At 44.8% G+C, this 261,503-nt stretch overlaps 1 protein-coding gene and 1 long non-coding RNA gene across 10 annotated transcripts in view; one reads left to right on the top strand and one right to left on the bottom strand.

Annotated features, from left to right (window-relative positions):
• Positions 1-35,248: 35,248 nt before the first annotated feature.
• MARK2 (microtubule affinity regulating kinase 2) lies at positions 35,249-235,124 on the top strand. Of its 9 annotated transcripts, none has more exons than XM_083164712.1 (20): positions 35,249-35,265; positions 36,279-36,428; positions 157,004-157,201; positions 160,494-160,547; positions 161,951-161,999; positions 162,569-162,634; positions 164,697-164,767; positions 175,363-175,419; positions 177,932-178,168; positions 178,845-178,964; positions 200,367-200,466; positions 206,746-206,858; positions 207,244-207,376; positions 207,499-207,677; positions 209,064-209,161; positions 210,277-210,420; positions 213,339-213,593; positions 229,673-229,753; positions 230,062-230,106; positions 233,234-235,124. In XM_083164712.1, the coding sequence occupies exons 2-20, from the start codon at positions 36,378-36,380 to the stop codon at positions 233,583-233,585; spliced, it is 2,403 nt and encodes an 800-aa protein (XP_083020838.1). In that variant the 5' UTR covers positions 35,249-35,265; positions 36,279-36,377; the 3' UTR covers positions 233,586-235,124. The 9 variants fall into 9 exon arrangements, with proteins under 9 accessions (XP_083020838.1, XP_083020837.1, XP_083020836.1 ...); XM_083164711.1 differs by lacking the exon at positions 35,249-35,265 and adding an exon at positions 35,340-35,581; XM_083164710.1 differs by lacking the exon at positions 35,249-35,265 and adding an exon at positions 35,340-35,956.
• Positions 235,125-260,014: 24,890 nt separating this feature from the next.
• LOC146045188 (uncharacterized) overlaps positions 260,015-261,503 on the bottom strand; it is a 3,509-nt gene continuing 2,020 nt past the window's right edge. The window contains exon 3 of the long non-coding RNA XR_014465377.1: positions 260,015-260,124. This is a non-coding gene — a long non-coding RNA (uncharacterized LOC146045188). The remainder of the gene's footprint in view (positions 260,125-261,503) is intronic.

The raw sequence follows: 261,503 nt of genomic DNA, 5'->3' as shown, positions 1-261,503 counted from the left end.
TGATGAAATGTTCTGTGATGTCATAATGGAAACCAGGGAAGTGGCTGGAACCTTATTAGGAGGCAATTTGTATTATACAAAAGAAGAACTAGGTTTTGTCATCCATAGTGCACAAACTATTAAAGTTAAGTAAGTGAAATATTAAAATAAAGAAAAAAGTGTAAATGATAAAAGTTAATTATGTTTTATATATATATATATATATATATATATATATATATTATGGAAGTCGAGTTACACACACGCCATTTTAGGATAGTGTGGCCGCCATTTTGGTTCGCAGAGTTGCGCAAATAAAGTTTCCATACCCGAGTATGTGTGACAAAGTGGACCAGAAGAGTAGCCATCCTATCACACATAAATTCATAATAACACACTTACACTAAATGAAATATAGTTAAAGGTTTAGAACGCCACACATAGCTTAGTTAGCCCTGCACACATCTGTCTGTATCATGTTTAGTATCGTTCCGTTCCGTTCATTGTGCGAAGTATTCCGGTCATTGCGAATATTTCGCAATATACACGGCTCGATAGTTATGGACATAATCCATATTCCAGGGACAGTTTCTGTTGAAAGTATGTAACAAAGGAATCTAGATGAAACCGGTTCTTATCACTGCTGACGCCGAAACCACCAAACAAAGGACTCTTAAAGTTCACTCCCCTGGACCTAGCCAAACCAGGTGTATCATCTTACCCCCCAATCACAGCTGACCTGACATACGACCTCTGACCAATGAGAACGGCCTTTGACCTCCCCTTTCTGACCCTATAAGATAGGCGACCCAGAGCAGCAAAAGCTCTCTTCGGCACATCTACCTTTCCCTGACTATCTACCGGGCTATAGTTCATTCCTGAACGATAGCGAGCTCTGACCGGACTGCGCTTCGCATATTTGATGAGACGGTAAACGGTTGCATTAACGGTATTTATTCTTATTGTATTGATTGGCTGATTGTGTCTTGTATCTGTATTCTTTCCCCCTAGCAGAGCCTGTTTAGTATTCATTGTTAGTATATTGTATCATTTGTTATACCTGTTTATTCTTATTTCTGTAACCCCCTTTTGTCCATTAGGGACTTAAATACAACCTTTTTACGGAGTTCTTATCTCCTTATTTCTATACAGTGGTCGTGTCTGTTTATTCGCATAATAGCGATAAGGTATATTACGGACACTGTCCTGTAAGTTATATTCGCAGATTAGAGACAAAGTACTGCGAAGGAATCTCTGATTAAGGTATTGGTTCTTGATGTGCATAATACAATAAAAGGTACGCTACGCTGCGCTACGTTTTGTTCGCACGTAGTTAGGTATAAAGGGTACGTTGGTTGCGGACTTATTACGTAACCTGCGCTTTTCACTTATTGTCTCTCTGGTCATATTTAATCACCATTAACAATTGGGGGCATCGTCCGTCCGCTCCACATTCCAGAACTCAGTACCAGGCGTGCGACCCGACCTATACCAGCAAAAGGGTGGAAGTATTATCCATTGCTGGATAGGCCAGGTCCGCGGCGGTGCGGGGTTTGGGAAGTGCTAGCGTTGAACCCGGAGTACAATAAGTGAAAGCCACGTGTTTAAAACATATATTAAGTGTTTAGTAAACTGTACTTCTGCCTGCCACAAGTAGTTTAACGGGGTATAGTGTCTTGAGTTGCTTGTTCATTACAGTATATGTACCACGTGCGATAAGGTTCGCACACGTGGAGTCTGTGTTTATTATAGTACATAGAGGATTCCCTCTGTGCAAAACTATAACTTTTATTGTTAGTTACTGCAAAACCAGGGACTCCGCCACGTGGCGACAAGCCCTGGGCCTTTTACAGTAACGTAAAGCGTCTATTGTGTATTACGCAAGGTGCGCGCGCACGTGCCCACATCGGGAAAGTTTCGCATCTTTGTACGTGATTTACGGATTAAGTGCGGTATTTATTTCGCATCTTGATACGTAACTTTCGGACGGAGTTAAGGGATTTATTCCACATTTAGGCGCAATTACTGCGTATAGCGAAACCCGAGCGCAACCTTGCAAATACACTATAGAACACGTGGGTGGCCGATTCATCGGCGGCCTGTGAGCAACGCACGTATACACGTGGCTGTTCATTGGTACTGCACATGCAGCACACATAGGAACTCAAAGGTGAACAGTATTAAACCACTAGCTTTATTTAAACAGTATAGTAATATACTGCGAATGGGGCGGTGATTAATAAAAGAAAATAAGTTTTTTTTCTTTTTGTTCATTTTTTTTATTTAAACAAGCAACTCAAGCATTATTTTAATAGATTCCTAAAGCGTATTATAAGGGATTTATACCTGCATAAGTATCTAGTGAAAAGCTACCGGCCTGGGAAGATTTTCTGTACAGAAATATTTCAAAAATAAGCATAAGACCAAGGTGTAACTAGCGCCCAGTGTGAAAAATAACTGAGGCGAACGGGTGTGTGACGGCACGACTCAAGCGCAGTGTAGTCCAGAGTAGGACAGTCCAGTTAGGACCGGGTTCACGTGACGACGTGCCCATAGGAACTGCCCCTTCAGTGGAACTGATTCCGCTAGGAGGGTACAAGAAGATACATCGGAACGCAGTTGTTTCCGATTAACTACTTTAGAAAAATCCGGTTTCTGGGGGCACAGGAAAACAAGTTTGTTGTGCCCTGGAGAGATTGGCCGCGCCTTGTAGGTCAACTAGAAGTTCGCTGCTAGTTGAGAGCTTGGCGATTGAGTATCATTGCCTCGTAGCCTTCGCACCCGCTTGATTGTGGGACTGTTCTAGGTCGCTGAGAAGTGAGTGTTTGGGGAGCTCTCAGACAAGTAATAACCCACCGGTATCTATTAAGCTGTGAACGTTTATTCCTGTAATTATGGGTAATAACGGGTCACGCTGTGATAATGTGCATGTTAGGGAGGAAGCAAGCCGGCCAAAAGGATCGGCGGCTTTTATTATGTGCAGGAAGCACGGTGAACTCGCAGTTGTTTACCAAAATAAATGGAGAAAAATGACACAAGGCAGCAAGTTAGAATTTCCCAGTGTTGGTAGCTTCGATCCGGAAATCTTATCGGCAGTAAAAGATGAAATATGCCTACTCTCCAGTCGTAAGGAGAGAGTGAAGCATATAGATATTCTTAAATTGTGGCAGAAGGAAGGACAGGAACAATGGGGAATCAGAGGTCTGGCAATACCAGACGCAATCAGCCACAATATAAATGCAACCGCTGCCACAATAGAATCAGCTCCCCCACCCCCATATGTGCCGAAGGGGTTAATGACTCATAAGAAAGACATAAGTAATAATGTATCCGTTGCTAACTTGTACCCTGTCTTATCCCCTTACAAGGAAACCCGAGAGGAAAACGAGCAGCTGTTGGCACTGGCCGTCTCTCATGCAATTAATATGATTGAGGGAAAAGCTCAACCCGCTGTTGAGGCCCCAGCACAGGAGGAGGAGACGGCTGATGCCAACAGCATAGTATTGGACTCAGGTAATGATGCACCACACAGCACAGACACGGACGACTCCCAAGCAGGTCCCAGTAATGCGAATGTGGTACAAACATATCCTATGCGCACACTGGAGGTTCCCTATGGTAAGGCAGACAGAGAGGGTGTGATACCTACCAGAAAGATGACCATGCTAAACCTATGGACACGGCTAGAGCTGCGGTCCATCATTTCAGATTTCCCTGATCCTAGGAAAGATCTGGCTCTGAGCCGGAAATTTGTAAGGGATCTGGGAAACTCTGATGAGCCCACCAACAAGGATTGGAGAATCATGTTGAGGGCCTGTCTCCCCACTCACATAGATATCCCGAAATTCATTCAGGATAGTGGATTGAAAGTGGACAAGGAGATAAATGATGAGATCAACCAGGAAAATATACGCCTGATTAACTTACAGTTGGGAGTATATTTTCCTGCGACAGTGGAATATAGCAGGATGTTTACCATCAAACAAAAGGATGGCGAATCTGCTGCTGATTATTTCACGAAGGCCTTGCTAGCGGTATCAAGATACACTGGTGTCTCCGAGCCTAAGGACGACCCCCACCTGAGGGAAATGATTGTCTCTGTGCTGGTGGAAGGGCTTAGCGAAAACCTGAGAGCCAGAGTCCAAACTTCTTTTCCAAATTGGCGTGGAATGACAGTGGATGCCCTACAGGAATCTGCTGTAGACCACGACCGTAACATCAAGAAACGCAGAGAACTGCAAACTGACAAACTGATGATGGTTAGCATCCAAGCCCTTTCAAATGCCCCAAACAAAGCTGCATACCAACGAAACACCAGAGACACAGGCAGAAAGCCCATTATTTGCTACAACTGTAATAAGGAGGGACACATTGCAGCACAATGTAGGTCAGGAAACCCCAGGAGTTACAAAACACATAGGCGAGAATGGGAATCTCACCAAGGTGAGACACGGAGATACCCAGCCCCTAGACAATGGGAGGAGACAGACAGGTCACGCAACATGCCTCCTCCCCATCTGATGGCTGACACTGTGCTAAGGGCAACCCAGGTCAGACAATAGGAAACAGGTCACACCTGTATCCTACAGCCAGTTAGACTAACACAACACCTTAGAGAGGAACCTCAGGTGAAAGTTGATATAGCTGGAGTAAGACAAACCTTTTTGGTTGATACAGGGGCGGCCAGATCTGTTCTCAACACTCCTCTTCACTTGGGTTTCACTAACAAATCAGTAGCAGCAATTGGGGTAACAGGAAAAATACAACATTACCCACTGACGAAACCAGCGGAGGTTACAATCGGGCCTCTGCATACCAAACACTCTTTCCTGTTGGCTGCAGCGGCCCCGACTAACCTCCTGGGTAGAGATTTACTATGTAAAATGGGATGTGTCATCTATTGCACTCCCGATGGGGTATTCCTAGACACTCCTAAAAATCTTACACAAGAAGTGCAAGATATGCTGGACAGTCCTCAGAGGCTAATGTTGTATTCCACTGTTGTAGAATCAAATCCATCTAGGGTAGCTGAAATTACAGCACAAATACCGGGTTCCCTTTGGACTAAAGATGGACAGGATGCTGGGCTGATGGCAAATGTAGCTCCAGTAGAGATCCGCTTAAAAGAAGGCAGGATAGCCCCAAAAATACCGCAATACCCTTTAAAACCTGAAGTTGAGCTAGGAATATTCCCAGTGATCCAACGATTGCTCCAACAGGAAATCCTAGTTAGAACTTCCAGCACGGCCAATAGTCCCATCTTTCGTGTGAAAAAGAGCGGGGGGAGGGGCTACAGACTAGTGCAGGATTTAAGAGGGGTAAACAAAGTAGTTGAGAGCCAATTCCCCGTAGTGCCAAACCCAGCTGTCATCCTAATGCAAATCCCACCTCACTGTACTCATTTCACAGTCATTGATTTGTGTTCAGCGTTCTTCTCCGTCCCTTTGCACCCTGACAACCAGTATCTGTTCGCCTTTACCTACAGAGGAGTACAGTATACCTGGACACGACTTCCCCAGGGGTTCATAGACAGCCCCAGCATCTTCTCCCAGGCCTTGCATGATTGTTTACAATCCTTTCAACCCATGAGTGGTTCGATACTGATACAATATGTCGATGACTTATTGTTATGTTCTGGGTCACTGGAGTCATCAGTGGATGACACTAGACAACTACTGATGCATCTCTCAGAGACAGGACATAAAGTATCAAAGGATAAGCTGCAATTATGCCAGACCAGGGTTAAGTATCTGGGCCACTGCCTTACCCAAGGGCTGAGACACCTCACCGACGACAGAATCCAAGCGATTCAGAACATGGTACTGCCACAGACCCAGCATCAGATCCGTACGTTCCTAGGCATGTGTGGATACTGTCGCAATTGGATCCCAGGATTCTCTATTCTGGCATTACCACTACAAGAGATGGTTTCCTCAACTAAGCCAGAACGGGTCTCTCATACTGAGGAATCTGAGCTGGCTTTCGAGGAACTAAAGGTGAGCCTAACAAAGGCCCCAGCACTGGGAATGCCAGATTATGGGAAACCCTTTGAACTGTACGGAACCGAATCAGGTGGGTGTGCGGCAGGAGTACTTGTACAAAAACATGGTGATGCCAACCGACCAATAGCGTACTACAGTGGCCAGCTGGACACAGTAGCACGCTCACTCCCAACTTGCTTACGAAGTGTGGCTGCAATAGCACAACTAGTAAGTAAGAGTGAGGACGTAGTGTTGGGACACGATTTAACTGTTCATGCTCCCCATGCTGTCTCTGCCCTCCTAAATTCTGTCCAAACACGTCATGTGTCCTCAGCACGGTTCACTAAGTGGGAACTGGCGCTGATGGCCCCAGTAAATATTACCATCAAAAGATGCAACACACTAAACCCAGCCACATTCCTTCCTCATGTGCCCTCCAAGGCACAAAGGGTGGAGGGTGATGGGAATGTTGCTGAATATGGTAAAGCAGAGTTTAGTGAGGGTGAGGACAAACATGATTGCATGACCTATCTGAATCAGACCTTCACAGCACGTCCTGACATAAGCGACAGCCCATTAAGTGAGGTAGACATAACCTTATTCACAGATGGTAGCTGTCATAGACAGACGGACACGGGAGAGCTGTGCACAGGCTACGCAGTAGTAGATGGAGAAGGTATTGTGGAAGCTGAACCCTTGGGACCACCTCACTCAGCACAAGTAGCGGAACTGGTGGCATTAACCAGAGCATGTGAACTGGCCCAAGGAAAATCAGTCAACATATATACCGACTCCAGATATGCTTTCGGAGTAGTGCATGATTTTGGAGCCCTATGGCGCCTCCGAAATTTCATGACGGCGGCTGGCACACCAGTGGCGCATGCGACATACATTAGGAGACTTCTGGGAGCTATTCAGCTTCCAGACAGAGTGGCTGTTATCAAGTGCAAAGCTCATACATCAGAGAAGGACCCGGTGTCACTTGGTAACAGCCGCGCTGATGAGGCAGCGAAAAGGGCCGCATGCCCTGTAAATATTTTCACCCATCCTACCAACCTTTGTACACTGAACATGGTATCCACATCCAAACTGATAGACATGCAGAATTTGTGTTCCCCTCAGGAAAGAGCAGTATGGAAGTCGAAGGGATGTGGCCAAGAGTCCACCGGACTTTGGAGAGATGGACACGGGAAACCAGTGGCCCCCAAGGCATACCTTCCTAGTCTAGCCGAGGCGGCCCATGGGCTGACACATCTTGGGAAGGAAGGTATGTGCAAACTGGTAAAGGCCTACTGGTGTGCACCAGGGTTCGCTTCTCAAGCAGGTAGAGTGGCAATGTCATGCCTCACCTGTTTGAGGAAGAACGTTGGAAAAGCCATCCCAACAGAGCCATCCCACATCCCTCCTACAGAAGGCCCTTTCCAGGTAATACAAATCGACTTCATACAGTTACCACCCTGTAGAAATTTGAAATATGTATTAGTTTGTGTTGACATGTTTTCCAGCTGGGTGGAGGCTTTCCCCGCTGCCTCCAACACTGCTACCTTTACAGCAAAGAAAATATGTCAGGAGTTTGTCTGTAGGTATGGTATCCCAAAGGTCATTGAGAGTGACAGAGGCACTCATTTCACAGGAGAGGTCTTCCAAATCATGTGTAAACTCCTGGGGATTAATAGTAAACTTCATACTCCATATCGTCCCCAGGCGAGCGCCAAAGTTGAGAGAATGAATGGTACTATTAAGAACAAATTGGGTAAAGTTATGGCTGAAACAGGGTTGTTATGGCCAGAGGCACTGCCTATTGTGTTGTATAGCATTAGGACCACTCCCAGGACTCCGCTCAACTTGTCCCCCTTCGAGATATTGTTTGGTCGGCAGCCACACATCATGATAGACCCACAGGATGATCTCAAATGTAACAATGAGCTAACTGTACAGTATATCCTAAAGCTAAACAAACAGCTAAGGGAGCAACAAAAGCAGCTGAATTTACTGAACCCTGATATGCCTACCGAGAATTGTCATAATCTTAAACCAGGAGACTTTGTTATGATCCGAAATTTTTTACGCTCAGGTTGTTTGATAGACCGTTGGGAAGGACCGTACCAAGTTTTGTTGACCAGCACTACATCGATTAAAGTCACAGAGAGAGAGACTTGGATACATTGGTCCCACTGCAAGAAAGCCAGTAACCCAGAGTCCCAGTGTGCAGAGAGCGAAAGAGAAGAAGTGTCGCTAAAAGCATTGTTTCGGGAACACTGAGAAGCAGCCAAGGTCGAGCAACCTGAGCGAACAAAGGTCTAAGAGCAGAGCAAAATAAAAGTCCCCTGGTAGAGATGATGGAAGGACTCCAAGCAACAGGTTCACAGTTATGCATATATTTCTTTGTTTTCTTTCTGTGTTCTTTTCTTCATCCCAAGATACTCGGTGGCTGCCACATTCTAGAGCGATCGGAGCGGAGTTCTGACAGTGTAATAATGGACCCAGATATGGGTGAGGTAGAATCCCTAAACCAGCTTGACACTTTGCCCATGACAGGAGAAGGTAAAAGGTATGAGGAAAACGTAGTTCAAGGGCTATGTGATGAGTTATTGTCTGGTGAGTACTGTGTCTGTAGATATTGTCAACCTAAAATGGAAGAAGAATGCATCCAGCGATGTCAGTCGACAAGTAAGGCAACTACAGGCCGACATCCTTTGAGTGATTACCACTCACTAGTGGGTAAGGTCTTAAACCAAACAGAATGCTGGGTGTGTTCACAAGTGTTACATAAAAGGAGTAGTGTAGGCCTAGTCCCATACCCGCTTAATATTTCAGAGATAAGCGTATTAAATAAGGGGAGGCCATTGGATAAGAGATACCTGTATACCAGGTCCCCTAGTCTTAGATTACACCCATACCAAGTGGATAAATCCCTGGTATGTATGAACTTCTCGAGTTCCAGAGCGATTGGTACTTGGGAAGTGACATGGCATAACCAGACAATGACTTACTCCCAGCGTCCAGATGGAGAGCCTATTGACAAGGAATTGTTGTTAAAGATCCGAACCAGTGGGAGACATTATAAATATGTTTACACGGTGAAGAAAAGTAAAATGATGGCCGGCAGAGTATCAGCCGGCTACTGTAATGTAACCCTACAGCCAGAAATCTGTGAGGAACAAGTCAGGGAACAGGGGACGGGGATGTTCTTATGGATAATGTGTGACAAGATCATGAAATACTCTGTCCCTTATTTTCTCCCTGACGATGTTTATTATATTTGTGGTAGGAGGGCGTACAAATGGCTCTCCATGAACTACGTTGGTATTTGTTATCTAGGCAGAGTGTTACCTGAAGTGATGACCCTCACACATGATGAGATGGTGAGCATACACAGAGGTATACCTCCTCCTTACACTCATACCCATTATGACCAAATCCATAAAAGGGATTTAACAATCAAGAAAGAACCCCTAGCTTCTGAAATGATACACGAGTCGTTCGGTATCCAACTCCTCATTGCTTTAGATATCACCCATACCGCCAGAGGAGTCATAAATTTTAAATATATACAAGCATTAGCCAGCTTGGTAGATAACATCACTGAGATTTATGATGACACCTTTAGATACACTGGGAAGGAGTTGCAAGCATATAAAAGAGAGCTAGTCCAACATCGGATGGTGCTGAACTATCTGACAGCTATGACAGGAGGATATTGTGTCACCCTCTCTACACAGTTTGGGGTGAAATGTTGTACATATATCACCAACAATACTGAAGACCCAGAAGAAATCATCGATCATCGGATGGATGAGATTCTTCAGCTTAAATGGGAATTTAGAAGGGAACATAATATCAGCCTGGCAGAAATAGGTAACAAAGTTAGTGAATGGACCTCCTGGTTGAATCCAATGCACTGGTTCTCTGGTTTAGGAGAATGGGCGCAAGGGATCATAGCTAGCATAGGAAAACTCCTTCTCTGTATCGGTGGTGCCATCATAGTCTTTGTGCTATTGTTCAAATGTTTAAAGGTGGTGACCCGGGGAAAGGCAAAACGTACCGAAAACTTGAGTGTAAGAACGAGAAATACAGAGGAAGACCAGGGTTTGGTATATGACCCTAGAATCGAAACCACCTCCCTTTAAAGAAACCATATTTGTGAACGTGTATATGTTGTAACCACCCCTGTTTTTATTTTTGTCCCAAAATTGTACATTATCCTTCGTGACCCTGAGTAGATTGTTCGATAAATGCGGCCCATCGTTTATCCGTGATCCCGGATCGGCCAAGAGCAGATGGTTTACTCCCCTTATATGTTTAATTCATGGATCCCAATTTCTTTGTTAGGATTATGAATTTCTGTATTATCGTGTGAAATGTTTTGTATTGTAACAGTTTTATATTTACTGTTAAAGGGTGGACTATGGAAGTCGAGTTACACACACGCCATTTTAGGATAGTGTGGCCGCCATTTTGGTTCGCAGAGTTGCGCAAATAAAGTTTCCATACCCGAGTATGTGTGACAAAGTGGACCAGAAGAGTAGCCATCCTATCACACATAAATTCATAATAACACACTTACACTAAATGAAATATAGTTAAAGGTTTAGAACGCCACACATAGCTTAGTTAGCCCTGCACACATCTGTCTGTATCATGTTTAGTATCGTTCTGTTCATTGTGCGAAGTATTCCGGTCATTGCGAATATTTCGCAATATACACGGCTCGATAGTTATGGACATAATCCATATTCCAGGGACAGTTTCTGTTGAAAGTATGTAACAAAGGAATCTAGATGAAACCAGTTCTTATCACTGCTGACGCCAAAACCACCAAACAAAGGACTCTTAAAGTTCACTACCCTGGACCTAGCCAAACCAGGTGTATCATCTTACCCCCCAATCACAGCTGACCTGACATACAACCTCTGACCAATGAGAACGGCCTTTGACCTCCCCTTTCTGACCCTATAAGATAGGCGACCCAGAGCAGCAAAAGCTCTCTTCGGCACATCTACCTTTCCTTGACTATCTACCGGGCTATAGTTCATTCCTGAACGATAGCGAGCTCTGACCGGACTGCGCTTCGCATATTTGATGAGACGGTAAACGGTTGCATTAACGGTATTTATTCTTATTGTATTGATTGGCTGATTGTGTCTTGTATCTGTATTCTTTCCCCCTAGCAGAGCCTGTTTAGTATTCATTGTTAGTATATTGTATCATTTGTTATACCTGTTTATTCTTATTTCTGTAACCCCCTTTTGTCCATTAGGGACTTAAATACAACCTTTTTACGGAGTTCTTATCTCCTTATTTCTATACAGTGGTCGTGTCTGTTTATTCCCATAATAGCGATAAGGTATATTACGGACACTGTCCTGTAAGGAATATTCGCAGATTAGAGACAAAGTACTGCGAAGGAATCTCTGATTAAGGTATTGGTTCTTGATGTGCATAATACAATAAAAGGTACGCTACGCTGCGCTACGTTTTGTTCGCACGTAGTTAGGTATAAAGGGTACGTTGGTTGCGGACTTATTACGTAACCTGCGATTTTTCACTTATTGTCTCTCTGGTCATATTTAATCACCATTAACAATATATATATATATATAATAGTTATTTTTACAAATGTATGTAAAAGCAAAAAAAAATAATCTCTTAAATACAAGAACAAGACCAGGCTGTTCAGCTATGGTCCTAACAATATAGGTGTTTTGTCAGTCACCCAAATGATGTAGAAGTAGAAAAAAATTGTTATCGTTAAACACACAGCGTACATTTTATAACCACCGACTTGCTTTCCATTGTCCATTAAGTATAATTTGATTGGGTGCTATGGGTGACATCCAGTGACGGTATTTACCTATGGGCTGCAGGACTGCAACCCCGCCCCCTGCCCAGGTAAATTCCGCCACTGTGCTCTGTCTAAGTGAAGCCAGATACAACCTGTGACATTACTCTGGCTTCACTGCAGCCCATATTATCTGCATACCCTCCAACATCTGAAGAGCAGAAACCGGTACAAATCCGTAAAGGGGCGTGGTCATGGGTAAAGGGGGCGTGGTCATGCTCCCTTCCTACACTTACAATGTACAGTTGCAGACCCAAAAAAGATACAGGCCATAAAAAATGGTGCTGTACCTGACAAAGTACAGTGGTGGGTATGTATCAGAGGTATGCGCATGTGCAGTTCAGATGCCGTTACTGCACATTCACCGTGCCTGTCATTTGCAGTGTACAGGCGCCGGGACAGTAATTTAGCATCTGTGGGCTGCTGATCAAACATGGCCGATTCAGTATACCATAACCACTGTCTCAATTACAGCGGTCACGCTGAATTGCACAGTCCCGATGTCGCAGTGTCAAGGAGGGGAACACGAGTTTTGCCCAGCTGTTCGGGGAGCGCTATGCATGCCCTCAAAATGTTGACCAATCAAAGGCATTATAGATAAGATCACAATATATACTCAGCAGGAGGCCATAAATGTGTATTAAGGTAGGACAATAATTATCCTAAAAGAATAAATTAGGATTCCATAGAGTGGTGGCGGGTCAGAGGACCATCCAGTGCTTATAGTAGTAATAATTCTAATTTCACTCTCTGGGCCTTATCGTTATTACAGTTTTACTGCCCCCACGGACCACCTTGGCTGCCGTCTGTTGGAGCTATGAAGCAGGGTTAGCTGTGCCTCCTGGATGAGATTAGCTCTTAGATACTTATCAGCTGTCTGAAGAAACTATTGTGGAAGCAGCCTCTATACTTGCAGTGAGATTGAGGTCAATGTCTCGGAGCTGATTCAGTCAGGATTCTGTTAGGCTCTCTCCTTGCCCATGATCCTGCCATCTCCTGCTACCATCCATCCACTGACCTTCTGTTTTACAGCACATATGGAAGCAATGTCAGATACTGTATGTTTCTGAAGCACAGATTTATGCTATAGCACAGTATAGAACTTGTAAGTAGTATTGGATGTACTATACAAGATGACCTTTGTTTTAGGCTTAGTGACTCGAATACTTACATGTATTACAGTACGTAGGGCCTTATTCTAGTTCCCTCTTTCTGATAAAATCCTTCTTAGATGGACAAAACCATGTGCACTGCAGGTGGGGCAGATGTAACATGTGCAGAGAGAATTCGATTTGGGTGTGATCTATATTGAAGTGTAAAAATAAAGCAGTCAGTATTTACCCTGCATAGAAACAAAATAACCCACCCAAATCTGATTATCTCTGCACATTTTACATCTGCCCCCCTGCAGTGCTCATGGTTTTGTCCATCTTAAGAAGGATTTTATCAGAAAAAGTGAAGTTTTATCGTTTGCATTGAATCTTAAATATGTCTTTACGGGTATGGAATGTATGGTCGACCTAAAGATGGTCAACAGTCATTAGATCGACACCACTAGGTCGACATACTGGAAGTTCGACATCGGTCTAGGTCGACATGGCACAAGATCAACAGGTCATTAGGTCGACACAAGCATTAGGTCGGCATGGTCTAGGTTGACAGTCAAAAGGTTGACATGGGGTTTTTCACTGTTTTTTTACCCGAATGTCGACATAGAAACAGTTTTAAGTGCAGTGCGTCCCCTCGCATGGCTTTCTGCGCTCATAAAAACAGGGGAAAAACCCATGTCGACCTTTTGAATGTCGACATAGACCATGTCGACATAATGCTTGTGTCGACCTTGTGCCATGTCGACCTAGTGTAGACCCCTGTCGACCTTCCAGTATGTCGACCTAATGACTGTTGATTATTTTTAGGTCGACCAACTGACCGTATCCATCTTTACAATATACAGTAACTGAATGAATGACATTCCTATTCAATGTAGGGTCTGTTCTTCCAACTGGCAGAATATATGGTACTTATGTACTAACTGGGCTGCCGATTTTGAAATCGGGTCCATCACATCGCATCCGACCATATCGCATGCGAATACCGATATGCGAATACCGTTCACTCGCCACGCTTTGGGCTCGGTGGCTCGCTACACTCACCACAGGTTTATATCCAACTCCATGCCCACTTGGATAGTAGGGGTATGAAAAGGACCCCTTTTTCCCATTGAATTCCATGTTAAAATGGACTCAGTCCATTTGAACATTGAATCCTATGGAAAAATCGGGGCATCGCATCGCATCGCATGCGATATGGTCGTATGCAATGCGATGCGATATCGCATCGCATCGCATCTGATTGTATGCCTTAAGTTAAGGCATACAATCAAAAAATCGGCAGCCCAGATAATACATAAGTACCGAATATATTCTGACAGTCATAGGGCTATTTCACACACTCCGGCTCCTGCCGGGTGGCAAAACCCCGCACGGCCAAAAGCGGTGCCGCACACAGTAGTTAATAATGGACATGATTCTGTCCATTCACACGGGATGGCCACGGCCCGGCCAACCGGTTGCAGACGGATCCCACCACTGGAAGGGACGGCTGCCAGGCTGCCATTGAAAACTTCGACGTGCGGGGCTTTGCCGCCCGGCAGGAGCCGGAGCTTGTGAAATAGCCCTTAAAGTCCCGGCATCGGCGAAAATGGACACCGATAGTCTGAAACGGCAATCCAGGCACCATTTCCGACAATACAGATCCACCTCCATAGTGAGGCAAACCTGTTGCAAGCGAGTCCTGGACGGGATTGAATACTGCCAGCTGCTATTTCCACCTGGTGGAAATAGCGACTGGGATTTCATATTTCCATTAATGGTTAATGATGCCTTTCATCTATTTTACACACTATACTGTACGGTATATAGTGAACGATGGAGTCATTGGTGACAACTTGCAGTGACCTCTTTTGGTCACAAATTCAATTATATTGTAGCTGAGCGATTATCGGCAGACTGTGTATGTCAGGCGTGTCCAAACTGTGGCCCTCCAGCTGTTGTGAAACTACACATCCCAGCATGCCTTGCCATAGTTGTAGCATTCCCAAATAGCAAACCTGTGGCAAGGCATGATGGGACTTGTAGTTTCACAACAGCCATAGTTTGGACAGACCTGGTGTATGTGATAATAGATGGAGTTAATAACTGCGCTGTGTTTGAAAAAGCTGCTCAATAGTTAATAATACAATAAAATATTATCTAATGGTCGATAGTGACAAAGTTGACACTAAGAATGGTCGACATTGACCGAAGGTTGACACAATCTTTAGGGCAACATGAGTAAGGTCGACATGAGTTTTTGGTGTCTGTGTCGACATGCTGGGCCGGATTTGTGCCTAGGCCCGTGAGGCATCGGCCTCAGGGCGGCACCATTTAAGGGCGGCAGGCAGGCTGACATTCTGTTAAATAGCAGCATGGCACAGCGGGTGGGCAGCGGCGAGTGACGAGCGCCGCCACAGACATGAATTATCATATGTTGGCAGCAGCGCCGCTCGTCACCCGCCACTGCCCACCCACTCTGCCATGCACATTACATCACCGCTTAGTGGCTGGGTCCGACAGTCCCCCTGTGTATCCGGAAATGGCTAGGGCTCACTGCTGCCGGCGCCCGCCCATTGGCTACTCTACACACACACAGTCTATTGGCTGCGTATCCAGCAGCTGAGCGGCGCGCAGATCCTCCCTGCACTCAGTCAGTCACAGTGTGAGAGAGACTGACAGAGACACTGTGCTAATCACTGTACTAATAAGTGCCTCCCTCCGGGTCATCTGTACAGTGAGCAGCCCAGAGTGCTTAAAAATATTAAGGTGGGCTAGAGTTAAATTTTAATGAAATATATAAATAACAATGTATATACATATATGATTACATTAAAATAGAGGGGGGGGGGGGGGAGGACACAAAAATGTTGTGCCTATGGGTGTCCTGACCCCTGAGGATAATACATTGACCACCTTGGTCCAACAAATCAGGGCCTGTAGCTGTCCAGAGAACCAAAAGATCAAACACACAGGCCCAATCACCTACTAAATTACTGGCAGCCAAGCAGAATGGTCCTGATTCATTACTGTGTGGTCACACATGATCATACTAAACCAGCGGTGGCCAACCCGCGGCTCGCGAGCCGCATGTGGCTCGCCGCGCTGTAAATTGCGGCTCCAGCCTCCCATCCCGTCTGCAAAGCGGGGTTTTGAATTTGGCGCCAATTCGGCTGCCAATTTCAAAATGCCGCATCGGCGGCCAATAGGAAACGGCCGCGGCGAGCCAATCAGCGCTTGCCGCGCCGTTTCTGCCCTGCCCCCGGCGTCTGACATCAGACGCCAGCGGGAGGGCAAAAAGTCTTCTCCACGCCGGCGGAGCGCAGGAGCGCTCCTGAAGACGCGAGAAGCCGCCGGAGGATGGCGCAGAAGACGGCGGCGGGGAGAAGAGTTTCGGCGCCGCTGAAGAGGCCAGAAGACGCCGGGATCAAGACAGAAGATCTCCGGCGCCTTCTGCAAGAAAAAAGAAGATGGCTCCCGGAGAGGCCAGCGGGGGTGGGAAGCAAAAGAGCTGACGAAGCTCCCCCCAGCGGCCTCTCCCAATACCAGGTAGGGGCCTTTGGCCTCCTACCCTCCATCCACCCTAGACCACCGGGTGTCGGGCACTAGGCCCGTGGGCAAATTCAGGCCCTTCTGGCCTGTGTGCGCATTAGTCGGGCCCTCTTGGCCCGTGGCTCATTTGTTTGTTGGGCCCTCCTGGCCCTCTAGGTGGGCCCTTTAGTTAGGAAGCTGGGCCCTCCAGCATAGGTGTTGCACTGTGGGCAACACCTGTGCTGGAGGGCCCAGCTTCCTAACTGTGGGGGCATATGATGTTTGGCACTGTGGGGGGCATATGTTTGGCACTTTGAGGGGCATGTGATGTTTGGCACTTTGAGGGGCATGTGATGTTTGGCACTGTGGGGGGCATATGATGTTTGGCACTGTGGGGGGCATATGATGTTTGGCACTGTGGGGGGCATATGATGTTTGGCACTGTGGGGGGCATATGATGTTTGGCACTGTGGTGGGCATATCTGGCACTGGGGGCATAAAGTTTTGTCATGTGGCCACTCTCCTTGTGTCATATGACCACGCCCCTGACCACTCCCCAGATCACGCCCCTTTTTGGCGCGCGCATGATGTTGGCTCTTTGGCTTGACGACTGATATTTTTCGGCTCTTTACCTCTGACCGGTTGGCCACCCCTGTACTAAACTAACCGCTTGGCTGCACAGAGGCATCCACACCCAGTGAGCAGCCAATGGAGGAGCAGCCTAGTGTTGGAGTGTGTCTGTGCTCATGTATTTTAGTAAGAGCCAAGCAAACTTCGTCAAGACTGTACACTTGAAGAAACTTCCTTCATGCAGTTTCTGCTTTGACACTGTGGTATATTAATGTTTTAGATGTGACCTGTCATAGAAAAAGTTCCCAATTACAATTATTACAGGTAGCTACCCCCCATTATGTGGAGTGCTGTAGCTGAAAGATGAACTGGGGCACCAGCTGCTGTTCCATCCACTATCATGTCCATGCAGGTGCAGGGAAGTCAAAACAGGGCTTCACCCTTTATTCACAAGACTCGAATGGGATAAAGGGGATGATTCCGATTAGAACGGTAAGCTGCGAAGCTCACAGCTTAATGAGCCCCTGTGTCGCCGCCCCGCCAACCATCAAATGATTTCTCCTGCCTTTGCAAATATAAGTCGGCAGGCATCGGCCCATCTGCATACCCATGGTAATGTCCGACACCGCCCTGTCCCTCCCTCCCGCTGCAAACATACCGGCGAGTGAGTGACTCACCACGGACGTTCGCAGTCGGGTTTGCACCTGCACAGAAATGGTCATACGCAAACCCTGTCCATCGGGGCGGGGGCCGAATTCGGATCACTCCGTGTGATCTAGAATAAGCCCCAAAGACCCCAGTGTTCTGTGTCCGCATATTACAATACTTATATATCTGGTATCAGCTCTGAGACACGGTATGCGGTCATAAGGTCAACAGTGTCTATGTCAACCACTATTTGTTGACGGGTGGAAGGGTGATGTCTAAAAAGGTCGACATGGTTTTTCATGATTTAAAAAAACAACTCGTTCATACTTTATCATATCAGTGGGCATAGAGAGAGAATATAATAGTGTGCCCGAAGAATGGCGAGCGTAGCCAATATGGTAATACGGTGTCCATGTCGACCTAGGTTGACATAGACTCCAAAATAAAAACTTTGAAAAACGTATTTCCATGATGACCGTTTCCATGTCAACACTTTGCGTATGTCAACCTTTTGTCGACCAATAATGGTTGACCTAGACCCTGTCAACTTAATGATCCACACCCCCGAGACACATAGCTTGTGTTGACTTTTGAACATGCCAACCTAATGCATGTCGACCTTTTTCATGTGTTGACCTTGTGCCTGTCAACCAATAATGGTTGACCTGTTAACTACACGCTGTATATAACACATGTAACTGTGACTGCGAAGGTGGCCACATTCAGCTGCACTCCCTGCACCCAGGTAACAAAAAAGGTGGGCCCCTCTCAGCACTGGGCCCCATAGAAGCTGCACTCCCTGTGCCTATGGTAGCTAGGAGGCACGGAGGACTCACCGGCAGTCAGGAGACCCGACAGTCATTACCCCGACGTCGGAATCCCAACTGCTAAAAGCTCGACACCGAGCAGTGGCTATTCTCCCAACCAAGTGTGCCGGCACGCTGTCTGAGTCCCCGCAGTCGGGATTCCAACGTCGGGCTAATGACTGTCGGAATCCCGGCTGTCGGGGTGTTATACCACACCCGGTAGCTACACCCTTAATTCCAATGTTAGCACCCTTGTATAAAACACGTTTAGCTGCATGGGACAGTTTTCATGGGACAGTCCCACCTGCATCCGGCAGTGTCCTGCAGTGGTAAGGCACTTGGGATTTCCCCATCTCACGCTACTCTGCTGAGCAGGGCAGTGTGAAAAGACACTGTGCAAATGCTCACAGTGTCTATTCATGGAAGCAGGGGGAGAGGGGGCATGGTCAGATCCCCTCTGCTAGATCCAGCTCCTCTCTGCTGTGCCCCACTCCCCGTAGAGTGGTCCTGCTCCACACTGCAGTCTAATGACCTGGCGCCTGTAGAATGCAGTGACAGGTGCTGGTCCCCATGCATGCACAGTATCAGCGATGGTGGGCTGCATCGGCTGCAGCCCATAAAAGCTGGCTAGGGCTGCATGGCTAGGCAGGGAGTGGCTTCCTGCAGGAAGCCAGCTTTATTCCTATCGAAGCCCAGCTTGGCAGTCCTAGAGGAAGGAAACACCTGCCAATAGGACCACCTTACTGCTGGTGACTGGTAGGTAGGACTTCCAATAGGAATTAACTGCCATTCACAGTGAAACCAGTGCAGTCTCATGGACTGCATCTTGCTTCACTAATACCCCTTTTCCACTAGCAAAAATATCCCGGGTTTTTGCACATGAACGCGCATCAACCCAGGATTTAGCTCAGTGTGAATGGGTCTTTAAAGAATATCCTGTGTTCAGCATTCCGGGATCTCTACCCAGGTCCTGACCTGGGTAGGACCCAGAATCAACACAGGATGCAGCCAGTGTGAATGGTCCCGTACCCGGGATCGGGTACATGGGACTTTAAAAAGGCTGCTGATTGGAGCTTTGTTTGGGCTCACAATGCTGATATCATTTTTCATAGCACTGGAAAGCGGAAGAGAAGCCCTGGACAGCGCAGATCGGAGCAGATCGGAGCAGACAGGCATCATGGCAAACTGGACGGACCAGGAAGTGAGAGAGCTCCTGAGCATAAAGGGTGAGGAGGAGATAAAACGTCAAATTACTGGCACAGTAAAAGATGCCGTGGTTTATAAAAACATAGCAAAGCTGCTTGAAGCCAGAGGCATGATCCGGACACAACAGCAAGTTGTTAATAAACTGAAGACCCTGAGAAAGAAGTTCATGAAGGTGCATGACAACAACCGTAAAAAGAGTGGGGCAAGCCGCATCGAGTGGGAATATTATGATATCTGCGCAACCGTCTTCGGGCACACAGTTCTCTGCAATCCTGTGAGTCTGTCTTCAAGTTCAAAGTACATTGCTGCAGAAACCAGCCAAGGCCCTGAAGATACACAGACAAGTGAAGTCTGCCAGTCATCACCCCTGCTAATTGAGGACACACCTGATTGTAGTGAGCATGAAACATCCACCCACCTGCCCAGCCCTGATGGCAGCATATCCGACACCATCATAGGCGTGCGCAGCCCATTTTCTTAGGGGGTGCACAATTGAAGGGGCGTGTCCAACACCACCTGCTGGGCATGTCTATCACCACCTATTGGGCGTGTCTATCACCGCCGTTTAGGCATAATTGCAAACTAAATAGAAGGTGACTTATTTATGGACTGTATCTGGGCTTTAGAAGGAATTATCCCCCCCCCCCCCCTCTACACATGACACACCCCATAATACCCGTTATACATAATGCCACACACCGTAATGCCGATTACACATATGCCACACAACGTAATTCCGATTACACATAATGCCATAACATATGTTAGAAAATTAACCGCCTGAGCTGCACATAGGCCATCATTACCTGCACAACCAGTCAACAGCACTGTATGTACAGCACAGCCCGGTACAGGCAGCAGGATGAAGTGTCTTCTGTGGGCTTATGTGCAGGGGCATATTCAGACCTTTCTGGGCCCCATAGCAAGATTTTACAAGGGCCTGTGACCTGAGAGAGTGACAGGGGTAATGGTGGGGATTTGCTAAAGCTGATGGCAGACAAAACAGTACAGAAGGAGCACAGCCTGACAGTGTAAGGGGGTGTAAATAGCAATAGCAATACTTTGATTTATTACAAATATTATTCTTTCACATAATTACAAGACCACAACATGCACGACACAGTAATGCACATTGCGCAACATTATGCTCCACACAGTAATGCATATTGTGCCACATTAAGCTCCAACAGTAATGCACATTGCATCACATTACGCCACTCACAGTAATGCACATTGTGCCACATTATGCCCCACACAGTAATGCCCATTGTTTTACATTATGCCCAGTCAGCACAGTAATACCCATTGCATCACATTACACCCCACACAATAATGCCCATTGCACCAAACAACACCCCCCATATTAATGCATATTGTGTCACATTACACCCCACACAGTAATGCAGATTGTGTCACAATACACCCCACCCAGTAATGCCCATGGTGCCAAACTACGCTCCATACAGTAATGTCCACTTATCTACATTATTCCCTCACAGTAATTACCACTGTATCAGGTACCTCTGTAGACCATGAAGTGTAGAGTAGAGCAGCCAATCATAGCTGCAGCAGAACACTTCCACTGCTTAGTGCCATATTAAGCTGTCTGAAGTGAAGCCATGAAGGAGTTGGGGATTAATTATGGTGAATGAGTGGGCGGAGCTTAGAATGGCCCAGGATGTGGGCTTTTAGCAACAGGGAGGAGGATCAGCTATGGACAGAGCAGGGAGAAATATGGGCGGGGCTTCAGGGTCACCTCTGTGTCAGGACTATCTATCTGGGTTGGGGGCGGAGTTTGACATGGAGGCGGGGCTTCACGCGACCGGAGAAACTGCAGGAGGTAGGGTAATGTGTGTGTGTGCTGTCTGCTCTGCTGCAGCAAAAGTGCATAGCATGAAAGGGTGCAGGGGGAGCAGTGGAGGAGCTTCCCTGTTGGGCTGCATAGATGGTGGTGACATACCAGCAGCCCAGCACACAGCAGCAGTGGGAGGTGGGGCACATGGATTGAAGTAGCTCAGGCATTGCAGGAGGCGAGGTGGGGCGGAGAATGTGGGGCAGGGAGCTTTAGTGCTGCTGCTCGCTGTACTGTGTACTGACCGGCGACAAACACATTTGTGTCTGTAGTTAACAGTAGGCAGCGCTGCAGCTGTTGGTGGGGGGGCACGCACAATGTAGCCATTGCGTGTCTGGACCGCCGTTCCTCTGCTCCATAACAGTGCCTCTTTTATACATGCGGGGGAGCGAGCTGCCCTCTTGCTACCCCCCAGTCTGACACTGTGTGCTTGACATTAGGGGGTGCCTGTGCACCCCCGGCACCCCCCCTGCGCACGCCTATGGACACCATTGAAGAGGTCGTGGAAGCTGCGACCAGTGACAGTGGGTTTCCACAAAGTGCCATCTCCCCAACTTTGCAGAGAAACAGTAAGTTTATTTTTTAAAGACACATAGCACACTATAGGGTTAGGTTGGGGGTGGGGGGAGGTGGAGCATAGGGTTATGCACAGCATGACCAAATAGTGGTCCTCCAGCAGTTGTGGAACTACATATCCCAGTATGCCTTGGCACAGTTTAAGCATTGCCTAATAGCAAAACTGTGGCAAGGCATGATGGGACTTGTAGGCTGTGGGAAGGGGGTTTACAGGGTAAAGGGGGGGGGGGGGGGGGGTGACATAATATACAGTTATCAAAGTATAACCTGCAGTGTTAAGCAGTGTGTAGGTGGATTAAATAGTTTGCCAAAGCTGCTATTTTTATGTATGGTCATTTTCAATTTATATCTTATCTTTACAGTTTACAACTTTCCACCTAGAATGAAGAAAATGAACAAAGCAGAGCAAGCAGCTAGAGCCATGACAAGTGCCCTTGCTGAAGAACTCAGAGAAATGGACAATGCTATGTCCACACAGGAGAATGCAAGGCTCGACAAGTTTTTAGAGGCTGAGCGTGAAATGCAGGACTCATTTCTTTCTAAAATCCTGTAAATGCAGGAATGCATGAATAGAGAGGCTCTTGAGCGTCATAGGGAATTGCAGCAAATGAACATGGCGTTCTTGGAACGTTTGTTCAATAATCCAAAAGCTCCAAGCCAACACCACAGCTCACAATACCCTGAACCAGGTTATTCCACATATAATCATGGACCATACTTTGGTTCAAGCAATGCTGCAAATAAGCAAACCTCAGAGTTTTCAGTTTTTCGCAATTTGTCTTAAAGCTATAGGCACATTTATTTTTATTTTTTTGGGTTTGTTTTGCACTTAAAGGGGGAAATTTACTAAAGGAAATTTGTAAAAAATAGGTGTATTTGTATCCAGAAATACACTTATTTTTTACATTTACTATATCGAAAATACAGCAATTCGTATTCGTATTGATGTGCTATCAATACGAATACGAATTGCCATATTTTCGGGATAGTAAATGTCAAAAATAAGTGTATTTCTGGATACAAATACACCTATTTTTTACAAATTTCCTTTAGTAAATTTCCCCCAAAGTGCCTCGGCACCAGTTTACCTCGGTGTTTATGCACCACTAGTACATTTTGTTTTGCAATGAAAGTGCTTAGGCACCAGTTTACCTCAGTGTTTATGTACCTGTAGCTCATTGTTTTGCACTTAAAGTGTTAATGCACAACTGGTTGTGCATTAGGTTAGCTTGAAATGCTAAACTTCAAGCAATTCTTGGTTGGGACGAGGGAGGTTGGGATGGGGTGGTACGGGTGGAGGAGGGTTTCTTTATTGTTTTATTTATTGTTGTGTCTATATAACAAAGGCAAAATGAAAGGCAAATAAAAATTGCACCTAAAATCCATAAACTTACCATCTGCAATCTTTATGCCCCACACTTTAATAACTTATCTAATCTTATCTAACTTAACACTAAAATAAAGAGACAGACACAAGTGCTGGCGTTTCAATATGAATGTCAAATTTATTGATTGACAACTATTTATATTGATTCTATAAAAAGAGGGTGGCGGCCCTAAAGAACGGTCATAGAGAAAAGAGGGGTAAGATGACATCACACCATTCACACATCGTTGGTGTTAAACTCTCCCACGCTACCCACCCGTGCGGATGGTTTATGACACCCCTGTCCAAGGGGCATGGGCTAGTAGCGTATCATTGACAGGAGAGCGCACCCCACTATCCTCATATCACTTCCATTTGAACAAGGACCGTTCTTTACTGCCGCCAAGAAAAGATAGAAAATAGGGAGGGAGGGTGGGTGAGGAAAACCGGGCCAGAGAGGCAGATCACCTGACTCTCTGGCTATTCCTAACTACAGGAACTCCTCCCCTGCTCCCTTATTGGCTAATGCTGCGGCATCATAGCCCCTAGCAAACCACAACCTAAAGTGCAGGCATCTCAGACTCCTTCGGTAGTTTATGTCACCTCTAGCTTAATCAGCCATCGGTTTTCTAAGGTGCTAAACCAAATAAAAAAATAATAATTTTAAACACCCTTGTCATCACTTTTTTTTTTATTTAAAATGACCATTTCATATGGTATTTGCAGTGATTTCCCGGGATCAGTGTGAATGGGGCTGTCCCGGGTCGATCCCAGGTCTGAATGCAGTGTGAAAGGGTACATTCCCGGGTAGTATCCCGGGAAGCATCCGGGAACACATTCCCGGTTATGACCCGGGACTGCAAGTGGAAAAGGGGTATAAGGCTTAGCATGGTGGCAGATTTTACAAGGACGGGGGGGGGGGGGGGGGAGAGACACCCACTGTCAGCACCTGTAAACTCAGAAATACCGGTTGGTTTGTCACATCACCCAACTTTGCCCTTGCCTCATGTTAGGTGAAGTACAGACTCCAATATGAGTAGTTCAGCATATATTTATGCAACCGTTCCTTACATTTCTGCTTCTGTGCACAAAGTTGGTAATTCAGACCTGGTCGCTGGTCAGTGCGATAGTAAAATCCTGTCTTTCAAATTCATGTCCACCCCATCCGAATGGATGTCTATGCCATGTGAAGACATTGCAGCCGAGCCGAACCATTCACTGTGCCCGAAGGCGCAGTGCTACGTTTTAGTGCCCATGTCGACTGTGTCGAAACTCGGGACAAAATTTTTTGAAAAACCCCATGTTGACCTTTTGACTGTCAACCAAATGCTTGTGTCGACCTAACCCATGTTGACTTACAGCCATGTTGACCTTAACGCATGTCGACCTAATGGTGTTGACCTAATGCTTGTCGGCCATCATGCTGTCTACCAAATCATTCATACCGCTGGCCCAGTCTGCTGATAATCGCCACAAGCTTTAATATTGTGCTTGTGTTGTTCTTATTCTTTACAGTCCCTCCTGCACCTGAGCGACTTGCTGTGCCAAACAGCCAATATCAGCCGCATCCCAGCCCGATGAACATGGCTACATCTGTACATCATAAGAATGACCACTGAGTATAATGACTTAATACTGTATAGGAAGTTCCGGAACATACTGATTAGTGTATGTAATGGTATAATTAGCAGGAAAACACAATTACAGACATGACTCATTGTGATTCCACCATTTATATTCATTGATATTGTTATATCACACTGCAATAGTGCAATGTAATAAGTTAATAGCTAAAATGAGGAAGTATAGTCATAAATTCAAAAGCTATCCGCGTCTGCCTGCAATGTTTATTCCCTCACGTTGTACAGTACTTGGTGCACCTGACATGGCACATACTGTAGTTACAAGTGCAGAATTCCATCTGAGTCATTGTTGATTTTAGTGAGATTCGCATAGTGTTATAGCCTGATGCTTATACACTGTAATATGTAGTTACGCTTATCCTTGTTGCATAGAAACATGGTTTGAAAAGAACATAAAGAATAAGAAACATGGTGATATAATTGCATTCATCCTAAAGTGTATTGTATTGTACAGGAATTGTACTGTACAGGTGGTCAGTCCGGAAATAAACAGGAACATTTCTAGAGACAAAAATTTCCAGGCACACATCTCGAAAACCTGGAACTGGCCCTATAATTAGGAACAGATGGTCACTGTGTTAATGGTTGATTGCTAAATAATTGGATTGCTAACAGCATGATAATTCTGTAAGTGCTTAGATAAATTGTTTCTGATTCTGATTGTCCAGCTAGAACATCCTTTAGTTAGCAGCAAAAAAACTGTCTGAAGGCTGTATAAGCATGATCATCTATATACATACCTCCCTCCCAACATGACCCTCTCCAGGAGAGACACATTGCTCTGTTTCTGGACTTCCCTCTTAATGTATGATTGCTGTCACCTGTTTTAAACAGGTAAATGGATAAGACAGGTGCTTCCTCACAAGTGATAGCAATCATAAATTAAGAGGGAAGTCCAGAAACAGAGCATTGTGTCCCCCCTGGAGAGGGTCATGTTGGGAGGTATGTCTATATACTCTCTCTCTCTCTAGTGTTCGTGAGTCTCCAAAACACTGCCATCTGCTGGCAGAGATTGAAACGACATCTCTTTGTATCACACTACGTCGTCATGGATTCAAATCCTGCAGGGCCCGAAAAGGTCCCCCTGCTTAAGCCAGCACATGTCTAGGCCCGTCTAAAGTTTGCCAGTATCAATACCGATATTTATATGACCAAAGAACAATAAGTGAAATGCATAGGTTACGTACTTTTTCCGTAAATTGCGTACCCTTTATTCCTAGCTACATGCGAACAAAGCGTAGCGTACCTTTACCGTGTATTGGACACGGATGAATCAATGCAGTAATAGGAGATCCCTTCGCAGTACTTAGTCTCTAATCTGCGAATAATCTTTTATGGACAAGGTCCGTAATACACAATATCGCTAGATGCGAATAATTAGACGAGACCACGATATAACAAGTGAGGAGATAGATTCTCCATAAATAGTGTATTGAGTCCCTAGCGGACAAAAGGGGATTACAGAAAGAAGAAATACAGGATAACACGTGATACAATTCCCTTAACAATACTAATACACTTTAAATTAACAGGGGAACAGAAACAGATACAGACTATAATCAGCCACATTTACATAGAACAGGAATACAAATTTTACCGTCATATACTTCATATATCGCAGTGCGGTCCGGTCGGAGCTCGCTATGTTCAAATTGAACTTAGCCGGGTCAGGATGAGGGGAGAGATGTAGTGCCAAAAAGAGAGAGAGAGCGAGCCAGCTCAGGGATGGCTATCTTATAGGGTCCAGGAAGGGGGGTCAAAGGCCCTTACGATTGGTCAAGGGTTCAAATGTCCAGTCCTCAGTGATTGGGGCAAGGTATTACATCTGGCTTGGAGAAGTGCAGGGGGGAAGGGTACTTTGGTGTCCTTTTGTTTGCTGGCATCGTCGTCGGGGGTCGTAAATAGCAACAAGAACTGGTTACAACTGCATTCCTTTGTCTCACACAGGACACATGGCAGAAGTACATATAAAAGGTATTTTGTCCGTAATTATCAGAACATAGGACTTGCGAATATTTGGCTGCGACCGGAATGCTGCGCACGGGACACTGAACATAAAGATACCAAACATGTACAGAAACAATCGTGTATTTCTGATTGAACTATGTGTAGTGCACTAATCCTTTAATTAACTATATTTTATTTAGTGTAAGTGACACATTATGAATTTATGTGTATTAGTATGGCTGCGCTTATGGTCCACTTCGTTACACAGACTCGGGTATTATACTTTATTTGCGCAACTCTGCGAACCAAAATGGCGGCCATACTATCCTAAAATGGCGTGTGTGTAACTCGACTTTAACACCAGTGACCATCTGGATGATCCAGAGGAGGATTAGGAGAACGTCATGTGGTCAGATGAGAGCAAAATAGAACTTTTTGGTATAAACTCCACTTACCGTGTTTGGAGGGAGAAGCATGATGAGTAGGATCCCAAAAACACTATACCCACTGTGAAGCATGGGGGTGGAAACATCATGCTTTGGGGCTGCTTTTCAAGGGGACAGGATAACTGATCCGTAATAAGAAGAGGATGAATGGGGCTATGTATCGTGAGATTTGGCCAAAAAACTCCTTTCCTCAGTAAAGGAGGAGAGCACAGCAGCTGTCATTGATGCCAGGTCTGGGCAGCGGCCATTTCATCTTTAAGCCTCTGACCCATGGCTTGAAAATCGCGCAATTCACAAGTCAGTGGTGAGGGGGCCCCATCCCCTCGCGACCCGCGAATTGGTCGCGAGGGGATGGGGCCCTGCAGCAGAGCTGGGGAGATGAGGGTCTGGGCAGCAGAGCTGGGGAGATGAGGGGCTGGGCAGCAGAGGCTGCGGGGAAGCTGCACAGCTGGGCAGCAGAGCTGGGCGGTTGAGCGCCGGGCAGCTGGCTTTGGGGCACCTGGGATAGCTGCCCTTTTTGACCCCCCCTGTTGCTGGCCCTGTGTGAATATCTGCATGGAAGAAAATGCCTGCTACAGTGTGAGCAAACCTGGCCAAAAACCACAGGAAAAGTTGGACCTCTGTAACTGCCAACCAAGGTTATATTACAAAGTATTGAGTTTAACTTTTTGGTTGTCCAAATATTTATTTTCCGTAAGAATATACAAATAAATTGTTTAAAAATCATACAATGTGATTTCCTGTCGTCCCCCCCCCCCCCCCCCCACACACACACACACATTCTGTTGAAGTGTACCCATGATGGAAATTGTTAAGTGGGTCAACTTGCACAATCGGTGGCTGTCCAAATACTTCTTTGCCCCACTGTGATATACCTATAAATAAATAAATATAATAGTTAGTCAAGCCCTTATGGTGGCTAGCGGTATACAGTCACTAGGTCGACATTGATTCGGTCGACCACTGAAGGTCGATACCCATAAAAGGTGGACATGGCTTTAGGTGAACAGGGTCATTAGGTCAACATGAGAAAGGTCGACAGTCAAAAGGTTGACATGGGTTTTTTTGCGTTTTTTTTTAGCCGATATGTGCAGTATGTCATCCCCTACCATCCACTAGGGCGTGGTGGGAGAATAAAATAGTGTAGGGCGTAGTGAGGCACAGTGCTCAAAGCATGGCAAGCACAGCTAGCCATGCCAGTGCTCCGATACGGTGACCATGTCGTCTGTGTCTACATTTGGGTCAAGAAAACTTGAAAAACCAATGTTGACCTTTTGATTGTGGACCTTCCCCATGTCAACCTAATGCTTGCAGCAACCTAATGACCCTGTCGACCCAAACCCATGTTGACCTTTTGAGGGTGTCGACCTAAGGCCTGTCAACCTTAAGTGGTCAACCTAATGATGTTGACCTTCCTGTGGTCGACCCAATGCCCTAGTCATTAGGTCTTCATGCCCTAGTCTGACACTGCAAGTACAAGTAATAGCAGTTATGGTGTCTAGAGTAAAACCAATTTGGGTGGGTTATATTTGTCTATGCAGGGTAAATACTGATTGCTGTATTTTACATGTGGCAATTTAGAGTGCAGTTTAAAACACACCCTTCCCAAATCTGCAGTGCAACGTGGTTTAGTTGCTTGATAATTTGCTCTACTTTCAAAGAAAAGCAGGCCCATAGTCCACAAGAGAGAGCATGGCTTTAATGCCTTCGATGTACACACACACACCAGGGCAATATGTAATAGCCTGTAAGCAGAGCCGGATTAACAATGGGCCTGATGGAGCTATAGCTCCAGGCCCACTCTCCAAATAGGCCCATTTTGTAGCCGAGGGTCAGGGCTTTCCAACGAGACCAGCCCCACGTTGCTAGCCCCCCGGGAACTGGAGATACCGCCAGGCAAACCCGGAACGTTTTCCCCATAGGATAACATGGGACCCGCTAATTCCGACCTCCACCCGGTTCCAACGGCTGCCAGTTCCCCCTACAGCATCACAGAAACTCGAGGTTGATCTCAGTCAAACCCAAATCGCTGGGCCTTCAATCTGATACCTGGTCCATATGGGTTCATTGGTTCTAGAGATATTGCAGGTAAAACTATTTTTTTTTTCATTTCTGAAATGTAATTTCATGGCTGTTCATGTTGTTTGAGGACAGATTTCTCTGGAACCAAACGGCCCAGTTTCACGGGACCAAAATCATTCGAAGGCTACATGTAAAGGGGTCAGTTGGTTCCGAAGATATAGCTGGTTGTTTAAAGGGAGGCGGGGGTGGTTTTCTCTCCCCCTCACACCAGAAAATGCAGGGACTAGGCTGGTGTAAAAGGGGCCAGTCCGAGAATGTCCCTGCATGATCCTGGGACCATATTCCCTGCATTTTCTGGTATGAAAGGGGTATTATTTCAAATAGCCGGGACTGCAGTGCTCTGAATACAGCGGGCAGCCCCCTGCTCTCTGCCCGGCTGTTAATGGCTGTCATTTCTGCCCGGCGGCGACTGTCCCTTTTTTTGCCTTAATCTGTGTGGCATAATGTGAATTGTGACTCAATCTGTGTGCCATAGTGTGAATTTTTGCTCAATCGGTGTGAATTTTGGCTCATTCCATGTGGCATAATGTGTAAGAGGCAAGTACAGTATAAGGGGGTTACTATTGTGTTGCATGATTTGTATAAGGGGTATATGGTGTGGTAAACTTAGGTTACCACATAAAAGGTGCTGACATATTGTCTACCAAGTTTCGGTTTTCAGTATTTTTTTATGACTGGAATGCCACCTCGCCCTGTAAGTATCTTAGGACATTGGCGTCCTGCGGGTGCACCTTTGGAGTGCACCCGCCAATATATCTCCCTGCATTTTTCCCATGCCAGCCCCCTGCCTTTTCCAGGCATATATAATTAGTTGAAAGTATTTACACAAATAGAGACACACCCATGAGCAGACCACCCAACCAGAACACTGGTCACGCCCCCCACATTATTAGGTGCTGGCCGCAACCCCTATTATTGCGCATAATAGGTCCTTGATCATTTTCAGCTCCAGGCCCATTTAGACCTTAATCTGGCTCTGCCTGTAAGGTGCAGGCTGCTGGGGAATTTCTGAAAGTTTGCCCATATTTTTAAAGCGGTAATCATTAACAGGGTGACCTGGTTTCGCCTTGTAAATGATTTCTGCTTTAAAAATACAGTCAGACTTACAGAAATTTCTGAACAGCCTGCACCTCGCAGGCTAATACATGTAGGCCCTCATTCTGGTTGGGTCGCTACATTATGGATTTGCAACGGCGACCAATGTTTTATGCCTGCGCATAATCACTTATGTGCATGTGCAGGTCTTCACTGCGGGCACCCTCAGAGACTTCATAGACTCCCCGCCGACATGGATAGTGGAGGTGTTCTAAATTGCATTGCGTGCAATGTGATCCATGGACAGTGGTGCCGTGAAACTGCACAAGTACCATTGCATGCAATCATACTACATTGAATAGAACACTACGTTAACTACTTAACGGGCACCGTGATAATACACAAGTACCGAATATTCCTTCTGAAATTTCCCTCAAAGCCACATAAGTGTTCAATAGTCACTTGTAAGAAGGTCGGGTTCTAAGCCCACGTTCTCCAGTCCAGTGTTATCTGACGGCCATTTGTTTCCCTCCAGGCTATATGTATGGCATTCCTGTATGTTGTGTCTCTTCCACTGCACAGCTGTTTGGCATACTCCTCATTTCAACTCCCACGTTGATACTCCATCTTGGATAATAGTAGTGTGCCAAGCGAAGTGACGCAATGTGCCAGAAGCATGGTGAGCATAGAGGTACATTCATACAGTGTCCATGTTGACCTATGTCGACAAAGTCACCAAAAGACCTACAAAACTAATGTTGATGTTTTTCATTTGGACCTTGTTCATGTGTCTACTACCTGCCTGTCAACCAACAGTGGTCAACCTACGGACTGTTGACCTAGACACTGTTGACCTAATGACCCCCCCCTCAGTGACTTGACTTGACCTCTGGTTCTATCAGAACCTGAACCAGATATCACTCTCCACTATCTCCGGGCTGCTCAGTCAGGTACCCATTCCTAATCCACATTGGGGCAGATGTATTAACCAGCGTTAAGTGCAAAAATGCACTTAACGCTGGTTAACTGGGGGGGATTACGTCTGACCCTAATGTATCACTAGCGCACCTAACGTGCGCTAGTGACAGCCCGCCGAGTTACGCTCGGCGGGGCTGTCCCTGCAATCCCCCCCAGGGATTAACGGCCGGGGCGATGTATTAACAGCCTTGAAGGCGTTAATTCGCCCCGGCCGCTTCGCCAGCTCAGGGCTAGCGTTGTCCTATCCCCCACTATGGGGACAACGCTAGCCCTGCGTCTGGCTTGGGCTGCGCTGGAGATCTCGCGGTTTTTGCGAGATCTCGCGCATGCCCAGTAAGCCGGGCAGGGGGGGCGACGGCGACTGCGCATGTGCGGGGCGGCGAGGGAGCCGATAAGGAGAGCCGTTAACGCTGGGCATAACGGCTCTCCTTATCGGCTTGGGGGATGTTAGTACATCTCCCCATAACGTGTGCCCGCTTCTCCTCGTTATGCAGGAGAAGCGGGACGTTATGTCAGAAGCGCAAAGTGGGGGGGTTAGTACATCTGCTCCATTGTTCCTTATTCATCTATCAGTAGTCATTAAGCCTCAAAGCTTCATTCATTCTCCCACCAAAGAAGCCAGACCTAGGTTACCTGACCAGAATCAACAGAAACCCAGTGTTGTGACATAATAATTGCAAGAATGGACGCCAGACTGTGAGGCAATGGGGGTGACTGCGCTACCCACATTGCACCCAGAATAAGCTGTGACTGGGTAGCTGACAGTGCCATGTTTCCAGCAATTTCTTATTACGTTGTCAACATACTTCCACAAAAAATAATAAGGTGCTTGTGCAAAAATCTTCCTGGCAGTCTGTGCTATGTTTTGTGCTGACATCATTTTTTTCCAGGGCAGAGGGGGACCACACAGAATCTCCTGTGCAGCTCCGCCTCCCCTGTCTAATTGCTTGACCTATCGCTGCACAGTCCACCTGTTAAGTACTGACTGGCTGGGTGAGACCGGCAGTCAGTACAATGATGTCGATCCCTCAGCATCATTGCTCCGGTCTGGCTCTGTAGTTGTCCACTACAATCCTGAGCGTATTCAAGGAAGGTCTCCTGCTGATCGTCAACTACTCCAAGTGCCACGGACTCCATTGCCGACAATGAGGATCCAGCAAGGTTAGCCCTCCCAAGGCGTCTCACCTTGTTTCACATTCCCGACGGTTATTTCTACGGTCACCTCTGTCTGCAGCTACGATCTTACTCAGCAAGGACAAGTCTTCTTCATTCATTATCTTCATTATTCATTTATCTTCCAATCTTCAATCCGCTCATCCAATCTTCAACCCAATCATCCAATCTTCAATCCGCTCATCCAATCTTCAACCCAATCATCCAATCTTTAACCCAATCATCCAATCTTCAACCCAATCATCCAATCCTCAATCCAATCATCAACCCAACCATCTAATCTTCAATCCAATCATCCAATCCTTAATCCAATCTTCCAATCCTCAATACAGTCATCCAATCTTCAATTATCCAATCCTTTTATTTATTCTTCAACTCTTCAAGCAATATTGCAGTATTCTTTCAAGTACCAAGCATCATCATACTCTGCAATAACATATTGGACTATTGACTTTATATTTACATATCTGCCATATATCATTTGTGCCATCAGTATCATTGTCTTGCAATACCTTTATTAAACCAAATTAATTTTATCCTATTTGTTTCACTCCATTCTGTCGTGGATGCAACCCCATACGTTAAAGCACCCAGCCTACGTTACTCTGCAGCTGGTGCTTCTAAGAGCGTGACAGCCATCTTGCTGCCTACAGCTTTATGAGCCATAGGACCCTCCATTCTTTTCCTTTGGTGAAGTTAGAATTCCATCAAGCCAGCCAACTATCACACACCATTTACGAGAACTGAATCCTGCTCCATAAAAAGAGGCATACAGTATGGTACCTATTGCACACAGGGGATGCAGTTAAAATCCCGGCAGTCGGGATCCCGGCGTTCAGAATCCCGACGCCGGAATCCCGACTGCCGAAATCCCGACACTTTCTCCCTCCGTGGGTGTCCACGACACCCCTGGAGGGAGAATAAATTAGCGTGCCGAGCGTAGCGAGGCACCGGGCCCGCTGCGTGGCGAGCGCAGCGAGCCCGCAAGGGGGGGCGATCCACGTCCCCCCCTTGTCGGGATTTCAGCGGTCGGGATTTTGAACGCCGGGATTTCATACTGAATCCGCACACAGTGACTCCCATTCTTAAAGACAAAATAGTGTAGGAACAGACATGCATTTCTCAACATACATTAGGTACCACTCATAACAACACGAAGATTTATCTTATATGGGTCTAATGTTATTTTATGTATGTTTATCATGTTTTTATTTATAAAGTATTATTTGTGAAATCAATCCAATCGTTGGTTCAATATTTTTTACATTTTTAGCGCTGCTAACCCCACCAACATTTTTACAGTTATCCGAAGGAGATTACAAATCAGACTAAATGTATTTATTTTCCACCGTGGATGCCAGGGGACCATCGGGGCACCGCCGGGGACCAGGTAAGTATGAAGAAGAAAAAAATTCCAAAATCCGCAAAAATCTCTTAACCAAAATGCTCGTGATCCCGAGCATTTGGGATAAGGGATACTCAATCTGTAATTGGAAAATGTGGAGAAATAACCAATTTTTTTTCACCTTTTCAGTTCTCGTTTCAGATCTTGCAGTCCACACAGGCTTGATTGTGGGCTGCTCAGGTACTGTATTTATAAAGATGAGTAATGGCTTTAGGTGTCTGTATGGGATGCAGTTAAAATCCCGGCGGTCGGGATCCCGGCGTTCAGAATCCCGACCGCCGAAATCCCGACACATTCTCCCTCCGTGGGTGTCCACGACACCCCTGGAGGGAGAATAAATTAGTGTGCCGAGCGTAGCGAGGCACCAGGCCCGCTGCGTGGCGAGCACAGCGAGCCCGCAAGGGGGGCGATCCAGGTCCCCCCCTTGTCGGCATTTCAGCTGTCGGGATTCTGAACGCCGGGATCCCGACCGCCGGGATTCAGTACTGAATCTGTCTGTATAGCATGCTTTCAGCATTCCCGCGGAATACCACCTCGACTACCGCTAGGAGGCTGGTGCCTAAATGTCGACACTGATGTGGATGCCGACTGTCTGCATCCCCAAAGGTATGCAGGGAACGGTAGCATGCGCAGTTGCATAGCAACAGTCTCAGATGTCAAATTGTGAAAAGATTGCGATAAAAATCTCAGTGCTAGACCAGCCCTTTACAGCAGACTGGCCCAGCACATGCATCTGTAGAAATGTAATAACAACGTGAAAAGGAAAGAAAAGTATCCAGAAAGGTACGTTTGGGGTATTGAGTATATACTCCTTAAACAGTCACATAAATACAGCACACATGTCCTATTATGTCCTCCCTCATCACCAGCACAACAGTGAGTAGCAGAGGCACATTTGCAGAAGTTGCTACAGCAGCTGCACTGACTCCTGCGCTGGTGAATGTGATGGAAGGAAGATATAATATGCCCGCCAGGCGAGGGCGCTCTCACACGCTACTGCTCAGAAACAGAGACCGGCCAGCCGCGCATGCGCTCTCCGTCGTCCATAGGTAACGCGGTGGGTGCAGTGTCCGGGTGTGCGCGCGCAGCTCAGCGCTGGAACACACGCGTGAGTAGTCGCCGTGGTCAGGTGATTATAGTTCGTGCGTGGGCGGGTGAGCGCGCGCACATACACCCCCCCCCCCTTCGCTCTCTCCCCTACGCCCAAACTAGTGAGCGAGTGTGAGAGAGACACGCACAGAGAGCGCGCCCAGCCCGCCCGCACCCACGCACACACACCTGGTCACGCAGGAGGGAGATGAGCTGCGCGCGCCGGGGGAAGTGGGAGGCGGAAGAGAGCGCGAGACCTGGGCGGGAGAAATACCTGTCCTCCCCCCGACACACACACCCCCCGTCCCCACCCTCCACCTGACAGCCCCGTACAGGTCTGACCAGGCGGCGCCGCCGGCGTTATCGCTGCTACCATTAGTGCATAGCAGGAGGGGGCGTCCCGGGGCGTGTGTATGTATATCAGGACAGAGGAGGGTGTGTGGTGCTAATGTGTGCTTACCTGAGTGTGAGTGACACCTGCTCCCTAGCCTGCCCTCCCCGCAGGGGGATAGATGCGAGCCCTCAGGGTGCAGGTCACTCCTCCTGCCTGGCTGCTCTATTTCCTGGTGTGCCCCATCGTAGGGGGGATATTGCTACCGGCCTGGGCCTAGTCTGAATTTGGGCACAGTTTGCCCCATCCCCTGAGCTTGTTGCACCCAGGGGTATTGTTTTTGTCCTGAGACTTGCCAAGCCTGCCCAGCCATATAGAGGTATAGAAAGAGCAGTTTATGCACAAATGTAAAACTAATCAAATTTCTAGTTGTTGCTGTCACCTACAGCCCCCCCCCCCCCCCCCCCCCCCCAGGGTGACTGGATGTATCCCCTGCTCCTCCTATAGGACTTCACATAGCTTTGATGAACTCTTTAAATCTTGCATTACGAAGCTTAAAAATAAAGTCTGTCTGTGGGTGCTGCCATAACGGAGTGTAGGATTGGTTGCGGATTAAATCCCTCTCTAAGTGCATTTATTGTTTGGTTCAGTAAATATCCTCTAGTGTAGCTGATGCCATCTGCCCCCCCCCCTCTCTGTAGCTGCGGCTTCACATCAATCAAGCATCTAAAGTCTGCATCAAGGTTAATGAACTCATTTTGACCAATGCTGTCCTACACACGGATATACAACTAAGTAAAATGTCCGCTCGGAACCCGCTACCGACTGTGAATGAACAGGATGCTGACCGAGTAAGTACTGACGCACATACCTATTCTTGAATGTTTGCCATGCTGGAGCCCTACTTAAATATGCATGACTATGGGGTATATTCAGTTTTCGACATGAATAGCGGTAGGGGTTCCGATATATTCAATGCTAGCTGTTTTTTTGTTTTGACATGCAGAAAAGCAGGTGTATTGACGGAATAGCCACTAATGCACCTTTAGACGGAAATGGTTTTGGCTGTCAGTCATTCTCAATCCAACATAACACGATGCTGGATTGAGGCATGGAGGACGGCGCCGGGTGAACAACAGCAGCTTACACGGCGCCATCTGCCGTAGCACGCACCCTCCCGCCAACTTCAGTACCTACCCGCTGCTCCGTCTCCAGGTCCCTGCTGCTGCACGCCGTCTCCCGCTGCCGTGCTCACCCGGTCTGAGCGCCGGCCGGGTGAGCGTCAATCAACGGGCAAATCCAGCTTCTGGATTTGGCAGCTGGATGGAATAATGGATGCCGGATCCATTCCGGCAAAAGAATGATGGAATGGATCTGGCATCAATTGAATGTATACCTATATGTTCAGAGGAAAGTCTTTTTTTTTTTTGTGTGTGTAGAATAGATACTTAGACTTGACTTAGTATTTGCATCCTAATTTGGTACAAAACACACAAATACAAAGGGGAACTTTCTGGAAGGGCCAGTTCACTGTCAAAAGAGTAAGGGGTTGTCCATATTCAACTGCCCTTAGCCTTAAGCTGGGTATACCCTAGACCAGGGGTGTCCAAACTTTTTGCGACGAGAGCCATATATGGTTAGGTGAAAATGTGGAAGGCCGATCATTCAGCCTGACATTCTTTGAACCATTAATCACATCAAAATGGTCCCCCACTCTGCCCCTATTCACTGTATGTCCCCCAGCCTGCCCCTCCTTCACTGTATGTTCCCCACTGTGCACCCATTCACTCTGTCCCCCAGCCTGCCCTACCTTCTCTTAATGTACATCAGTGCCTCCATTTATTGTATGTCCCCAAGCCTGACCCTTCTTCACTGTATGACCCCCATTCACTATGTACTCCACTCTGCCCCCATTCACTGTATGTCCCCCAGCCTGCCCCTGCTCCCCCTTCTCTGAATGGCCATTACTGCCTCCATTCACTGTATGTCCCCCAGCCTGACCCTCCTTCACTATATGTCCGCCAATCTGCCCCCTCCCTTCTCTGTATGTTTCCCAGCCCCTTGTGTGAGCCAGAGGAAGGAGAGGCAAAGCAGGCACTGCAAGGACAGGAGATGCTTGGGCTCCCGCTGCTGCCCTCCTCCACTCTGCATGTTACTGGAGCAAGCTTCCCCCTTGCTGCCCCCCTCCCCAAACACTGCTGTCACTGTGATTGTGGAGTAGGGTGATATACGATTGCAGCAGCAGGGGTAGGACGCCAAACACATCTGACTGTGGCGGCCGGCACCACCTCACTGCAGCAGACAGCAAGGTAAAGGTGCGCTCGCCGGGGCCCCAATTTTAGTGTCCTGTGCTGTGCTTCCCACATCTGATGCTCTGCCAGTTTCCAGCTGGAGGCTGCGGGCCGCTTGAAATGACAGCACGCGCCACAATTGGCCCCCGGGCCTGACTTTGGGCATGCCTGCCCTAGACCATGGGTCCTCAAACTGTGGCCCTCCAGATGTTGTGAAACTACAAATCCCAGAATGCCTTGCCACAGTTTTAACACTCCCTTATAGCAAAACTGAGGCAAGGCATGCTGGGATTTGTAGTTTCACAACATCTGGAGGGCCGCAGCTTGAGGAACCATCCCCTAGACCAGTGGTTCCCAAACTCTGTCCTCAGTCAGGAAACCACACAGTTCATGTTTTCCAGGTCACCCGAAAGGTGCGCTCATTACAGACTGACACATTTAAAAAGATCCACAGGTGGAGCTAACTATTTCACTTGATTCTGTGAGGTGACCTGCAAAATATGCTGTTAGGTGTCCTGAGGACCAACTTTGAGAACCTGTGTACTAGATGCTCCTGGATTGCGGTGGCCAGCACATTTGATGGAAGGAAGTGGCAGTTGGCCATACACACTGAATGGTATAGTGCACAATTGTAGTCTATTTTGTTCAGTGGCCACATCCAGAAACATGGTGTCCTTAAAAATATCTTCAGATCTATCTGTGCTGCAAACAAATCAGGTGATGCAATGAACTGTGCATGTGAGTGAATACACACTGGCCAATGTGCACAATATATTGCTCCGATCTGCTGGGGCCAGAGCCGAATTTCCCATTAGGCACGTGCCTAGGGGCGGCACATGTTTGGGGGCGGCACTTGGATGCCTGTGATGGTACTGTCAGCCCAAAGTGTACCAATAACTGCAAAATATCCACTGTACTGTACCGTATTCCATCTTAAATAGAGTGTAAATGATAGGACATGCAGATACTGCCCCTGTAAACTGTCCTACTTAGTAATATGTATACATAATAAAAGAACGTCACAGTTAGTGGCTTTTTTTTTTTAATCGTTTTTATTGTTAGTGGCTTTTTTTTAAATATATCCATTATATTGGCTATTATCAAATGAGGGCTTATAAGTAATCAATAAAAATAATATAATTAGACAGGGGGTAGCATTATTGTTGTGCCTAGGGGCGCCGTCATCCCTAAATCCGCCCCTGGACGCAAGGTGTGTGTATGGTGTGAAGAGAGCAGAAGAGGAATAAGGTACTTGTGAGTTATCTGGACGCCCGATTTTTTGATTGTATGCCTTAAGTTAAGGCATACAATCAGATGCGATGCGATATCGCATCGCATCGCATCGCATGCGACCATCGGATGCGATGACCCGATTTTTCCATAGGAATCAATGTTAAAATGATTCCTATGGAAAAAGGGGTCCTTTTCATACCCCTACTATCCAAGTGGGCATGGAGTTGGATATAAACCTGTGGCGAGCGTAGCGAGCCACCGAGCCCGAAGCGTGGCGAGCGAAGCGAGCCCCGCGAGGGGACGGTATTCCGTGTCCCCTCGCGGGGCTCGCTACGCTCGCCACGCTTCGGGCTCGGTGGCTCGCTACGCTCGCCACAGGTTTATATCCAACTCCATGCCCACTTGGATAGTAGGGGTATGAAAAGGACCCCTTTTTCCCATTGAATTCCATGTTAAAATGGACTCAGTCCATTTTAACATTGATTCCTATGGCAAAATCGGGTCATCGCATCGCATCGCATCGCATCGCATCGCATCGCATCCGATGGTCGCATGCGATGCGATGCGATGTGCCCGATCCGACCCGATTTTGAAATCGGGCGTCCGGATAACTCACATGTACCAGGAATAAGTATGGGGAGGTGGGAGAATGGGAAAGAGGAACAATGAGTTATGAGGGTGTTGTTGGAAATGGTTGAATAAGGATGTATAGATATGATAGATGGGGCACAGGGAAAAAAAGGAGGGGGACAGATACTCGGCAGAGAAAGTCGGGACAGCCAGATCTAGGCAGATAAATTGGAAAGCAAACAATTTCTGGGTAGAGAGGGGGTGGCAGCAAGATGCTGGCCAATGAAGAGAGAAGAGGACTGATGCTGGGCAGAGAGAGGGAGAGGACAGATGCTGGACAGGGAGAGGGAGGAAATATCCTGGGCAGAGACAATGAGCAGATGTTGGGCAGGGAGAGGGAGGACAGATGCTGGGCAGGGAGGAGGGGCAGATGCTGGGCAGAGAGAGGGAGGACAGATGCTGGGCAGAGAGAGAGGGAGGACAGATGGCCCTAATCTTTGCACAACTTTTGGTATACTTTATATAGAATAATTTATGTTTTGCAAATGAAGCTGAAAGTTGTCAGTACAGTCACACAGTAAGTCTGACAGCACATTTACACAGTTCTAACTTAATAACAACAAAATGAATATTGCGTTGGTCCATGGTGGCTGTACCACTACCAATTCTTAAAGAACTGGTAACCCCATCGCCAAGGGGCCACGCCCGATAGCCATGCAATAACAGCCACGGGTGGGGGTGGGGGAGGGGGAGGGGGAGTGGGAGTGGGATGGGATGGGTTTCTTTTGTCTCAGGTTCCCAAGCCTGTATGTGGGTCTCTTTGTCTTCGGTTCCCAAGCCTGTATGTGGGTCTCTTTGTCTCAGGTTCCCAAGTCTGTATGTGGGTCTCTTTGTCTCAGGTTCCCAAGCCTGTATGTGGGTCTCTTTCTCTTCGGTTCCCAAGCCTGTATGTGGGTCTCTTTGTCTCAGGTTCCCAAGCCTGTATGTGGGTCTCTTTGTCTCAGGTTCCCAAGCCTGTATGTGGGTCTCTTTGTCTCAGGTTCCCAAGCCTGTATGTGGGTCTCTTTCTCTTCGGTTCCCAAGCCAGTATGTGGGTCTCTTTGTCTCAGGTTCCCAAGCCTGTATGTGGGTCTCTTTGTCTCAGGTTCCTAAGCCTGTATGTGGGTCTCTTTGTCTCAGGTTCCCAAGCCTGTATGTGGGTCTCTTTCTCTTCGGTTCCCAAGCCAGTATGTGGGTCTCTTTGTCTTTGGTTCCCAAGCCAGTATGTGGGTCTCTTTGTCTCAGGTTCCTAAGCCTGTATGTGGGTCTCTTTGTCTCAGGTTCCTAAGCCTGTTTGTGGGTCTCTTTGTCTCAGGTTCCTAAGCCTGTATGTGGGTCTCTTTGTCTCAGGTTCCTAAGCCTGTATTTGGGTCTCTTTTTGGTTCCCAAGCCGGAGCTGTTGCTTTAATTCAGACGATGATCCAGTGCCAAGGAAAGGTGAGAGCATTCCTGTGACTGGCACATCTCTCCTGCCAGGTTAGTTACTGTATCTGCAGGTTCAAGTTCTTCAGGGAGTCCAGCTTCACTATCAAGGTCCTGTGAAGCTTTATCAGCAAAAGTCTTTAGGCAAAATCGTCTGATGATGCCCAGTGCTATTGCAATGAACGCTAGACTGATAATGCCCAACGTTGAGCCGGTTATTATCAAATTATTGGTGTTCTTCCTATTCAGGGTTTTTTTCAGCTCATCGCTCAGGTCACTTTCTTCTGCTGCTTCTTCTGTAGGAGTTTCTTCTTTATAGTCTGAAGTTGGATTATTCTCCTCATGATAGATGTTAGTTATAGCTTCAGCTGCCCGAATTGGAGCTCCATTGCCCCCAGTAATCACTAATATTAGCAAAACTAATATCTGTATACACAGCATTTTCAATACAGGTCTTATTCCATGAACAACTTCCTTTCAAATGGTTCCTGATGATCCTGATGCAGCCGATGACATCACAATCAGCCACAGCCTCATGATGAAATGTTCTGTGATGTCATAATGGAAACCAGGGAAGTGGCTGGAACCTTATTAGGAGGCAATTTGTATTATACAAAAGAAGAACTAGGTTTTGTCATCCATAGTGCACAAACTATTAAAGTCAAGTCAGTGAAATATTAAAATAAAGAAAAAAGTGTAAATGATAAAAGTTTAATTATGTTTTATTAATATATATATATATATATATAATAGTTATTTTTACAAATGTATGTAAAAGCAAAAAAAATAATCTCTTAAATACAAGTACAAGACCAGGCTGTTCAGCTATGGTCCTAACAATATAGGTGTTTTGTCAGTCACCCAAATGATGTAGAAGTAGAAAAAAATTGTTATTGTTAAACACACAGCGTACATTTTATAACCACCAACTTGCTTTCCATTGTCCATTAAGTATAATTTGATTGGGTGCTATGGGTGACATCCAGTGACGGTTTTTACCTATGGGCTGCAGGGCTGCAACCCCGCCCCCTGCCCAGGTAAATTCCGCCACTGTGCTCTGTCTAAGTGAAGCCAGATACAACCTGTGACATTACTCTGGCTTCACTGCAGCCCATATTATCTGCATACCCTCCAACATCTGAAGATTAGAAACCGGTACAAATCCGTAAAGGGGGCGTGGTCATGGGTAAAGGGGGCGTGGTCATGCTCCCTTCCTACACTTACAATGTACAGTTGCAGACCCAAAAAAGATACAGGCCATAAAAAATGGTGCTGTACATGACAAAGTACAGTGGTGGGTATGTATCAGAGGTATGCACATGTGCAGTTCAGATGCCGTTACTGCACATTCACCGTACCTGTCATTTGCAGTGTACAGGCGCCGGGACAGTAATTTAGCATCTGTGGGCTGCTGACCAAACATGGCCGATTCAGTATACCATAACCACTGTCTCAATTACAGCGGTCACACTGAATTGCACAGTCCCGATGTCAGGTGTCAAGGAGGGGAACACGAGTTGTGCCCAGCTTTTCGGGGAGCGCTATGCATGCCCCCAAAATGTTGACCAATCAAAGGCATTATAGATTAGATCACAAAATATACTCAGCAGGAGGCCATAAATGTGTATTAAGGTAGGACAATTATTATCTTAAAAGAATAAATTAGGATTCCATAGAGTGGTGGCGGGTCAGAGGACCATCCAGTGCTTATAGTAGTAATAATTCTAATTTCACTCTCTGGGCCTTATCGTTATTACAGTTTTACTGCCCCCACGGACCACCTTGGCTGCCGTCTGTAGGAGCTATGAAGCTGGGTTAGCTGTGCCTCCTGGATGAGATTAGCTCTTAGATACTTATCAGCTGTCTGAAGAAACTATTGTGGAAGCAGCCTCTATACTTGCAGTGAGATTGAGGTCAGTGCCTCGGAGCGTATTCAGTGCACAATCAGTCAGGATTCTGTTAGGCTCTCTCCTTGCCCATGATTCTGCCATCTCCTGCTCCCGTCCATCCACTGACCTTCTGTTATACAGCACATATGGAAGCAATGTCAGATACTGTATGTTTCTGAAGCACAGATTTATGCTATAGCACAGTATAGAACTTGTAAGTAGTATTAGATGTATTATACAAGATGACCTTTGTTTTAGGCTTAGTGACTCGAATACTTACATGTATTACAGTACGTAGGGCCTTATTCTAGTTCCCTCTTTCTGATAAAATCCTTCTTAGATGGACAAAACCATGTGCACTGCAGGTGGGGCAGATGTAACATGTGCAGAGAGAATTCGATTTGGGTGTGATCTATATTAAAAGTGTAAAAATAAAGCAGTCAGTATTTACCCTGCATAGAAACAAAATAACCCACCCAAATCTAATTCTCTCTGCACATTTTACATCTGCCCCCCTGCAGTGCTCATGGTTTTGTCCATCTTAAGAAGGATTTTGTCAGAAAGAGTGAAGTTTTATCGTTTGGGTACTTGTTTCCTAGCACGGCCACAATCGCGGCCATCGGGGGTAATTTTTAGTGGCCTGCGACGCGACCGACGCGATGCCCCCGATTTTTCCATTGAAATGCATTGAAAACCATTAAAAATCACGTCGGTCGGGTCGTATGCGGCCAAAAATGCTTAAATGGTCCACCCGCGATGGCCGCGATTTCCCCATAGGGACCAATGTTAAATGCCTCAATTTACCCGCGATGACCACGATTTCCCATAGGAAACAATGTTAAATGGGTCAATTTACACAAATCATCATAGGGAACAATGGTAAATGGGCCAGAAACCCCAAAAAACCCCCCTAAACATTGACATGTCCCCCCAAAAGTAGTTCACGCCACCCCGCAATCAACGTGAACCCGAAGCGTGGCGAGCGCAGCGGTACGCGTCCTCCGACCTTTTCATACCCCCACTATCCACGTCGGCGTGGAGTTGAGAATAGAATAGTGTGGCGAGCCCCGCGAGGGGACGCGGATACCTTCACAGGTAAACGCGTCCCTTCGCGGGCTTCACAGGTGTCCGCGTCGCCATGTACACCTGGGAAGCCCGCGAGGGGATGCGTATAACTGTGAAGGTATCCGCGTCCCCTCGCGGGGCTCGCCACGCTTCGGGCTCGGTGGCTCGCTGCGCTCGCCACACTATTCTATTCTCAACTCCACGCCGACGTGGATAGTGGGGGTATGAAAAGGTCGGAGGACGCGTACCGCCGCCCCCTCGCGGGCTCGCTGCGCTCGCCACGCTTCGGGTTCACGTTGATCGCGGGGTGGCGTATAGTACTTTTGGGGGGACATTTTTATGTTCAGGGGTGTTTTTGGGCCATTTACTATTGTTCCCTATGATAATTTGGGTAAATTGATCCATTTCACATTGTTTCCTATGGGAAATCGGGGTCATTGCGGGTAAATTGAGGCATTTAACATTGTTCTCTATGGGGAAATCGATTTTACCCCCGATGCCCGCGATCATGATCGTTGTGGCCGTGCTAGGAAACAAGTACCATCGTTTGCATTGATTCTTAAATATGTCTTTACGGGTATGGAATGTATGGTCGACCTAAAGATGGTCAACAGTCATTAGATCGACACCACTAGGTCGACATACTGGAAGTTCGACATCGGTCTAGGTCGACATGGCACAAGATCAACAGGTCATTAGGTCGACATGGTCTAGGTTGACAGTCAAAAGGTTGACATGGGGTTTTTCACTGTTTTTTGACCCGAACTTAAAAGTTTTAAGTGCAGTGCGTCCCCTCGCATGGCTTTCTGTGCTCATAAAAAACGGGAAAAAACCCATGTCGACCTTTTGAATGTCGACCTAGACCATGTCAACATAATGCTTGTGTCGACCTTTTGCCATGTCGACCTAGTGTAGACCCCTGTCGACCTTCCAGTATGTCAACCTAATGACTGTTGACTATTTTTAGGTCGACCAACTGACCGTATCCATCTTTACAATATACAGTAACTGAATGAATGACATTCCTATTCAATGTAGGGTCTGTTCTTCCAACTGGCAGAATATATTCTGACAGTCATAGGGCTATTTCACACCCTCCGGCTCCTGCCGGGTGGCAAAACCCTGCACGGCCAAAAGCGGTGCCGCACACAGTAGTTAATAATGGACATGATTCTGTCCATTCACACGGGATGGCCACGGCCCGGCCAACCGGTTGCAGACGGATCCCACCACTGGAAGGGACGGCTGCCAGGCTGCCATTGAAAACTTCGACGTGCGTGGCTTTGCCGCCCGGCAGGAGCCGGAGCTTGTGAAATAGCCCTTAAAGTCCCGGCATCGGCGAAAATGGACACCGATAGTCTGAAACGACAACCCAGGCTCTGTTTCCGACAATACAGATCCACTTCCATAGTGAGGCAAACCTGTTGCAAGCGAGTCCTGGACGGGATTGAATACTGCCAGCTGCTATTTCCACCTGGTGGAAATAGCGACTGGGATTTCATATTTCCATTAATGGTTAATGATGCCTTTCATCTGTTTTACACACTATACTGTACGGTATATAGTGAACGATGGAGTCATTGGTGACAACTTGCAGTGACCTCTTTTGGTCACAAATTCAATTATATCGTAGCTGAGCGATTATCGGCAGACTGACTAAGAATGGTCGACATTAACCGAAGGTTGACATGAGTTTTTGGTGTCTGTGTCGACATGCAGGGCCGGATTTGTGCCTAGGCCCGTGAGGCATCGGCCTCAGGGCGGCACCATTTAAGGGCGGCAGGCAGGCTGACATTCTGTTAAATAGCAGCATGGCACAGCGGGTGGGCAGCGGTGAGTGACGAGCGCCGCCACAGACATGAATTATCATATGTTGGCGCCAGCGCCGCTCGTCACCCGCCACTGCCCACCCACTCTGCCATGCACATTACATCACCGCTTAGTGGCTGGGTCCGACAGTCCCCCTGTGTATCCGGAAATGGCTCAGGCTCACTGCTGCCGGCGCCCGCCCATTGGCTACTCTACACACACACAGTCTATTGGCTGCGTATCCAGCAGCTCAGCGGCGCGCAGATCCTCCCTGCACTCTCAGTCACAGTGTGAGAGAGACTGACGGAGACACTGTGCTAATCACTGTACTAATAAGTGCCTCCCTCCGGGTCATCTGTACAGTGAGCAGCCCAGAGTGCTTAAAAAAATATTAAGGTGGGCTAGAGTTAAATTTTAATGAAATATATAAATAACAATGTATATACATATATGATTAAATTATAATATGGGGTGGGGGAGGACACAAAAATGTTGTGCCTATGGGTGTCCTGACCCCTAAATTCGCCCCTGGCTGGGGCAGATAACATATCACCTAGTGTGTACCCAGCTTTACTGTAACTTTCACTAATGCCCCCCATACAGTGCGATGGACAGATACCATGCGGGTGCACAGCACATAAGGTATGTGCTACCCATACTTTTCAAACTAAATTGCATCTAGTTCAAAACACATGGTGCTTCAGCCCATCGCATGCGTTTCAAACTAGATCTAATTCAAAACGCACAGAGTTTATCACTCAGCATATGGGCAGCATTAGGGTTGGATTCAAATGCCTGCAAATCTGCGTGACAATAAAGGTGTGTGGCACCCATACCACAAAATGTTTTTGCTACCACTTTTGTGCAATCTGGCTGGGCAAAACGTGGGGTGATGTTGCCAGCATTTAAATGCCACATTCAATTGCATTTGAATTCCCCCTTTGTGTATTAATATTTATTTTTGAGACACTTCAGTGCTGTTGGCTGTGTACATATCAGCCAGTTATGGTAGCGCCGACATTGCAAACTTTCTGAAAGCATTGTGGGTGCAGTGTTACTTCCCCGGAAATTTCACCTTCAAAAGTTGAGGGATTAAATTGTATGTAATATACAATTTAATCCCTCAACTTTTGAAGGTGAAATTTCCAAATGAATTAGTGAAAGCACCAAGTTCAATACTACACAGGGTTGGTGGAAAGCCTACAGTATTGGAGGCAGGCGAGCAAAAATGAAATTGGGGTACTTGTTTCCTAGCACGGCCACAACGATCATAATCGCGGTCATCCGGGGTAAAATCGGGGCCATCGCGGCCGCTAAAAAATCGGGTGCGATGGGCCAGACGCGATGCCCGCGATTTCCCCATAGAGAACAATGTTAAATGCGTCAATTTACCCGCGATGACCCCGATTTCCCATAGGAAACAATGTGAAATGGATCAATTTTCCCAAATTATCATAGGGAACAATGGTAAATGGGCCAAAAACACCCCTGAACATAAAAATGTCCCCCCAAAAGTACTATACGCCACCCCGCGATCAACGTGAACCCGAAGCGTGGCGAGCGCAGCGGTACGCGTCCTCCGACCTTTTCATACCCTACTATCCACGTCGGCGTGGAGTTGAGAATAGAATAGTGTGGCGAGCCCCGCAAGGGGACGCGGATACCTTCACAGTTATACGCGTCCCCTCGCGGGCTTCCCAGGTGTCCATGGCGACGCGGACACCTGTGAAGCCCGCGAAGGGACGCGTTTACCTGTGAAGGTATCCGCGGCCCCTCGCGGGGCTCGCCACGCTTCGGGCTCGGTGGCTCGCTGCGCTCGCCACACTATTCTATTCTCAACTCCACGCCGACGTGGATAGTAGGGTATGAAAAGGTCGGAGGACGCGTACCGCCGCCCCTCGCGGGCTCGCTGCGCTCGCCACGCTTCGGGTTCACGTTGATCGCGGGGTGGCGTCAACTACTTTTGGGGGGACATTTCACTGCTCTGTGGGTTTTTTGGGGGTTTCTGGCCCATTTACCATTCTTCCCTATGCTGATTTGGGTAAATTGAGGCATTTAACATTGTTCCCTATGGGGAAATCGCGTCCATCGCGGGTGGACCATTTAAGCATTTTTAGGCGCACACGACGCGACCGACCCGATATTTCAATGGAAAAATCGGGGGCATCGCGTCGGTCGCGTCGCAGGCCACTAAAATTACCCCCGATGGCCAAGATTTGTGGCCGTGCTAGGAAACAAGTACCGAAATTGGTAAACTTTAACAACATAAATGGCTAGGTTATAGTTTTTCTGCTGTTTGATAACTTTTGGGTGGTTTGAGATGTCATTGGATATTCAAAATTAAATGATAGAATATTGTGTACAAATGTTATGCTGGTGAAATAAGACCTCAAGCAAACAGTGTAGTGTTCATTCTAGCACCCGCCATCTTTGAAAATCCATGCAGTTCCTTTTCCCTGCCTGGGGTATCACTGTCTACTGTAGTGCTTCAAGCACAGTGTGGTCTGTATATCAGCACTGATATGCAAACCAGACCTGTGGTAGAAACACCACAGCAGACAGCGACAACCCAGGCAGGGAAAAGGAACTGCATGGGCTTCAAAGATGGCGGATGCTAGAATGAACACTACAAACAGTTTCAAGCAAAAATTTTATTGTTTTCAATTGTTCTCCCGGGCTGCCATTAGATGGTGCCCAGTGGAGTAATTCAATTGCGACCAGACCCCCCCCCCCCCCCAAGCATATTGGGTAGTTTTCCAAGGAAAACTATTTTGTGGCTACCAATTTGTTAATGCAATTCCTAACCATGTCCTACTGGTTTTGAGGACCTCCCTCTTCTTAACATGTTCAAATGAGGGAGAGGGTCATTAACGACATTGAGACTACAGGGCTATGTATAGGGCTTTTCTGTTGGGATGCCAGTGTTTTAATTCTAACCAATGGCATCCTTTCTTTTGTAACCTGATCTTTCAAATGTGTCTCAGGATAAGGGAAATGAACGAATAAAAGTGACTGGGTTGTTACCTGCTTCGCTGTGAAGATGTACATGAAAGCAATACTTCAAAAATGTAATTTCTGCCCTACTACCGCGAGAAGCTATACACATGAGATATGTAATTGTCTGTTAATGTTGTAATGATGCGTGTGAAAGGTTTAAATAAAGGTATGAGGGGAGAGCTCCATTTCATTTTGGTGTACTCCGTTGTGGGTCATTTTGTCCTCAATGGTATAAGTTTGTACAGAAGCAGATCTTTTGTTAATTGAGCACTGATCTCAGTCAGCCGGAAGCTGTCTGCCATCGCACTGCACTGCAGACAAGCACTCCGTACTTGTTTTGGGAAACTGCTGCCGTTGTGAATAATTTAATATAGTGCTGTTTTAAATATGTTGTCTATAGGAAGTATTTTGGAAGTCCTATATAGTATGAACTTTTTAAATAAAGACGCACACAGGAGGCAAACAGCATGTTGTCATCAGTAATTTAACATATCGAGCTAATGGGCCCTACACACATTCCGATGTGTGCAGGGCTACCTAGCTATGCTAGGTCGGGCTGTGCTGCGCCGCTATCGCCTAGCACACAGAGCTGACAGCCCACACACAGAGCGAGCTGTCAGCTCTGTGTGCTAAGCGAGCAGACAGCGCCAGTGTTCTCCGGTGGGAGAACACTGCCGATGCCGAGATTGATGGACACTGTCCATCAATCTCGGCCAGCGATAAAGACGCGCGGGGACGCGCACGGATGCCGATACAGCCCCCACACATACACCGATGTGAGGGCATTTGCTAAGCGACTTTGCAAAACTAAGCAAAATCGCTTAGAAAATGCCTAAATATCGGCATGTGTGTAGGCCGTATAATGCTGTACCTACATCAGCACAGTGGGCCTTTTTCGAGTTCACTCTTTCTGACAAAATCCTTCTTAGATGGACAAAAATATGTGCACTGCAGGGGGGCATATGTAACATGTGCAGATAGAAATAGATTTGGTGATTTTTTTGGGTGATTCTTTGCAGGGTAAATACTGGCTGCTTTATTTTAACACTGCAATATAGATCTCACTTTGAAGTAAAACCCCACCCAAATCTAATTAGATCAGCACAAGTTACATCTGCCCCCCTGCAGTGCACATGGTTTTGTCCATCTAAGAAGGATTTTGTCTGAAAGAGTGAACTCGAATAAGGCCCAGTGTGTCATGTTAGATCAATGATGCATTTATTTAAATTTGCTTTATGGATCAAAATGTATTCCGTTGGAATGTGGAATAACAAGATTGTCCTGCAAGATTCATGTGTTTTATGAAGTTGGTAAAAGCTGTGTTACAAGTTTGAAATCCAGAATCCTTACTTCAGTATTTGATGATGTGACCATGTGACTTGCAGTAAGTACTATGTCGCAGTTTTATTTGTGGGATTGTATGTTGTGATTACAAGGGTCAATAGTGATCTAAAATAGTTTGAGATGCAAACATATCCACATACTGGGTCTTATGGTGTGTACACACGGTGAGATTCCCTTGCTATTCGACTTAAAGATTCGAGTGCTATGTCGTCTTTGCTATCGCTGTACATTTTACATACAATTCATACAATCAGCATTAGATTTGCACTATAGTCATTGCTGCCCTATCTATATGGGTTTGTGCTGTCACGGGCGCGCACATCGGGATCTTAAGGTAAAAAACCTGTGCGATCGGCATGCGATTTTGGCTATATAGTCAAATCTCACCATGTACACAGCATAATTGTTGTTGGCTCATTAAGCAGCGAAGTTCACTGCTTACCGAGAGCTGAAATGCCACCCGATAAATCCCATCGGTACCATGTGAGGGGTACCTCGTATGCCTCTGCTAGCAGGAGATATCATTTCATAGTCGCTTACCATCTAATGATTTCTCCTGCCTTCGGAAATAAGTCTGTTTTTTTTCCTTCAAACGCCGCTGAGGAGTGGGCGGGCTCTGACATCCTGTGATGTCAGCCACCCGGCCCCAGCAGGCATCAGCCTGCCTGTGTTCCCACGTCTATAAATGCTGAGCGTTCCCATAGTCCAGCGCAATTTCCGCCAACCATTGGAACGACCCTGTCCGATGGTTAAAGGATCACCTCCACTGTCTCTGTGACAGAAAAAGAACCTCCAACCCAAAAGCAGACTGAAATGATACCATTCATTTGTGTGCACATACCATCTCTTTTTTTTTTTTAACATATGTTTATATAGATTTTAGAGACAAATAGTCAATACCATACATATAGACCGCATACCATCTCTTTATTTGCACTCGTACATTATTGAACTTGGGTGTGGTATAGGGTTCCGACAGTCAGGATCCCCGCAGTCATTAGCCCGACGTCGGGATCCCGACTGGCTGGACTCAGACAGCATGGCGAGCGCAACAAAGCCCCTTGCAGGCTCGCTGCGCTTGCCACGCTGCAGGCACGGTGGCTCGCTACGCTCTCCACCTATTCTATTCTCCCTCTATGGGGGTCGTGGACCCCCACGAGGGAGAAAAGCCGGTGGCCGTCGGGAACCCGTCTGTCGGTGTCTTAACAGTCGGGATCCCGATGACGTGTAAAAACTGTCGGGACCCCGTCCGGCACTCATTGAACTTGCACATAGAACATCCTTGATTATCTAGTGGACCTGTTGCGTAGGTATGCTGTCAGTTTGTAGTGGTCATTATAAACAGCCGCTATCTTTAAAAACCCATGTAGTTACTGTTCCCTGCCTGGGGTGTCACTGTCTGCTGTGGTGCTTCTAGCACAGTCTGGTTTGCATATCAGTGCTCATATACAGACCACACTGTGCTAGAAGCACTACTGCAGACAGTGACACCCCAGGCAGGGAAGAGGAACTGCATGGGTTTTCAAAGATAGCGGGTGCTAGAATGAACACTATTGTTTGTCTGCGTTGATACCAGAATGTGCTGACCGACACCTGGAAAGTTAGATTTGGATCAATATACACTGTTTGAAAATTTACATTTGTGTTTAAATGATATTGTTTTAAAGATTGTTGATCCCAACAAATATTAACCCTAACCTAAGTGCATGTACGTGGAAGCTCCACTGGGGCGGGGACTGATGTGAATGTTCGACATATCCCTGTAAAGAATACTTCTTTATTACCAGTTATTTAGAACTGGTAATTAGTAGATGTAATTTTGCTTAATTCAAAAATCATTACAAGCACATAACAAAATTCACTAACACAGAAGAAAACCGATGCAAGAACCACCAATGCTACTAGATTCCTGCGAAACCAGTCATATTGTCACATCTGATTTCTCTTCCACAAACCATATGGCAGCTCGAGAGATGGCAATGTTCAAGCAGTAAATACATTTCTTCTGACAAAAAGTTACTTGCTGAATAATATTGTTGCGCGACAGATGGGCAGAAGGGGGAATAATTTTACATATAAATAGCCTTTGTGCTATGATTTAATTAAGGTAAAGGGGAAAGAAACCAAAGAAAAAACATAGGCCCCCGAGAACTGAAATTGACATTGTACGGTGCTGTGAATTTTACCCGTGCCAGAATAAGTCTGCTCATTTTTACCAAACAACTCGCAGTGTCCTATACCAGGAGTTTGGCACATAACTTCTTTTCCCCTGAAATAATCTCTGTAGAGAATTATAAATCTGCTGAGGGAAAAATAAATTAGAATAACCTGATTTCTGGGACATATGGAGAGTAGATCTGTTGCTAAATGCTTATAGAGGATTGAAGCATTACAATGTCTAATCAGATAGCACATCAAAAGTGACTCTGATTAACATTTGGGGGGGAATTGCAGAAAAAGTAATTATTTTCTTGTTTCCGCTCTCCCATTCAATTGTTTGTGCTGATGGGTGTGAATGCTGCAGGTGCTCATTACTTATTGGAAATGAACCCAGAGGTAAACCCTGGAAAACTACTGGGCATGGTTCATTTTTATGCCCCAAAACTAAAAATAATGGCAATGGGGAGAAAACTCACCAGCAGGTCCCAGAAATGGTTACAAAGCATTCCGTCGGTGTATAGAGAGAGTATGCTGGACCAAACACCAACAGCCAATGTAGCAAGCTCCAAACGTTAGTACTGTGGAAATCACCCACATGCACTCGATATTGTACATAGAGTTGCAGATAAGGACTTTAAGCAGCGTATTCAGTCACCCAAATATTTCCTGATAGTGTTCATTCTAGCACCCGCTATATTTAAAAATCCATGCAGTTCCTCTTCTCTGCCTGGGGTGTCGCAGTCTGCTGTGGTGTTTCTAGCAGTGTGGTCTGTATATCAGCACTGATAAGCAAACCATACCTGTGCTAGAAATACCACAGCAGACAACGACACCCCAGGCAGGGAAGAGGAACTGCATGGGTTTTCAAAGATAGCGGGTGCTAGAATGAACACTATGCTATACAAAGAAGCCTTTTTCTCATGGTTTTGTCTGGAAAAATTGTATGTTTATGAACTTGTGTGTGTATCATCTATAGATATGTCTAGTGTATGTCTGTGTCTCTAAAACACTGCCTCTGTGCATGTGTGAGAGAAAGATGGCAATCAAAAGGTAGCAGACTAGCATTTGCTTCAAGTGGGTTTACTAGTGATGTCAGGGTTACAACCCGAAAGCATTTGAGAGAGTGCCAGCTGAATTTGTATGTATATATAATATTATATTATTTCAGACAGAAGGCTATCCCTTGAGGTAAAAGTTGGTCCTATCTGTATCGCATAAATATTTTTCACGCCAATACACTCACTGGTCTATCTGAACTATTAGACCCACCGTCATAAGATTATACCTGTTCACGTTTATTCTTTTTAGATATTAAAGAATTTACTCGTTAAGGAGTGTAACCGATATCCTGTAAAATCATTGTACAAATTCTTTGTGATATGCCCCTGAGGAAGTTGTAAGACGTTGGGTATATAAGAATGACTGTACTCATTATGGAATCTGTAATTTATTATGGAAACATGCAATTTTTAAAAAATAATTGTATATAATAAAAAAAAATGTACATTGTATAAGCTTTATGCTGTTTTTGAATTGTGAACTTTTTACGTTATTTTCTTAATCAGTGGCATAATCCAGTTCACATTCGCTTTCGCAAATATCTAAAATGACATGCGTCATGACTGTGGGCCTGTTTCAGATTTCGCAGAACTGCAGCTGTCGGCACTAGGCAGCAGGGGAGCCGCCCAGCAAAGTGTAAGGCCAACCATGTTTCAGGTTGCAGCAGCTGCGTGTGACGTGGCCCTGCCCACAAGCGCTCTGAAGGCGTCTGCATTGTACTGACTGCTCCCAACCCCTGTTACGATTCATTGCCAGCACTGAAACTGCGATTGCCTGTGTTTTTTTTTTCAGCGCTCACTTGTGCACGCTCCGGTGCACATACGCAGTAGTGCGTACTCCTGCGGCCCACTCTCAATATGGGGAGGAATATAGTCACGTGACATATTTTTATTCAGTCTGTTTGTGTTTCTTCACAAAGCATTGCAAATAGAATCATATTGGGGGGGGGGGGGGGCGGGGGAATATAATGCACACTAAGACTATCCGTATTAAGGGACATACATATGGTGTGATATGAAATACTGATATGGACTATATAATCCATATCAGTAGAAAATATAGTGATGCCACCTCAGTATCGGAAGAAAAAATAGACTGTGCAGACAGCATAGTTTTGACTAAAAATGCGTACAATCGATTTCTAGTATAGTCAAAATCATCCATAGCCAAATTCGCACAGTGCGCAAATTCAATCTCTGTGATTCTGGGCTCTGGGGAGTTCAAGGGATATCATCAACATCATCAAAAATGCACCATGTTTGTGCCCATTTAGTAAACACGATCACAACTAGGTACAAAAAGTGCGGATTTAATTTGACTACAGTAACAATGGGGAGGACATGTCTCTACACATGGCTTTCAGATGTAATTATTGCTTTATCACTGACCGTATGAGTTCAGACATGTCTGTGTAAACCATGTGTGAAAAGGATTGTGTCTGTAGTCTCCAAAGATTTTAGTGACTACAAATTCATCATGGCATTTGCTGTAGTTTTGGGGTTTTGTGTGCGACATTGTAACATGTGGCTTCTTCTAATGGAGATCCTATGGTCAGAAATTGACAACATAGGGGCACCAACATTTTGCTTGCGGAAAACCGAGCTGGCAAGCAGAAATGTGGAAAAACTATTCCGTTTGGGTGCTCAAACTGTACTTTCTGCAGCCCAGCCAATACTTTAGTTGGGTTTAGTCACTTTTAAATCCAGTGCTTTTGGGTGTGTCAACATTAATGGGGGTGCCTGATACGAGCAACAATTTATAGCATCAATGGATGCTGATTACTTTGGGAACCCAAAACAACAACTGAATCGCAACCACCCAGCCCCCTTCCCATGACGGGGGGAGTAATTCAGTTTAGCACATGCAGCGAGCCATTAAGTTTTCCCTTGCACCTCCATTGGAGGGAGGGAACTCTTGCAGCGGCAGACGTACTGTATATGCTGAATATATGTGTAGTCGGGCATAGACGTGAATATCCCAAAATGTGAGCACCGTAATGGGCAGGTTACTGTGCGAGTACAATAGTTATGCTAAAAGAGGCAGCATGAACAACTTGTGTTTATGGATGGGGTATGTCTGGCAATTACTAGATTGTTCTAGCCTGGTTAGTGAAAAACAAGCTAAAAAGCACAAGCAGAGCAGATTGTGGTGACAACATTCCAATGGGAGCATAAGGATATTTTATATGGTGCCTTGATCCATCCTGCAATCCAGATGTAGGGTATGTTTCATTGCATTGACTAGGTTTCTGGATTGGATTTCAACAAAGTTAGTGTGACATGAATATGCTGGGCAGTCGGGTATAACCTTTATCTCTGCAGTTTATCCAACTCCCATTATCTAAATGTCTGGTACTCATAGTGGGCTTTCCAAGTATTGCCAATTTATTACCAGTTTCTTATATAGCGCACACATATTCCGCAGCACTTTACAGAGAATATTTGAATCAGTCTGTGCCAATGGAGGTTACAATCTACATTCCCTACCACATGTACACGCACACACAGACATTCTAGGGTTAATTTGTTGGGAGCCAATTAACTTACCCGTAAACCCATGCAAGTACGGGGAGAATATACAAGCTCCGCACAGTTAGAGCCATGGTGGGAATTGAACTCATGACCTCAGCGCTGTGAGGCAGTAATGCCATTACACCATCCGTACTGCCCAATGTTACCTTACTGGAAAAACCCACTGGAATTGAGCATAAAGCTTTTGGCCTCCCAAGTTATTGGATCAAGGTAGATCTCTGGGATGAACTGACACAAACTCTGCTCAATAGAGCGTGATCTATGAGACTAATGCTGGGTACACACAGAACGATTTGGGCTCAATTCCCAAGATTTTGACGCATCGTACAATCGATTGGATGTAAAAAGAGCAGAATTGTACCTGTTTTCAGTATGATTCTGAACCAGTGCGCGCCCCTGCCAGTTGTGTGTTCGATTGGAGAATTTTACCTGCTGCAGTTAAGCTTTGTCAATCTACATCTGAGCGTGCAGATTGTGTGGTTGTATGCTCCAATCCATTGTGCGTGTGCTTTCAAAGGAACCGATCGTTGCATGATCATGGTCGTTCTGGTGTGTACCTTGCACTTCTATAAGGTATGTATTTACTAAGATTTGAGTTCTATCGAAGATGGGATGTTGCTATGGGCAACCAATCAGATTCTATCTATTCTAGAAGGTGCTAAAGAAATCAGAAGTAGATTATTATTGGTTGCCCATAGAAATCCCATATTAGTAAATAAAGCCCTAATTGTAATCAGCAAATGCCTGCTTCCCTGTGATGTCCTATTTGGGGATGCCAATCCCGGGGCATTTTTTTTTCAATCCCGAAAATCGGGATTGAAAAATGCCCTAATAAGAAAAACCTGCCTCGGCTAGACAAGGGTTTTTCTCTGTTTTTTATACTGAATATCGACACTGATACATACCGTATCAGTGTACCGTGTCCCCTCGCATGGCTCACTGTGGTCACCATGTTGTAGGCACAGTGCCTCACTACGCTCGGTACACTTTTTTTTAATTCCCCCTCCACGCCCTAGTGGATGGTAGGGCATAAAATACCACCTGTCGGCACATGTCAGCTAAAAAAAAAAAGGTAAAAATCCCAGGTCGATATTTTGATTGTTGACCTTCTCCATGTTGACCTAATGCTTGTGTCAACCTAATGACCCTGTCGATTTAGACCCATTTCGACCTTTTGAGTGTGTCCATCTAAGGCCTGTAGACCTTCAATGGTTGACCCAATATATTTCGACCATGTGACGTATTCAGTTTTGATGGATGTAGATGAACAACTTGTTGGATACATCTGTCTAATAGATGGTCGCCATAGTAGGGGCTATTCAATACGGGAGAACACCATAACTTTCGATGACTGTCCCCGAGGCTGCACTTATAATGGACTTGACAATCTTGAGGTGCAAGCAGAAATCCGCACAAAGTAGGGGCGGCAGGTTAGTTGCGTCCTAACAACTGCATCTAACCACAGGTATAACCACAACACATAATAGGATTAGTAACAGGAAATAATTGTATGTCTCCCTGTCACTGAGCTCAGGGGCTACATTTCTGCATAAGAATAGTTCCAAATGTGCTAACACCAGTGCAATGGTTTTAGGGATGTGCATGAAGCGCTAATATGTGCATTTGTAGCTTTTCTGCAGAGTCTCGGTAAAGTCAGTGGCTGATGGTAAACCTAGTAAGGAAGCAGATTTAACTTGATGTGCTACAGCTGCATGCATGATGGCCATTATATGAGAAGCATCGCTAGTGATGCTGGTGCTATATCTCGTTGAGTTGAATTACCCCCATAGGCACAATGGTTATTGCTGTGATATGTTTCGTTTCACAACTGGTCAACATTGTGCTATTTGCATTATTCAGCAGTCTGCCTGCTTCACTAATTTAACAGCTTGACAGATCCAACATTGCCTCAAATATCTGTTACTTGTGGCTTTCTCCTGAGGGGTTTACATTTTAACTTGTGTAGGAATTCATAATCAGGGGAACGCTATCCAATCACTGTACGTGTTGCTACATTCAGACTATGCCAGGTGACCTGTGGACATTGCTACGTACACAGTAATGGCTTGAGAAAGCAAAAAAGTCAGCAAGGAAGGTCAAGTTTTACCCAAAAAATAAATCTTATTCTAAAGACACTACTGATCCATGCAAAGGTTGAATTAATAGTTTACTAGGATTTACATGGGGTAGTCAGTCGGACCTGTCGTTTTTTATATGTTTTATTAACAGTGTCTTATATAGCGCATACATATTCCGCAGCACTTTCCAGTATAGTGACTTTCGGAAAATGGCGGCCCCCATACGAAAGACAGGTTTTTTTAAACAGGTTTTCCGAAGGGGCAGCCATTTTCCGAAATACACTTTTTTTTACAAGTGCAATGCATACGTCCATACTGCCGGTGCTGGGATCCTCAACGCGTCGCAGGAGGTACCGGCTGCACGGGGTGTGTGTGTCAGCCCGGGGGGATGTTAACCGGCGCGTGGGGGCGCGAAGCGGGGGTGAAGCGCAGTGAATATTTAATGAGCACTCATTAAATATTCACTGCGCTGGGTCCACTCATTGGCTGGGTCACAAATACCGTTTCAGACCCGATTTTGATGCCAAAATACATCTGAAACGGGTAGGACCCTCCATTTTAACCGTTTAAAAAAAACCTGCTTTTTTAAAATGGTAAAGTGGTTGTGCATCTTACAGACCGCACAGATTACCGTTTTAAAACGGTTAAAAATCTGCAAAATACCGTTTTTTTAAGTGCGGTCTCAAACGGGCATAACTGACTGATATGTGTGCCTATGACTGAGCATCGCGCTACATTTTAGCCTAATATTGTACTTGCAAGATTGTTAGAAGCTTTAACTTAAAAACTAATCACCCTGATCAAAAGTACACCCTAAATGAAATTGATTCCCTTATAGAAATATGAAAGAAAAGCAACAGATTATTGCTGAATACCATTGAGACGGACGCATTCTGAAGATTCTATCACTTTGGTAAATTAATGTCTGATAAATCAGGCATTTTATTTTTACTTTTTTTTTTAACTAAAAAAGATCATAGGCGACGTCCGTTTTGATTTTCTCTTTATAGCTCCTGTTACTGGTGCACAGCGCTTTTGTGACATTACACCTGAATCAAGAAGGATTTTTACCAGACAATTGTGTTGCTGTGGTTATTGAGAGAACTGGTTTCTCTTGTAATGTTTTGCTCTGCTTGGGGGCAGGGAACTTTTTTCATTGTAGCATTCTTTAGGACAAGTGGAGGGAGGAACAGGAATATAGCACTGGCAGTGTCTTCCAACAAACCTTTCATTATGGTTAAGTAATCTGGAGGATAGACTTACCTATTGCATGCGTTCTCAGACTATCAATAAATGTCATATTGGTTTACGACGAGGCCATCATCTTAAACTTTTAAAGGTAATCACAAGCCAATGCATTTTATAAGCTGAGCAATTAAGGAACATTCTCTTCCGACATAATTGTATTAAGGTGTCCATACACGCTGCAAGAATCGCATGCGTTATTGGCTAGATCGCATCGCACGGCATGCGTTTTGCATGCGATCTGAAAGCAGTACAAAAAGTATATGCAGCACATACGTTTTGCACTGTGCGATGTCCGCATCGAGTCGGAACGCACGCTGCTATCACAGAGTGTATGGGGGACACAGGGGTAGATTTATTAAGCTTGGTTAAGTGATAAACTGTCTGGTTTTTATCACCGGCCAATCAGCTCTTACCTGCCATTTCTCAAACCAAGCCTGTAGCTTTACAGGTAGCAGCTGATTGGACGGTGATAAAAAACAGACAGTTTATCACTTCACCGAGCTTAATAAATCTACCCCCCAGTGTCTGGAAAGTTTGCTTCCTGAAGTCTCCAGAATATAATCTCTTGCCTTAAAAAGTGTGTGTGGTGGTGGGGATGTAAACTCACCTCTCTGCTCAGCAGCAGTCCCATCAGCACTGTACAGAGAATGTGATCATTTACAACCACACCGCCGCTTTTGCTATTAGAATGTACGTTTGTTTCCCCTCCCCACTGGAATACTTTTCAAATATTTGTAGTTATTTGCAGCACTAAAATATGTTGTGTATATTGTAACCTCTTTCCCCCATTATGTTTATCCTATAGTGCCCCATAATGTATGTGTCTCGGGTTTGCAAAGTGCATTTGACTGTGTGGGAATTGTTTGTGGGAACATAATAGTAAATGAGGAGACCTGCCATACCCATTTCCCTCCCTATTTATTATTTGCTCTGTTGCACAAGAAGAAGCAACAGTGAGAGAAGGCAAAGCCTCAGTGTCTTCTATAGGAAGAGGAGGAGCAGAGCTTGCTTTGCTGAGGGGGTTGGGAAAGGAAGAATTACCTTTCTCTCACTCTGTAGCAGTCTGTGTTCGCGAGAACTGCATCCTCTCAGCTGCTGTACACTCCTTGCAAATGCCATGATGTCAGCTTCTGTCTCACCAGCTTTACCTGCCCTAGTGAGGAGGGGACAGGTCAGGTTCTCCTCCCTTGTTGCGTGATACTTCAGGGTGGTAACTTCCTGCTTTCTAGTTTAGTAAAGGAGAGAACGTGAACAAGCAAACTAGGTGTACCTTCCCCCTGCCAGTACTGACGGATTAAAGGGGGAAAAAAAAGGGCAATCTGGCTGGAGCCTTTTTGATCTACATGAGAGGGACTCTTCATTGAAAAGCCATGTTAGAGGATATAGCAGCAAAGCGTCGTGACCATCCTGACTCCTGTGCGAACTCCCTCCTTTCTCATGAGGTCTGTAACAGGTTTTTTTTTTTCTTTCAATTTAGCTTCTGTTTCCTGGAATGATGCTTTAAACTACTGCTTTAGTTCTAATCCTATCAGAATGTTAGTGTGTGTGTGTATATGTATGTATGTATGTGTGTATATGTGCGGCGCTATTGAAATAATATATGGAAATACTGTAGCAAAAAGTGTCAGCTAGGCTTGCACTGTTAAGGAGATGTAATATATGTGGATCTTTGTGTTTCTGCTTGCAGACTTAATGCTTTAGTTAATGATTTGTGACATTAGGGATCATTTCAATTAGTGGTCCTATTCTTGCCCCAGTAACGGTGGCTTATATACTGTACTTATGGTACAAGTGGACTTGCTGATTTGTGTACACAGACCCATAGGGCCGCATACACAAATCAGCAAGTCTACTCTGAATTTGGGCTGCAAGCAGGGCTAGTTTGGGTGCTGTAGCCAGTGTTTAAAGCAAGTTCTGTTGTACAGTAACTCTGTATTGATTGGGATTAGACACAGAGTGGTAGGCCTCAAGGTAACTTTGTATGGGATCGCAAGAGGAGTTTGTATATTCTCCCCATACTTGCGTGGGTTTCCTCTGGGTACTCCGGTTTCCTCCCACAAGCTTACTCGGGAATACAGTCCAGGGATCAAGCAGGGACATTTCTGAGTTGGCCCCTTTCACACCAGCCTAGTTCCTGCATTTTCTGGGGTGAGGATGAAGAGACAGCGCTGGGAGGGCGCCTATGTGCAGCGGCTGGGAGCTTGTATCTCAATTTGCCAGGTGACTGGTTGGGTGCTGATTGGCTGAGAGCATTCGGCCAGTCTCTTAAATATGTTTTCAAATTCAGCAGCTCTTCCCACCCCGTTATCTGGCAAATAGTGCTACAAGCTCCTGGACCCCGCTGCCTGCCACCCACTGCCCAGGTCAGTAGCTTTCACACCAGCCAGTAACCCGGGCTGGTTGCCGGAGCAACCCTGCTAGCTAGCAGTGTTCAACTCCTGGCAAATTTTCCTGGGAATTTGGCCCGAGAACCTTTCACACCAGCCTTAGTCGCGGGCTCAATACTCCTACTTTTATATATGGATAGAGAGAAAACTTGGAATCATGGTCAAAAAGTACCTTTATGATGTGTTGTGTATGGAGGTATATTGTGTTGCTCACAAATTATAGTAGAAGACCTCTTATATTCGTTAAACGGTTTTGCTTTTGTGTATGCTGAAATTGGTTATTAAATTCTAGGTTCAACATCCAAGCTACATGGATTTTTAACATAGGGTTTAATAATATAATATAAATACACATGAAGAAATCAATCAGTTCTATATTGACAGGATCTGTTCCATTTTAGTATCAGTTGGAAGTGTTTGGTTAGTTAAATAGTCTGATTTTTGTAAGTCTGAGTTAATTAAACCACATCTAGAAAACTACAAAAGCTACATCATTATATGATTTTATAGTCCTCTTAAAAATCTGTCAATTCAGTTATTGCATTGAGACAGGACACTCATTCCTATTGTGTAGCACAAGCTGTTTCCGCCTTCTACCTTGAAACAGGTCCTTGTTTAGTCAGCAATTGTAGGTGTGTCTTTTTTTTTTTTTTTAAATATAGAACCATTGTACAACCACTTTATCTATTTACCATTCCTGTTTAGCTTCCAGTGTCTAGCCTTTGATGTATTTTTGAAGACCTTCTTCTACTCACTATACATTGAGAAGACAATTGTATGATACACTTGCTGGGTTATTCTGATATTATAGATAATTAATTACTATTTGTAGGCTCCTAGGTTTACTTTTCTTTTTTACATTCTGATTTTAATTCACTTATTTGAAATTGGTATATGTACAGTTATTAGAGTTTATACCGGACATTTCAGATATCAATGTTTCCCTAATAATTTGGGTTTCTGGTTTTCCAAACTTCTGAGGACCAATCGCCTCATAACCTGAATGTGGTACCCTAGTACCTTCTGGCATGCTTCCCGTGTTGTATAACAACATCTGTAATACAACACAGCATCTGATTGCTTATTGGGAATTCCTAGCACACATACAGGGCCAGATGTACAGCGTGGGCGGTGTAATGGCTAGCATTACTTCCTCACAGCACTGAGGTCATGGGTTCAATTCCCGCCATGTCCCGAACTGTTTGTATATCTCCCCGTACTTGCGTGGGGTTCCTCCTGGTACCCCGGTTTCCTCCCACAACCCATAAATATACTGGTAGGTTAATTGGCTCCGAACAAAATTAACCCTAGAGCGTGTGTGTGTGTGTACACACACATGTGGTAGGGAATATAGATTGTAACCTCCACTGGGGCAGGGACTGATGTTTAAAATATTCTCTGTTAAGCGCTGTGGAATATGTATGCGCTATATCAGGGGTCTTCAACCCATGGCCCGCGGGCCACAAGTGGCCCGCTGAGTTGTTTTGACTGGCCCGCCTGTAAATGCCTTATAAAAAAAAAAAAAAAAAAAAACCTGTAAGTGCCGTTTAAAAAAGCCAAAACCTTCCGCGCTCATCCCTTTTACATGGGGGACGCGCTGGTTGGGGCGGACGGGATATGCGCATTGTGGATTTCCTGAAGTTGCGCACACGTCCCGCTTGTGCCCTTTCAGAGAAGACAGCCGCGCGAGTGACAACCGGCTCCAGACCTCTGACGCTGCGCACCCGTCCCTGCCTGCCTCCTTCTCATTGAAGACAGCCGCCGCCAGCAGGAGCAGCCCTCTGAAGGGGACACGGAGATTAAGGCAGGTTTCTTAAGGGGAGGGGGGAGGTGAGCTGCCTGCCTGCAATGTGGTGCTGACTGGGGGGGGGGGTGAGCTGGCTGCAATGTGGTGCTGACTGGGGGGGTGTGAGCTGGCTGCAATGCGGTGCTGACTTTCGGGGGGGGGGGGGGGTGTGTGTGTAAGCTGGCTGCAATGTTGTGCTGAATATTGGGGGAGGGGAGCGTCTGGCTGCGCAGTGCTGACTATGGGGGAGGGGGGCTGGCAGTGCTGTGCTGATTATCAATGGGGGGGGTGGCTGTGCGGAGATGCCTATGTTTGGGGGGGAAGCTGTGCTGTCTATCTATGAAGGGCTGTGCTTTATGGGGGCTGTGCTGGCTATCTAGAATTACCCCTTTCTGACCAGTGACACTACTGGTGGCATTTTATGAGGGACACTACTGGTGGCATTTTATGAGGGACACTACTGGTGGCATTTTATGAGGGACACAACTGGTGGCATTTTATGAGAGGCACTGCTGCGGGCATCATATGTATAAGCAGGAGTATTGGGGGCATTATAGTGCAAGGTGAATGGGCATCATGGTGTGTGGCATAATGTGTAATGGGCATTACAGATAAACAGAGTATATTGATTTAAGTAGCCCGTCATTGCTTGGGCTTGATTTGTGAGGAGTACTAGGTCACTGTGTGGGCCTTCATGTTTATATGTCACTGTGCGGCCTTTAGCCAGCCAACTTAAGCGTGGAAGGACAACAACCATTCCTGCGGTAACCAATGTCTGATCATGCAGGTTGCAAAAGTGAAATGTCAGGTAATGGTTTTCCTGCTAGTTCACATGCTTATAATTAGGCCACGCCCCTTATAATTAGGCCACGCACAATTTATACAATTTAATATTATAAAAGGGGGAGCTGCATTTTTTTTTCTTTTTGCACTGGGACCCTAATTGTCTAGAAATAGCCCTGGTGCTGACTATATATTGGGGGCAGGGTTTATGTGTATGGACAGCTGTGCCAACTATGTATGCGGGGGCTGTGATGTCTATCTATGAAAGGCTGTGCTAAATACCACAGTAGAAATTAGTGGCCCTCGGGCTTCGTTTAATTTTTTAATGTGGCCCACACTGTCGTAAAGGTTGAAGACCACTGCGCTATATAAATAACTGGTAAAAATAATAATAATAAATGTGTGGAGAGTGATAAACTGCCAGCCAACCAGCTCCTGTCATTTTTCAAACACTGTCTGTAGCATGGCAGTTAGGAGCTGATTGGTAATTTATCACTATTCACGTTAACACCTTTTGTTGAAGCTTCATACACATGGCCCATATTCTGTAGAGTTACTTTGTGCTTCATAGAGGAGATTGTCCTGTATTCAACCCCTTCTATTTTGGTGCATATACAATGATTGCAGGAAAATGAGAAAGGACGCATACCTGTATATGTGACTGGTTTCTCACATTTATTAATGCTAATATTTGGTAAATTCATTCTTGGGACAATATTTAACTGACAACTGTGGTATATCAGTGAGTGAGGTGAAATTCATATCATATGGTGAGCTGAAATTAGCAAAAAGTGACCCCCTGGTCTGGGTGTGATCAATGTCATATAAAAAGTGACTCGCCACCCCCTGTCACTTTGTACGGCAGATTTGGCACTATGAACAATTGAATATTGCCCATGAAGCTTTCCCTTTTGTCAGTATTTGTAGCAATGCTGGGTACACAATTGAATGACGTCCAAACATCCTGATGGACCAGCGGGGATTGGATGTACACATCAGAAGGGCCTGAGTCTGCATAGCACTAGGTTGATAGTGATCGTCTTCTGTTGGCTGTGCAGCAGGGTCAACTAGAAGCTGTCTATAGCAACCCTGGGAGTGTGCAATCATTGGTACACACTGTCTGATGTAGGTGATTGTCTTGCCGACATGACACTAGTGAGTATCTTGCATAAGAATTAAGGCACTTCCTAACCAGAAGGATGTAGAGCAGTTATGGTTGCTAACTGAAAATAAAAATCCCGAAAGCATGCTGTCCGTGTCATGCCCTAGAGGGCATGGAGGCTGTGCAATGCAAGTGCTGTGTGTAAGCATTAAATAGCAGGTCATTTTGTTAAATTCTGACATTTAGCAATTACACACGCTGTTCTGAATGTGACTTACTGTTTCCATGATGTAAGGTGCTCACAGTGGGAACTCCTAGAGAGACCAGATGTATTTTTATAGGGACACAAGTTTTGTTAATGTTTTTGTGCACAGGTTGGTGTGTAATCTACCAAATTACTATATATAACTGGCTCCAGAATAATGACCCTGGCTTTTTGGTTTTTAGTAAAAATTGTCCTGACTTGTGGTTTGCAGTTTTGTGATGCTGTTGTTTTGTTTTTGTTTTCTTTACTATTATACAAAATAGAAGTTCTGAAGTAATAACCAATGCTTTAGGGCTATTTCACACGCTCCTGCCGGGCGACGAAATGCCGTGCCGCGCACTTTAGTTAATAATGCACACAATTGTGTCCATTCACACAGGACGGCCACGGCACGGCCGCCCGGATCCCACCACTATAAGGGACGGCTGCCAGGCTGTGGCCAACCCCACCATTGTAAACTGCTGTGTGCGGCACAGCTTCCTGGCCGTGCGGGGTTTCACAGCGTGTGAAATAGCCCTTATAGTAGAGATATGCAGGTTAATTTTTACTTTGTTCTCAAATCCTGATCGTATTGGTTATCAGCTGTCACATATTTTGGATAGCCAATACGATCCTGATTTCAGAACCGAGGAAATTCGAGTGAAACTGGATCCGCACTTCTCAGTCTTTTATAAGAACTGTTATGATAACAGCAATTTAGCCTGTTTTAAAGGAAAATGTTATGTATGCACTGTAGAAGGACTTTTGGGCAAGGAGTGTAATGTTAAAGGTATTAGCAGTGTTCTTTTAAATTGTGTTTCTTTTAATGAAGGAAAAAAATTAAGTCCGGACTTGTTTGCATGCTGTCCATTCAGCAAGCTACTGCTTCTCTGATCTAGATGGTCCCACAGTATTATTTCAACCTACTTCAGTCAAATAAAAGAATAAAGGCCCCCATACACTAGTTAGATTTATCTGACCTGTAAATTGCATCTGATTTCCCTTGAACTTCCCCAGCAGCTTCCCAGGAGGCCTACATACAATTTGACACTTGATGTGCCATTTTATATATCCAATTTGCGTCTGATAAATCACATGTGATTTACATGTTGCACAGTGTCATGTGATTTACAACACCACACGGCTTAGCGGCACTGAGCCGTCAGCGGAGTCCCTGATCCTAGGCTGTGCTTATGAGCCCATGTCCCCTGTGCCGGGAGACCTGGAGCCGGTTTCATATTTTTTTTTATAGTTTTTATTTTATTCAATATTATATTAATAATATTGATTTAATAAAAATGTTAATATAATTTTCTAATTGTCCCCAAGTGTTTCAGTGTAGCCCCCCCCGTAATGTAGCTGGGGTACATATGAGCCCCCCAGCACCTCCATAGGTCAGAGAAATGGCATGTGTAATGACATCACAGATATATCCCACAGAGCTGGCTCCCATGGCTACAGGCAATATCCAGGAGTAACTGGCCAAATAGCTGCATAGTAAACATCCTGGGGTATCTACTGTATTTGAATAAAAAGAAGTGCTCAGTCACCTCCGGGCTGAGCTCCAGCAGTGTGCGGTGTCTGCGTGGCTCTCTGTGGACTCCTGTGTTAAATTCCACTGGAGTCTACAGAGAGACACGCAGGCAATCAGGTGCCGTACACAGCCGGAGCACTGCTTCTTTTACCGCTCCGTGCTCACTTCATTTGTGACAGCCTGACGGGACACTGCGGCGGCTTCTCTCCGGTGGCCGTTTCCGGTGACGTACACGTACTGCGTGGGGTGGGAGGAGGGTCCAAACCTATAGATATATCGGATCTGATACATCATGGGTGCAAAAGCACCCGCGATATGCCCATGATGGGCTAGATTCCGATACATCTTATGTTCAGCAGGTCTGGCGTCCTGATCTGGTCCAATGTGCACGGGACAGCTCATCGGATCGCATGTCACACTCATGCGATTTCAGACGATTTCACCTGATTTATCGGCCCAAAGAGCCAAAATCGCATAGTGTATGGGGGCCTTAAGACACCTTGGGTGACATTTGGTCAGATCTCCAGTTTTTTAAAAGCTGCAATCATTTGGACTTCAAAATCAAACTGGTTTTTGCAGTGTAAATGATTTCCGCTTTAAAAAAAACTTGAGGTTTCTTAACAAATCTCTCACTTTCTGAATCTCTCGTCCTATTAAATTTCACCCCTTGTTATGAAAGACTCTGGCCATGTTAACTGATAGTCTGCTTGTGTGTGGATAGTAATGCAACAGATCTCTGTTCGGCCTCTGCTAAGTGCTCTTGCTGCTACTTCTTACCTCTTCCACACAGCTTCATATGGTTTGTACATTGGCCCACTCCACTGATTGTATCCAAAGGGCAAGGTGTCCTTTCAAAGCTGTCGTCTTTGACGAGCTGTATAACTTTTCAGTGCCAGTGGTTTCAGGATGAACTCCCTAGCAAAGCTTGAGCAGTATCTACACATCTGGCATGCAGTACGTTAGGCATAACTTCTGAGAACACAGTTGGGGGGTGCTTCAATTGTGCCCAAAATTAATAGGTGTCCATCAGAGCAATTTAATTGTTTGAAGTGTTCACTGCTATAATGGACTTTGTTCACATTTATACGGTAGTTATACAATTTAAACTCTTATGGGATTTTTTTTTGTCTTTGATTTGTGCATGTAAAACACTGCACACCACTATGAGGGCTGTAATTCCTAGTACATTTTTGTTTCTTTGTTCTCTGCATGTACTAGTTTGTATAGCTTTGTAAATATTTGTTAATACCTTGTATGTAAGCACTTTTCTAGGGGCCTCTGAGCGTTGCGACACCTTTCAAATTGATACTGTATGGAGATACTCCTATGTCATTGATAACTGTAAATTGTCCCGTATATTTGCCATTTGTGTTGTCCTTCTAACACTTTAGAGTTTTACTGAAGGCAAGTTGTACGTTTCTACTTTTTGTTTCACTTCATTCTCCTTCCTTTTTGACTTTCATGAGGCGTGCAGTAAGGTTCTGTATGAACAAAAAGTATTATATTTACAAACAAAGTGAAACTTTTTTTTTTTTTTTACTATTCACCAGATGAGTCTGTACAACTTTTTCATATGCTAAAGCCACTTGGTGATTCAAAGTGCAAGTTCTAGGACAGTGCCTGGAAATGAGTTCCAGGTTCCAGTACTTGCTGCAGGCATTGGATGATGCACCAGTCACCATTGACTGTGCACTATTGCACAAATGGTATGTTAGCTACACCAAACTTGGGCACAAATACAGCCACCATCTAAGATACTTGGCCATGCTACACTCACGTCAAAACTTCTGTGGCTGCGCACCTTTAACTGGGCCAACTGTTTGGGCTCTAGGTCAAAACACTAGATCCAGGATTCATCGCCTCTGATCTCCCACACAGTTTGATAACCTTTTCAAGCTTGGCCAGCATGTTATGGCTTCAAGTCACTCGAGCCTCCTGCTCTCCACTCAGCTGATGAGTCAAATGGATGGCTACCGATTTAGATGTTTATGTCCTTCTCTAACTGAGCTACGGTGACCCTGGCATACACTTGCACTATGACCCACACATTACTAATACTTTCCTCAGTGATGGCAGATGCAAGTTATACATGGCGCTTTCCAGGTACCTTCTCCCGCACCAATGTTCTGCAGAACCCTGAAACACAGTGGTTCAGGACCGTACTTCCTCCCCAAAAGCAGTTTGCAGTCAGTCAAAACTCTCCTTGTGGCACAGACCTCTCTTGTAGTCGCAGAAGATCATGGCTCTCCAATACCCTCTGTTGAGTTCCAGAACGAGTTTGTGAAGACAGTGAACATGCTGACTGCTTTGGTCTGCAGCAGTGTTCCCTCTAAGCTGTGCGCGCGCACACAACTCGACGAGCGTGCGCACAAACAGCATTGGTCCCTTTTTGCAGTTGTGGACTCAATTAATGTGTGTTTCACCCATTAACTACATTGTGTTCTGTGTTTTGAATATTTAAATGTTTAATATCATTTTGAAGTAAAGTTAACACAAATGCTGAGCGTCATTTTCCAGTTATATATAAGTGATGCACAAAATTTTAAATTTCCTTCCACAGTTGCACAGCCAAAATCTTTTGCCGCACACAACCTTCGTAAAATTAGAGGGAACATTGGTCTGCAGTGCTGCTTATTTACGGTTCTGTGCAACATTTTATGTTACATTTCACAATCAGATAGTCAAATTGTGTATGCTCCACTGTGCATCTGAAAACTTATAGCACACCTCTATTTAAAGGTCCATACACACTGATGATTTATGCCCAGCGATGATCACTTTCATTGCTGGGGGGAAAGCCCCTCAGTGCATACACACTGAGGGGCCTTTCCCCCTGCCTGGCGCCACCAGAGGGGGTGGTCAGTTTTGTATAGTGCAATGGCTTTCCCGGCGATGATGCAGGAGCGTGCAGCAGTGCTCATCGCCAGGCCATGCACACTGGGGACCATCTTTTTTGCTGTTTTGAGTACCTTTCAGCTCAGTCGTCCTGTGTTGTAAGGGGCTTAAATGTATAGTAAAAGATACAGTATACTTTAGGATTGGACTTGTAAAAAAACATACCTAATTTTTTGGTAACCATCCATACACCAGCAACAAAAGAAAAGCAGTGGGAGTGTCTGGTGTGTAGTTTATTTTTTGTTCTAGAGCAGGCATGTCCAACCTTGGCCTTCCAGCTGTTGTGAAACTACAGGTCCCATCATGCCTTGCCACAGTTTTGCTATTAGAGAATGCTAAAACTATTGCAAAGAATGCTGGGATGTGTAGTCACACAACAGCTGGAGGACTTAGCGTTTAGACATGCTTGTTATAGAGATTCCTAATTAAGACATATTAATATTGAGTGCCTTGTGCTTTTTTTACTCATGGCTATTCCAGCATCAGATTGCTTTAATGCAGGGGTTCCTAAACTTTTTGAATCATGGTACCCCCAGAGTATTAGATGTTTTTTCACTGCACCCATAAAGGTATTTTTTTTCTTTTTTTTTTTTAGGAAAAAAATATAAAATTGAGTAGATTGTGTTTTATAAGTCATCCTTCGATGTAGTTATGTGGTGTGGGACAGGAATTGCTTCGGTTTGCACACATTTTATAATTGGCAGTCACATGCGCTGGTTTTGTCTATTACAGGGGTTCTCAAACTCAGTCTTCAGGACCCCCACACTGTTCACATTTTCCAGGTCATCCGACAGGTGCATTCATGACTCATTCACACATTTTATAGGATCCACAGGTGGGGCGAATTATTTCGCTTGTGATTCTGTAAGCAGACCTGCAAAACAAGCACTGTGTGGGGTCATGAGGACCAAGTTTGAGAACCTGTGTTCTATTACATTTACCATGAATCTTTTAAATTGGTCCTGTACCAGCAACCCAGGGTGCCACGGTACACACAGTTTGGGAACCACTGCTTTAATGATTTGCTTGTAACGGTTTCAGGAGTGCTTGTACAAATAAGGCAACTTTAAGAAAAAAATATATATAATTTTTACGTTTTGCAATGTTTCATTTAAATCTGTATACATTATTGTCCTCCTTTTGGCATACTGTAGTATTGCATACCTGTTTCACAACAATTATTCAGTGGAACATTACACATCCTCTACATTGTCCTGGTTTACTTTCTTAGGTAATGCGACACCAGAAATGTGTAATTGCAGTACCAACATGTGTACAGATGGAGCGTCTCTCGTTCAGTGCCAGGGATCGCCACAATGTCCCTGCTGGTGATCACCAGCAGAGAGGCGCTCCATTTAACTGCGACGCGCAAGTAACAGTTTTTCGGCTGCGGAGGACGGGAACCCTGTCCGTCGGCGAGGAGGTGGTAGGGACTTACAATCCAATCGCCAGACCCCCTCTAGACGGGTTTTATATATGCTGTGAAAAAGGTTTTTTTTTGGGGGGGGGGGGGGGTGTTATTCAATATGTGCCGGTATTTCCTGACAAGGGAAATATCGGCACTCCCCTATTCAATGCTGCTTTTAATGATTGCATTGAAGGGTGTCTGATCCGACTTATGGGGGTAACCGTGACCCAGTCCCGTTCTCGGTCAGCTCGACCGAGAACATGCAGGCGGGATTCAATGTCCCTCCTGCCAAGGAGCGAGAAGGGGGCGTGGCTGCGAGTTGCGGCCGGGAAGAGGCAAGCTGCAAGCTGCACCTGGCAGCTCGTCACTTCCCGGACGTTCTCGGCAGAACGAGCCTGACAGCTTGTGATGTCGGGCTCATTGTGCCGAGATACCCTGCTCAATGCTGTCGGGGAAGACAGCATTGAATAGGGCCCGGCGGGCATCTCCCAGAATATCACCCTTAGTCTGATCTGTTTTGTTGGAAACGGCAATGGATTATTGCATTCACGGCCGTTTTTTCAGCAATCCAAAGCCGTATTCACCGATCCACGGACGTTTCGATACTCGACAGCCAGGACATTGAATTCTGACTGCCAAGTTAAGGGCCCCATACATCAGCAATTAATTGTGACAATTTTCAGATATGGAGATGATTGCCACAATTAATTTTAGATGTGTGGGCTCCCCCTTTTGGCAATTACAATCACAATCGCCAATCGATTGCTTAATCAGGTTTTTAAACATGTTTAATAATCTGGTATTATCTGCAGATCTTTGTTAGATGTGTGGGCATTCCCAATTCGTTTTCTTCATCTATTTACATTATGAACAGCTGAAATGACAATCGATTGGGGCAATTTCCAGATATGAAGATGCAATCTTTAGATGGAAAAATCTGCCGATCACTGAAAAAATCTGTAATGTGTGGGCAAAGTCGGATAGATTGTAAAATCCATTTATCTGGCCAAAATATCCCAATATCTGAAAATCCATAAATTGTGATTACTGATGTATGGGGCCCATTACTGTTGGATGAAACTATAAAACGGCTCGGGAAGTTTTAATTAGGGGGCACCCAACAGAGCAATTCAGTTGTTGTTATTTTGGATGTCCAAACAGCACACCTGTGTTGCGTGCATTCGTTTAAAGCACAGTGTGAATTTCACCCCGTAATCTCCTGTAACTTTAGACAGGACATCGGGTATGATAAAACAATTGAATTGATTTTGAGTCTGGAAAATACATGGTTCCCAATGTCCCAGAATCCTTTGAATATCCATTTAAATTTTTGTTTGTGTGTATCAATCAATCTAAATTCATGCACACTTTCAATTCAGTGGGGACAGGAGCTGAATGAGTTATTTCCACATTTGTCACTTGACCTTTACACTGTCATTGACATATTCTGTAGATATCTATTTGTTACCCGATTTGCAGTTTTGTATTTAATATGCTTTTTATCTAAATATAAAAGACCATTGTCTTCAAGTTCAGCATCTGTCCATAGCATCACAGTTTTTAATTAAGCACTTTGTGCACCCTCTATTCCTGTACTTTGTATGTAGGCCCAAAAATATCTCAGTCGTGGGATGAAATGATTCATACCAAGCTGTAGAACATTTTTGGTACAATGTTTATTATAGTAAGGAGGATTTTCAGTGAAAATAAATTCTTGCATCCAGATTGTTCTTTCTCTTTATGTTCAGACAGATTTGCAGTGTTGTAAGCTTTATCAATGAGCTCAGCACAGAGATATCTGACCATGACACTTGTTTACCTTGTACCAGGGCTCCACAATTTTTTTTTTTTTTTTTAATATCTAGGAGCCAGGATGAAAGTGTATAAGCCAGACAAAATAAAAATGAGGGCAGTGCATGCCGAAGGTGCGCACCAAACATTTACACCGTAATGCCTATTGCACATGTCACACACCCATTACATATTATATCACATGCCATAATGCCCATTACACATTATGCCACACACCGTAATACCTATTACGTATTATACCACGCTACTTGTGTAGTTTCACGGCTCCATGCTAACATGGATAGTACGTACCCCCACTATCCACGTTTGCATGGAGTTGATTTTAGATAGCGTGGTGAGGGGAGCGCAACGAGCCCCGCAAGGCGCGCACATCGCCATGACGCACGGCGCCATGAAATGGGTATTATGTCACCACATGACAGAATACCCATTTCATATACCAAACACTGTAAGGCCCATTACACGTCCTACCAAACACTGGAATGTCAATTACATATAATGCCACACGCCTTAATGCTTATTACATATGCAGCATAAGTGCCCCTTGCCTGCACGCTTGTTGCTACGGGTTTCATGCATGATGACCGGGGTAAAGTGCTCTTTGTCTGGGGTTGCATGCTGGAAGCTGTGCTTCTCCCATTCGTCCAGCAGCAAGAAGTGTTGGCACTTGTGGGGCTCAGCGGTGCCCAGGATGAGTGGAGGTGGGGCCCGGGGGAAAGACCCACATCCCGATGGGGGTCTTTTGGCAAGGGGTGGAGGGGAATAAGCCACTGTATGATGGTATGGCGGTATACAGTTGTTAGGTCGACATTGGGTTTACCACTGAAGGTCAACATAGCTTGAACATGAAAAAAGGTCGACTTAACTAAGGTCGACAGGATTGGAAGGTCGACACAAGCACACTGTCTAGGTCAACAGTCAAAAGGTTGACATTAGTTTTTCATGTTTTATTTCTTTGAGCTGACTACCATCCACTAGGGCTTGGAGGGAGACTAGAATAGTGTGCGGAGCATAGCATGCTCGAAGTATGGGGAGTGCAGCGAGGGGACACGGTACACATGGACGATGTCCATGTCAACATTCGGAAGGAAAAAAAGTGAAAAACTCATGTAGACCTTTTGACTCCAGACCTAGCCATTGTCGACCTACAGTAATGCTTGTATTGACCGCAGCCACTTCATGTGTTGACATAAGCCATGTCGACCTCTATGCATGTCGGCCCAGTGACCATACCCATGTTGGCTGTGACTAACCTGTGCTTTACATTTTGACCAATAACATTGTGGAATATCCTAGTTATGACTATTGTCAGAATTTTGTTGGACACTGCTGTTAATACTTTACTGTACCCCATGTTCTAATGTATTAACCCTTTCTTGGCATAATCTTGTGCATAAGTTAATGCATCTCTTATTTTTAGAAAACCATTCTCGCAAATCAAATGTTCTTGGATCACGGTGCCTTAATGTTAAAGCTGATATAGGTGGTTTTAACGTAATGAGGCAACTGTTATCTGGTCCTCATGTAAACAAGCAAGTAAACACATTTTGCCTGGCTGAGCTAAGTTTCAAAGATCTTTTGAGAACGCCGCCAACGCACTAAGGCGGGAAAACAAGTCAGTCACACTAGCTGGACACACCGATACCCAAGCCGGCACTGCAACCATATGCGACAGGCTATAGAGTCAGTGCAACAAATCCCCCACCCCCCTTGCCTGCTATTGGAGATGGGAGCCTGGACAGCCTGGAGGTACGTAGCCACACCACATGCAAGTGGGTGAGGGTATGCTTGCTGAGATAATCAAGCCTCACAGTCAGAGAGACTGAGAAGCTACACTACAGACTGGGGGTGGTAACTATTCACCACACTTTGAGCAATAATTGTTTTTTAAAACTGTGCAGTAATGTGCTTCCCGCAATGATTTATAGACCTCTTACTTGGGACAGATTAATGTAACATCAAGGCATCCAATCTCTTTAGCTGTCTTACCTGTCTACCTAACAAACACTACTAACAACTAATATGGACAGCATTTTTTATTATCACCGTAAGGTTAACCTCCACTATTTTTAATGATTGGATTCTAATCCCTACTACAGGTCACTGTACATTTGAAGATTTTATTGAATGCATCCTTTTTTTTGGAAGGCTGGTTTTTGGAATTGTTGATGATTGTATTAATTGTATTATTACAGGGGTTCTCAAACTTGGCCCACTGTTTCCAGGTCACTGTGCAGGTGCAGCGGTGCATTCTTTTACTCATTGACACATTTTATAAGATTCACAGGTGGAGCAAATTGTTTCACATGTGATTCTGTGAGGAGACCTGCAAAACATGCGCTGTGTGCAGGGGCTGGCTGGCAACTTTCAGCCTGGGGGGCAACACAAGCAAGTGGCCCACCACCATCACCATGGTTTCACCACCCTACCCTCTCTCCTCTATGTAGTATGCAGCAATTATTAAACAATCATTCCCCTACACACACACCCCCGAAACAGGGACAGAGCGTGCCAGAGGCGCGCTGCTAAATTTTACACTGTAATGCCCATTACACATAATGCCACACACCGTAATGCCCATTCCACATAAAGCCAACACCGCAATGCCAATTAAACAATGCCCATTACACATAATGCCAACACTGATATGCCCATTACACATATTGCCGCACACCGTAATGCCAATTAAACAATGCCCATTACACATAATGCCAACACCACAATGCCCATTACACATAATGCCAACAACGTAATTTCCATTACACATAATGCCAACAACGTAATTTCCATTACACATAATGCCAACAACGTAATTTCCATTACACATAATGCCAACAACGTAATTTCCATTACACATAATGCCACACACCGTAATGCCCATTCCACATAAAAACAACACCGCAATGCCCATTAAGCATAATGCCAATTAATCAATGACCATTACACATATTCCCACACACCGTAAGGCCCATTACACATAATGCCAACAACGTAATGCCCATTACACATAATGCCAACAACGTAATGCCCATTGCACATAAAGACAACACCGCAATGCCCATGAAGCATAATGCCAATTAATCAATGCCCATTACACATAATGCCAACACCGCAATGCCCATCCAGCCTAAGGGACACCTCCAGTGGCTTCACAGCTTGCCTCCATTGGCCTAATTGGATTAATATTGGACTCCTCCAGGGAGTTGGACAGTCCAGAGCAGGTTTACCTTCATATTTAAATTTTTTACACCCATCCAAGTCCCAGTATTGATCTTATATTGTTTTTAATGTATTATACATGAATCACGTTCTATTAATTAAATATATTAATTTTTTAATATTAATTGTTTAAATCATTACTGAGCGCAGCACTTGTTCTCTTTCCCTTACCTGGTAAAAATCAGTAGGGTACAAAAATGTGTTTCAAATAAAATAAGTACTGTATAAGCATCCCAACCACCATCATTGTGAACAGATGGAGGTGGCCAGCATTACCTTTAGGACAGAGTGGGAGTCTTTAGGTTTGGGCACTAGTGGGAGGGGGGTTTAGCTTTAGGCACTTAGAGGGGGGTTAGATTTAGGCTTTAGCGGTTCAGGTCAGGCTCAGAGTGAGGGTTATGGATACAGGGGGAAGGTAAGAATACATACATGTCCCCTGTTAAGATTCACTCCATCGGGATACCGGCGTTCATGTTTCCAAGGAGAATGCACTATGCCCCGGTGCTGTCACTGGGCCCTGAGAGCCGGCGGCCTCCGCAGGTAAAGTGCAACCTAGGTAATTGCTCATTGCCTAGGGGTTCTTCCTCCTCTTAAACAGCGCGCCAGCGCTACCTGAAGCCGCACTTCCGGGTAGCGGCGTAGCGCTGCCCGCGGCGCGCTGTCATCCTCTGACAGACACTAGAGGTACAGCAGTACCTCTAGTGTCTGTCTCCTCCTAGGCGGCGGCCATATTTGGAGGGGCCGTCGCCATGGAGGCCTGTGTGTGGCACTGACTGCAGCAGGAGGACCCGATGACGACTGCGGCAGTGTGAGTGCACACAGCCGGCCCCGGCCCAGACCCAGCCACTACATACCGTCCCGGGGGGCAGGTGGCATCCTGCCCCCCGGCCCAGCCCGCCCCTGGCTGTGTGGGGTTCTGAGGGCTGAGTTTGAGAACCTGAGTATTATTAAAAAAGCAAAAAAACTTTTTTCAAGCGCTGCCTATTCAACCACATGTTTGGTTTATATTTTTTTTTACAAATGTTCCACCAGGCAAGCAATGAGTCTGGTAAGGTTCTTCGGAGGCTGCAGGCAATAATCTTGGCTGTGGCTTATGGACTTTTTATTGGAACAGTAATTGTAAATTCCACCAGATGGCCAGTAAGGCCACGCCACAATTGGATCTCCCCCTAAATGTCACCTTCAATACATGGTTATGTTAATAGACAATTGTGAAATGTAATTTAAAATGAAGCTTACTGTTTAATTGACCTGTTGAGATATTTTAAAAGTTTTTTTTTTTTTTGTATTTTATATCTCCATTGTATTATGCAGAGATTAAATGTGAATCATTACAGTTTAATAATTAGGTGTTGGGCTATACAGTAGACAGGTAGAACTAAAATAGCTGTGGCATTTATTTATTTTTAATAATGACTACTTCGCTCACGTGTTTTTAAGTGCTGTACAGATTTGTCAGAGGAATGACTGGGGTGCCACACCTTAGGTTGAGCCATTTGATTGAGATTACCTGTTGTCTCAGTCACCCACTTCTTGTCCAGGTACTGAAAGTAAATAAGGATTCTACTGAATACTAACTAACCCTAGATGAATGTCTCTCTGTGCGTGTGTGTGTGTACATGTGTTAGGAATTCTAGATGTAAGCTCCACTGGGGCAGGAACTGATGTGACTGTTCAATTATTCTCTGTAAAGCGCTGCGCAATATGTGTGCGCTATATCAATAACTGGTAATAAATACTGAATGTGAATGTTCTATAAGATTTACCATCTGTGCCAATATAAAGAACTAGTAAGCCCACTCGAAGCAAACGCTTTCAAAGCTAGTTGCTGCTGCAGCTCCCCGGGAGTCTACATGTGATTAAATCGCATCTAAACATGGCACATCAAGTGACAAATCGTGAGCTGCCGGGGGAACTCAAGTGGAATTTGGTCTGACTTGTCCTTAGGACAAGTTGGACTGGTGTATTGGGGCCTTAACAGTTTTGGTGTCTTGTTCCATTTTAACCAGACATTGGTTAATGTTCTACTGCATTTTTTTTTACTTAATAAATAGTGGGATTTGTCGTACATATGGAATTAACGAACGTGCTTGGGCACACTAAATCACATGGCCGTGCATTATATCCCAACGACCGCACACTCCCAGCATGACTGCACACCTTAACTACTTTCAACTGTAAAGGGCCATTCCACTTTCATGCACCGGACGCTTGCAGAATACGTTTTTTTTCTCCTAGTGGGGCAGATGTATTAAGTCAGGGATAGCCAACTCCAGTCCTCGAGAGCTACCAACAGTTCACGTTTTCCAGCTCACCTCACAGGTGAACTGATTACTGACTAAAAGAGGCCACACACGCACCAATGCGGGCGGTGCGATGCTGTACGATGGGGTGCGTGCTCCCGCGGCACCTCATCGTACAGTACAAAAAGTATGTGCTGCACATACTTTTTGTACTAGCTATTTCTAGCACAGCATCGCATCGCATGCACATCGTATGCACAAGGCATATGATGCGATGCTATGTGTGCTAGTTAAGCCCACAACGCACGCCGGGATCGGTGCGTGTGTGGGCTGCATAACACATTTTAAAAGAGCCACAGCTGGAGCTAATTACTTCACTTGTGATTCTGTGAGGAGACATGGAAAACGTTAACCGTTGGTAGCTCTCGAGGACTGGAGTTGGGTACCCCTGTATCAAGCCTTAACAAGAGGTAAATGCAAGGGTGATAAAGAGATAAATGTCCAGCCAATCACCTGCTAACTGCCATGTTACAGGCTGTATTTGAAAAGAAGTCAGTAAGGAGCTTATTGGCTGGACGTTTATCTCTCTTTGGCCCTTATTCTGATCTGTGCGGCCGGAGCCGCATACGTTGCTCCGGCCACACAAACCAATCCCCGCCTACAATACGGATCGCCACGGCCGTCCGTACGCGGACGGCTGGCGATCCGCATGAAAATGGTGGGGCGTACGCCTCCACCATGGTGGGAGCTGCCCCCTGCATTCGATGGTCGGCGACCATCGAAGGCAGGGCCGCACGCTCCACCAGCTCCCGCAAGCTTAGACCACACGGACAATCGTCCGTGTGAAAGCTTGTATGGGGGCGGAGAGCTGACATCCGGCGATGTCAGCTTTCCGCCCCCATCACTGGCGTCATAGCCTCATTACCATGCATACGCCCCACGTTTGCATGGGAACGCCCATGAAACGTTGGGCGTGTGCATAGGGTAATGAGGCTATTAAGCCCCTCACGCCCCTATACGCCCCCTTTGCGGCGTATACATTTTTTGTGCGGCGATTTCCCCTGCACATGCGCAGAGTGACCTCTGCGCATGTGCAGAGTGAAAACATCGGCGGTACGGCCGCACGCGGGCCGTACCGCCGAGATCAGAATAAGGGCCTTTATCACCCTTGCATTTATCTCTTGTTAAGGCTTAATACATCTGCCCCCCTATACCTAAAGGGGTGTACACACAGAACTTTTAACTAGATAGTCAAAATCTCCTAGAACAGTGATTTTCAACCTTTTTACCTTGTGGCACACTAAATACGATTTCAAAATTGTCAAGGCACACCATGAGATCCCCACAGGGCAAAACACATTGGCCCCCACAGGAAAAAAAAATCTATTGGCCCCCATATAAAAAACAAACACACTGGTAACAAACTAAAATACATTGGCCCTTTACATGAAAAGTAGAGACCAATAAATAACAGTTGAACTGGTGATTGCTGTAAACTGGTTTGGGCATCTCTAGATCTGGGGGCACACTTGAGAACAGCTCAAGGCACACTAGTGTGCCACGGCACAGTGGTTGAAAAACACTGTCCTAGAAGGTTAGCCAAAATCTCCCTATTCTTCTCCTGCTTAGTCAAAATTGTCCAGCATAGATTCACTGTGCAGGCAAGGCAATTTTGACTAGATCATAGACTATCATTGCTTAGACAAAATCGCTTAGTCAAAATCTCCAGTGCATCTCGCCAAAATCTCGTCCAAAATTGCTTAGTCAAAATTGTCCATTAGCCAAAATCCCAGGGACAAGCCACATCCACCACGGTTTTGTAAAATAAACTTGGTGCGTATATGTTAATTGGGCGCCCACTAAGCTATTTGCTTCATTTTCCGCGTCCCCTCACAGGGCTCGCTACGCTTTGGGCTCGGTGGCTCGCTGCGCTCACCACACTTTATAAAATCGACTCCATGCAGACATGGATAGTGGGGGTATGAGCGTACTAACTATAGTGGGCGCCCAACTAACATAAGTACCGTGATCCCCTGATGCGTTGAATAGGGGGAGAGGGAGGGCTGGCTGCGAATCCTCCAGCCCTCCAGCACACAGCAGCATTGGGGAGAAAGAGGGCTGGCTGGGCAGCAGGCAGCAGAAGCTGCCTCCCCAAGGAAACTGGGCAGACAAGGAGGTGCAGGGAGCGCTGCGCTGGTCCCGCTTGCGCATATGTAATGAGGGGGACCCAGCGCAGTGAATATTAATCAGCGGCTCCCCGCCCCCCTGCTGACATTACGATTTTTTTAAATATATATTTATGTGCTGCAAGTTCATGAATCCAAACAGTAAGACCCTTCAAATAATAAAATTAATGAATTTTTTGACACAAAAAAAAGAAAACCGTTATTTTCAAAGAACACATTCCAGTTCACATTAAAAAGATGTGGAATGCAAAACGGTGAAACTTGTCAAAAATCACGGAGAAAGCCGTTCTCCATTCTAGCATTAAATACACTCTCTGCGAATTAGAGTCAAAACCCCATTAAAATACATCAGCGAATTGCAGCGAGCATGAAACTATGAACTGGCCAGCATTCACTGTTCGCTTTCGGTGAACACTGAATACAGCGAATATCATTTTTAGAGAAAAAAACTTCAGTTTCACTGAAAAACAGCCCAGTTCACGAAAAAAATCACAGCATTGAATACTGCATCTAGAACTATTAAGTTACAACAAGGGCCATTTTAAACCTGTCTTGGGTGTGCAGTTAAGATCTGATATATGCGCACCATAGTAAATTGAACACATACCAAGGTGCACATAGATCCAAGAGCAACCGAACACCCAGGAGTGTTATATCGGACGACCATTCACACACACATTTATATTTATCAATGAGTCACACAATCGCAGTCTGAAGGAAATGTGTGTGTGCTCCAGAGTGAACTGAAAAAGTGACTTGCTTGCTCCACCGACCCTATTCTTTTTATTTTTTTACTGTTACCCAGAAGTATAGCAGTATTATTTTACTTGACCTCTTTAACTGTAATTTTTACTTTTGAGAGACTGTTTCTGAAGTTTGTCCAGTAATCTAAACGTTTTGTTTGTGTTACTAAGCTATACTGTGGGGAGGGGTAGAAGATTACTGTTCAAACATACAGTAACACCCGACTCTGCCCTCTTACCTGTTTTTTGTGTACACACTGAGTACTTCCGCAAACTCTCCTATCAGTCTAGCAGTTGTGCTCTTTTTTTTTTTTTTTTCAAGCAGGGTGGGACCTTGCTTAATAATATCAATCTGAAAATAAAGTGTGGTAGAGTAATTATCACTTCTATGTTACGTTGGAAGGTTAAATGTAGATCTTGGTGAGTGGTACTTTGCATTGTGTTTTCATTACTACAACCAAAACAAGAGTCATACTGTTCAATGTAATCCTTTACCATGAATGTAATAAATGTACAATAATTGGTATAGGGATTGGTTTTGAAACTACCTTTCCCCCAAATTAGTTTGTTTTTACAAAATGCCATCCCTTTATCCTAAAGGGCCCCTTACACTTGTGAGGTTGGACAAGTGTAAGGGGGCCTTAAGAAATGTTGGCAATTAATTCACTGAGCACTACTGACCACTCTGACGCATGAGGCCCAATGTGTGCAGAGGAAGAGGGCTTTAAATAACTAGTTACATTTTAAGCCCAAGCCAAATTGTCTTTTGGGTACTTGTGTCACGGCACCCGATTTCATCTATATCGCATCCGATTTACTGACCGAATTGATCTGCGATGCGATTTTGCGTCCGATTTTCGGCCGTTTTTTTTTTTTGCCGATTTTCGGCCATTTCCTGCTGATTTGCATGTTATTCCATCCTTGCACACCCCCCGGTACTATGCGATGGTATGCGATGTGATTTTCGGGAAAATACCCCTGATTGTACAATTAAATATCGCATAGCAACGCATGCCAGCAAGTGGCATGCGATGTGATTCGCAATGTTAAATGCACCACCATTGTTAACGCCACCCCCACTATCAACGCCAACCCAAAGCGTGGCGAGCGCAGCGGTACGCGTCCTCCGACCTTTTCATACCCCCACTATTCATGTCGGCGTGCAGTTGATTTTAGATAGTGGGGCGAACGCAGCAAACCACCGAGCCCGAAGCGTGGCGAGCGGACGCGGATTACTTTACATGTATTCCGCGTCCCCTCACGGGGCTCGCCACGCTTCTGGCTCGCCACACTATCTAAAATGAACTCCACGCCGACGTGGATAGTTGGGGTATGAAAAGGTTGGAGGACGCGTACCGCCGCACCTCGCGGGCTCGCCACGCTTCGGGTTGGCGTTGATAGTGGGGGTGGCGTTAACAATGGCGGTGCATTTAACATTGTAAGCACCCATCAGGGTAATTGAACAATTACAAATCGAATCGCTTCACATGCATCGCATGGCATGCATCACATGCCACTATATTGCATGCGATGCACTACGATGGAAATCTGGGGTGTGCAATGATGGAACAGCATGCAAATCGGCTGGAAAAAGTGAAAAATCGGCCGCAAAATCGCATCCGATTTTTCCATGCGATTTGCGGCCGATTTTTCAGCCAATTTTGTGGGCGCCGTGATAATACACAAGTACCGTCTTTTGTAGCTGTAAAAAAAAAAAAGATATCTGTGGAGCAAGTTGGGAAAGCTACAGTGTACTCTTTATAAGAAATTTATAGTTACCGATCTTTAGCTTATACTATAGCTGGCGAAATCTGTCCCAAACAATTTATTATTTCTTCTAATACAATTGTCCTGTTAAACTTGGTTTATTTTGGTTTATTTTAGTTGTATTCCCCCTGCAGGGGCTTTCATTTTTACTCTACTGCTGGACACACATCGCAGCCAATGCTCTGAAACTCTAAGTCTCCCTCTCAGACTCACCACCTCTCTACAAAACTTTAAGGGGGTATTCAATCCGGCGTCACGATTGTTGAGCTAGCCCAACAGCCGTGACCCGGTCCCGTTCTCGGCCAGCTCGATGGGTGGGATTCAATGTCCCGCCTGTCCCGCGGCGAACAGTGGGCGTGGCCGCGAGAAAAGGCCGGAAATTGCCGAGCTGCGGCAGAATGGGCCCGATTGATTGTAAACTCTGCCGAGATCCCTGTTCAATGCTGTAGGGGAAGACCGCATTAAACTATGTATATACCCTGTACTAATTGTAAGTCACTGTTTTTGTTTGTTTACTTGTTTATAAGCTCTGTAACTTGGCGCTGCAGATAATAATACATGATGATAAAGTGATTCTATAGCACAGCTATTGTCACTAGAAAAGGAAGTCACACCCACCTTATTACCCCTTGAGTGGTGGGTTTTGCTGAGGCAGGACAAACCTACCAGGGCAGTTTTGTCCTGCCCCAGCAAAACCCACCACAGAAAGTTGGAAGCCCCCCTCATCTCCGCTCCAGCGTTAGGACACCGGAGCTTCCCTGCTGCCGCTGTCCGCGCTGCCTATGCCGCCTGTCACATTCAGCAGTGACGTCAGCGGCAGGCTGGGGGATGTTCGCGGTGGCACTGGGAGGACTCCGGTGTCTGAGCGCTCCCGAGTCCCCCCGAGCCGCGCCGACCATACCTGAGCCTGCCGCTGACGTCACTGTAAAATGAGTGACAGCTGGCTGGTGGGGGGGGGGGGGGGGGGGGCAGGGGCTCTAGAGGTGCTGCGCCAGTGGTGCACACCTGGACACCACTGGCACGACCCTGTTCTATATTAGTGGTATGGCTGGAAATTTTCCGGGACAGCCCGATGCGGCATACCACCCAAGGGGTTAATAAAATTATATATGATGCGGAGATGAAGTTTTTGTTTAAACATACAATAGGTTTAAGACTGGCCTCAAGGGATAAAGGAGGAAAATCCCATTTCCACTTAAATATACCTGTGGTTATTGTTTTTAGTTTTAAGTGAGCACCTGATCTCATTATGAATTAGAAATGTCGATTATACCTACCGGGGCAGCGACTAAGCATGCCGTCAAATGCGCAATTCTTTTCTGCTTCTGTTTCTCTGTTGTATTTTTCATTTGGATTTGTACCAACTGATCAAATCAATTGGGCTCGAGTAAATGCGGCTATATTCTGCCCTAGTAGTACTGCCAGTCTTGCATATATATTCGTTTGTAAATCCATATTGCTGCATACAAAAGTCCATACCACTGGGGCGAGTGGTCACCCCACGCCTTTTATATCAGAAACTTGCTCATAATTGAATTGACCCATAGTATGGTATATTTTACAATTTGTTTGCACCTCTTTTCATATTTATCCGCTCTGCACAAGATCTGCATCTCTAATCCACACTCATTACTCGCTCCCACTTACACTTGCAGGATTTTTGTCGGGCAGCACCCACCCTATGTAATGCCCTTCCACAAACACTAAAGCTGTGTACACATGGGGGCGATAGGTGCTGAAATAGCTGAAAATATGGTCGCCAGCGACCATATTGCCAGTGATGGGAGTGTGCCCCGGCAATAAATCGCTGGGTGCGCGCTCCCGTTTTCAGCCCCATTCTAATCGCTAATTACCTCTGCGGCTCCCCCGGGTCGCTGATGAAAAGGAGACACTGAGCAATATATTATTCAGCAATGTATTGCTGAGCAATATATCTCCCCCCGTGTGTACGCAGCTTTAGACTCTCCTCTAGCCTACAAACTTTCAAGCGTTCCCAGAAAACTCACCTCTTCAGGCAAGCCTACCATATTCAGGACCCCCACACAACCTCTGGTAGCATTTATATCTAATTTCATCCCATCAGGACTGTCTTGTAATCTGGTGGGACTGCCATGCTGTGGGATTCTATCCATAGCATACCGCCATGTCGGTTTGTTTCTACCCAGTTTGTTTAATTACTGTTTCCAATTGTAAAGCGCAATGGAATATGCTGCGCTATATAAGAAACTGTGAATAATAATAATATTGGTGTTGCACAAAGAAAGTTGATCTTTTGGAATGCAGACATTTTGGATATGTTAATCATGGCAAGGCTGGTTGAGATTAGCACTGGACCACCTAAGATACTTTTGGTTTTTGATTTCACGTTGGGCAGCCTCTCCTGCCCTGCCAACCAGCCACTCTGCCATTCCTTGTCACCCACTGCCATCGCCCTGCCAATCCATTCCTCCCCCTGGCACCATCTGGAATAAATTTGTTTTTGCTTCATTCAACAACAGCTATTTAGATACTGCTGACGAGCACTAGCATTATTTCTGTTTGCATCAAATGGCATTTTCACGTCATGCCCTCTACTTAAGTCTGGCCTCCATTAACCCAGTCTATTTGGGCGTAAAATGTATTCAGTGCCAAGCGCCCCATTTAAATTGATGGCTTTATGCAATGGTAATGCCTGATTCTTCCTCTGGATTTGCACTTTGTAGGTTGCCTAGTTGGCTACAGGTATTTAAAGGTGCCCATACATGGAGCTGTGCACTCTGCGCACATCCCATCGCACAGCACATAATGTATATGCCCATGCTAGATTGCATCGCATCTAGTTCAAAACACACTGTGCGTTAACCCATTGCATGTGTTTTGAACTAGATGCGATGCCATCTTGTTGAGAACTTAGAGTTATCGCTCCGTGTATGGGCACCTTCAGTAAAGAATATAATATTACTATTATGTTGCTGCAGCATGCAAAAGTGTTATTTGTTTATGATCTGATTGTAGCCGATTTGCTAAAGTCCCTTTAGTAATCAGCTACACCAGTTCTTGAAACCGATTTTCTTGACTTTCATTGACCTGTAAAAACTCTGTCCTTGTTGCCAACTTAAGCTTGATATTTTGATAGCTCCCGTGACTTGCTTGCACAGATAGCAGCCATAGTCCACCAGCTTTCTATTAAGTGACTGAACAAAACACACCCCTAATTTAGTCTTTCAATGTGGAGTCCTGTTTATTGTCTAGGTGGAACAATAGTTTCTGATACTGCTTTCACATTGCACAACCTGCTCTGACCCGGTTTTTTAAACGTTTCTTTAACCGAGTCAGAGCAAGTTTAACCCCCTTCACATTGCATGTTGTAAATGGTATATTACTGGTTAATTACTGTTTTTGTACCTTTCACATTGAACCCGTTGTGAAAGGTACACGGTAATTAATCAGTAATATGCCATTCCTCCCCTGGTGCTTGCCAGCGCACACTGCGCACTCAAGCACACCAAGCAAAGCTACCCCAATGTTGGGCATTAGAGCTGCATTGCTCAGAGGGTGACCCAGAGGCAGCAGCCAAAGCAGCAGCCCACCTCCGCCGTACCAATAGCCAGACCAGTACCTGCCTCCCTCCCCTTCCCCGGGCAGAAGCCCCACTCACCCGCCTTCAGCAGCATCTTGCTGTGCGGCTGCTGCCTTCACCCCCTCCGCTCCGACCTGCGGGAGCTGTGGCCGCGCAGCTGGGATGATTTGTGGAGGCCTGTTAGGAGCGCTCCCGGAGCGGCCGCTGCTCAGGCCACCCTCACCCACGCCTCTCTGATGGAGACTCCCGTGGGACCGGCCGCAGGCAGGGGGCGACGTGGGAACCGGCTGTTCGCCGCTGGGGAGCCTTTTCAGGCTGACTTTTCCTCCGTGACCCCGGCCATCAACGCTGTCTTCTGCTGTCTCCCCAGGTACCTGGGGAGGGTGTGGGAGATGCCGCTTTACCTGGGGAGGGTGTGGGAGATGCCGCAGGTGCGAGGGGGGGGGCGCGAGTTTCCACCGGCCATGTACCAGGGGAGGGGGGTGGTCCAGTGTGTAGGGTCCAAAATACCGGTTCAGACCCGTTCACACTGCAGACTCTGCTTTTTAAACGTTTTGAATTACCGGTTCTCTTGAACCGGTAATTTGAAACTGGCACTTTCACACTGCAGCTATAACCATTTTGAAACGGTTAAAAATCTGCAATTTACCATGTTATAGCTGCAGTGTGAAAGGGGTATGACTGTCTTGGCGCAATGTTTTGCATGCAGTTTTACATCTAAAATAAATCCTCTTAATCCGCGTACACACTAGTCAATTTTTTTTCTAGCGACATGAGCGATTATCTAGTTGATATTTTTGTGCATATCATCTACTTTGTAAATCCTATGGGCCTGATTCAGTGTTTGCAAATAAAATATCTTTCTCAAATGGGCATAACCATGTGCGCTGCAGCTGGTACACGTAACAAATGCAGAGAGAGCAAAGGCCTATACACACTAGAAAATCCGCGCTGATGCCAATATTAGCGGCGGTAGGGACCCGGGCATCGGCAAGTGCATACACACTTGCCGATGCCACACACGAGGGGACCGACAGCGGGGAGAAGCAATGGTCATGATGTGGCTGCAGCATGACCGTCATTAACGATGTCTCCCTCATCCGAACATGTACACAATAGGCGATATTAATCACAATATCACACAGAAAGCCCTTTCTGAGTGATATTGTGACCAATATTGTCTAGTGCAGGGGTCCTCAGAGACGATAAAAATATTTACGGGACCCCAGCAAGTTGATGCAGAAGGTCATCACATCACATGTATAGGCAGCAGACAGCACATACCTGTACATGGCAGCATTGTGGAGGCACACAGTGTGAGAAGTCTAATATAACAGACAATTCAACAGATTGTTCAGACTCCTTGAATCACTGACTGAGATTAGAAAAGTCTTCAGTCTGATGGTCACCAACATGGAGTCGCGACCCCATGCTAAGCAGGTGGGGACCCACAGTTTGAGAACTGCTGGTCTAGTGTGTATGGGCCTTTAGATTTGGGGCAGTTATTTTGTTTCATTGCAGAGTAAATACTGGCTGCTTTATTTTTTTTTTTTACAGTGCCTTTTTTTGCCCCACCTGTGGAGTACATGATTTTGAACATTCCAGAGGGTTTTCGCTTTTGCAATTAACTCTGAATCAGACTCCCGTGGGTCATTAGCAATGTCCACAGTCGTCTGTACATGCAGAATGCAACATGGCCCCTGATTCCTTGCCTGCCGCTCGCAGCATTGGCAAGTTTGTATGCTAGGTCACCGCTGCTCCTGACATCTCTGGGTATACATTGTGATCTGGGTATCCAGTTTTTAAGGTAAAATATGCCCCCCCCCCCCCCTTTTTTTTTTTGTCATCCCGTATGATCACTTGACTGCTCATTTAAAATAATATTTTGCTTATCCATCCTGTGAGTGGTATTCAATATGGGATTCCGACTGTTGGAACGCCCCGACTTTCTGAAACCCAGCCGTTTTACCAGATGAGTAAACCACATTCTATAGTCTATGGAAAATTGGTTCACCCCCTGTGAAAATCGCGGGGATGGGATAAAATCACTTAATGTGTATGCGCTGAGCAATTTTTCCGCCCTGCGATTTTCACATTATTGCTCCTCATTCACGCTGGGCCAGTGTGTATGGGCTTAAGCAATTTTGACTAGATGCACTGACGTTTTCTATTTTGGTAGGTGATTCTGACTTAGCAGCGCCACGCATCCGTATCACATGCATGTTGTAGCTAACCTTCCAGGCGATTTTGACAATGTAGTCAAAATCGCCTGCCAAAATCACACAGTATGTGCACCCCTTTAAGCCTGATAACAGTACCATAGTAATTATCAAAATATTTGTAAAAAGTCATTGCACTGCTATCCTCTGTTTTACTCATTTAAAAATGTCGCTGTTACATTTTACTTCACCCTGTTTAGTATGAAAATACCCCCACTCGCCGCAAGCAATTTTTTTTTATTCATTGTCATAGAGCCTTTCACTGCATATTTCAATGTAGATTTGGTATTTACGTTGACTAGGAGTCTATGGCCAGATAATTGATGTTTGCTTAAGTAGGGGAACTGCACCTTCAGGAAATTGTTTTGTTCTGGCATATTAAATTCAGTGCGCAGTACAAAGCCTACCTCTTCTCACATGTAATGACAATTATAATAACGATATATTGGGGGCGATTCAGCTATTTCTGCGTCGTTGTTTGGAGCCTGACTGCAGCTATTCCGTTGTTGTTGCAGATAGACACATTATCAGGTTTTACTACTTTATGCAACTGAGCAAGTGCAAGTGAATCTACCCTCTAGGATATTAAAGTTTTTTCTGTGTTGGAGTTCTGGATTTCAAAAAGTGGGATAAATATCTGATTGGATCAGATATCTATCCATGTGTGAAAGAAGAACACCACTGATCATGGCCACACACACAGAATGTCTGCGTAAATCAGAGCTCTACATGATGTCAAGCAGACACTTCGCACTCCCCTCTTAGAAAATGGAGACGACGTCCCAATTTCTAAGAACACTTCACCCCCTCTGCGACATCGCAAAGCCCGTTTTGAACATGCGAAGAACGGGACTTGCACAGCCTCAAGTTTCCTATGATTTGGGAGGTTCCTCTTAACAGCCCATAACACTGAATTGGGCCCCAAGTTAAATTTCTCACAATTGTGAGTAAGTAAATTGTGTTTGGCCCCTGTATTTGCACATCACCTGTCACTTTAGACATGGCAATTTGCTAAATGTTTTAGGTACTGATCAACCATTGGTTTTGCCCTTTTTTCTTCCAATGGGCACAGGGAAAAAAAAAGTGAAAGGCCGTGCACCTCAGTATGTGGCAGGTACAGCTTATAGCGATAATGGTTGCACTGAAAAATGCCAGACTGTTCTGAGCAACAATTGCATTGGTGCATCAGACACTCTATTTGAAAAAGCCATAAATACAATGTCTGCTTTGTATTAAATATGGAATAAACAATGATGGATGCTTGTTACTGTTGTCAGTTTCACGTTATTTCAGAGAAAGTATGGGTTCCTTTTTCGAGGAATAGTACCAACAAATATGTCTAGTAATGTGGGAACTGCTAACAATGCTGAAAACATCATTGTCTTATAATAAACCGCTCATCTGGCATAGTTCCATAACTTTGATCTTTTAAATATATAACAATAGGGAGCAGCAATATGACATGTCCTTTCTTATTGTGTTCTGATCATTTCTCCTGGATTCGTGCAGGTGTAATGCTTCCTAGTAGATTTGCCAAAATTGAGGATGCATCAATAAAATCTGTATCCTGTTGCATTAAGTGTGTGTGTGTGAATAACTCATTGAGGGTTGATCGTTACCAGTAATTGCTATATTGCCAGCAGAGCAGTGAGGCGCTGATCATGTAGCCACTGTGTGAGAAATCAAGTGAACATCAGGTTACCAGAATAAATTGGCAATATAATACAGCATGTGTCAGAAATTAGTGTGCCTTACATGACCTCTCTGGAATGATTACTGCTACAGTGTTTCGGATTAAACCAGGGGTGGGGAACCTTCGGCCCTCCAGCTGTTTAACTACACATCCCAGCATGCCTTGCAACAGTTTTAGCATGGCCAAATAGCAAAAATGTAGCAGGGCATGCTGGGATGCGTAGTTCAACAACAGCTGAAGGGCCGAAGGTTCCCCATCCCTGATTTAAACGCTGCATTGTATTATTGTGATGCTGAGATCGGTCTTTTTAGATGTGGTAATAATCAGCTCAAGCGCAAGATGCCTATTGTGTTGCACACTGATCGCAAAAATAGAGGAAAGTCCTGTACACACTCTGCGATATGCGGCACCACTGATATTGTTAACGATATCAGCACTGCTACGGGATAAAAGGTTTGTGCTAAAAATCACTGACCGATATTGTTCAGTGACATCACCGAAACCCCCCCCACCGCTGATGATATTTTCAGATTTGACTGCATGTTCACATGACTTGGAGGATCAATAATGACCCGCGCATCATTAACAATAGAGTGGGTACATACTGAGTAACATGCACGATAATATCATTAAATAAAAACGCATACTGTGTACCCACTCATCAATTGTAGCCTTGATGTGTAACATTTTTGAATGTGTCACAGCATCCATCTGGCATTACAGATGGGTATAAGGGTTAGCATTGGCTGCCTCACAGCACTGAGGCCCTAACTGTGTGGTTTCCCTTCAAGATTCTCTGGTTTCCTTTCACTAAAATATGCTGGTACTGTACCGTTTGAATGCCAACATCTCTGTGAACGATGATCAAAATATCCGCCAGTGTCCGCATCATGCACATTAGTTATATAATTTCAAATAAAATATGGTGTAAAAAAGAAGTACAATTCCTATATAAGGTAAACATTACAGGTCCTTATGATGAATATAAATGTTAGCTGACTACAAAACAAAATAACCCTAGTAAGTGTGCGCATGTGCACAGCTTTATGGCAAACTAAATGGGCCAAGTGGTTCTTTATCGTTCTATGGCTCATTGCATGTTTTGCAGTAAGGGTCGGGTACCTGTGGATCTGATGTTGTATGTTACTATATTGCTCCATAATATTGAGCAGTAAAGCTCTGCAGAATAAGTGCACACTATAACATAAAGTGACATCATTTGCAGGCCTATCTGATGGGCACTCCTGCTGATACATTGAATAATATTTTGTTTTCTCGGCTGTGTAAATAATATATCGTATAGTGTGTATCCAGCCATGGAATAGCTTGCATAAAAAAAACAAAATTGTACTGAATGCTTTTATTTTTTTTACGGTACAAGCTTAATAATATAATGTTTTTGTTTTTTACAATTTACATGTTAACCTATAAACGCCATTTATTATGTAACATTGATGATTTATTAATTATAACTATTTTTATACTTAGAGGGTTAATTGAATTTCATGTGTTACGTATAAAGTTTATACGTAACACATGAAATTCAATTAACCCTCTAAGTATAAAAATAGTTATAATTTATAGTATAAACTATGAGTGCAAAGTAAATTTGTCAAAATATGTATGAAAATTTCCAAGCAAACATTTTTATTCATCGTAATGAACTGTAATATTTAGGAAATATAATCTTTAAAAAAAAAACAAAAAAACTTTTATTTGAAAATGTGATTGCAACTGGCATTTCTACTGAATGTTTGCATTCAAAGGGTGCAATGAACAATTAAATGGAAATGTCCTGTCAAATGACTAGTTATATGAAGTGATTTATGGTTCACCCGTTATGAATGGCTTTTCAACTGTTGGGAAGATAGAGTTCTGCCAGCTCTCGCGCCAAGTGATGCTCCTGGTTTCTAATGCTTACTGCTAATATGAACAATTTTATAGTATTTTCTATTGCATAAAAACTGATCTCACACTGTTGTGAACACCTACCTTTTTTTTTTTTTAACTAGGAAAGCAACAATTCATGATTACTGAGTAATTCTGAACTCCACATTCATATTTCTTACATAAATGTTTTTTCTTCAGCGCTACGGTTATTCTATCATTATTAACCCTCGCCCTAAGGGTAGAGTCTGCATATTTATTTGTTTATGTTCTAGATCTATGTCTGATCATTAAACCTTGTGAACAAATCTGCATTAAGCACTTGTGTTGTGAACTATTTGGTTGGTCTTGTCAGCCCAGCTGGTAAGGAACAGAGAATCCCTTATATTGCTGTGAGCGTGGAGATATCCCCACTGCTGTTTTTCCTCCATTTCTCCACTTTTTATGTTTTTGTTTTCCAGAAAAACATTTTGCCCTTTGTGCATTCACATTATTTTGTTTGTATAAACTTGATTTAGCGTGCTTACATACTACCAATAAAATGTATTGTCTTTTATATTAAGAGTAGGCAATTTTGTAAATTTTTATCCCATGTGGGCCTCAGCTTAGTTAAACACGGTTCCATCAGTGATGAGGAAAGTTTTAGATATACAGAACTTTTTTTTCTCTTCTTTTGTGTTCTGGTCTTGGTAAACTTGCATGTCGTACAGTTAAGGCCCCCATACACTATGCGACTACTCCCCTCGGAGTACAATCCCTACTGAGCCTCCCAGGATCTTCCATACAGTATCTGCAGATCATTATGCATGCGATCCACGTACTCCTGCCGGGAGAGCGGTCCAAATCGGAGATCTTTTGTGCAGCAGGTATCATCCACCAGCTCAGATTTGATGTGCACAGGACCGTGGCTTGAATGTTGCATACATGCTATTTGGTCTGATTTCACCTGATCTCTCAGCCCGATCCTTCGGAATCGGGTGGACAGTAATTGGACCTTTTAGAGTTTCAAAGAAATGGTCCAGGATGAAGTTGCTTGGAAACTAGACCTTGGATACGGTCTTAACCCCTTCACGACATTTGACGTACATGTACGTCATGGTCGGGAAGTACTTCCCGACATTTGACGTACATGTACGTCATGGATTCTAACTGTCACTGCGTCTATAGACGCGGTGACAGTTAGGAGATGTCTGCTGTCCCTGACAGCAGACATCCCCCCTCGTCGCCCAGGGGGGGCAGGGGTGCCCCCCCCGGTCGGCGATCGCTGTGATTGGCTGTTCAAATCTGAACAGTCAATCACAGCGTTTCCTGTGTTACCGGCGGCTAAGCCGCTCGGTAACACAGAAAACGGTGGTGATCGGTGCAGCACCGATCACCACCGAGCGGCAGCACCCCCCTCCCACCCGCCGGGCACTCACCCGGCAGCAGCAGCAGCTCCAGCGGCTCCACCGCTACGTCCGGAGCGCACGCTGCGCTCCCCTCCTCCCCCCTCCCCCCCGCAGCAGCAGCAGCAGCAGCAGCATCATGCTGCTGCTGGAAAAGTGAAAAATAAAATAAAATAAAAAATAATGTGCAAATGTGTGTGTGTGTATGTATATATATATATATATATATATATATATATATATATATATATATATATACACACACATATATATATATATATATATATATATATATATATATATATATATGTGTGTGTGTGTGTGTGTATATATATGTATATATATATATATGTGTGTGTGTGTGTGTGTGTGTGTGCGTATACCGCACCGATCACCAACGATCGCCAGCCCCCCCCCCCTCCCACCCGGCAGACCCCCTCCCTCCCACCCACCCGGCTGCCGCAGCGCCAGCACCCCTCCAACCCCCCCGCCAGCCGCAGCGCCAGCCCCCCTCCCAAAGCTGGTGACCAAAATGGGGTCACTTGTGGGGGGGTTCCACTGTATTGGTGCTTCGGGGGTCTTGCTAATGCGACATAGCACCCGCCATTCATTTCACCACCAAAAATCACTCCTTCCCTTCTGAGTCCTGCCATGCACCCAACTGGTATTTTTTGGTCACATGTGAGGCATTGCCGTACCCGGGAGAAATTGGGGCACAGATTTTGGGGTGCTTTGTCTCCTTCATTCCTTGTGAAAATTAAAAATTTTGAGCCAGAACTGCATTTTTGTGTAAAAAATTAAATTTTTTTACACAAAAATGCAGATCTGGCTCAAAATTTTTAATTTTCACAAGGAATGAAGGAGACAAAGCACCCCAAAATCTGTGCCCCAATTTCTCCCGGGTACGGCAATGCCTCACATGTGACCAAAAAATACCAGTTGGGTGCATGGCAGGACTCAGAAGGGAAGGAGTGATTTTTGGATTTTGCAGCACAGATTCTGGTTGAATGACCCCCGAAACACCCATACAGTGGAACCCCCCCACAAGTGACCCCATTTTGCATACTACACCCCTCAGGGAATTCATCTAGGGGTATAGAGTACATTTCAAACCCCCCGGGGTTTCACCAATTTTGATACAACTGAGCTGTGAAAATGAAAAATTATTTTTTTTCATTTTCACTGCCCAGTTGTACCACAATTGGTGAAACCCCTGGGGGTTTGAAATGTACACTATACCCCTAGATGAATTCCCTGAGGGGTGTAGTTTGCAAAATGGGGTCACTTGTGGGGGGGTTCCTAACTTTTAGCATCTTATGGTGCCTAGAAACCTACATGGTGCCTAAAAAATAATCTCATAAAAAGGAGGCTCCAAAATCAAGTAGGTGCTCCTTCTATTATGAAGCCTGTGGTTTGGTCACCGTGCACACTAGGGCCACATATAGGATATTTATGAAAACAAAAGAATTGGGGGAATCAATTTTTAGTCACATTTCTCTAGTAAAATCTACTGTATTCGTTAGAAAAATGTATTAAAATTGAAACTCTGCAAAAAAAAAGAAATTTTGAAATTTCACCTACACTTTGTTTTAATTCCTGTGAAACACCTAAAGGGTTAACAAACTTCCAAAATGCTGTTTTGAATACTGTGAGGGGTGCAGTTTTTGAAATGGCATCATTTATGGGGGTGTCTCACATACAAGTCCCTCAAAGTCACATCAGAACTGAACTGGTCCCTAAAAAAATCAGTGTTTGAAATTTTCTTGAAAATTTGAGAATTTGCTAGTCATATTTGAAGCCTCCTAGTGTCCAAAAAAATTAAAAGGAAGTTGAAATAATGATTGCAACATAAAGTAGACATATGGTCTTTGTTAGTTATTAACTATTTTGAGTGGTATGATTATTTGTCTCACAAGCAGAAAATGTGACATTTTGCATATTGCTAAATTTTCCATTTTTTCACGATATTTTGGTATTTTTCACAAAAAAACACAGACTGTATCGACCCAAATTTACCACTAACTTGAAGTACAATGTGTCACGAGAAAACAATCTCAAAATCACTGGGATAAGTAAAAGCAAAAAAAAGTTATCCCCACTTAAGTGAGACATGTCAGATTTGAAAAAAAGGGCTCTGTCATGAAGGCACAAACTGGCTCTGTCATGAAGGGGTTAAGCTGGGTACACTTTAGACCAGGGGTGGCCAGACCTGTCCTTGATCTACCAACAGTCCACGTTTTCCAGATCAATTAGCTGGTGCACAGCTGCAGTCATTACTAACTGTCACATTTTCAAACCTGCTGCATTCGTTCCTCCTATAGATCCACAGGTATCCTGAAAAACATGAACTGTTGGTAGATCTTGAGGACAGGTTTGGCCACCCCTGCTCTAGACAATGGGCAAACAATTCGATGTTGCCATGATTTCCCTTGAACAACAAATTATATAGTGCTTACACTGTGCAATCTTATAAATGACAGAATGATATATTGTGCGTCGTTTGGTCATAATAGTGCCAGGCTGCGGAAATAGTCCATTTAAAAAAGATTTCAATTAATTCCACTGCAGCACTGTTGGTTGCACTAGAGGGGTTGGCTTTCATCGCCGTGCGCTAGGGCACAACATTGATTGGACCAAAAAGGTGTTTAAATATATTTAAAGCAACATAATTTAATTAATTCACCACATGAGAGGTTCTTTAGTACTGGATTAATTACTGGCACAGCAGTCTGTGTTAAATCACTGTGTACAGCCGGGATTAGTGTTTACTGGATGTTGTAGCTGTGTTGGGCTGATTGTGTTTCCCACATGTGCAGGAGCCACCCCAAAATATTCCCTGAATTTGAATGAACTATGGCGGCCCATACTTTATGGTGACTTCTCCGCTCTGAGCCACCCGGGACCTCCTTTTACAACAGAATCGCATACAGTCCTTTGGCATCTGATGTATCGCATGAAATCCCAGTCAAGCCTGCCCGGCTCAGAAGCAATCCTAGAGATGGCTTCTGCCCTGCTGCAGACTCTGAGGGTCCGTGCAATGCGCAATGACCTGCTGTCAGTCACCTGCAATTGGGGTTCTTTTCCCATGATTGATTGCTGCAATCACAGGAAAAGAGCCCAAATTGCAGGTAAACTGCCCAGTGTATTGGGAACTTTACGATAGAGGTGCATGGGAGAATTGGGCATCAAAGTGACACACCATAGCCCAGAGGGCTTCTATAGCAGAGTAGGTTTCTGCTCCTGGTATTGACTGTCCACTCCCATTTTTTTTTTTCATACAGAGTTACTATGTATATCCCATCTGAGGACTACCTAGCCTTCCAGACAACAGGAATTGGATAAGGGATTTATCAGTTTCTGTCTGACAGATTGTTGACAATGACCACAGTACATGATTCAATTGTTCTGCGCACCAAATCTCCCATTTAAAGTGGTAAGAGATCACGGGTCACAGTTCAATTGTTTTTTTTTAATCATGCTGATCGCGCCCAGACAGACCGTGTCTAGTAGTTTCACGCAGCTAAACACAATCACAGCTTTCGCACAATTGGGGTCAATTTTGCATCTTATTTGTATAAAGTTTATCAAAGAGTTCAAGTATTAAGGTAGGGAGAAGACCAGACGTAGTAATGACTTGAGCTTGTATCATACGTTGTCGCCTGAATATGTCTTATCTGGGTATTTTGCAGTTTTTCTTATAAGTGATGGTGCTTTCCGATCATCCAGCAGTGTTAAGCCAGAGATATTGACTAATATGTCTCAGATAACCAGCCTTCTGTAAAGAATAGATTCAGTAATGTAACTGAAATGCCTTTTCATTAGGGATGTAAGGTAAATTTAAACGAGCATGTGGTATAATCATTTACATCAAAGCTATTTACGGTTGCATAATTAGCAGCACGGATCATGTAATTGGTTAGCATTACGGTCTCACAGAGCTGAGGTCATGTTTGATTCCCACTATGGCCCTAAATGTGCAGAGTTTGTATATTCTCCCTGTGGTTTGCATGGGTTTCCTCTGGGTACTCCGGATTCCTCCCACAATCCAAAAATTCACTAAAAACGCACTAAAAAAATTAACTCTAGAATAAATGTATGAATGTATGTGTAGGGAATATAGATTGTAGCTCCACTGGGTCAGGGACTGATATGATTGTTAAAATATGGTCTGTAATGCACTGCGGAATATGTGTAAAATGGGCTTGAATGCAGTAGAGTTTAATTGATTTTTCTGGAATCGTACATTAAAGTTGTTATTATTACTACTACTACTACTACTACTGCTGCTATTATTACTCTGTACATAGTAATGGTCAGAAAATGACATGCATAATAATAGACTGGAATGCTAGGCAATAAGCCCAAACTAACAAGTGGGGCTGGATGATCACTGTTAATCCTTTTAACACCTGAAACCAAACTTAACTGGAATGTGATTGTGCAACTACGCTACAGTATACCTACCTGCAGAGTTGGAACTTTAAAGATTGATGTAAATCACAAATGGAGTAGTTGCATAGGCAAGTATTAGTCCTGGGAATAAGTAGGGGTTTGATGTTACATAAAATGATACTCTTGTTTTTTTTTTCCATTTCTCTTGAGATCAGAAAAAGTAGTATAGATGCTAATAGATGCAGTATGCTTCTTTTTGACTAATGATGCAATTAGGAATTTTGGTAATATCTGTTAGGTATCGGGTGTTACCCTGCAGCCGGGACTGCTGTTCCGGACAGCCACGGCAAAACCCTATTCTGACTCTGTTATACCCCCCCAGGCTGGGTGACCGACTCCTGCAGGTGTTCTAGTCTTCGCCTGTAGCCGTCACGTTTGGAAGGGCGAGTTAAGCCCGCCCTAACTCCGGTACAGCCAGGTGTTACGTATAAACAAGGAGCCAGGGACCACCCCCCAGAGTACAGTAAACAGGAAAAACTAACTAAGGAGCCTAACTAAAGCTTAACCAAATGGCAACTAGCCAGGCCCTGGCTAACGCTACTATGCGCCAGCGACCTAGTCGCTACGACTTTGCGATACCTGTCGCTAACACAATAACCAAACGGCAAAAACACAGTAAAGAAGAACCAGGGGAAGGAATGTCCCGTGGGAACGGGGGCAGGAAGGAAAAGCCTGCTAGGCCCGAAAAATAAACAAGACTAGCCTGACCGGCTGCGAATAAATAGCAATGCAAGGAATGAATACAGGAACTAAGGATAACCCCCTGCTGGGGTAACTCACGAAACCAGGGGTATCGAGGGAACAGCGTTCCACGGGGAAGATCCACAAGGAACACAGAGAAGGACACCGGCAGGTGGATAGAGTCAGGCAGAAGCTATCACCGGCGGGGTACTGCTGGGCTGGCTCCCTTAAATGACCCTGAGGGACCAATGAGAACGGGGAGTCCAGCCCCACCTACATTAATTGCCCCCCTCCGGACACCTGTGGTCCGTTTGTGATTAGGCCGAATAGAGGCCGCCCTATTACTCTGCCCGGCGGCATCATCCGTTGCTAAGCAACGCCGCCGCCGTGAGCAGAAAGTCTCTCCGGCGGCTGACAGCATCCTAGGTTGCTGGGAGACGCTGGGATGAAGGGCGGGCGTTGCGTCCTGCCGCCGCGTCCTCTGGCGTCCCTGGTTGCCTAGCAACCGGACGTCAGACCCGGAAGGACAGGCGGCTGAACGGACGCGTCGCCCTGTCCTTCTGCCGCCCGTAACAATATCCATGGAGGGTGATTAGAATGGCTTAAATGAAGATCCTGCATGAAGTGCCCAGAGCTTTTCAATGCACTGCTACGCGACTGACACTTTACCAGGGACGTTAACCTTACAGTGAATGACTGGGGTTTTGTTGTGGTAAACTGTATCTCAAAGGAAAAGTGCCGTAAGCCTGTAACTAGCCCAAATGTGCTAGTCAACACGGATTTCTGCATGCACCTGCTTGTTTTTAAGAATACGGATATGTCCCTCCTCTCTGCCACGAGTGGATCAAGGGTGTGTGTGTTTTTTGTTTAAAACATCTTTCTACATTTTGATGCAAATAATTGCAATTAGCACCAAATACAGAAATGTGATTCATAAGGTTCCTACTGGCCTAGCAATGGTACACAAGAGGCTTTCAAAACCTTTCCTGATTGCTTTGTGACACTGGGAATTGTTATGGAAAGAATTTTCCTACCTCTCTCTCCAAATGGGAATCAAAAAGTTGAAAATTGTTTTATTGGAGAAATATGCTTTGACGATTAACTCCCACCACTGCAATGGCAATAGACTGCCCCGTTCCACCTAATGGTATTGATACCCAGTTGTGTAAACCCCCCCCCCCCCCCACCCAGTGCCAATAGAGACCCCCCTCATGCAGTAGACATGTCTTGGTTACATAGATCCAGGCCTGTTCATATCCACCAATTTTTAGTCTTATTGGATTATTTTACTGTGCCATCAAGATGATTGTTTTAGCACATTTGATCTCTGAATCCAAACCAATGCCCGGCCCCGTGCGCATCGGATGTGTCAACACACATCCAGTTTGGCCAGCTTTCATCCAATCCGTCTGAATCTGATGACAAGACCAAATTGGACCTATGTATGAGGGCCTTTACTACATGGTTATGTCTCATTAGCTATATGTTTATATCTCATGTTAAACACTGCTAAGGCATACATTTCACGTTAAGTGCCTGAGGTACAAACAAAAATCAGTATTGGGTGCACCCCCTGCCCCAGTCAGTAATTGGCTCTGGACTCTTGGAAGCAAAATGCCAGAGGTAAGTTCCACAACTAATTTAATTCACCTCTTTTGTTGAAAGAGAGCATCTATAAAATATACTCAAGGTAGTACATTATCGCTTCTGGGATGAATTCCCAGTGGTCTTCTAAACTCTTGTGGTGAATTGATTATTAAGTAGGTTCCTTTTGAGCACATATTGTGTACTCGGCCCACAGTTGTCATATTTATATTCTTCTTCTTTCTCACTCCTTTCCCACATCTTTTCCCAGCGATGCCAGAGATGGCTTTGAAGTGTCTAAGCTTTTGTGATCAACATTTTTTATCTGCTGTTCTTTTCCCATTTCATTTTAACATAAATCTTCTTTTTTTTTTTTTTTTTTTAGTGGTTAGCGAAAGACTTGTTTCCTGTTTTGTGTAGTTAGGTTTTTAGGATTGTTTTTGTGTTTTCTACAGTCCTTTGTGCACTATATCTGCATCATGTACTGATTGGACAGGTTAAAATACTGAGTAAAATAGATTTACTAGTATTTAAAAGCTCATGATCTCCGCTTACTTTGCATTATTTGAAAAATGTATAACTTTTTTTCACTATTAATCTTTGAAGTGTATATCGACATGCTGAAATGCCAAGTCAAAATAAAAAAGCGCACATTTGTTTTCTCACAGACAACTTGTTGTATATTACAAAGGTTGCTCCAGCCAATCAGATCCTGACTGTTGTTTTTCAGATAACTGACAGGAGCTGAGCACAGGACAGGAGCTGATTGGCTGTAGCACTGTTTATTATACTCCATGAGATTAATCATTCACAATACCTTTTATCGCCTGTTCATAAATTTAACCCTTTATCAAATGCTTGAAAGACATGTCCACTTAGTGTTGTCTTTTACATAATCAATGCAGATTACCTAGAATTTGTTGTATTTCTAAATAAAAACGAATATATATATATATATATTTACACACACACATTCTTAACTTAGTTTTACTACACTGCTACCAAATATTAATTTATAAGCCCTGCCCAAATGTCATTAACATTAAAGATTGGGTACTGCAGATATTATAATTGTTCATAAAGTATTTATTATAATCCACAAAGCGAGGATTACAAAGGTTATTCAATTAAGGTAATGACCAGGATAGCCCAACTTGCTGATGTTAGCAAGTAAATGTCTAAAACCATGTAATTGTGTCAGCAAGCGGAGATGTTAATGAGTGGCTTTTCAAGGTATTCAGGCAAGTAGTTTGTTGTTCTAAGCAACACTCATCCAGATTTTAGCTGTATTATTTTGGTCTTGGATGAAAATAATTAAAAATTCCTGTTACTAAGCTACATCAGCAGGATGGATGCAAGATTTGGCTGTAATTCTCTCTTCTGACATGGCACTTAATTATTATCGTAAAATGGCTGTAGTTGTTTATATGTCAAACTATTATCAACAATCAACATATTTGCGTCTCGGCAAAAGACGTGATCACTGAAGCAAGATCAAACCAATGTTACTTATGTGGGAAGAGCATATTTTTTTTAATAAATGTATTTGAACATGGGAGAAGCCTTTTTTTAATGTTAATTTTGATTTAAAGTAAATCCTTTTCTCTTTGTTTTGTTGTTCTAGCCAATAATATTTTATTATAGAACATATTTAATTATTTTATTATTATATTTTGGGTTGTCCATGTATATGCATACCAATTATTACACTAAAGCAGGGGTGGGGAACCTTTTTTGTGCCAAGGGCCGTTTGTATGGGTATAAAATCCTTTGGGGGCCATTTGTAAAAATTTCTCTGACAAATTGTCTTGCTGCAGCCGCCCCACGCTCCGGTGGCTGCCGCTAAATAGGACTGACAGTCTCCGGCTGCTGTTGATAGAAGAGGAATCTCACGAGAACTACCGACCTCTTGCAAGAATTCCCCTGTACTGTCCAGGCAAAGACGCCGGGTGGGCCACTCAGACCGGCTAAGGGGGCCGCATACGGCCCCCGGGCCTCAGCTTCCCCACCCCTGCACTAAAAGCTCTTGAAGATTTGCATTCAATTTGTACATATAGTATAAAGAGGCATATTCTTTTGAGCACCCGGTTTCCAAGTGAGCTGTTCTTGCTATACACCGTTTTCTAATACCCAACAGATTTTAAGCTTGCAGCAGGGCCCTCCTACCTCCATGTCTGTCTGTTTTTAACCCAGTTTGTTCTATCACTGTCTACAATTGTAAAGCGCTACAGAATTTGCTGCGCTATATATGAAACTGTAAATAAATAAAATACATTTGGGCTGATTTAATTGTTGTTTGCCCCAATTGCCACTGGATTGTGCCCAATGGAGCATTTTGAACGTTACTGCTTTGGGGCGAGCATGCAAACCGAGGGACACTTTTCAGCTCACCGCCAGCTGCAGTTTGGGAAATCTGTGTTTTGAGCACCCTAATCGTAGTGTTCCTTCTAGGAATTAAATGGGGCAGCCGACGTCACTAAAGAAAGGGGGCATGCCCGGGCCGCGGCGTCACTAAAGGGGGCGTGCCCGGGCCGCTGCAAAGTCCCTGAGCAGGGGAAGCATCGCCATCTACGGCACCGCTGGGCTTCCCTGGGGCACACCAGCGGGACAGGAAGCAGGCTCTTTTAGCAGGGCGCTGCTATAGGGGTAGGGCGCATTTTGTGCTTTAAAAGTCGTGCTTTAAAAGTTTGTGCCCCGCTAAAAAGCATAGCTGGAACAGTATAATCGGTACTTTAGACTGGTTTAGATCTTTGTGCGGCTACACCTGGTACTAATGGGTGCACATACAGGGCCTATGAGCCTAACATGGGGGACAATTGAATAGCTGTGATGGGTACACACAAAACTATTTAATTGGCCCCACTAAAGGAAGATTTAGTGATGTTGCCCATAGCAACCAATCCAATTTGATGTATCATTTGTCTATTACAGTGGTTGAACAACTCTTTTTTCTCCTACCGCAGCAGGGGACACTGCAGTACTGACGTATGAGATAGAGTGGGTGCGTAGGAGGAGTCGGCACTTAAGTGAAAATTTCGTCTGTGGCTGGCTCCTCCCCCCTCTATCTCCCTCCAGACACCAGTCTTAAAAAAGTGCCGGAGGAGTCGGTATCCTCGGCAAGGTCTCCTCAGGAGACTAGGTTTTTATTTGTGTTTGTTTATTTTGTGCAAGTTTTTAGTGACACAGGCTTCCCTGAACAGGGTGCCTGCTTCGTGGGAGGCTCTGGAGGGTCTGGTCGGTACTGCGTGCAGCTACCTTCCAGTACCCAGCCACCGGAGCATCGGCTCCGGGGACCCGCCGCAGCTGCTTGCGGCTAGCGTTACGGGTCCACGGCGGTGTTCCCCCTCATCCAGAGCAAGGTGCGTTGCACCATACAGGGGGCGGCCAGAGAGAGCGCGCTGGCCGGGCAGCATCGTCGTGGCGTCGGCGCGACGATGACGTCATCAGTCTCCGGCGGGCGCGGGAAGAGGTGGCTTGTGGGAGGTACTTCTTCCGCGCGGACGCCATTAGGAGAGGTGACTGCTGCTATTGACAAGTCTGCAGGCTGGTTTACTTTCCGGCAGTCTTCTTTTCAGCGCTGTCCTCCGCGTTCTACAGGGGTACTGTAAGTAGCGGAGGTTTCTTTTACACACACACGCATTGGGAGGGTTTGTGGCTCCTCTCTCCCTGTTGACACCCAGACTCTAGGCTTTCTCTTTGGGGAGACTGGTCTATAAGGGGTGTTTTTTGGTGTGTGTGTGCCTGTGGGTGAGCCTGTGTGTCTTTATATATACTGGGTCACCTGTACAGTTATGGCTGGGAAAGGTACTTCTTCCAAGGCAGCTGTTAAGCTGTATGCTTGTAAGAGCTGCAAGGGGCAATATACTCAGCACATGAAGGGTGTTTCACTCTGTGCTCCCTGCTATGATTTATCAAAGGCTGCAGCTGTCCCTCAGGCTTCTCAGTCTGCTGTGGATCCTATTCACAGTGTGTTAGCTAATCTTACTGCTGAATTGGTGGCCTCTAGGAAGGACAGGGAGTTGATGCAGTCTCAGCTTTCTAGCATGGCTGCAGCAGAGCCTGTTTGGGCCAGGACACTTATTTCTTCTGTGGATTCTCTGTCTCAGTCGCTGGCTGGCACTTCACAGAGGATGCCGACTTCACAGTTAGCTGCCAAGAGGAAGGCAGGGGTGTCCTTGGCTATCCCTCATCATGCAGATGATGATGATGGGCTAGAGGATTTAGAGGATGGCGAGTATGTTACCCCACAGGTTCAGGAATCTCCTCAGGAGTTTTTGGATGAAGAGGACGCTCAGGGAGTGGACGGCCTTATCAGGGCCGTTAGGTCTACTTTAAATCTAGAAGAGACTCGGGCCCCGCCTCAGATTTCTATATTTGGTCGGGTACAGAAGACGCCAGTGTATTTTCCAGACTCGGCTGAGCTGGATAACCCGCTGTTAGATATATGGAAAGTTCCGGATAAGAAATTTCAAATTTCTTCTCGCATTAAATCTCTCTATCCCTTCTCCCCTGAATCCAGGGAAAAATGGGAGGCTCCGCCTTCGCCAGATGTGTCTCTTTCCAGGCTTTCAAAGAAGTCGACTCTTCCAGTGCCGGGGGCGGTCGGCTTGAAGGAGGCGCCAGATCGGCGGTTAGATACTACCTTAAAAACTATTTTCTCCACAGCGGGGGTTTTGTTGAGACCAGCGCTGGCCTCTGCCTGGGTGGCTCGGGCCATGGAGGTATGGGCTTCTCAGCTGGTGTCCGGTTTGGAGCAGGACAGTCCTAAGGAGGATTTATTGTCCTTGGCTGAGTTTATCAGGGATGCTTCCACGTATATAGGGGAAGCGTCTGCAGACGTGGCGTCTCTTGGAGCTAAAGTTTCGGCTTCAGCGGTTGTGGCCAGGAGGGCCGTTTGGTTGCGGCCGTGGCAGGCTGAGGCTGAAATTAAAAAGGCAGTCGAGGCTCTGCCTTTTTCAGGTGATGTGTTGTTTGGTGCGGAACTGGACAAACTCATCGCCCAGGCTACGGGGGGTAAGTCTGCATTTTTACCTTCCGCAGCTCCGCCTCCTAAGCGCCAGTTTGTGGCGCCTTCCTTTCGGGCCTTTCGTGGTCCATCAGGTTTCAGAGGTAAGACAAGAGGGGGCTTCTCTTCTTTCAGAGGCCGTAGAGGAAGAGGTGCCAGAGTGGCCCCGGCGGCACCCGCCACTGCCCGCAGGCCAGATCCCAAGGCCACTGACAAACCAGTGGCATGACGGTCTCGCAGCCCACGTGGGGGATTCCATTGTGGGCGCGCGTCTGTTGCAGTTTGCAGAAATCTGGAGGTCCCACTGCAGGGATGCATGGGTTCTGGACAGCATTTCCCAGGGATACAAGCTGCAATTCACGTCGACCCCCCCCTCAAGGTTTTTTCGGATAGGTCTGCCAAGGAAAGAGGAGGAAAGTCAGGCTCTGCGGGGATCCATCCAGGGTCTTTTAGACGCAAGAGTAGTGGTTTTAGTCCCGCCCTCACAGCAGGGCAGAGGTTTCTATTCCAGCGTCTTTGTGGTGCCCAAGCCGGACGGCTCGGTGCGGCCTATCCTAAATTTAAAGGATTTAAACCTCCATGTCTGTTATCAGCGGTTCAAGATGGAGTCCATTCGGTCCGTGGTGGCGTCCCTAGAAAAGGGAGAATTCTTGATGTCGTTAGACATCAAGGATGCTTACCTGCACGTGCCAATTTGGGAACCCCATCAGTGTTTTCTGAGGTTTGCAATAGACGATTGCCATTACCAGTTTCAGGCTCTTCCTTTTGGCCTGTCTTCGGCTCCCAGAGTCTTTACAAAGATCATGGCGGGTATGATTGCAGCTCTCAGGCTCCAAGGAATAACAATTATTCCGTATTTGGACGATTTGCTAATCAAAGCGCCAAGTCGGGAGAAGCTGGTGGAGCACGCCATGGTAGCTTGCAAATTCTTGGTAGACCATGGTTGGATTCTAAATCTCAAAAAGTCTCATCTTACACCGTCAAGGAAATTAAAGTTCCTGGGACTCATTTTGGATACAGAAAACGAGACTGTCTCGCTTCCTTTGGACAAGGTGCGGGCAATTCAAAAGATGGTGAGACTCGTTTTGTCTTTACGAAGGGTGTCAGCGCACACTTGCACGCGTTTACTGGGAATGATGGTAGCCTCTTTCGAGGCTCTACCATATGGTCGTTTTCACACAAGGACCTTTCAAGAAAATCTTCTGTCCCAGTGGTCGGGATCCCACTTGGAGATCCACAAAATAATCTTTCTTTCAAGGGAAGCGCGTCTGTCTCTGAACTGGTGGCTGTCAACTTCTCATCTTTTGAAGGGCCGAAGTTTCAGACCATGCATTTGGACTATTCTGACGACGGATGCCAGCCTGAGAGGTTGGGGAGCTGTGACCCAAGGTTATACTTTTCAGGGCCGTTGGTCTGTCCAGGAGGCCAAGTTATCGATCAACATTTTGGAGCTCAGGGCCATCAGGTTGGCACTTCTCCAGGCCCAGGACCTGCTCAAGGGTCTGCCAATAATGATCCAGTCCGACAATGCGACTGCGGTTGCTTATATAAACCGTCAGGGCGGGACGAAGAGCAGGGCAGCAATGAAGGAGGTTCGTCCAATTTTGCAATGGTCAGAAGCTTATGCGTCAAATCTAAAAGCAGTCTTCCTGCCGGGAGTGGAGAACTGGCAGGCGGATTACCTAAGTCGCCAGGATTTCCATCCAGGAGAATGGTCCCTAAATCCGGAGGTTTTCCAGCTCATCACGCAGCGCTGGGGGACGCCTCAGATCGACATGATGGCGTCCAGACTGAATCACCAACTTCCTCTTTACTGTGCCAGATCGAGAGATCCGGGAGCCTGGGCAGTGGATGCATTCTCGATTCAGTGGAATTTCGACCTCATCTACGTCTTTCCTCCGTTTCCCTTGTTAGCACAGGTACTCAAACGGATAAAAAGAGGGTCAGCTTCAGCGATATTAATAGCTCCAGATTGGCCGAGAAGGGCTTGGTATTCGGACTTGAAGCTTCTTCAGGCCGATGTTCCGTGGCGTCTTCCTCTCAGGGAGGATCTGTTGCAGCAAGGACCGTTCGACTACCCAGGCTTGACGCAGCTACGTTTGACGGCGTGGCTGTTGAAGCCGACCTGTTAAAAAGGCGGGGTGTTCCAGTGACAGTAATTCCCACCATGCTCAGGGCTAGGAAGGAGGTAACTTCCAAGCATTATCACCGGATTTGGAAATCTTATGTGGCATGGTGTCAGAGGAAGAAGGTGGAGAGAGCGGTTTTTCAGCTACCTCGCCTTTTGGAATTTCTTCAAACAGGGCTGGATAAGGGCCTTCGGTTAGGTTCTATTAAGGTCCAAATTTCCGCTTTGTCTGTATTTTTCAACAGAAAATTGGCACTCATTTCGGAGGTGCAGACCTTTTTGAAGGGAGCTTTACGGTTGCAGTCTCCGTATGTTCCTCCGACTGAGCCTTGGGATTTGGGGATCCTGTTGGAGTTTCTCAAATCTGAGTCTTTTGAACCTCTGGATTCAGTGGACTTGAAATGGTTAACATGGAAGACTCTGATGCTCTTGGCATTGGCGTCAGCCAGAAGAGTGTCAGAGCTGGGGGCTCTGCTTTGCCGTCCTCCGTTTTTGGTTTTTCACAGAGACCGTGCAGAGCTAAGGACTAATCCTAAATTCCTTCCCAAGGTAGTCTCTTCCTTTCACGTGAACCAGCCGATCGTGGTTCCGGCCTTGTCTGGGTCGTCTGAAAGTTTGGATGTTGTAAGAGCTTTACGCATCTATGTGGATAGGACTGCTTCTTTTCGGAAGACGGATTCTTTATTTGTTTTGTTTGGGGCAGAAAAGAAGGGTTGGCCAGCGTCAAAGCAGACTCTGGCCAGGTGGTTGTGCCTTACTATTAAGGAGGCGTATGCAAAAGCCTGCATTCAGGTTCCTCCAAATGTTTCTGCCCATTCTACCAGATCGGTCAGTACTTCCTGGGCGGCTGCCAGGGGAGTGTCACTGACTCAGGTTTGTAGAGCCGCCACGTGGGTAGGCTCCAACACCTTTGCTAAATTTTACAAGTTTGATAGGTTTGCCAGAGAAGATTCTTCATTTGGCAGAGCTGTCTTACAGGATCCTCAGCGCTCGCCCTCCCGGGTGTAGTGGCTTTGGTATCATCTCATACGTCAGTACTGCAGTGTCCCCTGCTGCGGTAGGAGAAATAAGGAATTTGGTACTTACCGATAATTCCCTTTCTCCGAGGCAGCAGGGGACACTGCACGCCCACCCAGCGCTTTGGTTATTTTTTAGCAGTACCGTTCCTGCCATGATTGTTTGGGGGGTCCTGCTAGTTCTATATTTTGACAAATTGAATTATTTATCAGTATTGTTTGGTTTCATGTATGCATGTCTGTTGGTTGAAGGGTTTACCTAATATTCTTGGTTTACAGTCTGTGGTTCTACTTTGCCTGTCCCCTTCCTCTCTCGGTCACGTTTTTTAAGACTGGTGTCTGGAGGGAGATAGAGGGGGGAGGAGCCAGCCACAGACGAAATTTTCACTTAAGTGCCGACTCCTCCTACGCACCCACTCTATCTCATACGTCAGTACTGCAGTGTCCCCTGCTGCCTCGGAGAAAGGGAATTATCGGTAAGTACCAAATTCCTTATTTTTGACTTGGAGTATTAGTGTTTTATTTTTTTCACTGCACCGCTATGCCAAAAGTTTCTCACTGAGAAGTTCGGAAAAACTTTTTTTTTACATGTAGTAAATTGTGTTTTAAATGTCATCCTTGGGGTTAGATATGTGGTGAGGGAAATGCTTTGCCCTATTTTATTCCACATTTTAGGATCGGGAGTTTCAAATAGTGTGTTTTTTAATAAAGTGACCATAAATCATTTTAAATGATGCCGGGTGCAGTTATTATCCATGGCGAGTTCATCAGTATGTTCAGCTATATAATAGAGGGGGTTTTGCATTGCAGGCAGGATCATAGTTGGTCAAACTTTCTTGATATGTGAAAAGTGTAGAGAGCGAGATGAAAATGCAGATCTAAATGCGAAGATGATTTGCGTTCATGTTTGGAATTGGCTCGATAAATCGCAGTATAGGTCAAACGCTTCACAGAAATGTAAACTCTGCCAGCTGTGTTGATGGTGTACTCGTAGAAGTGCTTTTTAGTGGGGATCTGATGTAGCAATTCAATTGCTTTGGTTTGGGTGCGAATGCCGCAGGGGAACATATTTCTGTTCGCAGATTCCAGAGACGATGAGAAGAAATATGACAGTCCAGGGTTTGGGCTCCCTAACAATGACTTTAGAATGGTTTAGCTGCTTTGCTTTGCTAAACCTGCTATTTAAGGAAGATAAACATAGGGATGGCCATTGACCATCGATGATTAGAAATCATCGATGGTTCATGTCCGATGTCGAATAGTTTTGCCATTGATGGGGGAGAACCAGATGGTTTCCCACCATCGATGTCAAGCTTAAACAAATAGTTTCGTTTTTTCTTTTTCACTAAGGAGCCGGGACACTGAGCTTGGCTCCGCCCCCGACACCCGCGAAGCTTCGCCCCAGCATTTTGATTGGCCCACAGGCCAATCAATCAAAGAAATGGATGACCATCGATATGTCAAAACATCGATGGTCATCCATTGAATAGAAATACACTATCGATGGTCTGTTGCATTTTTGTCATAGATTGTAACCATCGATGGCAAAGGCAACGATGGCCATCCCTAGATAAACAATGTGTGCCCAAAACAATTGACTTGTGCCGTCGGTTGCCCGTTAATTATAGTGTCACTGAAAACAACTTTTTTTTTTTTTTTTTTTTCTTTCTTTGTAAGTTGCAATGAGCTTTTGGTGACGTTCAAGATTGTGGTTTAATGATTCAAGAACTAAAAATCAACACGGTTCATCAAGCACAAGAGCTTGATCTTTTACAACAACATTTTGTGTATGATTATTAGAAACGAATAAGCCCGCTCAAAGCAAATGCTTTGAAAGCTAGTTTGCTACCATGTGATTGTCTCCGTTTGTGCGTGCGTGCGTGCGTGTGTAAGAGAAAGATGTAGTTTCACTCGCTGCCAACAAATGGTAGTGTTTCGGAGACACAAACGGACATATTAAATATATACTGACAGAGTTAGAAGCCTTGTCTTGATTAATGGAGAACGTCGATAGACAAAGCCTTAGGATTCGTAATTCTTTCAAATCTTGCTATTGTATTTACATCCATTTATAGTGCTGCAACCATGTTCAATTTTCGGGAGACAAGGAATTCCTTTTTAAAAGGATACATTTTGGTCGCCGGTGATTGAATACCCCCTAAGTGTCATGCATGTTGCAGTCTGTAGAAAAGTTCTTGGCACTCAATCTGGGAGCTAAATCCCGATAATGACTTATTAATATTCCTCCTTAATTTTGTGTGCGTACCCCCTTGAGCCACCGGAACAGCTCTGAACCGTCCTCAAGGCACATAAGACCTTTTTTTAAGGTGTTCTATGATTTTTCCATCACTTCCCACAAATGCTCAATCTGCTTGAGAGCTGGGAAGTTTGGAGGCAAAGTCAACACCTTGAACTATATTATTCATCAAGGAAACTGTTTGTAGTCTCCGACTCATTTTGGCATGGTGCATTGTCCTGCTGAGAGTCCACTGCCATGAAGAGGGGTGCACTTTTACTGTAATAATGTTTAGGTAAGTGTTAAAGTAACATCCATATGAATGTGAGGATCCAAGGTTATCCAGCAGAATGTTGCATAATTTTACTGCGTGCCAAATCTCCCTTCTGGCATATATTTCAGCACTGAGATACAGACCAGACTGTGCTGGAAACTTCAAAGCAGTGTGCGACCTTCCAGGCAGGATAGAGGAACTGCATGGATGCTAGAATGAACACTATGTAAAGATTCTTATGCATTCTAGACTTGGTATACAGACTCAAAATACGTTGCAAACAACTGTTGCAAATCAATTTAGTACCGTCTACTTGATCAACTTTGTCATCTCTCATTGCGCAGAACGAACAAGCCTTCAAAAATGATGCTCAACAATAGTGTATGAGGAGACATCTAGTATATTCCTATAGCTTTCTAGTAACGTGTATTTTAATACCAGATTATTCACCAACGATGGTTGGAACTTGTGTTCTGTGAGCAACTCAGGCGGTCCTGGACTGTTATAAAAACTCAAAATGATGTAAATTGGTGTAGAAAATAATATTCTAAACTAAAACTTGCTTGATATGTGATCTGATTCCATGGGAGAGGTTCAGACTGATGTCGAGACGCCCTGACCTTCAGAAAGGGAAGGCGTCCATTGTGTTGACTGAACTAATATCTATTGGAATTGTTCCAATTAACCAGGACTTGGTACCTCATTCATATAATTCAGACCACAAGAGTAATTATCTGGCAGTGATTTTGTCAGGTACAGTAGGTAGGCCGCTTACTACTTCAGTCCATACAATTATGGTGCATTGACTAGTCCTCTAATCCAGCTGTTCTCAAACTGTGGGTCCTGACCTTCACAGCATGGGGTCGCGACTCCATGTTGCTGACCATCAGGGTGATGACTTTTCTAATCTCAGACAGTGATTCAAGGAGTCTAAAATAACAGACAACTCAACAGATTTTTCAGACTCCTCCCATCAGTTTGTGTCTCCACAATGCTGCCATGTATGTGCTGCTCCTGACTACACATGTGATGTGATGACCTTCTGCAGTAACTAGCTGCGGTCCTGTCATTATTTTTATTGTCTCATGGGGTCCCAGAGCAAAATAGTTTGAGGACCGCTGCTCTAATCAATTGTAGATGCAGGGCTAAATTCCTCATATATATTGAGGTACATTTACTAACCCATGGCATAGTAGCAGAATCTTGCCCATTAATGATTATATTTTAGATGACCTCTAAAACACAAAGTAACATTCACCAGTACCTGTTAGCAAACCCTCCTTCATTGGTTAGTTATTTACTTTACCCTTTAGGCAGCCATAAGCTGTTTGTGTAGTGTACAGACACTGCACGTTGCTAGTCTTCCTGTACTTGGCGTGTGTGGTAATGGATTGGTTGAGGTAGGCTGGCATTCTCCATGCAGGACTGTTGCCTACCTTGTACAGTATAATCTCCCTGTAGTTGATAACGCAATAGATTTAATTTTATTTACTCTATTATGAAACAAACTTAATTCCTCCTTTTGTCTGCTCCCAAAACCATTGTTTGCTTTGATATGTTCAATCTTCTAATAAGCGATTCTGATAGATCTAGGGGTTTTGTATTTTTGTTTTCTCATATATGAGAAGATTTTTGGCTGGAGGTTTATCGCCTCTCTGCTGCTTTAACCACTGCCAAGAATAAAAAAATGTCCACACACGCACTACTGGGCGGACCATTTGAAGAGGAAGCATTAGTGTTAAACTTGTTACACAAACCAGTTGGAGTTGCCTGCAATCCAGCTGCTGCTTTTAAATTGATTCAATGACAACATTGTATAAGAAGTTTACTTTCCTTGTGAGTATTGGGATGTTTCATTTTTAAGCCAAGTTTTTTTTTCTCTTTTTTTTTCTCTTTTTTTTTCTCTTTTTTTTTTTTTTCAGCTGTGTTTTTAGCTATATGCTGGGACAAAGTAATCAGTCTGTATTGCAGTTTACATAGTTAGAATGGTGCTTGGTATTTCGCTAATGTATGTATACCGTTAATTATTACACACTTGTGTACATGTTCTGTTGTATGGTGCTTTAATAAGATGACTAGGTACTAACTTTAGCCCCCACAGGATGAAATTGTTATTTTAGCTTATATTACTATATTGACAGGATAAACAACTGTTTACGTACCTAGTTAGTGGTGTGCTTTGCTCCAGTTGTTCCATACTTCATTTCAGATTAGCAGGCTAAATAATGTGTATCATTTGGGGTTAATTTATACTTCCTATGTCTATATTACATATTGTGTACAATGTACAGGCCTAATCAAAGTTCAATTTTGAACGTTGTGGATGTATTCAATTCGTTAAATGCTCACGCCAGAGCTGTTCAGTTAGCGGGGAATACCCCACGCTTGAGTCCCTGCAGGTGGACTGAACCTTAAGGCTCAAGGAGCTGTGAGGTAAAAAGCGCCACGAGATTGGGTTGCTCTTGGAAAAACCGCCATTGATTCTGCAGTTTATGCAGAATCCATGAGTCTGCTCTTGAGTAGCCTTTCCCCACTCTAAAGGGACTTTTGCCGGCAATTAGCCGCGAGGCAATTAAATGTCCCACTATTTTTCTGGAAAAGCACTCCATTACAAGCCTAGTTGATGGTAACTGTTTATCATGTCAGCACAGAGAATGTCACCTTCCTTTCAATCCGTGCCATTTTTTTTTTTTGCTGATTTTTCGGCTGAATTTACATTAGCCCTATGCAATCAAAGTGCTGATTTTTCGACTGTCAGAAAAATCGACATGGTTGTTAAACACGTGGGTCGGTGAGTTACTTGCTGATCCATGGGTTTTAGTAAAAAACGCACCCATTTCTCTACCGTCCAATGGGATACTGGGCTTCACTACTATGGGGATTGAGACCTCCGCAGGAGAGACAGGCACATAAAAAAACTTTCAGTGTGGGTGCACTGGCTCCTCCCCTCAATCTCCCTCCACTAGTCAGTTTTGAAAAATGTGCCTCAGGAGAGGCAGTGCTTTCTGGATGCTCCAGAGTTTTTTCCACATTTATTTTCAAGTTTGTTATTTTGGGGCGCTGTAGTGACCACACAGCTGTCCTGCTTCGTGGGTGTCAGGGGAAGGGTCAGTCCCCGACCTCTTCAGGTGCAGAGCTGACCCTGCTACAGGACAATCCAGTCCTGCGTGGGACTTGTCACCGCACAGCATCGCGCTGTAGCGAGCAAGTCCCCTAGCCGCCGCACACCCCTGACAGGTCTGAAGACATCGGTGGTGAGTACAGGCTGGGGGTCCCACAAGGGGTCCCCGCAGCCATTTCTGGTGCGGCAAGACGACGGCTAGTAATGGCGGCTCTCCAGCAGGGACCGCGTGAACACCGCGTCTGATAACTGGCATAGGGGTGCTGCCGCTGGACCACCAGGGACACCCCTCAGGGTATAATGTATAATGTATGATATATATATTTTACACCTTTAATAATGTCAGTATAATTCTTTGTAAGCGCCAGCTCCGTGTAAGGGGGCGGGGCTTCACTCAGAGCGGGACCAAGCTCTGCTGGGCGCGCGCTGTCACTTCCTGCTTCTTCACACGCTGCCAGACTCCATTACAGGGCTCCTCACTGGCGTGGTGGATCCGGGTACTTGCAGCACGGCAGAGACAGCAGGTTTTTATAGCGATTTAGCGCTGCTGCGCTATCTAGCTTAGTCAGACACTGTGTTGTTTATATCACTGTTTTTAGCGTTACCAGCTCACCCAGATCTGTGAGTTCAGGTTAAGGGTGCACTTGGCTCCCCAATTGCTCTGTTTTTTCCCCACTGTTTAGTTACAGACACAGCATAGAGCAAGCACATAGTCTGTTTTCACTCAGAGGAAACACATCCAGCAGTGTGTGCACGTGTGTGACTGCGTGGGGGTTGTGTTTGTTACTATCTCATCATGGTGAAAAAGTTCACTTGTATGGTGTGTAGCACCAAGTTTGTGCCCAAGTCACAGTCCCAGGTTACTTGTGAGGCTTGTATGTCACCACAGCCCAGTAGTGCTGACACCCAGATCAGTGGGGTTCCCCCACAGCTTGCGGGGCAATCGCAGGCAGACGAGCAGGAGCCTGCGTGGGCCTCCAACATAAAGACCTTGTTGGATTCTGTGGCTTCACAGCTTTCCACTAACACTCAGCAAACGCAGAGGGTTCAGAGGGAATTATCCATGTTATCTGCTAGGGTGGATATTCTTCATACCCAAAATGTACCTCCCCCGCCCGCACAGCCTCAAAAGAGGCAGGCTACTGCTATGGATCCTGACACAGATGAGGACGATGAGGACATATTGGAGGAGGGTGAGGAGCAGGGTCTGCAGGAACCAGCTCCTGAGACGGCAGTACATGGTCCCGAGCCCCTTATCAGGGCCATTAGGGATGTTTTAGATCTCCCTGTAGAGGCATCCACAGAAGGAGACCCTTTCTTCATGACCCAGAAGAAACAGCCAGTGTACTTCCCTGAGCAGGCAGAGTTAGAAACTGCTTTCAGGGCTGCATGGCAAAACCCTGATAAGAGGTTTACTCTTTCAAAAAGGTTCACTAATGCTTACCCCTTTGAACCTTTGGGCAGAAAGAAATGGGAGGAGCCACCGGTAGTGGACTCCTCTGTTTCCCGCCTCTCTAAGAAGGTGTTGTTACCAGTCCCAGGGGTATCCACCCTTAAGGACGGGGCGGACAGAAGGCTGGAAGCTACCCTCAAGTCCATATATACGGCTAGTGGAGCATCCCAGCGTCCAGTTTTAGCCAGCTGCTGGATGGCCAAGGCTATTCATACCTGGTCAACCCAGATTCAGGAAGGCTTGTTGGGTGACATGACTGTGGCCCAGATAGGGGACAGCCTGCGTCACATTCAGGACACCGCAAAAATACTGTGCGAGGCACAAAAGGAATTGGGCGCAATCAACGCGCGCAATTCAGCCATGGCGGTGTCAGCCAGACGGGCCTTGTGGCTGCGGCAGTGGTCTGCAGATGTAGACTCAAAGAAGAGTGTGGAGGGTATTCCCTTTACAGGAGAATGGCTGTTTGGCAGTGAATTAGACGGTTGGATTTCCAAAGCCACGGCAGGAAAGTCTACCTTTCTCCCATCAGCTCCCACGGTTGCAAAGCGTACCTTCACAGGTGCTTCCCAGCAGTCCTTTCGTGGGAACAGGTTTCGCCCCAAGGCTAGGGGCGCCTCCAATGCCAGCAGGGGCACGAGAAGCAAGTTTAGGAAGCCTAACACCTCCAACACCCAGGACCGTCCAAATGCCGCGACTTCCTCTAAGCCTGCAGCATGACGGGGTTTTCCCGCCACGAGACTCTCTCGCGGTGGGAGCGCGATTGTTGCATTTCAGCCATGTGTGGGACGCTTCGGGTCTGGATACCTGGGCCAGAGTTCTCATTTCTCTAGGTTACAAGCTGGAATTCGACAAACCCCCTCCCAGACGTTACTTCAGGTCGGCACTTCCAGCATCCCAGGAGGATCAGGTGCTCCTTCAGGGGGCCATTACCAGGCTGCTTCAGTCTCAGGTAATTGTACCGGTGCCAGTCACGGAGCAGGGCCAGGGATATTATTCCAACTTATTCCTGGTACCGAAGCCAGACGGCTCAGTAAGACCCATCCTGAATCTAAAGTCACTGAACCCCTTCCTGCGCGTGTTCAAGTTCAGGATGGAGTCCTTGCGCTCTGTGATCGCCAGCCTAGAAAGAGGGGAGTTCCTGGCCTCTATAGACGTCAAAGACGCCTATCTACACATTCCTATCTGGCCCCCACACCAAATCTATCTCAGGTTTGCCTTGGGGAACAACCATTACCAATTCCGGGCGTTACCTTTCGGCCTGTCGACAGCCCCGCGGGTTTTCACAAAGGTAATGGCGGAAATGATGTCACTACTCAGGCTCCGAAGGGTGAATGTAGTGCCTTACCTGGACGACCTGCTAATAAAAGCAGGGTCGGCGGAGGCTTTAAGCAGTGCTCTCAATCTGTCCATACAGGTGCTAAGAGACCACGGGTGGATCCTAAACATGCCCAAATCATCGCTGGTTCCAACCCAGAGGATGGTTTTCTTGGGCATGATCCTGGATACATCAGAACAAAAAGTTTTTCTGCCGATGGAAAAAGTCACTGCAATACAACAGCTGGTCAGGGAGGTCCTGCAGTCACCTCTGGTACAGATCCATCTTTGCCTCCGGCTTCTAGGCAAGATGGTGGCTTCATTCGAAGCAATACAATTTGGCCGCTTCCATTCCAGGACTTTTCAATTGGATATTCTGACAAAATGGTCCGGCTCCCCCCTGCATATGCGCAGAAGGATTGGCCTTGCAACAAGAACCAGGATCTCGCTACAGTGGTGGCTAGATTCATCCAATTTGTTGGCAGGCAGACGGTTTCAGATCCAGGACTGGATTCTGGTAACCACGGACGCCAGCCTGAGGGGCTGGGGAGCTGTGACACAGGGAGTCCGCCTACAGGGTCGATGGTCTCCACTGGAGTCAGGCCTTCATATCAACAAGCTGGAGTTGAGGGCGGTCTACTATGCCCTGTTACAGGCAGCTCCATTGTTACAGGGAAAGGCGATCCAGGTCCAGTCGGACAATGCCACCACTGTGGCCTATATAAATCGGCAGGGTGGTACCAAGAGCATGCCCTGCATGAGAGAAGCGTCAAAAATTCTGTCCTGGGCGGAACAGAATGTCCAGGCCCTGTCTGCCATTTTTATCCCGGGGGTCGACAATTGGGAGGCAGACTTCCTGAGTCGTCACGATCTTCACCCGGGGGAGTGGGGCCTTCACACTCAAGTGTTCAATGCCATAGTGGATCTGTGGGGGCTCCCTCAGATCGACCTGATGGCTTCACGATTGAACCACAAGGTAGCAGTGTACTGTGCACGGACCAGAGACCCAGGGGCGATAGCCGTGGACGCTCTCACCTGGACCTGGGATTTCCAATTGGTGTACCTCTTCCCACCTCTCCCATTGTTGGCTCGGGTGCTAAAGCGGCTCCGGCATCAGGGGACGGAGGCCATACTGGTGGCACCAGACTGGCCAAGAAGGGCCTGGTACGGGGACATTCAGGCCATGCTAGTGGAAGACCCGTGGCGTCTGCCCCTAAGAGAAGACCTGCTCCTCCAGGGCCCGTTCGTCTTCCAGGACTTACAGCGGCTACGTTTAACGGCCTGGAGGTTGAGCGGCAGATCTTAGTCCACAAGGGTCTCCACCCCTCTGTCGTCACTACAATGATAAAAGCCAGGAAGCCGGTGACGGCTGCTCATTATCATGTAATATGGCGTAGATATATTGCCTGGTGTGAGAAGAATGACTTGCCTCCGGCCAGTTTTCGATTAAACAGTCTGCTACGTTTCCTTCAGCCTGGCCTGGATAAGGGACTCAGATTGGGTTCCTTAAAGGTCCAAATCTCCGCACTATCTGTGTTTTTTCAGAAAAAGATTGCGGCCTTGCCTGAAGTGCAAACCTTCTTACAGGGGGTGCTCAGGATTCAGCCCCCCTTTGTGCCTCCCACTGCACCATGGGATTTGGAAGTAGTTCTTACTTTCTTAAAATCAGCCCGGTTTGTTCCACTGGAAGAGTCTGAGCTGCGACACCTCACTTGGAAGACTGTTGTTCTGCTGGCGCTAGCTTCGGCCAGGAGGGTGTCCGAGCTCGGGGCCTTGTCTTGTCGGAGCCCTTACCTTGTGTTCCACAACGATAGGGCGGAACTCAGGACTAGACCACAATTCCTTCCAAAGGTGGTGTCAGGGTTCCACCTGAACCAACCTATTGTGGTTCCTTCTAGCGCGACACACCCAGATATACCGGATACCTTGGATGTAGTCCTCACCCTTAAGGGGTATGTCAAGCGCACAGCTAGGATCCGTAAGACGGACAGCCTGTTTGTGCTTTATGATGCGCAGAAGAAGGGTTTACCTGCTTCAACGCGTACCATTGCCAGGTGGATAAGATGTACTATCCAACAGGCTTATGCATCAGCTGGTTTGTCGCTTCCTTTTTCAGTAAAGGCTCATTCAACCAGGTCTGTAGGTACCTCTTGGGCGGCTGCTCGAGGGGTGTCGGCAATGCAGCTATGCAGGGCCGCAACTTGGTCAGGGCAACACACATTTGTGAAGTTCTACAAGTTTGACACCCTGGCCAGGGAGGATTCCCAGTTCGGGAATGCGGTTCTACAGCAGAATCCGCACGTTCCCACCCGTTCTGGTAGCTTTGGGACCTCCCCATAGTAGTGAAGCCCAGTATCCCATTGGACGGTAGAGAAAATAGGATTTTGGGTACCTACCGGTAAATCCTTTTCTCGTAGTCCATATGGGATACTGGGAGCCCGCCTCAGTGCGGCTTTTTCTGCTGTCAGATCTACTTTATGGTTAGGCTTATTGCCTTGTTTTCTATAGGATAAATATGTCTATAGATTGTTCTAGTTACAGGTGTCCTCTTAAGTTGTTAGGATTCACCTCTCTTATATGTTTTTTGTTCGTTTGGGTGTGCTGGATGAATCTCACCACAATACATTATCACATACTCCTCACATGCTCTCCTTCGGCACAGTTTTTGCATTAACTGACTAGTGGAGGGAGATTGAGGGGAGGAGCCAGTGCACCCACACTGAAAGTTTTTTTATGTGCCTGTCTCTCCTGCGGAGGTCTCAATCCCCATAGTAGTGAAGCCCAGTATCCCATATGGACTACGAGAAAAGGATTTACCGGTAGGTACCCAAAATCCTATTTTTTGACTATTTTCTGCCAATGCAGATTAAATTTTTCAGCAAAGTGAAACTTGCATCGGTATAAAAATCATCAAGCTGAAAAATCCGAACATTATTGAATACCCTTGGATGGCGAGAGCCGTAACTATATACTGATGTTACTAGTAATCTCAGGAAGCAAGAGAAATGCATCTGGTGACAAGATAAAGCTCAAAACTCGTCTCACCTCTGCATAAATATTTTAAAGATCCGTAGATTTTCTTACACTGCCATTAGAGTCCTGCTTGTGTATTTACAGTTGCAAGAAAAAGTAAGTGAACCCTTTTGGAATTTCCTGGATTTCTGCATAAATTGGTCATAAATGTGTTCTGATCTTCATCTAAGTCACAACAATAGACAAACACAGTCTGCTTAAACTAATACTGCACAAACAATTATACGTTCTCGTGTTTTTATTGAACACACCATGTAAACATTCACAGTGCAAGGTGGACAAAGTATGTGAACCCCGAGGCTAATGACGTCTCCAAGAGCTAATTGGAACCAGTAGTCAGCCAACCTGGAGTCAAATCAATGAGAAGAGATTGGAGGTGTTGGATAAAGCTGCCCTGCCCTATATAAAACACACACCAGTTTTGAGTTGCTATTCTCAAGAAGCATTGCCTGATGTGATCCATGCCTCGCACAAAGAGCTCTCAGAAGACCTATGATTAAGAATTGTTGACTTGCATAAAGGTGGAATGGGTTACAAAAGTAACTTTAAAAGCCTTGATGTTCATCAGTCCTCGGTAAGACAAACTGTCTATAAATGGAGAAAGTTCAGCACTGTTGCTACTCTACGTAGGAGTGGCAGTCCAGTAAAGATGACTGCAAGAGCACAGAGAAGAATGCTCAATGAGGTGAAAAAGAATCCTAGTGTCAGCTTAAGACTTACAGAAATCTCTGGCACATGCTAACCTCTCTGTTGACAAATCTACGATATGTAAAACACTAAACAAGAATGGAGTTCAGGGCAGAACACCATGGAGGAAGCCATTGCTGTCCACAAAAAAAACATTGCTGCAAAATTGAAGTTTGGAAAAGAGCACCTGGATGTTCCACAGAGCTACTGGCAAAATATTCTGTGGACAGATGAAACCAAAGTTGTGTTTGGAAGGAACACACAACACTATGGTGGTTATTCTAGTTCCCTCGCAAAGGGACAAACACTCTCATGGTCAAAACCATATGCACTGCAGTTGGGCTGATGTAACGTGCTGAGAGTTAGATTTGGGTGTGTTATTGTTTCTGTGCAGGGTAAATACTGGCTGCTTTATTTTACACTGCAAAATAGATATAATTTTGAAGTACAAACCCCACCCAAATCTAATTCTCCCTGCAAATGTTACATCTGCCCCAACTGCAGTGCATATGGTTTTGTCCATTAGAGATTGATTGTACCTTTGCGAGTGAGACAAAAAGGCACAACACACCATCATCAAAACCTCATCCCAACTGTGAAGTATGGTTGAGGGGGTATCATGGTTTGGGGCTGCTTCAGGGCCTGGACAGATTGCTGCCATTGATGGAAAAATTAATTCCTAAGTTTATCGAGACACTTTGCAGGAGAACTTAAGGCCATCTATCCACCAATTGAAGATGGGTGATGCAACAGGACAATGCCCACCCCCCCCCCCCCCATCACTGAGCAGGCATTCCCTCGCAAAAATGTATGGCAGGGTGGGTGTGGCGGCGGCGGCAGGGGGGCACCTGGAAGAGCTGTCACACCACTCTCAGTAGAGGTGAGCAGCCTGTCAGGGGGGCGGGATGTGACTGGAAGAGCTTACACGCTGCTTTGAGTTTTGCACTGATTCAGCTCTTCCAGCCACACCCCCCCCCCCCCCCACGCTGAAAGGCTGCTCAGCGATGCCCTCCTTTTGATTAGCGCGGCTTTCAGCACAACTCTGACAGCCGCATTCCACCACTCATATGGGGCACAAGGGCACAGAATATGGGTAAAAAAAAGGACATGTCGCCACACCCTGCAAAATATACCTAGCTGTTTTTTGTTTGGTGTCAATGTTGATACCTGAGCCTGTGTACTCCCAATTAGTGCACCTTGTCCCCATGGGGGGCTCACTTCACTCGGAATGCTTTGGAGCAGGGTCCTCTCTGTGCTCTGCACACTTTACCAATGGTAAAGTGTGCAGATGGGACAATGGGAAAGTATGAAAAAGTCCTCCAAAAATAAATCAAATTGTGAATAACTATGTTAACCATATAGTGTTGACCATGTGTCAGCCATCCGGCTACCACTAGTCTTTTTAGTGAGGAATCTAAAATTTAGTTTTGGGGAATCTTCTTGTTAAGATGGCGCTATATATAGAAGTGGTGGTTAAATCTTATTTAAACCATCAATGTATAATTGTATTCATATTTATTTACATAGTGCTATCCCAGTGTGCTTTAGTTTAGGAAGCGTAGTAGTAAAATAAGATGTGGGCAATGGAGGTTATTTCAATTTAAAGTAGATTGCCCCCGGACATCGTAACCATGCTTGGATGTGCACGTACTGTATTGACCACTTGCTGAAACCTCTGTTGAATGGCCACCATAAAGGTAACCATAAGACATATAGACTACTTGCAGTCTCCAAAATGAAAGTTTTATTATAATAGAATTATAAGATTATTTTAACGAAAAAAAATAAACTTTGAGCTGTTAAATAACGCAGCATTTGTTCTATGTCTGCTGATTATGCGATGACAGCCCTGGGTTCTCCACACTATTTGCACTCCGTAATTATCACTTGCTGTAATTGCTTGTTTTTGCATGTGAAGTCCTATTAATGCTTACTCATACATTGTTTTTTTTATGCGTCACCATTCCCCCCCTCCCTCCTTTTCATTTTTAATTCTGTGCAGAGAGTTGGTATTTAATCTTGGGCACTGTAGCATTTTGCAGAACTCTTGTCTAAGCTCTATAGTACACTATAAGGTGTGTTCTGTGGACATTTGCCTGTGTTTTCCCTGGAAACCTGCAACCGCCTTCTGGCTTATTTCATCAGAATGATTCACATGAGTCACTGTTTTATATGTGATTGTTTAAATTCTTAGGTCAGCCACAGAGAGTACGTATTATGATCTGTTGTCCATTGATGACACCTGTTTTTTTTACATAGAAATCCACTGTATACGTAACTACACTTAAAGATGGGGGTAATTTAACTATCGGACTGGCATCTGATCTAACGCTGACTCTGTCCATATATATGTGTAGGAAGCAGTGTGGGATGCCAGGTTAAGTCAGGGATTATACATTTTGTGATTTTAGTTGTTTTAAGGCGAATACACACTGGGAAACTTTGAGCTAAAAGCAGCTTGGTGCACGTCCCTGCATCATCGCTGGCCCGCCGCCCATCTACTGTTATTACGAGCAGATGAGCAAGGGGATTAGATGGCTTTCCATAGTCTCCTGCTATGGAAAGCCATCCAACCCCGTGATAAATAAGATTGTAAGCTTGCGAACAGGGCCATCCTACCTCTCATGTCGGTTTGTATCTACCCAGTTTGTTTAATTACTGTTGTCTCCAATTGTAAAGTGCAACAGAATATGCTGTGCTATATAAGTGTATGAGCGTTTTTTAGTCCAGCTTAGCACCTTTAGTCTACCCGTAAAGGCAATATAAAGCTCTTTGAGTCCTATTGGGTGAAAAGTGATATATAAATAATGTTATTAATTATTATAATTCTCTACTAATCTTCAATACTTTTTTGTTCTGTCTGACTTGTCCCTCTTTATTTTTATAGTGGCTGAGTCGATGCCAACTATTTTGCGTATCATGTAGTTCTAGACCAGCGGTTCTCAAACTGTGGGTCCTGACCTTCTCAGCATGGGGTCGCGACTCCATTTTGCTGACCATCAGGCTGATGACTTTTCTACTCTCAGTCAATGATTGAAGGAGTCTGAAATATCTGTTGAATTGTCTGTTACTTCAGGCTCCTCCCATCATTTTGTGCCTCCACAATGCTGCCATGTATGTGCTGTCTGCTGCCTGCACATATGATGTGATGACCTTCTGCAGTAACTTGCTGGGGTCCCGCAATTATTTTTATTGTCTGATGGGGTCCCAGAGCAAAATAGTTTGAGGACCCCTGTTCTAGACTAACATGAGGGGTGAAATGTAATAGGATGAGATAATCAGAAAGTGAGAGATTTGGAAAGAAATCTCCAGTTTTTTTAAAGCGGCAATCATTTACACTGCAAAACCAGTTTGATGTTGAATTGTAAATTATTGCTGCTTTAAAAAAACTGGAGATTTCTTTCCAAATCTCTCACTTTCTGACTCTCATCCTATTACATTTCACCCAAGGTCTATGTCTAATGCACAGGGTAGGCAATCGTCAAGTTAAGCTGGGTACACCCCTAAAGATTTGTCTGTCCGAACTGTCTGGTGTGAACAAATTTCTGCTAATGAATGTGAGTAGAAGACAATCAACCATTCGCTCCCAAACGCTGGAAATGCACAAATATGTTCGTTTGACAAACTGGTTAAATTAATTTAATTTAACAATTTTATCCAGAGTCTTCTATCTGTTTTCCAGTGTTTGGTATCAACTGTTTGATTCTCCTATACTCCCATCTATTACCTGACTTTCACACCAGATAGATTCTGCAGCTAAATCTTTAGGTGTTTTCCTAGCTAGATCTCACTTGCTTTATGCATGTAAACTAATATTAAGGCAGGCATTCCAGACCTCGGTCCTCAAAGCACACCAACCATGCAGGCTTTTGCGATATCCCGGACTGAAGTTTGCAATGCCTGATCTATGGAATAGAAGGGATCCTCTTTGTAGTCTTGCTATTCAATTGTTTGCCAACATTTCTTCCTGCAGCCTCCCAAGGTGGTGAACAGGATAAATGTGAAAAGTGAGCACATTACGGACAGCACTTAGTCTGGTTTCGCAGCTTTGGGTGGCTAAACCAGGCTCTGCTGGGTGCAATCATTGTGATCAAACAATAGGAACCAAAACAATTGCATACCTCCACATGTAGAGTGACGGGGGAACCATTAAACATTTGAATTGCCTCATAGTGTTGGCCATGGCCCTTCCTATAATGCAGTAAGCATTCCTAATCTCTGTAGTAACTCATTCCCCAATGTACAGTATGTGGTAACACCACCTCAGTCATTTCTTTGGAAACGAATGCTCCCATTATTCAACTATATGGTAACAGATCTCCCTCCTTAATCCAAGTCTATTGTCCAATTAGAGTGGGAATCCTTAATTATAATTTAATACCAGACTGATCTCCCTAAAAATTAGCAGGTGTAGCTGTGGGAATGGTACTCAGTGAGTCAGGGCTGTGTGTGTGTGTATGCAATTATATACTGTATTTTCTATGTATCTATAATGTGCTGTTCCCTGATATTTAGGAATATATTAGGATTCTTCTGAACATTTTTTTTTTCTAGCTAGCGGTGAGTAGGGAAGCCAATCCCGGAGCATTTTTTCAATCCCGGATTTCGGGATTGAAAAATGCCTAATCCCGGGATTCTCGGGATCCCGGGATTGGCTTCCCTAATTTAAAAAACGCACCCCGGCCGCCCCGCATATTTACTTCTGGGCTGGGGTGCAATGTGGCCGGGTGTGGGGGTGGGCAGCCGGCCAGCCGGCCGGGTGTCTGTGGAGCCAGGCAGCCGGGTGGGTTGGCGGGCGTCAGGGGAGCTGGCATGTGGATGGGCGGAGAGCCGGCCGGATGGGCGGGGAGCCGGCCTGGAGGGTGGGTGGATGGGCGGGTAGCGCCTAGCGGGGCAGGCAGTGAGCCGGGGGTGGGGGGGACCGGGCTTCTGGGGAGCCAGCCGGGTTGGTGGGCAGGGGCAAACGCATGCTTGGCCTGCGCAGCGTGACCTCTGTACTCATCACGCTGCGCAGGGATGTACTGCCGGGGAAGGGAGAAGCCGGGCAGTGTCTGAGTACACGCTCAGACGCTGGCCGGCATTAGACTGCGCATGCGCAGTCTAATCCCGAAATCCCGGGATTGGAAACTCCAATCCCGGGATTGAAATCCCGGCGTTTTAGGGGCCAAATCCCAGGATCCCGCCAATCCCGGGATTGGCCACCCTAGCGGTGAGAGATGTGCAATATATCAGCTAAAATGCTGGGACCATAGTTGAGGAATACGAATCCATTTAGTTATTGCCGGCAAATGATCTGAAGTCAATTAATTGAAGTTTAGTTAAATATTGCATCCCAATGGCATTCTGAGTAGATATTTTTCACATCACCCACAGCAACGTTGGCACTCAAAGGGTTAATGCAGTGTTTGCCCCTGGAGGAACAACTGTGACCTGCTAAATTTGGTTAGTCCATAATTATGGCTTTTTAATTAGTTGGGTAGGTTCTCCCGCTGTAAAGCTGGGTACACATTAACCGATAATGTGTACTCAGCGATATCGTTACTGGTGGGGACCCTGCGGGATCCCGGCACTGGCAAGTGCGTACAAAATTTCCAATGCTGGCTGTGACGAATTGTGGTTGGGTCCATTGTGCATTTTGCAGCGTGGCTCTCGCTTGCGATATCCACCATCAGCCACCATCATGAAGAAAATGGCTAACGAAATAGTGCTGAGCACATCGTTAACGATTGTAACGTTATATTGTTTATTTTATCATCTAATGTGTAAGCAGCTTAAGAGGTTGATTTGATAACAAAAAGAAAATCAGATCCTAGTCTTCTAAGGCTTTAGATAAGCAGTGTTTTAAGGTTTATAACATCCTGTAACATCTTTCATTTATGTTCTGTGAAAGACTTAAAACATAAACTGTATTATTTTCCAACCTTAAAAATTCAGTTCCAGTATTTGTATTACTTATGATCATAAAGTTAAGCTGATATCCAAGGGAGTTTACTAAAAGACCAAATGTATGCGCCTAAGGATTCTGTGGAAAGATACAGTGGCAGGTATTCAATGCTGTTTGCGAGTGGTGACAGCGAGCAGGGCTTCCTGCTCGCTGTCACCACTCACCCTGACAGTATTCAACACACCCTCCGCATACGCCAATTCCCCCTCGCTCCGTTTTTAGAGCGGGGGAGAATTGGCGGATGTGGCTCCAGAACCAGCGAGGCTCGCGGCTAAAAACAGCGAGTTTTCTGCAGTAGCCGCGGGTCTCGCTGTTTTGGGGAATTCTCGCCGTCCTGTGATGGCGAGGATTTCCCCAGAACGTTGAATAGAGCGAGCGGCCGGCGCGGGGGTTAAACAGCGAGGATCGCTGGTTTTCTGCAATCCTCGCTGTTTAACCCCCTCGCTGGCCGCTCGCTGCAGCATTGAATACCCCCCACTATATGTTATGGAGGAGAAGTGTTACCAGTGCAAGTTATGGCCCTTATTCAGGTTTGATTGCAGTACAAATTTGTTCTCAAAATGGGCAAAACCATGTGCACTGCAGGAGGGGCAGATGTAACATGTACAGAGAGAGAGTTAAATTTGGGTGAGGTGTGTTGAAACTGAAATCTAAATTGCAGTGTAAAAATAATGCAGCCAGTATTTACCCTGCACAGAAATAAAATAACTCGCACAAATCTAACGCTCTCTGTACATGTTATTTCTGCCCCACCTGCAGTGCACATGGTTTTTCCCATTTTGAGAACAAATTTGTACTGTGATCAGATCTGAATAATAAGGGCATATGTGTGCTTACACTACTTTCCTGAATATATTGCCATTGTTTGCCGCAATGCAGGGCAATTTATGAATGGTCAGCATGTCTAATGAGGCAAATCAGGAAGTGCTATAGAAGTATATTTGGGACTGTAAAGGCCCATACACACGGTGCGACTGAAAGCAGCTCCGTTTCTTTGTCTGAGCTGCTTTCAGCTGGTATGCCGGCCAGTATGTACTGGGCAGCGATGAGCGTTGATGCTCATCTGCTGGTTTTACCAGCAGAGGAGTGGTGGAGTGGGACAGCTTTCCATAGCGTCCTGCTATTGAAAGTCGTCCACCCCCAGGCAAATTAACGGTCAGTGTGTCTTCGCATCCCAGCAATTTCCCCATCATCTCTCACTATAGACTTTGGGCAAAAATTGCCAGTGTGTATGGACCGTAAGACATCTCCCCCCGGTGTTTGGCAGTTGGATATGAAACTTTTTGCCTTTTGCTGGTACTTTGGAAAATGTAATTAAGTTGGGATTAAAGTAATCAGCTCTTCTTGCTCTTTACAGTTTAGTGATCTGGCTGTGACTTGACATATTTGTTTGTAAAATTTGTCACTAGTTTTCAAAAGGGATTTTCTATCTGCAGACTACATAAATATATTGCCCTCTTGTAACTATTACTAGAACAGTGGTCAGTCTCGATTTTAGAATGTATTGGGCAGCAATCAGAGCTGGACTGGACCAAAGGGGTACAGGTCAGACATCCCCCCCCCCCCCCCCATACATACATTATCCTGCCCAGTGCTTGTGTTTTATTTATGTACTGCATTGATGCTGTTGATCTTGTATGATACTATACACGCATCAAGCGTCAAGTTATTTTGTCAACGTTCATGTATAAAACTGGGGTAAGATCATAGTTTTGCAGACTGTATTGGCTGAAATTTACAGATTTTGAATGGGTATCCATATTGTACATAGTGGAAAATGTGGTGAGGCGGTTTCTGCCTACTGCCATCTCCCAAACAGTGATACAGTGGATCTAGAAATGACATGGCTGCCCAGCCCAAGGAACTTATCCCATTAGGGCATCATGGTTGTTAATAGTTAACAATGATGAGGTTGAGTGGCAAGATTGTGAGGACATTGAAACATTTGCCGGATTAATTTATGTGCTCTGTTAACGCTTCTCCCGAATTTATGAAGGAGTAGATGTGCACTGCATGACGAGGGCACTATGCACACCTGTCTAAGTAAATGAATCTTCCATGCTAATCGGTCCCGGTGACAAATAAGTAGAGGATAGAACCTCAGCATTGCAGTGTAGGTGTCGTGCATTCTATTCCAATCCATCTACAGGGGAAAGTATAGATGCCCAAACAATTGTCAGGATTTAATTGTGTTTTGGCACCCTTGCATGTCACATCCAAACAGACAGGGGTCTGTTAGCTACATAAAACTCCTAAACACATATATAAAGTCCTGGTTTGGGCATTCAAACTCCTGTTTAAATACCGAACGTGCTGACTTCCTCTCACACCTCTGAGGGCTACAAGAATAAATGTCACCCCTGCGGCTACCAGGTATCTAAACAGAGTAAAAATTAAGGTGCCCACACACTAGAAAGATCTGCGATCATAAGATGTGCGCATAAATTAGCCTTGAAATCTTTTGTCCGTCCTGGACAAAAGATTTCAGGCAAGCGCACATATTTACCAAAGATTTTTATGAAGATCCCGTGTGCGTTCCTATGGATCTTTTTGTTAAATCTTCTGATCTTTCATGCAGCACGTAAGATCAGAAGATTTAGCAAAAGGTCCACGGGAGCGCGCATCGGACCAATATCTTCCGATTTATCGGAAATCGGGCAATCGGCAAAAAAATCGTTCTAGTGTGTGGGCACCTTTTACTCTTTTTTGCACCCCCTAGTGTGGAAGCTGCCCCAATGAGGTAGAAATCATTTACCTTTTAATAAATTCGAAAATACCTAATTTGACATAATCTGATTTCAAACAGTAATATACACAACACTTAATGTGAAATGTTTCAAGAAGGAAAATCTATTAATTGCTAGTGACTAATGACGACTAAAACGCATCCTGCAGCTCCTGTTCTTATGGCAGTCTGTTTGCTGTTGCTGCCGACATGCAGGGTTGTGATGGTTTTTGTTATTGCAGCCTTTCACTAGTTTTTGCATTCACTATTTACAGGTCTTTGGTACATTTACTGCTGATGTTTGTAACTGACAGTTAAATCATTGGCACACCCCACTTCAAATTTTAATGACTTTTAAATACATTGGGGTATAGTCAATGCTGATTTAGGTGAGCTGGATATGAAACTTTTTGTTCGGGGGGCGCCGACACGCGGGGTGGGGTGGGGGGGCGTCGACATGCGCGGGGGGCGTCGACATGCGCGGGGGGCGTCGACATGCTCTCGGTCGACACGCGAGGGGGGGGGAGGGGAGCTGCACGGAGGGGAGGGCTGAAGGCTGCACTGGCTTTGACCCTGTATTTGGAAAGTTTCCAAAAACGGGTCTGCCAGTGTCAAAAAATCGGCACTTAAACGGTAATATACCGTTTAAGTGCTGCGGTGTGAAAGGGGTTTTATCTGGCAGACCCGTTTTTGGAAACGTTTCCAAATACAGGGTCAAAGCCAGTTATGCGGTCTGAAAGCAGCATCACAGTATTAATGGTCATGTTTCCAGAATTGATCTTTGCAGTTGCTAGATAGTATATATCAGTCTACTGTACATTCAGCTTACAAGAAATGTATTTTGGTTTTCTCAAGGTTATTTATTTATTTATTGTCCCCTGTTATTTGTGCTACAAAGAAGCCCCACAGGCACATGTAATTGTAAAATCCTCACCTACAAAATATAGTCTGATTTAAAGAGAATCCTTGATCCCCACACCCCTCTCGCGTACACCCACACAAAATGTGACAGAGACTGGGAAATGTGTTGGTTTCCATGGTTATCCATAAAAAAGATGGATCTGTACTTGGGGGAGGAGGAGTGTGTATGTGGGGGGTGGCGGCAATTTGGCCTGCAACAACTGATTTCTTTCAGAACGATGCCATCCTTACTTTGGGGTCGTCGATTAGGAGAGGAGGAAGCAGCTAAGCTGGAGCATCTGTGCCTCTTGGTTTTACATAGAACACAAGTATATATCAGTCTGTGTACATATTCAGTAATAATGGAATGGTTTTAGCTGTTAGCACAATGCATCTTTAACTTATCAGTTGGATAGAGGTGAGCTCCCCGGGAGGCTCACATACAATTTGGCACTTGATGTGCCATTTTTTACATGTGATAAATCGCATGCTATTTATCACATGTAAAAAAACCGGGGAGCTGCAGGGGCAGTGAGGAGCACTGTGGGGGGGGGGGCAGCGGCGGTGCCTGTGAGCAGCGGCGGTAGTGAGGGCTGGCAGCAGCGTCTATGAAATGAGTGTCTGGTGGGTGCAGCGGGGATGCCGGTGACAGTGGGGCGGGCGGTGGTGATGATCAGCATGCTTTCACTGTTTGCTGCGGCTGCTATTACATCTTTAAAATATCATGTCAAATGATGACTGTCCGACTTTTGATTGGCTGAGAGTGCGTTATCTCAGCCAATCAGAAGCCCCACTGCCATCGGCACCACCCGCTGGGCACTCATTTCGGAGCCGCTGCTGCCCACCCGCCCGCTGCAGGAGGTCGAACGTCATCGTACATGCTGAACGTCCGACCTCCTGATCCGGTCCGATGCACACGGGACCCCGCATCAGATCGGATCAACTGTCACACGCATGCAATTTTGGGATGATTTAACGTGATTTATCGGTCCAAGTGCCAAAATAGCTTGGAATCGGCCCAAACTAGCATAGTGTATGGGGGCCTTAAGGTTTCTGCCATTACACAACAATCGTATCAGATTTTGTAACCTGTGCAACACGCACGGCACTAGTAAAAGTTGTTTTCTAATAGCTGCTGTAATAAAAGTGTGTAAAGTAAAATATAACCTGCTGCTGTTTTTACCAAGGGAGTACATCCAGAGATGTATATTAAAATATTTTACTAATCAGAAAGACAATTTACACAAATCACTGGCTGGTAAATATGAAACATATAATAAATTAAAATAAAATTCCACATAATTACTTTACAATAACTTTCAGAGGTAGTTCTAAATCTTTTGTTCATATAGCAAGAGATACAACTGTTAGTTCTCCTTAAATGAATTTGTCAGTGTATCCAATTTTTAACTCTGTAGCTCCATTTGAAATATAGGAAGTGTTTATAAATGAATAAATAGTCAGTCCATTAGCTGTCTCACAGCATAGTTGTTAGTTGATTATGGATAGCTCAGACATCAATGAAATGCATGGTTATTAATTTATGATTAGACAGTCATTGCAGGGCCATCTTAACAGCAGTGTGGGCCCCAAGCAATGCACTGGGGCCCTTACCCATTCTCCCCTCCTAGGGGTGGGGGTGCTATAAGCAGCAGCTTTGATGTCCCACGGGTGGCAGGGGGTGCTCTATCTATCACTCAACATGTAGGACCTGGAGCAGTAACCTCTGCTAATTACTCCTGTACTGCACAGGTGGTGGGAGGGAGAACACTAACGAGTGGAAGGTGCACTGAGCTGAATGAAGGGTCCCTTGTAAATGACTTCCAGGGAGGTAGGGGGTGTTTTATACACAGGGGACGGTTGGATAATGGAGTGGGCTTAATATTCGTAATTTTCCGGTGGAAGGGCAGCTTGTTTGACTGCAGATATCGCCATTATCTGCAAATAGATTTCTTAGCCTTCAATAGTATAAAAACCTAGAATCCCAACTTTCAGAAGGTGCTGGGAACTTGGGGATAAGAGATCAGGAGCCAGAGCAATCCATTGACAAAAATATAAAACTGTACACCAGATGTTTGGAGCTGGAGCAGGGACCGGCTGCTGGAAGGCTGATATCTCCTGTTCTGGGCATGATAGAGACAAGCGGCTAGTGTCAACAGATAGAGGAGAGTCCCAGCTTTTGGAATATATATCTAAGTCAGAGAGAACCTGAGAAATATGACTGGGAAGTGCAATTAACCGGTCGGATGTGGACTGCTGATTCCAAGTTGGATATCTCCATTTCCCCAGGGCCGATTTTCAAAATTCTGGTATCCCTGGAAAAAGGGGATCCTCCGCTATCAGCATAGGCAAGTGCCCATTAAGCCCATATGATCAGATGGCCCTGAGTCATTGGGGGTATGGTATGGAATTGGTTAATGAGCTCCTGTGAGCTCTCACTTACCAACCTCACTTTTAGCTGCAGTGCTTGATCACATCCAGACCGTGGTGTCCTGGCTGCTGTTTCCTAGCTAAAGTGTTCAGGGTTCCGCCACGGGACGACAAGCAGGTGGCAGTGTCACAGACAGGTGTGTGGATAAACAGTCCATTTACGTGTTTCTCCGCCTAGCTTTAATGGGTACTTTTCCTCCCCGTCTTCAGGCATAACATAACGTTATGTTGTTATGCCTGAAGATGGGAAGTAAAAGTACCCGAAATGTTGCAAAGTCCCCATGGTGTCTGACCTGAATTTTTTCATGAGTGCCATGTTCTTATATAGATATAATTTACTATATATACACGAGTATAAGCCTACTTTTTCAGAACATTTTTTTATGTTCAAAAAGCCCCCCTCGGCTTATACTCGAGTGAGGGTCCCACTTGAGTCCATAAGTTTTCCCATTTTTTTTGGTTGTAAAATTACGTGCCTCGGCTTATATTCTGGTTGACTTAGACTCTAGTATATACGGTATATTGTGTGTGTGTGTGTGTGTGTGTGTGCGTTTTGTTGTTAATAACATACACCTCACATGATCTAGTATATCGTACATGAAAATGAGTGGAAACGAGACCTATCCCGGCAAGGTGTATACAGTATATACACAATAAATATGTAGTAATACAGATGATACTGTAATTATTTTCAGATTTATGGCAATCACAGTGATGATAAACAATCGCAGTATTTAACATAGTGGAATGTGTCCTAAAATGGTTTAATACAGACCCGCTAACAGTCTCAACCGCATATTCTTTCATTGATGTCATATAGTAAAAGAAAGTGTTGATCCAGCCTCTACAGTACATCTGTGTAAAGTACATTTAACAATAAAATGATAGTTGCTGCTGTACGTAGTAGCCATTGGTCTGAACTGCAATAATGTGACTGCTGCACTTTTAGGTTATTAACCGTGCATTAAGCCCCTGTAGCATTCCATCAGAAAGAAGTGCTTGGTGGGTTCTTTTATACTATGCACTTGTGTCTGTGGAACCGTATGACCCTGCTTTCGTTCTCAAGCCTTATGGCTGTCTTACTAATGGAAGAGATGGAACCGTCACAAATTGGGTTCAGTTTATATATTGGTGAAATCCTCTTGGTCATGGCTCCTCTTAAGCTGGCTATTTTCATTAAAATGTTTATAGACCTCTAACAGCTTGCTGATGAACTGTGGGGTGTACATTTAAACTGAAATGATACCTGAGGGGGTTGCCCTGTTTTTACTTTGACAAACAATGCATATGACTTTCTGCTACAGGCTGTTATGCCTCCATCATAATTTTCCCTCTAAAGAGAAGTAAGAGCCCAATTTGTGTGAGGGTCTTTTGTTCTCTGCATCTAGTAATTCACTCAGACATGTAGAGAGATTGCAACAAATAAAACAGCTGTTTCATGCTGCAATTAATACCCTTTTCACATTGCAAAAACCTGCTTTCAACCCGTTTTTCTAAACGTGTCTTAAAACTGGTCAAAAGCCAGTTAAACCCCTTTCATATTGCATGATGTAAAGGTATATTGCAGTTTAAATACCGTTTTGTACCTTTCAGATTCAACCCGTTTCACCCATAGAAAGCCATACAATGTCATTTTAAATGTTTTTTTCCTGCTTGTGGGCGGGGATCAAGTGTGGTTATCATTTATAGCAAATACCGTTTCTGAGCTGTTCACACTGCAGGTGAAACGGCTCCGAACCGTGTAGGATCCTCCTTTTAACACGTGTCAAAATGCCGGTTTTCTGTAACCGGTAAATTGACAATGTAGCTTTCACATTGCAGCTGGAAACGTTTTAAAGCACTAAAAAAACGGCACTATGCCGTGTTACAGCTGCAATGTGAAAGGGGTATCACATTTAGGTTTGTTTTTGTTTTGTGAAACCTTGATACAGTGACAAACTTGAGGCAACTTCTGAACTCACGGAATCAAGCACGCTGAATGTTTTATTTGTTTGTATTATTTATATCCTATATATTACTAGATTTTTGTCTTTCAAGTAATGTTTTGTTTGTGGAACCCAAAACAAATATTTCAGCAAAGACCTTGGCTTTCCTATAGAGTTGTGTGGCCTGGAAGCATTAAGGGAAATAATTCAATCCCGGCTGAATTTTTTCACCATTTGGAAAAAAAAAGTGGATTTGCCTATCCGTATTAAATCACGGGTGTTTATGCCTGTTATTGAGCATATTTTCGCCCATGCCATTTATTTATTTTTTTGTTAAATCATGTGTGAAAAAACGCAAATTCAACAAAACCACGTGAATTTAAGGGACTTTTGCCGATACACACGGTTTTCGCCAATGCTGTACTTCGCCTGGTGAAAAATGTATCCCGGGATTGAATTCCTCTGTAAATGTTCAGTGACTTATGTAAATGGAATTCTTAGGACTAAGGTCACCATACGTTAGTCCAGGCTTGTCCAACGTTGGCCCTCCAGATGTTGTGAAACTACACATCCCAGCATGCTTTGCTACAGTTTTGCAATTAGAGAATGCTAAAACTATTGCAAAGCATGCTGGGATGTGTAGTTTCACAACATCTGGAGGGCCAACGTTGGACATGCCTGCGTTAGTCCAACTTGTCCTAAGGACAAGTTGGATCTGATTTCCCCGACAGCTCCCCGGGTGGGGTCACACATGATTAGGCACTTGTTTTTGCATATGATAAATCGCATGCAACTCCCGGGGAGATGCAGGTGGAGGGAGCAGGGGGCGTCAGACAGAGGTAGGGGATGCCAGTGAGCCGGCGAGGGAAACATAGAGACATAGAGCAGAGAAGCGACGGGCGGGGGACGCTGCAAGCTGACCAGAGAGGCGGGCAGGGACAATGGTCACACAGGTTGCAGGTGGGGTGAGCCGTCGAGGGGAATGGAGAGCTGGGCAGGAGGAGCAGGGAGCTGAAAGAAACCCCCCTTCATACAAATGAATGGGAAGCCACTGCCCCTGCCCGCTTCTCTGTTTAGCTTGCAGCTGCTTCTCTGCACCCCCTGCCTGGAGGCTGCACATAACATTTAGTAAATCTTATGTGCACCGGGTCGGGCGGGATGTCTACACATGTGATTTCGGCCAATTTCACAGCCCGATCCATCTGAATCGGGTGAAATCTGGCACAACTCGCATAGTGTATGGGGGACTTTAGTTTGTTAGTTTCAGTGCTGCACTGTAATGGGTACTGATGTGCTAAAAGCAGCTGGACCCTACAAGGGTACCCTACCCCTATAACAGTAACCAAGTGACGCAGTGAGACTGCGTGAGAGAAATTAAGTTTTTCAAAACAAATGTATTTGGATAAATCAAAATCTTCAAGATCTGCACAATATCTGTTGTAACGCATAGGTCAATATGTGCAGTACCAGATGGGCAAAATATTTTAACATCCCATTTAAAAAAAATAATAATCAGAAATATTAACTTTCATTGTATACAAATTGAATGTACCATAGTAATTGTTTGGAATTGTCTGCTTATGTGCGGGTAATTTTTGCAAGACTCAATAGTCTTCTGGTTTACATTGATGTTGGTATTTCTTTTACGATCCCCATGGCAGCCATAACACTGGGATATCCTCCCTTCTCCTAGTTCAGACAGAATGTTTTTCAGGGACCGCCCACCTTGGGTATAATAGCCTCCTCCTCCCTCTCCTCTGTGTCTTTTCTTTCTGTCTCCGTTAGTTAGACAGTACAGGGTATTTATTTTTGTTTAAACGGGTGCCTCAGAATCAGCCTCAGCTGAAGGGTAGCTGCCCGGGAAGAAGAAGAGCTGAAAGGAGTGTGGACTGGGTCCTGCCATATAGCTAAGTATACCTGCCTAGAACAGCTGCCAGCATGACAGCGCTACTTGGTACCTGTAGTGCGCCGGAGCGCACGCGGGTAGGAGGCGGCAGGAAGCTTTCACTGGCGTGGAGACCGGGCAGGAGCAGGAGCACGGGCGCAGTAGCGTCTGGGGCTTGGCTGTCTTACAGAAGTCAGAGCGGCAAAAGAAGGTATAGGAACGCCGCAGGCAGAAGGGGCGGAAGCACGCCGATGCCGCACTTCCGCCCAGCGTGCTCACAGGTGCACGGGCTAAAATCATTCCCCGGGTACTCGGCTGGATGTGTTGGTTCCACATGGCTATGCTTCAAAGCGGCCAGAGCGGGGAGCGCAGGGTTAAAGCGCGCTATTTAAACCTGTATTGCCAGCAGACTGTCACTCGTGTCAGGAGTCTGCTAAAGCTGGTCAGAGATGGAGTTACCTTCTTCCCCTAAGCCTGATGATGCCCAATTGAGGTAACCCTGGTTTTATGGGCATTAGATTGTTTATTTTAAGAGTAGATAGTAATTATTCTTTTTATTATAGTGTGCCTTCTTCACCTGTGCCTAAAAAGAGGACTGCAAAGAAGAAAGTTGTGTCATGTACTTGCATGACCTGTGATATGCTATTCTCATCCGTGGACAAAGCCACAGTGTGTGGGAAATGCTTGCAAACCCAGTCAAAGATCACTAAACAAGTGGAACAAACGGATGTATTAAAAAATTTGATGGAATGGATGAAGAATTCATTTGTATCCAAGGAAGAGTTTGTACAGAGTCAAAATCCTAAGAGATCCAGAGAGCAAGCAGAGTTAACACAAGAAATAGACGACTATCCAGCTGAAGTCGGGGAAAAAGAGGATTCTGAGGATGAACCTGGGGAAATTGAGGATTCCAGGTCGTTTAATCTAGAGATAGTAGAAAGTTTACTAAAAAAGATCTACAAAGCAATGAACTTTAAAGAGCCAGTGGACACGGAGGAAGATAATCCGTTGTTTCAAGACAAAGCTAAAAAGAACAGGTGTTTCCCAGTACATAAGATGATTAGGGACTTGATAACCAAAGAATGGTCAAACATCGATAAGAGAACAGGAACAAATAATAGATTAGAAAAGATGTACCCATATAAGGATGAGGAGCTCCTCAATTGGTGTTTGGTCCCTAAAGTGGATGGTGCAGTTGCCGAAATTGTGTCCAGAACCACAATCCCAGTAGAAGATGGCGCGACATTTAGGGATCCTATGGACCGAAAGATGGAGAATGCTTTACGCAAAGTGCATGCTACAGCTGCTACATCTCTCAAGGCAAGTGTGGCTACAGCGTCGGTGGTGAGAGCGCTTAGGCTGTGGTCAACTAACTTGCATACTGACATTGAGGAGCGTATTTCAAAACAATACTTGCTTAAAAATGTAGAGATCATGCAAAAGAGCATAGAATATTTATGCGAATCCTCTCTAGACACAGTCTCTTTGGCAGCAAAAGCGATGGCAGCTGGCGTTTCGGCAAGGCGAGCCTTATGGCTGAAACCATGGAGTGCGGACGCAGGGTCTAAGAATAGACTGATCACGCTCCCGTTTGAAGGTACCTACCTGTTCGGTTCTAAGCTGGACAGTATGATCCAGAAACTGTCTGGAGGGAAATCAACCAGGTTACCCCAAGACAAAAGAAATAAATTCCCTATTCCGAATGTCGGCAAACAGGGCTATAGAGAGGCGAAGAGCTACAGGCCGGGGCGGCCGTTCTTCAGAAGAGGCGGCGCCAGTACATCCAGGCAGTCTTTCCGCCAGTCCTTTCGGAGAGGGGGAAGGTCATGACTACCCACTGAAGGTGGGAGCGAGACTATTAAGATTTGCGGAGATCTGGAGAGAGACCATAAGGGACAGGTGGGTACTGAACATTGTCAACAATGGGTACAGGATAGAGTTTGTAAAAGTGCCCTATTGCAACAGGTTCCTGATCTCAAAGACTCCGAAAGACATAACACAAAGGAAAGAGCTACTATTGAAGATCCAGCAGTTACTGGAAATAGAAGCCATAGAAACAGTACCAGAAACTCAGAAAAGGAAAGGGTTCTACTCGAACCTGTTTTTAGTGAAAAAGAGCACAGGTGGTTTCAGGACCATCTTGGATCTGAGGGACCTCAACACATGGATAAAGACTCTGAAATTCCGCATGGAATGTGTGAGGTCAATTATGATGGGGTTGAAGAAAGGCGAGTTCTTAGCATCAATAGACTTGCGAGATGCCTACTACCATGTGCCAGTGTGTCTTCAAGACAGAAAATTTCTCCGATTTTCGGTGATGGGAAGTCACTTCCAATTTACATGCATTCCCTTTGGCCTCAAGACATCGCCCAGAGTATTTACGAAGGTGTTGGTGACCCTAATGGCAGAATTGAGGCAGCAGAAGATCCAGATCTGGCCATACCTGGACGACCTTCTGGTGACAGGAGAATCCAAAAGAAGGGTGCAAGAAGACATCGAGACAACGATCAATTTCCTTCAGAGACACGGATGGATAATCAACCTAGAGAAGAGCCAACTGGTCCCATGTCAAAAGATCCAGTTTCTGGGGTTGAGAATAGACACTGGAAAATTCGCGGTGGCATTATCAGTAGAGAGGTGCGTGAAGATCCATCACCTAGCAAAGTCACTATTTCTGAAGAAGAGATCTCCTTTGTGTCAGGTATTCCAACTACTAGGCATGATGGCATCGTGCATCCAGGTAATACCATGGGCCCAGTGGAGGATGAGAACTCTCCAATGGCAGTTTCTTCACTATTCAAGAGACAAGAGCAGCGAAAAGCAACTTGTGTCCCTGCACGACAAGACAAAAAGGTCACTACTGTGGTGGACAAGGGGTTTGGAGGCAAAGTACACAAAGCTGGAAAACCCGGAGTACCTAATTCTGACAACAGACGCAAGTATGTTGGGCTGGGGTGCTCATCTTCAGTCAAGATCGGTGCAAGGAATCTGGTCGACAGAAGAGAGTCAGAGATCCTCCAATGTGAGGGAGTTGCTAGCGGTCTGGAGATCGATAGAGAGGCTGTCCCATGCCATCCTAGGTTCACACCTAAGGGTCATGTCAGACAACAGGACTGTAGTCTCATACCTAAACCACCAGGGTGGCACGAGAGCAAAGAGGCTGATGATGATCTCAGAGAAGATTCTGACGTGGGCAGAGGCGAATCTTCAGTCAATATCAGCGGTATACATTCCGGGAGCAGAGAATGTACAAGCAGACTTCCTAAGTCGCAGGGAGGTGCTTCCCGGAGAATGGGAGATAAGCAAAGCAACATTCAACTCAATTGTGACAAGATTTGGTCTCCCACAGATAGACCTCATGGCGACGTTTGGCAACAGAAAGGTGAAGAAATTCTGTTCCAAATTCTATCACCCACAAGCCCTAGCTATGGACGCTTTTTCAATAAAATGGAAATTCAGGCTGGGATACGTATTTCCACCTATCCCGATGATAGACAGGGTTCTGAAGAAAGTAGCAGAAGACAGGGTGGAGGTGATTATCATCCTACCGCACTGGCCCAGAAGACCATGGTTCTCAAAGGTACTCAACATGAGGATACAGGAACCATGGAGCATACCAGTACAGACCGACCTGCTGACGCAAGGACCAATCTGTCATCCAGATCCAGCTATATTTTCCTTAAAGGTATGGAAATTGAGCGGAAGGTGCTAAAGAGGTACAATCTATCCAACCAAGTAGTAGGGATGATGCTGGAGGCCAGGAAGAAGGTCTCATCGTTAGCCTACTATAAAACTTGGCTTAAATTCCTAAGCTGGGGAAGCTTTGAGGAAGAATTCCACGAAATACCGACTTCAAAAGTACTACAGTTTCTGATGGACGGCTTCAAGATGGGCCTAGCGACGGCTACGATTAAGTCACAAATCTCGGCCTTGAGTATCCTGCTAGACCGTAGTCTGGCGGAGGAGAAGATGGTGAAGAGATTCGCTAGAGCCATGAGAAAGATGCGTCCACCGGTAAGATCTCTAGTAGCCCCATGGGATTTGAACCTAGTACTACAAGTTCTGGCAAAACAACCATTCGAACCTTTACCAGAAATTCCGATGAAGTACCTGGTGTGGAAGGTGGTGTTTCTCGTTGCGATAACATCAGCAAGGAGGATTGGGGAACTTCAGGCCTTATGGATTGAAGAACCCTACTTAGTCATCTTCCCAGACAGGGTAGTTTTAAGAACAAACCCGGACTTCCTTCCAAAGGTGATATCATCTTTCCACCTAAACCAGGATATAATATTACCAAGTTTCTTCCCAGACCCAGAGACTGAGGAGCAGAAGACTTTGCATATGCTAGACTTGGTGCGAGCTATTTCCACGTACAAGGAAAGAACGGCCAGCATAAGGAAGACAAACCACTTATTCATCATACCAGAGGGTCCAAGGAAGGGCTTGTGTCCAGCCAAGCAGACCATCTCCAGATGGGTCAGAGAAGTGATAGTCTACGCCTATCAACAGGAAGATAAAGTAATACCTTCTATCATAAAGGCACACTCTACCAGGGCAATCTCAACGTCATGGGCTAAGAAGGCCAAAGCGTCGGTGAAGGACATTTGCCTTGCGGCAACATGGTCGTCGCCCCATACGTTCTCAAAGCATTATGCCCTGGATATAACAACTGCCCACTTTGGGAACCATGTGTTAAATGAAGCTCTATCAGTGAAAACTAACTGAATAGAGTAATAAATTTTACGTGCATATATCATGGTCTCCCTCCCTTTTGTGATAGCTTGGGTATGTCCCAGTGTTATGGCTGCCATGGGGATCGTAAAAGAAAAGTGCGAATTATAACTCACCGATAATTCCTTTTCTTGTTAGAGATCCCATGGCAGCCATCTAGATCCCTCCCAGATATATGTGTTTTTCAGAAACCGATGAGACGGAGACAAACGAAAGACACAGAGGAGAGGGAGGAGGAGGCTATTATACCCAAGGTGGGCGGTCCCTGAAAAACATTCTGTCTGAACTAGGAGAAGGGAGGATATCCCAGTGTTATGGCTGCCATGGGATCTCTAACAAGAAAAGGAATTATCGGTGAGTTATAATTCGCACTTTTTGTACTTACCAGAATTACTGTGTTTGGTCTCCAAATAGGTGTTTGGTGGGTGGGAGTGGTGGGTCTGTGTCTCATAACCCACCCACCAATGCCAGTGCACAAAGTTACCAGTTTTTAGCTCCTGCGCACCTCAGGGTGGGTGATATATTATGCGCCCGTTGTCCGCTTGGAGTGCTTTTTTTGGTTCACTGGGTTCTATAGTGTTTCAACCCAACTGTTAGCCACTGGGGACATAGGTGCCATGTGACTTCTGGAAGATGTGGTACAGCAATATCCCACTTCTAGTTGTCTCAACTCGTCCACCAGCTAGGAGGCTAAGATGGTTTGGGCAGGGGGCTGTTGCAAACTGATTCTGGGGTAGATGGTGTCATTAATAAGTGTGCTCCAACATGTATCTGCCTCCTTTATCACTACATGATCAGTTGAACCTAGGTAGCTGCTTGCTGGAGAGATCTGTGTGGTTGCAACATCCAGGGGCTGTTCTTAGAGTTCCCTTTTAACTACCAAGGATGGGGGACTATCATATTGGGTATATAGATATCTGCTTACTGGGCACAAAGATGGGTGCTCCACACCTGCAGGAGTGTTGTCCCTGTTCCTTTTCAGACCACCAAGTTAATAGTAATTTACATTTAATGAATCCATACTTTTATTACTTTATTACAAACATGTTTTTCAGCTATACGCGTTATCTTATCAACCAAGTTTTTATATTAATGTAAAAAAGTGTGTGTGAGAAAAACACAAGAACCTTAGCACTTCTTACTGAAGTCTTGCTGCCCGCTTATATCCAAAAATAGAAACTATTCCTTGAAGTCCCAATTGATTAGTATTGATGGTACTTGTTTCCTAGCACGGCCACAACTATCATGATCATGGTCATCGGGTGTAAAAATCGGGGGCATCGCGGCCATCGCATGCACTAAAAAATCGGGTGCGATGGTACCGACGCGATGCCCGCGATTTCCCCATAGGGAACAATGTTAAATGCCTCAATTTACCCGCGATGCCCCCGATTTCCCATAGGAAAAATAAATGGGCCAGAAACCCCCCAAAACACCCCTGAACATTGAAATGTCCCCCCAAAAGTAGTTTACGCCACCCCACGATCAACTCGAACCCGAAGCGTGGCGAGCGCAGCGGTACGCGTCCTCCGACCTTTTCATACCCCCACTATCCACGTCGGCGTGGAGTTGAGAATAGAATAGTGTGGCGAGCCCGAAGCGTGGCGAGCGCACGCGGATACCTGTGAAGCCCGCGAAGGGACGCGTTTACCTGTGAAGGTATCCGCGTCCCCTCGCGGGGCTCGCCACGCTTCGGGCTCGGTGGCTCGCTGCGCTCGCCACACTATTCTATTCTCAACTCCACACCGACGTGGATAGTGGGGGTATGAAAAGGTCGGAGGACGCGTACCGCTGCGCTCGCCACGCTTCGGGTTCACGTTGATCGTGGGGTGGCGTAAACTACTTTTGGGGGACATTTGAATGTTCAGGGGTGTTTTGGGGGGTTTCTGGCCCATTTACCATTGTTCCCTATGATGATTTGGGTAAATTGAGCCATTTAACATTGTTTCCTATGGGAAATCGGGGGCATCGCGGGTAAATTGAGGCATTTAACATTGTTCCCTATGGGGAAATCGCGGGCATCGCGTCTGGACCATTTAAGCATTTTTTAGCCACATACGACGCGACCGACGCGATTTTGACTCTTTTCAATGCATTTCAATGGGAAAATCGGGTGCATTGCGTCGGTCGCGTCTCAGACCACTAAAAATGACACCCGATGCCCGCGATTGTGGCCGTGCTAGGAAACCAGTACCGTATTGATAAAAAAGGGGGTTTTCTTTGGTAATTGCGTGGCGCTACTAATATTAAAAGATAAGTATTAAGAAATCTATGTTTAACCTGAAGTAGCGCCACGCAATTACCAAAGAAAACCCCCTTTTTTATCAAGGTTTTATATTACTACAGCCAGAACTTGCTGTCATTGTAGTGCTCCACAATGACATTTAAATACATTTAAGCATTTGAAATACTTTTCCCTTCAATGCCTAGCTGTGCTGTGAATTACCCCACCAGACACAACCATCTCTATTGGCACTTACTTTTTCAGGGAGAATGCTTCTCCCCATTGCTGTCCAGCACTGGCCTTTTGAAAATGAAAATATACTCCCAGGACACTATCTTCAGGTTTGCAAAATACTCAAAGAGGACTTCACCTTTTATGTCATGTGCAGCAGGTCACCCGTGCTTGAAACATCAGCTGTCCCACTGATGACATCACCAATTTATCAGTTATCAGAAATGCTAGTACTAGAATTGAAAACCACATTCAGAGGGGCATCTATAGTATAGTATGTAACTTTTAAAATACAGTGTACACATTTGCTCCATTAAGAGCATATACATATTATGATAAAGAATAAATATGTTCACATCAGCATTTACTGAACCGTACACAACACAGGAGAGCAGGACTGATCAAACCTCCCATATACTGAGCAGATAATCTGAATCAAAGTGCAAACAGCCAGTGCAATATTCACCTTGTAAACATAGGTGCTATCTGCAAAATGCTGAAACCACAGAATACATATATGTATATTATATGTATGTAGAATGCATTGATTATACAATAAAGATACAATGTACAGTTGAAATAGAGAATATCTTTTCTTGCGTGAACTAGTAAAAGCACTGACCTTAAATTTCATTTAGGCCGTACTGTGGCCAAACGGAAAATCCAATTGGCCTGTAGTCGTAATGATGCAAAACAGGTTTTGTATAGAATGGATACAGTCATGTCCACAGTGACTTGTAGACAGCAGAAAGCCAGCATCAGGATCCAAACAAGGTTGAAATGCTATTGACCGAATTTTAGTCTGTGCAGGTATTATAACTTTAAACTAAACTAGGGATGCCAATCCCGGGGCATTTTTTCAAGCCTGGGATCCCAGAATTGGCATCCTTAACAACCCCCCCCCCCCCCGTTCCCCCGGCTGCCCCTAGATTTACTTACATAGGCAAGCTACTGGGAGTGAGGTAGAGAGCAGCTATGCTGGGGGTCCTTTGCCTCTGGGCAGGTGGCAGCAGTATCAGTTAGTCCAGTGCCTCCGTTTTGGCTGGAGGTGCAGCCGTCAGTGTAGAGCTGACAACACGGCCGGGAGCAGGGATGAGACACTGCAGCCGGCACAGTGTGACAGTCAGAGGTCGGGAACAGCCGGGCAGCATCTGAGCTGGTGCTCAGAAGCTGCCCGGCATTAGACTGCGCATTCACAGTCATATCCCTAAATCATGGGATTGGATTCTCCAATTCAGAACCCATGTCGCTTGAACTCGGTTACCCGTTCACACGGCACAGCCCAAACCCGGGATTAACCCTTCTTTTAACCCGGATCGGATCGCCAGGTTGATGGACCTCAGATTTTTCAAAAGGCTCTTTCACACCGCAGTGACCAGGTCGATCGGGCAACATCCTGGGATCAACCCAGGTTATTTGTGAGAAGAGAAGGGGTATTCCTTACTTAAACACAAATAGTGCCAGAGAACAGATCTATTGCATAATGCTGCTTGTCTGCTGCCCCCAGCAGCTGCATCTGAATATTGATTGTATTGCAAATGCACACCATTGGTATCGTTCAGAGCTGCAAGTAATGCTGATGATCAATAGTTGAGTCTTTTTATTTGCAGCTGTGCATGCATAAAAATCTCTAATGGCATGTACAGCACATGCATTACACAGATTGTATGAACACAGTCACCCCTTGATTTATCCAAAAAAATGATGGTCATTCCTGTGCAGGGAGTAATCTGTGTACCCCACTATAGTCTTGTCATAAGACTGTTATATGCCACCAGTCAAAACTTGCATCAGTGGTTCCCTACCCTGGTCCTCATGTAACCCCAACCGCACACCTTTTCCAGGTCACCCGGCAGGTGCACAGGTGTACTTCATTATTCAGACAAGTATTTCAACAGATCCACAGGTGGAGCTAATTATTTCACTTGCTATTCTATGCAAATACCTGGAAAATGTGCACTATTAAGGGTATTTGGGGGCCAGTGTTGGGAAACACTGGCATATAAGGATGCACCAGTCGGTATTACAGCGTGTACAGAAGCTAACTGCGGGTGCCTTGGGGACTGAACATTCGGCTGCTTGGATATATAAGAGGAAAGTAGCTTGTAGTGGAGCTTGCACAAAGTAGCTGATGGGCCCTATAAACCTTCTAGATCTTAAAATAATTAAAAGGGCAGACACCATCAAAATCTTTTGTCTTTTTATGTCAATTTTATAGGAGTTTCCTACATATGTGTATGCATATTTTAGTAACCATAATTCAATGGAAGTTGGCATCTTGGGTATAAAGAGGGGGCATTTATAATATAGTGTAAAACACAAATCTAAATGCAATAAAGTTATTATAAAAATATCATTTAATGTATTTGGGGGAATTAAGTTGTTTTGAGAACGGGGATAATGGGCGCTTGACAGTGCAATTCAGTTATTTTAGGTGCTCATTGATGATCACACTTGTTTGCATAAAGCAGCGAAAAACCCGTCTAAACTTGTGTTTCGAGCATATGTTTCTGATTTCCAACTTACCGGACTGAGAGCAGAAATATGTGCACTCACGCCCAATCGGAGCAACAATTGAATTGATCCACACACAAAAAAAAAAAATCTTTAAAAAGACATAAGAGGTGGGCACTAACATCCAGCTGCAGGATAATGCATTTCTTAATTAAAGGTTGCTGTACAACTAGATTTCTTCCCTTTGTTCTGTGATAGCGAGGTCATACAGTGATTCATTTTGTCAAACATGTATATGTAATTAGTTTCCCAGTGTACTTCTTAACAAGGAAGATATTTCCCAGTGTACTTCTTAACAAGGAAGATATTTAAGATAAACATTTCAATCAAATATTGATATATTGTAAAGTGCCACAATGTCCTTAAACTAATTAACCATGTTTACCTGTAGACCGTAATGAAAATATTCTCTGTGCCTAGAGGTTCATTATAAGATAGCTTTTCAGGTCTCAATTCCTCTTGTGCGGTTTTGGAACTAGGAAGTACAATTATAGTCTGCATACTGGAATGGTTTCACACCTTGTTTATTAGATGTTCAAGGTGGTATTTTTTTTTTTTTTTCTGTTCTTGCCATTCTCTTCCGTATAACAATTAATGGGCAGAGTGCAGAATGCTTCTCTTTAGACCAGTGGTTCTCAACCTCTGTCCTCAGGACCCCCACACAGTGCACGTTTTCCAGGTCTCCACACAGAATCACAAGTGAAGTAATTAGCTCCACCTGTGGATCTTTTAAAATGTCAGTGAGTAATGAGTGCACCTGTGCACCTGCAAAACGTGAACTATGTGGGGGTCTTGAGGACGGAGGTTGAGAACCACTTCTTTAGACCTTCCATTATTGCTAAATTTTAATGTAGGGACACCCATTGTTTTAAACATGGGCATTTGCTGATTCAAGCAGGTCAACCGCTGGCTGTTATGCTTCCCTCATATCCCAAATCTCCTCCAATATCTTCTTCCCTTTGTCCTCCCATTCACTGCCCACACACTGCTCTTATGCACCATGACTTCATTGGAAAGATCAACTTTGAAGAATAACTTCATTACACTCACCCCCCCCCTCCCCCCCCTCACCCACCCATCCCTGCTATTTCAGCCCTTGCAACTAGCAACCTGTCCATACTGTGACGTACTGTATGAGCAGGAGCAGTGGAAACACATGCCTAGCTCCTACTAGTACCATATCTTGCTCAGACTTGTCTCTCATCCGGCTTTACCTGAGTCACTAATCGCCCCTGAACTGCTGTAATATATACAGCCTGCTGCTTGAAATCTGTAATCCCTTGTGAAGCAGTGAAACAAGATATTTCTTGTTTTATGCTTTTTGAAAAGTTTGCCTTCACTTGTTGATATGGCTAATGACCCCCCCCCATTTTGTTGGTTTTCACATTTTAAAAATAGTATAAGCTATAAAGAATGGGTTAGAGCGCATATAAGTGAGGGAGACCTTGCACTATAATGAGGCCTATACACTTGGCAGTTTAGGGGCATTTTCTAAGCGATATCACTAGAAAATTCCCCTACATCGCTCAGTGTGTAGGGGGCCATAGCAAAGTGCGGCCCCGCATGTCGCTATCGCCCGGCAATTAATGTCCAGCATGTTGGATATTAATCTGGCAGGGTCAGTGTTCTCACCAGAGTACACTGGCCCTAACCGATCGCTTATAGGATCACCGGGGGCTATCCGATTAGCCCCAATATCTGGCCCTTACCTGGTGCCTTAAGCAGCCCTCAGAGCCGCAATAACAAATTGAATTGAGAGCTTATCCCGGATTCCATGTGTTATCAGCCAAAAACTGGTCATTTTTGAGCTGAGAAAATGGGTTGTAGTTTAGCACGACAAGGACAATCCGGCTAAATTAGAGATATTAGCCTTTTTTTTTGGGGGGGGGGGGGGAAGAATGATCACAAGCAATTGAATACCCCCTTTTGTCAGAATTTCAGATGGAGAAAATGATGTTCTATGGATATAGAATGGTATTGCCTTCCACTTATTCCACTGGAATAATTTAGAATTACGTATGCTCTTAAAGATATATATTCTCTGTACATCCTGAAAAAAACACATTTGCAGAACTCTTCCTCATTGACAAGAGCTCCACCATCTGTTTCTCAGAACATGAGATAACCGTTGACTCTCATAGCTTTGAAATGGGGGCTAATACTGCGGTTACAAATTCCTCCAGCACCGCAATGACCTGTTAAAGGGACCCAAGAAGACCTTAACCAATTTACCACGGTGTAACTAGTTTTGTGCATGCTTTTCCATTAAGCAAGACATTGTAACATAAAGTTAGACTTTTTTTTTATTTATCCTTATAAAAAAAAATGGTTGGTCTATTTTTAATTAGCATTTATTGACATGGCGCCTAAAAGGTTCCGCAGAGCCTAACAGAATTTATTATTTATTAACTGTTTTTTATATAGCGCACACATATTCCGTAGCGCTTTACAGAGAATAGTTAAACACTCACATCAGTCCCTGCCCCAGTGGAGCTTACAATCTATATTCCCTACCACATGTACACGTACACACAGACATTCTAGGGTTAATTTTTGTTGGGAGCCAATTATCCGACCAGTATATTTTTAGATTGCGGGAGGAAACCCACACAAGTACGGGGAAAATATACAAACTCCGCACAGTTAGGGCCATGGTGGGAATCAAACCCATGACCTTAGTGCTGTGAGGCAGTAATGCTAACCATTACACCAGGAATGCATAAACAAATGCGCAAGAACAAGAAAACTATGATTTACAATGCAAGGAAATTTTGGACACATTGTAATTAGTGTTGCACCAGGAGACGAGACACCGAAATAATCAGACCTAGGGTTCGATGCCTTTTCATAGGAGTATGAAGTATAAAAGAAGAAATGCGCATGAGGTCAGAGGACCCTGCTCGTGAGAGCTTCTATTCTGAAGGGGAGGGGTCTATTGTACTGTTCTGTTTATGTGTCTAAAGAGGGATGCAGGGAATTGTTGGCCAGTTCAGTAACTGCGCCCAAAATTATTCTCCGGGTCTGGATCCAGACTTCACCTCCTCCCTTATAGTTATTTTGGTAAAGCTTTACCATGTGTTTTGCATGAACTCCACAGAATCCCTGTGAAAAGAGTTGTTGATCCAGCCTTTTTTTTTTTTTTTAAGTACATTTTTGACTCTGCATTTAGAAACAAATACAGAAAAACATGTATGCAAATGATGCATAAAAAAACAGGGAAAAAGAAAAGCAATAGCATTATAGAGAGTTCCACAACTGCACACCTAGGAGGTCCAAAATACATTAACCCAAAAGAACTAAGGCTAGGATAGATCCAGCCCTTTTTATTACTTATACCCCTTTTATACCAAAACGCCGGGTCGCATCCGGGTTTTTGGACCCAGCTTCAAGCCTGGTGCGACCCGGCGTTTGGTCCCTTTTACACCAGCCCCCCACCTGGCGCAGGCAGTTCCTGAGCCGCCGCTTGGAGATGACATCATCTCCAAGCGCAGATAGCCGGCCCTCAGCCCCTGTGCACCCCCCAGCCCTTGTCTGGGAGATGAATGGATGCCACACACAGGCATCATTCACCTCCTCTGCTGCCGCTGCTGCTATCTGCAGAGTATGAACCCTATTCTCCTATCCTCACATTGACCCTTGGGGTGAAAATTAATAGGATGAGAGATTCAGAAAGTGAGAGATTTGGTTAAAAATACTCCAGGTTTTTTTAAAGCGGCAATCATTTACACTGCAAAACCAGTTTGATATTGCAGTGTAAATGATTGCCGCTTTAAAAAACCCTGGAGATTTCTAACAAAATCTTTCACTTTCTGATTCTCTCATCCTATTACATTTCACCCTTGGTGTGCAGATGGCAGGGCATTTGTTGTTGTTTTTTGACAATTGCTTATATGTGTATTCTCTTTTTGATTAGACACCCCATGCTTGCTATCCTTTTCTGTCCTTTTTTATTTATTTATTTTGTGCATCAATAAAAAAAAAATGTGCTTATGGGGAAAAAAAAGGCAGTGTGGGGATCAGCCTTTCTCAGAACCACTTGTTGCCTGAAGCAGAGAACCACACATTATTTCATGTTGTTTTTATCATGCCAGCGCTGTACAGTACAATTTTGTCCACGTGAGCTTACATTCTAAATTCCCTTCCACATGCGACCTATGAGTCAGAAGGCTGTTACTATACCGGTGTGGTTTTTGGACTGTGGGAGGAAATTGTAGCATCCAGAGAATCAAAACACATGCAAACCTACATTTTGACTGTCTGTAAATACCCTGTTTTTTGTATCACTGTCCCCTTTGTAAAGCGCAACGGAATATGCTGCGCTATATAAGAAACTGTTAATAAATAAATAAATAAAAAAACCTAGGGCAACTGACAATCAAACCACACATTCCTGCACTCTGTTACAGCAATACTAACCATTGTGCCTCTGAGCTCTATCATAGTGTAGGGCAGTGGTAGCCAACCCTAGCCCTCGAGAGCTACCAACAGTTCACATTTTCCAGACAACCTAGCTGCTGCACGCATTAATCACTGACACATTTTAAAAGATACACAGATGGAGCTAATTAGCTCACTTGTGATTCTGTGAGGAGACCTGCAAAACATGCACTGTTGGTAGCTCTCGAGGACTAGGGTTGGCTACCCCAGGTGTAGGGTATGCAGTTTAAGGCTCATGTTTTCATCATGGGGAAGAGACACGTCCTACGTGTGTGTGTGTGTGTGTTTTACTTTCCTTTTCGTTTAGCTAGGTTGTACAAAGGTGGACAATGTTTCAGTAGGAATCCGTTTAATGGAAACTCCATATCTTCATTGCATCCTTTTCCATACTGGAATCTTTTCTTATCTCTTGTGTCTCCACTGTTAATCAATTTAACATTCTGCTCCACCAGTATCAACCGGTATGTCGGCGACCTTCCCCTTGGTGTATGTACATAATAAATATGGCCCATAATTGAACAGAAGCAGAGTTCATTACACATCTGATATATCAACTGAGCCAGGTAAAGGCAGCCAGTACTAGTCTATCCCAGCTGTTAAGGGGGTGTACACACGGAGCCATTTTTTTGCTACTGAGCAACTTTAAGTAATTTTTGACTAAATACAGCAGCAATTTTGACTAAGCGATTTGACTAGCTACATGCACCAGCGATTTTTTACTAAGCGATTTTTGACTATACTAGAATTAACATATTTGGTTGGTATTCATTGCAGATCGCCTAGTGCATATCTCCCTCAGCAGTGAATAGCAGCGATTTTGACTAGACAGGCAGCGATCTAGTCAAAATATTCTTGCCTGGCAACTCTGTTTTACTAAGCGATATGATAGGGCGATTTGCCTAAAGGAGCCCATACACGCTCCGTTTTGCCGGTCCGTTTTGTACTTTTAAAGTACACATCATATCGGATCGCATGCCTTGTGCATGCAATCCGATACGATGTGTACCTAGTACAAAAAGTATGTGCAGCACATACTTTTTGTACCCTACAATGTGATGCGCGGGAACGGAGCCGGCAAAAACGGAGCGTCTATTGGCTCCTTAACTATGACAGAGATCTTTACTAACCTTCTAAGCAATTTTGACTATGTAGTCAAAATCGCTTAGAAGGATCGCTCCTTGTGTACACCCCTTTAGAGCTGACTGTTCATACAGAATGTACAATCCGGCAATGGTTGCAGTGCAGAATGTCACAAACATTCTGAAGGACAAGTCATGCTGAATGGAATGGTTGCACAGGGTATGAGGTCCCTGGCTTGACACTAGTGGTGACACAACAGTGACTAGGTCGGCACTTGACAATGGTTAGTATACCCTATGTCCACATAAACAGGTCAACAGAAGCTTAAGGTTGACATGAGTTTTTCCCAATTTATATAAAAAAAAAAGTGGTTTCACATACTTTACTATCCAAGTGGGATAATATATTAGTTTGCCAAGTGAAGGAAGCCATGCGAGGGGATGTGGAAATTCAGGTCGACCATGACTATTCTTAGGTGTCAACCTAGTTACTACCATTAGTGGTCGCGTTAGTGACTGTCAACCTCGACGTTGTCCACCATCTATACCAGGCATGTCCAACGTTGGCCCTCCAGATGTTTTGAAACTACACATCCCAGCATGCTTTGCAATAGTTTTAGCATTCTCTTAATAGCAAAACTGTGGCAAAGCATGCTGGGATGTGTCGTTTCACAACATCTGGAGGGCCAACGTTGGACATGCCTGATCTATACCATAACCGTTGCACAGTGCCTCCAGTGTGTACTATTTGCAGTTCACAATTTTAAATGTATTTACTTCAAGGATTTACATTTAATCCCACAGGTATAGGCTTTAATCGTAGTGTATTTATATGTAACTTAAATTTCTAGTAGCGTAGGTATTTTCTTTTTCCCCAACTGACCTTTCTGATATGAAAGAAGCTCATAATAGCTGTTTTGCTTGTTTTATTGTGAAATCGCTTTGGGAAAAAGGATCTGTGGTGTTCTGTGGTTTCTTACCATTGTATGTACAATTATTGGTAAATACCTTGAGTTACGTCACGGTCGTCTAATAATGTTTGGGAAATGAACCTTCTAGTCAAAGCTGATTACTGTACTGCATGAGCATGTGGATATTAAGCATCTCGACTGAAAGATATTGTTCTGGCTACACTTGAAACACAACCAGTTCCCTGTTGCAGCAGATTCTTTTCTTAAGGTGCCCATTCATTGGGGCTAGTCCTATGCAATTTGGTCATTTGTGTCGATCAATCTCATGAAAACTGTCCAAATTGCATGTGACATCAGGTCCGATGCGGAGCGCGGTCCTTTGCACATCGCATTGGAGCCTGCGTGTCACAGGAGAGATGTCGCATCGCTGGGATCACAATGCCATATATCATATGCAAAAAGAACCACATATGATATATCTCATGCTATCTTGCCAATGGGGCATCGTGTGTGACTTCACCAAAGGAAGAAGTCACACAAGTGTATGGCCAGCTTAAAGTCCCATATACAATGGGCAACTTTGAGCTGAAAGCTGCTCAGTTTACTTGTCTGAGCTGCTTTCAGCTCGAAAGCCGGCCAGTGTTTATGGAGCAGTGATGAGTGGTGAGCGCTGCTGTGAGCTCCAGCATCACCGGCCATTTTTTTTCCCAGTGATCTTCCCTATCTATCAGCATACACGCTAGGCAAAAACACCCAGTGTGTATACACCTTAGAATAGTGAGCATTTATATAACTGGGCTCAATTTGTTACTTAATTCATAACTGAAATTTCTTCCTTGAGGTATTGTGTACACCTACAATGTCTGCATGGTATGAATGGGATTCTATAGAAGATCTGGGAATGCCTCTGGTCGTTTTCTCAAGGTACATGGATAGTAAAGAGAACGGATTGTGCACACTCCCGGACATGGGCCCTAATTTCAGCATGGATTAGTTACCAAGTGCTTACTTTGTATGCTGATCAGTGATTATTGTCTGACGTATGAGTTCTGCTTCATATTGTTTGAATGTTTGTTCTCCTTTATGTGTCTCTCACTAGACCTTTGTATATACCATGTGAAAGAAATTGGTTTTAAAAATGCTTGTACTGTATATAGTTTTTGAGCTTTGTTGTAAATGGTTAAAAGGGCAACTTGTGATTTATTAAGTACTTTAGTGTCTTTACTCTGTTTTGTAACTTTCTCTATGCTGTAGGGGGTCAATTTACTAACATGGGAATTCTGTTAAAGATGGGAAGTTGCCCATAGCAACCAATCCGATTCTATCTGCCTTCTAAAAGGTGCTACATGATTGGTTCATCGGTTTCATCTAAAATGTAAAAGTAAAGGGCCCTACATACGCAGAGATGTGTGCCAGAGATACATAACGGGAGATTCAGCACAAGAGATTTCACTAATTGGCTCATTTCAGACAATGAGCCACATACAGAGAGATTTGTGTCAGAGATTCAAATTGGGAGATTCAGCACGGGAGATCTCAAATCTGTCACGACTGGACATTGTGCAGCTGGCTACTCTGGATGTGCCTGCCCAGACTGCGCTATATATATATATATATATATATATATATATATATATATATATATATATATATATATATATATATATATATATATATATATATATATATATATATATATATATATATACACACAGTATATATATATATATATATATATATATATATATATACACACAGTATATATATATATATATATATATATATATATATATACATACACATACATAGTGTATATATATATATATATATACACACATATATATACATATATATATATATATATATATATACATATATATATATATATATATATATATATATACACACAGTATATATATATATATGCATACACAGTTTAATAGTTTTAGTCCCCCATATAAAAAGTTTAATCGTTGGTGGTATAGTGTGGCATCCCCCTCTCCCCTCAACCGTTGGTGGCACAGTGTAAAAAAAAAAAAAAGAATATACTTACCAACTCCGTTGTCTTCCAGCGTCGCGTCCTCTCACTGCAGCTTCCATCTGACTGCAGAGGGCGGGCGCGGCACCCGGCAGGTCCAGGAAGCGTCTCTGCTGGGCTCCGGCGGCGAGGCTTCCAGGCGGCGGGGCTTCCAGGCGGCGGCAGCGGGGCTTCCAGGCGGCGGCGGCGGCGGGGCTTCCAGGCGGCGGCGGCGGCGGGGCTTCCAGGCGGCGGCGGCGGCGGGGCTTCCAGGCGGCGGCGGCGGCGGGGCTTCCAGGCGGCGGCGGCGGGGCTTCCAGGTCGGTGGCAGCGGGGCTTGACAGTCACAGTCACCGGCATGACAGTCGCTCAGATGGCCCTGCTCATCCCCGCGCCACACATGCGGGAGATGAGCAGGAGCTTCTGAGCGACTGTTATGAATTGACTGACCGGGCCATTCTGAATCTTGTGCAGATTCAGAACGGCGGGGGCGCGCATGTAAATCGCTGTGTGGGCTATATACACAGCGATTTACATGCATTTTCAGGCATTTTCTGAGCGATTTAGTAAAATCGCTCAGAAAGTGCCTGAAAATTGTGCTGTGTGTGGGGGCCATAACACTGGCATATTGTATAGTTAATTATTAGATTTTATAAGAATGCTGACGTGACTTGTGAAACCTTTTAATATTTACACTACAAGAAGCATACAGCCTTTGCCAATTACATTGTCTTTAAAAAATACATGGAAGATCAGTAGTTCTCAAACTGATTACCTAGACATCATGGGGTGCGGCGAGGCTCTTGCAGGGGTGTATTGGGTTAGTGGTTAAAGACCAAATCAAATTATTTATGGTCAAAGTAATAGACAATATTTCTAGTTGCTGACAGTCATAAAACCGTGTACAGTCCACATATCCTATAAAAGTTAGGATTATTGCTTGTTGAATCCTCCAATAGTCACGTCCTCAGTAATGGCACATAAATGAAATGACACAATGAAGAAAAATATAGTGCATAACTTTTTAAACAAATGAATTTAATAAAGAAGTGCACTTACAATTTAAATGCTCAATGCAAGCATATATAAGTTAAAATCGCTCAAGGCAATACTGCGGTCCAACAGATTATTCCAGGGTACAGACTCACACCAGGTCCGGATACTGGGAAAAGCTGGAGCCCAGGGATACCACAGTCAAGTCCAGCGTGTCTTGCTTTTTAATTACTCGCTACAAACGGACTTGACTGTGGTATCCCTGGGCTCCAGCTTCTCCCAGTATCCGGATCTGGTGTGAGTCTGTACCCTGGAATAATCTGTTGGACCGCAGTATTGCCTTGAGCGATTTTAACTTGTATGCTTGCATTGAGCATTTAAATTGTAAGTGCACTTCTTTATTAAATTCATTTGTTTAAAAAGTTATGCACTATATTTTTCCTCATTGTGTCATTTCATATATAATGTGCCATTATTGAGGACGTGACTATTGGAGGATTCAACAAGCAATAATCCTACCTTTTATGGAACCTTCATTTGGTGACATTATTTCTTTGTGATAATTCACACGGACTGAGTTTTTTGAGAACACCACTAGCGCTAATTCTGCAGTTTCACTTTTTCTCTGTTACATGTTCTATGTAAGGTGATTATTGAATGTCACCTTAACTGTAGATAAGCTGCATGTGTGTTATGCGCACCTGATCACAAAATATTTCTTACTTTACATTGCACAAATAAGCTGTGTCGGACCCTGCTTTTGCGATCTGAAAGGCGTATTAGAGTAGAGGGCTGGTTTCAAAAGAGGGGAAGTTGTTTATACATTACAGAAATATCAGAGAGAATGTGCAATGTTGATGGTTTTTCTTTCACAAGATGGCTTAATCTGTTTTTTTGTTATCGTTGCAGCCAACATTGGGTCACGCAGACTCCAAGACAAGCAGTGGGGGTAGCAACAGCAAGCCCAATATGCTGAGATGTCGCACATCAATTCCAACCTCTGCAGATGAGCAACCACATATCGGAAACTATCGCCTCCTCAAAACAATCGGCAAGGGCAATTTTGCCAAGGTCAAATTAGCACGCCATGTTCTAACTGGGAAAGAGGTCAGTAAGCTCTGTCACTGCCATGGAAGATGATCACCTTACTGTGGATTGAAACTATTTTCTCAAGTTATTTTTTCAGGGGGTTTTTTGTCATGTTTGGGAAGATTTTTATATTTTAACAAGATGATCATAACAGTTTTGTCTGTTTTGTAAAACAGCACAAACAATTAACTGAAATAGATTCATTTACACTGTACTTAAAAGCCCCCCATCCACTATGTAGACATATCTGAAGCTACAACTCTTCAGATTCCTGGGAGAGTTCAAGGGAAATTCGGATCTATAACCCTGGGTTAATTTTTCAGTCTTTTCTGATACATCTGAATAGACCGATGATAAACCAATGACTGCTTCAGATCAGATGGATCTTTGGTCCAGCACCTAAGGGCCCCCATACATTAGGCCGACTTGTCCTAAGGACAAGTCAGCCCGACTTCCTCTGTGCTCCCCGGCACTTGATGTGCCATTTTTTGCATGTGATCAGCGGCTGCCCAGTCTTTTGAAAAGGATTTTTTTCTATTTTCCCACTCGCCGCGAGGAACGGAGAGCGGGAGAATAGAAAAAAATCATATTCAAAAGACTGGGCGGCAGCTGATTGGTTGAGCGCTCATCCAATCAGCAGCTGCACAGTGTTTTGAATAGGATTTTTGTTCTATTCTCTCGCTGCTCCCGGACTCTCGTCTGCGGTCCCCACTTCCGGTCTGCAGCTCCCCCACACCGGACCCTGCTCCTTCGGACCTCGCTCCCTGCCGCACTTTATCACAGATTTATCTTCTGTGGAGACCGTCCGGCCACCGGATCTGATCGGATGTCATACACTAAGCAATTTGGGCAATTTCCGCTGATTTCTCGGCCCGATCCTCCAGAATCAGGTGAAATCTAGTCCAAATCGCGTAGTGTATGGGGGGCCTTATGATTTTTAGTCAGATCGATGTGAGAATCAGCTGCATATCTGATCTGAGGGAGCTCAGATTTGGCCTTTTTTCTTCAGATTGGTCTGTCAGATCCATCTAAATCTAAAGAAAACAAACCAAATCTAGCTAGTGAATGGGGGGCCTATTATACTTTGGCAACATCCACTTATCATATATATTCTCATTATGGGTTTGTTATAGCATCTTATGCTTCCATACACTACATCCAATTAGTTGGTTGGACTTAAACTCTGGTACTGGATGGGAACAAATGACAATCAGCAGTTTGCTCACAAACCCAGGAAATGGCCAAAAACTTTGTCAAATTACTTAATCAAACATATTCAAATACAGTACATTGTCTGAGCGGCAGTTTTTGTACACTTTTTGTGGGCAAATTACTAATTTACAGATTACATTTGCTTCCATCCAGTACCAGATTTTTATTGGATGAAAGTTGTTTTAATTCAGGCGTAGGTAACCTGTGGCTCTCCAGCTGTTGTGAAACTACAAGTCCCAGCATGCCATGCCACAGTTTTAGCACCCATTAATGGCAAAACTTTGGCAAGGAATGCTGGGACGTCTAGTGTCACAGGCTATCCAGAGACGGCTAGATGAGGATGGCTCCATCTGTAAAACAAAAAAACAAGCCCAGAAGTGTAGAATGGTTTCAGCTCAAACTACTGCATTATGGTCTGCCTTCCCCCCCCATTTTTATGGAAGCACACTGCGGTCATTGCGTATGGGATCTTTGTTATCAGTACAGCATATACAGAGATGTAAGAATAACCTCCAATTGTCATCAGCACGGAAATCCATGTTACAGATTATTTCAGGTGGGATAAATTTAAGGAGACCCAGATGGGAGGATTCCCAGGTCAGACCGTAAAACTAATATTTTTATCACTCATGATACACAGATTAAAAAAATGTCAAACAGCAGAGAGCATTTGTCAGTCTCAAATGAGATTAAATATGTGAGCGATAACTGGAATGAATTACAGCAATTGATGTCTGTAATGAGCAAAATTATAAAGAAATAAGAAACCTGTTTGCACAGGAAGTGCTACTAATAGAAACACAAAGGGACTATGTTGCATGTAAATCTTGATTTGATAGTCTCCAGTCTTATTGCAGAATGGGAAACGGGGTATAGGAAAATCTGAATCTGATGCCACTCCTCTAAAAAAGGCATATTATTTTTGCTACTGCTTAGAGTTGTTGGGGCATCCAGAGACTGGTTGCACAGGAAGCAGAAAGTTAACTTTTGGGTGCAGACAACCTTGAAGAGTAAAGATGTCCCAAATAATCCACATAAATAACGTCCTTGATTGTACAATATTCCTTGAACTAGAGGTAGAATTTGACAAAGCCGTTCCAACTTTTAAACCAGTTGGATCTGTTTTTGACGGAAATGGCCGTGGCTTGTCGAATTCACGGCGGATCTTCGACAATCCACACTGTTTTAGCTGACACACCCCCTTTTTGACAGACGGAACATTGAATTCCTCCTGTCTAATACCTGTTGAGTTGGGCAAAACAACCCGGGATTCCGACTGTCGGAATCCCGGATTAAATACCACAATTTGCTTAAAGTCTAAGTACAAGGTAAGAAAATACTTTGGCAGGTAAGTTCATATAGACATGTAAAGTTGCAGTTTCCACCTATAGAACGCATTTTGCTCAAACAGTGACCATGATCAGTGGCGTTTCAGATTTGTAGTCTATGTTATAAAAATATTTTATCTTGAAGTATGTATGTATGTATGTATGTATAGAGCAACGGAATATGCTGTGCTATATAAGAAGCTGTAAATAAATAATGTATGTGAGGTAACACACTGCAGGTGAGCACTAAGGGGGGTATTCAATCTTTGGGTCACGGCAGACGAGCTTGCTCGCCTGCCGTGACCCAGTCCCGTTCTCGGTCAGCTCGACCGAGAACATGCAGGCGGGATTCAATGTCCCGCCTGCAGCGGGACGAGAAGGGGGCGTGGCCGTGAGTTGCGGCCGGGAAGTGCCGAGCTGCAGCCGGCAGCTTGTCACTTCCCGGCTGTTCTCGGCAGAACGAGCCCGACAGCTAGAGATGTCGGGCTCGTTCTGCCGGGAAACCCAGTTCAATGCTGTCGGGGAAGACAGCATTGAATAGGGCCCGTCGAGCATCTCCCCCACGGGAGATGCTCGACGGCGATTGAATATCCCCCTAAACCCTTCACTCCAGTGTGTTCTTCCAGTGGCAGTACAAACTCCACATTGGCTAAACAACAATTCTCCATTTGATGCATCTTTATTAAGAGTGTGCGTAAATGTGCAATAATATAATTGTTTTGTGCCACTTTATTTATGCTTAATGTGTGCTTTGAATTTATTTTTTTCAGGTCGCTGTAAAAATTATAGACAAAACACAGATGAATAGTTCTAGTTTGCAGAAGGTAAGGAAGCAGTGGAAGATTTCCTGTAATAGGTCCACTTTCTGACATATTTTGTTGGAATTGATCCATTAGCAGAAATAATTCATCTGCACTTCACAGAAGAACAGGTTCTCTTGACTGATCCCCATTTACTATACTGTTTGTATCTTTAGGAATTATTTTTTGATACGTGACCGTGAATTATATCAGTGTTTTAGTCATACCTTCTGCCCCTGTCATAACATGGGTTCATGGTGCTTGACATGAAATACAGTAGTGCTGACATCAATCCAGTGCTGCCTATATACACCATTAAAATGAGCTAAAACGTAGCTCTAAAATGCATAAAACATACTATAATTGGGTAAAATGGTGCTTTAAAAAAATGTCAATCAAAGCCATATTCCCGTTGAATCCAGTTTTTTCTTATTTTCGGGGTGAGTGCACTTTTTAGAATTCTATAAGGTGAGAAACAGCACAACAATCATTTAATCCTTTTTACATATAAAGTCATACAGAATTAACTGTGTGATCTACAGGTATGACGTCTACAGGTATTCATTGGATCAGATTGATGAAACTGCTAGAGAGCAAATGAAGGTGGCTTCAATATTGTGCTAGTTATGTAGCTGGAAATATTCTCCAACTGAGCTTTATCATGTCATTCTCAAAGTATGGCTCGCCATAATGCAGGCATCTCTCAGGTGGCTTAGGACGTCTAGTGCCTCATTTTTGTAGGTATTCCCTTCATTGCAAGAATTAGATGCACAAAATCAAATATTTTAAAAGCGTTTTTTAGAAAATACTTTGTATCAGCATATTTATATATTCCCCTTTTTGGCCTAAAACGTTACAGCTAGAGATGCCAATCCCGGGTCATTTTTTCAATCCCGGGTTTAAAAACCGCTCAATCCTGGGATCCCCGGATTGGCATCCCTAGTTATCAGGCGTGTCTCGTACCCACCCCCCACACCGGCTGACCCGCGCATTTAATTACATTGGGGGGGTGGACGGCCAGGAGTGGATCATCAGTCGGTTTGGAGGTGCACAGTGCCTCTGGGCAGGTGCACCTCCTCGGCATCTGCACCTCCTCGGGCGGGCAGGTGCAGTAGGAGAAAGGGGTGGTAGCAGAGTGGACAGTGTGGCCTGCGCAGCGGGACCTCTTACTGTCACACTGCGCAGGCCGCACTCCAGGGTTGTGAACAGCAGGGAAGCATCTGAGCAAGTGCATGCGCAGTTTAATCCCGAAATCCCATGACTGGATACTACAATCCCAGGATTGAAATACCAGACTTTTTTTTGGCCAAATCCAGAGATCCCGCCAATCCCGGGTTTGGTCACCCTAGTTACATCTGACTGCTTTACTACTGGTCTTTGATCAGTACACATTCTTTCAAAACCAAATCATCTTGCTATCCCAACAGCTCTTCAGAGAAGTGAAAATCATGAAGGTTTTGAACCACCCTAATATAGGTAAGAGTTTTTTCTGATTTTTCGATATTAGAAGTAATATGTGACAACATCCATGTAGGGCTTACTGTATAAAATTCAGGAACAGATTCCATTCAGTGAATGCCAATTAAATTATTTATTGGTTGCTAAAACTTGTTTCCAAAGTTTCGGATGATTCAAAATAATGTATTTAATAATGTACAGTGTGTATGTTGTTTTTTGCAACATAAAACAATGCAAAAAGTATAGAGGATTATATTTAGAATTTTTTTAAGTGTCGTGCAGCTTGTCCAAAACATATACTAAAGGGCAGAGACAGAACTTTAATCTTATCAGTATGTAACTATGTATCCTGGATCCTGCAGGGACCATATTCAAAAACATATAATGAAAGTCTTTATACAGTTACAGTAAAAGGTGATATGGTATGTTTGCATATGTAGGTGCAACAATTTTCATTTTCCTTTTTTCTTTTTATAACCGAAGAATGAGAAAAAAAAAAAAAACAATTTCACACTTGCTGCCTGAAGCGTGTGCTTTAACACATGCCCTCCTGCCTTCTAATCATATGCTTTCCTGCTTTCTTTCAGTAAAATTATTTGAAGTTATAGAAACCGAGAAGACCTTGTACCTTGTCATGGAGTATGCAAGTGGAGGTTTGTTTTTGCCAGTTTTGTTGTATTTCACATGTCATGTAATGTATACTTCCGTAAACTCCGTACCCAAGCCAATAATAAACAACAAAATGTATAGCTGCGGGAACCAATAATAGTACATACTACAAAACTTCTACTGTAGTCACTCCATTAACTTAATACAGACTAGGTTCTTTGCAGGTTGGTTATTGTGTCTGTAACGTTTCATTTTTCTCTTCTTTTTGCATAGTTTTTTTTTTAAATCCGTAACCTTGTAAGACGTGGTCAGAACGATGAAGCTAACAAAAGCTTTTGGCCTGAAGAGATCCATAAGCTGTTATTGACAGTGGGGTCCAGCTATTCAGGAAAACTAAAAACTGCATGGCCACAATATTTAATTACAGCCTATAAAGTTTTGTTTCAGAGATATGCGATGTACAAACTATCCATCCATCCGGGTGGATCCAATTAGCACATTGGCCAGTGCGAGTAAATCTGTTCCGCAGCCTCGCAAATTTTTGTTCAAACTTGTACTGTTCACAGGGAATACGATTCCCCCCTGTCCCCTATAAGTCCTGTCTTCTAAGTTGTTATCAGTTACAATATTTGCCCTCCATCCTATTAAGTCTCTTTTCAGGATGCAAATAGCACAAGGCACCTTGTTATTATTAATCGGGACCAAAATGCGCTATAATGAAAGGTTAAACTGCTCCTTACCTTTATGGGGGGAATTCAAGTGTGCTGGCGGTCACCAGATGGCACGCAACGGGACATTTAAAGTCTTGCTCCGTTCAGGCATGCACATGGCGCTGACATTACTGTTAGGTTATGTTGATGGACTGGTAATTAGTGGTCTCAATAACTAGTTGCTCGCCCTATGTGTGGAAATTAATTTTCCATTTCTCTGTACCAGATCTGATATTTGTATGTATTTAACTGCTACAGTTACCACAAGATCTCTGTGGGGATTTAGGTCAATACTTTAACTAGGCCAAAAGTACTACCATGTGTGATAGCTTCTCTCAGCGAGGTAACCTGTTCTGCATTTTCTGGTATATTGGTACGTTGTCACAATTCTGATTCTTAAACATGTTATGGCACTACCCTAACCTGCAAAAACTGTTGGTGTAAGGTTTGACTACGCATTGTGTCTTTAAAAGGACACTTGTCGACCATAAGCTTTTTACTCCCCTTATTCCTATCAAGTTTTTTTATTTTTGTTTTTTATTGATGAATTCTCAAAAAAAAAAAAAACACTGGTGCATTTCCCCGCAAATCTTATCCTGGTCCTGTCCAGGGTGGAACATGGGGAGGACCGGGTGAGGGGCAGTGCTATGAGCAGAAGTTTCAAACAGTTGTGGGGATCATATACCGTTCTGTTGTAAACCTCATTATCTAGGATGTTACGAATATCAAGTATTTTATGACAACTATATGCTGATATATGAAATGAATGAGGGCAGACATCCCTTACAATAGTTGTTTAACTCATTTGTATACTGCAACCATTAATTACGTTCGTCTTTTCTTTAAAAAAAAAAAATCATAAATTTGGTTTATTGAGATGAATGGGTGGTAGTTTTATTTATTTTACTTGCAATTCGGTGTGGAGACCTGGAGAACATGAACTGTTAGGGGGTACTTTAATTACTAGAGTGGTATGCCCGGAAATTTTCCTGGCTCAGCTGCGCTGCCACAGTGGGCTGTCCCGGAAAATTTCCCGGGCATACATCCAATATCAAGGTGTGCGCCACCCTCCTCTCCCCTCTCTTCGCTCTCCCTCTCTGCTCCGGCGATCATATGCCGCTGCCCCCGCCACCATTAGTTGCAGGCAACACTCTGGTGGGTTTTCCTGGGGCAGGACAAACCTGCCCGTTTTGGTTTGTCCTGCCCCAGAAAAAAACACTCAAGGGGTTAAGACGGTTTGGAAACCACTGAATTGGTTCAGCACAGATTACGCCAATCCTATATTAAGATGGCGCATTTTTGACACACACACACACACGCTCTGTGTTTTTCTATTTTATTTTTGTTCATTGTCTTGGTTTTTACTGTAGAGCTTAATCCTTGTTTTTGTGTTTAGGTGAGGTGTTCGATTATTTGGTTGCTCATGGAAGGATGAAAGAGAAGGAGGCACGTTCTAAGTTCCGTCAGGTGAGTTTGGAATGTCCAAGTTTACAATGATTTATTTGGGAGCAGCAGGATCGTTCACTTTCTGTTCTGTGATTGGCTATACAATCATTACTGCCAGTCACACTATTGTTCGGATGGGGGGCATACTGGAAGCTATGCAATGGAGGCATGTATGCCCTAAATATAATTGTCATCATCTGCAGCATAAATATAGAAATGAGGTAGCACAGTATAATAATTGTTTTAATAATATATTTCCACTTAAGCATTTTCTATAGCTTAATTACACAGGCATAAAATGGATTACAAAAAGCTGAGTAACTATGCAAGTCTTCCAGGAGTCACTAGCTGCTTTCTTTGTTTTTTAATGTGTCTGGAGCCGACAACCCTGATGCCATGGGAACACAGACAATCCGTTAATTAGCTTAGGGAACAGTTCTGAAAGTTGGCAGACATACACCCCCAAAGAACCACCTCCTCTCCTATATTGTCACTCTGCTCCTTTCTGTCCTCTGGTTTTAAGTGACCTGCTTTAGTGCAGGGAGACAAAGACCAGGATTACTGACTTTAGTTATCTCTAACTGACACTTAGATTGTGACGGGTGATAAGCAGTGATCCTAGGTACAGTATATTGTTAGCTGAGGCTAGGATCCCTTTTGGAATGAAAAATCAGGACACTCATTCTGTCAGAAGGATGCCCATCGCACACACTAATTCACGTGCTATAGGAAGTGGCGGTTCCTACCTTATTGTAGGAGGGGGTTGCCGCTGTCCGTGATGCTGGCACACCCTCCCCGCTGCTGCTGCAGTCTCGGTGCTTGTACAATGGTGCAATAAAAGTAAAGAACGTAAATAGTGTGTAATGTTAAAACTGCATATGAGACAGTGTGCATACTGTGATTCAGGGGCAGATTTATTAAGCTTGGAGAAGAGATAAACTGGAGATAAAGCGGGAGAAAAGGTAAAAGGAGATAAAGCACAGCCAATCAACTCCCAACTGTCTTTTTCAAACACAGTTGATTGGCTGGTGCTTTATCTCCTGTTACATTTTCTCCGCTTTATCTCCAGCTTATCTCTTCTCCAAGCTTAATAAATCTGCCCCTTAATGAGTAAAGGCCCCCATATATTAGGACCCAATTCTCCTGCGAGCCGCCCGGCAGCTCCCCGGGCGGGTCACATACAATTTGGCACATGATGTGCCATTTTTTACATGTGATAAATCGCATGCGATTTATCACATGTAAAAAAAAAAACCGGGGAGCTGCTGGGCGGTGAGGATCAGGCGGGGGGGGGGGCAGCGGCGGTAATGGGGGCGGGTGGCAGCAGCGGGGGGATGGTGCCAGTGACAGTGGGCGGGCGGCGGTGATTTTTTTGTGCTCTGCAGCGGGTGGGCAGCAGCGGGCGGGTGCCGGTGACGTGTGTGCGCCGCAGCGGGCGAGCGAGCAGCAGCTATTACAACGTTGAAATAACATGTCAAATGACTATCCGGTTTTTGATTGGCTGAGATAGAGCACTCTCAGCCAATCAGCGGCCTCCCTCCCAGCGGAAGCCGGACAGTCATTTCACAATGTTATTTCAATTAAGTTGTAATAGCCGCTGCGGTGCACACACATATCACCGCCGCCCGTCCCCACTGTCACCGGCACCCACCCGCTGCTGCGCACGGAGAAATCCCTGCCGCTCGCCCCACTATTACCGGCACACGCCCGCTGCGACGCACACAGACATATCACAGCCGCTCGCCCCACTGTCACCGGTCGGACATCATCGTACCTTCTGCACGTCCGACCTCCTGATCTGATCCGATGCGCACGGGACCGCGCATCGGGTCAGATCAAATGTCACACACATACGATTTTGGCCCGATTTATCGGCCCAAGTGCCGAAATCGCGTGGAATCGGCCCAAAATCTTATAGTGTATGGGGGCCTTAACCGTTTAGTCCTACATAAGCATGTTTAGAAATGGGTTTCTTTAAATAAAACACCATTTTTAATTAACAATTCAGCAGCAAAATATACATACAAGAAATTCAAATCAATAGAGCTTAACTGTCCATTGGGTAAGTTAGTGGAATGTAGTCAGTCCCAGTCACAATGCGTGTCATCCGATCTTTTAAACTTCATCAAGGAGACGGTGATGGGAGCAGGATTTTTTACAGCAGGCATGTCCAAACTATGGCCCTCCAGCTGAGAGAGAAAACCAATGTATGATGGGCGCTGGTTTCTTGTTTGCTTCAATAGTAGCTCATAAAAAATAGAAACCTAAACATACATGAATTAGAAATGTATGTATATGGGGTCTATATAGAAATAGTTAGCCCAAATAGAAAATAATTTCTCAAAGGGATATCATACCCTCACTCACACAGAGTAATGGGTGTACAAGCACATCAAGGTATCTTTGAACTTCATACAAACACCCTTATATGTAACGGAGTGAAAAAAGTGAATTCGTACCGTACTCACATGTACGATCACTTTTATAATCGTATAAGGGTATCTTTTTGGATTCCACAGGTGTTGCTAGGCGGTTATAACAGATTTCCTCCAACCGTCCCCAAACATCCAAAAAAAGAATGAAAACGTTCTCTCTTATTCAAAGGTTTTATTTTGGATAAAACATAAAATGGGGGCAGGGTGCAACCTGTACCCAAAGGTGTTATGAAAACAGAAGGGAATCGTACCTGAGTTGGCAAAGTATGGCCATCCACTGCCAGTCAGGTGCCTCCAGGGTTACAGGTAGGTTCACTGCACAGCTCCTCTCCACCAACGCGTTTCGACAGGTGAACTGTCTTTCTCAAGGCTGGAGAGCAGTTGTGCCTAGTGCTGGTATTTATGGCAATGGCTTAATCATGTAGGACCCTCCCATTAAAGGGGAGGGAATCCTACCGGAAGTCTCAGTATTGCACTGAGAATTGGTCTATATGGCTAAAAAGACACATAATTATATAGTCTAATCATAGACTATATATTCTCTGTATTACCCCCATTGTCAGTGAGGGTTTAGGCACTTGTTGCTGGATTATACTTAACCCCTTCCCGACATTTGACGTATATATACGTCATGGCCGGGAAGTACTTCCCGACACATGACGTATATACAGTATACGTCATGACTTCAAACTGTCACTGCGTCTAGAGACGCAGTGACAGAGGGACGATGTCTGCTGTCCCTGACAGCAGACATGTCCCTGCATGCCCGGGGGGGCTGCGATGCCGCCCCCCCGTCGGCGATCGCTGTGATTGGCTGTTCAGTGTGAACAGCCATTCAAAGCGTTTTCTGTGTCACCGGCGAATAACGTTCGCCGGTGACACGGGATCGGAGGTGATTGGTGCTGTAAAGTACAGCACCAATCACCGCGGGGTGTAAGGGTGACACTGGTGTCACCCCACCTCACCCCGCCCGCCCCCAAAGGCCGTGATTGGTTCGTCGGACCGACGGACCAATCACAGCCATGGAGGGGGGTTTAAACTAACGGTGACTGCACTGCAGACGCCATTCCGGTCTGGAATTGCGTGCAGTGCGGTCACCAGGCCCAGCTGCCGCCATTTACTGACCAGAACCTTGCTAAATACTTACCTGATCACTGCCTGGATCTTGCTTCTTCTTGTGACATCCTGTGCTGTGTTGTGCTGTGTTGTGCTGCTGCGAGTTATTAGAGAGAGAGAGAGAGATAGAGAGAGATAGAGAGGCCTAGTGACAGAGAGTGCTATATTTTGTGCTGCTCCAGTGTAATAGAGTTATAGATAGAGAGATAGAGAGAGATAGAGAGAGAGAGATAGTGACAGATTGTGCTATATATATTTTATATAACTGACTGCTGCCCCCCCTTTTGTGCTGATCAGTATACTGATCAGCAACTTTTTGGGGGTGCAGGGTTTTTTTATATATATATATATATACCTGTCAGTGCTGCTGCTGCAGTGTCATAGAGTGATAGATAGTGAGAGATAGAGAGATAGAGAGAGATAGTGACAGAGAGTGATAGAGACTGCTATATTTTGTGTCTGCTGCCCCCATTTTGTGCACCCCCAGCAACGTTTTGGGGGTGCAGGGGTTATTTTTCATATATATAACTGTCAGTGCTGCTGCTGCAGTGTCATAGAGTGAGAGATAGTGACAGAGAGTGATAGAGAGTGCTAAATTTTGTGTCTGCTGCCCCCGCCTTTTGTGCTGATCACTATATCTGAGGTGATCAGCAACTTTTTGGGGGTGCAGAGGTTTTTTTTTATATATATACCTGCCAGTTGCACTGTCAGTTGCACCAAAGGTTGTGCACCTGCTGCCCCTCACTGGTAATCAGTGTCGCATCACTGATCACCTTTTTTTTTTTTGTGGGTGCTGTGGGGTCTTTTTTTAATTTTTTTTTTACACACACTGTGATTTTGTGGGTGTCCTGTGGCCACTGTGCGCTGATCAGTGACGTACATCACTGATCATCTTTTTCGGCACAGGGTTGATCTATTTTTTTTTTTTTTTTTTCTCAAATTCCTGTTGCCTTTGAGCGCTGTTCAGTGACGGACGTTACTGACCAACATCTGTGCTCAATTTTTGGCGCAGGACCTTTTTTTTTTTTTAACCCCTTCAAATTATTTTTTTTAACCCCTTCAATTTTTTTTTTTTGTATAAAGTATTTTTTTTTTCTGCACTACATACACACTACACACTACATACCCCCCCGGGTTGAAATAAAGTTTGTACCCCCCCCTACACTATACACGTGTTGAAACATTTCACTACCAGTAACACAAAAATAAAAATGGCATCCCAAATGTCATCCCAAATGTCATCCCAGTCATCCAGAAGAATGTATTCAGCGGAGGAGGCATATGCCATGCTTGCCTCTGACTGACACAGCCAGTGATGCAAGCGGGGAATTTGAAGGATTCGTCTTAAGCTCCTCTTCCTCCTCTGGTGATGAGGGACCCCCTCAAAGACGCCCCCGTAGAGCAGCTGAGACCCACCCCCCAATAATTGATCTCGTATGGACCCCACCACCAGACAATTTTGAGCCCCAGGTTCCTGAGTTTTTGGCCATGCCAGGAATCCAATTTGATTCCACAGGTCTCAGAGAAATTGACTTTTTCAAATTATTTTTCTCTGATGATTTTATAAATTTAATGGTGGACCAAAGTAATTTATATGCCCAGCAGTTTATTGCTCAAAACCCCACGTCATCATTTGCTAGGTGGACCCCTGTAGATGCAGTAGAGATGATGACGTTTTGGGGTCTGGTGTTTCATATGGGCATAGTAAAAAAACCAGAAATTAGGCAATATTGGAGTATAGATGTTCTGTACAGCACCCCATTTTACCGTATGGCCATGCCCCGGGCTCGATTTGAGACGATCCTTAAATTTTTGCATTACAACGATAATGCACAGTGCCCACCCAGAGATGATCCCACCTTTGACCGGCTATTCAAAGTCAGGCCGGTCATTGATCATTTCAGTGCCAAATTTGAAGAGATGTACATCCCAGATAAATTCATTTGCATAGACGAGTCCCTTATACATTTTAAAGGAAGGGTTAAATTCCGCCAGTACCTTCCCAGTAAGAGGGCAAGGTATGGCATAAAAATGTATAAGCTGTGTGAAAGCACCTCAGGGTACACTCACAGGTTTAGGGTATATGAAGGGAAGGATTCAAGAATTGAACCGCCAGAATGCCCCCCCTCCCTCGTAGGTGTTAGTGGAAAAATTGTCTGGGATTTAGTGCACCCCTTCCTGGATAAAGGTTATCACCTCTATGTGGATAACTTTTACACTAGCATCCCCCTGTTTAAGGCCCTTGGTTCAAGAGGTACAGCAGCTTGCGGTACTGTGCGCAAGAACCAAAGAGGCCTCCCAAAAACGCACATTGCCCAAGTAATGAGAAGGGGTGAAAGCAGGGGAATATGCAACGAAAATATGTTGTTGGTCAAATATACGGACAAGAGGGATGTCCTTATACTGACAACAATTCACGGAGACAGTACCACCTCCGTCCCTGTACGAGGTACCAGTACCCACACCTCAAAACCTAATTGTATCCTGGATTACAATAGGTACATGGGCGGAGTGGATCTTTCAGATCAGGTACTGAAGCCGTACAGTGCCCTGCGGAAAACAAAAATCTGGTACAAGAAGCTGGCCGTGTATATCATCCAGATGGCACTGTATAACGCTTACGTGCTATTCCGTTCTACCGGCCAGAGGGGGACATTTATGCACTTTCAAGAGGAAGTCATAAAGGGCCTAGTATTTGGGAACCAGCAGGCAGAGGGCCCCAGTACTTCTAGTACTGGCCCCCGTATTGTACCAGGGCAGCATTTTCCGAACGAAATCCCCTCCACTGCAAGAAAGGGCAGGACACAAAAAAGGTGCAAAGTTTGCTATAAAAAGGGAATAAGAAAGGAAACTATTTTCCACTGTGAAACTTGCCCCGACAAACCCGGCCTATGTATAAAGGAGTGTTTTAAAATATACCACACATCTATGGATTATTAGGTTCATCATTTCACCGTGCTTCGGGGGTCTTGCTAATGCCACATAGCACCCACCAACATTCCACCAGAATCTGAGCTGCAAAATCCAAAAATCACTCCTTCCCTTCTGAGTCCTGCCATGCACCCAACTGGTATTTTTTGGTCACATATGAGGCATCGCCATACTCGGGAGAAATTGGGGCACAGATTTTGGGGTGCTTTTTCTCCTTCATACCTTCTGAAAATGAAAAATTTTGAACCAGAACTGCATTTTTGTGTAAAAAAAATTTAATTTTTCATTTTCACTGCCCAGTTGTACCACAATTGGTGAAACCCCTGGGGGTTTGAAATGTACACTATACCCCTAGATGAATTCCCTGAGGGGTGTAGTTTGCAAAATGGGGTCACTTGTGGGGGGGGTTCCACTGTATTGGTGCTTGGGGGGTCTTGCTAATGCGACATAGCACCCACCAAAATTCCACCAGAATCTGAGCTGCAAAATCCAAAAATCACTCCTTCCCTTCTGAGTCCTGCCATGCGCCCAAATGGTATTTTTTGGTCACATGTGAGGCATTGCCGTACTCGGGAGAAATTGGGGCACAGATTTTGGGGTGCTTTTTCTCCTTCATACCTTCTGAAAATGAAAAATTTTGAGCCAGAACTGCATTTTTGTGTAAAAAAATGTAATTTTTCATTTTCACTGCCCAGTTGTATCAAAATTGGTGAAACCCCTGGGGGTTTGAAATGTACACTATACCCCTAGATGAATTCCCTGAGGGGTGTAGTTTGCAAAATGGGGTCACTTGTGGGGGGGTTCCTAAATTTTAGCATCTTATGGTGCCTAGAAACCTACATGGTGCCTAAAAAATAATCTCATAAAAAGGAGGCTCCAAAATCAAGTAGGTGCTCCTTCTATTATGAAGCCTGTGGTTTGGTCAACGTGCACACTAGGGCCACATATAGGATATTTATGAAAACAAAAGAATTGGGGGAATCAATTTTTAGTCACATTTCTCTAGTAAAATGTACTGTGTTCCATAGAAAAATGTATTAAAATTGCAAATCTGCAAAAAAAAATGAAATTTTGAAATTTCACCTACACTTTGTTTTAATTCCTGTGAAACACCTAAAGGGTTAACAAACTTCCAAAATGCTGTTTTGAATACTGTGAGGGGTGCAGTTTTTTAAATGGTATCATTTATGGGGGTGTCTCACATACAAGTCCCTCAAAGTCACATCAGAACTGAACTGGTCCCTAAAAAAATCAGTGTTTGAAATTTTCTTGAAAATTTGAGAATTTGCTATTCATATTGTAAGCCTCCTAGTGTCCAAAAAAATTAAAAGGAAGTTGAAATAATGATGGAAACATAAAGTAGACATATGGTCTATGTTAGTTTTTAACTATTTTGAGTGGTATGATTATTTGTCTCACAAGCAGAAAATTTAACATTTTGCAAATTGCTAAATTTTCCATTTTTTTACGACATTTTGGTATTTTTCACAAAAAAACACAGACTGTATCGACCCAAATTTACCACTAATTTGAAGTACAATGTGTCACGAAAAAACAATCTCAAAATCACTGGGATAAGTAAAAGCAAAAAAAAGTTATCCCCACTTAAGTGATACATGTCAGATTTGAAAAAAAGGGCTCTGTCAGGAACGCAAAAACTGGCTCTGTCAGGAAGGGGTTAAACAAAAACGTCTGTGTTCGGTACCAGGAAGCGGCGGGTGACACGCATCTGAAGCGCAAACGTCACTTCCACCGCTTCCATCTGGCCATTGACATTGTGCCAGCGCGGTCAGCTCCAGCGTTTGTACGGAACGTCACTTCCGGCCCTGTATGCGAGTGACGCGCACTGTATGTGTTTAACGTCACTTCCGACGGCTACTATTGAAGCAAACAAGAAACCAGCGCCCATCATACATTGGTTTTCTCTCTCTGCAACTTTGTCGATAAGAGGTTTCTGGTGAACCTCTTCTTCCAGTGTACGGCTGCAGGATTCCGGCTTTGCGCCTTGGGACGATTTCATCTCTTTTCTGTATATATGGCCCTCCAGCTGTTGTAAGACTAAAAGTCCCATCATCCTTCTCCACAATTTTGCTATTAGGGAATGCTAAAACTATTGCAAGGCATGCTGGGACGTGTAGTTTCAAAACGGCTGGAGGGCCACAGATTGGACATGCCGGTTTTATAGCAAGAAAGGATATGCCAGCGCTGGCTGTAAACATTAAATTTAAGACGGTTCTCATAGATAAAAATAATTTACTAACTTTATTAATATAAAATTGAGAAAACAATATAATATAACGAAGACCATGCAATCACAATATATAAAAATTAAACAAAAAACTATCAATCACATAAGTGATGTCAAGGGTGGTGTAATCAGTAAAAAAATAATTTGTTGCATATTACCATCGATATGATCTCCATATGTTTTAAGGAGCTTTGAAGAAAGTGATGGAATTTCCTTTGTTAGCCGTGGAAAGATGATTTGATCTACTCAATGTCTCTGCATGTTCAAATATCCTGATGGCAGGTTATATTTAAATATAGTGCCATACTGGCAATAGAGCCCGAGAGGTTAATAGGATAGCCCACGGTAAATCTGTTAGCAGCAGTAAATTACCACTGCTAACAGGGCATGGACCTAAGTGTATCCAAAAGATGCAATTACCAGCACTCACACGTTTCATGAATGATTTAAAAAATACATTTTATTTGGGTACAGGACATGAAGAAGCAGAATATCCAACAGTTGCTTCTCCCTTTACAAAGACCTATGTTATTGAATGAAGCAATCATTTGATTCTTTTTGGGCTAAATAAAATCATTTTGATATTATAATTTGATGTCACATGGAGCCATTTTGGTATTTCATGCTTCTATGGAATCTCTCCATAATGCTGGGAGCTTTTCATTGTTACCTTTTCAGATGTTTCGTCCAGTTGCACGGACATTTCGTAGGATTTGTTGATGACTGCTTTACAAGTTTTGTCTTGCAGCTCTTTTTAATTCCGTACCGTCCTGGTCTCTATGCCAATGATGATTTGGGGACAATACAGCTTCTGCATTTTTTTTTTTGCATGTCTCAGTGATGTGAAGGAGTCAGCCTTGCAGAAAGGGGAATGGTGCAGTGTTTGGGAATCTAGGTTTCTTGGACCACAGGGTTCCATTAATCTATTAATTTCTTTATACTCGTCAAAGAGAGGACAAGGTAGCACAGCCCAGTTCACTTTAATGAACACTACTTATAGCATGGGGTCTAATTGTCAGGCCCGCATTGGCATTTGCAGAACAGGTGTACATGGCAGGATCATGTGGGACATAATTTATTTCCAAATAAAAATAAAACAGATGGATAAATGCTGCAAGTGCGGTTTTCTCCGCAACGCAGCTGCTGTTATCCTCAAGTGATATTGAAGCCCAAAATTGCACAAGAACAGTAAATATGGGCTACTCGCATAGGGCTATGGCTATGGAAACTGGACACTGCAGTAGTCACGCAGGCGCCAAGGCAGACCTCCAAAATACTTCTGAAAACAGCCATGACATGCCTGCATTTTAACAACCACTGCTCGCCAACACCATGTTAACACCCCCAAGCGATTAAGTCCTTTTAATCACTTTCATAGGCATCCTTCTAGTATGCTGGTATGCAGCAGCATTTTGATGTGTGCGCAATTCAAACACCACATACAGGATGCGCAGTCTGCTGGTAATCGCACAGTTCTGGCCCTTTGTGGACTGCTCTATTGTTGGTCTTTGCTTTGTGAGGGTATAGGAAGGAAGATTATTTGACGCCCTGTCCTATTTTGTCCACCCTACCTGCTTCTACAAAAAAAAAGTATATTATCATTTCTAGTGCAGTTAGAAATTCGGGTGTCTTCGCAGACTGTACTGAAACCTGTAGCATTCAATGTAAGGCTGGTTTCATGCAAGCTGCGAAACGCTATAGATTTTGTTACAATGGAAGAGATCTACATAGATATTAATATGAAAACTCAGCTTTTGAATGCTGTATGTTGTACTTTCCTAGCCTTACCTTCGCACATATATTTAATGCAATACTATATGTTTTATGTGGGGTTATACCATAGGTTTGCCCTGTAAGTGGTTTATAATGAATTACTTTCTTTCTAGATTGTTTCTGCTGTTCAATATTGTCATCAGAAGTTGATAGTACACCGGGATCTGAAGGTAAGCAATGCTGTGATACACATTTTGTTTTGTTTTTATCTGGGAGTCAGCCAAATCAGAGATCAGGCTTTGTTCAATAGACAGGCACAGTAACCATAGATCAGGCATGTCCAAACTGTGGCTCTCCAGCTGTTGCGAAACTACAATTCCCATCATGCCTTGCCACAGTTTTGCTATTAGGGAATGCTAAAACTATAGCAAGGCATGCTGGGATGTGTAGTTTCACAAAAGCTGGAGGGCCACAGTTTGAACATGCCTGCCATAGATGAACCTGGATCATTGGGAAAAGCCTAAATGTGAATTCTCATAAGGATAGTAGAAAATTTTGTTACCAAAAATTTTCTTTATTGAGTAGTGTTAGTACATTTTATTTATTAATTCTTTGCCGTTAATGTTTTTGAACAGATTAAACGATTCTAGAATTGTAATTTGCCTCAATGTTTCGCAGTACCGGGTATTGTGGTATATAGAACACACAAAAAAGGCTTTACAAGGTAGACCATATTATGCAGACATGAACACTAGTTTTGGAGGGCACTACTCAACAGAGCACTTGTTCTAGTTGTGTTGTTGCGTTAGTGTGGGTAATATAAATTGTGAGATGGCTAAGCTTTGGAAGCTGTAGGTTGTCTCATCAGGCATTATTTGGGATGGCACAGCAGTGTTTTAAGTGGTAAAGAGAAATGGCTACCAGAGAGTGTGAGGTGTAGGCCAGATATAGAATCATAAGACAGTGTGGGAAACTGCAGAGTAGTGCAGCAGATGGCACACTGGGATGGATGTGTGAAGGGAATGGCCTGTAGGAGGAGTTTATGGTAGTCAAGGCTGCAGCAGGTAGCATCTTTTAGAAAAAAATTCTGTAAATATAGTTATGATGGAGGTTACCAGACTTTGAGAGAGTCTGGATTTGAGTAATAAAGCAAAGGGCAATGTTAAGTATGAGACCATTGCAGTATGTATGCTTGAGAATCTGAGAAAATTGTGTATTTGATGCTGAGGGAGCAAGACCGTAACTAGCGGTTGGCCAGGTGAGGGATGACACTCCCTGGCTCATCACAATGTAATTCCTGGAATGGCTGTCGGCGTCCAATGTACAGTGTAATGTTCTGATGTCCTACATGGCTGAATAAAAGGCTGCACTTATGGAGAGTTTCGAGGGGAATGGGCATAGGAACGGAGGGCTGTTGAAGAGTTTTGCACACGTTGAAACATCCATGCTACGTTAACCGATACAGGGGTAGATGTAAGACAAGATATTATGTGCACTGATACTGATAATTACTAACACCCCTGCCTTATGGCGCTGCTATCCGTCAACAGCAGTAAAGAGTGCTTACAAATGATGGCCTTAGCATGTGTGATACATCTACTCCACAGTTTGACATATAGATGCCGGCGGGGTGGAGGTGGAGATGTTTAGGTGTCCTCAGATCAAAGGTTGCACTGGATGCCAAATTAGTAAAATATTTCACTTGCATCCATTAGAAGGAGCAGGACAAGTAAGAGGACATTTAAGTAAATGTCCAATTCTATTTATTGCTGTAGTCTAGCAAAAAAATAATAATTTAAAGGGTAATAATGGAGAAGGGTGACCTAGAATGCTGGAGTGGGAAGTGTGTTGAGTAAAAGGTAGCTTGAATAGTTGGAGGAGTAGAATTTGAGTAGTTTTTGAGTGTTCTTAAGGAGGTGGATGTTACTTTTGTGCTAGTAGAGTATAATAAAATAGGCACTGGCTGCAGCTTTCATACATGGCCCAAGATGCTGCCAGTTGGGCTTCAGCAATCCTACTTGGGTTGTTGGAGCTAATCAGGGGTGGAAACTGCAATAACAATTGAGGTCAATGGGACCAGCAGCCGCAGAGGTATTAAGCCTGATAAAGAGGTTATAAAGCCGTAATAAGTGGAAGGTGATAATGCATCAGCCAATCAGCTGTGTTTGAAAAATGACAGGTAGGAGTTAATTGGCTGGTGCGTTATCACCTTCCACTTTATCACTGCTTTATCAGCACTTTTACACTTTATCAGGCTTAATACATCTGCCCCTCAGTAACTGAAGGTTAGATGTATCAAGCAGTGATAAGAGATGAGAAGTGAGCCAGAGGAGAAGTGTCCCATGGCAACCAATCAGCTGCTCTGTATAATTTTATATTATGCAAATTATAGATGTTACTTCAGTGCTGATTGGTTACCATGGGCCACTTCTCCATTATCACTGCATCACACATCTTCCCCATAGAGAAGAGCCTTAACAAAATGTACATTTGCTTTGTCTGTGACCATGATAATAACTTATTAGATATTGTGCACAAACCACTTGCATGTTTTGCAGTGATGTTCAGAGATGGTCATGCTCTTTGATACACCTTTGGTGAAATGTTTAGAGAAGGTATAGTGTTTATAAAAGTGATCTATTTGATTGGGAAATTAAAATATGGATTAACAGCTTCAAAATATGGTGCTAAAGGTCCAGGAGGTAATGGAACTGCCTTTTTCTTCTCCTGTCTTTCCATTAGGCCGAGAACCTGCTGCTAGATGCTGATATGAACATAAAGATTGCTGACTTTGGCTTTAGTAACCAGTTCACTTTTGGGAACAAGCTGGACACGTTCTGTGGGAGCCCGCCTTATGCAGCCCCTGAGCTCTTCCAGGGAAAGAAGTATGATGGGCCTGAGGTGGATGTTTGGAGCCTTGGAGTTATCCTTTATACATTAGTCAGTGGTTCTTTACCTTTTGATGGGCAGAACCTAAAGGTATGTGAATTTCAAGTGCATATATTGGGGAGGAGGAGGGGGGGGCTGGAATTATTATTATTATAATTTCTCTTTCCTCTGCGCCAGTGTTTTGCAGCCCCATACAAAGAATTCAAATAGAGAAGTTCTTTTTTTCTTGATGTTTCTCCAATATTTTTTTTATTTATTTAGCCAGACCATAGCTGATAGAGTGCCTGAGACCTCAACAGTTATGTGGGTGTATACAGAGAGATTTTCCTTTCGATCTTGACTATATAAAATCAAATTGAAACTGAATGCTTTTCAGCCGCATTCAATTCCAATGTGCGCTCCCGTTTATTGTAAATTGAAGAGAAAATTAGACTCTGCAGACAAATCTGTACTACAGTATATAGTCTAAATCGAATGTGTATACTGCTCTGTGTGATATGATCCCGATCGAATCTAACAAGAATCGCACCATGTGTACAAACCTTTAGGCTTCTGACAAACCTTGCACATCAACTCTAGAAAACTATCCTTACCATTCATCATAATGATGGAAGCATAATGTTGTACAAAGGATGCACTTCTTAGCATGTCATGAGGTCTTGTTGATTAGTAATACCAAAAGTCTATAGCTAATTTGCCCATAACTTCGACGTTCGAATAAGGCAGTGAAGTAATCTAACTATACACGATCTGCTGTTTATTTCAGGAACTGCGAGAGCGTGTGTTAAGGGGCAAATATCGCATACCTTTCTACATGTCTACAGATTGTGAGAACCTACTGAAAAAATTCCTCATATTAAACCCGAGCAAGAGGGGTACACTGGAGGTGAGAAAGCAACAAATCCTTTTACGCTCTGTTCTAATTTTTTTTACTTCTCATTGGCTTGCCAGGTGCGATGTAACTGGATTAGAGAATGGCATTGAACTTGTATTTCATATGTTCCTGGAAAGCTGGACTAGAAATATTGATAACTTAGATCAACTATTGCAGGTGACTGACAGCGGATACAATGCAATGCATGGTCCTGTGAGCATTGCACAGGACTCTCCATGTGGCCCATGCTACAGAAGCAATCTCTTGGATTACTTCAGAGCCAAGCTGGCAAAAGGACCCCATGTGATCTGGCCTCCTGAGAAGGTCCTGGGCGTCTCCAAGGGGAGAAGTAGCCGCAGTGAATGGGGGGGGCCTTTAGAGAGAGGAGTTAACACATAGTATAAATATATCAAGTGCCCCTGGATTGAGGGCTCTACTAGACTACAAGGTGCATCTAGTAAACATATTTTAACATGTATAGACAAGACCTAACCGTATAAATCTGTCCAACCGAGTGAACACAAAATATAAGCAGCAGTTTAGTGATACTATCTCCTCGGCCCCAGATTTTTTTTTACATACAATTGGTTTTGGTTGATAGATCAACCACTGTTGGTAGTCATGGACAAGAGGTTGACATGTCAATGGTCGACACAAGAAAAGGTTGACATGAGTTTTTCACAACTTTTTTTTTCATTGATTGCCTTTTTTAATGCTTTGTGATCCGTGTGAACTACGATTGGGAACAGTAAAGTTTGCCAAAGATAACGAGACACCGTACCTGAAGCATAGTGAGGGAAGCAAGGTAACGTGTTACAGATAACGGGGGTCCATGTTGACAGATGTGGAGAAGTAATGTCAATTTGTTCATGTGTCAACCATTGCCATGTCGACATTTTGCTTTTGTCAACTATTTGTCCATATAGACCCTTTTTGTACCATGTCAAAATTGTGCCTGTCGGCCATTCATCGTCAACCTATTAACTGGTAATCTAGTCCCTTTCAACCCTTTAATCCACACCCATTGTTTTAGCTTTGGTGTATAACCTAGATCCTCTTAAAGATATGTTTGGCTCAAAATGGGCAAACATAGCATTTATATTGGGTACTTATGTAGTAACTGGGCTGCCGATTTCTAAATCGGGTCGGATCGGGAGATCGCATCGCATCGCATGCGACCATGCGATTCGATGCGATGCGATGCGATGCGATGACCCGATTTTTCCATAGGAATCAATGTTAAAATGGACTGAGTCCATTTTAACATGGAATTCAATGGGAAAAATGGGTCCTTTTCATACCCCTACTATCCAAGTGGGCATGGAGTTGGATATAAACCTGTGGCGAGCGTAGCGAGCCACCGAGCCCGAAGCGTGGCGAGCGAACGAATACCGTCCCCTCGCGGGGCTCGCTTCGCTCGCCACGCTTCGGGCTCGGTGGCTCGCTACGCTCGCCACAGGTTTATATCCAACTCCATGCCCACTTGGATAGTAGGGGTATGAAAAGGACCCATTTTTCCATAGGAATCATTTTAACATTGATTCCTATGGAAAAATCGGGTCATCGCATCCGATATCGGATGCGATGCGATGCGATGCGATATCGCATCGCATCGCATCTGATTGTATGCCTTAACTTAAGGCATACAATCAAAAAATCGGCAGCCCAGTTACTACATAAGTACCTTATATTGTTATCGTAAATATTGTAAATCAAGCTAGTGTTCACTCTAGGAGTGACACCGGGCAGGGCGCTGGGGGGCGGACCGGGCACACCGTCGTCACAGCTGGGGGCGTGCCCGGGCCGCCGACGTCATGAAGGGGGCGTGCCCGGGCCACCGACGTCATGAAGGGGGCGTGCCCGGGCCACCGACGTAATGAAAGAGGCGTGCTTGGGCCGCCACAGTCATCAAAGGGGGCGGGCCCGGCCGCCACAGTCATCAAAGGGGGCGGGCCCGGCCCCTCCGAATACTCTGTGCTGCCGGGGAAGCGCCAGGCATCGCTGTCAACGGCGACGCTGGGCTTCCCCGTGAGGCTGTTTTAGCGGGGCGCTGCGAGACGGGCAGGGCGCATTTTGCCCTTTAAAAATCGGGCAGGGCGCAGCGCCCCGCTAAAACAGCCTAGCGGGAACACTACAAGCTAATATTGATTTATGCATAATAAGTAGAGGGCATGGGTTTGTGGGGTGGTTATTGGTCGATATTTTTGTTGTGTGGTGAGCTATAAATTGACTCAAATATGTTCTAAAGCTTTGAAACAGATTATAATAGTATGATGTGTGGCAGGTGGATCAAGGGGCTACAGCTGAGTAGGTTGTCCCAGAGTGGTGTTTAGGGGCAGACTGAGTCAGGATGTACCTCCTTGTTACCTGGCTGTAGGCAGGTCTGTCCAGGTTTTTGTAGATGGTTGAGATCAGCTGCCAGGCATTAGTCAACACCTGAACTTGGCATAAAGATTCCCTGTGAATAAATATCAGGCTCCTGATGCTGGACAAGTTGGCCAGGTGATACACCAGGTGGGAGAGGGTTTCGTGCAGGCATGTCCAAACTATGGCCCTCGCGCTCCAATGAAAACTACAAGTCCCATCATGCATTGCCACAGCTGGAGCTCCATAGTTTGGACATGCCTGGTTTAGTGTATGGGTGCCAAAACTAGGAGGGTCCACTGTTCTTGTGTTCAGTGACTATGACTGAAGATGAAATCACACTGTTGTGATTGCTTTATTCGGTACTTGTTTCCTAGCACGGTGCCTGTGATTTTGATTGTATCCATCGGGTCCAAAAAAATTGCATCCATCCCCTGCAACCAAATCGCATGCGATGCGATTGACGCTTTTTTTACATCGGAACCAATGTAAAATGGTCCCTGAGACCCGATTTTACATTGGGCCCAATGTTAAATGGGTACTTGTGTAGTTTCACGGCGCCGCCACGCGCACACTCTGTCTCTGAAACTTGGCAGCCTGCCAGAAGCTTAACTGTGCGCGTGCCGCTCTAGCTGTAAGCTACATATTGTCATCTACGTTATCAGTGTAGCGCCGGGCAGCAGCATTGCACTGTGACAGGTCACTGTGGTACTTGTAGTTGGGGGTGGGGGAGGGGAAGCCTGCACGGATCTGACTGAGGCTGCCAATACAAATTTGTATTTAAAATATGAATTTGTATCCGGAAAAAATACGAATCAGTATGCCATCGGATAGTGCGAATCAGTCAAATGTGGCTGATTAGTAAATGATCTCCTCTTGCGGTCCCTCCATGATACAATCCGCAGCTACATAATATATGCGGCTAACTCTGAAAACGAGTTGCAAATATAAAAAGATAAATGTACCCCAATATATATTCCGATATTAAAATGAAAAAGTTATTACACAAGAGTGCCCTAAATCGATATAGTATAAGTACAAAAGTATTTGGACACCTGACCATTACACCAACACGGACTGTAATGACATTGCATCAAATACAAATACTTTAATATGGACTTGGTCCCCTTTTGCAGCTCTAACAGCATCCACTCTTCTTGGAAGGCTTTACACCAGATTTGGGAGTGTCTCTGTGGGAAGATGTACTCATTCAGGCTGTACAGCATTCATGAGGTCAGGCACTGGCTCACAATCTTCATTCCAGTTCAACCCAAAGGTTCTCAATGGAGTTAAGATCAGGGCTTGTGCAGGCCAGTCACTTTATTCCACCCCGAGCCTAAAGCATGGTGCTAATACAGACTGGATCCCTTATTAGCGAATTCGAACAACTGTGCGCATGTGTGAGGGTGAATAGCATCTGAAAATGTATGTATCGTAAACGCAGTCCCCTTGCAATTTGGGCGAGGAAACCTTCCATTTTCTGGGAGTGGCAGAAAAAGTGCAGGTTCGCCCAGGCGGTTTCAGGTGGATCTCTGACATCAGCGCTGGCCTTGTGCAGCCCATTTCTGTGGCTGATTAGTGGAAGCCTCAGAGCTACTCAGATTTGCACAGACTACAAAGTCCTTTCAGTGTTTCGGGATTACAGTATGGATCTGCGCGTGGAGAGCAAATTTGAAAGGGGTTTTTTTTTATGTCTGTCTGGGAGGCAGTTATTTACAGGCAACTGCAATGTCTCAAATTAGTGATCCATGCTGCTTTATCCCCTTGTCTTTATAGTCCTTGCTTTGTGCACTATTTAACCTAAGATGTTCTTGTATCTTAACCTTTTAGCCTTCCCAATATATTTTAGTCCACATTCGCACTTCCATGCAGACAACATAAGAACTATAACAATCCAGGAAAGGTATACTATTATACAAGCAAATGCATTTTAATGTAAATCTTATTTATTCTGGTAGTAGCCGTTCACACTGGGGTTAATCATCAGACTGGTAATCATTACCTTTTTCTCAGCGTCCAATCACCTCTCTGGTGTACACAGCAATATGGGCGGGATGCTCTAACATCCGCGCCGGTTACTGCAGACATAATGATCGCATATGCGATAATTTTGGCAAAGGACAGCTCTTGTGTTAAGAGCTGTCCCTTGCATTATGGCCAGCAAAAAGCAGCGGGTCCCCGGCGGCTCACCCCTCCCTCCCTTACATGGCTGCGGGCAGGCTCTCCGCCTGTTCCCTACACCCGAAAGAGGATTTACAGTGCAGGGAGGAGGAAGTCACAGGTCTGGGCAGCACAGCGCTGTGGTCCCCGGACACAGGTGAGGGGGGTCGGTGGGTGGCGTTAAGAAGCCCATAGGCTCCTTTTGGGTATCGCCAGCTTTTGCTGGTGATATCAAAATGCGGTAAAAACCCAGATAACGGGGGTTTTACTGCATATTTTGTTTAGAGAATCCCACCCCATGTCTTTATGGATAGGATCCAACTGTCAAGGAGATTTTGCCTAGTGTGTATGAATAGCGATGATGCGGGAAATCGTTGGGCTGAAAATTGGGTGATTTTTACCCGCCCGATCAATTTTCCTCAGGGGTGGACGACTTTCCTTAGCAAGATGCTATGGATAGCTGATTAATCGCTGGGCCAGCGATGTTGCGGGTGCGCACATCACCGCTCATTGCCGGGCAGTACACACTGGGTGGCTTTTGAGCTGAACTGCTTTCAGTGTATGGGCCTTTACACTTTCCAATATTCAGAGATGACCAAACTATCTAGATTAATAGATTAATATATTTAGCAATAAATGGATTCCTCTCACCTTTTGTTTCCCAACACATTGCAGTACTTCTAATCATAGTTCTAAATTTTTAAATACCCTCTCAATAAAATGATCTGAGAAAATTCTAATCCTCCGTGACAGTCTCATTACAATTACATATCCTGACCTGTCAGTTAGGAATATTTCTCATGTTTATCTCCCCCCCCCCCCCCCCCCCCTCTAATGAATATATGATAACATGGGGACCACTTGGGATCTATTTGGCCAACAATGCCAACACAGTTGCAATGCGATTTGATTTTCTGATTTTGAAGTCAAAATCGGAAGAAAATATAGCACAAATCACATTCTGTATGCCGATGCGCGCCCCCGTGGGATTAACATCGCAAGAAAAAAAATAGACTGCAGGTAAGCCAATTTTGACTATGTTCTATACAGTCTAGTGTTCTAGTATAGTCAAAATCGGCCATAGACAACAGTTTAAGTAAATTTAGTCACCATTGTATTGTTCTGGGCTCTGGGGAGTTTGAGGGAAATCACATAGTCAAAATCGTACATAGCCAAAATCTCAGTGTGTATGAACTTTGTAGACATTCTGTCAATAGGTTATACTACCCACTGCTCACTTGTAGTCATTTCTAAAATTAGGTATCCAAAACCTGTTTGATGTGAACGAGTGGCCGTAGATGGAATATGTATTAATACAAAGTAGGCTTGCAGGTCATTTGTATGTTGCTACATCATTGCATACATTCAATATTGGAATACTGTATATCAATTGTATGTATTTCCCTATCTCTAGCAGTGAGTAGTACCACCCTTTGCTCATCAGAACAGTCTGGATTTTTCTTTTTTTGCTGGTTGCAATTTCACCAAATGCCTACTGTGCTTTATGGTTTGGTGACTGGAGGCCATTGCAGTACAGTGAGCTCATTCTGTTGAAGTCAGCTTGTGGTGAAGTGTGATTTACTGTATGGTACATTGTATTGCTAAATGTCACCAGTTTACTAAAAAATAAGTTGATTCAGGCACTATACAGTTAATGGAAAAAAAAAAAAAAAATATATATATATATATATATATATATACTGTGCTGCATACCTCACATACACACACACACACACACACACACACACACACACACACACACACATTCATACATACACTGCAAAAAGTCGATATCCCTGTGATTGCATATTTAACTGGTATGTAACCAGTATTCTATCAATATAACAACCCCGCTTCAGCGAACAACTGTTAATAAATCTTGTTGATGTCCCTTCCTGCATCACCTCATTAATGAGGTGATGCACAAAGTGTTGTTTTATCACGCCACTATAATACATGCACCCCATATAGAGATGTTCCTAAATTAAAGCAGGTCATGCACTAAATCACACATATCCCAATAGGAGATAATCCGTATTTATTTACAATGATTAATGTATTTGCAACAGATTAGGCGCGTCTTGCCCGTTTTCTGAATGAAAAAGAAATAACATAGTGGTTAGTTTAGGTGCGGACACAGTATTCAGCAACACAGTCTAACACCATTCATAGGCATTTCTGATAATCAGTGATCAAACACTCAGCTTCTCCTCCTTAATACAGCAATGAACACTTAAGAAAACTATATTGAGTGATTAGTGGAGGATGACTATAAGACGAATAGAACTTAATATATATGCCTTTTCAGCTGTCATTTTACTTTGCATACACCAGCCAAAGGTGCTATGCCTCTATTACCTAACATATTACCTCTATGTGCTTATCCGTTACATAAGCCACCCACATAACCTCCATAGACTTTTCTACCCAATTACATAGCTCACACAAATCTTCCATATGTTCTCTTTGTATACTTACATAACCCACTGACCACAGGCCAGCATTGCTCTGTCACTGGACCATGGAGGTTATTCTGCTTGGTATAAATATCCATTTGCAGCCATGGGTGCGGGAAAGAAATCCTTCAATGGTTTGTGACCATCAAAGGATTTCTCCAACGCTCGCAGGTCTGAGACACCTCTGTGGTGTTTCAGATCTGCGGGCACCCATGAAACACTTGTCATTCCCATGGGCTATGCCCCCCACTGCTGCCCCATGCCCCCACTTTCACTGCTAGGTGTGAGTGGGACAGTGAACAGGCAGTTTGCTGTGCCAGCTCGCACCAAGCATCTGCATAACTGCGCAGGTGATAAAAACACGCGGGAGACCGATCGGTACTTATGTAGTATCTGGGCGTCCGATTTTGTGATTGTATGCCTTACCTTAAGGCATACAATCAGATGCGATGCGATTCGATGCGATTTTGCATAGGATTCAATGTTAAGAAGGTCCTGTTCATTTCCCCACTATTCAAGTGGGCATAGAGTTGATTTTATATAGCGTGGCGAGCGCAGCGAGCCACCGAGCCCGAAGCGTGGCGAGCGGACGCATATTTCTTAAAAAGTATTCTGTGTCCCCTCGCGGGGCTCGCTACGCTCGCCACAGGTTTATATCCAACTCCATGCCCACTTGGATAGTGGGGAAAGGAAAAGGACCCCTTTTTCCCATTGAATTCTATGTTAAAATGGACTCAGACCATTTTAACATTGAATCCTATGGAAAAATCTTGACCATCGCATCGCATACGATTTGGTCGCATGCGATCCGATTTCTAAATCAGACGCCCAGATACTACATAAGTACCGACCGATCAAACTAAAATAACTCCCCCATGTGTAGCCCAGCAGGAAACCTTTACCTTGGCCACCTGCTGGACCAATATGCAATATGTAGCACTTATCCTCATGCATCATACTCCTATTTCCCTAAACATTGGAAGCCTTACCTCTTTCTCTATCTGCTATTACCCAATCTTGTTTTATTACTATTGTAAAGTATAACAGAATATGTTGGCACTATAAATAATTGTTAATAACTAATAACCTGTTCCCCGTCCGTTCTCCCAATCCAGTTCCCCACCTCCCCAGCCTGTGACATGTTCTATCTCTCACCTTTCCAGCCTCTTGCTCCTCCGGAGGTTGCTTTGCCCGCGCTGACCTGATGAAATATGTTCCAGCGCGCGTTCCAGGTGATACTTTTGCCACAGTAATACTTCTAAAGCCTGTGACCAGAGGACATAGTGCAGTTAGAGGAACAAGAGGATGAATGAGAACAAAAGGGACAGGAATGGACACAATATAAGTGTGAGGAGTGTGGGCGCATGAGAAGCTCATGCTACATTCTCACTAACCCACTGATATCAGAACCTACAGTACATAGGGGTTTATTCTAGTTCATTCTTTCTGACAAAATCCTTCTTAGATGGACAAAACCATGTGCACTGCAGGGGGGCAGATGTAACATGTGCAGAGAGAATTAGATTTGGGTGAGTTATTTTGTTTCTGTGCAGGGAAAATACTGACTGCATGATTTTACACTTCAATATAGATCTCACTTTGAAGAAAAACCCCACCCAAATCTAATTCTCTTTGCACAAGTTACATCTGCCCCACCCACAGTGCACATGGTTTTGTCCAGCTAAGAAGGATTTTGTCAGAAAGAATGGACTAGAATACCCCCCATAGTCCCTAACAGGGCATGTTTTCCAGATCTCCTTAGTGGAGCACAGGTGTGTTCATTACTGACTGGCATGTTGCAAAAGCTATGCTAAACCTAAGTCACCCTCCTTTGCTTCTCACCATACTTTATCACTCTCCAATTTCTTACTTCTCGCTTTTTTTATTCCAATAACACTCTCATCTCCTCACCAAAGCATTCGGCTAGACCTTGCACTGACCTAGTGTCAACAGGGCACCCTATTCCCAATGAGAAGAAAGCAGATGTTATAACTTTACCTTTCTCTCATTTCTTATAGTCCAGTAAACAACAAATTTTACCCATTGTCTAATTAAATGGGTCACTACAACCTGAGAAAATATAACTGGGCTTTTTCTACTTGCTTTTCAATTTTTTCATTTCCTCTATAATCGACATAGGCTGCCGCTGCTAAACTTTGTCTGCACTGTGTAACGCCGACCTTCACAATAGGTGTTGAGGTCTAACCCACATACCATTATAAGAATTTCTGATGTGACCATATTACAAATTTAACACTATATTGAGTAAGTGATACTTGTGCGCGGGTTCTCCACCCCAGTCCCCTTTCCCCAATCTTATGTTGTAAAAGCTCACAGGTGTTATTCGCTCCTCCACGTGTTACTATGAGGAGATCTGAAAAACATACAATGTTATGGGGTGGGGGGGGTGATGACGACGACACTGGTATAACTGTAATACATGAGAGCGGTAACTGGGATATAGCAAGGGTATGAATTCCCAATGGTTCAGAGACATATATAAAATTATCAGGTCTTGGTCCCAATAATTGTAGTTTCTTATGACTGCATATTGTAGCAATAAGCAGTTACTGTAACTACAGATGGGTCACGGTCCATCTTTGCTGGGGATGGCGCTGGCGTCGCCAGCCGCCATCCCCCGCCAGCGCCATGGCGATCGTGAGAAGGGGGCGCGCGCGCACGAGAGGCACGCGCGCCCCCTTCCGACGGCGCTTCCAAACGTTTCCCCGGGTCCCCGCCGGCTTGCCGGCGGTAACCCGGGGTCCCCGCCGCCTGCCCGCATCCCCCCTAACCCCCCCCTAACCCCGTCCGTCTCCCTGAGGCGGAGACGGACAGGGTTTCCGCCACGCTAGTGACGGAGACTGAGACGCGCGTGCGCGTGAGACGCACGCGCGTCTCAGTCTCCTCGCTGGCGAGGCTGCTGGCGGGTCGCCAGCGCGTACGTTCTGGCGACCCGCCAGCAAGGATGTACAATGACCCATCTGTAGCCCTGGAATTCATCCCCCACAGCCAGCGCATTCGGTACATTTTTCAATCGCCCATCAGAACGCAGGTGTGCCCCTGCCTGCTCAGGGCGGGCGGATGACGTCACACCGCCCCCCAATTCGACTGAAAGCGTTCCTCTGAAAAATAAGTCCTGTCTTACATTTCAGAAGGAACAGAGGAAAAATCATTTGATGGTGAGCGACCATCGCATGATTTTTCCACTGTGCGGCCTCATGCGAGCGGATGTGTAAGCTTACATGGAAGTGCGGGGATTCGGGGGGTGTTTGGCGGGGCGCCATTTACCTGCTCGCTAGGCAGCAAATATGTGCAGCCTAGCAAGCAGGTCTGAATTACCCCATAATTTGACCACTTCCCTTCCAGGTTCTGTCCTGGCTGCGCTTCTGCACAAGCGTGATCATCCCTCTCCCACAATAGTTTGGTAAATATGGCCTCTAATATTTCTCCATGTTGTGTTAGACGTCCCTGTGATAATCAGCACGACACATAGAAGTGATCGGTAGGTGTCTATGCCAGGTGCTGCAGCGACGGTGTGAGAAGACAATGCTGTGACTGCACGGAGTCTGCCCGTTTTTCTTTTAAAGCAGCAATAGCAATCCGCACATAGCAATACAAATCAGCCAGGGCCATACGTTCCTATTCTCCCAGAACATTCCTGAGACTCTGGAATGTTTCGGGAGAGCAGGATGCCACACCCACTTCTCAGTAAAATAGGCGGCACCGGGTGTGACAATGTGGTTATTGGCAATAGATGGCATAATGGACACATCCCCTTTGTGCCATGGCATTATTCACAGTATTGTGCCATACGGTGACATGATGATGCTGATTACTATTAGATGGGAAATCTAGTTGTATATAATAGTTGGGGCCAGGTGTTAACGTGATGTGCGTGAATAAATAGCTATGACATGACACTGAGGACAAAAGAAAACACAACAGTGAGTGGAGTAGTGCTGCAATCTGCCTATCCCTTCTTACCTGCTCCTCACTGTAGCCATACTTGTCCTTGGCCTCTGTGGTGTATTCAGCCACTGCAACAAAGGAAGGGAGAGCATTATAGTAACTGACTGGTGTATGCACAAAGCACAGAGCAGACAGGAAAATAAGCGGGAACCGTCCTACTTATGGACATGAGCAGATTCAGGGGCACGTGCCTGTTATTTCTGACACGGCTCATTTTGTAGCTGGGGACTGGGGCTTTCCAACGAGCCCAGCCGTGTCGTTGGCCCACCGGGAACCGGAGATACAGCCGGGCAAACCTGGAACATTTTCCCCATAGGATAACATGGGACCCACTAATTCCGACACCCACCCTGTTCCAATGGCTGTCGTGATAGATCTCATTTGAACCCAAATTGCTTTGCCTTCAATCTGAAAACATGCACGTCAATATGGGTAAATTCTTTCCGGAGCTATTGCAGGTAAACTGATTTTTTTATTTCTGAAATTTAATTTCATGGCTGCTGTTTGAGGGCAGATTTCTCTGAAACCAAATAGTCCAGTTTCACAGGACCAAAATCATTTGAAGCCCACTCAAAAGTTCTTCAGTATGATACTTGTATCATGTAATGGGTCAGTTGGATCCGAAGATCTAGCCGGTTAAATGAGATAGCTGGTTAAAGGGGGGTGGATAAGGGGGTGGTTTTTTTTCTCCCCCTCACACCAGAAAAAGCAGGGACTAGGGTGGTGTAAAAGGGGCCTACCCGATCCTGTTCCTGGGACCATATTCCCGGGTAAGTACCTCCATATTCTGGTGTGAAAGGGGTATTATTTCAAATAGCCCGGACCTGCAGTGCTCTGAATACAGCTGGGCAGCCCCCCCGCTCTCTGCCGGGTGTGGTATATGGTTCCGGCAGTCGGGATCCTGACAGTCACTAGCCCAACATTGGAATCTTGACTGGCCGGACTCAGACAGCATGGCGAGCGCAACAAAGCCCCTTGCGGGCACGTTGGCTCGCTGCGCTCGCCACCTATTCAATTCTCCCTATATGGGGGTCGTGGACCCCCATGATGGAGAATAGCCAGTGGCCATCGGGACCCCGAGTGTCGGGGTTTTGTCTGTTGGACTAATGACTGTCGGGAAACTGTCCGGCATCCCTCTCTGCCAGGCTGTCAATGGCTGTCACTTCTGCCCAGCGGTGGCTGCCCCCCAGTTACGCAAGCATGCATGGAACCCTTGGCAAATGAGCATGGAACCCTTGGTAATGAGCATGTAGGTAAGCAGTCTAGGCAGGCACACCCAAGGTAGCAAACTATGAGCACAATAATCCAGTGCCCTCCAGAGTGGGGATCCACTGGCGTGGTACGCAGCATGTAGTGGCAATGGGGGGATGGCGGCACTCGGCAATGAAGAAATAAATTCACCCACACACAGGCAGTTGGAGCCAACGTTTCAAAGCCTCCTCGGCTTTTTTATCAAGGCAAATACAGATATATATATATATATATATATATATATATATATATATATATATATATATATATATATATATATATATATATATATATATATATATATATATATATATATATATATATATATAGAGAGAGAGAGAGAGAAGCTCAAACTTACGTTCTGCGTCTGTGACAGCAATGCTTGGTGCCCACAATAATGTGTCCTGATGGTTAGTGTTATTAGTTAGTGCCGGTCGTCAGCCAGTGAAGGAGCTAATCAATACTGCTACATTGTGGTGACATATATTTGTGAAGTGATTTTCTCAAAACCAAGTCACTTTAAATTTTCCAACCAGTGGATAATTTCAACCTACTTTTACACGATTCTGTGAGTCCTGCTCCCGATGATCGTTGTATCTTTTTAAATTCGTAAGGCCGGGGTGGCCTTCCTATTTCATCCACCATATTGGTATGGTGAACCCTATAACTTAAGACCACGCTTATTCGTATCGGATTCTTCATATTAGATCACTTTCCTACTGTGCCTTTACGCCTAAAGACCGGGTACTTATTAGCTAAAAGAAAGCTTCCCCCTGAATCTTCTAATTGGGGACCCTAAAAACTCCGATATTCACGGATATTCATCAACATCTAATCACCTAGCCAATTTGGCGTTCACTTACCTGTCACGGATTATATCATTATCCTGTATGAATTCTTAACGTTGATCATACACTCAGAAAAAAGTATTCTGTCTTACCCCTGAAGAAGTCGTTCTGACGAAACGCGTTGGGTTTCAATAAAGAACTTTTTTACCTTGAACAAGAACTCCACGTTTCATTCGAGAAAGGGACAATAATCAATTGTTCGTTATATTAAATTTTTACCAGTGTTGTATATTGTACTAAAGTGACTAGGTGGTACATAATTCAGCGCTCTCCGATAAACCCCCTTTTTTCGTGTATCTCTTGCCTGACTCCCACTAACAGGGAAGCCTTATCGGAGTAGCAGCAGATATTAAGAATTGTTAGCGCAATACGAGGTCCATACTGTATTTTTATATATATATATATATATATATATATATATATATATATATATATATATATATATATATATATATATATATATATATATATATATATATATATATATATATATATATATATATATATATATATATATATATATATAGAGAGAGAGAGAAGCTCAAACTTACGTTCTGCGTCTGTGACAGCAATGCTTGGTGCCCACAATAATGTGTCCTGATGGTTAGTGTTATTAGTTAGTGCCACGATGTCTGTGAAAAGATGTAGACAAATTATAACCTGGGGGTATTTCTATACAGAAGGAAACCTAGTACTGTATAAGCTTCATATTAGCAGCACTGACCACAAAGTTAACCAGCACTCTCCAGTGTGATCACTTTGATCATTGGCACTGCCACAGAAGTAGCAATGATACCTACCAGTATCAGTATTGAGACATGCTCAGCACTCCATGAGCTGCTGGCTATGCCCCCAGCCTCTCTGTATGCAAGAATAGACACTGTGCGCATGTGCACAGCGTCTATTCACGGACAACAGGGGGGACTCCCAACTGCCGAACGTGGGAATGTCCCCGAAAAAAATGGGATGTTCCCGCGATAAGCGGGACGGTTGGGAGGTATGCATGCACACTGCTGCAAGTACCTCACTGCAGAGTACTCCTCTTCACAGTCCCAGACTTCCTTTCCATAGGAAGGAGCAGGGCTCTAGGAATTAATGCCATATAAACATGGCATTGGTTTCTGCAGTCTAAAAAAAAAAGCTAGACATTTGCATGTTGATTGTCAGGAAGCCGGCGTTTCCCTATCCCTCCTCTCTAGTGACTAAAACTAACCCCCACATCCCCAGCTGCTGACTAGCCTGCCTGCATACTCCACGATTGGGATGCTGGCTGCACATATTTATAATCCTTCCCCTAGGAATCCTGTGTTTGCCCCTCTGTTTAGGGGACCTATAATGCTTAATAAAAGAATACCAAAACACTGAGACCATACCTTGATTAAATGGTGGAATCTCGGCTTGGTAACCTTGTCCTACTTTGATAAAGTTGTCTTCTAGCAAAAAAACAAAACACAAGACACAAAATTAGAAAGTGAGCAGAGACTACTGGGACTGTACAACAGGGACTGTTGGGACTGTACAAAAGGGACTGTTGGGAATGTACAACAGGGACTACTAGCATACTTGTACAATGCATGTCATTGTTTGTTTGTCCCAAACCTTTTTAAACTCTTCAAATTTCGCATATTGATGGGTATCTCCTTATCAGAAACATAACAATAAAGATAATTGGAGTTCCCATTTTTTAAGATAACTGTGTATACAAATGTAATATATTTCAATCTTCTAGATAGGAGTGCATCCGCTTACAACTGTCTTTTTCTTTTTTTCTTTTTTGTGAATATTGACCCACAGTGGAACAGGATAGCACCCCCGCTCCAAGAAAATATATATAGCGGTATACGGCCCAAACAATTAAGGGCACAATTCATCTGTAGTGTGCAGAACCCAAAAATCCCTGTCCCCTTAACTTGTACAGGTGACATGAAACAGCTGGCAGGATAAGGAATGCGCAGGTGTGATATGGAAAGGGCCCAGGTTCTATTGCACACTGCCAAGCATTCATGTGGTGATAATATGTATTGGAGCAACACAAAATGCTGGAACCAAACTGCTCTACTAGTTATTTACATTTTTGGTAATATCGGGTCTTTTTCTTGTGAACTGGGACTGTCACCCGAATCTCAAGACTATTGGGAGGTATGTGATTGGGTCTCAGAGAATTGTGTCCAGGCCCCACAGCAAAACTCATCATTGTTACCCGGCTGCAAGGTGCTCCAAGATTGGCCTTTGCCAAACTGTGGCTATAGGAGGGACCCTGTTCTGCACCTTGCACTAAGGGGGTGATTCTAGTTGACTCTGAATGCTGCGAAGCTCGCAGGTTACCGAGTCCTTTTGACGCTGCACCGCTGAATACCCACCCCAACGCCGCCGTTTCCCCTTGCAAGGGGATGTATTATGAACATGTGCCCGCAGCAGTAGAAATTATTCGATGGTTGGTGACCATCAAATGATTTCTCCTGGGCTCGTAAATATAAGTCAGTGGAAACAGGCAGCAATCCAATGGGAACTCCCAGCGTTTTCATGGAGATGCCCATAAAAACACTGGGCATTCCCATGTCCATGCGTCTCCATCCCCCCCCCCCCCCCCCCCACTACAAAACAGCCCGGCAACATTGTAGAGCACCAAGGCCATTCGCAGTCGGGGTTTGCACATGCGCAGAAATGCGCAAACCCCGACCATCAGGGCACTGGACAATTTTGTTTCACTACGAGTGAACCAGAATTGGCACCACAGTCTCCCTCTATCCACGGACTATACATGTATATATATTTATTGGAACTTACCATATTGCCTCTTCCTTTTTCTCTTGTTCTGTAAACAATACAGTGAGACTTATCACACAAAGGGAAACTGTGTGGTGGCTTATAAGTAACAAGCCAATTATTAGTCACATATTCACTTAAGCCAGAATAATTATCTTTTAGTAACTATGCGTTGCAGGGCTGCCATGTGTGGGATCTCTAACCTCTACCTCCAGTATAGGTTCTAATGGGGCATACACATGGGGTGATTACAGCCCTATTGTAAGCAACCTGACTAGATTGCTTAGAAATGAAGCACGGATCGCTCCGTTTGAGCCTGCGGCGACGGAGGTGCACTGTTCCACCCCTCTCTATTGCCTGACTAGATATATACTGCATGCAGTATATATCTAGTCATTGCCCGTGAGAACACAGGCCATGACAGATTGCTCAGCACATATCACTGGTGCAGCGCTGTGTACTGAGGGGATTGGTTCTAAATTCGGCGGTCGGAATCCCGGCATTCAAAATCCCGACCACCGAAATACCGACAAGGGGGGGAGGATGTAGATCGCCCCCCCTTGCGGGCTCGCTGCGCTCGCCACACAGCGGGTCCGGTGCCGCGATAAGCTTGTCACACTAATATATTCTCCCTCTATGGGTGTCGTGGACACCCATAGAGGGAGAATATATCAGGATTTCGGCGGTCTGGATTTTGAATGCTGGGATTCCGACCGCCGGGATTGTAACTGCTTCCTGTACTGAGCGAGCTATGCTGAGCAACCTGTACTTAACTAGATCGCCCGGCATTAGACTGCGCATGCGCATATAGACAGATATATTCAATTATAGCAGGCTTTCCCAACCACGGTCCTCAAGGCACACCAACAGTGCAGGTTTTAGTGATATCCATGCTTCAGCACAGATGGTTTAATCAGAATCACTCACGTACGGAGTAAGTCACCTGCGCTAAAGCCTGGATATCTACCCTGCACTGTTGGTGTGCCTTGAGGACCGTGGTCCTCAAGATAACCTATATTCTTTTATTGTATAATAGTAAGAATTGAAGAGTTTCAAAGGTAGTCACCCTTGGGGGTTTACATATATAGATATAGGAACTTTATTTTTATGTATATCATGTATGTCTCAAAGAACAGTAGAACAGAAGCAACCAGAATGCGTTTGCACAGGGACCGATGGTGGCGCTGTGCGCATTTCTGCACCTGTGCATACGCATCGTGCGTGCACCCATGGCGAACAGACTGGAGACAGGGGGGGGAGGAAGTGGTGTGGGACGGCCCCATTAGCATATGGGAATGCCCAGCGTTTCATGGGCGTTCCCATGAAAGTGCTGGGCGTTCTCATGCTAATGAGGCCATGACCCGGATGTGGAGGGCGAGCAGCTGACATCACCGGATGACAACTGCTCACCCATTTCCATCCCAGCATGCACGCATATGTAAGTGACTTGAAAGTCACTTTTATATGCATGCACCTTCCACATCTTTCGATGGTCAGTAGCCATCAAAAGATGTGGGAGGTTCCCCATGCCCTGCGAATGGATGTTACTATGTAACACCCATTCGCAAACCCCTGCGTGCGAATTTCCCTTGCGAATGGGTGGCGCCAGCCAACCATTCCCAAGGTGGGGTTTGGTAGACTCGCAAGGCTGCGAATTCACAGCCTTGCTAATTAACCAGAATTACCCCCTATATGTATTATACAATTGTGGACTGAAAATATAAATAATAGTAATCCATTGTGGGGATAAGTTTCTCTTCGATCTTGCACCAGTCTTCTTTATTTGGCAATAATTAATTATCTAATTAAACTTTTCATAACAAAATCTAACCCTATCATTATTATGGAATGGTCATATTAATACCAGTATAAATGTATATCAAACAATCGCTCCAAAAGGAATTACCTGGATAAAAACCTATTCCCAAAAGCATGACTATCTAATCAGCCATCAAGTAGCCATAGAGGAGCTACTGTAGCTGATAAACGCGACTAATTCGACCCATGACTATTCAGTTTTAGGCATTTTCACCAGTCTATTAATCATTTTTCGTCAAAGCTTTTTACTTTTGTTTTGGTCGAATAAGGCTTAGGTGAAAAAATGGGGCAAATACCTTCTCAATTTTGCCGAAAACACGTGGATTGGTCATATTCATTTTTTTAACTGTGACAAATTTTTCACCTAGGCAAAAAATCAGCTTTTTCATTGAATATGCTGAATCAAAATGTGGCCTAAATAAACACATGAAGTGCAGATGTTTCCCCTATGAGTAAAATTGGCACCAATTGAATACCTCTCGCAGTCTATAAGAATGGGTTTTATACTGTAGTGGGAGGATACATATCCCTTTTTAGGTAAACAGGAATATTTATATTTAACTTTTATATTTTACATTATTCAAATTTCCTGACGAAGCTCTAATTACAGGGATACATTATCTATATATTTAAGTAGGCCTGTCTCCTTATAATCAACTTAATACATAATTAATGTATTCATGTATATTAACCTAGAAGTCACAATTCTTCCGCCAGTTGAAGGACTTATAATCTTACCTTCCCCATTGTGATGGGGTTTCAAGTAATTTAATTTCCTATATGCTTCCTGTACCTCTGCTCTTATTTTTTGTACAGATTAAAAGCCCTACAAAAGTAAAAAAATGTATCTGCCGATCCACTCTATAATATATAATGCTTCCTGCAACAAATCCTGCGGTTTATAGTTGCTAAGCAACCAGTTTGCACTGATGTCACAATTGTTCTAATGCTTTGTTTCTCCTAAGCCAATCACCTGTTTTACAATAGAGATTGGCAGCTGTTTACTGTTTGTAAAAAAAATATTGGACACTATTTATTAAAATTAGTGTACAACATAGATTATCTGCACTTTTTCACAAAACTTCTGTCAGTAGGCTCCTCCCCTATCAATTTAGTGCAGTCGATAATGTGATTGACACTTTATTTGTTGCTTCATAAGATGACCATACATCTAAAGATGATCTTTCCTACCAGCCAACTAGCTGTATAACGAACAAAAACTGTCATTCAGATAAATGGGTAAAATTCAACCAATCAGCTATTTCATTCTGCAGACTAACAGGCCGTCATTGTTTGCATATAGTGCTTTTATATAACCACAGTTGGTGACAATGTAGGAAACTACATACTGTATGCTCCATATTCTAATATTAGAAAACTCTTTCAATGCATCACTCTCATATTTCTAATAGAATAATGTATAAAGAATAAATAACGGTTTGTATAAATATATCTACAGACCGGTCTCTACATTAACGCAAAATGTCAAACACTTGCTATTACAATCTGGATAGACTGTAATAGATGATCATCATCATCATCATCATCATCTTGCAGCTTCCTCAATGCAATTCCATGATTTAAGGCCTTCATACACTAGGCCACAGGTTCTCAAACTCAGTCCTCAGGACCCCAAACAGTGCATGTTTTGCAAGTCTCCTTGCAGAATCACAAGTGAAATTATTTGCGCTGACTGCAGATGTTTTAAAGTATGTCAATGAGTAATGAATACACCTGTGCACCTGATGACCTAGTGTGAGAACCCTGCACTAGGCAATATAGCTGCAATTTGTTTTTGTTTCATGTGATTGCAGTGATCAATTGCAGGAAAAGACCATCTTGCAGGTAAATACAATCGCACCGGAGCCTGCGAGTCGCATCGGCTGCACAAGCAATCTCTTGGATTGCTTGTGCTGCTGGGAAGGTTTGGCTGGGATCGCATGTGATCTATCGCATGCCAAAGGAATTTCGGGCGACTTGTCCAAAATAAGTCACCCTAATGTATGGGGGCCTTTACAGTTCTTTGCATGGCTTATAGGAATCGGTACATCTATCAGAATGAACTTAGGTCTACAGTCATTAGGTCGACCCCACTAGGTCGACTGGCAGGAAGGTTGACCTGATTTAAGGTCGACATGGGCCAAGGTCGACATAACTTAAGGTTGAATTTGCATAAAGGTCGACATGAGGAAGGTCGACTGGTCATAAGGTCGACATGGGTTTTTCACTGTTTTTTGATCCGAATGTTGGCAATGAGAATCGGACCCTCGCATCGCTCGCTTCGCTCGCAATGCTTCGGGCACTCGCTCGCCACAGCTTTAATAACCTCCTCCACGCCCTAGTGGATGGTAGGGCATGAAATACCGCCTGTCGGCACATGTCGGCTCAAAAAACAGTGAAAAACCCCATGTCGACCTTATGACCAGCCGACCTTCCTCATGTCGACCTTTATGCAAATTCGACCTTAAGTCATGTCGACCTTGGCCCATGTCGACCTTAAGTCAGGTCGACCTTCCTGCCAGTCGACCTAGTGGGGTCGACCTAATGACTGTAGACCTAAGTTCATTCTAATAGATGACCGCTTCCCGGCTTATAGTACTGGTTGCAGACCACTTCTATTACTTATCCAATTACATAAGTGACTTTCCCAATTACAGTATAAAGTTGTGTATGTGTGGTATTGACAGCATACGATTTACTCCAAATTGTATACATTTTGTTTGGCTTAACGTGTTGTGTTTTATTAAGTTAATGTGAGACGTTTTATAGTATAGTATGTAATGAAAAAAAATCTTTCAAAAGTCTTGATGATGATGGTACTGTGCCTGTTACTGTATCCCTTATATGCATGTATTCTATTTTACCGGGTTGAGATCATTTGGTCTACAGCATTATGGTTGACACCATTAGGTCAACATGGGAAAAGGTCGACATGGTTCTAGGTTTAAAGGTCATTAGTTCGACAGTGTCTAGGTCGGCAGTCAAAAGGTCGACGTGGTTTTTCACTGTTTTTTGTTACCCGCAAATCGACATGGATACAGTTTTTAAAGTGCTCTCAATGCTTCGGGCACGGTGCCTCGCTGTGCTCGGCACACTATTTTATTTTACCACCATGCCCTAGTGGATGGTAGGGCATGAAATACCGCCTGTCGGCACATATCGGCTGAAAAAAACTGTGAAAAACCCAATGTTGACTTTTTGACTGTTGAACTAATGACCTGTCGAACTAATGATCTTTCACCCTTTTCCCATGTCAACCTTCATGCTGTAGACCAAATTACCGCATCCCATTCTACCAACCTCTCTACATAGTGTGTTACAGAGAGATTGTCTCTACTACACTCACCCCTTAGGACAAGCTGCTATTGCCAGAGTTGGAGCAGCACCTCACCCCACATTGTTGCTTACTGTATCGACGTCTAGGAATTGTTTCTGGTAATGTTTTTATTCTTACATTTCTCCTTCATACAACACTGGAATGTAGACTTTAGAGTGGGTATAGAAGTGTAGTAAAGTCTACAAACCTGTACCTTCAAAGTCTACATTCCACTGTCCCCTGTGGATTGGGAGAAATTGATTTAACGGTGAGTACCAAAATCCTGTTTTTTGGGTGGTATTAACATACAAATGCACCCAAACAGTCTACTAAATGAGATTCCCTCCGTCTATTTTCATGAAGTAGAAAGAAGCATCTCATATAGAGTATATGCAAGTCGTGGGATTATAGTGCATGTATCCGTAAAACATCTTTGAAAACGTTGTTTTTCTGGTTTTATTCCTAGCAAATCATGAGGGATCGCTGGATGAATGTGGGACACGAAGACGACGAACTGAAACCATATATTGAGCCACTTCCAGACTACAAGGATCCCAAAAGGACAGGTCAGTCTCTCTTCCTTTGATTTGTATAGAGGTCTTGTCTCGTTAGTAGAAATCACTGGTATTGCTATGGTGTAAGAAGCTCATTCACACCATGCATGCTGTTATTATAACAGGAGAAAGTTAAGAACTTCCAAGTTATATTAGCTTAGTTCTCACATGTTCCTGTGTTGTATGTGAGAACTAAGCCAATATAACCAGATACATGTTGTCAGATGTCTGTTTTTATCTGTGACCATGTTCTGTAGTACATTGAATAACATAAGATGACTAGACACATGCATTGCATCTTATGGCCTCACCATGGGAATGAGGCACATACCTTTATCTTTCTTCCAATAAGAGAACTGTGCAAAACTTGGGGTATATAGGCTTCTACAATTGCTATGACTGTCCAGTGGCATTGCATCATAACCCATGTTTGTGAGATGCCTGACGTAGACTGACATGGGACCTTGGTCAGGCCCTTGTTTCCTGAGATCATTATGAACAATGCCATTGCAGTTTAAGGTGACTTAAGGCCCATACACACTTGAAGATTTTCATTTTAAAAGACTTTGCCAAAATCTTTGATAGATATATCTTTCACCAAAGTAGTGCGTACACACTGAGCTATTTTCCCCAAAGAGCAAGAGATTTTTAGAAGGCGAAAGACTTTGCTGAAAATCTTTCATTATAAATGGGCTGGATTTGAATTCCAAGGGTTCCGACACGGCAGTCCTCATCGCATCACCTGCCATCCTCCCCCCCGTGGAGCCTTGCAGCGCCGGCCACATCACCCGCCAGCCCCTTCCTCAGAGCGATACCTCGTGGAGCAACACGGCGCCCGCATCACACCCCCTTCCCCAGTGAAGAAAGTGGGGTGCTACCTGGCCATATAATATATATATATATATATATATATATATATATATATTATAATATACTAGTGGATATATATTCTATATTATAATATATATATATATATATATATATATATATATATATATATATATATATATATATATATATATATATAATAATAGGTAAGTAGTTGCGGTCCGGCACTCCTGCCAATGGTACAATGAACCTAGGTGCCTTCTGGATCAGGATTGTAGAAAGAATGAGACAGGCAGCGGCACTCTTAGGAAATTTTCAAAATGTATTTCAAAAACGTGACCAAAACCAACGTTTCGGGGACTAGCCCCTTTGTCAAGGTGTAGGTAGAACCTAGGTTCTACCTACACCTTGACAAAGGGGCTAGTCCCCGAAACGTTGGTTTTGGGTCACGTTTTTGAAATACATTTTGAAAATTTCCTAAGAGTGCCGCTGCCTGTCTCATTCTTTCTATATATTATAATATATATATTTTATAATATATATATATATTATATATTATTATATATTATAATATATATATTATATATTATAATATATATATATATAATATTAATAATAATAATATGTGCTGCATTTAAATTAATACATTGGTGGCAGTGGGTAGAAATATCTAAACATTGGTGGTCAGTGTGTTTAGCTGGGCAGACAGCACTTCTGTGCTGTCTGCTCCGTGTTGTGCAGGGAGGGGGGCGGGGCCAGCCGGGTGTTTAACCTGGCCGGGGAGCAGCAGCAGCAGCAGCCGGGCGGCCAGAGGGAGAGCGCAGGGTGCCGTGAGTATGACAGGCGGGGGGGCAGCGGGGCGGTCCGCCGGGCTGAAAGTGGTTAATCTTTCAGCCCGGCAGGCGTACACACATGGCGATGATGGATGAAAAACCATCCATCATCGCCTCATCTGCTGGTAAAACCAGCAGATGAACCACTTAACTAGCGATGATGCGGGAGCGCGCATCATCGCTAGTGGGCAATCTCTGGGCCATACACACTAGGCGATTTTGAGCCGCAAATCGCTCAAAACGGCTTTTTTGAGCGATTTTCGGCTGAAAATCGTCAAGTGTGTATGGGCCTTTACAGTTCTGATCCTGAGCACCTGCAGCCTCCAATACTGTAGGAGCCAAGTCAGGTTATTGTTTGTGTTTGGCCCTGGGCAGTTGCTTATATGTTAAAACCGGAGAACCCTTAACTGGTCATAGTATTGTGTTTCAGCGGAACTGTTCTTAAGGATAGTGGCTATGTCTTTGCTGGGAGTTTGGGTTTATGTCCTCTAGAGCCAGCTATCCCTCCTCCTTTTTTTGGCATACACGTGCTGAGCAAAACCCAAAAGAATGGACAGACCTACTGAATTCTAGTCCTTTCTCTCTCTATATGCCTTGTATGGAAGTAACAGATTGTGGTTGATGGTAATGTTGAATGGTTACTTGTACCTTGCTGTGGGTCTGTTTTGCAGGTCATGTTGTTTTCCATTGATTGTGTTCTTCAGCTGTGCTGTCTTTTTCCTTTTATCTGTTGTGTAATATAAAGGGAATTCTGGTTGAAGTAGGGTCACCTGTACAATTATTTACCGGTTTAAAATCGCCTTTTATGGGGGGAATTTAACTGAATGCATCAGGAATGTGCGCTGGAGCTATTTAGTTGCTTGTAGTGGGTTTACAACACTAGAAGGTTTCTACTTGCACCCTCATTAGGTGGCAGGCAATAGCAGACTGAAATAGTACCTTCTGCATTGTTGGCTCACTCGGAACTTAATACCTCATTTATAACGCAATTGCCAGGATTAGGACACGGGTCCATTCCAGGAGCGACCCCAGCATTTGTGGTTGGCAAACTCCCCATGTGACCCAGCTTATTGCCACATCGGTGAGGTGACCCAGCTTATTGCCGCGTTGTTGACGTGAGACCCGGGTCACTCGACCCTAATTACCAATTCACACCCCACCATGCCCCGGGAAGATCCCGGGATCAACCCTAGTAGCTAGCAGGGTGGAAATGCTGGGGCATTACTTCCAGGATTTTGGCCGGGACCCATTCACACCAGCACTACACCTGGGTTGTTCCCGGGGTAAAAGGCTGGTGTAAATGGAGTATTAGTTGGAAAATACAGTTTTCTGCAAACCACACCCTGGGCATTAGTTAGGTGCCGGGCACAGTGCAGACTGTTGAATAGCTCCGGCCACTCCTCACTGGATCTTAGCAAACTCTCATTCAATTGAATGGTCCCTATGCTTTACATGCAGCCTGCATTTAGCTGGTGAGATGATGTGCTTGCATTCAGGAAGTGCCACAGGAAGCTGAGCATGGTCGGCACATGATTAGGTAGACATGGGTTATTTATCATTTTTCTGTGTTTCTTTTTTTTTTGGGACTTTCATACTTTACCATCCATTTGGATGCGAACTGGGAATGGTTACGTGTCACCCTTTTCAGTGTAAACCTAGACACTCTTTACCCTTTATACCATAACCCTAAATTGCTCAGTGTACATTTCAGTGCATTAGGCAAAGGTTTCCTGTGCACTGTACAACACCACTGGATAAAGCAGCTTGGGCCAATGGCCTTACAATGTCAATGCAGGGATGTTCCAACCTTTCCTGCTCCCTAGACAGGATTTAGCAGTCCTACTATCCTAGTATTGCTGGCAACTCTTTTTTACTAAGCGATATGATAGGGAGATTTGTCTAACCTTGACGGAGATATTTACTAACCTTCTAAGCAATTTTGACGATGCCGTCAAAATCGCTTAGAAGGATCGCTCCGTGTGTACACCCCATTAGACAAATCTCCCTATCATATTGCTTCGTAAAAAAGAGTTGCCAAGCAAGAATATTTTGACTAGATCGCTGTCTGTCTAGTCAAAACCGCTGCTATTCACTGCTGAGGGAGATATTCACTAGGCGATCTGCAATGAATACCAACCAAGTATATTTATTCTAGTATAGTCAAAATCGCCCATAGACAAAATTTCCTGTGTCGGCCCCTTTCACACAGAAGCCGGATTTTTCCTGCAAAAGTCTGTGTGTCATAAGAAAAGGACCGTTTCAAAGGCACACAGAGATGAGGTCATGATAAGTGGGAGGTGTCTGCTCACTGCATTGCATTAAACATGGCTGACAAGTTGCTGAACCCGGAGGTCATGAGTGCTCTGTGTGTTTTGCGGTTTACAGCAAATCAGAGCATTATGCAGATGCTTGCACTGTGATACCTGGCACAGTGTTATGCCAGGAGGAGAAGGGCACAATTTTTGGTGGAGAGGGCTTCCACTCGACGTGATGAAGCTGCACTGGATGATGATATGGCAACGGGGTTCACCAGGGCAGAATTGGCAAATACTTCTTTACATTGGTCAAAGTAAACCCATTCCATCCTCCCAGCACCAATTTTCCTCCTGTTACAAACTTTGTTGTAGTACATGCGGAGAGCTTTTAGTTTGTTGACTACCTGTTGCTGGGTACGCGCAATGCCCCTTGATATGAGGATCTTGGCAATATTGGTATAGACTACAGCGTCCTTCACTGATCCAGTGATTTGTTTCTTGATCTCTTCCTCCCCTCTGACCTCCAGCAGCTCACGGAGCTCCTTGTCTTTCCAATGCGCCATGCCTGTTTGCTTTTGTGCTGCATCACAGCACATGTCTGACGCCTCTGCCACGCCCACTCAGCCAATCAGGGACCCAGAAATGCACAGCCAATCGCACAGCACCATGCTGCACAGCCAATAAGCACTTTTTATCAATTGCCGGGATAAAAATCCCGTGTTGGAGCATTTCACACAGCCGGGAACATGGGTGAGACACGGGAAAAACCCAGGTAAATACCTGGGTCGAAGTCCAAGGAATTTAGACCTGTGTTGACCCTTTCAGACAGAAAAAAACCCGTGTCGACGCGGCAAGAGCCGGGAAATTACCAGGTCTTTTTTTCGGTCTGAAAGGGGTTTAAGTTAGAGCTGCTGACCTTGCCAGAGCACATTGGGAAGGCTACCTAATATCTGCTGGGCTGTGTTCTGGATGACCAGCTTATCAGGTTGAGGAATGCCATCTTTGTGGTCTCAATGGACTGCACTTTCTGGTTTAAGGCTTGTGTAGGAAGTGTGATGTTCCAGGTGACTATAGAGTGCCTTTCCAGGTAATATTCTGTTCGGTGCACAACTAAATAATATTAGCCTTGCCAAGGTGGTAATGGGTTCTCTTCTGCCTGTTAATGCTCGCAGTCTTAGGGCAGTATACAATTAGCTATAGTAATTTAATATGGGTAATTGACTTGCTCAGGGCTATCCTATTAGACCAAATGGCACTTTTGGGGTCTTTTATTTCTCAGGGATGTAAAACCAACTCCCTGATAAGTAAGCCTATTTTGGGAATTCTTTTTGTATGTGAAAATTTACTGCCTGCTAATAGGATACAGACATAATGGGGGAAATTTACTAAAGGAAATTTGTAAAAAAAATAGGTGTATTTGTATCCAGAAATACACTTATTTTTGACATTTACTATCCCGAAAATACGGCTATTCGTATTGATGTGCTATCAATACGAATACGAATTGCCGTATTTTCGGGATAGTAAATGTAAAAAAAAAAGTGTATTTCCGGATACAAATACACCTATTTTTTTTTACAAATTTCCTTTAGTAAATTTCCCCCAATGTCTCCAGGTTTACCTTCAGGCAGATTTCTTTGTACTGCATGTTAAGCAGTGTACATCTTACAGTGTATGAGACATGCTTTCTGTCTTATATGAAAAGAAGTAAAAATGTGGATGGTAGTTGGAAATGCTCCCATTATTTCTGTGCTGGACATTAATGTGCTACTGTATATACTGTATGGTGATCTTTTTGTTGTTGTTGCTGACTGATGAAGCTAGTCTATGTTTGAAATGTACTTTGGTACTTATTAAATGTATCAGAGCAAAGGAGGCAGGTGCATTTGCAGAAGACTGACGCAGATTATTCTTGTACTACACTGGTTGCTGTCATCCAAACTAGAACGACAACTCTGTTTTCTGAAGTGTCACCATTTTGCCAGTAGGGGTCAGAAGGAAGTTTCCAGTGGTTTTGTATTTTTGTTGGTTTCCTTCTCTATTTATGCTTCACAATATGGGTGAATGTTTTATATAGTTTTATCTTACATATATGTTTTATCTTATATATGTTTTATCTTATATATGTTTTATCTTATATATGTTTTATCTTATATATGTTTTATCTTATATATGTTTTATCTTATAGTTTTCATTAAATTATGTATCATGGTTTGCAAGCTGTTTCATTCATACTGGCTTGTGTAGGAATTATGCATCAATGTTTTTATTTTAACAATTTATACCTTTTTTATACCGTTTTTTCTTGATTACATCTTCTTGTCTAATGCCAGATAATGCTGATTATTCATTGCTAATTTTTTTTATGTATACAGATTTAATGGTAACTATGGGCTACACCCAGGAAGAAATCAAGGACTCGCTTATTGGCCAGAAATATAATGAGGTCATGGCAACCTACTTGCTGCTTGGGTACAAGACCTCTGAGGTATAGTATCTACCTGCACAGTATCTGCCTTCATACATATCTATCTTCCTGGAGATTATATGCTGTCCCTGCATTTGCGTGGGACATAGCAAGATTTGTACTTATAGATTGGAAACAAGGACATTTATGTCAGAAATCCAATTGTACGTGAGAAAATGGCAATCTTCAGTGTAAATAGAGACCACATAAAAAGGCAATGAAGAAAGTAGCCATGACCAGCAATAAAGTATGCCAGATAATTTTAAAGTGAGTGCTCTGCTTGCAGACCTACACAAGCAATATTTCTATATTAAATGTAACCATTGCAGAGTATGTTTCCTTTATTTGAAAGACTATTCTTTTACACGTATAACGTTTATTTTATTTTTTTTATCTATTTGCACAGTTGGACAATGACAACATGACCCTAAAGCCTAGACAGCCTCCAGACATCACAAACAGCACAGCCCCATCTCCTGCTCACAAGGTGCACAGAAGTGTATCTGCCAACACCAAGCAGAGGAGGCTCAGTGACCAGGGTGAGTGCTGCCTTCTTTCTCCTGTGCTTATTAATGGTAGGAGATCACCTCATCTGGTCTAATATTACATGTTTACTGCAGGAGAAATCAGTTTCTTTTTCTCTTTTTTTTTTTTGTGTTAGTTGGGCCGGTTATCCCCACGTCCAATTCCTACTCCAAAAAGACCCAAAGTAACAATGCAGAAAACAAACGGCCCGATGAGGAACGAGAGAGTGGACGCAAGTCCAGCAGCACGGTTAGAGTGCCGCCAAGTCCCTTGTCTGGGCTGGAAAGGAAGAGAACCACTCCAACGCCATCTACGGTGAGGCGTGTTATGTGTTAAAATTAGACCTGAGGAGCCTTTCCTGTAGTATTCTACATACAAATCTGTGTTTTACTTTGTGAATAAACTTTTTTATTCAATACTGCATGTTTTACCCATTTTGATTACAAGGAAAATAATCAATTTCCGTGTGTGTGTGTGTTTGTGTGTGTACATTTTAAAGAAGTGTCTCTGTAGCATTCATTAGGCCTAGCAAGCTGTACCTGTTTTGTGGATTAATAGATCAATGCATTAACATTAGGCAAAGAAACACATTGACAAAGAGTAATCTTAAATCCTGGGCGGTTTTGTTTGATCCAACAGTAACTCAACATTCGGAATTGAATGTTCCGAGTGTTGGAAAGTCCATGGATCAGTGAAAACGGGCACGGATTGTCAAAAAATGTCCAAGAAGCCGACACTCCGCGGCCGTTTACGACAAAACAGATTTGACTTTAAAAAAAATGTCAGATCTGACGCCCTTCAATGCTGTCGTTAACGGCAGCATTGAATAGGTGAGTGCTGATAATTTCCCCCGTCGGAAAATATTAGCACAAATTGAATACCCCCTTGATCTTCAATGTGGTGTTTATGGAATTAAAAACAATGCAAGTGAACAGCAATAGGTCAACATGCACAAGGTCCACATTGACAAAAGGTTGACATGACTTTTTTTTTCATATTTAACATCCATGTGGAGTGAGGCACCGGCCTGAAGCATGGTGAGCACAGCGGTACACTATTGCAGGTCCACAATCCTTAGGCTGACACCAATAAAGTGAAAAACTCATGTTGACGTTTTCCATGTTGACCTTTTGCTTGTATTGACCCTGTGCATGTCAACCTTTTTGTGTCAACCGAATGACTTTCGACTTAAGGTGCCCACACACTAGAACAATTTTTGGGCCGATTTCCGATAAATCGGCCGATATATCGTCCGATGTACTAGAACGATTTTTGGGCCGATTTCCGATAAATCGGCCGGTATATCGTCCGATGTTTACCGATAATCGGTCGAAAATCGGCCGATTTTGGTCCGATGCGTGCTCCTGTGGATCTTTAGCTGAATCTTCTGATCTTACGTGCTGCACAAAAGATCAGAAGATTTAACAAAAGATCCATAGGAACGCACACGGGATCTTAAGAAAAATCTTTGGTAAAGGTGTGCGCTTGCCTGAAATCTTTTGTCCAGGACGGAAAAAAGATTTCAAGGCTAATTTATGCGCACATCTTACGATCGCAGATCTTTCTAATGTGTGGGCACCTTTAGACGTTGTCTGTGAACTATGCCACACCCACATAAATGTGCTTCTCACCTGTTACTTAGTACATACACCACTGTCTGCCATTTGTTTTGAGAGAACTTTTTTTCTTTGCTCTTTATAGAACAGTGTATTATCCACTGGCACCAATCGTAGTCGCAATTCCCCTATGCTAGAGAGATCAAACCTTGGACCTGGATCAGTTCAGAATGGCAAGGATAGGTGAGAAGCATGTTCATTATTCTGCTTATTGTAATATCTGATTGGGGAAATATCTATGACTTTTTTCCTGACTGAATTTTTCATTTGGTCATTCTGGCTTAAGCATGTTATTATACTCTGGTTATACATTTTTGACTGCAAGGAGATCTGTCATAGTTAGATTTTTCCCAAATCTCCTCTTTCTTCATGACATTGCCATCATGGGTGTAGAGGGTTCTATCTAATTGGAGGGCACATTTTCAAACAAAAAGTGTCTGTATACTAAAACTTATCCCCAGCGGGACAACATCATCTCCAAAGTTGCTACTGTACTGCAATTCATTTTTTCACCTAACTTACTTTCCCTTAAATCAAAATGGGTTGAACAATTTTTCCTAGTGACCTTTGTCTATTTTCCAGTGTTTTGGAGCATATTTTTGGTTCTCGTATGCTCCCGTACAGATTTTTTTTCCCCACCAGACAGATTGGACAGATAAATCTTGAATTATGTGCTCAGCATTTGTGATGTGTGCACTTATCATCTTTTGTGTGTGTTATTACACTTTTTATCTCTATTTTATTATCTGCTGTGTGGTTAAATAAAAAGATCTGTTACTTATAAAGGGAGATAGTGAGTTGTCAGCTGTGAGGGGATTAAAGTCTAATATTTTATTGAAAATGATCAAGATCTATTTTAACTTTTAAGCCAGTCAGACAGAAATACATTTTGTAATGAATGGGCAATACGTTATTAATGGAGGCTTTATTTAATTTATTTTAAATAAACTAGAAACTTTAGGTTGAGGGCTAGCTGTGTGGTTCATGTTTACTCTTTACGTGAACAGTGTTTCACGGTTACTTTCACTAGATGCATGCATTTGTGTCTTCCAACATTGGCATCTATTATACATCTTATCCATAGTGAAACAGTGTCTGTTTGTCTTACCCATAAGTCTCCACTGTGTTTTGTGGCAAATCAAAACCTGGGGTTACAGAAACATAACTTGTATCTTCAGTGGCATAAAGTCCCATATGTGTTGTAGGATGTATCCTCCCTACCTTGCTTTTTTCCTTTATGTTGGTTTGTGCATCCATATCCTGTTTTGTATCTCCATATCCACCCTCCTCCCACCCAGCTTCTCCATGCCTGGCTCCCGCGCCTCCACCGCTTCTGCCCCAGCCACCTCAGCCCGGACCCGTCAGCATCAGAAATCCATGTCCACCTCTATGCATCCTTCAAAACCCACACCTTCCTTGGAGGGCAACTGTGACAGACCAAGGCAAGTGCAAGATTAGGGCTGGTAATAAAGAGGTCTGAGAGTAATTCAATGGATTTAAACTTGTTATCCGTGATGTATTCTGGCATATACAACGCTTTTATGCATAGTGTTCAAACCCCTGTAATTGGCTCCTCATACAGACAATATGTACTCTAGTCATATTTAGAAATTGGGGTCAGGCAGTTGCCTGCACACAAGATTCAGCACTTGTAAATACTGTACTAAGCGGAAGATTTTCAAAGCTACCAATTTTTGTCAGTTTTATAATTCAATGATTTTGCTATCAATTGTATTGCCATCTTGTTGGTGCAACTGTTGTAAACCTACATCTTTGAAAACCAGCTTCTTTGTATATATAAAATATCATGGAATCGTAGAGTCAAGCCAATAAGGCTGTGAACAAAAATGATGATATCAATTTGGTTAACCGTGAAGTGGGTAAGTTGTGTGGAAACACTCACAACAGCACCGCATTTTGACCTCCTAATGGTCCGTTCTCACTCCGGACTTTCAGATTTTTATTTGCAGCCCCGTAGGACTACGTATAAAAATGTGCGAGTCCGGCAGTACCGTTATGTGGCATACAGTTAAATTGACCATTATGTGTAGAGTAAGTTAAATGATGTGTAGTGCACAGGGTATACTGCTGAGGTGTAATCTGACATCATTACAATAATTTTATCCACACCGGAGACCTAGTAAAACATTTTGGGTGATGCAGGGAATACTCTTATGGAGCATCCAGCATTCCAGTATTTTTATATCTTAAAAATATATTTGTGTTATAAAAAAAATAACACATTTTTCCAGTGTAGAAAATTCTAGAGATGAATATGGCTCCTATGTAAAAACAAAAAAAGGGTACTTGTTTCCGAGCACGGCGCCCAATATTTATAATTTCTTATGGCATCTTATGTGATCGCATCGCATGCCATATAGCCGCATGCGATGCGATGGTATACAATTTTTCATTGTACAACCACCCTGATGGGTCCTTACAATGTTAAATGGCCCCCCATAGTCAACGCCACCCCCACGATCAACGCCAACCCGAAGCGTGGCGAGCGCAGCGGTACGCGTCCTCCGGCCTTTTCATACCCCACTATCCACGTCGGCGTGGAGTTGATTTTAGATAGTGTGGCGAGCGCAGCGAGCCACTGAGCCTGAAGTGTGGCAAGCGCACACTGATTACTTTACATGTATTGCGCGGGACTCGCCACGCTTCGGGCTCGGTGGCTCGCTGCGCTCGCCACACTATCTACAGTCATTTCCACGCCGATGTGGATAGTGGGGGATTGAAAAGGTCGGAGGACACGTACCACCGCTGCTCGCCACACTTCGGGTTGGCGTTGATCGTGGGGGTGGTGTTGACTATGGGGGGCCTTTTAACATTGGAAGGACCCATCAGGGTGGTTGTACAATAAAAAATCATATACGATCGCATCGTATGCCATTGTATGGCATACGGTGCGTATACCTTATTTAGTCTTATGGTATACGATGTGATGGGCACTGTGCTAGGAAACAAGTACCAAAAAAGATTTGATTGTAAGTAAAAAGGCGAAATGTAGCACAGCCAAAATTGCGTTAACGGCTGTAAGAGACCCAAAATCTCAGCTTAGTGTATGTTGGCTTGTCTGTAGTGAGCCAGTATGGTATACTCTGGTGATTCAGTAATGGATGGTAACCATGGAAAGTCACATTAAACCTGCAGCTCATTTTTGTCATCATAATGTATACTTAACTTAAGCTTTCTAACTGGGATAAATCATACAATTTTGTATACTTAAAGAAAAATAGATATACTGCATCTAGATCAATATACCGGCATGCAGGAAATCAAAAGTATAACTGCCTGGTGCCTTCTGTAGCGTCTGGCAAGCCAGGACCAGGACAGCGCCATCATAATTTCTAAACCCAAAGCAAGCGTAGTCTTAACTTCTGTAACGTTTCAGCCTCTATGGGCTTTTCTCAAAATAGCATACATGTTTTGAGAAAGACCAATAAAGGCTGAATCGTTACAGAAGTTAAGTCTACGCTTGTTTTGTGTTAATTCCTGATATATGGTACTCATTTAGCCTTTAGGTTAACCTCATGGCTACTTGCCAACAAAAATGCTATTCAATTAGTTTTTCCCCCGAATAAGCTAGACTCTGGTGCAGAGACACACTGATTCTGCGAAAACAGAGAAATCAATTGAGGTTCCCCCCCCCCCCCCCCCCCCCCCATGCATGGCCTGGATTTGTGGGTTTTTACGCATACTTTACCTCGAAGGTCTCATAGGGTGTGTGTTTTTTTCAGCAGCAAAAAAAAAGGATTGCTGCTTTAAAAAAATATCATAATTTGTCTAGAAGAAATGTACAGGTTGATTCCCAGAAATATTTATTTATGTCGCATTATGTGATATATGTGGGCATTTTTACTGGGTATTTTGGCTTTGGAAATCATTATAGTTACAATTTGAAGCTTATGGGTTACCTACTATTTAACAAGCTTATTTTCCATGTTTCTGGGAAAATTTACCGCATAGCCGTGTCTGAGAGGACTAAAGGGTTAGAGGATCCATTGTACAAATATAGAAGCTTATGAGCCGGTGTGTGTTTTAGTCACAACTATGTAATTGTTCTATGATTTATGTTGTGATGCCCGTTTTACCAGCTTATCATTGGCAAAAGGAAGCAGCTGCACCTGAAGTCATTGGAAAGTAAACAGATGTTGCTTTGTCTCCATATCAGTCTTCTTGCGGCTTGATATTGGGTAACATTGCGAGCAGGTCTGTCTATTGTTAGTCATTGTACACAATCTGCCGTCTCGTGTCGCCATTCCCATCCACATTGCCGTATCATTTGTTTTTTACCTTGTTCTGTCCTGATACCAATGTTTAGGAGACTAATTTTGATTCTGTTTGCACCTCACAGCACAGCCCCCCAAAGAGTCCCTGTTGCATCTCCATCTGCTCACAACATCAGCAGTGCCGCCACCGAAAGGACCAACTTCCCACGCGGAGTATCCAGTAGAAGCACTTTCCATGCTGGTCAGATTCGACAGGCTCGAGACCAGCAGAACCTGCAATTTGGAGGTGTAACACCGGCCTCTCCATCTGGCAATAGCCAAGGACGGCGGGGGGCAACCGGGAACCTCTTCAGCAAGTTCACATCCAAGTTTGTACGCAGGTAAGTAAACAACACTGAGCCCAAACAAATGCCAGCACTAGCAGAGGGGGTGTGGTATAGAAAGTCAACACTCATTAGGTTGACAGGTACAAAAATTCAACAGTGGATAAGGTTGGCGGGTACAAAAGGTCGACATGGCAATGGTCAACACAAGTTTTCCCAGTTTTTTGGGTGAACTCCTGTTTATTTAATAATGTGACCACCATCGATAGAAATGTGTAAGCTTGCTCTGCTTCGGCTGCCGCAGGTTACTAATCCCAATCGGAGTTCATGTGGATATATGAAATATATGTAAATTATGCAAATTTGAGAAACCTCATTAAAGGCTGACCGTGTCGAACTTTTGTACCTAATGCATGTCGGATGTATAGTGTTGACCTTTTGTAATGTCAACCATTGCACTGTTCTATCATCCGGATACCAGCAAAAGTAGGGACTGTTTTCCTTTATGGAAATACTGGATTTATTGTGAGAGGTAAAACCTTCCATTGTGTAATGTATTCTAGCTCGGATTTTACCTTTTTCAGAATAGTGACTTTTAGTATCACCACTAATATAGTTGAGTTCAATTATACTTTGTTGTGGAATTGTCTGAGAGTCACTCTTACACAGTCCCGCATTGAGGGGGTTAAAGTTCAATAATTTCATATGTAGACATAATTAAATTTTTTCCTACCCCTCACTTATCTGTTGTTGTTTTTGTTTTTTCCCTTGTTTTCCTCCCATCCCTTTATCTAGAAATCTGTCTTTCAGATTTCCAAGAAGGTAGGCATGGATTCCCCAAACTCCTAATTGTTCTCCCTGTCACCTTGTTGTCCTTCCTGTCTACAAAGCATTCTTACCTGTTCTCCTGTCTCCTTCGCACTCTTTGCTATTATTATGTCGTCTGCCCCTAGAAGAGCGTGTGTATGATTGAGGCTCTACATGGAGAAATGAGGTAGACCCAGGCCTACTTTAAAGTCGTGGATGTGATTCTACATTTGCAGTCAATGACAAGTGCCTGAGCTGCCTCATGTCTCTGTTTGTCTTTCCTGGGTGTAGCTAGCTGGTCATTTCCAAGCCTGTTACTGCCTCTTGCTCCTCCTCTCCACATGCTGTCAGCATTATAGGCCCTTTCTGATGTAACAGCCTTTGCACACTGCAGTTGGGAACGTTCTCTCCCCCCCATCCATTTGTTCCAGAGAGCTTCTATTCATTGGCCTACCCCGCAGAGCCTAGAATTGTAATTCACTTTAACTGGCCAAGAGCAGTGTGTAATTCACTGTTGTATAGAACAGTATGCGGTGCATTACTTTGTCTAGAAATATACATTTATTTCTTAATTCCATAGACCATATACAGGAGAATTACATGCTCTGATGTATCACAAAATTCTTTGTAAGCAAAGACTTTGCACTCCATGTGCAATCCTGGCTTCTGCAGTGTTCCAAGGCTTACTTCCCCCTCATTTGGTGCTTGGCACTTTGGCAGCTTTTCCGGGAACATAGAATGGGTCTTGTGTGTCTTTTTTTCTGTACTTTTCCATACACAACCTCCCAGGTACGTGTGCTTCTCACGCTCCGTCCCAGTCACCATGTTACCTGCAATCTGGATATGTGCGGGATCGCTCTGCGCACGGATATAGGAGTCATCCGCACACACACGGCCAGCTTTCTACATCGGAGAGACTGAGTGAGGGCTGTATCAGCTTCTTCAACCTGTGCTGACTGTAACATAGGGTTAACACCAGTGTCTGTCATTCAGAATTTGAACGCCTTATGTTATGCTATATATATAGCATTAATTAAGGTACAAGTAAGGTATTCGATCACTAAAGGGTATTTATTTGGTGACATGGGGAATGCAAACTGTAATTTTCCAGGCATTGTATCTTCCCATCAATAAGATCTAACTTTGCTCCTATAACTTTGGGCGTGCAATGATCTTGAAGATCAGGCTGGCAAACTTCCAGATATCCTGTACCAGGTCTGGTATTTCCTTAGCCTCGTCTAGCCTGACTATTATTTGGGTGTCCACACGGAAACGCATGTTTTAAGAATGTTGTACACTTTGGTCTCCCAACTTTTTTGTAATGTAAAAATGTATGTGTAGTACAGCCAAGTGCTTATTGTTAATGCACATAACGCTAAATGTTAATGGGAAAGATTGGCTACATTTACTAGCAAAGAGTACCTGCAGTTGTAGACTCTCTAGCTATGCCCTTACTCAGTGGAAAACGGAGGATTTTTAGAGGGGGTTTCCAAATGTAATCCAAAGTCTCCCCCTCTGCAGCACATTGGAGTAAGTCGGGAGTCTGGGGAGCTGTAACAGCCCTGAAAATTAGTCTTGTTATACACTGGATACAGTATGGAATACAGTATTCATATTTAACAGTACAGATGGTCTATAGTATAGGCTATTTTAAACCTTTAAATAAGATGCAGTAAGTGGTCAGGAAAAGGTTAAACACGCCATAATAAATAAATAAACAATTAAACACACATACATAATAGAACCAGTACTGCACTTTCTAAGCTCACATTCTCCCACCTCATGTTAAGGCTCCTGTATCTTTCTCCTGGCAGCTACTCTCTGGTTGATTGCGATGTTTGAGGGCTCAGACACACACACACACACACACACACACACACCAAACTACTCTCTGGTTGATTGCGATGTTTGAGGGCTCAGATACACACACACACACACACACACACACACACCAAACTTTGTAGAAGAAGCTGCTCCCACAGGGCATGTGCAGCAGCTCTGCTTTGTCCCTTACTGATGTAGTGCCAGCTCTATTGAATATTCATATTATATACATGTGCTATTGTTGTCATAATTTAAGGCACTTGCCAAGAGGAGGGGAGTTTCTGTGCAACCAGAACCCCCCCCTTGCATTACCCCATGAACATTTCAAAAGCTGAACCAGAAGTATTGGAAAGTGCCATTTGAACTGGTTGTTTGAAACCTAACAATGTGCCATTAGCAGTAATAGATTCAGTGAGGGAAAGTGGGATTAATAACTCTGACAACTCTTAGATTATCCCTGATCATACTGAATTTCCTCAGCTGTGTAGTAGCTGTATGTGAATGACGTTCTTCTGGTCTCTTGTGTCAGCATGTATTGTATTCCTATTTAGCTTTTTCTTGTACTCACTGCACTGACTACTGTACACCCTGCCTGCATAATGCTAGAGATGCCTTTAAAAGTTACACCCCTTCACTGCTGGGCTGTAGGCCTGTAAGCAAGCAGGACGTTTTTAGAAGCAAGACATTCCATTTGTTGGATTTTATGCGTGTGTAGAAAGCTGTGTATGCTTGGTTCTAGTGTGTAATTCTGGAGCTTTCCAGCTCTATAGGACACATCGTTTTTGTTTATGTAACTAGTGGTTTTTTGTTTGTTTTTTTCAAATTATTTTTATTCAGGATTGAGCATCATAGTAATACAAACAGTAATGAAGATGCGATTTGTGTTACAATAGAGTACATTGTAGTTGTCATTCTTTTCTTTACCATAAATTCAGGCAATAATAACATGGATGAACACGGGCCAAAGGCCTCCCCCAAAAAACACACCCCCCCCCAAGTAAAAAAAAAAAAAGTGAAAAGATGATAATCACTGGTCTTCTGGAAGATCTATAGGGGCATCTCCCATGAGATTTCTAGTTTCATACCACTGTGTGGCTCTAAAAAATCTATCAATCTGTACTTTGAGAGCAGTTCACAGGGAATCAATAAAACCCTCCCATATCTGAGAAGTTTTCTGTGCGTTCTTCCTTCTGGAGAGATGTCTCTATCCATTTCATATGGAAGATATGAAAAAGTTTGGCCCTGAATAATTGGATGGATGGAGGGTCCGCATGGATCCAGTGATGCAAAACACATTTACGGGCTACAGCTGAGATTATGAGCATCATTTTTTTGCTATCCGGTAGAATCGGTGTGTTAGGGGGAATATTCCCAACAGGGCCCACTCCGCCGTCAGGGGAGGCTGTTTAACAAATAAGTAACAGAGAACCCCTGAACTTGTTTCCAGAAACAGATTATGAGGGGGCAGTCCCACATACAATGTTTAAATGTTGCTCCCGAGCAGCCACACTTCGGGCACCTGTCAGCCTCAGCGATGCCCATGGCGCAACGTCTGTGTGGGGAAAGATAACCGTTATGGTATATGTTGTATGTCATTTCCCTATACATAGAGGAAGGCAATGTCTTCCAGGAATAATGGAATGATCGTAATAGATGTTTTATCGAGTATTGGGGGAAGATTTGCGTCCATGTGGACATACCTGTTCGTATAGTGTCTAAGGCGATAGGGGTGTGTAGTAGTTGATAGTAGGTCGAGATGGCTCTTCTTCCAGAGGTTGGTCTAAAAAGGAGTGTGTCTAAAGCATTGATCTTATCGGTAGGTGAGAGGTGTTTAAGGACTGAGCTTGCGTAGTGTTGTGCTTGATACATGGCCAAGGCCTGCGATCGGGGAAGTGTGTATTTTTTTGCTATGTCGTGAACTTTTAGGAGAGCTGATGCTGCTTCGTTTACAAGGGCCTTGACGTGCATGAGTCCTTTTTCCATGACTGGAACGGTTGTGATGCCTGACCGTTTTGGAATTCATGGTTCGCTGTCAATGGTAGAAATAGGGAGTGATGGCTGTTCAGGCTATGTTTGTTTCTTGTGAGATGCCAGACCCTCCAGGGTGTGATTAGTAGGGGGTTTTGGGTTATTTGGGTTGGTATCTCTTGTTTATGGCAATGTAAAAATGATATCAAGTGTTGGTGGGGTGAGAAAGATTGGTCTATGGTTGTCTGTGTGGTTGGAAGTTTCATGTATCCAGTCCCTGATATATCTTAGGATGCACGCTTGGTTATAGATGCGCAGATTAGGGAGGTTTGTGCCTCCATTGGTTACGGGTTGCTGCAATTTTATTAGGCTTATCCTTGGTCGTTTGTTTTGCCATATAAATTCCTGGAATACTTTGTTTGTTTGTTTTTCGTCTGTTGTGGATAGTAGTACTGGCAACATTTGTGGTGGGTATAATATTTTGGGAAATGTTATCATTTTTAATAAGTGAATACGGCCCAGGTAGGATAACATTAGATGTTTCCAGTTATCTAGCTAGTCGAGTGCCGTCTTTACAATTTTAGTTCCGTTCCGTTGCGTTGAGTCTATATAGGGCTTGTATGTTTTTGGGCACGCATTTGATTTGGCTTTCTCTTGCCCAACTGGGTCTCGTCTGAGAGCCCAAATATAGTCCCTGGGATTTATCTCGGTTTATTGAAAATCCGGAGACAGAGCCAAATTTTCTTAAGAATAGGTGTAAGGGTGGTTTCAGGGTTGGAGAAGCCATCACCTTGGTCTCTTGAGGTCCCATAGATATGCCCCGAAAGACAGGCCAGGATTGGAGGAGACGCAGAAGGGGGTTGAGCGCGAGATTAAAAAGGAGTGGGGACATTGGGCAGCCTTGTCTGGTACCTCTTGCTATCCTGATGGGCGTGCTTCTTTCGCCATTAATGATTATTGAAGTGGTAGGGGTGGTATATAGATATTCAAAAAACTTTAGAAATTCCTACCCAAACTCTCTTATTCTAAAGATTTTTTTAAGATGTGTCCAAGAGACTGTATCAAATGCTTTCTCAGCGTCAAGGCTGAGAAGCATTGGCGGGGATCTAAAGGGGAATTGAGCAGTCCGTATTACTGCTGCTAGAGCAGTGCGTACCCCTTTTACTGAATATCTATCATGCGTAAAGCCGAGTTGATTAGGTGTTCGTAAGGAAGGGAGAATGGATTGAAGGCTATTTGCCATAATCTTGTAAAGGATTTTTAGGTCCTGGTTGAGTAACGTGATAGGTCTGTAAGAAGACAACAGCTCTGGGTCTCTGTCTGGCTTGGGCAGAAGGATTGTGTGAGATTCTGTAAAGTTTGGAAAAGGAGCCTGGTCTTTGTGAATTTTCCTGGAAAGTTGGGTAAGGAGGGGGACTATGTGTGGTTTCAATATCTTAAAGTATTCCCCAGTGTAACCGTCCGGGCCTGGTGACTTTCCATTAAGAAGTTGGGAAATCACTGTGGAGACCTCCATCTCCTCAATTTCTTGAGAAATGCGCGTTGGTCCGTTGTCAGTGTGGGCAGTTTGGTGTCCTCCAATAAGTGATCCCCGAGCTGACCTCCCGTGGTAGGGGCTGTGTAAAGAGTGGTAAAGTAGGAGTGAAATTTAGATAATATTTCTTGTGTCTTATGGAGGTGTCTAGCGCGTGTAGGGTCTCTAATGGTTTTGATATATGTTTTGGTTTTGTGGCCTCTAGTCATGTTGGCTAGTAATCGACCCGCCTTGTTACCCCACCGATAGTATCGATTGGCCGTAAAGCCTACTTGCTTTTTTGCTTCGGCAAGTAGGAAGCTTTCCAGGAGCTGGCGCTGTTGTTTGTAAATTTGGAATGTGGAGTCTGAGGGGTGTGCCACGTATGATTGAAATGTCTCCGTTACAGATTGGTGTAATGAAGAATATTTTACTCTGTACTCTTTGCGTTTCCTTGACTGGTACGCAAGGATATGTCCTCTAATTACAGCCTTGGAAGTGGCCCAGAATAATGCTGGGTCGTCCCAGTGTTCTATGTTATCATCTGTGAATTCCTGCCATTTGTTATTGAGAAAGTGGGTGAAGTGTTCCAATTTGTGCAATGCTGTTGGGAATCGCCAGAGTTTAGTCGATGATGTGGGAGTCGTCGACCAAAGATACGTGGAGATGGGGGCATGGTCAGAGATTAGAATGTCGTGTATATGTGTCAAGGCTATTCTAGAGAATAAGGAGTTAGGGAATAGAAGGTAGTCGATTCTGGAAAACGTATGGTGTACGTGTGAGTGGAAGGTATAGGTTTTATCATTGGGGTTAAGTATTCTCCAAGCATCGTGTAGGCCATGTAAGTGTTGTAAAAGGTGAAGTCCTTTATCTCCGCTAGACGAGGATGTTGTGGGTTGATGTGGACGATCTAAGGAGGGGTCTGCTATGCTATTAAAATCACCTCCTACTACCAGGTTATGGATAGTACGTTGTAACAGTAGGTTAGATATTGCCTGAAAGAAGCCTGTGTTTGGGGTAGGCGGGGCATATAAGTTGAGTAATGTGTAAGGCACATCGTTAATTAAGAGATCCAATAGTAGAAATCTGTCGTCCTCATCTTTTAGTGTGTCTACAATGGTGTATCGTAGTCTTTTATGAAAGAGGATCGCCACACCTCGAGATTTAGAGGTGAATGGTGCCGATATGCATTCGCCAATCCACCTGTCTCTCAAAGACATATTTTGTGATGACGCCCAGTGTGTCTCCTGCATGAATGTGATGTCAGGAGAAAGGCGTTTCAGGTGTGTCCATTTTCTTTTTACAGGAGAGTTTAGGCCGTGGACATTCCATGAAACTATGTGTAATTTATCGTGTTTTTGGTGTGTAAGTGTAGTGAGTTGCGCCATGGGCATCAGCCAATACCTTTCCTGTCACGATGAGGTGCAAGGGTTTCCGTGAACAGGGAGTCCCATATGTGCTGACATGCGGACCCTCCATCCGTGTCCATCCTTGGCGGAAGAACTCAACAAGAACAAAGATATTAACCATGTTTCAGTAACATTACATTCTATTTTGCTCCAATCCTCACAATTTACATATTTTTCCAACTTTATGCAACAATAACCTGTGGCAACCAGCACACAGGATTTTTGGTTACTTGCTGTGGTCAATTGTGAAATAAAACAATCTAATAACAGAAACAAAATAAACATGTTCAAACTATTGAACAACTGTTGTGAAATAAAGGAGTACGGCAACCTGCCGGTGCCGCGTGTCTCTCCTTTTTATTTTTTATTAATTTTTCCCTAGTTTAGACCCATCTTTGTCTATTTAGGTGGTTTTGTGATGTGATCCCTAGAACCTTCTCAGCCCGCCCCCATTGGGGAATGGGGGGGGGGGGGATTTTCGGACACAGCCAGGGAGGATACAAAGGATCTAGCTGCTTGTGGGTTTTCGAAGAAGTGGGTGGTCCCATTCACAGTTACCTTAAGCTTGGCAGGGAATAACAAAGTAAATTGGTACCTCCGTTCAAAGAGAATTTTACAGATTGGAGAAAACTCCCTTCGTTTCTGGGACACGGTTGCCGAAATATCTTGGAAGATCAAGATCTTCCTTCCCGCTACCGACACCGTGCCCGCCTTGCGGTAAGCTCTAAGAACCGCCTCCTTGTCCCTATAATTCAGGTATTTTGCTATGACTGGTCTAGGGCGGTCTCCAGCCTGAGCCCTCTCTGGACCCAGCCTATGTGCCCTTTCAAACACCACCGTCTCTGTACCCATCAATCCCAGTGCGTGGGGCAAATCGGATTGGAGGTTATGTATCAGGGACTGACCTGTTGTTGATTCTGGGATTCCCAGGAACCGCAGATTGCTCCGACTGCTCCTGTTTTCCAGATCGTAAATTTTATCCATAAGGGATTTTATTGTAGCGGTATGGTCTTCTACAGAGGTTTGTACTGACGTTAGGCCGTCGTCATTGTCGCTAACCCTTTGTTCTAAGGAGGCGATTCTCTTAGTATTGGAATCTAGCTGCGCAGCCACTGAGGTCAGTGTATTCTTGAACTCAGTAAACTGTTGATCCATTGCTGGTTTAAGTATCAGCAACATCTCCTTCGCTGTATCCGCGGCCGACACAGCGACCAAAGACGGTGAAGGGTCCGGAGTCTGGGAGACCAGCTGGGAAAGGCAAGGCGTTGGGGGGGGGGGGGGGAGACCGGGGCAGGAAGGGACACAGCGGAGGAGGTGGAGCCGGCCTGGGGAGTCTTAGTCCCCTGTGATTTACCCTTTGCCATAGTGGGAGAGGGATAAGGTTCAAAAAACCTATGCATAACCTGCCAAGCAGAAATTAATTTAGATGTTGGTCTGGTCGTGGAGAGTTACACTTAAGTTTTAATTTAACCCATATATGAAATTAGTTGTATTTGCCTGTCAAGCTCTGTGCTACCCCCACACTCTAGACCAGTGATTTTCAACCTTTTTACCATGCGGCACACTAAATAAGATTTTAAAGTTGCCGAGGCACACCATGAGATCTCCACAGGGCAAAACACATTGGCCCCCACAGAGAAAAAAAACCCTAAAGGCCCCTATATAAAAACAATCATACTGGTCCCCACAGGTAACAAAAATAAAATACATTGGCCCTTTACATGAAAGGAAGAGACCAGTCAGGAACAGTTGGACCGGTGGTGGCTGTAAACTGGTTTGGGCATCTCCAGATCTGGGGGCACACTTGAGAACAGCTCAGGGCACACTAGTGTGCCACGGCACAGTGGTTGAAAAACACTGCTCTAGACATTGGAGAATAGCAGCTGCGGTATCTCCTACTTGTGATAGAAAGTGTGTAGCAAAGCAGTAGCTCAGATTACTTTCCAAGCATCAAAGATATTTCATTATGTCAGTCTTTGCATAGACATTGATAGCCCAACCATTATAAACCAGATATTGTTCAACACCGTTAGTGGCCGGCACTATTCGGCGTCAGAACAGTAAGAGGTTAATCCACTTTTAGATGTAGTTGGTGGTGAAAATCTGATCTATGGATGGTGGTGCTTCACTGATTCTGCCCATCTGAGGCTATGAAGCAGGAAGTTATCTATGGAGCAGTTCTGGTGTTTGGAGAAGTACAGTTCGCTTGTGGCGTGAGTGTTCAGGGGTACACAGTCCAGGGAAAGCAGAGGACTGGGGGACTGTCCTTCGCCCGCCTGTGGGAGGGCCCAGAGCGTGCAGTCTATTGGATGTTGATAGATATGGTGTCCCGGTAGTGGACCACAGACTGCTGCCTCGTACGCTTTGTTTGAGTAGAGGGAGCATATATTCAACTAGGAATTCAATAGTCAGTCCCCTGTAATCCGGGCGAGTTTAGGCGGCCCCCCAATTGGTTATGTGAGGTCCGATGGTCGGTCTCACTGTTATGAGCGTTTAGTGGTTGGATGGATGATTCCCCTGCTGGGCTACCTCTGGCAGGAGGGCCGAGGCCTGTTCTCCCCTCAAGAGGCACCCTAAGTAGGGGGTCGCTAGGGGTCCTGTGCAGGGCAGTTTTAGGGGGTGAGGGGGTGCAGCAGGTAAACAGTAGGCAGACCTAAGGCAAGATGTTGGGCCCTTCCCTGATCCTCGGTCCGGGGCCACAGAGCCACCCACGCTGTTATAGAAGTCTCGTGCCACCTGTCCTGCCTTTCCCTGCAGTGTCACAGAGGGCTATGTGCAGTGTGTCCTGTTTATGCAGACCCGCCGCTGTTATCGCGGTGGGGTCCGGGTGAGAGGTGCCCCCTAGCGCGTGTTGTTTTAGGGGGGGGCAGTACCTCTAGGCGAATGCCGTGATGGTGGCCAGGCGGGAGGTCGTGCCGAGCCGCGCTGGCAAGATGGCGGCTGCGCCATGTGCTCCCCACTCCCGGAGCCGAGCCTCAGGGTCTCTGCAGGAGCCGGTCTGCCAGCGAGATGCCTCCGCGACGTGTGGGTGCCGGTCTGGTGGGGGAGGCTCTGTTCCCGGACGGGGTATCCTGGAGGTCTCGGGGCTATGAGGTGTGCTGAGCCGCACTGTCAAGATGGCGGCCGTGCTGTGTGCTCCCTGCTCGTGGAGCTGGATTCCGGTGTCTTCTTGCGTGGGAGCCGGTCCTTTTGCTGGACGCTTGCCCAGCGGTTTTCTCCCGGGTGTCTCTGGTCGCGGGGGGGGGCCGCGGGGCTTGTTGAAATTGCCCCTCTGCCCTGCCGTTTGGCCGTGAGTCGGGAGCTGTTTAAAATTGCGCCCTCCTCAGAGCTGCGCCCACCGGAAGTCCTATGTAACTAGTGTTATTGTGCTGCATTTCTAAATACATGTATTGGTAGTGTAAAGGTCCATACACACTGGGTGATTATGCCCAGCGTGTATGGGCAGCCCGGCTCTGTCAGCAGGGGGGAGGACGGCTTTGCATAGCACAGCGCTATGCAAAGCCGTCCTCAAAGCTGCTCATCTGCTGTTAATACCAGCGGATGAGCGGCTTTCCCGGCAATGATGCAGCAGCGCTCATCGCTGGGGCATACACACTGGGCGGCTTTTAGCTGAAAGCCTCTCAAACTTGCTGTTTTGAGCAGCTTTCGGCTCAGTCGCCCAGTGTGTATGGGCCTTTAAGGTGCCCATACTTGGTGCAATGTGCGCTCCCGTGCACATCACAGCACACAAAGTATATGCTGCCGTACTTTTTGAACTAGTTTGCATCTCATCTAGTTCCAAACGCACAGTGCTTTAGCAATCGCATTAGTTTGCATGGTGCGCATCGCAATGTGTATGTTCACCTTTAGAAAAATCACTTGTTTATTTTTATGACTGCATGCAGCAAATGGGGATAAAATGGTGGTTCTAGAAATGTAGCCTCCCTGAATGTTTTGTTTTAGTTCATGATACTGGGATGAGATACTGGTTGGGCTGTGGGAATGGAGGGTTGGTGTCTGGCTGTGGGAGGGGCATGTTAGGTTTAGGCTCCTTGAGATGATGCTTACTCACTGCTAGAACAGCCTCATGATGCCTAGCCTTGATCAGCTGTCTGCCAGACCCAGAAGACACTGCAGGAGATTTGCTACCCAGTAAGTGAAGCCACTGCAGTTGGACACACAAAAATGTTTCATAACATTTTTAATAATGTCGTCATTGCATTGCTGCTGACACAATGAATGTCAACATGACGACATAACCATGTCGACATTATGAATATAGACTAAATATAGATCAAATATATGCAGCTTTTACATGGTATCATTATTCTCAGAGCAGCGGAAAGATTTACTATATAATCTGTATGTGGTTGCTATGATTCTTCCAACAATTGTCACACAATTAGTAATGTCATTGTGTTCCTTTTAAGTTGATTTCAACAATAAAATCTGTTTATTCTAGAATGAAGCCAAAAGTAATCCCCATCATACATAAAGCAACATTAGATTTATTTTTGTTGTACAATGAAAGTGGCAGATGTCCAAAAAAAGAAAATTCATGAAACACACCTGAAGACAGTCAGGGAAAAAAAGGACCAAATCCTGAATTTTAGGCACAATAGCTATAAATAGACTGTAAATCAAACAAATGGCCCAGGAGACTATATATAGGTTGCAGGAAAGAATATGGAAACTGCGCGCCAACGGCTGCTGGCACTAAATGTGTTTTTTTACATCAAACAAGACGTGGCGCCACACTAGTTTGAGTTTCCCGTGTGAGGGGGAACCTGTTGCGTTGCTTGAACGTCACAGTTGCTCTTTCAAAATTGTTCTTTGCAGGCATTAGTGAATCATGTCTGAGCTCACAGACTTTGAGAGGGCAAATTGTTGGTGCCCAACACCCTACTCCTACTGGGTGTGTCTGTCCACAGTAGCAGTTTATTTGGGATGGCTTAAGGAACTATATCAAAGGTAATGACGCCATAATAAGTTTCCTGGAAAAATTATCATTGAGAATGATAGTGGCCAAGAACAACTGCTGCAAAAGTGATTGCTGAGCTGCATTCCCATGCTCTGCACACTAGGTCTACAAGAACAGTGAGGAGCGAACGCCACAAATATGATATTCGTGGCTGAGCTGCAGTTTCCAAGCCACTGGTAAACCCAACGAATGCCAAGAAGTGAAGAGAGGGGTGTAACACTCTAAATTCATGGACTGCAGAGCAATAGAAGACTGTTGGGAACAGGGTCAAGGATGATTTATCTGACCAGATGACAGAGTTGACGTGTGCAGAACACCAAGCCTAGCATACAATCAGGAATATCTGGTGCCAAGAGTGAAGCATGGTGGATGGTCCCTTAGTACCAAGATGATCAGGCACAAATTCATACCACTCATGTCATCCAATCGTGGTGTTCTGAGCATGCAGACAAGTCGCATCTTCCCTGGCCCCCACCATCACCTAGACCTCAATATCCTATAGCCCCTGTAGTTTGGGTTTGGTCACTTCCAACTTCACTGTAATAACTTCAGCAAGTTTTGGATGAAGAATGTTTTAAGATTCCGTTGTTGACCACCAGGATTTATTTGTCCATTCCAAGAAGAAATCAGGCCCTCTTCCAAGAAGAAATCAGGCCCTCTTCCATGCCAATGATTATCCTATACCAGTAAGGGCTAACCTTGAAACTGTAGCTGTTGTTGAACTACACATTCCAGCATGCCCTGCATCACTTTTAGCATGGCCAAGTAGTAAAACTGTAGCAGGGCATGCTGGGATGTGTAGTTCAACAGCTGGCGTGTCAAAGTAAGCCATCACTGTCCTATACCTTATTAAGAAATAAAATGTATTATTTTCCTAAGTTTTTCTATATTTGTCTTACCACTGTATGTTTTCTAATGAATATACATATTCGCACCTGATTTTGTGATAGGTTGTATGAATAGGGATCTCTCAGACAAATATGTTGGAACATCGCTTCATACAAATGATCATATATTTTGAGGAGTGGTACTGATGGAATAAGACTTTATGAACTTGCAGGTGGGGTTTGCAAGTGTTTTAATGTGGGTCTCAAAAAAGTTTTGGGACTAATCCTCATACGAAACGGCTTAGGGCTGTTTTCAAGATATCTGTCTCGATTGATAGTGTAAGGCAAGACTGGCAGATCAAGGGCACAGTAAAGTGATTGTCCTTTTTTTTTATCCATATTCTCTGTAATAATAATACATTGGGAAGCTTATGTGGTTGTTAAGCGTAGACCAAGAGACCACAAAAAAAACATTTATGGAAAAAGACAGTTTCCATTCAACTTTCTGCTTGTCTTTGTGACAGTATAGCGAAGGTAATGTACTGGCCAACACCACTTGATGTATACGGTTTGCACCACTAGCTTCTAATTGGCCACTAATGGCAACAGTCATATTAATGCCCACAGGTATATCTGCTGTAATTGTAATACCCAGAAATAAAACCCATTAATCATTCATTGCATTTCCAAATAAATAGCCACAAGTAATCGTAATGACCTACTGCCAGCAAAAGAAATGATCAGTCACCGGAGCCATACCTACCACCACTTTATTTTCATCACTTGAAAACTACTGTTCCTGCTTATCTTATCCTGGGTCCAGGATGACCTCCCAACATTCGGGATACCGATGATCAGTAAATCGACGTCCGAATCCCAACTTACAGGAGCTATTCAGACGTCGGTCTAAAGACCGTCGCAATATAGACTGTCAGACCTCCATACCACACCCCTTTCCCCCCATAAAAATGCTTTCATTGCACTTATTGTCCAAAACATGTCCAGGTTGTACCGTAAACATGCAACTGGTCCTGCCCCGTAGTCTCTTCAAAACTTCATAAAATTATGTAAAATACTTTAGAATTGGGTCAAACTCTGCAGTTGGCTCTCTCCCTGCACTTTCATATTACTATTGCCCAGATGCCCTGGCAGACCAAATTGACCTACGTCTTTTGGTGGTGGGTAGAACAAAAATTAAATTATTAACAAAAAGAAAAGCCACTAATCAGCTGTGAGTGCAGAAGGGTGGCTCGAAACTCCCTTTTTGGTATTCAGCACGATTGATGGATCATTTACCATAATTCTAGACACACCTAGGCAGTCAGCCCTACCTAATTGGATTGGTAGACATCATTCTGATGTGTACCCACCAACGCTGTCCTCACCGTCTGCATGTGCAGAGGCCCTCAACTTAATCACCATCACACAGGGGCTACGTGCGTGTCTTGCCTGTGATTGGCTATCAGACACACTTGATGATGGCTGCCTGTAATGTGACACATGCACACGCCATGAATTTACCTTCATGGCATGTGCATGTGTCACATTACAGGCGGCAGTCATCAATTGTGTCTGTGATAGCCAATCGCAGGCAAGACACGCACGTAACCCCTGTGAGATGGTGATTAAGTTGAGGGCCTCTGCACATGCAGACGGTGAGGACAGCATTGGTGGGTACACATCAGAATGATGTCTACCAATCCAATTAGGTGGTACCCAGCACCAACAAGTGCATGCACATACATGGACCAACAATAGTACTACAAAAAAAGCTAATGGAATTTGGCAACACCAAGTGGCAGAGTTGCCGGACCATGAAGCTTTGAAGCTCTCATGATCCTGCCTGGCATTTTCCCAAAGCAGCTGGAGCCGGTGTATCAGGGAAGCTTTTATGTTAAAAATACATAACTTGGCAATGCCAAGCGTTTTCGATCGGGTTCAGGGCAGCAAGATTTTTAAACTTGAATATTCCCACTTCCCTGATCCAGGCTATGGTGGATCAGGAAATTGTGACAATGCATCAGACATGTATGTGATCCTTTAGTTTACACTTATTGAAGACTACTTCTTTATAGTAACCTATTAATGAGAGACCGCATGAATGACTGTATGTGGCCAGCAATGTGAAAGTTAGCCCGGTATAAGCAAAAGCTTTGAGAGCTAGTCTGCTGCCTTCTGTGTTTGTGCATGTTTGAGAGAGAGCTTCAGTTTCACTCTGCCAGCAGATGGCAGTGTTTCGGAGACTCACGGTCTCCGAAACAGCGTCAGTGCAGCTATAGAGATAGAAGTGTGTAGAGAACATAAAGACTATATTGTCCACAAAGAGCCAAGAAAGAGGCTTCACCTCAATGTGTGCAGAATGGTTTACAGAGGGGGCTTTCTAATTTCTACTGTATGTGTAATCAAAAAAAGCAAGTAACTTCGCACCACTGTAAAAACATGTTGCTCTGCCAGTGTGGGTGGTATAAAATGTGCGGAGAATTGCAGTGTGAAAATAAAGTTGTTCAGTAAGTGTAGGTTACATGCAAAAGCTGCCAGGTATCTATCCTGCATTGTAGCAGGGATCATGCTTACCTGCTTTTTTTTTTTTTTTTTTAAATAGATCTTCTCTCTGGTAGAACCCCGGAGAGAAGCTGCAGCATGCCACTTTGGGGGCAGAGCTGGACTTTCACGTCATTATGCCCTGCCAATATGGGACATGCCAGCAGTTTGTGGCTCCACATGTAGGGAATGGGGCTAAAATATGTGATTTGTGTTTAAAGTCCAGCACCCTTCACATCATTACCACGATAGTATTGCTTTTATACCCATTCTGCTCTCTTCACTAGGAATGCGGGAGATCCACCTACCCTTTCGGGGCTGCAGGGGACTAATCGAACAATCGTAAGTCTCCAGCAGCTTCCAGAAGGGTAGGAAATTTTTTTTCCAGTGGAAAATTACATGCTCACCCCCCCCCCCCCCATATTTTTTATTTGCTCCCAACTCAATCCCCATCGTCACAAAAAAATTGGTATCAATTGTAAGATGAAGGAGTGTTTGTAATGAGCATTTAAATATCAATATAATATAATTAATTTTATTTTATTTGATACATATTATTCACCATTTCCAAACAGGGAAGGGGTTAGGGGTATGATTTGTAAGAGGCACCATCGATGCTCTGCAGGGTTGAAAGTTCACACACACACTGAACAACCTTTTACCTCTCTCTTTTGAGGAACCCAAATGAACCAGAAGGGAAAGACCGAGTGGAGAGCACCAGGTGAGAGAGCCATGTCCTCTTCTAAACATTTTTTGTTTTACATTTTTACCTAATTCTCCACCTGCTTTCTTTTCAGTTTTTAACTTTTCATTTTTTTTTTTAGTTCTTTATTTCCTTATGTTGCTTTACAGTGTTTTATTCTCTCCCTGTAGCTCTTTCTCGTTTATCTTTCCCTCTGGAGTCAGATCCCCAGCTGTTAATGTTCCCTGTAGTTATATTTATCTTTTGTCCTCTATAGCATGTAAACAATTACTGCTGCAGAGCAACGCATCCGCTCCTTCACCTCACTGTTATGTACAGTATCTTTAGGACAGTAACAGAATGTCATTAAGAAGTTGTATGTACAATAACTGTGTATATAATAATATTTTTAGAAGAAATATGAAGCATAAATTCTTTTCAGCAACACAGGATAATGATAATGGCAGATAAAGCACTAGGGGGCGTCCTTCAGCTTCCATTGTATTTTGTTCTCCTGTCCTACAATTTGTACCAAATTCTGTAGTATCTCCCTTTCCCTGGCAACTTCATAGGATCACCCATAAAACCTAACCAGTTATTGGGAAAGTGCTTATTTTAAGAGGGACAATGGTTAGCCTTAATTTACTGCATGTCTCTGTTTATCATTAGTAGCGCTGCAAAACTATCAATGTATTAGCATTTCCCCTTAACATTGTATAATGGCACCACACAGGGAAGTGTGTCATACAGTAACACTACAGCACACAATTAGGAGCTAGCTAAAGAGGATCATCTTTATTTGGTATAGTCAGCTTGACTTCACTCCTCCTCTTCTTCTTCCTCATCATCTACGTTATAATAGCAGTGTCTCTTCTGTCCTAAACTTGATATATATTTATTCTCATTTGTTCCTATAAATAATGTACATACAGGGGTGTTTATATGAATGTGTCCCTACTTAGAACACTCTGGAACAAGTTCTTAGGTCTGAATGAAGAGAAGTTTAGACAAATTACTTCAGGGGATGCACAAGCCATTGTTTGAAAAAAAAAAGACAAATTACTTTTGCCACAAAGAGCGATGAACAGTGGGGTTTTCTGAAGGTCGGGAAGGATTTCATACCGGACATATCTCAAACACTTTTGTACATCGTGCTTGCTACTCATATTTTGCTAGGGAATGTTGATCTACAAAAGGAAATTGTTCATGACAATGAAGATTGCACTGAACATTTGGAACGCTCTTGAATTGATTTGTAGCTCAAACTGGAGATCACTTTTATAACCGATAATTTTTTTAAATGAAATGACTAGCTCAGGGTTAGAAGGGCACTGGTCCCACTAGGCTGCTCACCCCTCCTAGTCATCTAGATCCTCTCCAGCGAAGCCTTGGCCTCTGGTCTACTTTTATCCTGGAGGGACACACTGGTTTTTCTACAAGCCCTCCTTGTACAGCTCCCTGCAGTTTCATTGAGTTCTACCTGCATATATCCCTGGTTGCCCTCATGGTAGCGGTCTCAGGATATTATTGTGAAACTGGCTATGAGAATAGTCATTGGCCACAAAGGTGGCAGGCACAGTGCAATATTTAGTCATTTCATTCAGGGGATTGCATATAAAGGGGCAGATGTATTAAGCCTTTACAAGAGATAAATGCAAGGGTGATAACCAGAGATAACCGTCCAGCCAATCACCTGCTAACTGCCATGTTACAGGCTGTGTTTGAAAAAAAGTCTGTAAGGAGCTGATTGGCTGGACATTTCTCTCTTTTTATCACCCTTGTATTAAGCCTTAACAAGAAATAAATACATCTGCCCCAATGTCTGTGTGTAAAGTTGACTGATTTCCTACTACCTGATTTCCATACATGAAAGTAATATGCAATGCCACCTACAGGCTGGAGTGGGCATTGCACCTTATGAATAGATTTGTTGGTACTTGTTTCCTAGCACGGCCACAACGATCATAATCGCGGTCATCGGGGGTAAAATCGGGGCCATCGAGGCCGCTAAAAAATCGGGTGCGAGGGGCCAGACGCGATGCCCGCGATTTTCCCATAGAGAACAATGTTAAATGGCTCAATTTACCCGCGATGACCCCGATTTCCCATAGGAAACAATGTGAAATGGATCAATTTACCCAAATTATCATAGGGAACAATGATAAATGGGCCAAAAACACCCCTGAACATAAAAATGTCCCCCCAAAAGTACTAGACGCCACCCCGCGATCAACGTGAACCCGAAGCGTGGCGAGCGCAGCGAGCCCGCTAGGGGCGGCGGTACGTGTCCGACGACCTTTTCATGCCCTACTATCCACGTCGGCGTGGAGTTGAGAATAGAATAGTGTGGCGAGCCACCGAGCCCGAAGCGTGGCGAGCGCAGCGGATACCTTCACAGTTATACGCGTCCCCTCGCGGGCTTCCCAGGTGTCCATGGCGACGCGGACACCTGGGAAGCCCGCGAAGGGACGCGTTTACCTGTGAAGGTATCCGCGTCCCCTCGTGGGGCTCGCTGCGCTCGCCACGCTTCGGGCACGGTGGCTCGCTGCGCTCGCCACACTATTCTATTCTCAACTCCACGCCGACGTGGATAGTAGGGCATGAAAAGGTCGGAGGACGCGTACCGCCGCCCCTCGCGGGCTCACTGCGCTCGCCACGCTTCGGGTTCACGTTGATCGCGGGGTGGCGTCAACTACTTTTGGGGGGACATTCCACTGCTCTGTGGGTTTTTTGGGGGGTTCTGGCCCATTTACCATTGTTCCCTATGCTGATTTGGGTAAATTGATCCATTTAACATTGTTTCCTATGGGAAATCGGGTCATCGCGGGTAAATTGAGGCATTTAACATTGTTCCCTATGGGGAAATCGCGGGTGGACCATTTAAGCATTTTTAGGTGCACACGACGCGACCGACCCAATTTTTCACTGTTTTCAATGCATTTCAATGGAAAAATCGGGGGCGTCGCGTCGGTCGTGTCGCAGGCCACTCAAATTACCCCCGATGCCCAAGATTTGTGGCCGTGCTAGGAAACAAGTACCGATTTGTTATTTTAATGCTGCCTTACATATGATTTGGAAGATTAATACATATTTTCTGTACCTACACCTCTCCTATAACAAGGTAACAGGTTTTGTGAAATGAAGTTCTCTTATATTGTTTCCTCAGGCCTCACCTGACTGTTCCCGAGAAGGAGAAAGAGGACTTGAGGGACTCCAAGCCACGCTCTCTGCGCTTCACGTGGAGCATGAAAACTACCAGCTCAATGGAGGCCAATGAGATGATGAGTGAAATCCGCAAGGTGCTAGATGCCAACAGCTGCGAACATGAATCACAAGAGAAGTACATGCTGCTCTGTGTCCATGGTTCTCCAGGTCATGACAGCTATGTACAGTGGGAGATGGAAGTGTGCAAGCTTCCTCGTCTCTCCCTCAACGGTGTGCGCTTCAAAAGAATTACCGGCACCTCCATGGCGTTTAAGAACATTGCCTCCAAAATTGCCAATGAACTAAAACTTTAACATGGCTCCTGCTCTGTAAGGGAAAGAGACAAAACGGCAAAATGAGACACTCGCAGACACCCCTTCCCCAGCTTGCCCAGCACTCTTACCCAAGAGGATGCAGGAAATTCTGTTGTGTGTCTCCTTGCTGGCACATTCTGGAAGGGGCAGAGCAGGGTAAAGATGGAGACGGGCAGGGTGCCCTGGGAATAACTACTGCTCCTTTCATTGTAGGTTTTGAGGGTATTTTATTTGAAATAGATTTATAATTATTTTTTTTGTTTCTTTTTTTTTTTTTTTTTGATTGGGGATGGGACACAGATTATCTAATAGACTGATAGGAGTAAGCATTGTAGAATGAGAGCATAGAATGTTTGCCCCTCCCCTAAATGTGTCACCTGTATAATACTGTTATTTCTGCTACAGTTTATATATCAGAAGATGAGATATTTAAAGGGGCATTCTTTTTATGCCCCCCCCCCCCCTTTTTTTTTTTTTCTTTTCTTTACAGAATACAGATCCAAGTCGCACTGTACAGGAGTTTAAAAATGATGTCTTAGACACTGAACTTAATAGCTCAGGGTGCCCGTAATTTCACAGGTACAAGTAGAGGCAAACACCATATTGGGGACGTTTGTGTGGGCAACCATATCTGTGCTGTAGGGAGGAAACCTGGGGGGCTACCAATAATTGTTTTGGGGGCTTTCTTGTGGTTTATTTTTTGTTTCTATTCGCTGCATCTGAGAGTTGTCAGCTGGTGTTTAGCGGCAGCAATGAATGGTTGGTACATCTTCAATTACTTGGTGGTACAATAATACAGACAACTCTTCCGATCCAAATATACACAATGACTTTTTTCTCGTTTCTTTTTCACCTTCCTCCAGCTCAGAATTGCCTTCATATTTCTTCTATTATGTATACACTGAAAACGTGTTGGAATCAAAACTTGATTTATACATATTTCTCGTGAAAAAGGAGCATTACAGGAGCCCACTATGACTTTCTCCTAAATGATTAATGTCCCCACCTTTTCTACAAACTTAACGGCATGACAACACACTGTTACTGTGTTGGAATATATAGAATATATATATATTCTGTATACAATGCACCTCTTTAGACACTTGTATGAAGGGCAGGAATCGACTGCAACACTTACAATGTATATATATGTCTGTAGATAGAGCGAAATCCAGGAATGTATCAACCAAATACTAGGAGTATTGGAAATAAATGAGCGAAGACCACCACCATATTGAGGAAAGCAAGTGCTCACCTACATATCTGACTTAGCAACCCCTCAGCTGCAGTGCTGGGCTGTATCTGTTGTGTATATATATCAATCCAAACACTCTGTGCGTGACTCCCAGCAGCCGCTGAGAAGTGATGCGGTTTCCATGGTTCTTTGTGGTCAGTGATCACTTGCTAGCGTTATGGTTTCTTTTTGTTTTTATTTTTCCTTTTGTGTGAATGATTTCATTGCTGTTTGAAGAAAAGAAAAAAAACTGGTGACAACGCTGTTTCCTCCTCTTTTGTTTTACTAAAAACCACTGATCGTCACACGTGTCATGTATAAATCAAATGCTTGCCTCTGTGTTTCAACACTTAGTAAATTTCCCCCAGAATGTCTAATAATGTCAAAGATGTGTATTCTACTTCACATGTGCTGTAGCTATGGGCAACCAATCGGAATATACTAATTTATTTAGCACCCTCTAGACTAGGGGTGGGCAACAAGCGGCCCTCCAGATGTTGATGAACTCTACATCCCAGCATGCCTTGCCTTATTTTTGCTCTTTTGCCAAGGTGAAACTGATGCAAGGCATGCTGGGATGTGTAGTTCATTAACATCTGAAGGGCTGCTTGTTGCCCATCCCTGCTCTAGATGAAAGTAGACAGGATCTGATTGGTTTCCCATAGCAACATCACGTGTGAAGTAGAATACACATCTTAGTAAATTCCCCCTCTAAGCGAAGTGATTATCAAATTCATTCAACCTTATAGGCTTTTTGCAGCTATATGGTTTACATATCCTCAACATTTAATGGATACAAACTAAAGGTGCGTACACACAGGGGCGATTTTGTGCAAAATCGCGGGAAATATGGTCGCTGAGCGACCATATTGCCCACAATGGGAGTGTGCACCGGCGATATATCGCCAGGTGCGCACTCCCGTTTTTGCCCCTGTGGTGATCGCTGGTCGCAGGAACATGCTCCTGCGACCAGCTGATTACCACTGCCGGGCTCCCCCCGGCAGTTTCTTTCTCATCAGCGACAATCTCTGGTCGCTGATGTAAAGTAGAAACTGAGCAATATATCTCCCCCGTGTGTACACAGCAATACACAAACATTTAATGGATAGATACATACATACACAAACCTTTACATTTAATAACTGCAGATTTTTGTTTTTGATTTGTTTTTGTTTTTATAGGTGGAGATAATGTTCAAAACTCATGGCTGTTTATAACCATGGCCCGTGTTCTGGTATTCAACCAAGAGTTGTTACATTAACCTTGTGTGGCAAATACTTGTCTAAAGGCCCTCATACACCTGAAAGACATTGTACCCAATCTTACAACCTCGAGGGATTGTATGCAGATTGTCTGCACACAATCATGCAATGCCGGCCACGGGTGGTTGGAGGATTGGCCCTCTGACGTGCTGCATGTCCAATCAGTTGGGATTGGGAGCAGATTGCATGTGATTTTAAGCACATGCAATCTGTCATTAGATGGTTCATACAACTGGGTTATTGTGACACTCCCTCCCTGACTAGCAGAGATGAGAGGTGCAGCTACTGGGCGGCCCGTGGCAGTGAAGATGCTGGAAGCTGCAGAAGTTTCCAAGTGGCAGACGGGCGGGCGGCTGAAGAGAGCGGTGGACATCCTTTTGCTTAATTCTGTCACTACTCTGATTAGGATATTTTATAATGGAGTAGTGCAGCAGATGTGAGCAGATTGGTAGTTGCTGGCAAACTGTAAATAAAAAAAACAGGATTTTTTGTACCCCTATCCTTTTGATCCTAGTGGGCCAGTCCCCTATTTAAATGAAGTGTCAATCATACAATCATGCAGCAGATGGATTGTATGACTGATTGTGAGTACATTGTGTATGAAATCCACCAAAGACAGCCAGGGAGTTAAAGGGAAAGTTGGACACAATCATGAATGTTAGCAGGTCTTTTTGATGTATGGCCACCTTAAGCCCCATATCCCAATGTTCATCCTGACCATCTTTTAATGATATTCAGCAGAGAATCTGTATGTGGGATCATCTTCTACCTACTGCAGCTTATAACTTTCAAAGATTAACGCGACTGTGTCCAGTGGGTTTACAAAAGTGTTCTGGGGCACAATATTGATGGTGATTCTGGCAGTTACAGACCACAATCTCACTGTGGGGAGACTCAAATGTGCACAATTGTTCTATTCTGAAATCACTAGAATATGCAGCAGCCTACACAGTTGCATGTTTGTGACCATGTAGTAAAAGGCCAAGTGATTAGAAAGAAAACGCCAAAACAGTATAGTACAGTTCTCTGTCCACCAAAGCATTTTTATCCTTAAAACTTGGGCCATGATGGTGTCATAAGGACCAAGTTTGGGAACCTCTGGTTGTGTGTTTAACCCCTTCCTGACAGAGCCAGTTTTTGCGTTCCTGACAGAGCCCTTTTTTTCAAATCTGACATGTATCACTTAAGTGGGGATAACTTTTTTTTGCTTTTACTTATCCCAGTGATTTTGAGATTGTTTTTTCGTGACACATTGTACTTCAAATTAGTGGTAAATTTGGGTCGATACAGTCTGTGTTTTTTTGTGAAAAATACCAAAATGTCGTAAAAAAAAATGGAAAATTTAGCAATTTGCAAAATGTTAAATTTTCTGCTTGTGAGACAAATAATCATACCACTCAAAATAGTTAATAACTAACATAGACCATATGTCTACTTTATGTTTCCATCATTATTTCAACTTCCTTTTAATTTTTTTGGACACTAGGAGGCTTACAATATGAATAGCAAATTCTCAAATTTTCAAGAAAATTTCAAACACTGATTTTTTTAGGGACCAGTTCAGTTCTGATGTGACTTTGAGGGACTTGTATGTGAGACACCCCCATAAATGATACCATTTCAAAAACTGCACCCCTCACAGTATTCAAAACAGCATTTTGGAAGTTTGTTAACCCTTTAGGTGTTTCACAGGAATTAAAACAAAGTGTAGGTGAAATTTCAAAATTTCATTTTTTTTGCAGATTTGCAATTTTAATACATTTTTCTAAGGAACACAGTACATTTTACTAGAGAAATGTGACTAAAAATTGATTCCCCCAATTCTTTTGTTTTCATAAATATCCTATATGTGGCCCTAGTGTGCACGTTGACCAAACCACAGGCTTCATAATAGAAGGAGCACCTACTTGATTTTGGAGCCTCCTTTTTATGAGATTATTTTTTAGGCACCATGTAGGTTTCTAGGCACCATAAGATGCTAAAATTTAGGAACCCCCCCACAAGTGACCCCATTTTGCAAACTACACCCCTCAGGGAATTCATCTAGGGGTATAGTGTACATTTCAAACCCCCAGGGGTTTCACCAATTGTGGTACAACTGGGCAGTGAAAATTAAAAATTAAATTTTTTACACAAAAATGCAGTTCTGGCTCAAAATTTTTCATTTTCAGAAGGTATGAAGGAGAAAAAGCACCCCAAAATCTGTGCCCCAATTTCTCCCGAGTACGGCAATGCCTCACATGTGACCAAAAAATACCATTTGGGTGCATGGCAGGACTCAGAAAGGAAGGAGTGATTTTTGGATTTTGCAGCTCAGATTCTGGTGGAATGTTGGTGGGTGCTATGTTGCATTAGCAAGACCCCCCAAGCACCAATACAGTGGAACCCCCCCACAAGTGACCCCATTTTGCAAACTACACCCCTCAGGGAATTCATCTAGGGGTATAGTGTGCATTTCAAACCCCCAGGGGTTTCACCAATTTTGATACAACTGGGCAGTGAAAATGAAAAATTACATTTTTTTACACAAAAATGCAGTTCTGGCTCAAAATTTTTCATTTTCAGAAGGTATGAAGGAGAAAAAGCACCCCAAAATCTGTGCCCCAATTTCTCCCGAGTATGGCAATGCCTCATATGTGACCAAAAAATACCAGTTGGGTGCATGGCAGGACTCAGAAGGGAAGAGTGATTTTTGGTGGTGGAATGTTGGTGGGTGCTATGTCGCATTAGCAAGACCCCCCAAGCACCAATACAGTGGAACCCCCCCACAAGTGACCCCATTTTGCAAACTACACCCCTCAGGGAATTCATCTAGGGGTATAGTGTACATTTCAAACCCCCAGGGGTTTCACCAATTTTGATACAACTGGGCAGTGAAAATGAAAAATTACATTTCTCCTTCATCCTTGGGGACACTGAAGTCTACGCTGGGAATAGAGTGGTGTATCGGAGGAGTCGGCACTTTAAGAAACTTGAACTGTGGTATGGCTCCTCCCCCTCTATTCCCCCCTCAGACCTCAGTCTTAGTTTAGTGCCCGGAGGAGTCGGATCCCTGGGCAAGGGCTCCGTTTGGGGCCTTTTTTGTTTTACTTGTTTTGAACTTTTTTGACACAGGCAGCCAGCGCGTGCCGGCTGCCTGCAACGTGGGACAGCTCTCCGGGGAGTCAGAGCGGCACCGCTTGCGGCGCACGCGGCTGACTCCGGTCACAGACGCATCAGCGTCTGGGTCCCGCCACAGCTGCCTGCGGCTTGTGTTACGGGGCCGCGACCTAGTCGCCCGCCGGAGAGAGCAGGGCGTGCGAGCGCATAGCGCTGGGTGACGGCTGGACCAGGGTTAATTCGCTGGTCCAGCAGGGATCAGACAGCCAATCAGCGCCGCTGTATACAGCGCGCGCTCTGATGAGAGGAAGGGGCGGACCAGTGAGTGGTCGCGTCCCAGCTGCAGTCCTCTACGCCAGACCGGTGCCTGCCACGCTGCTCCCTTGTCGGCTGTGCCTCTACAGTTAACTGGAACAGGACAGCAGGACGCTTTCTCCCCCTCTTCAGCCTGGATATTGTTGAATACTGCGCTGGGTGAGTGGAGGGGATTTTCTCTTGTGAGACTTCCCCGCTGGAGAGTTTATCAGGTGGGCCTAATTCGGGGAAGGTGCGCTCCTCTCCCCCTATTAGTGTGGTGCTTTTGCTCTTGGTGTGGGGTCCTTGTTGGGGGCTCTCTTTGTCTGGCTTATTTCACCTCCTTTCACCTGTGTGTGTGTAAGGGGTGTGTGTGTGTGTGCAGCATGACAACCAAGTCTCAGTCAAAAGCTTCTCCAAAGCTGTTTGTATGCACTAAGTGTGAGCAACAGTTTACGCAGCATGTGAAGGGTGTATCCTTGTGTAAGGATTGCTTCAAAGGGGATGCTGGGCAGAGTCAGGTCCCTATTCTGAACACTGAGGGAGTTACCAGTGTGTTAGCCACTCTGGCATCAGAGATGGCTGCGTCTCGCAGGGACAGGGAGTCATTGCAGGTGCAATTGGCTTCCTTGTCTGCTGCGGAGCCTACCTGGGCCAGAGAACTGATTACATCAGTGAAGGCGTTGGCCCAAGCAGCTGCGGTGCCTTCGGGGTCCGCAAGTGCTCCACCTCCCCCGAGGAAAAGAGGTGTTCCTTTATTGTTACAGTGGGATACTTCAGAGGATGAACCGGGGGACCCCTTGGAAGGGGATATGTTTCAGGAGGATCCTATTGATCCTGTAGAGGACGTTCCTCAGGAAGAGGCCCAGGGTATAGAGGCTCTCATTCAGGCTATTAAATCTACTCTCAATGTTAGCGAGCAGGAGCCGCCGACGCAGGTTTCTATTTTTGGGAGGTCTGCTAAGGCAGTGGTCACCTTCCCAGAGTCTATGGAATTGGAGAAACCTCTTCTGGATATTTGGAGGTCTCCAGAAAAAAAAGTTTCAGTTATCTAGGCGGTTTAAGGCCTCTTACCCATTTGCTCCGGAGGCTAGGGCAAAATGGGAGACTCCGCCGTTGGCAGACGCGTCAGTGTCAAAGCTTTCCAAAAAAGCGGCACTTCCCATTCCTGGGGCAGTGGCCCTCAAGGAGGCGCCAGATAGGCGTCTGGAGGCGGGGCTTAAGCAGATTTTTTCTACCGCAGGTGTGTCACTTCGGCCCATTCTCGTGATCTCCTGGGTCAGTAGGGCCATGGAGAAATGGGCGGAGGATTTGTCAAAGGGTCTGAATGATCAGGGTTCTTCTGAGGAGTTCATTCAGTTAGCAGAACAAATGCGGGAATCTGCAATGTATATTGGAGAGGCTGCAAGGGATTCTGCGGCTCTGGTGGCAAGAATCTCGGCTCAGTCCATTACGGCCAGGAGGTCTTTGTGGCTTAAGTCCTGGCAAGCGGAGGCGGACATTAAAAGGGCGGTAGAGGCTCTTCCGTTTACGGGAGAGGTCTTGTTTGGGCCGGAGTTAGACAAGTTGATTTCTCTGGCCACAGGAGGCAAATCAACTTTCCTGCCTTCCGCGACTCCGCCTCCCAAAAAGCCTTATCAAGGACCGGCTTTTCGCTCCTTTCGGGGGGCACCTAAGTTCAGAGGTAAGTCCAGAGGATCCTTTACCGCTTCTCGTGGCAGAGGCAGAGGGTTTGGTGGAGCAACCACTGCCTCAGGACCAGCTGCTCGGCGCGCAGACGTCAAGCAAACCGAAAAGCCCGCAGCATGACTCCCGGCCCTCCTACCTGGGGGATCCCAGAGTAGGGGCTCGCCTGTTGGACTTCCGGCAGGCCTGGGAGGGGTCTTGCAAGGACAAGTGGGTTCTGTCCGTCATTGCGCAGGGGTACAGACTGGAGTTTTCCGGTACTCCCCCTCACCAGTTTTTTACAATAGGTTTGCCTCACGTGGAGTTGAACCGTCAGTTGCTTCTTCAAGCAGTACAGAAACTGTTGACCGCAGGAGTTATAATGCCGGTTCCTGCCGAACAACGCACAGAGGGCTTTTATTCTCCCCTGTTCTTGGTTCCGAAACCGGACGGTTCGGTTCGACCAATATTGAATTTAAAAGCTTTAAACGTATATATCACGTACCACAGATTCAAAATGGAGTCTCTTCGTTCTGTGGTTGCAGGGCTGGAGCCGGGGGAATTTTTAGCATCTTTGGATGTCAAAGATGCTTATTTGCATATTCCCATTTACGTTCCGCATCAGAAGTTTCTTCGCTTCGCGATAAGGGATCTCCATTTTCAGTTTCGGGCTCTGCCATTTGGCCTTTCATCGGCGCCACGTCTGTTTACCAAGGTAATGGCAGTGATGGTAGAGGTGCTTCATTCTCTGGGAGTAAAGATCGTTCCGTATTTGGACGATTTACTCATCAAGGCCGAATCCAGGGATCAGTTGACGCAGGCGATTCAGGTAACCTGCCAGACGTTATTGACCCATGGCTGGATTCTCAACTACCAGAAATCTCAGCTGAATCCTTCAAGAAGGATTGTATTCCTGGGGTTGATTTTGGACACGGAGGTTCAAAAAGTTTTTCTGCCTCGGGAAAAGATGTTGTCCCTACAGGAGTTGGTTCGGCAGGTGCTTCGACCTCGGAGAGTGTCGGTGCACTTATGTATCCGATTGCTGCGCAAGATGGTAGCCTCGTTCGAGGCTCTGCAGTTTGGGCGTTTCCATTCAAGGACCTTTCAATTAGACCTGCTCAGGAAGTGGTCGGGCTCCCACTTGCACATGTACAAGATGGTGGTGTTATCGCCCTGCAGCCGTCTCTCTCTCCAGTGGTGGCTACTGTCGGCCAATTTGTTGGAGGGCCGACGTTTCGGAATCTGGGATTGGACGATAGTCACGACCGATGCCAGCCTCCGGGGCTGGGGAGCTGTTGTGTTGGGGCAGCACTTCCAGGGTCGTTGGTCGTCTCAGGAGGCGAAGCTGCCTATAAACATCTTGGAGCTTCGCGCGATTCGTCTGGCCTTGTCCTATGCGGACGGGATCCTCCGGGGGAAGGCGATTCGCATTCAGTCGGACAATGCCACGGCCGTGGCTTATGTGAACCGGCAGGGCGGAACGCGCAGTCGCGGAGCCATGCAGGAGGTACGTCCAATTCTGCAATGGGCAGAGCGGCATGCTCTGGCCTTGTCGGCGGTCTTCATTCCCGGGGTGGACAACTGGGAGGCGGACTATCTGAGTCGCCAGGATGTTCACCCTGGGGAGTGGGCCTTACATCCGGAGGTATTTGCCCAGATTGCCCACCGATGGGGGATGCCTCAGGTGGACATGATGGCCTCCAGGAACAATCGGAAGGTGCGGCTGTATTGTTCCAGGTCTCGGGATCCAGAGGCGGTAGCGACGGACGCGCTGACCGCGAGTTGGAACTACTCCCTCATTTATCTGTTCCCTCCGTTGCCCTTGATTCAGCTGGTGCTCAGAAGAATCAAGCGGGAGAGGTCCACAGTCATCCTGGTGGCACCGAATTGGCCTCGTCGTCCTTGGTATGCCGACCTTCAGGGGCTCCTGATGGATCATCCTTGGCAACTACCTCTAAGGGACGATCTTCTACAGCAGGGGCCGTTCGCTTACCAAGGCTTACGGCAACTTCGTTTGACGGCATGGCTGTTGAGGCCGCACTATTGAGCAGACGAGGAATTCCTAAGTCAGTGATTCCCACTATGATAAGAGCCAGGAAGGAGGTTACTTCACGGCATTATTATAGTATTTGGAGGGCCTATGTAGCGTGGTGCGAGTGCCGTAACTTGCCCACGGCTGTATTTTCTTTGTCTAGGTTGTTGCAGTTTCTGCAAGCCGGATTTAAGGCGGGTTTGCGCCTAGGGTCCCTTAAGGTACAAGTGTCTGCATTGTCAGTTTTCTTTCATAGGCGTCTTGCCGTCATTCCTGAGGTGCAGACGTTTCTGAGCGGGGTTCTCCGCCTTCAGCCCCCAGTGCGGGCTCCGGAGGAACCCTGGGATCTTTCTTTAGTTTTGGATTATCTTAAGTCAAGTGTTTTTGAACCCTTAGACTCTATTGATTTGCGGTTGTTAACTTGGAAAACGGTGTTACTGCTCGCGTTAGCATCGGCACGCCGGGTGTCCGATCTTAGCGCTCTTTCATGTCGGTCACCCTACCTGGTGTTTCATCCGGACAGGGCTGAGCTTCGGACCAGGTTGGATTATTTGCCTAAGGTGGTTTCATCTTATCACCTAAATCAGCCTATCGTGGTTCCAGCTCTTACGGGAGATTCCGCCTCGCTGAACGTGGTCCGAGCCTTGCAGGTGTATGTGAATAGGACCAAGGATCTCAGAAGGTCGGATTCACTTTTTGTCCTTTTATTCTTCGGCAAAGCGAGGTTGGCCAGCGTCTAAACAGACTCTGGCCAGGTGGATCTGTCTCACCATTAAGCAGGCTTACCTTCATGCTTCACAGTCACCGCCAGTCAGGATCTCGGCCCATTCCACCCGTTCGGTGGGGCCGTCCTGGGCCGCTGCCAGGGGAGTTTCCCTGACACAGTTATGTAGGGCGGCCACTTGGTCGGGCCCTAATACTTTCGTTAAGTTTTATAGGTTTGACACCTTTGCGGCCTCTGCCTCCAGTTTCGGCCGTGCGGTGCTTCAGGATGCCCAGTGCCTTCCCACCCGTGGGGATGGCTTTGGGACGTCCCCAGCGTAGACTTCAGTGTCCCCAAGGATGAAGGAGAAAATAGGAATTTGGTACTCACCGTTAATTCCCTTTCTCCGAATCCGTAGGGGACACTGAACACCCTCCCGGCACTGTTCAGGCCTAAAAGGGGGGGATTTATTTTGAGCGCATGCAGTTATGTTTGGTTATGCATGCGTCTGGGTGTTGTTGATAGCCTACTGAGTAGTATGGTTGTTCGTTTTGGTTTGTTAATTTCTTTCTCTCTCTCTATTGGGATTCCCTGGTCTCTTTTCTCCTCTCGGGCACGGTCAACTAAGACTGAGGTCTGAGGGGGGAATAGAGGGGGAGGAGCCATACCACAGTTCAAGTTTCTTAAAGTGCCGACTCCTCCGATACACCACTCTATTCCCAGCGTAGACTTCAGTGTCCCCTACGGATTCGGAGAAAGGGAATTAACGGTGAGTACCAAATTCCTATTTTTTTTACACAAAAATGCAGTTCTGGCTCAAAATTTTTCATTTTCAGAAGGTATGAAGGAGAAAAAGCACCCCAAAATCTGTGCCCCAATTTCTCCCGAGTACGGCAATGCCTCACATGTGACCAAAAAATACCATTTGGGTGCATGGCAGGACTCAGAAGGGAAGGAGTGATTTTTGGATTTTGCAGCTCAGATTCTGGTGGAATTTTGGTGGGTGCTATGTCGCATTAGCAAGACCCCCCAAGCACCAATACAGTGGAACCCCCCCACAAGTGACCCCATTTTGCAAACTACACCCCTCAGGGAATTCATCTAGGGGTATAGTGTACATTTCAAACCCCCAGGGGTTTCACCAATTTTGATACAACTGGGCAGTGAAAATGAAAAATTACATTTTTTTACACAAAAATGCAGTTCTGGCTCAAAATTTTTCATTTTCAGAAGGTATGAAGGAGAAAAAGCACCCCAAAATCTGTGCCCCAATTTCTCCCGAGTACGGCAATGCCTCACATGTGACCAAAAAATACCATTTGGGTGCATGGCAGGACTCAGAAGGGAAGGAGTGATTTTTGGATTTTGCAGCTCAGATTCTGGTGGAATGTTGGTGGGTGCTATGTCGCATTAGCAAGACCCCCCAAGCACCAATACAGTGGAACCCCCCCCACAAGTGACCCCATTTTGCAAACTACACCCCTCAGGGAATTCATCTAGGGGTATAGTGTACATTTCAAACCCCCAGGGGTTTCACCAATTTTGATACAACTGGTGAGTGAAAATGAAAAATTACATTTTTTTACACAAAAATGCAGTTCTGGCTCAAAATTTTTCATTTTCAGAAGGTATGAAGGAGAAAAAGCACCCCAAAATCTGTGCCCCAATTTCTCCTGAGTACGGCAATGCCTCATGTGTGACCAAAAAGTGGCAGGACTCAGAAGGGAAGGAGTGATATTTGGATTTTGCAGCACAAATTCTGGTGGAATGTTGGTGGGTGCTATGTCGCATTAGCAAGACCCCCAAAGCACCAATACAGTGGAACCACCCCACAAGTGACCCCATTTTGCAAACTACACCCCTCAGGGAATTCATCTAGGGGTATAGTGTACATTTCAAACCCCCAGGGGTTTCACCAATTTTGATACAACTGGGCAGTGAAAATGAAAAATTACATTTTTTTACACAAAAATGCAGTTCTGGCTCAAAATTTTTCATTTTCAGAAGGTATGAAGGAGAAAAAGCACCCCAAAATCTGTGCCCCAATTTCTCCCGAGTACGGCAATGCCTCATGTGTGACCAAAAAGTGGCAGGACTCAGAAGGGAAGGAGTGATTTTTGGATTTTGCAGCTCAGATTCTGGTGGAATGTTGGTGGGTGCTTAGCAATGGCAATGGCATAATGGCATTAGCAAGACCCCCGAAGCACGGTGAAATGATGAACCTAATAATCCATAGATGTGTGGTATATTTTAAAACACTCCTTTATACATAGGCCGGGTTTGTCGGGGCAAGTTTCACAGTGGAAAATAGTTTCCTTTCTTATTCCCTTTTTATAGCAAACTTTGCACCTTTTTTGTGTCCTGCCCTTTCTTGCAGTGGAGGGGATTTCGTTCGGAAAATGCTGCCCTGGTACAATACGGGGGCCAGTACTAGAAGTACTGGGGCCCTCTGCCTGCTGGTTCCCAAATACTAGGCCCTTTATGACTTCCTCTTGAAAGTGCATAAATGTCCCCCTCTGGCCGGTAGAACGGAATAGCACGTAAGCGTTATACAGTGCCATCTGGATGATATACACGGCCATCTTCTTGTACCAGATTTTTGTTTTCCGCAGGGCACTGTACGGCTTCAGTACCTGATCTGAAAGATCTACTCCGCCCATGTACCTATTGTAATCCAGGATACAATTAGGTTTTGAGGTGTGGGTACTGGTACCTCGTACAGGGACGGAGGTGGTACTGTCTCCGTGAATTGTTGTCAGTATAAGGACATCCCTCTTGTCCTTATATTTGACCAACAACATATTTTCGGTGCATATTCCCCTGCTTTCACCCCTTCTCATTACTTGGGCAATGTGCGTTTTTGGGAGGCCTCTTTGGTTCTTGCGCACAGTACCGCAAGCTGCTGTACCTCTTGAACCAAGGGCCTTAAACAGGGGGATGCTGGTGTAAAAGTTATCCACATAGAGGTGATAACCTTTATCCAGGAAGGGGTGCACTAAATCCCAGACAATTTTTCCACTAACACCTACGAGGGAGGGGGGGCATTCTGGCGGTTCAATTCTTGAATCCTTCCCTTCATATACCCTAAACCTGTGAGTGTACCCTGAGGTGCTTTCACACAGCTTATACATTTTTATGCCATACCTTGCCCTCTTACTGGGAAGGTACTGGCGGAATTTAACCCTTCCTTTAAAATGTATAAGGGACTCGTCTATGCAAATGAATTTATCTGGGATGTACATCTCTTCAAATTTGGCACTGAAATGATCAATGACCGGCCTGACTTTGAATAGCCGGTCAAAGGTGGGATCATCTCTGAGTGGGCACTGTGCATTATCGTTGTAATGCAAAAATTTAAGGATCGTCTCAAATCGAGCCCGGGGCATGGCCATACGGTAAAATGGGGTGCTGTACAGAACATCTGTACTCCAATATTGCCTAATTTCTGGCTTTTTTACTATGCCCATATGAAACACCAGACCCCAAAACGTCATCATCTCTACTGCATCTACAGGGGTCCACCTAGCAAATGATGACGTGGGGTTTTGAGCAATAAACTGCTGGGCATATAAATTAGTTTGGTCCACCATTAAATTTATAAAATCATCAGAGAAAAATAATTTGAAAAAGTCAATTTCTCTGAGACCTGTGGAATCAAATTGGATTCCTGGCATGGCCAAAAACTCAGGAACCTGGGGCTCAAAATTGTCTGGTGGTGGGGTCCATACGAGATCAATTATTGGGGGGTGGGTCTCAGCTGCTCTACGGGGGCGTCTTTGAGGGGGTCCCTCATCACCAGAGGAGGAAGAGGAGCTTAAGACGAATCCTTCAAATTCCCCGCTTGCATCACTGGCTGTGTCAGAGTCAGAGGCAAGCATGGCATATGCCTCCTCCGCTGAATACATTCTTCTGGATGACTGGGATGACATTTGGGATGCCATTTTTATTTTTGTGTTACTGGTAGTGAAATGTTTCAACACGTGTAGGGGGGGGTACAAACTTTATTTCAACCCGGGGGGTATGTAGTGTGTAGTGTGTATGTAGTGCAGAAAAAAAAAAATACTTTATACCAAAAAAAAAAATTGAAGTGGTTAAAAAAAAAAAAAATTGAAGGGGTTAAAAAAAAAAAAATTGAAGGGGTTAAAAAAAAAAAAAAAAAGGTCCTGCGCCAAAAATTGAGCACAGATGTTGGTCAGTAACGTCCGTCACTGAACAGCGCTCAAAGGCAACAGGAATTTGATCAAAAAAAAAAAAAAGTGATCAACCCTGTGCCGAAAAAGAATGATCAGTGATGTTCGTCACTGATCAGCGCACAGTGGCCACAGGACACCCACAAAATCACAGTGTGTGTAAAAGAAAAATTAAAAAAAGACCCCACAGCACCCACAAAAAAAAAAAAGGTGATCAGTGATGCGACACGGATTACCAGTGAGGGGCAGCAGGTGCACAACCTTTGGTGCAACTGACAGTGCAACTGGCAGCAACTGACAGGTATATATATATAAAAAAAAAAACCTCTGCACCCCCAAAAAGTTGCTGATCACCTCAGATATAGTGATCAGCACAAAAGGCGGGGGCAGCAGACACAAAATTTAGCACTCTCTATCACTCTCTGTCACTATCTCTCTCTATCTCTCACTCTATGACACTGCAGCAGCAGCACTGACAGTTATATATATGAAAAATAACCCCTGCACCCCCAAAAAGTTGCTGGGGGTGCACAAAATGGGGGCAGCAGACACAAAATATAGCAGTCTCTATCACTCTCTGTCACTATCTCTCACTATCTATCACTCTATGACACTGCAGCAGCAGCACTGACAGGTATATATATATATAAAAAAAAACCTGCGCCCCCAAAAAGTTGCTGATCAGTTAATTTATACTGATCAGCACAAAAGGGGGGGGCAGCAGTCAGTTATATAAAAAATATATAGAACAATCTGTCACTATCTCTCTATCTCTCTCTCTCTCTCTCTATCTCTCTATCTATAACTCTATTACACTGCAGCAGCACAAAATATAGCACTCTCTGTCACTAGGCCTCTCTATCTCTCTCTATCTCTCTCTCTCTATCTCTCTATCTAATAACTCGCAGCAGCACAACACAGCACAGGATGTCACAAGAAGAAGCAAGATCCAGGCAGTGATCAGGTAAGTATTTAGCAAGGTTCTGGTCAGTAAATGGCGGCAGCTGGGCACGGTGACCGCACTGCACGCAATTCCAGACAGGAATGGCGTCTGCAGTGCAGTCACCGTTAGTTTAAACCCCCCTCCATGGCTGTGATTGGTCCGTCGGTCCGACGAACCAATCACGGCCTTTGGGGGCGGGCGGGGTGAGGTGGGGTGACACCAGTGTCACCCTTACACCCCGCGGTGATTGGTGCTGTACTTTACAGCACCAATCACCTCCGATCCCGTGTCACCGGCGAACGTTATTCGCCGGTGACACAGAAAACGCTGTGAATGGCTGTTCACACTGAACAGCCAATCACAGCGATCGCCGACGGGGGGGCGGCATCGCAGCCCCCCCTGGGCATGCAGGGACATGTCTGCTGTCAGGGACAGCAGACATCGTCCCTCTGTCACTGCGTCTCTAGACGCAGTGACAGTTTGAAGTCATGACGTATATATACGTCATGTGTCGGGAAGTACTTCCCGGCCATGACGTATATATACGTCAAATGTCGGGAAGGGGTTAAATGTTTTAATGCAAATATTTCTGGATATATAAAACAAATGGTGAAAAAAAAGGTACATGTGAATTATCCAGGCTGCCGATTTTGTCCTTAAGTTTAGTTAACTTAAGGACACCCGACCGACGCGATGCCCGCGATTTACCCCCAAATCGCGGGCATCGCGTTGGTCGCGGCCTCTATAAGGGGCCGCGACGCGATGCCAGCGATTTCCCATAGACAGTAATGTTAAAATTACTGGACCCGATTTCCCATGTTAAATGTATGACAGTAATGTTAAATGATGTGCAAAATAAAATGAAAATGTGAAATGGGCCAATATGGCCATTTCACATTGGATATGTTTTAAAAAAAAATGTTTCATGGCCCCCCACCGCTATTGACGCCAACCCGAAGCGTGGCGAGCGCAGCGGTACGCGTCCGCCAACCTTTTCATACCCCTATTATCCACGTCGGCGTGGAGCTGAGAATAGAAAGTGTGGCGAGCCACCGAGCCCGAAGCGTGGCGAGGGGACGCGGATACCTTCACAGGTATCCGCGTTCCCTCGCGGGCTTCACAGGTGTCCGCGTCCCCTCGCGGGGCTTGCTGCGCTCGTCACGCTTCGGGCTCGCTGCGCTCGCCACACTTTCTATTCTCAGCTCCACGCCGACGTGGATAGTAGGGGTATGAAAAGGTCGGAGGATGCGTATCACCGCCCCTCGCTGCACTCGCGATGCTTCGGGTTGGCGTCAATAGCGGGGTGGCGTTAACGGGGCCATGAAACTTTTTTTTTAAAACATATCCAATGTGAAATGGCCATATTGGCCCATTTCACATTGTCATTTTATTTTGCACATCATTTAACATTACTGTAATAATTTTAACATTGCTGTCTATGGGAAATTGGGTCCATCGCGTCTTTTAACATTACTGTCTATGGGAAATCGCATCGGTCGCGTTGCGGCCCCTTGTAATGGCCGCGACCGACGCGATGCCCGCCATTTTTCGGGCGCGATGAAAAAATCGGCAGCCCGGATAACCCCCAAAAAAGTGCTAGAATTGACCATTAGGTGGATTCAACATGCGCAGTGTGAAATTAGATCCTACACCAACCCTTATTTATCGCAAGTGTGTGTGTGTGTGTGTGTGTGTGTGTGTGTGTGTGTGTGTGTGTGTGTGTTAAATTGTGTCACTCACACCTTAGCCAGGATAACCCTTAGGGCTGAAGAGCGCAGATATCTGAAGGTCTAGCCCCACCATTACAGTATTCCCAAGATGTTTTCCATGCTATCCTACTGTGATTGGCTGAGTAACTAATGCTGTGCACACACGGTGGCATTTGCACTATTGATTTTGACTATATAGTCAAAATCGCATGGCAAATAGTGCAAATCGCACTGTGTTTTGCCGCATCTGATCCTGATTCGAACCTGTGGCGTTGGAATCAAGAGTAGAAATCGACTGTGCATCACAGTATATTTCTACTATGTCGGAACAACTATTTCTACTATGTCGGCACCCTCATTGATATTGGCGGCCGCCAGTTGCACTGTATACACACATTTTAATGTTTGTTGAGTTCTATTCACTGCACTGTAATATAATGCTGGGTGCACTTGGTAAGTAGTAGTGTTAATGTCTCCATACACTATGGCCCTTATTCTAGTTCACTCTTTCTGACAAAATCCTTCTTAGATGGACAAAACCATGTGCACTGCAGGGGGGAAGATGTAAAATGTGCAGAGAGAATTAGATTTGGGTGAGTTATTTTGTTTCTGTGCAGGGTAAATACTGGCTGCTTTATTTTTACACTGCAATATAGATCTCACTCTGAAGTAAAACCCCACCCAAATCTAATTCTCTCTGCACAAGTTACATCTGTCCCCCTGCAGTGCACATGGTTTTGTCCATCTAAGAAGGAATTTGTCAGAAAGGACATAAGGCCCTATGTGACTTCTGCTTCAGAAGAAGTTGCATCCAATTCCCTTTGAGCCACCTGGGACCCTACCAGACAGCCAGCTTGCATGCAATGCATCACATGCGGCCCTTCTGCATACGATCCCCGCTCACTGCCACTGGGTCTGATCATTGCATTTTTTTTCTGTATAGCAAAATCTGCTCCAGATTTGGGTAGGTATCTCTGCATCAATGGAACAAAAATGAGAGAATAGTTACAGCGCCTGGATTGCTGCTGCCTGAGATCACCCTAAGACTCCTGAAAATCCTAGACCAAATAGCAAGAAACAAATGGTGATCCTAGGGCGCTGCAGTCCCCTTCCTATTGGGTGATATAATAAGTCCCAAATAAACTGTTAACTGCACTCAGTATTTTCCAACTCTTCCGTCTGGTCATTCCCACAAATACTCTGAACTGACCTGGGGCAAATGCCCTATGTGCACGTAACAGTTCCTTTAGTCTTCTCTACCTCTGCATACACGTAGAACGTAACCAGATAGATGACATCAATAGGTGACCTATCTCTGCATCAGTGTTCATTGGCGTGAGTGCAAGCCACATGGAATATATACATATATACTGTATATATAGCACCTTAGAGCTGGTCGTGGTCTTCGCTTTTTCTATATTATCAAGTCCTCATTTGAGTTCCTCCTGTACCATGAACTTTAATTATTTGATCCCGGCACTCAATTCCACCAAGTAATTCCCTCCTTGACAAAGAGTCTGCATATACAGGAGGAGTAAAGCGAAACTCAAAGAGACTTCATTGCGTTGAAAAATAAATCTGGTTTATTCCAACATATGTTTTGGACTATGCAGCCCGTCCCTGCCAGCAGGCTGCATAGGAAAAGGAAATGTCAGAATAAACCAGATTTCTTTTTCACCGCAATGAAGTCCCTTTTGAGTGCCGCTTTACTCCCCAATGTATGTATTGATCAAAGTACAAATGTCCGTCACGCGGCTTACAACAACAGCTTGCCCCAGTGCCCTTCCCCAAAAAAAACTGCTCATCTAGGCCACCTAGAATTATATATGCCCTTGTGTCAGGCAATGGCCCTTTTTGTCAAGACATATAATCTGCAACACCCTGCGATTAACCAGAGAAGAGCAGGCCTATCAGTTGTGGGGCCTACTCGTGTAGAGGTGAAGAAAATGCCCCTACATCGCTCCGTGTGTAGGGGCATCTCTTACCGGAGAACACTGGCCCTGACAGATCGCTATCTAGCATCTCTCAGAACGCTCATTGCTACGTGTATAGGCCCCTTTAGACTAACCCCATTTTCCTAAGACACCTCCTAGCGCTATAACTTGGAGCTCTGTATTCAATACAAATAAGTGATTAGCTCTGTACCAACAAAAATGTATAAATTAACCTATTGAATGGTTGCACTGAGCACCTCTATATTTATCCAAAGAAAACCTTAATGTCTTAATTGGGAAAGCATAGTGTACATGTCACCAACACACAAACCTTTAAAGGAAAAATTAGAAATAAATGCGCATACAGTGAGGAAGCATATCGGAAAGAATAAAGATCCACAACAGCTTTTACATCAAATGGTCCTTAGTCGGCAGTTCATTTTGACTCCATAAGGGTGCCACAGTGACGTCTACACAGGCTTACCGGACGTGTGTGATTTCTGTTATACTGGATGATCACTCAGAAATCCTATAACCTGGAGTACTCTATGTATGCAATGCGTGTGCAATACCTGTCATCCTGGCTGGGCACACAAAAGTCCTATAACCTGGAAGTACTCTATGTATGCAATGCGAGTGTGACTTGTTATACTGACTGTCCACACAAAAGTCCTATAACCTGGAAGAAGTAACTCTCTCATACTGGCTGGTCACACAGAAGTCTTATATTCTATTTACTCTATTAAGCACTTTATAATAAGTGTACATACAATGCGATCTGGGCAGAATCTTACCACCCAGGGTTGCATTGTAAGGGATACGGTCATTACGGCAGTACAGATAGTGCTGTGTGGCAGTAATGCTAACCATTGCACCAAGGTCATGGGTTTGATTCCCACCATGGCCAAAACTGAGGAGTTTGTATGTTCTCTCCGTACTTGAGTGGGTTTCCTCAGGGTACTCCGGTTCCTCCCACAATCTGAAAATATACTGGTCGGCTAATTGGCTCCCAGCAAAACCCTAGAATGTCTGTGTGTGTGTACATGTGGTAGGGAATATAGATTGTAAGTCAGGGACTGATGTGAGTGTTCAAATATTATCTGTAAAGTGCTGCGGAATATGTGCGCGCTATATAAGAAACTGCTCATAAATAAATTAGAATCGATTAGGTGCATATGGTGAAAGGTCGAAATTGGTCTAGGTCATTGGGTCGACACATGCATTAGGTCAACATGGGCATGGTCAACAGTCAAAAGGTCGACATGGGGTTTTCACAGTTTTTTGAGCCGACATGTGCCGACAGGCGGTATTTCATGCCCTACCATTGTGGTGTGAGAATAAAATAGTGTGCCCGAACCATGGCGAGTGCACGCGGTGCTACGTTTCAGTGTACATGTCGACTGTGTTGACATTCGGGTCAAAAATCTGAAAACCCCAATGTCGACATTTTGACTGTCGACCTTGTCCATGTCGACTTAATGCTTGTGTTGACCTAGACTCATGTCGACCTTTCAGCATGTTGACCTAATGGTGTTGACCTAATGCTTGTTGACCATCATCTTGTAGACCTAATGATCCATACCCCCATTGTAATATGCAATCCTATTGGCAGGATGTATGATGCGCTCAGCCTGGTGCTGGGGGGTCTGTGCATGTGCCGGTAGCGCTTCTCTGACCGCACTGCCCCGCCGGCAATGTGGTAAGTAGCCCATAGATAATAATATGCTGCCTTTATTTCAGAACAGAGGTATCTGCGGGAGCTGATATAATGCTGCCCAATATTGGTACTTGGGACTGCATTGCCTCCCTCATAGAAACCTAGAAGAGATGCGGATGCAAGAGGGATCGCAGCAAGGACCGGAGACTCCTGCTGCTGACCCTCCGTGATACATTCCGGAGCTATTTAATATTTGCGGCTAACCCTAAAAACAAGTTGCAAACATAAAAAGTTACATGGACCCCGATATATATGTAGATATTAAAATTAAATGTATTGCAGCTGTAGAAAGCCATGGTACAGATGGAGCCCCTCTCATTCACTGCTGGCGAGCGCTGGCGGAGAGGGGCTCCATTAGACGGGGCCCAGCCCCCGCAAGCATGAGAGGTGCTCCATGTGTAGATTCCACTCCAGTCATGTAAGAACGGGAAACAATGGCTACAGTGAGCACAGGCGATGTTTGGGAAATGTTCCTCGAACTAACACATCTCAATTACATCAGTGCAGATGGAGCACCCTCATTTCCCACAGCATAACTCACTCCCTGCAGCCTTATCCTAACTCTCCACATCACCACCTAACCCTCATTTCCCACAGCCTAACTCACTCCCGGCAGCCTTATCCTAACCCTCCACATCACCACCTAACCCTCATTTCCCACAGCCTAACTCACTCCCCGCAACCTTATCCTAACCCTCCACATCACTGCCTAACCCTCATTTCCCACAGCCTAACTCACTCCCCGCAGCCTTATCCTAACCCTCCATATCACTGCCTAACCCTCATTTCCCACAGCCTAACTCACTCCCCGCAGCCTTATCCTAACCCTCCACATCACCACCTAACCCTCATTTCCCACAGCCTAACTCACTCCCCGCAACCTTATCCTAACCCTCCACATCACCGCCTAACCCTCATTTCCCACAGCCTAACTCACTCCCCGCAGCCTTATCCTAACCCTTCACATCAATGCCTAACCCTCACTTCCTGCAGCCTATCTCACTCCCCACAGCCTTATCCTAACCCTCCACATCACCACCTAACCCTCATTTCCCACAGCCTAACTCACTCCCCGCAACCTTATCCTAACCCTCCACATCACTGCCTAACCCTCATTTCCCACAGCCTAACTCACTCCCCGCAGCCTTATCCTAACCCTCCACATCACCGCCTAACCCTCATTTCCCACAGCCTAACTCACTCCCCGCAGCCTTATCCTAACCCTCCACATCACCGCCTAACCCTCATTTCCCACAGCCTAACTCACTCCCCGCAGCCTTATCCTAACCCTTCACATCACTGCCTAACCCTCATTTCCCACAGCCTAACTTACTCCCCGCAGCCTTATCCTAACCCTCCATATCACTGCCTAACCCTCATTTCCCACAGCCTAACTCACTCCCCGCAGCCTTATCCTAACCCTCCACATCACCGCCTAACCCTCATTTCCCACAGCCTAACTCACTCCCCGCAACCTTATCCTAACCCTCCACATCACTGCCTAACCCTCATTTCCCACAGCCTAACTCACTCCCCGCAGCCTTATCCTAACCCTCCACATCACTGCCTAACCCTCATTTCCCACAGCCTAACTCACTCCCCACAGCCTTATCCTAACCCTCCATATCACAACCTAACCCTCACTTCCTGCAGCCTAACTCTCACTCCCCACAGCCTTATCCTAACCCTCCACATCACCACCTAACCCTCACTTACCGCAGCCTAACTCTCATTCCCCACAGCCTTATCCTAACCCTCCACATCACCACCTAACCCTCACTTCCTGCAGCCGATCTCACTCCCCACAGCCTTATCCTAACCCTCCACATCACTGCCTATCCCTTACTTCCTGCAGCCTAACCCTTATGCTGGCCACACATCAGACCAACTTTCCTCCAACCATCCAACTAGGTAGTGTATGGGGGCAAATGCCAATAAGCAATTTGCTCACAAACTCAGGAGAATGGACAAAAACATTCAGCGAAATTGTTTAAATCAAGTAGGTCCAACTACAGTACATTGAGTGACAGATGTTGTCCATTTTCCGATTTGGGGAACAAATTACTTAATTACAAATTACATTTGCTCCTATCCAGTACCAGGTCTTTATTCCATCCAAGCAACTAGTTGGATGGTTGGAGGAAAGTTGGTCTGATGTGTGGCCAGCATTAGATAGTGTGAAGTGTGATCTCTGGCCAGTTCGCAGGAGTACTAGCTGTGTACCGTGATATCACATGCATGTACAGTAAAGAGCAAGTTGCAGCCAGAATCTGCAACCTCTGTTTATGTCTCTGATTTAGGTTCAAAATGTGTATAAATGGAATATAGGCTCAAGAAATATACAGCTGTAAACTGCTAGCAATACGTTACATAGGGGCAGATGTATGAAGGTGCATTATGGGGGATAAGGGGTATCAGCGCACGTTATGTGCACTGATACTACGTCTCCCCCATGAAAGAATGAGCCGACTGGGGGAAGGAGACCGCGCATCAGTGTGAGTTGATGCGCTGTCTGCTCCAGGGGACATCACCGGAGGGCCCCCGCTTCGGCGAACAACTGTTAATACATCTTGTCACTGGCCCTTCCTCCGTCACCTCATTAATGATGTAAAGTGTTTTTAAATTTTAATTAAAGCATACAATAAAATCACACGTATCACAATAGGAGATAATCAGCATTTATTTATAATGATGCATTATTTACATACTATATGTACATATTAGGCGCGTCTTGCTCGTTTTCTGTTAAGAAAATAAATAACATAGTGGTCAGTTTAGGTGCAGACACAGTATTCAGCAACACAGTGATCTATGTAACTAGTCAGAATTTGGCCTTACCTCCCTACATGTATATCACACAGTCTAACACAGTGGTCGCCAACCCGTCGCTCGCGAGCTACCGGTAGCTCGCGGCAGCGATTCGGGTGGCTCGACCACTGATGCCCACCTGCCCGTCCCACCTCCCTCCCCCTCAATCCCCGGCACTAGTTCAGACTAGAGGGGAGGAGAGAGCATCGTGCGTCTCTCCATTCCCCTCAGTGTATATCCCTGTGACTGGGTCTGAGCGGTCAGCCAATCAGAGCTCGCTGGCCGGCAGCCAATCAGGAGCCGGCCCGCGAGCTTTGCTTTGCTGACCGCTCAGACCCAGTCACAGGGAAGGGAAGTGACAAGAGACGCAGCGGCGAGACAACGCGTGTGCGACAGCATCAGGGTGGACAGGGAGCCGGGTGACGAGTCGGCATCTGTGAAGAGACGCATATCTACTGGCCGGGTGCTCCGGCGGTGATTGACAGGAGGACGGCGGCAGATCAAAGGAGGAGGCCGCAGCGGGAGAGAGTGACAGTCGGCAGTCCTGAGGTAACATCCCCTGGTCATCCCATCCACCAATTCGCCCCTTACCCACCAACGCTTACCCATTCACCGACTCCAATCATTTAAAGGAGCCTCACCTGAAACCCCAGCAAGGCTCATAGAGACTGTGATATTGTGGGCATATCTGACACTATTGTGGGCATATCTGGCACTGTTGGGGCATTGCTGGAACTGTGGGGCATACATGTTCCTGACACTGTGGGGGCATTCTGGACACTGTGGGGGCATACCTGTTTCTGGCACTGTGGGGGCATACCCGGCACTGTGGGGCATACCTGTTCCTGACACTGTGAGGGCATTGTGGACACTGTGGGGGCATACCTGTTTCTGGCACTGTGGGGGCATACCCGGCACTGTGGGGCTTACCTGTTCCTGACACTGTGGGGGCATTGTGGACACTGTGGGGGCATACCTGTTTCTGGCACTGTGGGGGCATATCCGGCACTGTGGGGCATACGTGTTCCTGACACTGTGGGGGCATATCCGGCACTGTGGGGCATACGTGTTCCTGACACTGTGGGGGCATTGTGGACACTGTGGGGCATACCCAGCACCATGAGGTCATACCTGGCACCATGGGGGTATTCCTGTTTCTGGCTCTGTGGGGGTATACCTGGCACTGTGGGAGCATATATGTATTTGTCACTATTGGGGACATATTGTGTATCTGGCACTATTGGGGGCATGTGTGTATCACACCCCCATTTTCATTGGACGCATGATGTGGCGTGGTTACACCCATTTTTTGGTGAGCGTGTACGCCGCACACACAGTACGGTATGTGGTATAATGTGTCAGGGGCATTACAGTGTGTGGCATAATGTGAAAAGGGCATTATTTGGTTATTAGGCAGATTTTTTATTTTTTTTACAATTTAGTAGCTCTTTGTGTGGTTTATTTTGCCGCAAGTAGCTCACACCCCAAAAAAGGTTGGAGACCACTGGTCTAACACCATTCCTAGGCATTTCTGATAATCTATGATCAAACACTCAGCTTCTCCTCCTTAATACAGCAATGAACACTTAAGAAAACTATATTGACTGATTAGTGGAGGATGACTATAAGAGGAATGGAACTTCATGTATCTGCATTTTCAGCTGTCATTTTACTTTACATACACCATCCAAAGGTGCTATGCCTCTATTACAGGCATTCCCAACCACGGTCCTCAAGGCACACCAACAGTGCAGGTTTTTGTGATATCCAGGCTTGAGCACAGGTGACTTAATTAGTACCTGAGTGATTCTGATTGATTTATTTATTTATTAACAGTTTCTTATATAGCGCAGCATATTCCGATGCGCTTTACAAAGGAGACAGTGATACAACAAACAGGGTATTTACAGACAGTCAAAATGTAGGAGGGCCCTGCTCGCAAGCTTACAATCTATAGGGACAATGAAACCATCTGCGCTGAAGCCAGTCAAACCTGAAACTATCACTTAAACCTGCACTGTTGGTGTGCCTTGAGGACCGTGGTAGGGAAAGCCTGCTCTATTACCTCATGTATTACCTCTATGTGCTTATCCACTACATAAGCCACCCACATAACCTCCATAGACTTTTCTACCCAATTATCTTCCCTCACACAAATCTTCCATATGTTCTCTTTGTATACTTATATAACCCACTGACCACAGGCCAGCATTGCTCTGTCACTGGACCATGGAGGTTATTCTGCTTGGTATAAACATCCATTTGCAGCCATGGGTGCGGGGAAGAAATCCTTCAATGGTTGGTGACCATCGACGCATTTCTCCAGCGCTCGCAGGTCTGAGACGCCTCTGTGGTGTATAAGATCTACGGGAACCCATGAAACGCTTGTCATTCCCATGGGCTATGCCCGCCACTGCTGCCCCATGCCCACCGCCTTCACTGCTAGGTGCGAGCGGGACAGCGAAAGGGCAGTTTGCTGTGCCAGCTCGCACCAAGCATCTGCAAAACTGCGCAGGCGATAAAAACACACGGGAGACCGATCAAACTAAAATAACCCCCCCATGTGTAGCCCAGCAGAAAACCTTTACCTTTGCCACCTGCTGGACCAATATGCAATATGTAGCACTTATCCTCATGCATCATACTCCTATTTCCCTATACATTGGAAGCCTTACCTCTTTCTCTATCTGCTATTACCCAATCTTGTTTTATTACGGGTTTGATCCCAATTGTAAAGAATAACGGAATATGTTGGTGCTATAAACAGCTGTTAATAAACCTTCCTTTCTCACAATCCAGTTCCCCACCTCCCCAGCCTGTGACATGTTCTGTCTCTCACCTTTCCAGCCTCTTGCTCCTCCGGAGGTTACTTTGCCCGCGCTGACCTGATGAAATATGTTCCAGTGCACGTTCCAGGTGATACGTTTGCCACAGTAATACTTCTAGAGCCTGTGACCAGAGGACATAGTGTCGTTAGAGGAACAAGAGGATGAATGAGAGCAAAAGGGACAGGAATGGACACAAAATAGGACACAATATAAGTGTGAGGAGTGTGGGCGCATGAGGAGCTCCTGCTACATTCTCACTAGCCCACTGATATCAGAACCTACAGTACATAGTCCCAAACAGGGCATGTTTTCCATATCTCCTTAGTTGAGCACAGGTGTATTCTTTACTGTCTGGCATGTTGTAAAAGCTCACAGGTGTTATTAGCTACTCCACATGTGACTATGAGGAGATCTGAAAAACAGGATGCGGTCATCTATTAGAATGAACTTAGGTCTACAGTCATTAGGTCGACCCCACTAGGTCGACTGGCAGGAAGGTCGACTTGATTTAAGGTCGACATGGGCCAAGGTCGACATGACTTAAGGTCGAATTTGCATAAAGGTCGACATGAGGAAGGTCGACTGGTCATAAGGTCGACATGGGTTTTTCACTGTTTTTTGAGCCGACATGTGCCAACAGGCGGTATTTCATGCCCTACCATCCACTAGGGCGTGGTGGGAGAATAAAATAGTGTGCCGAGCGCAGCGAGCGTCCGATTCTCATTGCCAACTGTGTCCATGTCGACTGTGTCGACATTCGGATAAAAAAACAGTGAAAACCCATGTCGACCTTATGACCAGTCGACCTTCCTCATGTCGACCTTTATGCAAATTCGACCTTAAGTCATGTCGACCTTGGCCCATGTCGACCTTAAGTCAGGTCGACCTTCCTGCCAGTCGACCTAGTGGGGTCGACCTAATGACTGTAGACCTAAATGCAGTCTGACGAATGATCCCATTCCTGAAAAACATATAGGGGGATATTTACTAATACCCCGTTCTCACCGCAAGGCAAATTCCCGGGTCTAGCATGTCGAACCGGTAATTTGCCTTTTTTTAAGTGTGAACGGGTCAACCCGTGTCAAAATACCCAGGTCTCCAACCCTACTTTTTACCCGTGTTTGAGATCCGGGTATGCAGACACGGGTGATCCGTTCACACTGCAAAAAAACCCTTGTTAAAAGGCAAAATACCAGGTAAAACTGCTTCACCCGGGAATTTGACCTAGCAGTGAGAAAGGGGTCTGGCGCTGTAGCTCCCGGGATTAAAATGCCAGGTAAAAGCCGTGTTGTTCACACTCGTAGTGTGAACACGGCATAAGATGTGTATTCTACATGTGATGTTGCTATGGGCAACCAATCAGATATTGGGGGAAATTTACTAAGATGTGTATTCTACTTTACATGTGATGTTGCTATGGGCAACCAATCAGAAGCTACTTCTTATTTATTTAGCACGCTCCAGAATCTAGAGCGTGCTAAATAAAAAGTAGCTTCTGAT

The sequence above is a fragment of the Crinia signifera genome, chromosome 11 (genome assembly GCF_055691185.1).
Source record: "Crinia signifera chromosome 11, ASM5569118v1, whole genome shotgun sequence".
NCBI lineage: Eukaryota > Metazoa > Chordata > Amphibia > Anura > Myobatrachidae > Crinia > Crinia signifera.
This window is presented reverse-complemented; position numbering and strand designations above follow the sequence as displayed.

Excerpts from the sequence above, each read along its gene's own strand:
- MARK2 (XM_083164709.1), top strand. The coding sequence starts at position 60,683 with ATGTTAGAGGATATAGCAGCAAAGCGTCGTGACCATCCTGACTCCTGT. Across the intron at positions 175,420-177,931 it reads TAGTACACCGGGATCTGAAG|GCCGAGAACCTGCTGCTAGA; the intron begins GTAAGCAATGCT and ends TCTTTCCATTAG. Across the intron at positions 178,169-178,844 it reads TTGATGGGCAGAACCTAAAG|GAACTGCGAGAGCGTGTGTT; the intron begins GTATGTGAATTT and ends TGTTTATTTCAG.